General features: G+C 39.5%; 16 protein-coding genes, 2 long non-coding RNA genes, 2 other non-coding genes and 3 pseudogenes across 26 annotated transcripts; 9 read left to right on the forward strand and 14 right to left on the reverse strand.

Moving 5' to 3' along the window:
- Positions 1-20,543: 20,543 nt before the first annotated feature.
- Positions 20,544-86,359, reverse strand: LOC122639968 (receptor-like serine/threonine-protein kinase SD1-8). Its single transcript, XM_043833039.1, has 5 exons — positions 86,253-86,359; positions 22,147-22,357; positions 21,401-21,638; positions 20,963-21,113; positions 20,544-20,871 (listed from the first exon to the last, which is right to left on the reverse strand). The coding sequence occupies exons 2-5, from the start codon at positions 22,292-22,294 to the stop codon at positions 20,566-20,568; spliced, it is 843 nt and encodes a 280-aa protein (XP_043688974.1). The 5' UTR covers positions 22,295-22,357; positions 86,253-86,359; the 3' UTR covers positions 20,544-20,565.
- LOC122640153 (G-type lectin S-receptor-like serine/threonine-protein kinase At1g11410) lies at positions 29,639-35,942 on the reverse strand. The gene is made up of 7 exons (XM_043833308.1): positions 34,613-35,942; positions 34,380-34,508; positions 33,494-33,684; positions 33,186-33,396; positions 32,394-32,631; positions 30,009-30,159; positions 29,639-29,917 (listed from the first exon to the last, which is right to left on the reverse strand). The coding sequence occupies exons 1-7, from the start codon at positions 35,940-35,942 to the stop codon at positions 29,639-29,641; spliced, it is 2,529 nt and encodes an 842-aa protein (XP_043689243.1).
- On the reverse strand, positions 47,674-48,995 carry LOC122638608 (annotated as a pseudogene).
- Positions 66,867-67,748, reverse strand: LOC122638609 (annotated as a pseudogene).
- Positions 82,175-85,064, reverse strand: LOC122639969 (receptor-like serine/threonine-protein kinase SD1-6). The gene is made up of 3 exons (XM_043833040.1): positions 84,984-85,064; positions 82,583-82,736; positions 82,175-82,483 (listed from the first exon to the last, which is right to left on the reverse strand). Exons 2-3 carry the CDS (start codon positions 82,727-82,729, stop codon positions 82,178-82,180), a joined length of 453 nt encoding a protein of 150 aa, XP_043688975.1. The 5' UTR covers positions 82,730-82,736; positions 84,984-85,064; the 3' UTR covers positions 82,175-82,177.
- On the reverse strand, positions 84,969-116,539 carry LOC122639971 (G-type lectin S-receptor-like serine/threonine-protein kinase B120). The gene is made up of 3 exons (XM_043833041.1): positions 116,424-116,539; positions 85,759-85,969; positions 84,969-85,207 (listed from the first exon to the last, which is right to left on the reverse strand). Exons 2-3 carry the CDS (start codon positions 85,904-85,906, stop codon positions 84,969-84,971), a joined length of 387 nt encoding a protein of 128 aa, XP_043688976.1. The 5' UTR covers positions 85,907-85,969; positions 116,424-116,539.
- On the reverse strand, positions 86,157-88,884 carry LOC122638610 (G-type lectin S-receptor-like serine/threonine-protein kinase At1g11410). The gene is made up of 3 exons (XM_043831470.1): positions 87,567-88,884; positions 87,157-87,285; positions 86,157-86,464 (listed from the first exon to the last, which is right to left on the reverse strand). The coding sequence occupies exons 1-3, from the start codon at positions 88,882-88,884 to the stop codon at positions 86,157-86,159; spliced, it is 1,755 nt and encodes a 584-aa protein (XP_043687405.1).
- LOC122639973 lies at positions 99,179-99,681 on the reverse strand. The gene is made up of 2 exons (XR_006329609.1): positions 99,426-99,681; positions 99,179-99,325 (listed from the first exon to the last, which is right to left on the reverse strand). It is a non-coding gene; the product is annotated as an uncharacterized LOC122639973 (long non-coding RNA).
- On the reverse strand, positions 112,470-172,833 carry LOC122639966 (receptor-like serine/threonine-protein kinase SD1-8). 2 transcript variants are annotated; one of them, XM_043833036.1, is made up of 7 exons: positions 171,411-172,833; positions 168,827-168,988; positions 168,541-168,731; positions 168,226-168,433; positions 167,854-168,091; positions 113,178-113,328; positions 112,470-112,959 (listed from the first exon to the last, which is right to left on the reverse strand). In XM_043833036.1, exons 1-7 carry the CDS (start codon positions 172,699-172,701, stop codon positions 112,654-112,656), a joined length of 2,547 nt encoding a protein of 848 aa, XP_043688971.1. In that variant the 5' UTR covers positions 172,702-172,833; the 3' UTR covers positions 112,470-112,653. The 2 variants fall into 2 exon arrangements, with proteins under 2 accessions (XP_043688971.1, XP_043688972.1); XM_043833037.1 differs by lacking the exons at positions 112,470-112,959; positions 113,178-113,328 and adding exons at positions 167,046-167,504; positions 167,606-167,756 and having other exon boundaries at positions 171,411-172,827.
- Positions 143,813-143,897, forward strand: TRNAM-CAU. The gene is given in 2 exon segments: positions 143,813-143,850; positions 143,862-143,897. It is a non-coding gene; the product is annotated as a tRNA-Met (tRNA).
- LOC122639965 (G-type lectin S-receptor-like serine/threonine-protein kinase At4g27290) lies at positions 154,256-160,414 on the reverse strand. 3 transcript variants are annotated; one of them, XM_043833034.1, is made up of 7 exons: positions 158,897-160,414; positions 157,966-158,103; positions 155,800-155,957; positions 155,412-155,622; positions 155,073-155,310; positions 154,797-154,947; positions 154,256-154,658 (listed from the first exon to the last, which is right to left on the reverse strand). In XM_043833034.1, the coding sequence occupies exons 1-7, from the start codon at positions 160,290-160,292 to the stop codon at positions 154,353-154,355; spliced, it is 2,598 nt and encodes an 865-aa protein (XP_043688969.1). In that variant the 5' UTR covers positions 160,293-160,414; the 3' UTR covers positions 154,256-154,352. The 3 variants fall into 3 exon arrangements, with proteins under 3 accessions (XP_043688969.1, XP_043688968.1, XP_043688970.1); XM_043833033.1 differs by having other exon boundaries at positions 155,800-155,960; XM_043833035.1 differs by lacking the exon at positions 157,966-158,103.
- A 6,332-nt stretch (positions 172,834-179,165) lies between the features above and the next one.
- On the reverse strand, positions 179,166-182,477 carry LOC122638611 (putative G-type lectin S-receptor-like serine/threonine-protein kinase At1g61610). The gene is made up of 7 exons (XM_043831471.1): positions 181,199-182,477; positions 180,873-180,983; positions 180,571-180,788; positions 180,274-180,484; positions 179,913-180,150; positions 179,675-179,825; positions 179,166-179,587 (listed from the first exon to the last, which is right to left on the reverse strand). The coding sequence occupies exons 1-7, from the start codon at positions 182,475-182,477 to the stop codon at positions 179,279-179,281; spliced, it is 2,517 nt and encodes an 838-aa protein (XP_043687406.1). The 3' UTR covers positions 179,166-179,278.
- Positions 182,478-184,589: 2,112 nt separating this feature from the next.
- TRNAS-UGA lies at positions 184,590-184,671 on the forward strand. Its single transcript has one exon. It is a non-coding gene; the product is annotated as a tRNA-Ser (tRNA).
- Positions 184,672-197,372: 12,701 nt separating this feature from the next.
- LOC122639390 (zinc finger protein CONSTANS-LIKE 4-like) lies at positions 197,373-198,604 on the forward strand. The gene is made up of 2 exons (XM_043832237.1): positions 197,373-197,923; positions 198,242-198,604. Exons 1-2 carry the CDS (start codon positions 197,464-197,466, stop codon positions 198,244-198,246), a joined length of 465 nt encoding a protein of 154 aa, XP_043688172.1. The 5' UTR covers positions 197,373-197,463; the 3' UTR covers positions 198,247-198,604.
- An 11,111-nt stretch (positions 198,605-209,715) lies between these two features.
- Positions 209,716-211,509, reverse strand: LOC122639389 (frataxin, mitochondrial-like). The gene is made up of 5 exons (XM_043832236.1): positions 211,256-211,509; positions 211,011-211,083; positions 210,885-210,932; positions 210,694-210,788; positions 209,716-210,033 (listed from the first exon to the last, which is right to left on the reverse strand). The coding sequence occupies exons 1-5, from the start codon at positions 211,498-211,500 to the stop codon at positions 209,904-209,906; spliced, it is 591 nt and encodes a 196-aa protein (XP_043688171.1). The 5' UTR covers positions 211,501-211,509; the 3' UTR covers positions 209,716-209,903.
- A 1,327-nt stretch (positions 211,510-212,836) lies between these two features.
- On the reverse strand, positions 212,837-213,071 carry LOC122639445. Its single transcript, XR_006329513.1, has 2 exons — positions 212,995-213,071; positions 212,837-212,892 (listed from the first exon to the last, which is right to left on the reverse strand). It is a non-coding gene; the product is annotated as an uncharacterized LOC122639445 (long non-coding RNA).
- An 8,624-nt stretch (positions 213,072-221,695) lies between these two features.
- LOC122640047 lies at positions 221,696-232,903 on the forward strand. Of its 2 annotated transcripts, XM_043833152.1 has the most exons (6): positions 221,696-221,743; positions 222,978-223,443; positions 223,552-224,358; positions 224,398-224,866; positions 225,003-225,149; positions 232,123-232,903. In XM_043833152.1, exons 2-6 carry the CDS (start codon positions 223,393-223,395, stop codon positions 232,746-232,748), a joined length of 2,100 nt encoding a protein of 699 aa, XP_043689087.1. In that variant the 5' UTR covers positions 221,696-221,743; positions 222,978-223,392; the 3' UTR covers positions 232,749-232,903. The 2 variants fall into 2 exon arrangements, with proteins under 2 accessions (XP_043689087.1, XP_043689085.1); XM_043833150.1 differs by having other exon boundaries at positions 223,552-224,866.
- A 2,830-nt stretch (positions 232,904-235,733) lies between these two features.
- On the reverse strand, positions 235,734-247,912 carry LOC122640256 (universal stress protein PHOS34-like). Of its 3 annotated transcripts, none has more exons than XM_043833407.1 (3): positions 247,156-247,912; positions 236,296-236,338; positions 235,734-235,966 (listed from the first exon to the last, which is right to left on the reverse strand). In XM_043833407.1, the coding sequence occupies exons 1-2, from the start codon at positions 247,859-247,861 to the stop codon at positions 236,331-236,333; spliced, it is 714 nt and encodes a 237-aa protein (XP_043689342.1). In that variant the 5' UTR covers positions 247,862-247,912; the 3' UTR covers positions 235,734-235,966; positions 236,296-236,330. The 3 variants fall into 3 exon arrangements, with proteins under 3 accessions (XP_043689342.1, XP_043689341.1, XP_043689340.1); XM_043833406.1 differs by having other exon boundaries at positions 235,734-235,963; positions 236,294-236,338; XM_043833405.1 differs by lacking the exon at positions 236,296-236,338 and having other exon boundaries at positions 235,734-235,963.
- Positions 247,913-248,417: 505 nt separating this feature from the next.
- On the forward strand, positions 248,418-249,524 carry LOC122640257 (probable xyloglucan endotransglucosylase/hydrolase protein 8). The gene is made up of 4 exons (XM_043833408.1): positions 248,418-248,559; positions 248,654-248,755; positions 248,843-249,045; positions 249,132-249,524. The coding sequence occupies exons 1-4, from the start codon at positions 248,494-248,496 to the stop codon at positions 249,250-249,252; spliced, it is 492 nt and encodes a 163-aa protein (XP_043689343.1). The 5' UTR covers positions 248,418-248,493; the 3' UTR covers positions 249,253-249,524.
- Positions 249,525-262,712: 13,188 nt separating this feature from the next.
- On the forward strand, positions 262,713-269,893 carry LOC122639322 (5' exonuclease Apollo-like). Its single transcript, XM_043832146.1, has 4 exons — positions 262,713-263,087; positions 263,317-263,525; positions 267,906-268,013; positions 268,948-269,893. Exons 1-4 carry the CDS (start codon positions 262,796-262,798, stop codon positions 269,665-269,667), a joined length of 1,329 nt encoding a protein of 442 aa, XP_043688081.1. The 5' UTR covers positions 262,713-262,795; the 3' UTR covers positions 269,668-269,893.
- Positions 269,894-271,750: 1,857 nt separating this feature from the next.
- Positions 271,751-273,022, forward strand: LOC122638612 (annotated as a pseudogene).
- A 6,092-nt stretch (positions 273,023-279,114) lies between these two features.
- On the forward strand, positions 279,115-281,879 carry LOC122640868 (G-type lectin S-receptor-like serine/threonine-protein kinase At2g19130). The gene has a single exon (XM_043834133.1). It carries the CDS (start codon positions 279,121-279,123, stop codon positions 281,623-281,625), a length of 2,505 nt encoding a protein of 834 aa, XP_043690068.1. The 5' UTR covers positions 279,115-279,120; the 3' UTR covers positions 281,626-281,879.
- A 2,710-nt stretch (positions 281,880-284,589) lies between these two features.
- On the forward strand, positions 284,590-286,038 carry LOC122638613 (uncharacterized TPR repeat-containing protein At2g32450-like). The gene has a single exon (XM_043831472.1). It carries the CDS (start codon positions 284,590-284,592, stop codon positions 286,036-286,038), a length of 1,449 nt encoding a protein of 482 aa, XP_043687407.1.
- The last annotated feature ends 2,320 nt before the right edge of the window (positions 286,039-288,358 follow it).

Below are 288,358 nucleotides of genomic sequence, written 5' to 3' on the forward strand. Positions count from 1 at the left end.
ATGTGCTTGGGGAATGAACTTGTAGCTTAATGGGCAACGTCAGCTATGGTCTGATAGTAAGACGTACGAGTTCTGGTGTTCGACTTTTCGTCCTTCTCATCAGTTTATTAAAAAAAAAAAAAAAAATCCATTCTTATCTTATTCCCTGCCAATAGCCCCCAGTCTGTACGCTCATGATTGGATAGTCAATGACCCCCCAAAAAAAATTCTCATGTACCAACCCATGAGAGAGAGAGTGTGAGAGGGAGAGAGTACCAGATCGTGAATTCCACTAATATAAAATGAGCTTGGATAAGTTGTTTTTGACCCAAACAATCCATTTTATTAGATCCCTTAGGAATTGGTAATTAAATTAAAAGAATTATTCGTCACCCACAATTAGGGGTGTCAATGGGTCGGGTTGGGCCGGGCCTGCCCTAAACCCTGACCCGACCCTAGAGGCCTTAACCCTGACCCTGATCCTAATCCGATCCTGCCAGGGTCAAGAAACTCTCAACCCTGACCCGATCCTGATAGGGTCGGGTCAGGTCAGGTTGGCGCTGATTTATGGCACCGTCCCCGTGTCTCATTAGACCATGTTTTTGTAACATAGGATCTCAATCTGTGGGACAGCTAATAAATATGTTGAAAAAAAGGGCGTGTGTATAGACTCTCTCTCTATAATTGTAACGGTGTCCCCTCAATAGGCCTGGAAGCTTATAAGGGCTACAACTAAATAACAATCATGTCGGTGACTCTTTTTATGGCCTGATCAAAATAGTAGATGATCTATTTTTTTATGGGTTCCCACTTCATGAAGATGACAAAGCTAGTAGTTATCTCTCTACAATTTTTCTGTTTTTTCTTTTTTTTTTTGTTAAGAAAATACTTATATTAAGTATATAATATATATATGTAATATTATATACTTATAATTAAAAGAGTCGGATCGGTCGCTAAGCCAGGATTTAAACCACGACCCGACCACCTGTCAGGTCGACTATAACTATACCCTAACCCACCCTCGAGTTGAAAAATCAGGGTCGGATCGGCGGGGCTCGGGCAGTTGACAGGTCCGGGCCAGCCGGGCTTTATTGATACCCCTACCCACAATGCATCCATGAAACCCATACTCTATGCTCTCCGTTATTGAATGATTCGTCACTCAAGACAGCCACGATGCCGTAAATCTCTCTTCAAGAAACAATTTAAATAAAAAAGAAAAGTGTGCCAATAGAAGTACAACACACTTCGCTTGAAAGGTAAAATGTTGAAGAATATTGTATTAAATGGTAAACGTGTGTTGTTTTCTTCGTACATAAAAAATAAAAAAAACGTGTCGTTTTCTTCAACAATATTTGATTACCAAGTATTTCTCATTTGGGTCCTACCAAACATTTGGTCAGTATTGTCAATTCCTTGACATTTAAATTTCTTCTTGCTTTGGGTTTTCAAGTACACAAACAGGTTGCCAAAACCGTGTTTTATATTGAATAACTCTATTCATATATATCCTAAAGCCTAACTTGTCAATTGAATCATCTTTCATTCTACTGATGGCAATGTTGAAGGTGAAATTTTAGATGATTTTTGTATTTTTCTATCTAGATATGTCTGAACGTTAAATAATCTATACATCCTATTTCATATAACTGTAAGTACAGTGATCCTCGAGACAAGGGTTCCTCAGCCCTTATGGTATATAGCGACATAGGATTTTGGGAGATGCATGTGTGTGTGTATATGGATATGAATAATATTGATAAATAGGGGATTGTGATCATGCATTAAAATATGCTAATATAATGTGAAGTCGCCACCTAGGGTTAGGGCCTAGGACCCATTAAGTGTAGCCCTACCCGTTGTGAGCGGAATCGGGCTACGTGACTCCATATGGTCCGACTAAAGGTTCGAGTAAGGGGTTAGGTTACGAGTGTGGGAAGGTGTTAGGCACCCACCTCGCCCGGCCGAAGCCGGTCTCTCTGTATTAAATGCTACATAAGGACGAATGTTCTCTCTCTTTTATTACGGGGATGGGGGATATTATGAACTACATTCAGATGCTATGAATTGAACTAAAGCATAATAAACTACATTTCATATGTGAAAAATACGGACTAAAACGATGAAATATGAAAGGACTACATTGAATTAACAAAAATGCAGTAATTATACCTGTATGGTTGTATTCCCCTAGCTCAGGGGAGATAGGCGAATGGACTGACACCGATTGTTTTTCGGCAGAGTAACGGCTCTTTCAAGTGATTTGGAGAGGAGTAAACAGACAGAATAATGTCTATAATAAAGGAGTTTTGATGGTTATCCGTGCACAGACGGGATAACAACGCAAAGGAGCAAAAGCACTCTATACTCAGAGGGACAATCGAAGGATCTGTCCGCCACAAGAAAACTTCAAGCACTCACACTCTCATGAGAGAAGGAGGAGAAATGAGGGTGAAAAGGGAGGAAAAGAGGCTAGGAATCACTTGGGGAGGGTCTCTCCACCCAAAATTCCTTGGGAAATGTGGGAGAGGACCCTCCTATTTATAGGGAGGGACCCCCTCTCTCTCCTGGCCAGATAAGTCCTCCACGGCTCCGTGGAGATGTCCACGGCACCGTGGGTGACGTGAAAATTCGGTACACGTCCCCACGGCGCTGTGGGAAGGAGTCCATGGCACCGTGGGAAAGAGTCCACGGCGCCGTGGGGGCGCAATGCCATTTTTCCTTGTTTTTGGGCCTAAAATGGGTCATTTTGTGATCAGCATAGTTCTTGGTCTTATGGGTCAGGTATCTTGGGTCTAGAAGGAGGGAGTGTGCATCGTCCATCGTCCATGTCCCATTGTCATCATTGCCAATTAGGGGGGTGACAAAAATCAGTGTCTACAGTTTGCCCCTCTTTGGCCAAGGCCTGTGTCAACAGTCGAAGGGTAAAGACAAAAGATCGACTAATTTTGTCACCAAGAGCATGTACTGCTGACACTTTGCTCAAAGGAGGCAGAGTTGCTAAAAACAGGCAGTTAATCGCGATGAAATCTTTCGATAATCCTCAAAAGAAAAACTCGGAAGAACCAACTCTTTATCTTGTGTTCATTACTCAAACAATTTTTGAGGATGATAAGGCACCGCTCGACCAAAGATCTAAGTAAGGCACCACTCGGCCCACAAGATTGAATATGAGGGACTCCACTGGGATAGAATTTTGAGGGTGATAAGGCACCACTCAATCGAAGATCTAAATAAGGCACCACTCGGTTCGAAGATCAAATTTGAGGGTGATAAGGCACCACTCAACCGAAAGTCAAACTTGGATGGTTATAAGGTGCTACTCGACCAAAACCATCAAGTTTGGAGGGTGATAAGGCACCACTCGACCGAAGATCTAGATAAGGCACCACTTGACCCAAAGATCAAATTTGAGGGTGATAAGGCACCACTCAACCAAAAGTCAAACTTGGATGGTAATAGGGTGCCACTCGATCGAAACCATCAAATTTGGAAGGTGATAAGGCACCACTCGACCGAAGATCTAGATAAGGCACCACTCGGCCCGAAGATCAAATTTGAGGGTGATAAGACACCAATCAATCGAAAGTCAAACTTAGATGGTTATAAGGTGTCACTCGACCGAAATCATCAAGTTTGGAGGGTGATAAGGTATCACTCGATCAAAAGTCAAACTTGGATGGTTATAAGGTGTCACTCGACCGAAACCATCAAGTTTGGAGGGTAATAAGGCACTGCTCGACCGAAGCATTCAGTATTGAGGGATTTCACTTGGGATTTTTCTTTTCTTTTCTTTTTCTCTTGGTCCACGGCGCCGTGTGGGGGTCCGCACGGCCCCATGTATGGGTGGCACCGTGCTTGCACGGCCCCGCATGCATGGCTCCGTGCCAGACTTCATGGCTCCGTGGGTGAACCTCCACGGCGCAGTGGGCCGCTGTCCCACGGGACCGTGGAGAATTCCACGGTGCCGTGGGCGCGATGGAGAGTTTATTAATAGAGGGCTCCCTCCCTCATTTCTTCACTCTCATTTCTGTTGCGAAGCTCTGCTGTTTTTGATTTTTGACTTCACTCCTTTTTATTCACTCACATCATGTCTTTCGGCCACCGAGGACGCCAGTCTCACAGGGAGCCACTGCTCGGTACTACCGATCGCGATGCACGAGCTGCATGGTATCCTTCAGGGGTTACCTTAGCTGACATTGCCCGCCATGGTTGTCGCTCCATATGGGGCCAGGTCAGTACTCTTAGTCTTTCCCTTTCAATTTATGCATTTTATTTATATTAGCTTCATACCTCACCGCATAGATTCGAGGTAATGTCCCTAGATTCTGCCCCAAGCACCTAATGGCATGCAAACCTAGGTAACGCCTCTAGATACCATCCTAGGCACCTAGTGGCACGTAAATCAAAGCGAGGCCATCAGACACTTTCCTAAGTGTCTTTTGGCACGCCAATCCAAGTAATGCCTCTAGATACCACCCTAGGCACCTAGTGGCATGCAAATCAAAGCAAAGGTCATCAGACACCACCCTAAGTGTCTTTTAGCATGCAAATCTAGGTGACACCTCTAGATACCACCCTAGGCACCTAGTGGCACGTAAATCAAAGCAAAGGCCATCAGACACCACCCTAAGTGTCTTTTGGCATGCAAATCTAGGTGATGCCTCTAGATACCACTCTAGGCACCTAGTGGCACACAAATCAAAAGCAAGTCCATCAGACACCACCCTAAGTATCTTTTGGTACGTAAATCTAGGTAACGCCTCTAGATACCACTCTAGGCACCTAGTGGCACATAAATCAAAGCGATGCCATCAGACACTACCCTAAGTATCTTTTGGCATGCAAATTGAGGTAATGCCTCTAGATACCATCCTAGGCACCTAGTGGCACGTAAATCAAAGCGATACCATCAAACACTATCCTAAGTATCTTTTGGCACATAAACCTAGGTAATGCCTCTAGATACCACCCTAGGCACCTAGTAGCACGTAGATCAAAGCAAGGCCATCAGACACTACCCTAAGTATCTTTTGGCACATAAATCGAGGTACCGCCTCTAGATACCACGCTAGGCACCTAGCGACACGCAAATCAAAGCAATGCCATCCAATACCACCCTAAGTATCTTTTGGCACATAAATCTAGGTAATGCCTTTAGATACCCCCTAGGCACCTAGTGGCATGCAAATCAAAGCGATGCCATCAAATACTACCCTAAGTGTCTTTTGGCACGTAAATTAGAGTAACGCCTCTAGATACCATCCTAGGTACCTAGTGGCACACAAATCAAAGTGATGCCATCAAACACTACCCTAAGTGTCTTTTGGCACATAAACCTAGGTAACGCCTCAAAATATCACCCTAGGCATCTAGTAGCACATAAATTAAAGCAAGACCATCAAACACTGCCCTAAATATCTTTTGGCACGCAAATTGAGGTCACGTCTTTAGATACTATCCTAGGCACCTAGTGGCACACAAATCAAAGTAAGGCCAGCAGACACTACCCTAAGTGTCTTTTGGCATGTAAATCAAGGTAATGCCCTCTTTTTACAGTCTCTCCCTCTCTCTTTTTTTTTATTTTTTTATTTTACTATTTATTTAATTGTTGTCCCAATTATTTTGGCTAAACATTTGCCTTGTTTTTCTTTGCAGGGCAGCCCCCTTCCTTCGTCCAAGAAGTATTGTGGGCTGGAGGCTATTTCAAAGTGGTACCGTACACTCTGCCTGGCTGTACAGTCGCGGGTGGTTCGAACCGGGTTTGGACACATCGCCTCATCCCTAGCTCGCGAGTTGGACAGCCCAACTATGAGGGCTTTGATAGAGAGGTGGTGGCCGAGCACCCATACGTTTCACCTTCCCTTTGGTGAGGCAACGGTCACCCCCCTAGATTTCTACATGATCACCGGATTACCCTTTGGTGGGGTACCCATGACACGACTCCGGAGGAGATGGTTATAGCCTCGCGGAGCCATCGAGGCGCCTGGAGTATTACAGGCAGCGATTGGGGATTACCGTTCACAGGAGAGAGATCCCCGTCGTCTCGAGGGGTACCAGGATGAGAGGGTCATTACAGACCGATCGTCGTCCGTCCTTGAGATCGCGAGCTCAATGCTTCCTCCTCTTCTTCTTTGTCGGAGGTGATCTTGGCGATATGACAGTGCAGTAACAACCGATGCCGTATATGTTTGCTTCTTTGAGCACTTTGACGTGGCCGCTGGCTAAGATTGGGGGGGTTTGGCGTATGCCTACTTCCTAGATACGCTAGACTATCTGGTTGTGGGGTCGTCAAACCTGATCGGATGCTGCTACGTCCTATGGGTTAGTTCTCTCAACTTTGCCTTTCTCTCTTTCCCTTTTTTATTTTTATCTCATTATTATTTATTTGAGCTCATTTATGATTATCTATTACAGACGTGGAGCTATGAGATCCTTTGGTTTTGGGTCCCCACTTTAAGACCTAGGGATGACCCCGAAACCACCTTTCCTCGGACTACGCTATGGCGTAAGTCCGATTTGCTTAGAAGCGGTCGCCATAAGGATCTTGGGTCCATTCGCGGCCTCCTGAATGAGTTGCAGCCTACCGAGATAAATCTAAAGTGGTTGTTTATCTTATTTTCTCTTTTCTTCTCTTTCTCTTTTTTTTTTTATATTTTTTTGCATTGATCCTGACTCTTACTTGACAGGCTTCTCTCCGCCCTTATTTGAGGGAGATGATTTTAGAGCCGGACCTGTTTGATAGGGCTTCAGCTCTCTCCACTCGCAGGGTCCTCTTCAAGGGCCCATGGGGGTTTGCCTTTGACTTGGGAGAGCGAGTGTCCCTACAATGGTCTGAGGCTCGCTTGGTGCCTTGCCCTCCTCCTGGTCAGGTCCATTAGCTAGCCTTGATGGATCGGGATGAGATCGAGCACTGGAGGGTTGGTCAGCCTGCGACTAGACTGGTGCTAGCCAAGACAGACTATACCGACTTCCTTCTTTGAGAGACAGTCTGCGTCCCCCTCACCCGCGAGGGACCTCAGGTAAGATTTTCTCCATTTTTCCCTCTTCTCCTCAGATTGTTAAGCTAGCTTTTATCTTGATTTGTTTCTTTTCTTGACAGTTTCCAGGTCGCCCCATGATTCCAGGGGTCTATGGTGGTGGGAGCTCTTCTTGCGCCTCCTGAGTAGGGGAGGTGGAGTCATGTGTTGGGCCTTCTAGAGAGGTTCCAGCCCTGCGGATTGCTGGTCCAGATGACCACATTCCAGGGTATCGTTCATGGTTTATTCGCCCCCACGAGCTAGGCCTCCCTCTTCCTTATGATGGGGTAAGCACATCCAACTTTCCTAACTTCATCTGTTATTTTTCAAATTCTTGACATCTTGGATGATTATCATGTTTAGGTGGATGCAAGCTGATACGCCGACATGAGGAGCATGATGGCGAGCATGGATGAGACGATCATCTCGCGTGTGGACACGGGCCATACGATGGTAATGCTTCATCTCTTTCCCCCCCTCTCTTCTTTTGTTTTATTTCATTTTATATTTTTTTTATTCATGCTTATCTTTTGATTTTCCTCTCTCTCTCTCTCTCTTTTTTTTTTTAGAGGGTTGAGCTCGACCATTGTAGGAGAGAGATTGAGAGACTTAGGCTTGCAAATGAGCAGTTGTAGCTCAACCTTACATGGGCTGAGGTCGAGAGGGATGCCCTGATAGCATCCCAAAGCAGAGAGGGGGAAGGCTTGGATGTTGACGATTACTCCCCTGAGTCGTGATCGCTCCTCTTCTTTTTTGTTTTTGTTCTTTTTTATTTTTTTTTGGAAGTATTGTTACAACTATGTACATTTACTCTCCTTCCCCTCTTCTTTTTTTTTTTTTGTTTATACATTTTGGTATGGATACTGGTGCAATTTTTATGTACACTTTTTTTTTTTTTTTTTTTTGTACACATAAATGAATTGTTTATGAATTCATTGGATATTTCTTTCTTTGAAATGCACAGGAGACTCCATCCCTTTCCTTAGAAGCACAAACTCCATTGGTAAATGGTTTCATTACATGAGAAAAGACAGAGAAATTGAGAAAGGACAGACAAACAAGTAAAGATAGGAACATCAAATTGATATCACTTATTTGTAACATTTTTCGGATAACAGAATCACAACTCCTTGTGTCAACATCTCTAGGGTTCTGAAATTCTCCAACTTAGGCTGTTCCTGCCTTGGAGATACTAAGGAAGCGATATAAAAACTGGTGTGAGTTAGACCCATGAATCTCACATAATTGTACCCTGATGTTTCTGATTTTTCTATCTTGGCCTTCATCCAAGGGCAGTTCCATTGGATTTCTTGGACATCTCTCTCCTCCAAATATTTCTTCCAGTCTTGGACCTTGTGGAATTCTGACTTTTCCCTTTTTATTTGATAATGCATAGGCCGGAGGTGAGGACACGGAATTGGTGTTACCAATTTTAGTTTTTCCATCAACCACATTTGGAATACCGTTGGAGATCCATGAAGGAAGTCTGTTCCGTATTTCTGAGACTGACTCATGGTATCAAACCTTTTGAATGTTTTTGCTAAAATGGTAGGTGCGATGTCACATCCTTCTTCAATTTGCTTAACCACTTCTGTAATTATTGGAGACATGCCTTTTCCCGGAGATGCTAACAAGTACCTCCCAATCATACAGAATAAGTACGCCCACTTTCTGCGTCGGATCTGTCTTTCTTCTTTAAATCCATTATTGTTGAAGATCTTCACAACTTTCAACGCATCCACCTTGTGATAGTTGAGAACTTGCTTTAACTCTTCCTTATTCATGGCAAAGAAATCTTCCAAATTTTTGAAAAGCTGTTCTTTCTTCATGGTTGGGAGGAACAACTTTTCTTGAGGGGGTGACATCATGCAAGCCCAGAGTTCTTCAATGGTCGGAGCCAACCAGACTTTTTCGAAGCGGAATGCATGTAATTGGGGGTTCCAACACTTTGATACTTCCCTTAGCAAGTCATGATGGAGCTTGAAGCAACCGATTCTTCCCAATACTGTCAGATGGTGATCCTCTAGAAGTGTAGGCTCATCCACATTCATCCGGAGAGTCCACTGGTGTAACTGTTCGTCAAGTCCTTCTTTCTTTGGTCCCCTCATACTACCTACATTAAGGATTGGGTTAGCATGTTGCGACATAGAATGAATAAATCCTTCATTACTAACCAGCTCTAAATGACTCTACTCCTAAGCTAGGTCAAGGAACAAAAGGCTAAATGGCGAGATTTACCCATGTGTGCAAGGGATGCCTGCTGGCAAAATTTATGGGAGGAAACCAACACAATGCCCTCTCTTTTTTTTTTTCTTTATATATATATATATATATATATATTATTTTTTTTTGTGTTTTTTTTAGACCGTACCCGAATACATCGAGTTGCCTACGTATCCCTTAGGAGGAATCAGGTCGAACGTAGTTCAAATTGCTTCGTATATCTCAGACAAAATACTTCTTTAGCTGGTCCATATTGATCAGACCCCGAAGATCTTCTCCATCAAGATCCGAGAGTTGGACCGCCTGTCTTGGCAATATAATCTTGACTTTGTAGGGTCCATTCCAATTGGGTCAAAACTTTCCTCTTGGGTCGTGGATTGGAGGTCGCTGCTCTCTAAGGACCAAATCTCCTTCTTTAATGCTTCGAGTGCAAACACCCTTATTGAATGCCCTAGCCATTCTTTGCTGATATTTCTTGAGATTGTCCATGGCCTTCATCCTTTTCTCATCCAGGAGATTGAGCTCTTCGTATCTGGCCCTTACCCATTCCCCTTCTGGCAATTGACTATCGAGTAAGACTCAAAGAGAAGGGACCTGAATTTCTACCGGCAATACGGCTTCCGTCCCATATACCAGAGAATACGGAGTAGCTCCGGTAGAGGTTCGGATGGATGTTTGATATGCCCATAAGGCTAGTGGAAGTTTCTCTACCCAGTCATTGTGTATGTCTGCTATCTTTTGCAATATGACCTTCATATTTTTGTTGGCTGCTTCTACTGCTCCATTAGTCTGTGGCCGGTAAGTAGTATACTTATGCCTCTTAATGCCAAATTGGTTATAGAGTTCTTCCACTTTTCCCCTGAAATGCAGGCCTTGATCTGAAATCAACTGTTGCGGCACATCGTATCTGCAGATGAGATTCTCTTTTATGAACTTTGCCACCTTGGCGGAAGTTAAAACTGCATAAGATTGAGCCTCCACCCATTTTGTGAAATAGTCAATGGCGACTAACACGAATTGATGTCCATTTGAAGCCTTTGGAGTTATTTTACCAACTACATCAATTCCCCAGGTAGAAAATGGCCAAGGGGCATTTAATGAGTGCAACTCTATCAGAGGAATATGAATGATGTTGGCAAATATCTGGCATTTATGACATCGCCTTACGAAGGCATCACACTCAGCTTCCATAGTGACCCAATAGTATCCCATCCTGAGAATTTTCTTGGCCAGCATCCTTGCATTCATGTGTGGTCCACATATTCCTTGATAGATTTCTTCCATAATGATTTGAGCCTGATCCTCATCTACACATAATAGTTGGATACCATCATAAGACCTCTTATACAACAAATTTTCTTGGAGGATGAATTGAGTAGCATATTTTCACAAATGCCTCTTCTCTTTTTCTGAAAACTCTTGGGGGTACCTCCTTTCCTTGATGTAGTCGACCACTGAAGTATACCAAGGCCTTCCATCCTCGGTGAGTGCATTGACTGGCTCTCCATATGCTGGGCAGGTCCTCCTTTCTATTAAGAAAGGTTGGATCTTGTTCCGTGTATCACATTCTACCATGGATGCCAAAGTGGCTAAAGCATCGACAAACCGGTTGCTATCCCTAGGTAGATACTCAAAAGAAATTTCCTTAAAGCATTGGGTCAGTTGTTCCAGATAAACTTGGTAGGGCTTCAGCTTCTCATCCTTGGTCTTCCACTTTCCTTATGTTTGACAGATCACAACGGAGGAATCTCTATAAACTTTAATTTGGTCAACCCCTACAGACAGAGCCATTTCTAACCCAATAGCACAAGCTTCATACTCTGCTATGTTATTGGTACAACTAAATTTCAATCTAAAGGCCATTGGCAAGTAAAAATCCTCTAGGGTTATCTATAATACCCCTGTGCCAAATCCTTTTTGATTGGTGGCTCCATCAAAGTACAATTGCCACTCTTTAGTCGGTTCGGCTTCTATGGAGTGCAAATCTTCATCTGGGAAGAGGTCCTCTGTTGCTCGAGAATCATCTTCTGAGGGAAATGCTGCTAGATGGTCAGAGATTGCTTGCCCTTTCACAGACTTTTGACTAACATAAGTTATGTCGAATTCTGATAATAACAAAAACCACCTAGCCATTCTCCTATCAATACTGGTTTCTCGAAGAGGTACTTAATTGGATCCATTGGAGAGATCAATCTGATGGAATGTGACACCATATAGTGCCTCAGGCGCTTAGTTACCCAAACCAGAGATGTACATGTCTTTTCTACTGGAGCATATCAAGTTTTATACTCGAGGAATTTCCTGCTTACATAGTAGATTGCGTGCTCTTCTCCGTCCGCCTTGCCAACTTGGGTCATCATTGATCCGACCGCTATTTGTCCTACTGACAAATATAGGAGCAAAGGTTCACCGCACACTGGAGGGACAAGTATAGGAGGAGAAATTAGATACTCTTTGATTTTTATAAAGGCATCTTGACATTTCTCATTCCATTCTTTCAGCTCTTTCTTCCTTAGGAGTTTGAAGATAAGTTCACAAGTGGATGTCAATCGGGATATGAATCTACTGATGTACTGGATGCGGCCCAAAAACCCTCGTACCTCTTTTTCTATTCAGGGTGGTGGCATTTTCGTGATGGCTTTTATCTTGTCGGGTTCCACTTCTATCCCTCTTTCGCTGACAAGAAACCCCAGTAATTTTCCTGCTTTGGCCCCAAACACACACTTCTGAGGGTTCAGCCTTAGCTTGTATTCTTTGATTCTTTCAAAAAACTTTATGAGGGCTACAAAATGGCCTTGTCGATCAACAGATGTGACGATCATATCATTGACATATACCTCTACTTCTTTATGTATCATGTCGTGTAGGATAGCTGTGGCTGCTCTTTGATATGTTGCCCCAGCATTTTTTAACCCAAAAGGTATTATTTTGTAATAAAATGTGCCCCAGGGTGTGATGAAGGAAGTTTTCTCCCTGTCCTTCTGGCACATACTAATTTGGTTATATCCTGAGAAACCATCCATGAAGGACAGTAGAGCATGGCTTGCAGTGTTGTCTACCAAAATGTCAATGTGGAGTAACGAAAAATCATCCTTCGGGTTGACCTTATTTAGGTCACGAAAATCCACACACATTTTGACCTTCCCGTCTTTCTTAGGGACTGGGACAATATTGGACAACCATTGAGGGTACTGGGTTACTTGGAGAAATCCTGCATTCCATTGTTTGATGACTTCTTCCCTGATCTTCTCATTCCATTCCGGCTGCATCCTTCTTAACTTCTGCTTGATTGGGCGAGCCTCTAGATATGTTGGTAGTTCATGTTGCACAATCTTTGGATTGATGCCGGGCATATCCTTATAGGACTAGGCGAAGACTTCCTCAAATTCCTTGAGCAGAGAGATCATTTGGGGTGTTTCGTCATTGTTGAGAGAAGCACCAATTTTGATCATTCGAGGGCATTGATTGGTCCCTATATTTACGGGGTGGGTGTCTTCTCGGACGGGTTGAGCTCTTCTTTGCTCTAATTGTTCTAACAGATTTTGATGTTCTAGGACATTATCATCAGAAGAATAGGAAGAAGAAGAAGAAACATACTTAGAATCAGCAATTTCATTCATGATAAGGGGAAGAGTACAGACGACCCGAATGGACTGGATATTTCCACAGGACTGGATCTGGACTCGAGAGCAGAGACTTAGACGAGGATTATGCTAGATCTGGTTACAACTTCGGACTCATTAATATGAAAATCTTCCATCATTCTTGCCCAATTCGCTATGGATGCTTGGAGAGGTTGTATTAGAAGATGTGGTGCCAGTCCTTCTTCCTCTTCTTCAGTGATCACCGCCACTTCGAACAGCTCACCGATCCCTTGATCCTCTGTGACTTCCTTCTTGCTGGCTTGATCCAATTCCATGGCTATCCAGTCCACTTCATTCTCAAAGAATATTTCAAGTCCTGGTAGACGTTCGCCCTGCTCTTGGTTGAACCATGGTTCTTGATTTCCACAGTAAGGAAAGTCTTCTCCCTCTTTCACGAAGTACCCATTTAGAGTCTTGAAGTATGGCTCACCATTTGCTGCACTATTCTTCTATCCTGCGATTTTCTTCCTTGGGTCCTTCAGGTTAAACCCTAATCCACATCAATTGGCATTGGCTAGTATCTCTGGGAATGCCGGTACCCCCTGTTGGTTCTTTCCCAATCCTAATCCAGGGAAATATTTCATCCTTTTCATAATCTTTACAGAGGCCTCGCTTTACATTGTTAGGAATTTCCCTAGACTCTTGTCTTCTTCACTTGCAGAGGTAGTACAAATGTGGCCGATTTCAAACCCACCCAGCTGTATCTCCTGCGAGGATGAACCACCTACTTCAATATTGGCCAAAGTGTGCACCATTTCTGGGTTTCCAAAAATGGTAATCACTTTCTGGTCATATATGAATTTTAGCTTTTGGTGAAGACTTGATGCTAAGGCTCCTGTCGAATGCAGCCATGGTCTTCCAAGCAACATATTAAAGGATGATTGAATGTCAATGACTTGAAAGTCTATGGTAAAGCAGGCTGGTCCAATCTTGACGCTGGTGGTAAGAATCCCAATTACCTCCTTGCTGGAATTATCGTATGCCCTAATGGTTTGACTAGACGACTTCATCTTGTCTAGAGATAAACCATGCATCTGGCTGCTTTGAGGGGCATTACATTGAGGGCGGACCCATTGTCTATCAGAACCTGGGGGACCTGATTCTTGTTACATTCCACCGTAAAGTGCCTAGTTGTGATTATTTCCTCCTGGGGGTAAATCCTCTTCTGAGAAAAAGAGTGACTAAATGGCATAAGTGGCCCCCACTATGTGAGATAATTCCTTAGGCCCCATTTCTATGGGCACTTGAACCTTGGTAAGAGCTTTCAAAACAGCTTCTCGGTGGGTTGGTGACGCCATTAATAATCCCCAGATTGAGATATTAGCTTGGGCTTTCTTCAATTGGTCTAGTACTCGATTTTCTAGCTCAACAACCGCCATTAATTGGCTAGATCGATGTTTTTCCATTGTTAACTCTTTATTCTTGAAGTTTCGGCCACTCCTAATTTTCGCCACATCTGACTCTCTTTCTTTGATGACCAACTGGACTGGGCAAAAGTCTCCATCTACTTTGTCACTATCAGTGATGATAAGAGGACTCTTTGGACAAATTTGGGTTTTACCTCCTTCACCAGATAAGACCACAATAGACTTCCGAGCCTGATTTAGGATTCCTGATAAGGTTTCTTGCTTTTCAGCAACCTGCTGGAGTGTATAAGATTCTTTTGGTATCAATTGGCTAATGGTATGAAAGGCTTCCGAAGCCACTTGATACATCTTTCTTGCTTTCGCCAATGACTTATAGAAGTTACGATCCTTCTTTTCTCCTTTAGAAACTGAACTTTCGGACCTCTCTTCCGGGCTTGAAATAACTGGGTGGATATTCCCTGTTGGGTCATTTACTGTTCCTCCCTCATTGACATAACACATATAGAAATCGTCATGTGCTCTTGTCCACGCATGGTATTCTCTGTTACCCTGATACGGAGACGAGGGAGGAGTCCCGCATAGGTCTTATGCCAAGGGTAAAGTTATCTTTACAGAGTTTTCCAAATGATGAATTGCTTGAGGGAGTGCCCACTGCTCTTTAACAAGTTCCAGCTGTTGATTCTCTTCTTGGTACTTATCATCCAAGACCACCGTTCTGATAAGCATTTCCTGGATTTTATCCACATCCCGGTGGATCTTGTTCACCTGGAATGATAATTCCCATGGTGCGGGTCCGTAAATGTTCTTGTACTTCTCCAGACGCGTCCTTGGTTGCCAAGGTTCCTCATCCTCCGTTTCTTCTTCCCCTTCGAACACTTCATCATTGGATTCCTCTGATGCAGATTCTTGCTCACTTTCATCTTCTTCAGATGATTGTTCTTCTTCTAATGGATCTTCAACATCGATGTCCATGGGAAAAATACCCCTGGTGGGGTCATTCTGAAATTTCTCGAGGCCGATATCATTGATCCATGCATCCCATGTTTCACTTCTTCGGGGTGGATCCGGATAGGAGAATGAATCTAAATATAAGACCAGGTCTTCGGGAGGAGTTTCAAACAGATCATAGGCCAAAGCATTGACTAACCAAGTCATGTTTTTCAGCTCATGGAGGGTTCGAGCGAGTACATCGCTCTCATTTGGCATTACCAAGCTCTCACAACGTGCTGCAAAGTTACTACACACCAGATATGGAAATAGAGAAATAGCCTTGTACAGGATCTCTTGAGTATTGGTGGAAACATCGAGTATATCTGCGACCTGGTAGAAGATGCTCATGCTCCAACGCTCGAAATCTTCTCTAGACACCATTCAATCACCTCCGGGGACCTCTGGAGATGATATCTCCTCATCATCTCTGCTTGCATCCTCATCTGATGATATGGGTTGAATAAGGCTAGTAGGATAATTATTATCATTGCTTCCAATGTTATTTACCCAATCCATCGCTTCTACTCCTTTGTCCTCCATCGTTGGACTTTGCTCGGCATACTCTATCCATCCCTCATGGATTTCTCGATCGTCTACCTCATCTGAGCTGTTGTCAGTATCCCCCCCTATATGGATAAGAGAGACTTCTTCGGTCAAAGCTTGTCCAATAGCCAGTGCTGAGACTGCTTTAAGGAGCTGTGGTGTGACTCTGGTGATTTCATTCCCTTCTTCTTCTTCAGGAACCAGGTGACATATTTCGGATGATGAGAAACCATACTTGCACAATGGTGTCATTGTCTCGAGACCCTCTAATCCATACTCCAAGAAATCCAACTTTCAAAGTTGGTTGATGGATGCTATACCTCTACCTTGATCACATGGTTGTCTGCCTATTCGGATATTCCCGTCACAGTTGGCTCGGGCGTAGTAAATGTAAACCTGCATCCTTTCTGCCCGTGCTTGCCATGACTGCTCATCTCTTCCTAAATACCACGGGATGGGCTGGATCAATGTAGTCGGATCTTGAAATGGTGTCTCTTCCTGTAACTTGTTTACTGACCCTGTAGATGACTCTGGGGAATAGGTCCCCTTCACTAGTGGTTGTGAGATTTTCCATGCAGGTATCTGGTATTCTACCCATGTGGCACCTTCTAACTTTGGATGATAGAAAGGGGAATCGGGCCGATCCACTTCCTGAGACACCTCTTGTCAAATCTGTGGTTCTTTTTCCTCCTTAAGTTTCTTGGTCAACATTGCTATATCGACGTGTGCCTTCATTAGCTTCCTCTTCCCAATTGGATGAATCAAAATGGTAGGATCTGCTTGCTCGGCATCCTCTTGAAGCATGTTTACTCCATGGTTAGGCAGAGGATTTGTGGTGACATTTGGCGGCTGCTTCTTCTGAAGTTCAATTTTGCCCTCGTCAATTAAGTCTTGGATCGCATGCTTAAGAGCAAGGCATCTATCCGTATGATGGCCTTGTTGGTCGTGGTAATGACAGTACAGATTGGGCTTATACTAGGTAGGTGGATTGTTCAAATCCATAGGCCTAGGAGGAACTGAATTGATCATTCCCTGCTTCTTGAGCTTGGTGAATAACAACGAGGGTGTCATTCCTTCAAAGTTGAAATTCCTCCTGGATGCTTCAGATTCAGTTTGGATCACAAGAGGGGTGGATCCTGTGGCTACCACCTGGACTTCTGCCGCCTGGCTGCTTGTCCCTACAGTATTTCCTCCTTTGGCTCTTGGGCTTTTCCTTGCCAAATAGCTTCCTGATGCTTCACGGGTCATACCCTGATTCTGCCTTTCTTTAAAGATCTTGTCTTCAATTTTTTTCCCAATCGTCATAAGAGCATCAAATGTTTTGATGTGCTGGTAGTATATCTTCTCACAGTACTCCCCGTATCGATTTTCTAACAATATCTCGACCTGCTCCTCCTCGGTAGGGCGGTTCCACATCTTTACGGCCTTCTCTCTGAACCTCATGATGTAATTTAAAAATTCTTCACTTGGTTCTTGCCTCAAGGTTTCCAATTCTCTTCGAGTAATATCCACCTCGGTGTTGTACGAATATTGCTTAGTGAAAGCTTTAACCACAGAGGCCCATGACTGGGTTTGAGTGTGATCAAGCTGGGTTAACCACCTCAAAGCAGATCCGGCCAAAGAATACAAGAACGCCTGTCCCATTTGGTTTTCAGAAAGTCCCCATGATCTAGCAATGGTGGTAAAAATCTTAAGATGAGCCCTAGGATCTCCTGATCCGTCGAACTTATCTAATTTCCAGTTGAAATCTTCGGGGATTTTCCCTTCGGGAAAGAACACCAGGTCTTCTTCATCTTTTTCTTTGACCTTGCCCTTGACAACCACTTCCAACTCGGCTACTTTTTCTCTTATTTTCTTCTCCCTTTCAGTCTCAGGAGGGTCCATAGGGTGGCTATCTTCCCCTTCTTCTACTGATATGATGATTGGAGTCTTGAGGGTTGCGGGGTTAGTTTTTCAGACTTCTTGCTCTGCTGGTCATGCTATGGATCCACCCTTAGATAGTTCATTGACTGATTGAACTAGTTGTGCCATGAGTTGCCGCATTTTGGCCATGTCTACTTGCAGTCTATCCACTCAATCTTCGACGTGACTTTCAGACAAGTGGTCCTCCAGAGGATTCATGTTACTCAAAAGTGATATCTCAGAAGATGAATTAGAAGAATGAGAAGGAATCAAGGATCTTGAGGAGAATGGTGGGCTGGCTCGAGTCAGCCTTCCACCTTGTCGGATCCAGATGGGCAAGGACGGAATTGTGCTTCTACGAAAAAGAGAAGAATAGTCTAGTTCAAGTCCTAAGAAGGAATAAATCTTATTCAACAATCTTTTTTTTTTTTTTTTCTTGTTCTAATTCCCTTCTTTTTTTTGTTATTATTTTTTGTATTTTATCATATTAATTTTTTTTTATTTGGCTCAAGTAATTGGAACCATCATCAGAGTTTCGGTTGGGCTTCTCTAAATATGGGCTTCAAATGCCGTTATTGCCCAAGCATTTTCGAACACAACATAAAAAAAATAAACAAAAGAAAGATCCTAGTTACCGGGTTATTGACGATTATGTCTGGAGTCAAAATGAGATGCCCTCTTTTTTCTTTTCTTCTGAGGGACATGTAAGGTTCCATTATATGGAAGTGGACTTCCATTTTTCTTTGAGGGACCATCGTGGGACTATGGAATTCCTTATCTTTGGTGGCATCTCATATCAAAACCAGGTTAATCGTCAAATGACCCTAAACTCGGTCTTTCTTACAACTAACAAAGGTTAGTTTGTGTCGTACCCTAATCATATGTGGTCTATTTTCCTACATGATGCATATAATGGGTAGGCTTCCATAGGACAGAACAAGGCCACCCTTGACAGAACCGATATACCTATCGCTCGTGATCGCGAATTGTAGGCACGTGGTTCTTTTGATATACCTGGAGAATAGGTCACACAAACTCAGAGTAATCAAGCTAGTGCCTTTTTTGAGTGGCAAAGCACTCCACAACACACTAGTGAATACCCTCGCTGGTGATTCTAAACTCGTACAGTAAATATCAAGGGCTGTAGCTTCACCACGAGTTACCCATGACTACTCATGGGGTCCAACGACTAACTACGGGGGTAAGAGGGGTTCCCATGCAGTGAATGTGTGCAAGAAAGTGGTATAGGAAGTGGCTATCATCCGATCTCAGAGTACTTAGTATGACGTGCCTCACCTCCCCGGGGGTAAAGGCACGACAGGGAGTACCCTCGCCGTTTGATTTCACTTCGAGCACTATGCATGATGCGGTTAGTACACACAGGGGTTAGTCAGACAAACATATTATGGTATTTTATTATTATTTTTTTTGTGTTTTGTTTTGTACATTTTTTTTATTTTACATATGTATATATATATATAATTTTTTTTTATTCTTTTTTTTTTTTTACATAAAAGTTTAGAGAGAACATTCTGTCATTTATTGATAACACCTATTTATAAAGTTTGACCTCGGGTGGACATTTGTTCATCAGATCCCCAGCGGAGTCGCCACTGTAAGTACCGTGGTCCTCGGGACGAGGGTTCCTCAGCCCTTATGGTATATGGAGACATAGGATTTTGGAAGATGCATGTGTGTGTGTATATGGATATGGATAATATTATCAATGTATAATATTGATAAATAGGGGATTGGGATCATGCATTAAAATATGCTAATATAATGTGAAGTCGCCACCTAGGGTTAGGGCTTAGGACCCATTAAGTGTAGCCCTACCGTTGTGAGTTACGAGTGTGGGAAGGTGTTAGGTCACCCACCTGCACCCACCCCGCGAAGCCGGTCTCTCTGTATTAAATGCTACATAAGGACGAATGTTCTCTCTCTTTTATTACGGGGATGGGGGATATTATGAACTACATTCAGATGCTATGAATTGAACTAAAGCATAATAAACTATATTTCATATGTGAAAAATACGGACTAAAACGATGAAATATGAAAGGACCACATTGAATCAACAAAAATGCGTAATTATACCTGTATGGTTGTATTCCCCTGGCTCGGGGAGATAGGCGAATGGTGCGCCGATTCTTTTTGGCGAGTAACACTCTTTCAAGTGATTTGGAGAGGAGTAAGCGAGATAGAATAATGTCGTAATAAAGGAGTTTTGATGGTTATCCGTGCACAGACGGGATAACAACGCCAAGGAGCGCTCTATACTCAGAGGGACAATCGAAGGATCTGTCCGCCACAAGAAAACTTCAAGCAGTCACACTCTCATGAGAGAAGGAGAAGAAATGAGGGTGAAAAGGGAGGAAAAGAGGCTAGGAATCACTTGGGGAGGGTCTCTCCACCTAAAATTCCTTGGGAAATGTGGGAGAGGATCCTCCAATTTATAGGGAGGGACCCCCTCTCTCTCCTGGCCAGATAAGTCCTCCATGGCGCCATGGAGATGTCCACGGCGCTGTGGGGGACTTTTCCAAGGTTCTGTGGGTGACGTCAGTAGGCTGATGTCACACCCCCTCATGGCGCCGTGGAAATCCGGTACACGTCCCCACGACGCCGTGGGAAGGAGTCCACGACGCCATGGGGGCGCAGTGCCATTTTTTCTTGTTTTTGGGCCTAAAATGGGCCATTTTGTGATCAGCATGGTTCTTGGTCTTATGGGTCAGGTATCTTGGGTCTAGAAGGAGGGAGTGTGCGTCGTCCATCGTCCATGTCCCATTGTCATCATCGCCAATTAGGGGGGTGACAAAAATCAGTGTCTACAATAATATAATTTTTTACTGGCCTTCAAAAGAAAAAAAAAATGCACAATGCAAAAAGCTTTCTTATTTATCGAGGATCTAACACCGTCATCGTCATTTCATTTATAGAGCATGATCCCGTCTCTGAGGTAGATGATTCTAGACCCTTGAGAGTTCTCTTCAAAATAAGAGCAGGTTGATTAGGCGTAGGGATCTTTGTTTCATTCTCGAGCATGAAAACAACACGTGACATGGTTGGCCTATCTGATGCACTTTCTTGCACACACAACAGCCCAACTTGGATACACTTCGAAACTTCATGAGCAGGGTAAGAGTCAGCCATTGATGAATCAACTATCTCCAATGCTCGACCTTCTTTCCACAAGTCCCATACCTGAAATTTGTTCCATACAATCATCCAAACATAAGGAATACGAATTGAAATTATTTTTGTGGCAACAATGTAAGCAGACATATGTACTTACATGTTCTATTAAACTCAACGAAGGATCTTCATGAAAATATACACTATTCTTCTTGCTACTAATGATCTCCAATAATAATACTCCAAAACTAAATACGTCTGACTTTATTGAGAAAATCCCTTTCATGGCATACTCTGGTGACATATAACCACTATATTGGCATAACAAAACAACAAAAAACAAAAGTTAATCAGGCCCATGGAAGTAACAAAAAGAAAAAGCTCTTAGGTGAATCTTTAGAATTTTCCACCAGGTCCAAGGAACATCAGAAGCACACACAACTGTCCAGATAGATTTTTCCTTAAGATATCTAGAGTAGAACCATTTGATCCATAAACACATAATATATAAATGGAACCTTCTAAGTCCATCATGTACTTCAACTAGGCTTGTTGTTTTTTTAACAAGGAACGAAAAAAGAAGGAAAGAAAAGCTTACTATGTTCCAACCACTTTGGCTGTATTTGCTTGAATTTGGTTTCCTCCAAAAATTCTCGCCATGCCAAAATCTGAAATTTTGGGGTTCATCTCTTCATCTAGCAACACATTACTGGCCTTCAAATCTCTATGAATGATTCTTAACCTAGAGTCTTGGTGAAGATAAAGGACACCCCGAGCAATTCCATCTATGATTTCAAATCGTTTTCGCCAATCAAGCAATGCATTCTTAGTTTTATCTGTCCAATTTTTTATGTATGAAATAATTAAAATTTGAAAATCGACCATACATGTTGCAATGCTAGCATAACACCAAAAAATAAAAGTAAAAAAAAACCTTTTTTCTTTACTGGGTCTTACTTGGTATAACCATGGTTGGGTACAGTAGGCTTGGGTTGGCACCATTGGTTTCGCCTTCAGACAAAACCTTTATTTTAGACATCCGTACAATAGAGATATTTTGAGTAATCAAAATGTAAGCCTGATGATGGTGATTTGTCTTTTCTATGCACCGTAGTATGGTGACAACTCATTCTCACCATGCATAATTATACATAAACTAACCCTTAATTATTATATATATGAGATTGAGTTTCTTGTCGTAGCATACACTAGAGTCATTTCATAGGAGGGGAGTGGTGACATAGACTCAGTTAGGTGCTAGCATATGCTACGTAGCCTGGAGTGTTCTTTTTTCATTATGATATATATAGAAACAAATTCGTGGAAGTATTGAGTGAAGCATACCAAAAATGAAAGAGTCTAAGCTTTTGTTGGGCATGTACTCATAGATTAGCATCTTTTCTTCTTCATGGACACAACAAGCTAGAAGCCTAACCAAATTTCTATGCTGAAGTTTGGCAATCAGTAGAACTTCATTTTTAAACTCTTCCATTCCTTGCCCTGAATTCTTGGATAGTCTTTTAACAGCTATCTCCTTCCCATTGAACAATCGACCCTGGAAATTGATATTCAACCAATCAACCTTTAATCAGTAACCGATTCTAAATGTAAAACTAAATATTAATTGATGATGCATGGGAAGAGAAACTACCTTGTAGACAGCACCAAAACCACCTTCTCCAAGCTTGTTATTGGGAGAGAAGTTGTCTGTGGCAGCTGCGACAGCATCTAGTTCAATAAATGGCAATTCGGGATTCCTCCCATTGTCTTGAAGCTCATTTATTCCAGTAAAGTTTTTATAACTTGTTAAATCAAATAAGAAACCCCCACGCTGCTGCTTCTCAATTGCCCCTAGTCCAGCAAATACAATTAACATTATAAGTTCTGGTTTGACTAAATAAACTTCCATAATAAATCATTAGGAAAATGAGTTCGACTCACCAGTCCCCCTCCCCCTTCTTTTTTTGTGTCTAGATCAGTTCTCGTACGAGAATTCTCATACCAGAACCTGTGTTGGGTTCCACACGGAAGACAAAATAAATAGTTTTACATCGGAAGGGGAATATGTAGGTTTATAGGTGTACTTGGATACTCTCTCCTTAACTGTTAATTTTTTATTGCTAATTCTACTCAAGTCTATAACAAGTGATATCAAAGTCAAGATTGTTTTTGGACAAACATGGGGCATAGGAACTAAGAGTGTCAAAACCAAATCAAAACTGAGCCAAACCGAATTAATTCAGTTTGGTTTTGGGTCTAGTATATGCTTATTTAATTCGATTTGATTTTGGTTTTATGTCAAGATCCGTCGATTTAAACCTGCATCGAATCAAGTACCACACTTAATTTAAAACCCTATATCTTTTAATTTTTTTTTTAGTAAATGATAATTATTCAAAAGGACAAGGCAAAATAAATAACTCTTTATTCTTTCTTATTTTTTTTTTGGTTTCCACTTTCCCCTTTCCTAGTTTATTGTTATTATTTTAATTCATGTTTTTTTTAATCTTCCAACGAAGTGTGCAACCTCGATCTTGAACTGGGCTCGAGATTTTAAGAATAACGCATGGAAAATAGAGATCGATAGAAACTAGTAGGGCTGTAAACGGATTGGATTTGGCTCGGATAGTGCTATATCCGTATCTGTATCTAATTAGCTTTCGGATGGATTCGGATAGTGCTAAACGGATACGGATCGGATATTTTATCTGTTTACATGTAAATATAGCTTTTCGGATAGCGATAGCCTATCCATATTCACATCCGTTTAGCTTTTGGAAAGATTCAAATAGTGCTAAACGGATACGGACATGCGTACAGAAACAGATTTCGGCTATTCATTTACACCCCTAGAAACTAGACTCGAGACTCTAGAAGTTAGGAGAGATTCCTATAGGAATGGTTAATTACTATGAAAAATGATTGATTACTCAAACACTTGTATCCCAATTTTTTGGGAAATCAAATTTAAACCGTAATCGAACCGAACCGAGTAGGTTCAGATTCAATTGGCAGTCTCAGAACCAACTCAGTTTTCGATTTAGTTTTGGATCACACCATCAAGGTATAGAATCGAACAAAAATCGAACCGATTGACACCCCCCTCAAAATTCTCTCGCATATTCAGACGTCGAAAAAAAAAAAAATCTCACATGCTCATAAAGACTAGCTTTTGAGGTTGAGTTCAACGCAAATCCACACCTGATCTACCCTTTTTTTGTCAGTTTTCTTTACCTTTTCTCTTTTTCAGCAAACGGTACACACATGCACCAAGGAGAAGCACAACCACAACAAAAGACACCGTAAGAAGAATCGCCACTCTCCGCTTGTTGTGAAGAAACCCTTTATCTTTCCTTGCTTGTGCAGCTGCTACACATAAAACATTAATGCCATGAACTCAGACTCATCCACATATGAATTAAAATCCTTATATCATACGTGAAATTTTAGAATAAAAGATGGAAGGTAGTAACGAACCTAGCTCCTCTGCATCCACACGTAGGTATAAATCATCGCCACCGTCATTGAAATACCGAATGTCTATCAAATTATCAAACCAAGCAACGCAGCCACTACCTCCGCCGGTAATATCTGCAGCGGCGTACGCGTGGCAAGAACAGTTCTTCAAGCATTCTCGCTCGCATTCCTTGAGGCTTAGACTTTTGTCGACTAGGGACATGGAAGTGTCAGGAAGCTTCAAGCCTACCAACTTCAAGAACCCATCTCCCTTGCCGCACCCAAGGCTTCTCTTCCTTACGCACCCATCAGACCATTCCCTCAAGTACCAGTCCATTGGAGACTTTGGTTGGAAACCCGGCAGACATGTACACTCCACCGTGTTTTCCTGTATGCGACAACTCCCGTAGGCCCCACAGTGTCCGTAGTAGTCGCACTTATCGGTGGGCGACGAATAGAATGTGTTCCATCGACGGTCCTTCTCTAGCCACGTCATTCGTTGGATGGTCCCAGACTCATCCAGAACGAATGGTGAGAATATGGAGGAGTTATAGATGTCGTAAATAAAGTAGAGCTCGTCGTTGTTGTCGACGAACTTGTAACTGAAGAGGTAACTCTGGGTCATCTCTGGGATCCCACTAAACCTTTGGCCGTTCCAGGGACCCGTTCTCCAGACCGGGGCTGATCCCTTGGACAAGAACTGATCGGTTGTTCGCCCCCTTGGGTCAAACCTGAACGAGTAGATCCCGATGCTAGGGTCATCTTTGGAACTCCAGGATGTCAGGACCCGGTTCAATCCGGTTCTCCGGTCCAACCCTTGTTTCATTCCAGAAAGACTCATGTGTGTCGGATGGTCGAAGCTTTGCCACAGGCTCCTATTAGTGTTGCCGCTATATAGAACCAGGTTTCCGGAGTTAAGCAGCTTCAAAAAGGTAGAGTTGGAACTTGTGGAAATATTGGTGGACCAGAGAAGACGTCTCTGATTGCTACCGGAAGAGACGATGAGATTCCCATCAAGGTCGAGGGAGATGACTCCGGAGGAATCGCTGATAGGGTTTTCTCTGTTGGCGACCCAAACCACGGTGGTTTCAGGAACTTTGTGGTACCAAATCCCAACGTACCTGTAACTAGAATTCCCAGGGCTGAAGAAGCCCAACGCAAAATTGCTTCCAGTGGAGACAACGATTTGGCCATCATCGGCGATTGATTCTGTTGGGTTTAGGGTGTCGGTAGGAGAAGGGTTGGGGACAGCGGGGGAGGCGTTGAAATGGAAGAGTAGGAAGCATAACCATGTTGGAGAGAACATGAAATCTGGTCGTTGTTTTCTTCTCATTCTCAATCATTGAATCACAGTAGCAGTTTATTAATGATACCCTAAAGCTTTTAACAAATATGAAGAAGATAAAGGTGTATAAATCGAGGGCTTCTTCTAAGTTGGGTGGCCTTCATTTTCCTCCCATATGGAAATGGAATACGACATACGGCCTTTGGCATATGCCTTACGGCATACGGCATACGGCATACCGCATCGGCACTTGGCATAGGAAATATGGTGGAAATTGGAAAATGTTTTCCAAGTCAAGAGTGACATGTCTTTCCAAGAGACTACCCAAGTTGCAGGATGGGCAGGGAATGTTCACGAATGTGTATGGCTCACAGTAGTTCAAATGGAATCAAATCTGTAAGAATATTTTATCTGAACAGTTGTGAGTCGTTCACATGTATTCATGTACGTGAACATTCACCCACCTCAGTTGCAGGAATGTTCCTGTTGGGATTGCAGCCAAAGAAATGGAATAATTCACTTCCTCTTAGGTTTCACAAACACCTTCCTAGGTTATAATATTTTTCAAAATATTTTTTTTGATTCCATTTCTTTGGATGTATAACGGGTAGTATGAATATTTCTGCAACCCAAAATTTCATCTTCTTTGAATGTCGCCCTGATCAATTTTTTTTTGGGGAATCATTTACCCACAAGGTTCTACGATACGGAATTGGTTTAAAAAATTGGTCTCCAATAATTTCGATTTGATTATGGTTTCAAGCGAATAAAATCGATTTTGATACAAATAATCCATTTTATTAGATCCCCTACAGAATTGGTTATTAAATTAATAAAAAATAAAACATATGAAAAATATATCTTTTCCTTCTTTTTCTTCTCTTCTCTTTTCTCTCGTCTCTCCCTCCCTTATTCCCTCTCCGACTCTCCCTCCCCCTATTTCTTCCCCATCCCTCCACTGTGAATCTTCCATACTACCTTGCCGCAATTCATCCATTGAGTAACACAAGATTCACACCTTCATCAGTCAATTACATGAAAGCATCAACAAAGTGAGTCTGTCTTCAAAAGGAGCGAAGCGGTCATTTCACACCTCTGTGTCTTGGTGTACGACTACATTACCTTTCACTTTTCTTTTTCCAAAAAATCAAAGTGTGCCAATGGCAGTACTAACACATTTCACTTAAAAAGTAAAATTTTAAAGAATAGGAGATGGGGAATATTGTATTGAAAAAAACAAGGTGCTTTTGGGGTTTCATCACTTAAAAGACAAAAAATGTGGTTAGGATTTCAACATCCTTGTTTTCTTTAACAATATTTGATTACCTGTATTTCTAGTTTGGTGCTCTTATATTACGATTACACCAAGAATTTCAATCTTCGGGGCTAAAACTTTACAAGGTTGTAGGTGGTGTGCAAGGCTTTCTACAAATATCTCTTTATCAAGGCTCTACCACAGTCGTAGTCATTTCATTTATAGAGCAAGACCCAGTCTCTGCGGTAGATGAATCTAGACCCTTGAAAGTTCTCTTCATAATGAGAGCAGGTTGGTTAGGTGTAGCCATCTTTGTTTCACTCGCCGACATGAAAATAACATCTGACAAAGCAACAAATAGCAGAAGTTAATTAGGTCCATGGAAGAAACATAATATTTTGTTAGAGAATGGATGTTACCCTTGAAGTGTAATAATGACCTATGCAAAAAGCCTAAGAAAAAGGGAAAAGAAAATACTAGTTATGAGCCAAAAGGATTCTGTCCAGCACCTTGCCCGGGCTGCTTGTGCAGCGACGGATTTAGTGAGGCGCCTTGTTTGAGCAGGGGTGAGATGGTCTTTTCACGTCTCACTGTGTCCGACACTGCACATGCAGCCCGGGCAGGATGTTGGACCGGAGCCGAGTCCAGTTAGGAGACAGGTTAGATTAAATTTGATGTTTGCCCATTTTGATTTAATGCTCAGATGTTGCCTATACACCTCATATAAATGTTTGATTAATTGGGTAGCTTATTAGTACGATATTTGAATTGCACACTTGGGATCTAAGTATCAAAGACCTTTAAAACAAAAAAAAAAAAAAAAAAAAAAAAAAAAAAAAAAAAAAAAAAAAAAAAAAAAAAAAAAAAAAAAAAAAAAAAAAAAAAAAAAAAAAAAAAAAAAAAAAAAAAAAAAAAAAAAAAAAAAAAAAAAAAAAAAAAAAAAAAAAACCCAAAAAAAAAAAAAAAAAAAAAAAAAAAAAAAAAAAAAAAAAAAAAAAAAAAAAAAAAACAAAAAAAAAAAAAAAAAAACAACAAACACAAAAAACCAAAACCCAAAAAAACAAAAAAAAAAAAAAAAAAAAAAAAAAAAAAAAAAAAAAAAAAAAAAAAAAAAAAAAAAAAAAAAAAAAAAAAAAAAAAAAAAAAAAAAAAAAAAAAAAAAAAAAAAAACCCAAAAAAAAAACAAACCAAACTGATGTAAAAAATAAATAACATTCCTTTTGGATGTGATTGGACTGTACCATCATATATTCTATGATGTTCACATTTTCATTAATGCATTGGGTTTTTAAGATGCAACTAGACCAAAGATCATCCAATAGATGTCAATAGTTTGACTTGCAAGCCACATTTTACTAAAAATTGATGAAGTTATTATAGCTTTGCTGATTAATGAGACACAACCGATAAATAGTGATGAGGGGACATCAAAAGAGGGTAGGGTTTCAATTACAAGTGTTTGTCGTAGTAGAGACAGTTAAAATGAGATACAAGAGGAGTCTGACAAGAATAACGTCACTCCAAGTAAGAAATTCACAAAATAATTTGTTGTTTTTGTGATGAGGAGGGTCATATGAAAAGGAATTGCCCAAACTGTAAGGCGGATAACAGGAGAAGGACAAAAAGGAGAATAGAGATAAATGATCCAATGCTACAAACGTGAATGAGTCCTTGAGTGATGAATATGTTTTTCTCCCTACTTAATTATGTACGAAGAATTCAGATTGGATAATAGATTCGAGTTCATTTTATATGTGTTCAGTCAAGAATTTGTTTGCTACATATCATGCACGTGATAATAGTATGGTTAAATGACAAACAATGGTGAAAGCAAGATTGACAGGATTGGGAATGTATAGATTCACACGTTTGATTGAATTTTGTGAACCTTGACTAGGGTTAAGCACATCTAGATGCAAAGAAAAATATAACTTCACAATGAACATTAGATTTGAGAGGTTACATATGCTCATCCAAAGGTGGAGTTCCCAGGGTTTCTAGAAGGGCCTCATAGTTTTGACGTAGGGACAAATGATTAGGAACATGCATAAACATGTAGGAAGTGTTGAAATAGGTGGAATTACCACTTGAACCCAAGTAAGAGGTACATGTGGACGAAAGACAATTCATTATGAGTAATCCATATATGGAAAGAAGCGGGTCTCTTTTGTTTTGGATCTTGTAAGTGGAAGCGGTCTCTCTCATTGGCTGGCTTGCATCAATAAGAGAGGTGAAGTCACAACATATCATGCAACAATGAACTGTGTGGAACACCTCGGGCTGGGGTGTGGGACATGCTAGTTTTGGTGTGGCAGTTAAGTCGAGATAATAAGGGACTATGTGGAATTGATCAACACTATTTTTCTTCAGGGTGGGTTACAACACCCAAGCCAATGTGGAGAATTGTTGGTATTGTGTCTTGTATTTTGCAGTGGCCTACAATTATTATTAGGCTTGTATATGTATAATATGATCGGTTTTGGGTTTATTACATATAATGGGTAAACTTGTAACTATGTGGTAGATAGGGTTTTAAGATGGCTATTTATTATCTCATTGGGAAATCTTAGAATGGAGATCACACAGTGATGGGGGAAAGGGAGCCATAGAACTTATCTTTTGGTGAATAGAAAAATTTCAGATTCTGATGGGTGTGTCAATTGAATCATCTTCCATTCTACTGATGGCAATGCCGAAGGTGGAATTTTAGATAATTTTTGTATTTTTCCATCTAGGTATGTCTGGACGTTAAACAATAAGTACATCCTATTTCATATAATATAATTTTTTGCTGACCTTCAGAAGAAAAAAAAAATGCACAATGCAAAAAACTTTCTTCTTTATCTAGGATCTAACACAGTCATCGTCATTTCATTTATAGAGCATGATCCCGTCTCCTGTCTCTTCATGATAAGAGCAGGTTGGTTAGGCGTAGGGATTTTTGTTTCATTCTCGAGCATGAAAACAACACTTGACATGGTTGGCCTATCTGATGCACTTTCTTGCACACACAACAGCCCAATTTGGATACACCTCGAAACTTCATGAGCAGGGTAAGAGTCAGCCATTGATGAATCAACTATCTCCAATGCTCGACCTTCTTTCCACAAGTCCCATACCTGAAATTTGTTCCATACAATCATCCAAACATAAGGAATAGGAATTGAAATTATTTTTGCAGCAACAATGTAAGCAGACAATTGTACTTACATGTTCTATTAAACTCATTGAGGGATCTTCATGAAAATATATACTGTTCTTCTTGCTACTAATGATCTCCAATAATAATACTCCAAAACTAAATACGTCTGACTTTATTGAGAAAATCCCTTTCATGGCATACTCTGGTGACATATAACCACTATAGTATAACAACAAAAAACAAAAGTTAATCAGGTCCATGGAAGTAACAAAAAGAAAAATTAGCTCTTAATTGCATTTGTAGCCATTAGGTGAATCTTTAGAATTTTTCACAGGTCCAAGGAACATTAGAAGCACACACAACTGTCCAGATAGAATTTTCCTTAAGATATCTAGAGTAGAACCATTTGATCCATAAGCTCTCTTTTCTTTCAGCTATATTCCATAGAAGCTTTAACAACCCTGCCTAGCTTGTTCACTTCTTTGACTCTTCTCAATCCTAGACCACCTTCTTCCTTTGGCTCACACAATTATTATTAGGATTGTATATTGTTTAATTGGATCGATTTTGAGTCTATCATATATACATGGGTAAAATAATAATTTTGTGCTAATTAAGGTTTCTAGAGTGCCTATTTATTGTCTCTTTGAGAAAAAATCTTAGTAAGGAGATCCCACAATGAGGTGGAGAGATGAGTAGGAATTTTTTGAGATCAATAGAAAAATTCTCAAATTCTTTGGTAGATGAATAGGCATTCATGTCAAACCACAATAAATTTCTCGTGATTGTGTGTGATTGTTTGCTTGATTTCTTTCTCGTGTTTGTGCACTCATCTTATCACACCACAACCCCGCTCAACTTTTGATGGGTTCCTATCAAACATGGGCTCGGGGAGAGGTGTAGGATCCAAATTTGGTTGAAACTCATCAAAAGGGATTGATAACAGATAGGAGAAAACTAGTGCATTGTAGGATTGAATGAAAAAAAAAAAACAGGTGGATTAGGTTGTGGCTAATTTTTTAAAAAAATTAACAAACACCCAACCCTATTCCTATCATCACAAAATAACAAACCAAAGAAAATAAACAAGCAACAAACATAATGAGTGTTATGTGAGATATTATAAAGTGCTTACAATAAAGTGTGTGCAAAATAGAGAGATAGAGAGAGAGAGAGAGAGAGACAGATGCACAAAACCAATTTTAGAGTGGTTCGGACCTAAATGATCCTACGTCCACTATCTTGATCACGGACCATGGATTTACTCCACTATGGATCCCTTTCTGGTAGGAATCATGCCCTTCTACGTACACTCAACACATAGTCCCTCGGATTAAGGAGCCGAGCTACATAGGCTAAGGATTTATTTACCTTTTCTTTAAGTACACAAAGTACTTCAAATACAGCAAACAATGGCTTCTTCTCTCAAACATGAAACTGTACACACTTTGAAGCTAAATCAACACAAAATGTCTTGCTTTGGATGTAGAATACATTGCAATTTTTGTTCGCAACCCTTCTCAAGATGATGCAGACAACGTAGCTAAAACAACAACTTCTCAAGATGATGAATTAGTTTAAGTTTGTGCACAATTGCTTTTTTCTGTTCTTCTATATGTTATTGTGATATTAAATAACTCCACCAATTTATAAACAATCAAACTAGCTGTTTGAGTCAAGCTTAGTTTCTTATTCAAATATTTGATTTATCTTTTCATTTCCAAGGAAAAATTAGCTGTTTGAGATTCACATATATTCTAAGTTTGTTGGAAGTATTAAGCCAATTTGGTCTCCAATACTCCTTATATTTTCCAAAAAAAAAAAATAATAATATATTTGTTGGTAGGATTTTAGTAATCAGTATCGGGTTAGGTCAATACTGATACAAAACCGATCCATTCGGCCTGTATCACACAATTTTACCCCAAATTTTGATAAAAACCGTTTTTACTTACATTTTAACCCTTGGTCAATACCCCTGGATCGGTATCGGTACGATACCGATTCCTCAAACCATGGCTGTTGGAGCTCCTCAACATCAGTAAGATGTTTAAGAATTCCACTCAACTGGTTGGAGTCCAAGTGGTTCATTGATATCTAGTCAAAGCTAAATCAAGCTTAACCACACAACATTAAATATTATCGCACAGACTGTGGTTGTAGGGACTTAAGACTGTTACTCTTGAACATAAATGAAGGTATGTCACGGAAGACCATGGGATCGTCCATCTTGATATGATTTAGTCTCATTGCTTTTTGATACTCACAGAAGCTCAAATGGAATACCGTCAGGTACTTCTGCAAACTTAGGGGGAAAAACGAAGGAAGCAAATGATTATTATGCCAAAAATACATAATATATAAATGAAACCTTCTAGGTCCAACATGCAGTTGAACTAGGTTTGTCCTTTAATTAGCAAGAAAAAAAAGAAAAGAAGGAAAGAAAAGCTTACTATGTCCCAACCACTTTGGCTGTATTTGCTTGAATTTGGTTTCCTCCAAAAATTCTCGCCATACCAAAATCTGAAATTTTGGGGTTCATCTCTTCGTCTAGCAACACATTACTGGCTTTCAAATCTCTATGAATGATTCTCAACCTAGAGTCTTGGTGAAGATAGAGGACACCTCGACCAATTCCATCTATGATTTCAAATCGTTTTCGCCAATCGAGCAATGCACTCTTAGTTTCATCTGTCCAGATTTTTTTTTTGTATGAAATAATTAAAATTTGAAAATTGACCATACTTGTTGCAATGGTAGACATAACACCAAAAAATTAAAAACAAAATTAAAAAAAAAACCTTTTAATTATTGGGCCTTACTTGGTATAACCATAGTTGGGTACAGTAGGCTTGGCACCATCGGTTTGGCCTTCGGACAAAACCTTTATTTTAGACATCCGTACAATAGAGATACTTTGAGTAATCAAAATGTAAGCCTCGTGATGATGTTTTGTCTTTTCTATGCCCCGTAGGATGGTGACAACGAGTTGTCACCATGCATGATTATACATAAACTAACCCTTAATTATTATATGAGATTGAGTTCTCAGTCGTAGTATACGCTTGTGACTCCCTGTGTCTATCTCTTTCCTCCCACAATAGAGTCTTTTCATAGGAGAGGAGGAGTGAGATAGACACAGTAAGGCGCTAGTATACGCTACGTAGCCTAGATTGTTTTCTTTTTTTGCTTTCCATTATTATATATATAGAAACAAATTCGAGGAGGTACTGAGTGCAGCATACCGAAAATGAAAGAATCCAAGCTTTTGTTGGGCATGTACTCATAGATTAGCATCTTCTCTTCTTCATGGACACAAGAAGCTAGAAGCCTAACCAAATTTCTATGCTGAAGTTTGGCAATCAGTAGAACTTCATTTTTAAACTCTTCCATTCCTTGTCCTGAATTCTTGGATAGTCTTTTAACAGCTATCTCCTTCCCATTGAACAGCCGACCCTGGAAATTGAGATTCAACCAATCAACCGTTTAATCAGTAACCGATTCTAAATGTAAAAATAAATATTAATTGATGATGCATGGGAAGAGAAGCTACCTTGTAGACAGCACCAAAACCACCTTCTCCAAGCTTGTTATTGGGAGAGAAGTTGTCTGTGGCAGCTGCGACAGCATCTAGTTCAATAAATGGCAATTCGGGATTCCTCCCATTGTCTTGAAGTTCACTTATTCCAGTAAAGTTTCTTAAATCAAACAAGAAACCACCACGCTGCCGCTTCTCAATTGCCCCTAATTGAGCATATATAGTTAACATTAGAAGTTCTGTTTTGACTAACAGACTTCCATAATCAATCATTAGGAAAATGAGTTCAACTCATTAACCTGTTGTGTCTGTGTGAAGTTGCTAAAACAATTACAAAGGTCCCCCTCCCCCCTCTCACCTTTTTGTGTCTAGTTCAGGTTCTTGAACGAGAACCAGAACCTATGTTGGGGTTCTAACAGAAAAAATAATTTTACATCAAATATAAAAGGGGAAAGTAGGGTTTTATAGGTACTTGGACACCTTCTTTTTAACGGTTAAATTTTGAGAATAAATTGTACCTAAGTCTTTAACGAGTGGTATCAGAGCCAAGGTTGTTGCAAGGCTGAACTTGGGGCATGGGAACCGGAGTGCTCTCAAAAAGGTATTCGGCTCACCTCCAGCCGTGGCGAGAGTTGGAGGATCCAGCCCAGCAAAAATAGGGGTGTCTAGGTCATTTCATAGGCACTCCCACCCCCCTATGAAATGACCAAATCCCACTTGTTTTGCTAGGTTGGATCCTCTAGCTCCCACCACGACTGGAGGAGAGCCAGGTTCCTTGAAGTTCTCCCTTGTGAAAAGAGATTGTTGGATTCCACATAGAAGGCGGAAAAAAATAGTCCCACAAGATGAGTTCTACCAAAGTACACATGATCCAGTTTTTTTTTTTTTTTTTTTTTTTTACCTTTTATCTTTTTCCGTAAACAGTACACACATGCAGCAAAGAGAAGCACAACCAAAATAAAAGACACCGTAAGAATCGCCACTCTTCGCTTGTTGTGAAGAAACCCTTTATCTTTTCTTGCTTGTGCAGCTACACATAAAACATTAATGTCATGAACTCATACTCATCTACATAAGAAAATCCTTACCATACGTAAAAAAAAATGCTTAGAACAGAAGATGGAAGTAACCAACCTAGCTCCACTGCATACACACGTAGATATAAAGCATCGCCACCGTCGGCATTGAAATACCGAATGTCCATCAAATTATCAAACCAAGCAATGCAGCCACTGCCTCCCTCAGTAATGTCTGCAAGGGCGTACGCGTTGCAAGAGCAGTTCTTCAAGCATTCTCGCTTGCATTCGTTGAGGCTCAGACTCTTGTCGACTAGGGACATGGAAGTGTCAGGAAGCTTCACGCCTACCAACTTCGAGAACCCATCTCCCTTGCCGCACCCAAGGCTTCTGTTCCTCACGCACCCATCAGACCATTTCCTCAAGTGCCAGTCCATTGGAGACTTTGGTTGGAAACCAGGCAGACACGCACACTCTAAAGCGTTATCCGCAATGCGACAGGTCGCGTTGGCCCCGCAGAGTCCGTAGTAATCGCACGTGTCACTGGGCGCCGAATATAATGTTATCCATCGACTGTACCTCTCCATCCGAATCCACCGGTGAATGATCCCAAATTCATCCAGAATGAATGGTGAGAAGACGTCGGTCTCGTAAATCAGGTAGAGCTCGTCGTTATTGTTGACGAACTTGTAATTGAAGGTGTCAGTCCGGGTCATCTGTGGGATCCCGTTAAACCTTTGGCCGTTCCAGGGCCCGGTTCGCCAGACCATGGCCGACCCCTTGTACAAGAACTGTTCGGTTGACCGCCCCCTTGGGTCGAACATTAACGAGTAATTCCCTCTGCCAGGGTCGTCTTTGGACTTCCAAGATATGAGAACCCGGTTCAGACCGGTCATCCGGTCCAATCCTATTTTCATACCAGCAAGGTGCATGTGTGTCGGATGGTCGAAGCTTTGCCACAAGATCCTATTTGTGGTGCCGGTGCCGGTGCCGGTGCCGGTGCCCGGGCCATATAGAACGAGGTTTCCGGAGTTAAGGAGCTTCAAAAAGGTGGAGTTGGAACTTATGGAGATATTGGTGGACCAGAGAGGACGTCTCTGATCTCTACGGGAAGAGACGACGAGATTCCCATCCAGGGCGAAGGAGAGGATTCCGGAGGAATCGTTGATAGGGTTGTCTCTGTTGGCGACCCAAACCACAGTGTCAGGAACTGTTGTGTACCAAATTCCAACGTATTTGAAACTAGATTTGCCGGGTCTGAAGAAGCCCAGCGCAAAATTGCTTCCATTGGAGACAACAGTTTGGCCGTCGGTGATTGATTCAAGTGGATTTAGGGTGTCGTTAGGAGAAGAGGTGATTACGGCAGCGGCGGAGGTGTTGAAATGGAAGAATAGGAAACATAACCATGTTGGAGGGAACATGACATCTGAACGATATTTTCTTCTCATTCACACTGAATCACACTGGCTATCGGTTTATTAATGAAGCAAAACAAAGAGCATTTTTAACAAATATGAAGTTAAAGGTATATCATATATGGACGGGACATACTCCGCCATTAATTACAAGTTTTTTTTTTTTTTGGTGAATCCATTAATTACAAGTTGGGCGGCCTTCATTTTTCTTAGTCAGGTTGACGTTGACGTTTGAAGACGGGTCACATCGGTTCAGAAGGAATCCACCTTGTGGGATCCATGTATTTGGTATTTGACATATGCCTTACGGTATACGCCTATACGGCATCGGCATTTGGCATAGGAAATATGGTGGAAATTGGAAAATGTTTTCCAAAATCAAGATGAGTCAAATATCTTTTCAAGAGAAGAAGTTTTATTACTACTCAAGTTGCAGGAATGTTCCTGTTAACTGAGTTTTGCAATTAAAGAAATGAAATAATTCATTTTTCCTTACGGTTCACAAATACCTTCCTAAATTATAATATATTTTTTTATTTCATTTTTTTGGCTGTAAATCGTGTAGCATGAACATTTCTACAACCCAAAATTTTATCATTTTCGAAGGTCTCTGTTGGAACAAGAGTTGGCTTGAATCTTCAAGGCATGTTACAAAATCGTTTTCCTTAAGACGAAATTCTTCACTACTTTCAGATACAAATAGGTTGCAGACGAATTGTCTCACAGGATACAATGAATCCCAAACTTGTCGATTATCTTGGCTGCGTATTGTACAAACAAAGTCAAGATCGATGCCTGAAAGCCTTTTGAGAAACAGAAAAGCCAGTAGTAGAGAGATCTGTTTCACTACAAGAAAAAACATTTTTGGCGACCGTTAAAAATTTTACCGTAGCCAAATATATATTTATAGCAACGGTAGTTTACCATTCGTCGCCTTATTTAATTTATAGCAACGGTCATATATAATCCGTCGCCCAATATGATTTACAGCTACATGCACCAATATAGAGTCGCCAAATTTCATTTAGGGTGACAAAAAATATATTGGCGTCGTAAAAAAATATTTAATACAACGGTTATTCTATAACCGTTACGAAAAATACGATTTGTAGCAACAACATAATACAAACCGTTGTGTTATATTATTTTGACCAACGGTTTTATAAGAACCGTCGCCTTATATCACTTAAGGTGTAAGAGATTGTATTTATTTTGGCCAACGGTTTTACAAGAACCGTCGCCTTATATCAATTTTGGCCAACAGTTGTACAAGAACCGTCGCCTTATATCACTTTGGGCAACGGATTATTTTTTACCGTAAGAGATTGTATTTATTTTTTTGGTCTTTCAACATTCCCGCTCTTCTACCAAAAAAAAAAAAACATTCCCGCTCGCGCTTTCTCTTCTCTATCTGTCCCTCTCGATCTATCTGGCTTTTCTTCTCTTACTCTCCCTCTCGCTTTAGGAAACCCTCTATCTTACTCTGTTCAACCTTAACCCTATCCTCCAAGGATCTACATCTCGCCTCTCTGAGCTACCCATGCGCCCCATTCTTTGTGGAATCATTGCAACCCCGTCGAGGAGGCTGGCTGACTCCTATCTTATGCAGTCCTCTCGGCATTCTTTGACGCCTTTGCAAGGTATGATTTCTGTCTTTATCTTTTGTTCTTTACCAGTATTGATTTCGCTCTCTATCTCTCTCTTTATCCTTTTCTTTTAATCAGTATAGATTTCTCTCTATCTCTCTATCGATTTTCTCTTTTGGCTGTTATCCAGGGAATTAATCAGTCAGTTGAGGAAGGAAGCCGGGTTAGGTATTCTCATCCTCTTGATGATCTTCTTCTATTTCTGTGTTTGATTTTCTAGTTGCTTCTCTTAGTATCATTTGTCTTCTTCTTCTATTTCTATGTTCTTACCTCTTGATAGGAATGAAGAAATGGTGAAATTGAAATTAACGGCCTCCACTTGTGTATCTCACTTGTCTCCTCTACTACTCTTCTCCCATTCTTGAAGGCTAGCTCTGTGTTTATTTTCTGGTAATGTCGTTTTTATTTTTCTAATAAATATATAAATGTGATTAGAAATAAAGATGATTCTTGATTCACTCATTATTGTCTTTTGATTTCTCCTACCAGTTCTTGTTACAGTTAGGATCTCCTTTAGAAAGATGGAAATATAATTGAAGAAATCTGCTTCACTTTTACGTTTTCCCTTTATCCTTTATTTAATGTGTGTAAAACTTATTCTGCAATTCACTACTTTACTTTTACTTTGTTCATCACCTTTCTTCTTTTTGATAATGCCTTTTCTCCCCAACTGGGGAGATGAGGTGCAAGTTGCAGAAGTGGGCTTATGAATTCTTGTTTTTTATGGGGGTGGAAAAAGCCATGTTTGGGAAAGATTGGGAGAGCCTGAAGGTCACTTGCAATCCAATCCACTGGCCACCCAAAGCTGTAAAAAATGGATTTTTATAGGAGGAACAGCAGAGGAGATATTCTCTTCTTCGTTCTTAGTTGCATGTGAGTCCAGCTCTGTTTTATGATCCAACCATTAATTTTAGTGATCAAATGCTTTGAGTAATTCATTTTTAAAGAACAGTAAATTGAGGAAGAAGGTGCCAAATTCATAGTTGGTTATTAAATGAAGGGTTTCTACTGCAAATCAGTTGGGGCACCCCAACCAACAATTTATTCTTCAACGGCTCTAGTAATTAGATGTCATGGAACAAGCAGGGAAATGGTTGGGGTTGAGTTGGATTGGATTGGATGGTGGAGAATTTCATGGTGATGGGAACATGTGGGTATGGTGAGTGTGTGAGTGTGTAGGGGCAGCAAGGGCTGGGGTGAGTGTGTAGGGGTAGCAAGGGTTGGGGTGAGTGTGTGAGTGTGTATAGGGGCAGCAAGGGGTGGAGGTGAGTGTGTGGGTGTGTCTGTAGGGGCAGCAAGGGGTGGGGGTGAGTGTGTGACTGTGTGACTATGTAGGGGCAGCAAGGGCTGGGGTGAGTGTGTGAGTGTGTATAGGGGTAGCAAGGGGTGGGGGTGAGTGTGTGAGTGTGTGACTGTATGTATATAGGGGTAGCAAGGGCTGGGGGTGAGTGTGTGGGTTCATAAATACCCCTCCTAAAGATGATTAACAGACTCGGAACACAATGTGTACTTGATCAGTAGAGAGCACAATGTGTACTTGATCAGCAAGGGGGCTGCATTATATGTGCTTGTGATGTCATTATATGTGCTTGAGATTAGGAAGTAAAGGTGAGTGAATAGGGGGTGGGTTTGGGGGCTGGGAAATAGATCATAGATGGGGTCAGAGACTTTAGAAAGGAAATAAAAGCAATTCCGTCCTCCACTCTTCTTCGTAGAGTTTCTAGGTTATTTAACTTGTAACTCAGTTACAAGATCCAAGAAGCTATATATTAGACTGGGAGCCTGGTCCAAGTTAATTGATTTTGCAAGTCAAATCCATTTCATGGGTTGGCATGCTTTATCGCCCACACCCTTGCTGTTGAAGGTGGACACCTCCATATTAATCTCTTGTGTATGATTTTATTTCCAAAGGACCCATCTAGTTCAACTTGTATTTCCCCCTCTCTCACTGAGTCACTGCAGCTTGCCCTCTTAAATTTTCAAAGAAGAAAACAAAGGCCCATATAACCTGCAGCAATGTTTGAACAGTCATCACAAAGGCTACAGTTATTTTTGTACAGTTTCATACTATAGCCTTCACAAGAGGACACAAGTCACACAACCAATGCATTTACTGAACCTGCTCTTTCAAAGGGACCAATGAAGTTAGAGAGAGAGAGAGAGAGAGAGAGGCCTGAGTTCCTGACTTAACCTTTAATTACCCTGCTACAAGAATAATTTGCATTCCCCTGTTCATGCTCTTGGTATTAATCAGTTCTTTAAGTGACATGCAGCACCACCTTCCCCAAGCGATCCTGGAGTGAAGAAAGTTGCAGACAAATTAGCAAGTTTTGTAGCCAAAAATGGAAGGCAGTTTGAGCACATTACTCATCAAAGAAATCCTGGAGATACACCTTTTAAGTAAGTTTCCTATGATTATGTGTTTAATCCCTGAATGCTACAAGATAATTCTTCTATTGCTGCTCTAATCATCTACCTTATTTGTATTTTTAAATGGTCACTGTGTAAAATCTCCTTGTTGTTTGATTGGAAATTGTGCTTGAACTTACTGTATTTGTGCTTGTCACTATATGCCGCATGGTTCTATAACTTCATCTAGCAATTTTATCCATGATAAACTTAGAGAGAATCGTTTGAGATGGTATGGCCATGTCCAACGGAGGCCTTCCGGGGCTCCAGTCCGGAGGGGAGCGACATGATCCTGATTGAGGGAACCAAAAGAACTAGAGGCAGGCCTAAGATAACCTTAGGAGAAGTAGTGAAGAAAGACATGCTTAGCTTAGGCCTTGCCCCGAGTATGACCTCTAATAGAGCTGATTGGAGATCAAAGATCCATGCGGTCAGTTGGTCTTTGTTGTGTGTTGCCGTTGTTTGTATCCACCCCTCTTAGAGACCTAGTGCAGAGTGTTGGGCAGTTAAGAAGCGGTACGTAGTTAAGAAGGGTCGATACCTTAGAGATTTGTGTCGATGTTGTTTGCCCCCCCCCCTCTCCTTTTTTACTTCTTTTTACCTTTTTTTCTCTTATAGGATCCATGTAGCCGACCCTATTAAGTTGGGATAATGCTTGGATGTTGTTGTTGTTCCTTTTGCGATTATTGCGTCTTCAGTACCATCTTTAATTGCTTTTGATTTCTAAATAGAGTCACTGTTGAAGGAAATGCCTTGCTGAGGACTTGATTCTTCTGTTACTTGTGGTTAACTGGTCATTTCCAAATAGATGTGAAAGTGAATAGAATGCTTAATTTTACAAAGTTTAAGAGTCCAGTATATTACAGGTGCATTTGGAAAAGAGCTTAGCAATATCCACAGTAGTAGTTGTAGAAATTAGTTGAATACATAAAGCAGTTGGGCTATGATGCCCTCAAGATGGGTAGTTAATGGCTTTGATTACATCAAATGTTTGTTCAAAACTGGCTTCTTCTGTGTTTCTTCTTTCCTTTTTCTTCTCTTTTCTTTTTTTTAGGTTGAATGGTTGAGGTGGGATATTCAGCTTGCTTATGAAAGCAAAGTTAATCCTTGATCCTTCTATTTGTAAGTAGTCGGATACTTGGGAGTGGTTTTTGTCATTGGTGCAGAGTTAGTTGGAATGTTGGCAGCCAAACTTGTCTTGGATGGAAATGGATCGATTTTGAAGTGGATATGCTAATATCTGGAATTAGCATATCCAATATTTGAATTTGTCTTGTATCTGATGTATATTTACGTCAAGTATACGGATTTGATTCTGGATATTCAAATCCTAATGTGCTACTCTCTGTTTTCTTGTTTGCGAATATAAGTTGTTCGGTAGAAATATATGAAGTAATGAAGGCTAGCATGACAGAATAAGAGACAGATGAATCTGAGTGCACTTGGGAGCAGCACCAGCAAGCCAAAAGATGATGGAAGCCAGAAGGTCAATTGGATGCTTTTGTTAGTGAACAAAGACAACTTATGGTAACTTTAAATAATTGATATAGCTAAAGTTGGTAATGGTAGATGTACAAGGGAAGAGCTGGAAAAGAATTGGGTTGACTTGTGAGGAAACATTAGTAATTATGAGTTAACTTGTGATATAGAATGAAAAAGTGGAATTGCAAGACATTGTCTTGCTAAGAGCTTACATTCAAAATTTTGTCATCTTCAAAGTTCAATTGGATAAGCTATCATATATTGGATTTTACTGTTTTCATATTTTGATTCATCCTAGCTGTCCTATGTAGTTACATTGAATAAGCTATCATTGGATCTTTTACTGTTTTTCATCTTTTGATTCATCCTTGCTGTCCTATGGTAGTTACATTGGATAAGGTATCATTGGATCTTTTACTGTTTTCATCTTTTGATATCATTTTGAATCATATTACCGATTAGATTTTTTGCACACAAGTCAATGACAAGGAGGCTACTTGTTGAGTTGTAATGAATTTGTAGTATCAAGACTAGTCTAAGCTATAAGAGATTAAAGCTAGTCATACAAAGCTTTCAATTTTCAGTGCAGATAGATAGATGAAGCTTTGTCATTTTATTCTGAAATTTAGTTTTAATGGTACACTGACTCTTAATTGGTACAGTGATACAATCAGATTGGCTTAGAACTGAAGATGGATTTCTCATATTGATGGGTTCCCACACCAGAGATTGCTATGACCAAACCTTTCTTGGATGGCCGGTCTAGGAGATCTCTTGAGAGTTGATTCCCAAGCTGGTGATGCTGTCTTGAAACTACTGTACGTCGCACCATTTTGATCCATTGAATAAGTTTTGCAAAATAAACCCAGCTGATGTTTGATGAGGAGTGCAAAGTCTATGAAGGTAATACAGTGTAATTAGAGTCATGAGTTCTTTTAATTATGATTGTATTACTTTTTTGAAGTGAAGTGTAAGAAATGTATTCTTATTTGGATGTATGGTTAATTTTATTTTTTTCATATGGACTAGTATATTAATGTAATTACAGGAAATATACTGATTTTAAAATTTTTTTTTTTTGTTATCTCAGTTTTGGCAACGGTTTTTTTTATACCGTTGCCAAAAAGCCTTACCATATCGCCCTTAGCGACGGTTTTTTTTTTTTTTTTTTTACAACGGTTAATATCGTTGTTAAAAATATGGTTTTCTGCAACGATATATTTTATTTTGTCGCCATACTATTATCTTCGGCCACAGTTTATTATTAACCGTTGCTAAAGAATGGTTTAGGGCAACGGTATTATTTTAACCATCGTCAATTACATTTTTCCCAACGGAACCCCTTATTCCGTCGCCTAATTGTGGCTGCGCCATTTATGCCAACGGTGATTGCAACGGTTCAGAAAACCGTCGCCAACATATTTAGCAACGGATTTGGATTTTTGGCAACGGAAAAAAACCGTTGCCAAAAATGAGTTTTCTTGTAGTGTTTTTTGCAGTAAAACAGATTCTCTGCAAGATCAACTTTGAGAGTGAGGGAGGAGAAGAACGTTTTGGATATCTATCCAAATTTAAAATACCTCTGGATATTAATAAGCCACTTGGCATCTGTTCCCAACAGATGGATGCTTCCATCTTTGAATCTGGTCCGTTAGATCGTAATTGTACGATCTAAACCATCCAAACAAATAGTCATAACTGTTGATCAACTTTGAATCTGGTCCGTTAAATCATAACTGTACGATCTAAACCGTCCAAAAATATAGCAGTCATAACTGTTGATCAACTGTATACATTGATCTTATCAAGATTCAAATTGGACCACTAGATCAAAAGGAACGGACCAGATCAGATCTCGTTCGAAGCGTGCAAAGTGATAAATGTGTGCGCCACTAACGCCTCTATAGCCCACTGCGTGCGCGTGCGCGTTCGGATGAAAGTCCCCGCACATACACCGTAGCATTCACCGTAATTATTAATTTAAACAACAAGCAGTGCTTTATTAAATATACCCAAGGAAACCACTTTACGTTCCGATGTAGGATTATTTTCAATGCCATTTGTTGAAAAACCTCCTACAGTCTCTTGGATCATTTTTTTTTTTTTGGGGGGGGGGGGGGGAATTAATTACCTACAAGGTTTTAGGATAGGGAATTGGTTTGAAAAATTGGTCGATCTCGATGATTTCGATTTGATTTTGATTTGGAATGAATAAAATCGGCTTAGATCATTTGATTTTGATGCAAATAATCCATTTTATTAGATCCCCTATATAATTGGTTATTAAATTAATAAAAAATAAAACACAAGAAAATTTTATTAGTCACATGTTGTACCAAAAAAATATATATATATATATGAGTCACATGTTTTCTTCAACAATATTTGATTACCTGTATTTATAGTTCGGTGCTCTTATATTACGATTACACCAAGAATTTCAATCTTTGGAGCTAAAACTTTACAAGGTTTTAGGTTTTCTAAAAAAATAATTTATTTATCGAGGCTCTACCACAGTCGTTGTCATTTCATTTATAGAGCAAGATCCAGTCTCAATGGTTGATGAATCTAGACCCTTGAGAGTTCTCTTCATAATAAGAGTAGGTTGGTTAGGTGTAGCCATCTTTGTTTCACTCCCCAACATGAAAATAACATTTGACATGGTTGGTCTATCTGATGCCCTTTGTTGTACACACAACAACCCAACTTGAATGCACCTCAAAACTTCATGAGAAGGGTACAAATCACCCATTGATGAATCAGCTATCTCCAATGCTCTATCTTCCTTCCACAAATTCCATACCTGAAATTGTTCCATAAAATCATCTGAACATAAGGAATGGAAACTGAAAATATTTTTTGTAGAAATAATGTAAACAAACAAATGTACTTACTCACATGTTCTATTAAATTGGTTGAAGGATCTTTATGAAAATATACACTATTCTTCTTGCCACTAATGATCTCCAATAATAATACACCAAAACTGAACACGTCCGACTTTATTGAGAAAATCCCTTGCATTGCATACTCTGGTGACATATAACCACTATATTGGCATACCAACAAAAAGCAGAAGTTAATTAGGCCTATGGAAATAACATAATATTTTGTAACTAGTAGATGTTACCTTTGAAGTGTAATAATGACCTATGCAATGATTATGAATATGCCCAAACTTATAGGGAGTGTTGAAATAGGTGGAGCTACCGTTAGAACATAGACAAGAGGTGCATGGAAACTACAAAAAATTCAGGCTATGAACAATCCATATATGAAAATAGGCAGGTCTCTTTTGCTTTGGATCTTGAAAGTGGAAGTGATTTCTCCGATTGAGTTGCATTAGTAAGAGATGTGATGTTATACCATATCGTGCAACAATGAGTAGCACCACAGATGGGGGTGTGGGTCATGCCAATTTGGACGTGGCAGTTTGGCAAAGATAATAGGGGAGTTTGTGGAATTGACCATCAACACCATTAGGCTTATATATTGTTTAATTGGATCGATTTTGGGTCTATTACATATAAACGCGAAAATTATAATTTTGCGGGAGTTAGGGTTTCTAGGGTGCCTATTTATTATTTCTGTGGGAAAAACCTTAATAAGGAGATCACACAGTGAGGTGGAGAGATGTATAGAACTTTATTAGTGATCGATAGAAAATTCTCAAATTCTCTCACGTGGATGTAGGCATTCGTGTTGAACAACAATAAGGTCACTATGATTGCATGTGATTGTTTACTTAATTTCTTTCTCGTGTTTTCGTATCCATCTTATCACACCACAACCCCAGTCACCTTTGAATGGGTTCCTCTCAAATGTAGGCTCAAGGAGAGGTGTAGGTTTCAAATTTGGTTGAAACTCGTATATGTGAAATTGATAACAGATAGGAGAAAACTAGTGCATGATTCTTGCATTGGGCTTGTCTTTTTTTCTTTTTTTTTCCCTTATGAAAAAGAAAAGGAAAGAAAAGCTTACTATGTCCCAACCACTTTGGTTGTATTTGCTTGAATTTGGTCTCCTCCGAAAATTCTCGCCATACCAAAATCTGAAATTTTGGGGTTCATCTCTTCGTCTAACAACACATTGCTGGCTTTCAGATCTCTATGAATGATTCTCAACCTGGAGTCTTGGTGAAGATAAAGGACACCTCGAGCAATTTCATCTATGATTTCAAATCTTTTTCTCCAGTCAAGCAATGCACTCTTAGTTTTATCTGCCCCATTTTTTTTGCATGAAATAATTAAAATTTGAAAATAGACCATACATGTGGCAGTACTAATCTACAAGATGAATATGTATACTTTGACAAAACACCAAAAAGACATTATTACCAAAAAACAAAAAAACGTCATTTCATTGTTGGGTCTCACTTGGTATAACCATGGTAGGGTACACAAGGTCTGGCACCATCAGTTTTACCTTGGGCTAAAACCTATGTTATAGGCTTATATGTTAAAAGGTTTTGTCTTTAATTTCTATACCATGTTTATAGAATGGCGATAATTCACTGTCACCATGCATTAATATACTGAAATTACCCTTAATTAATATATCTAAAGACAAATTCGAGAGAGTATTGGGTGAAACATACCGAAAATGAAAGAGTCCAAGCTTTTGTTGGGCATGTACTCATAGATTAACATTTTTTCTTCTTCCTGGAGACAACAAGCTAGGAGCCTAACCAAATTTCTATGTTGAAATTTGGCTATCAATAGAACTTCATTTTTAAACTCTTCCATTCCTTGCCCTGAATTCTTCGATAGTCTTTTAACAGCTATATCCTTCCCGTTGAACAGCCGACCCTGGAAATTGATGTCCAACCAATCACCCGTTCAATCAATACCTTACCGAATCTATTGTTACAATTTGAGCTTAGAATTAATGTAAACTAAGGCAGCATTTGGTATGCATTCTAAATCAATTTCGCATTCTCGGATTATAAAAATAGTTGTTTTAAGGGTAAATATCATCTCCCTCCCTCTAAGTATCCATAATATCAAACCCTTCTCCTGGATTTTGAATAATGATAATGCCCTCCCCTGCTTTTGAAATATTCTATCAACCGTATTATCATGGATTAGGGTACCCTTGTTTTAACTTTTAATTGCCCGAGAATGCAAAATCTACCTAGAATGTATATCAAACACAAACTAAATGTTAACACAAAGTAATTGGTGAGCATGGGAAGAGAAGCCACCACCTTGTAAACAGAACCAAAACCACCTTCTCCAAGCAAGTTATTGGGAGAGAAGTTGTCTGTGGCAGCTGCTACAACATCAAGATCAATGAATGGTAGTTCGGGATTCGCCCCATTGTCTTCAAGCTCAATTATTCTAGTAAAGTTTTTATAACTACGCTGCTGCTTCTCAATTGCCCCTGAACGAGCATAGTTAACATTATTAGAAGTTGCTTGATACTGTGGTTTGAGTAAATTACTAAAAACCAAAATAAAACAGAAGCTCATTTTTTCTTTACCTGTTCTCTTCTTCCGCAAATGGTACACACGTACAACAAAGAGAAGCAGAGACAGTACACTCACAACAAGAGACACAGTAAGAATCCCCACTGTCCGCTTGTTGTGAAAAAATTCTTTATCGTTTCTTGCTTGTGCAGCTACACATAGATTAGATAAAACCATCATCATGAACCCGTTCTCATCCGTGACCCAAAATCCTAATTAGGGATGCAAGTTTGGCTCCGTCGGCCCAAGCCCACCCTGGCCCGCCCTGTGTCCAAACAGGGCATGGGCTGAGATATTTGGCCCTGAGGGCGGGTCAGGGCTAGAAATCTATGGCCCTGAGTCAGGTCAGGTCGGGTTAGGGTTGAGGTCTCGGGCTAAGCCTCGCCCAGTTCGACTGACCTGTTTTAAGTTATACCATAAAATATATATTGATAATACATATTAAACTTTAAATGTCATTCACATTTTGTTATATAATATATTATATATGCAGACAATAAGTGATATAATTCATTTTATTATAGTGTTATTTTACGTAAAATTGATAATTTTCTCCCAACTCCATTCCAGCCCATGCATTTTGCTTCCCATGATCAGGGTCAATCAAGGTCAGCCCGGCCCAACCCTGAGGTTGGGTCAGGGTTGGATTTTTCTGACCCTAAGTTAAGGTCGGGTTGGACCTGGGCCCAACTAAGATAGGGTTGGGCTAAGGTTCTATAAAACCCGGCCCAACCCGCCCGTATTGCAACCCTAATCCTAATCATAAGTAAAAGTTGAGAATAGAAGATGGAAGTAACGGACCTAGCTCCACTGCATCCACACGTAGGTATAAATCATCGCCGCCATCATTGAAATACCGAATGTCCGTCAAGTTGCCAAACCAAGCAACACACCCACTGCCTCCGCCGGTAATATCTGCAGGGGCGTAGGCAGTGCAAGAGCAGTTCTTCAAGCATTCTCTCTCGCACTCCTTGAGACTCAAACTCTTGTCCACTAGGGACATGGAAGTGTCGGGAAGCTTCACGCCTACCAACTTCAAGAACCCATCTCCCTTGCCACATTCAAGACTTCTCTTCTTCACGCACCCATCGGACCATTCCCTCAAGTACCAGTCTATCGGAGACTTTGGTTGGAAACCCGGCAAACACACGCAGCTATCCGCACAGCTCGCGTAGGCCCCACAGTATCCGTAATAATCACACCTATCTTTGGGCGATGAAAAGTATGTTCTCCATCGACGGTTTGTTTCTATCCACGTCATCCGCTGTACGGTAGCAGATTCATTCAGAACGAATGGTGAGAATATGGAGGAGTTGTAGATGTCGTACATCATGTACAGCTCGTCGTTGTTATTGACGAACTTGTAACTGGAGAGGTAATTCTGGGTCATCTTTGGGATCCCACTAAACCTTTGGCCGTTCCAGGGACCGGTTCTCCAGACCAGGGCCGACTCCTTGTACAAGAACTGCTCGGTTGAACGCCCCCTTGGGTCGAACCCGAACGTGTAGATCCCTCGGCCAGGGTCGTCTTCCAGGATATCAGGACCCGGTTCAGACCGGTCCTCCGGTCCAAACCTAGTTTCATGCGAGCAAGGCATATGTGTGTCGGATGATCGAAGCTCTGCCACAGGATCCTATTCGTATTGCCTGTGCCGGTGCCCCCGCCGCTGTATAGAACCAGGTTTCCGGAATTAAAGAGCTTCAGAAAGGTGGAGTTGGAACCTATGGAGACATTGGTGGACCAGAGTGGATGTCTCTGATCTCTACGGGAAGAGACGATGAGATTCCCATCCAAATCTAAGGAGAGGACTCCGGAGGAATCTTTGATAGGGTTATCTCTGTTGGCGACCCAAACGACGGTGGTTTCAGGAACTTTGTGGTACCAAATCCCAACGTACCTGTAACTAGAATTGCTAGGGCTGAAAAAGCCCAACGCAAAATTGCTTCTAGCGGAGACAATGATTCGGCCATCATCGGTGATTGATTCAGTTGGGGTTAGGGTATCGGCAGGAGAAGAGGTTGGGGCGACGCCGTAGATGCAGAACTGGAAAAAGAGGAAGCATAACCATGTGGGAGGGAACATAGCATCTGTGATCCGACGATGATCTATGTTTTCGTTTTCTGCCCACTCACCTCACAACCACTCATTCATGGATCACCTTATCAGTTATTAATGAAGTGAAAAGCTACTTTACAGTTTACACATGTGAAGCACATTTGTTTGTTTTTGGAGGTTTAGTAGAGACTGCTTGCCCTAACTTACCCACTTGCGCACTTTTTCTCTGGTGAGGCCCCGCACTTGCTGACTTGCACTACTATGGACCAGATGTGGGCCCTGGAGTCGCAGGAGAGGAGCCCGATCGAACCAGTAGTGTCTAAGTGGTAGTCGTTTTGTGCAGACTTTTTATAGACTCTTGTATGAATCCTAACTTTGAAGTTTCAAGAGGGTGGGAAATGGGAATACCAGATGAAAAAGACGAACAAAGCTTATAGGTCCTCCTGAGTCAGGAGATTCATGAATTGGGAATCATTCACACGAGAAGGGATCAGCAAGGTATTTTAACCCATGGCGTACCTTTATTTATAGGGAAATTTCTTAGGTCTACATGATAAAAAAACAATAAAAAAATTTAATTAATTAATAAACAAGTATGGGAGAATGAACGTTAACCGATTGTGTTCAAAGCATGGGCCCTGCACCTAAACACAGTTGGACGTGGAATGACCACCCAGTCGCCATGAAAAGGTGGAAATTCTTGACTCCATGACGGGGCCTGGGCAATTCTTCATGCCCAGTTGTGTCTAGGTGTAGGTCCACGCCTTTCCCAGGATGAAATTTTGCTACTAATCTTGTTGTAGGAATTTTCCTGCTACAAGGCTGGCAGGCAAGGGCGACATCTCCCTTGTTCTTCTTCTCCTACTTCGTTTGGCTACTCTCTCTCTCTCTCTCTCTCTCTCTCTCTCTCTCTCTCTCTAATGTATGCAATTTATGAGTCACTGTATGGCTAAATGCACACATTGTTGGGTTCGATTTTAACTGCCTCATTATTTGCTCTAGTAAAAAGTGAAGAATTATTGCATGTTCCAGATATGTTTGAATAATTGAAAATACAAAATCTGTACAAAATATTTAGGTTAATATGCGGTTTCCTTTGACTCTAGAAAAGAAACCACAAAATTATGGGTTATATGATGGTTGATATTGTTGCTGAAAAATCCAACACTTACACACAGGGGCACAACGCACATGGTGGAAGTAGTGCGGGCGTGCCAGAGCCTTTGACGCAGGCCCAAACGGAACTGAAAACGGCCTGTCTTAGCTTCCAACCAGGACAAAATGGCCCATTCTACCTTCTGACCGGGACAAAACGGCCTATTCTAAGACGAAATGGTCTGTTCTAACTTCCAGCCAGGCCAAAACTGCCTGTTCTGACTGGCGAAACAGCCTGTCTAAGAGGCCGGAAACAACCTGTTTTGACTTCTAACCAGGACGAGAAGGGGATCCTTCCGTGCCTGAGTAGCTCTAAGGTCTTTTGGGTAAAAGCAAATCGTGATGGACAAAGCAAAGGAAGAAGATTGAAGATCAAATTGCTTACTTGCAGTCTGTATCCGATTGGAGTCATTACAACTTGCGAAATCCGACATTGACAAGATTTACAACTTGACGTTTACAGTACAACTGTTCTACGACCAAATCGCATAATCTCACATAAACGAATTTGATGAAGCTTCACAATTCTGCCAGCCATGGATTGATGAAGCTTGCAACTTGATGTTAATGGTCGCCTTCTGAAACACAGACCAAAAGACAAGATTGTTGGAGTTGTTCTCCAAGTATCTCCCAAAAACGGTTTTGATGAAGCTTTCACAACTCTACCAGCCACGGACTGATAAAGTTTGCAACTTGATGATGATGGTTGCCTTCTGAAACACGGGCTAAAAGACATGGTTGCTGGAGTTATTCTCCAAGCAAGACCTACATGAATGCCCCTTGAAACACAAGCCAATGAGGCATTGGTGGCTGGAAGCCAACTTCGGCAAAAATTACTGAGAAGGATGAAAGATTACATCCTGAAAGATTAAAAAAAAAAAAAAAAAAAAAGATAAAATAGAGATAGACTCTTGTCTAGAGTGTGTTGTTGATCCGTTGGGTGCCCCCTCTTCAATGAAGACTTCTCCCTTTATAGATGGATCCCATAAAAGGTCCTATTTGGTAGTTGTCATAACTGCCGCACCCTTGTATCTACAATCCCCTTATTCCAGCGCCACGTGTCCCTGATTTTGTACATGACCCCTTCGTGAGTAATTCCCGCTATTGCATCTCTTACTTTTCAGATTGCTTTCTAGTGTGGTGGGCCCCTTTCCAATAACCAATTACCTATGCACTTTTATCTCAGCCGCCCCTCTCACGTTTCAGCCACGTGGTCATTTGGGGTTTGTAACCCCACACCATCTATAGTCATGGTGGGTCCCACCTTTCCACTTTGTCATTCAAAATCAAAAGGGGAACTCTTTGATGGCAGCGTACAATGCACGGCCTTAGAGTACGAATAACCGAATCCCAATTTGTGAAATTTGGGTGCAAACAGATATATACATTTTTTTGTTATGGATAATATTTTGTGGATTTTCTTGTTTGATGAGATAATGTCAATGATGATATTTTTGATTTGTTAATGAATGTCCATATGCTATTATTATTTTTTGTCAATAAGAGTTCATGATAACACGAGAGATTAGACAACCAGCTTTAGTTCATTCATAATATCAAAATAAACCCGTGTTTTTGCTCCTTGATTTTTACGGAGCATCCGTATTAAACATGTATCGTATCATTATAGTACACGTTTCAAAACTGTGCCGGATTTTTTAAAAAGTAATATTGTCGTCATACCCATTTAATTGTCGGACGTATTCGTTCCCATATCATTGTCCTTCCCGAACTTACTAACTATAATGTCAACCGGTCGGACTCGATCGGGCCTAACCGAGCTTAACCAAGCTTAAAACCTGCACCGTGACTGTCCATTTAGATAATCAGGCCGGGCCTAGACAGGCTCAGTCAGGCTCGGACACTCTCAGGCAATAATCGGGTATTAGAATCGGACTGCAACCGAGCTTTAACCAAACCTTAACCGGGCTATGGGCCTGTTTAACTCTAAACGAGTTATAAGCGGGCTATAAACGGTGCAACCCTAAAATGTGCAATAATTTATAATGTAATCAACATTGGTCATTTTTATATTTGTTGAACGTTAACACTGGTTGGAGCATCTTTTTGTTCAATAATTGGTTGACAATCTTTTGGCATGCCTATCTTGTGTCTTTTGACATTGCTGGGAAGTTTTGTGATTTTTTCATCAATTCAGATCTTCTACGGCCTGGCTGCCCCCTAGCGGCCTGAGCGGTGCAAATACAAGGCGCTGTGCAATGTCCATCTTAATCCTGTTCAAGCGTCTTGCCTGAGTTGAGGTAAGGCGGTCATTGCGCACCACCTTATGTTTGCGCCGCTCAGGCCGCCCAGGCAGCTAGGCCGTAGAAGATCTGGATCCTTTTTTCATTCCAGAAATAGGGTTCTCTTGGAAAATCCCTTCGTGTAGTCACGCTACCACTATCTTCTGACCATGGTGCACATAAGGTGTTCTGAGTAGAACACCTTGTATTAGATGCCTCTCATTTCTTCTTTCTTGCATGACAAGTTTAAACTTCCTTTTAATTTCTCTGGGAGAAAAGATAGAGGTCATTCTCATGCCCCTCTTTTCTTTTTCAAGTTTTGTAATGAGATTGCAATGAGGATCTATGACTGGTTTCAGTTGATTCTAGCTTCAGAATGACTATTCTATTTAAAACTTGGGGATTCCAGAATGACTGTTCTGGAATTTAATTTTTCTCTTGAAAAGATTATGCACATTTTGTTTCTTTTCCAACTGGCTTCTATTTCTTGGGTCAGATCGTATCTGTTCCGCAGCAGCATTACTGATATGTTGTTTTTGGTGCTGCCTATTGGACATCTCTTCTTCTATGAGTTTCTTCAGACTTCTCTTGCCACCATCAAGATTGGGTTGGTTGTGTTCCTGGTGAGGAACTTAGGAATATGAGTTATTATAATTCTAATATGTTATACCACTACTTAGTTTATTGGTATTGGAAGGGGAAAAATGGGAATTTCAAGCAATACTAAAAGATTGGGCTAGGTCGGGTTTTAATCGGGCGGACTAGGTCGGGCATCCGACAGGCTAAAACCCCATGTTGGGACCATCCGAATACTAAACATGTCAGGCTTAATAATTGGGTGGGGCCAGGCCGGTCTTTAATCAAGTGGGCTGGGTCGGGGCTGCCGAGTTGGATCTGAAATTGACACCCCTAGCTCTGAAGTTACGATTACACCAAGAATTTCTAGCTTGGGGCTACTGGGTTCCAGGTTGTGTGCAAGATTTCCCAAAAAACTTCTTATTAATTATATGAAATTTCATCTTTTTCCATTGGGGGTCCTACTATACATTTGGTCACCCATTGTTAACCCCTTGAAATTTAAATTTCTTCTTTCACCGAATAACAGAAATTTCAATTTTTTCTTGCCTAGGGTTTTCAAGTAGACAAACAGGGTTGACAAAACTGTGTTTTGTATTGGATAACTTTATCTATATTTATTGCGAGGCCTAACCTATCACATTACAAGGGACATTGGTCTTGGACTAATGGTTGAGACCACTGGTCGTGGTGGTGTTTGGAGTATATTGGTCTTGAGTTTGACACCTCTCTTCTCTTATCCCCTGTAACAAGTCAGGTCTTTTCTGGAATAAGTATTGTTGGTCCTTTATGATGGGTCTATTGTCCAGGCCCATAGTGACTCTGTCTCTAGTGGGATAAATTCTAGCATAAAAAATAAAAAAAAACCATTTTTAAGGCTAAGCTTGACCGGAAACGCATGTATTGGTCCTATTGGATGGAATATTTGCTAGTTGAAATTCTGCAGCTCACAATAAGGGGAAGGCAAACAACCAATTTCAAGGGTGCTAAGTTAGTTTAAAATATTTCCAACTTAAATTTTGAAGATGCATTTTAATTACAAGATAATGGATTACTAACCTCTACAGGTCCCAAAGGTACAATTCAAAAAGCTTAATTTCTTCTTTATCGAGGATCTACCACACTCATTGTCACTTCATTTATAGAGCAAGATCCTGTATCTGTGGTAGATGAAGCTAGACCCTTAAGTGTTCTCTTCATAATAAGTGCAGGTTGGTTAGGTGTAGGTATCTTTGTTTCATTCTCTAACATGAAAGTTACACTTGACATGGTTGGTCTATCTGATGCACTTTCTTGCACACACAACAACCCAACTTGAATGCACCTCAAAACTTCATGAGCAGTGTAGGAGTCACCCATTGATGAATCAACTATCTCCAATGCTCTATCTTCTTTCCACAAGTCCCATACCTGAAAATTTATGTTCCATTCAATCATCTGATCATAAGGAATTGGAAACTGATCGAATATATTTTTTAAGGGAAAAAGATCGCTACTTCGTGGTGTTTCGTACGTCCTATCATAGGGTACCATGAAATGACGTGTCTGTGCCTGGGTAGATACCCAGGCGTGCTCCTATATTGGCCTAGACACTTGTGTAGAGACCATACGACCAAGTAGAGATCTCTTGCCCAATTTTTAGTTTGCAGCAAGAATTAACGTAAACAAACAAATTTACTTCATTCCTCACATGGTCTATTAAATTCATGGAAGGATCTTCATCAAAATATATACTGTTCTTCTTGCCTGTTAGATTTAAAATATATTTTATTTTATTTTAAGTTTCAAAATTTTTTGATTGCTTTGTTATGGTGTGGGACCCATGTGATCAAAGAAGTAATTCCAAAGGTTGTAACATTCTATGGGTACCCTAAAGTCTATTCATGGTCACTATCATGAGTGGGAAGGTGGGTCAAGGATATTGAATGAGATTGATTTCTCAATTCATAGCCATAGGTGATGTCTCTCCCTTTATGGGTATTAAGGCATTTATGGTCCTTAGTGGAGAATGACCATTTTATGGGGTTTTAAGGCCTCTATGGTCTTAGTGGAGAATGACTGAATTTTAAGGTCATTCATGACCCTTAGTGGGGAATGACCATGAATTTGGAATTAACCTCCAATTCATGTCCATATTCATGCCCATAAATCTTATTCTTCAATTTGGTCATAAGTGGATGGTTATTCTTGAGAATTCCAAGGGAATGCAAGGATTGGTCTTGGGCCTATATAAACCCAACCAATTGCTTTGTAAGAGACATCTTTGGATACATGTTCATACCCATACTTAGCAATCACTAGGAGTATTATTCTCTCTCTCTCTCTTTTCTTCTAAGTGTGTTAGAGGGTTGCTGTGTTGAAGCTCTTGGCTCTTTCAAGGGACTAGAAGGACTGCTTCATCTTCTAGTTGGAGGTTGTTTTATCTTGGGGTAGTGGTGCAGAACACTCCTTGGCAGTAGGAGGCATCAATTACCTTAAAGGCAGCACCACAAGTGTGACTCAACCTCAAGCTTGTTCAAGTTGTTGCGGGTGTGGTTCTACATCAAATTCAAGCTTTGGTCTTCTCATTTCAGCCAAAGGTCAAGCCTAGTTTCTACTGCTTAATCTATTGTATTGCAATTCGTGTTGTTTCAATTATTTGTAAGGAATTGTAATACAATTACCCAACAAGTTTAAGGTAATTGATATTATAAGATCTCATGGCTGATCTTGGAGACGTAAGCAACAAGGGTGATGCTTCGAACAACAACACTGCTGATGGAGATGCCAATGAAGGAAATCCTTCAAACACAAGTATTGAAGGAGCAATCAACAACCAAGAAGGCGGAGTTCCTGTTAGCCGCAATGGTAAGGAGATTCCTCTTTTTCCTACCGTTGACTCAATTCCCACCAATGTTATCCCGTCGGTGACGGAGCTTATCCCGAATTTGGGTAAGATGAGGATTATCTCTGAATTTGACAAGATCGAATAGTTTGGAGGTCAAAATATTCAAACGATGGAGGCAAATGATGTTGTTTGCATTAGCCCAAATTGGGGTGGTATTTGCCTTGACTGAACCCATGCCGAAAAAAAGTAATGATCCTGAAAAGGAGGGCAAAAGGGTGGCTTGGATTCAAGTGGATTACCAGTGCAAGAATCGAATTTTGAATGCATTATCAAATGACCTATACCATGTGTATAGTTCTTTGGAGTATGCATGTTCGATTTGGAATGCGTTGGTAAAAAAGTACTCTCTTGAGGATGCTGGTTCAAGGAAGTACTTGGTGGCTAACTTTCTAAACTTTACTATGAAAGATAGTGACACCGTCTCAAGCCAAATTGATCAATTTCAAATTTTGGTTGGAAAGCTAGCAAAGGAAAAGATGGTTCTACCGGAAGAATTTGTGACCGGTGCCTTGATTGAAAAGCTTCCATCTTCTTGGGATGCATTTAAGGCGTCTATGAAACATAAGAAGACGGAGTTGACTCTAGACCAATTGATTGTAAAGATCAAAATTGAGGAGAAGAACCGGCACAAGGACAAGGGTGAAAAAGACCTTGGGGAAAGACGCCTAAAAGCGAACTTGGTAGAGACCAACAAACAAAACTAGAAAAGGAAGAATCGTCAAGACAATGATGAGCCTTCTTTTAAGAAGAAGAAACTTACTTGTTTTGTGTGTGGTAAGCTAGGACACTTCAAAAAAGATTGTCGGTTCAGGAAGAAAAATTCTGAAAAGGTGAACCTAGTTGAAGACAACGTCTTTATTGCTATGGTCACGGAAGCAAATTTGATTGAAAAATCAAAAGATTGGGTATTGGATACCGGTGCCACAAGACATATTTGTGGTGATCTGAAGATGTTTTCCTCTTATTCCATGAATACAGAGGATGAAAAGGTATTTATGGGGAATTCCCAAAGTGCTCCTGTTATGGGAAAAGGAAAAGTGACTTTGAAACTCACTTCAGGGAAGACTATGGTTCTCACCAATATTCTTCATGTGCCGGATATTAGGCGCAATTTAATTTCAGTTCCTTTGCTTAATAAAGTAGGAATAAAATTGGCTTTTGAAAGTGATAAGGCGGTTATCACTAAAAACAATGTTTTTGTGGGGAAGGGATACCTTAGTGAGGGGTTGTTTGTACTAAGTGTTGGAAATATTGTAATTGAGAAAACTAGTACTTCTTCTGCTTACATGATTGTCTCTTCTAACTTTTTTGATTTGTGGCATGGTAGGTTGGGTCATAGTAGTGTGAAATATATCACCAAACTATGCAAGTTAGGCATGATCACCGATAAGGTGGAATCCCCTGTAAACAAGTGCATAACTTGTATAGAGGCAAAGTTAACCAAAAAATCTCACAAGACTATGGATAGGAAGAGTAATCTCTTGGAATTAATCCATAGTGACTTATGTGACTACAAGTCATATGAGTCTAGGGGAGGAAACAACTATGTCATAACTTTCATAGATGACCACTCTAGATATACCATGGTGTATTTACTCAAATCAAAGGATGAGGCCGGAAAGGCGTTCATATCTTACAAAATGAAAGTTGAAAATCAACTTGGTAAGAAGGTTAAGAGACTTAGAACTGATAGAGGGGCTGAGTACTTTAACCTTGATAAGTTTTGTGAGGAAAATGGAATTATCCATGAAACAACCGCTCCATACCAACCGGAATCAAATGGGGTTGCCGAAAGGAAAAATAGGTCTCTTAAAGAGATGATGAACTCTATGTTATTGAGTTCAGGTGTACCACTTGATATGTGGGGGGAAGCCATGCTATCGGCATGTTATCTATCAAATAGAATCCCACATAGCAAAACTGGTATGGTTCCATTTGAGAAATGGTTTGGTAGGAAACCAAGTCTAAAACATCTACGGGTTTGGGGTTGTTTGGCTAAGGTGTTGTTACCGGATTCCAAGAAAAGAAAATTGGGACAAAAAACATGTGATTGTGTGTTTTTGGGTTATGCTACAAATAGTACGGCATACCGGTTCATGGTGATCAAAGCTATGGATGATGTTATTGAACCAAATAGCATCATAGAATCAAGAGACGTTGAGTTTTTTGAAAATTTATTTCCCTTTAAGTCCATATTACCTATAAGTAAGGATAGTCAATTGACTAATGGGGAAATGGAGTCAAATGAAAGGGTTACGGAAGCAAATTTGATTGAAAAATCAAAAGATTGGGTATTGGATACCGGTGCCACAAGACATATTTGTGGTGATCTGAAGATGTTTTCCTCTTATTCCATGAATACAGAGGATGAAAAGGTATTTATGGGGAATTCCCAAAGTGCTCCTGTTATGGGAAAAGGAAAAGTGACTTTGAAACTCACTTCAGGGAAGACTATGGTTCTCACCAATGTTCTTCATGTGCCGGATATTAGGCGCAATTTAATTTCAGTTCCTTTGCTTAATAAAGTAGGAATAAAATTGGCTTTTGAAAGTGATAAGGCGGTTATCACTAAAAACAATGTTTTTGTGGGGAAGGGATACCTTAGTGAGGGGTTGTTTGTACTAAGTGTTGGAAATATTGTAATTGAGAAAACTAGTACTTCTTCTGCTTACATGATTGTCTCTTCTAACTTTTTTGATTTGTGGCATGGTAGGTTGGGTCATAGTAGTGTGAAATATATCACCAAACTATGCAAGTTAGGCATGATCACCGATAAGGTGGAATCCCCTATAAACAAGTGCATAACTTGTATAGAGGCAAAGTTAACCAAAAAACCTCACAAGACTATGGATAGGAAGAGTAATCTCTTGGAATTAATCCATAGTGACTTATGTGACTACAAGTCATATGAGTCTAGGGGAGGAAACAACTATGTCATAACTTTCATAGATGACCACTCTAGATATACCATGGTGTATTTACTCAAATCAAAGGATGAGGCCGGAAAGGCGTTCATATCTTACAAAATGAAAGTTGAAAATCAACTTGGTAAGAAGGTTAAGAGACTTAGAACTGATAGAGGGGCTGAGTACTTTAACCTTGATAAGTTTTGTGAGGAAAATGGAATTATCCATGAAACAACCTCTCCATACCAACCGGAATCAAATGGGGTTGCCGAAAGGAAAAATAGGTCTCTTAAAGAGATGATGAACTCTATGTTATTGAGTTCAGGTGTACCACTTGATATGTGGGGGGAAGCCATGCTATCGGCATGTTATCTATCAAATAGAATCCCACATAGCAAAACTGGTATGGTTCCATTTGAGAAATGGTTTGGTAGGAAACCAAGTCTAAAACATCTACGGGTTTGGGGTTGTTTGGCTAAGGTGTTGTTACCGGATTCCAAGAAAAGAAAATTGGGACAAAAAACATGTGATTGTGTGTTTTTGGGTTATGCTACAAATAGTACGGCATACCGGTTCATGGTGATCAAAGCTATGGATGATGTTATTGAACCAAATAGCATCATAGAATCAAGAGACGTTGAGTTTTTTGAAAATTTATTTCCCTTTAAGTCCATATTACCTATAAGTAAGGATAGTCAATTGACTAATGGGGAAATGGAGTCAAATGAAAGGGTTACCAATCAAGAATTGAGTAATGATGACGAAAGTCGACCTAGGATGAGCAAGCGACTCAAAAGACCCAAATATACAGATGATGAGTGGCTTGTCTATTTAGTAGACAAAGATCCTCTTACATACAAAGAGGCTATTACATCACTGGATGCCGTCTTTTGGAAAGAGGCAATCAAGAGTGAACTAGATTCAATCTTGGCGAATAACACTTGGGAATTGGTGGATTTATCATTCGGCTCCAAAACTTTGGAAACCAAGTGAATATTTCGAAAGAAATTAAAAAGTGATGGGTCACTTGATCGTTTCAAGGCCAGACTTGTTGTCAAAGGTTTTAGGCAAAAGCCTAATATTGATTACTTTGACACATTTGCCCCGGTGTCTAGAATTGCCACGATAAGGGTTATGTTGGCAATGACGTCAATATATAACCTGGACATCCATCAAATGGATGTGAAAATGGCATTTCTTAATGGGGACTTAGAGGAGGAAATTTACATAAAGCAACCAGAAGGTTGTGTTGTAATTGGCCAAGAGCGAAAGGTTTGCAAACTTCGGAAATCCTTATATGGATTGAAGCAAGCACCGAAGCAATGGCATGAAAAATTGGACAAGGTTCTAATTTCAAATGGATTCGTTGTAAATGACGCTGAAAGATGCTTATATAGCAGGTTTCATGGTGGTAGGGGTGTATTCATGCTACTATATGTAGATGATATGCTCATAATGGGAACAAACTTGGAAATGGTTAATCAAGCTAAGAAACTTTTGATGTCTAGTTTCGACACAAAAGACTTAGGAGAGGCTGATATGATCCTTGGGATCAAAATCACCAAGCAAGGAAATCATATTTCATTATCCCAAGCCCGATATGCGAGAATATATACTTAAAAGGTATGGGTACCATGAAGTTTTATGGTTAAAACACCTTTTGATATGGGGTGTCACTTGAAAAGGAACCTAGGTGAACCAGTGAATCAAAAAGATATGCTCAAATTATTGGTTCGGTCACATATCTAATGAATTGTACGCGTCCAGATATTGCCCTTGCGGTAGGAAAGTTGAGTCAACATACTCACAATCCAAGTAAGGAACATTGGAGCGCAGTTGATAGGTTATTAAGGTACCTAAAAGGCACTATAAACTATAGTTTACACTATAGTGGTAAACCAGCAGTTTTGGAAGGGTATTGTGATGCAAATTGGATTTCGGATACAAATGAGTCCTTAGCTACTAGTGGATATGTGTTTACACTAGCAGGCGGTGCAATCTCATGGAAGTCCACAAAGCAATCTTGTGGGACAGGCTCTACCATGGAAGCTGAGTTCATAGCCTTGGAAAAGGCAGGAACGGAAGCCGAATGGCTTAGAAATTTAATGGCGGGTATTCCATTGTGGCAAAAACCGGCGCCATCGGTATCACTACATTGTGATAACCAAACGGCTATACATCTAGCCAAGAACCGGATATACAATGGTAAGAGGAGGCACATACGCCTCAGACACAACCTTGTGAGACAGTACATAGATGAAGGAATGATAGCTATCGATTATGTGAAGTCAGCAAGTAACCAAGCTGACATGTTCACAAAGCCTATGTCTGTCAAGAACTTGTGTAATGCATCTACAGGAATGGGGTTAATGCCTAATCCATAGGTCATGTAATGGACACCCTACCTATGTGAAGAGGCTAAATGCCTGAATTAGGTTCAAGGGGTACAAACAAAATCACTGGTTGACCGGTTTTGTACTACTACTTGTATAAATATTCATTCCAAGCTGTAGATGGTGAAAGTAGTACTACCACAAAGAAAGAGGTTGAGCGGTAAAGCTCTTAATTAGTCTAATCCCAGGAAATGTGGGGGTGTGTCAGTTGTGGTGCACACTAGGGACTAACCTAAGTGAATGTAGGGGGTGTGGCCGCCGCCGATGAGAACTTATAGGCGAGTTCTCTAAAACATTCACGAGTTCAAGATAAGGGATATAGCCGGTTCAAAAGTCCAAAGTGATTTTATGATGGGTAGCACAAGAGTTGACCTATGGGATATGGTTGATGGGACGGTCAGCTACACCAATGAGAAAAGGTTCAAGGAGTCTGACTCCACCTCTACTCTGTAGCGCGGTTCATTAAACCTAGTGTAGGTTCAAGTCCGGAAGACACCTACAACGATGTGTCCTATAGTGTCTAATTCGATCCACAAGATGTATGTCTCGTGTCGTTTTGAAACTTGTGGGGGATTGTTAGATTTAAAATATATTTTACTTTATTTTAAGTTTCAAAATTTTTTGATTGCTTTGTTATGGTGTGGGACCCATGTGATCAAAGAAATAATTCCAAAGGTTGTAACATTCTATGGGTACCCTAAAGTCTATTTATGGTCACTATCATGAGTGGGAAGGTGGGTCAAGGATATTGAATGAGATTGATTTCTCAATTCATGGCCATAGGTGATGTCTCTCCCTTTATGGGTATTAAGGCCTTTATGGTCCTTAGTGGAGAATGACCATTTTATGGGGTTTTAAGGCCTTTATGGTCTTAGTGGAGAATGAATGAATTTTAAGGTCATTCATGACCCTTAGTGGGGAATGACCATGAATTTGGAATTAACCTCCAATTCATGTCCATATTCATGCCCATAAATCTTATTCTTCAATTTGGTCATAAGTGGATGGTTATTCTTGAGAATTCCAAGGGAATGCAAGGATTGGTCTTGGGCCTATATAAACCCAACCAATTGCTTTGTAAGAGACATCTTTGGATACATGTTCATACCCATACTTAGCAATCACTAGGAGTATTATTCTCTCTCTCTCTCTCTCTTTTCTTCTAAGTGTGTTAGAGGGTTGCTGTGTTGAAGCTCTTGGCTCCTTCAAGGGACTAGAAGGACTGCTTCATCTTCTAGTTGAAGGTTGTTTTATCTTGGGGTAGTGGTGCATAACACTCCTTGGCAGTAGGAGGCATCAATTACCTTAAAGGCAGCACCACAAGTGTGACTCAACCTCAAGCTTGTTCAAGTTGTTGCGGGTGTGGTTCTACATCAAATTCAAGCTTTGGTCTTCTCATTTCAGCCAAAGGTCAATCCTAGTTTCTACTGCTTAATCTATTGTATTGCAATTCGTGTTGTTTCAATTATTTGTAAGGAATTGTAATACAATTACCCAACATTGCCACTAATGATCTCCAATAATAATACTCCAAAGCTAAAGACGTCCGACTTTATTGAGAAAAGCCCTTGCATTGCATATTCAGGCGACATATAACCACTACATACATGCCATAAAACAACAAAGAAAACAGAAATATATAATTAGGCCCATTGAAGAAACATAATCTATTGTTAGTGAGTGGATGTTACCATGAAAATATAATAAGAATGTCTTATGCAATGGTCACTCTTTTGAGGATTTGGATCCTCTGCGTGCTGAGGTGACGACCTGAGAATTTTGTGCAGCACGATGTCCGTACAACCCCAGATTGCAGAGGAGCCCAATCACTCTTTTGATCTGTTATTGAAAATCTTCTAGCTAACTTTAGTATATTTGACATCTCTTTCGTGTCCTAGAATGACAATGTTTTAGCTCATAAATTTGTTTTTTTTGATGAAAGTGTAATCACACAAACCACACACCAATCCCAAAAAGGTTAACTGACATTTATGACTGTGAAATGGCAGATATACACAATACACACCACACACACACACACCCAATGTGGGATGAAACCCATGTTTAGCTCATAAACTTGCTCTACACGGATGGAGAACCATCGGATTCAAGAAAATTTATTTTATGTTTCAATAGGTTGATTAGGTTGACTTGATGGGCTATAACAATCAACACAACCCTTCTCACCTTTTGATGGGTTCCTCACAAACGTGGGCTCCAAGAAAGGTGTAGGATCCAAATTTAGTGGGAACTCCATGGGTTTGTCCTCGTTTTTTTATTAGGAAAATGAAGGAAAGAAAAGCTTACAATGTCCCAACAACTTTGGTTGTATTTGCTTAGATTTTGATTTCTTCCAAAAATTCTCGCCATGCCAAAATCTGTAATTTTGGGATCCATCTCTTTGTCTAACAACACGTTGCTGGCTTTCAAATCTCTATGGATGATTCTCAACCTGGAATCTTGCTGAAGATAAAGAACACCTCGAACAATTCCAATTATGATTTCAAATCGTTTTCTTCAATCAAGCAATGCCCTCTTACTTTTACCTGTCAAAAGTTTCACATGAAGAATTTAAAAAAAAAAAAATCATATAGGTTGCAAATATAAGCTAGTCTACAAGATTAGATTTATTCTTTGGCATGACAAAATAAAAGGTTTTTTCAAAAAAAAAAAAAAAATCTTATCTATCTTTGGTTGGTGAGTTCAACCAAAAAAATAACACTTCTTTATTTTCTAATTGAGGAAGGAAAAATTTTGATTTGACGCCATTGTCTAGATTCCTATGCATGTCCTCTCACATCACACCCAGGGATCCCACACTCTCTCTCTCTCTCCTAATTAACCGAATCCTTACTGAGCGATTCAATTTTCCACCCCTTATTGGTGGGAAACTTCACTTTGGCATCTTAGCAATTCACCTATATAGATGTAGTTCAATTAGCTCCCCCCAAGGGGACAGGTGAGGACAGACCTAAACCCTCCATGGGGGTGTGGAACCCATGCCCCAAGAAGGGTCAAATCTGTCCCCACCCGTCCCCATGTAGGGAGCTGAGGACACGAAGATGTGTTTAAGACTTGACATCATTTTGTCACTAAATAGGTGAACTAAAGAAGTTGTAAACTTCACTTTTCTTTTCTCCTTTTGTATTATTCCTAAAAACTAATTAGGGTAGTTTACATGTGAAATGATAAGATTACCATTACATTAAATAAATTAAAATGATAGGATTACCACTATCTTAAATAAATTTTTGAAATAAAATAAAGGAAAAAATAAAGTAAAGGTACTACTTTTTTTTTTTTTTTTTTTTTTTTTGGGGTGAGAAAATTACTAATTTTTCAATTCATCTTGTTTGGTGACAACAAGATGCACAAAAAGGGTTTTTCTTATATATAATATAAAAAGAAAACAAAGAAAAAAAACAATAAAACAGTTGAGGTGGCATTGAGTGAAAGATACCGAAAATGAAAAGGTCCAAGCTTTTGTTAGGCATGAACTCATAGATTAACATCTTTTCTTCTTCTTGAACACTATAAGCAAGAAGCCTAACCAAATTTCTATGTTGAAGTTTGGCAATCAATAGAACTTCTGTTTTAAACTCTTCCATTCCTTGCCCTGAATTCTTTGATAGTCTTTTAACTGCTATCTCCTTTCCGCTTAACAATCGACCTTAGAAAAATTGAAATCAAACCAATCACTTATAGAACTTAGAATTCCCTTAAATTTAAAAAAAAAAAACATTAATCAATTATGCTTGGGAAGAGAATCCACCCACCTTATATACAGTACCAAAACCACCTTCTCCAAGCTTGTTAATGTGAGAGAAGTTGTCTGTAGCAGCTGCTACAATATCTACTTCAATGAATGGTAATTCTGGATTCGTTCCATTATCTTCAAGCTCAAAAGTTGCAGGAGAGTTTTTATAACTTGCAGAACTAGTTCTGAAATCAATTAAGAACCCACTACGCTGTCTCCGTCTCTTCTCAATTATCCCTGATCTCATTACATATTATATAGAACTTGAGTAATCAATCATTAGGGAAAAAGGTATGAAATTAAGCTACTAAATTCAACCATAATAAGAAATTAAAGTGCCTTAGCTTTTCCTTTTACCTTTCCTCTTTTTCAGGAAAAAGTACAAACATGCAGCAAAGAGAAGCACACCCACAACAAGAGACACACTAAGAATAATCGCCAATCTCCGCTTGTTGTGAAGAAATCCTTTATCTTTCCTTGCTTATGAAGCTACACAACATCGATAGAGATTAAACTATTATCATGAATATCGTGTATGTAAGCGCCACTTGTTTAAAGGGGAAGATGGGATCCACATATTGGTGGGAATTTTGTTAAAATGGAAATGGTGAGGTAAAGTCATTTTCCCATGAAAAATAATCAAAGTCCCCTCAGACTTTGGACCTGGCTTTCCTCCAGTTGTGGGAGGAATTGGAGGATTCAGTTGAGCTGCATCCTCCAGCTCGCGCTATGACTATAGGAGATTTGAATACCTAGACTTCGGATAGGTTAGGGGTGAGTTTTTGAAGTACCACATCTGCAGATAAAACATTTAATGATGTTTCTTGAGCTTTTGTAAGTTCAGCACCCCAAGATAACCAAACAAGATTGGGATGGGATTTTGATAATTTGGATCATCAACTACCGAACTATTCGTCCTACTTAGTGCTACGCAGACACAGCAAGGCGTGCAATGACTGCCTTACCGCTGCACGAGTGGGGCTAAGGGGGTCATTTCCCACCTTGCTTTGGGGCAACTCGGCAATAGAGGATTCGGATCCGGATTTTGAAATGCCACATCAGCATTTTTTCACCCCAACCTATGTCCCCTCTAAACAAATGGGGCCTAAAAAGTTAGGAAATGGAAGAAATAAATCGAAGTAGAGAATATAGACCTAGCTCCACTACATCCACACGTAGGTATAAATCATCGCCGCCATCATTGAAATCCCTAATGTCCATCAAGTTGCCAAACCAAGCGACACAACCACTACCTCCGCCGGTAATATCTACAGCAGCGTAGGCAATGCAAGAGCAGTTCTTCAAGCATTCTCACACGCTTTCCTTGAGACTCAGACTTTTGTCAATAAGAGACATGGAAGTATCGGGAAGCTTCACACCTACCAATTTCAAGAACCCATCTCCCTTGCCACACTCAAGGCTTCTCTTCTTCACACACCCTTCCGACCATTCGACCATTCCCTCAAGCGCAGTTTGGTTGCAAGGGGAATTAAAGAGAAGGGAAGTGAAATTTTCATACTTAAAAAATGAACTTTTTTAATCATTACCCCATGTGACACCATATGACAATATATCTAACTCCATATCATTTCATATTTGATTATTAAATTTCATTTTACTTTGTATCCATTTACCTTTAGTTTAAAATGTAAAATAAATATTACATGTAAACTGTAAATATTATATGTAAAATGTATCTTTATTAGATATGGAAAGATTAATTTATACAAGTACATGGAGCAATGATTACAAAAGTTTATTTGTTAGATTTAAAAAATTTTTCTTCCCATCCTTTTAATTTTCCTTGCAACCAAACTGATCCTCAAATACCAATCTCTTGGAGCCTTGGGTTCGAAACCCGTCAGACACGAACACCCTACCGTGTGGTCCGTGCTACAGATCCCGTAACCCACACAGTGTCCATAGTCATCGCAGTTATCTCTGGGAGCTGAATAAAATATGTTCCATCGACGGTTCGTATCTACCCACGTAATCCGGAATCGTTCAACACGAATGTGGAAAAGATGGAAGAGTTACAGATTAAGTAGATCATGTAGAACTCATCGGTGGTGTTGACGAAATCGTAACTGAAAAGGTAAGCCTGGGTCATCTCTGGAACTCCACTCAGCACGCGACCATTCCACGAACCGCTTCGCCAAGAAATGGCCGATCCTTTGTACAAGAACATTTCGGGTGAACCATTTTGGTCGAACCCGTATGAGTAGATCCCACGGCCAGGATCGTCTTTAGACTTCCAGGATGTTAGAACCCGGTTCAAACCGGTCCTCTTGTCCAACCTTAGTTTCATCCCAGGAAGCCACATATGCGTCGGATGGTCGAAGCTTTGCCACAAGATCCTATTCCAGTTGTTGACGCCGCCCCCGCCGCCACCACCACCACCACCGTATAAAACCAGGTTTCCGGAGTTAAGGAGCTTCAGAAAGGTGGTGTTGGCACTTATGGAGACATTGGTGGATCAGAGAGAACGTGTCTGATCTCTACGGGATGAGACGATGAGATTCCCATCCAAGGCGAGGGAGAGAACTCCGGAGGAATCGTTAAGTGGGTTGTCTATGTTGGCGACCCAAACCACTGTGGTTTCAGGAATTTTGTTGTATCAAACCCCTACATACCTGTGACTGGAAATGCCAGGGCTGAAGAAGCCCAAAGCGAAATTTCCACCATCGGAGACAACAATTAGGCCGTCGATGATGGATTGGGACGGGTTTAGGGTGTCAGTAAGAGGAGAGGCGGCGGAGGGGCAGAAATGGAGGAGGAGGAGGAGGAGGAAGCACAAGCATGTGGGAAACAACATGACATTTGATGATGATGATGATGATGATGATCGATGTTTCCTTGTCATGACTCACAAGTCACAACTATTGAATCACTATAGCGGTTAATATATGGAGATGATGGCGAACATAGTGCAAAGTGCATCTTCTAAGAGTTGCATTTATTTTTTATTAAATTTCATTGTTAGTATATGGGGATGATGGCCATCATCGGCGATTGATTCAGTTGGGTTTAGGGTGTCGGTAGGATAACGGTTGGGGACAGCGGCGGAGGCGTTGAAATGGAAGAGTAGGAAGCATAATCATGTTGGAGAGAACATGAGATCTAATCGTTGTTTTCTTATCATTCAGAGTCATTGAATCACACTAGCAGTTTATAAATCGAGGGCTTCTTCTAAAGTGGGATCTTCCAGCTATGGACGGGACATACTACGCCACCATTAAAAGTTGTGTGGCCTTCATTTTCCTCCCATATGGAATACGACATACAATTTGTATCCTCTACTGCCGAGCTGCCTAGCAGGACCGTACTGTCTAAACACGATGTTGTGCACAATGTCTACCTTACCCCTGCTCAAACGCCTTGCCTGAGTGAGGGTAAAGGTGGTCATTGCGTGCAGCACCGTGTCTGGTTAGCACGATCCTGCCAGATAGCTCGGCAGTAGAGGATATGCCTTACGGCACCCAGCAAACCGCATCGGCACTTAGCATAGGAAATTAATATGGTGGAAATTGGAAAATGTTTTCCGAGTCAAGAGTGACATGTCTTTCCAAGTGAAAATTTTACTACTACCCACAGTTGCAGGGTGGGCAGAGAATGTTCACGTACATGGATGACTTACAGCAGTTCAAATGGAATCAAATCTATGGGAACATTTCATCTGAACAGCTTTGAGTTAGTTCACATACATTTATGTATTTGAACAATCACCCATCTCAAATGCAGGAATGTTCCTGCTGGGCTTGCAGTCAAAAAAATGAATTTGCTTCCTCTTATGGTTCACAAACACCTTCCAAGGTTATAATATTTTTCAAATATATATATATATATATATATATATATATATATATATATATATATATATATCTTTTTATTCCATTTCTTTGGCTGTAAAACGGGTAGTATGAATATTTTTGCAACCCAAAATTTCGTCCTCTTTGAATGTCGCCCTGATCCATTTTTTTTGGGGGAATCATTTATCTACAGGGTTCTACGATTTGAAATTGGTTGGTCTGCGATGATTTCGATTTGATTATGATTTTGAGCGAATAAAATTGGCTTGTATTAGTTGATTTTGATACAGATAATCCATTTTATTAGATCCCTTATAGAATTGGTTATTAAATTAATAAAAAATAAAACATATAAAATTTTTTATCTTTTTCTTCTCTCTTTTCTCTCGTCTCTCTCTCCCTTATTCCTTCTTCAACCCTCCCTCCCCTTATCTTGTCCTCATCCCTCCACTGTGAATCTTCCATACGACCTTGCTAGAATTCATCCATCGAGTAACACAGGATTCACACCTTCATCAGTCAATTACATGAAAGCATCAATAAGGTGAGATTTTTTCCTTCAAAAGGATTGGAGCGGTCATTTCACACCTCTTTGTGTCTTGGTGTACGACCACATTACTTTAAAAGACAAAATGTGGTTAGGATTTCAACATCCTTGGTTACAATTATCAACCGAGAGATGAGTATCTCTTGGTTGATAACAATTACATCAAGAATTTCAATCTTTGGGGCTAAAACTTTAGAAGGTTCAACGTGGTGTGCAAGGTTTTCTAAAAAAATCTCTTTATAGAGACTCTATCACAATCGTTGTCATTTCATTTATAGAGCTAGACCCAGTCTCTTTGGTAGATGAATCTAGACCCTTGAGAGTTCTCTTCATAATAAGAGCAGGTTGGTTAGGTGTAGCCATCTTTGTTTCACTCCCCGATATGAAAATAACATTTGACAAAGCAACAAAAAGCAGAAGTTAATTAGATCCATGGAAGAAACATAATATTTTGTTAGAGAGTGGATGTTACCCTTGAAGTGTAATAATGACCTATGTATAAAGCCTAAGAAAAAGGGAAAAGAAACTATTAGTTAGGAGTTGCAACGCCGGACTTGGTGAGGTGTGAAAAGACTGCCTCACTTGCTCGGACAAGGTGAGGCGATCTTTTCACACCTCACTGTGTCCAGCACTGCACATGCAACCCGGATAGGGTGCTGGACTGGAGTCGAGTCCAAGTTCGATTGAATTTGATGTTTGGCCATTTTGATTTAATGCTCAGATTTTGCTTATACACCTCATATAAATGTTTGATTGGGTCTTATTAGTACGATATTTGAATTGCACACTTGGGATCTAAGGATCAAAGAACTTTAAAATTAGGGAAAATTACATTGTAACCCCCAAAGGTTTGTCTTAAATACAGAACGACCCCCTGTGTTTCTAAGTTATACAGCCGCACCCCCTGAGTTTGGGTTAGTTGTTATACTTAGCCCCACTCTGTTAGTTTTGTGTTACGGTGTTGGTAAAGTGTGCCTTCAAATGACTAATATACCCCTGATGGGGTGTGAACTTACCATTTTGCCCAAGTAGTTCTAGCACTCTTGCAACGGCAGAGAGTTTAGCTTCCATCTGCGTTTTACCAACCAATCATCAGTTGCAGCGGCAGGGATCAGATTGCCTCCTTGGGGCGATTCAAAACCTAGATTCCTGCCCCCAATCAGTTCCCCTGCCATGAGATTGAAGTCTGAAACCACTACTGGTCACCGGAACTTGCGTTGTCTGCTGAAGAATATGTAGAAGAATCGATTGGCCAGAAATTGCAGTAAAAAATGGAAGGAAATCATCATTAACTCCGTGAAATCAAATGTGAAAATAAAGATAGAACATGAGACTGAAGTGTTTACGAAGAAATGGAGCGTCAAGTAACCACCATTAAAAGGAAAAAAGCTGCACCAGTTCAATGACTTAAGAGACTTCCTTTTATAGCTGCTCCTGAGCTCTTCACAGTCAAGAGTGAGGACTTGAAAATTTTTTTTATTCCGATTAATAATTTAACTGAAAACGAATAAAACTTCCCAAACAACAACGAGAGACTCTGGACAATGGACAGGAAAGCTCTGAGGTTTGTGTGAAGACTATTAGAGAGAGAGAGAGAGATTCACTACTCATTTTCCTATTTAATTCCAGTATGAAACCAATCCACCCAGTCAATGCTTTTATCCCTTATCTGGAAAAATTTTGGTTAGACAACGATATTAACGCAATCTTTCTAATGGATAGGTACCAATCAACCTGTAGCCGATAGAAGTCTTGACTTCCAAGATTCCAACTGGACATTAAACCCTTCTATACGTATAGTATAGAATGATCGTTAATGGATAACTGACAGACCAATGGGTGTGGATACCATTCTGACTCATGCCTAGAGAAGATAACAAACCTGATCTAAGAATTTCCTTATTGAAAAAACCTCAAATTTTTTTGGGAAAATTGCCCAGATGTAATAGATAAGAAGGCTTAAAAATTGTTTTACATCTACTAGTTTCAATTTTAAAAAGATTTACTGAAACCCCAGAGTTAGTTACTACTCCTGCATTCCAAGAAAAAACATAATGGTGATAAAAACAATCATGCGAAACATTCATGGAGATCAATGAACATACACATAAATTATGGAGGTGCGAATGGCATACCTGGATCCATGGCTGAAGCAGAAAACTTGCTTTACAATCCCTGTTGCACACGAATGTTGGTCTGGTCTCCCCTCTTCCACTTGACTTTAAGTTTTCATACTAAGAAGTCACTTAATGGGCTAGTGACAACTATTTATAGTGGTGAGGGTATGGACCAACCCTGCATAGAAACTAGGGTTTTTTTTCCATTAAGGAAACAATACCTTAGGTCCACACATGGTAACTGGACTCATACCATTAAAGCAGCTCCCATCAACACAACTAAACCGATTTTAATGAAATAAAGTGGGACTATGCCAACCCACCTTATGAAAATCGTAAAATCTCCTACTTGGGTTGCATATGTCACAAGTTTTGTTTTGAAAATCATTTTAAAATGACTTTCCGGTTTAGACAAACTGATTGTGGCCACAAAAGACAGTGTTGAATAGAGTACACCTTAAACCTGATGCCTTGGTCCGAATGAAACTACAAACACCAAACAATGTAGATCATCACATCTAAAGAGACATGGGACCTAACACGTCAAAATGCTTATTGCCTCACCGACTTGGGCTGTATAGTATGAGAGTGTGGTATGAAAAGTACATGAGACCGTGATCAGCATGCCAATTTCCAAATTGGTCCAGGCTCGAAAATCAAATGAGCCACAAGAGACAAAAATTGAAGGTCTCATCAACCGCAAGCGTCACTCAAAACGCTTATGCTTCACCTAAGGAAGCTCATTAGGACTGGATCCGGATGTCCCTAAACACTAGCACCATTTCTCAATCCAAGTGAGACTTTTACTAGTAACTGGATGTGCGTGTATTGACTAGAACCTCAAATACCGAAAGAGGCAAATACACCACATATGGCCTCAATTTATTCTGTAGGAGGCAATTATCCGAGTGTATACACATAAACAAATGGCCATAAAATAATGCATATATTCTCGAGAATAGTAATTATAAGATGGGATAACTGAAAATCAAAAGTAACTGAATACAGAAGTAAAACTCCCACTAATAAAGTGCATTAAAAGAGCAAACTAATCCCATTTTAGTAACATGCTCCTGAAAAAATGTTGGAGTCAAACCCTTAGTGAGAGGATCAGCAATCATAATATCTGTAGTTATGTGCTCCACTTTGATCTGTGACTCGTGAATTTTCTCTCTGACGAGAAAATACTTAATGTCAATGTGTTTGGAACCATAAGTGCTTCTACAGTTATGAGCAAAACGAACTGCAGCTGAGTTGTCACAGAACATCCTTAATGGCTTAGATATAGAATCAACAATATGTAGCCCTGAAATGAAGTTCCTCAACCATAATGCCTGAACAGTGGCCTCATAACACGGCACATACTCTGCCTGCATAGTAGAGGATGCGTTTAGTGTCTGGTTGACACTCTTCCAAGATATAGCCCCACCAGCCATGAGGAAAACATATCCAGATATAGACTTGAGATCATCTGGACATCCTACAAAATCTGCATCTGTGTAGCCAACCACATTAAGAGAATCAGATCTTCTATAAGTAAATATGAAATCTTTGGTACCCTGTAGATATCTCATGACTTTCTTAGCAGCTACCCAATGCGCTTCACTAAGATTGCTCAAGTGTCTACCAAGTACACTAATGATACAAGCAATGTTAGATTGTGTACAAACTTGAGCATACATCAAACTACCAATAGCAGATGCATAAGAAATGTTCTTCATCTGATTACATTCCAATTCAGTCTGTGGACTCTGAGACTTAACAAGTTTATCCCCCTTCACAACAGGTGCCTTACTCGGTGAACAAGCTAGCATGTTAAATCTTTTCAGTATCCTCTCAATGTATCCTTTCTGAGACAAACCAAAATCGCCACAAGACCAGTTACGATGAATCTCAATACCCAAGACATAAGAGACTTCACCAAGATCCTTCATATCAAAACGACAAGACAACAACTGTTTTGTCTTATGCAAAATACCAACATCATTACAAGTAAGGAGAATGTCATCAACATAAAGCACAAGGAAAATGTACTTACTCCCACTGATCTTTAGATAAATACACTGGTCCACCAGATTTTCCTTGAAACCACAAGATGTAACAATTTTATCAAACTTGAGGTACCACTGTCTGGATGCCTGTTTCAAACCATAAATATATTTCTTGAGCTTACATATAAGAAGCACACTCCCAGCCTATTCGAAACCAGGAGGTTGCATCATGTACACATTTTCTTTCTGATTTCCGTTAAGGAAAGCCGTTTTAACATCCATTTGATGAAGCACCAAATCAAAATGAGCTACTAAAGCCATAATGATTCTAAAAGAATCCTTGGTCGAGACCGGTGAAAAAGTTTCCTTGTAATCTATGCCCTCTCTCTGGCTGAATTCTTTTGCTACAAGTCTGGCCTTGTAACATTCAATCTTGCCTTTGGAGTCCCGCTTGGTCTTGAAAATCCATTTGCAACCAATCGATTTACTTTCTCCTGACAATTTCACCAAATCCCAAACACCATTAGTTGACATGGAATCCAATTCCTCCAGCATAGCAACCATCCACTTTGAAGAATTTGGACCACTAATAGCTTGATCAAAAGTAGTTGGATCAGAATCCATGCCAACATCATACTCATGCTCTTGCAAATAAACAACATAATCATCAGATATAGCAGACTTATGAGCTCTTTCAGATCGCCTCAAGGGAACATCAACAACAGGCTGGTCCTGAATCTCATCAACTACAGGTGGTGCAGCTTCAACTACTATAAGCTCCATAGGTTCTTGAGTGGGAACATTATCTTGTACAGTCTGAGGCTGTACCGTTGTAGGCGGATGTGTCAAGGGTACAGGCACAAGAACACGCTCCTCCTCAAAAACCAAATTACGTGGTTGAGCAGTCTGAATTTTTATATTATCTTCAAGAAAAACTGCCCAATCTGATTCCCCAACTCTGGTAGAATGTTTAGGACAGTAAAATCTGTAATCCCTTGATCTTTCTGAATAACCAATAAAATGACTACTGATGGTTTTAGGATCAAGTTTCCTTATCTGAGGGTTAAAAGGTCTAACCTCTGTTGCACAACCCCAAACATGTAGGTGAGATAAATTTGGCTTCTTGCCAGTCCACAACTCATAGGGAGTTTTGGGAACAAACTTACTAGGCACTTTGTTCAAAATATATACTGTTGTTTTCAATGCATCACCCCACAAGAAATTCGGTAAAGATGAATTTCTTATCATGCTTTTGACCATATCCATAAGGGTACGGTTTTGCCTTTCACCCACCCCATTCTACTTAGGGGATCCTAGCATAGTGTATTGAGCATCAATATCACATTCTTGTAAGAATCTAGCAAACGGTCCAGGGTTGTGCCCAGTTTCATCATATCTGCCATAGTATTCTCCACCACGATCAGACCTCACACTCTTTATCTTCTTTTCCCTTTGAAGTTCTACCTCAGATTTAAAAATTTTGAAAACATCTAAGGAATCTGATTTTTCTTGAACAAGGTAAATATAACCAAAATGGGAAAAGTCATCGATAAAGGTAATAAAATATCTGTAGCCACCCATGCCAGCAGGAGTGAATGGACCACAGATGTCTATATGAACCAGCTCTAGTGCCTCATCTTTCCTGGTTGCACCATTCTTTTTAGCTCTAGTGTGTTTCCTCTTAATCCAACCAACACAAGTTCCAAAATCTGAGAAATCCAACTGAGGAAGAGTACCATCCTTAATCAACCGTTCTATCATCTGTTGGGAGATGTGTCCTAAACGTTTATGCCATAACATAGAAGAATTCTCATCCAGCCTACCACGTTTAGAACTAGAAGCCATATTTGCAATAGCATAATTAACAAGATTGGGAGAGGTAGTGTCCAAATCAACTTTATAAAGGCCATCAGACAATAATGCAGATCCAACTAAAAGAGAACCAGAATAGAGAGAAAGTTTCCCACTGCCAATATTAAAAGTGTAACCACAATCATCAAATTTAGAAGCTGAAATCAACTTTCGCCCAAATGACAGTACATAAACCACATTGTTCAAATCCAAAACAAAACCAGTAGAAAAATGTAATCTAACTACTCCTATGTATTCAACTTGGGTCTTCTCTCCATTCCCCATGTAGACCACCATCTCTCCTTCACTTGGTTTCCTCCTGTTTCTTAGTTCCTGCAAACAATTAGTGATGTGAATAGTTGCTCCAGTATCAATCCACCACGAATCAGGGGAAACACTTACTAAATTTGATTCAAAACACACTAGAGCTAAAGATGTACCTTTCTTCTCAAGCTATTTCTTGTATCCAAAACAATCTGTCTTCCTATGCCTATCCTTCTTACAGAAATAACACTTTCCCTTGAAAGCTTCACTCTTTGGTTTCAAACTCTGATAAGTTTTCTCAGATTTTGCCTGCTGATTACCTGACTTCTTGCCTTTCCAATTTTTCTTGAATTTCTTCTTCTTACCCCCATTATTGGAAACAAAATGGACTGAATTTACTTTCTCCTTTTTCTTTCTTTCTTCTTCCTGCACCAATATAGTAGTCATCTCCTCAAGACTCCACTCCACCTGATTAGCACCATAGGAGCTCTTGAGACTTTCAAACTGTGATGGAAGTGACTTCATAATTTGCCACACAAGAAAAGAATCTGATATGGTCACTTCCATCTCCCCTAACTTGTTGGCACAGTTGGTCATCTTCAGGATATGGTTTCGTACACCACTTGTACCATCATACTCGGTGTTTGTGAACCATTCCATGTAAGTACCCTTTTCAGCCTTATCATGTTTGGTGAATTTCTTGCTGACAGCTACAAAAAAATCCTTAGCCTTTTCAATTGCAAACACACTCTTCTTTATCAACTTGTCCATGGTGTGCTGCATGATCAATAAGCACAACCTATTTGATTCCTCCCATTTTTCATAGAGAGCCTTTGCTGCAGTATCACTATCAGCTGTGGGCTTGGTGGTCTCATCAATTCTCAGGGCAAAATCAAGTCGCATAATCCCAAGAGTAATAATAAGAGAATCTTTCCATTCCTCAAAATTTGAACCATTCAGAACTTTGATGGAAGATAATTGAGAAGTCATAACTGGCAAACATAATTACAAATATTTACCAAAACATACAATATGCAAAAAACTGGAAGCATATCAACATCCCAAGAATATAATCAACCCTGATTAATTTGGGCTCATTAATCAGATTTATCCCAATTTTATTTTCAATAACTGTAGGAAAACATAAACTGGGGAAAGATCGGCATCATCGAGGCCACACCTGTGGTGGCAAGATCACCCAACATGCAGTGGGATCTCTCACATGCAAGGTGAGACGCCTGAAACAACACCACTTTGAAGATTTCGTAACCTGTGGTGGCAAGACAAGAACCTCCAAAGCTGTGAAGCCCAAAACGTCACCCTTACACCGTCAAGAGAAATCGACCAAACGAAGACTCACCTGTGGTGGCAAGACCACATCGTTTGCCATATGGTTTCCTTGATTGCAATCCATCTGGATGGTCGAGAGTGATTCCGCAACCTCAACAAGCAGCCCACTGACTAGAAGCATAATTATTAAAATTACGAAATTCTATAGACCTGGATTGCAACTGTATACCCATTTAATTTTTAAACAATTTCTATTAAAGATTTACACTGTAATATTGAACAGAAATGTATGAAACAATATATATCGAAAGTGTTCATATCATACCATTACTGATGCAATCAAGTAAATAATATACCAACACAATGACAATCACAAAGTCTCACAATGTGAAAATTGGAAACACATCAAAACTTTCTAAGTGTTAGAAGTTATGTGTTTCCTATCATGACAGATCAGAATAGCACAAGGTATAAATAGAAACAGAATGGAAACCAAAACTTCATTGTCTATTTCTGTTTATAAATGAAAGGAGAAATAAACCATAAATAAATTACAAATAAAAACCAAAAGAACTTCTTTTCTGTTTTCTGTTTTCCGTTTTTGTTTCTGTTTTCTGTTTTCTGTATGTGTTTTCTTTTTTTGTTTCTGTTTTTGGTCAACAGTCAAACTTTGACCAGTCAACGGATCAGATAACCCGGGTCGGGTCAAAATCCGGGTCACACCCGGGTCATCGAATTGGTCACTGTGTCGACCCGACCCGGGGTGCACGTTAGCAAAACCCAAAGCGCATGTTAGCAAACCCTTACTTACCAATTTGATTTTTTTTTGACTTTCCATTATGTATTATTATTATTATTATTTTATAATAAAAAAAGGTAAGAGAATCGACAAGGGAATATTCCCCTGTCTTCTTCCCAAAAACGCAAAACTGAAAAAGGAAAAACTTTTGGGGTTTAAGGAAACTCACCACCGCCGATTGTATTCGGTGGCCAAAGCAAGGGTCGGCGGCCAGGGAAAAACCCCGGCGAAGGTCTGCCGTACTCCGACGACCATAAACCTGAGAATTTATTCCGATAAAAACCCCAACAGAAAACAGATTTGGGAAGTAAAAAAAACTTCTGGGTTTCAAAAAAAACCATTACCGCCTCTTGCGATGGCCAGACAAGGGCACGGTGACCACTGGTAACCTCGATGAAGGGTCTTCTCCCTCCGGCGACCACTATGCCGATGCCCAGATGCCCAAAATAAATCGAACAGAAAACTACAGCCATTGCAAGGAAATCCTTTTTTTTTTTTTTCTTTGTTTGTGGCTGCTAAATAATAGAGACATGTCGACAGAACTTATTTTATTCACACGGCAATGGCCGATGCAAATTTTTTTTTATTTATTTGAATCCAATGCGTTCACACGCAATAATAATAAAAAATTATAGTCTCATTGATCAATCATGATCAGGCTCTGATACCATTGATAAAAACAATCATGCGGAACATTCATGGAGATCAATGAGCATACACATAAATTATGGAGATGGCGTACCTGGATCCATAGATGAAGCAAAAAACTTGCTTTATGATCCCTGTCGCACACGAACGTTGGTCTGGTCTCCCCTCTTCCACTTGACTTTAGATTTTCACACTAAGAAGTCACTTAATGGGCCAGTGACAACTATGTATAGTGGTGAGGGTAGGGACTAACCCTGCATAGAAACTAGGGTTTCCTTCCCATTAAGGAAACAATACCTTAGGTCCACACATGGTAACTGGATTCATACCATTAAGACAGCTCCCATCAACACAACTAAACTGATTTTAATAAAATAAAGTGAGGCTATGCCAGCCCACCTTATGGAAATCTTAGAGATGAAACTTCAAAAAATACACTAACACTTCATCTTCTCTCTCCGTTTTTTTATTCCTTCTTTCTTTTTTTTTTTTAATATTTTTATTTAATTAATTGATTAACATGATGGACCCACCACCACCTCCTCCTATTCCTCCTTTCTTCCTTTTTCTTTCTTTCTTCTTCGCACAAGGCTGCAGCATCCCACCGCTGCAACCTGCAGCTCCACCCCCCACCTGTAACACCTCCTCCCTCTCCCGTTCTCACTCTCCCCTCTCACTTCAATGCCGCCCTATACGAAATTCGATGTTTCTAGTGCTTTACTGTTAATATTACAATAAATGTTCATTATTATGGTATTAGTCGGGCTGCAAATACAGAACGTCAAAACCCATAGCTTTTCAAATTCTCTACTAATTGTGCCATTAGAAATAATTCCTTGGAGATACATTTTTCGCAATTTATGTTAGAGCATTTCAGCAAAGTTTGTTCCTTCACTTCGCGAATCGCTATGTGTAATTTGGTTTCGATCACCACCACCATCATCATCTTGGTTCCTTTCTTCTTCGTCTTCAATGATGCTGAAGCGCAGTCTCCAGGGAGCTTCAACTACAACGACAACATGGTTAATGGGTTCTGGCCAAGCCTCGTTGACGTCATTGGAATCCTCTCCATAACGTGCTCCTTGACTTTTTCTCCTCCTCGTCTATGCCAAGTTCTGTCACAGACCACTCCTTCCAACCTTCTCATTGACACCACAACCAACTCCGCTTAGGTACTGGCCGGGATGGTTAAGTATTGAGGGAAGAAAATTTTATGAGAAATATAGAGAGCAATGATGAGAATGTTCCAGTAATTTTTAGGAGGACAAAGGGAATTAGAGAGAAGGATTCAGCAGGTCATGGGGTGGGGGACTGGGGGTTGATGCGAGCATGGTGGGGCGGGTTGCAGGTGGGGGTGGAGTTGCAGGGTTGCAACGGTGGGATGCTGCCAGCCTTGCCCGGAGAGAAAGAAAGAAGAAGAAAGAGAGGAGGAAGAGGAGGTGGTGGTGGGTCCCACAATTGATAAAAAATGAAAGAATTAAATAAAATAAAAAAGGAAAGCAAGATGAAAGGTTAGGGTATTTTAGGAAGTTCAATCATGTTTTTTCTTGGAACTCATGAGTAGTAACTAACTACAGGGTTTAAGTAAATACTTTTAAAATTGAAACTAGTAGATGTAAAACAAATTTTAAACCTCCTTATAGTATAATTAATTTTTTTATCTAGTAGATCTAGGCCATTTTCCCAATTTTTTTTTTTTTCCAGATTTTCATTTTATCCTAATAATTCTTCAAACTAATTAAGATTCCATTTCAAATCCAAAGCTTCAATGAAAGTCAAGATATCAGCAATAAATTACAGAGCTGGTGTGAAGCCTCATTTGATTTTCCTTATAGATCTATTTATTGTCTGCGTTTTACCAACAGACCATCAGTTGCAGCGCCGGGGAGTTTAGCTCCCACCTGCGTTTTACAACAACACAAAAAGGGGGAGGGGGGGTCACCGACATTGGCCGACGACAGGAGTGGACACCCCAGCTGGCGACATGGAAGCCACCATGGCCATCACCCATGTGGGCAGCGACCATGGCGGCAGCCAAGGCCAAAGCCCTCTACTTTGGTCTATTCAAGAAGACGGGACTCAACCTGTCATTTTGTTAATTGTTTAGGGGTCTTTTTGTCCTTTAAATTGTATTATTTAACAGTTTTTGGTTAATGAAGATGGTAAAGTTGGTATTTTATATTGTATTATTTAACACTGTCCACTCAGGGGGTGCGACTGTATAATTTAAAAACACAGGGATCGCTATGTATTTAAGACAAACCTCAAGGGGTTGCAGTGTAATTTTCCCTTAAAATTATGATGTAAAAAATAAATAATATTCCTTTTGAATGTGATTGCACTGCACCATCATACATTCTATGATGTTCACATTTTCGTTAATGCATTGGGTTATTAAGATGCAACTAGACCAAAGATCACCCAATAGATGTCAATAGTTTGAATTGCAAGCCACATTTTACTAAAATTTGATGAAGTTATTGTAGCTTTGCTAATTAATGAGACACAACAGATAAATAGTGGTGAGGGGACATCAAAAGAGGGTAGGGTTTCAATTACAAGTGTTGATCGTAGTAGAGACAGTTCAAATGAGAGACAAGGAGAGACTGACAAGAATAACGCTACTCCAAGTAAGAAATTCAGAAAACAATTTGTTGTTTTTGTGATGAGGAGGGTCATATGAGAAAGAATTGCCCAAACTGTAAGACAGATAATAGGAGGACAAAATGGAGAATAGAGATACATGATCCAATGCTGCTATCATGGATGAGACCTTGAGTGATGAAGATGTTTTTCTCACTACTTAATTATGTACGAAAAATTCAGATTGGATAATAGATTCGAGTACATTTTATATGTGTTCAGTCAAGAATTTGTTTGCTACAAGTCATGCATGTGATAATAGTATGGTTAAATGACAAACAATGGTGAAAGCAAGATTGACGGGATTGGGAATGTTTGGATTTGCATGTTTGATTGAATTCTGTGAACCTTGACTAGGGTTAAGCACATCTAGATACAAATAAAAACATAATTTCACAATGAACTCCAGATTTGAGAAGTTACATATGCTCATCCAAAGGTGGAGTTCACAAGGTTTCTAGAAGGGCGTCATAGTTTTGATGCAGGGACAAATGATTAGGAACATGCATAGACTTGTAGGAAGTGTTGAAATAGGTGAAATTACCGTTTGAACCCAAGTAAGAGGTACATGTGGACTAAAGACAATTCATTATGAATAATCCATATATGGAAAGAAACGGGTCTTTTTCGCTTTGAATCTTGTAAGTGGAAGCGATCTCTCTCATTGGCTGGCTTGCATCAATAAAAGAGGTGAAGTCACAACACATCATGCAACAATGAGCTGTGGAACACCTCGGGCTGGGGTGTGGGACATGCTAGTTTTGGTGTGTCGGTTAAGCAGAGATAATAAGGGAATATGTAGAATTAATCAACACTATTTTTCTTCAGGGTGGGTTACAAAACCCAAGCCAGTGTGGAAAATTGTTGGTATTGTGTCTTGTATTTTGCAATGGCCTACAATTATTTTTTTTTTTTGGGTGAATAGTGGCCTACAATTATTATTAGGCTTGTATATGTATAATTTGATCGGCTTTGGGTTTATTACATATAATGGGTAAACTTGTAACTGTGTGGGAGATAGGGTTTTAAGATGGCTATTTATTATCTCATTGGAAAATCCTAGTATGGAGATCACACAGTGATGGGGGAGAGAGAGCTATAGAACTTATCTTTTGGTGAATAGAAAATTTTCAGATTCTGATGGGTGTGTCTATTGAATCATCTTCCATTCTACTGATGGCAATGCCAAAGGTGGAATTTAAGATGATTTTTGTATTTTTCCGTCTAGGTACGTCTGGACGTTAAACAATTTGTACAGCCTATTTCATATAATATCATTTTTTTGCTAACCTGAAGAAGAAAAAAAAATGCACAACGCAAAAATCTTTCATCTTTATCGAGGATCTAACACAGTCATTGTCATTTGATTTATAGAGCATGATCCCGTCTCCGAGGTAGATGATTCTAGACCCTTGAGAGTTCTCTTCATAATAAGAGCAGGTTGGTTAGGTGTAGGGATCTTTGTTTCATTCTCGAGCATGAAAACAACACTTGACATGGTTGGCCTATCTGATGCAATTTCTTGCACACACAACAACCCAATTTGGATACACCTCGAAACTTCATGAGCAGGGTAAGAGTCAGCCATTGATGAATCAACTATCTCCAATGCTCGACATTTTTTCCACAAGTCCCATACCTGAAATTGTTCCATACAATCATCCAAACATAAGGAATAGGAACTGAATAATATTTTTACAGCAATAATGTAAGTAGACAAATGTACTTAATTACTCACATGTTCTATTAAAGTACTAATCGATGGATCTTCATGAAAATATACATTGTTCTTCTTGCCACTAATGATCTCCAATAATAATACTCCAAAACTAAATACGTCCGACTTTATTGAGAAAATCCCTTTCATGGCATACTCTGGTGACATATAACCACTATAGTATAACAACAACACAAAATAAAAGTTAATCAGGTCCATGGAAGTAACAACAAGAAACATTAGCTTTTAATTGCATTTGTAGCCATTAGGTGATTCTTTGGAATTTTTCACAGGTCCAAAGAACATTTGAAGCACACACAACTGTTTAGATAGAATTTTCCTTAAGATATCTAGAGTAGAACCATTTGATCCATAAGCTCTCTTTTCTTTCAGCTATATTCCACAGAAGTTTTAACAACCCTGCCTTGTTCACTTCTTTGACTCTTCTCAATCCTAGACCACCCTCTTACTTTGGCTCACACAATTATTCTTAGGCTTGTATATTGTTTAATTGGATCGATTTTGGGTCTATCATATATACATGAGTAAAATTATAATTTTGTGGGAATTAGGGTTTCTAGAGTGCCTATTTATTGTCTCTTTGAGAAAAAACCTTAGTAAGGAGATCCCACAATGAGGTGGAGATCGAGATGAGTAGGATTTTTTTGGGATCAATAGAAAATTCTCAGATTCTTTGGTAGATGAATAGGCATTCATGTCGAACCACAATAAATTTCTCTTGATTGTGTGTGATTGTTTGCTTGATTTCTTTCTCTTGTTTATGCACTCATCTTATCACACCACAACCCTACTCAACTTTTGATGGGTTCCTATCAAACATGGGCTCTGGGAGAGGTGTAGGATCCAAATTTGGTTGAAACTCATCAGGAGGGATTGATAACAGATAGGAGAAAACTAGAGCATTGTAGGATTGAATGAAAAAAAAAAAAAAAAAAAGGTGAAATAGATTGTGGCTAATTTAATAAAAAAATTTAACAAACACCCAAACCTATTCCTATCATCACAAAATAACAAACCAAAGAAAATAAACAAGCAACAAACATATTGAGTGTTATGTGAGATATTATAAAGTGCTTACATTAAAATGTGTGCAAAATAGAGAGAGAGGCAGATGTACAAAACCAATTTTAGAGTGGTTTGGACCTAAATGATCCTACGTCCACTATCCTGATCACGGACCAAGGTTTTACTCCACTATGGATCCCTTTCGGGCAGGAATCATGCCCTTTTATACTCAACACAGTCCCTTGGATTAAGGAGTAGAGCTACATAGGCTAAGTAATTACTTACCTTTTCTTCAAGTACACAAAGTACTCCAAATACAGCAAACAATGGCTTCTTCTCTCAAACATGAAACTGTACACACTTTGAAGCTCAGTAAATCGACACAGAATGTCTTGCTTTGGATTTAGAATAGATTGCAATTTTTGTTCACAACCCTTCTCAAGATGATGTAGACAACGTAGCTAAAACAACAACTTCTCAAGATGATGAATCAGTTTAAGTTTGTCCACAATTGCCTTTTAATGTTCTTCTATATGTTATTGTGACATTAAATAACTCCACCAATTTATAAACAATCAAAGTAGTTGTTGGGATCAACAAACTAGCTGTTTGAGTCAAGCTTAGTTTCTTATTCAAATATTTGATTTATCTTTTCATTTCCAAGGAAAAACTAGCTGTTTGAGATTCACATGTATTCTAAGTTTGTTGGAAGTATTAAGCCAATTTGGTCTCCAATACTCCTTATATTTTCAAATAATAATAATATATTTGTTGGTAGGATTTTAATAATCGGTATCGGGATAGGTCAATACTGATACAATACCGATCCGTTCAGCCCGTATCACACAATTTTACCCCAAATTTTGATAAAAACTGGTTTTATTTACATTTTAACCCTTGGTCAGTACCCTTGGATCGGTATCGTACCAATACCGATTCCTCAAACCATGGATGTTGGAGCTCCTCAATATCAGTAAGATGTTTAAGAATTCCACTCAACTGGTTAGAGTCCAAGTGGTTCATTAATAGCTAGTCAAAGCTCAATCAATATTAACCACACAACATTAAATATGATAGCACAGGCTGTGGCTGTAGGGACTTAAGACTGTCACTCCCGGACATAAATGAAGGTATGTCACGGAAGACCATGGGATCGTCCATCTTGATATGACTTAGTCTCATTGCTTTTTGATACTCACAGAAGCTCAAATGGAATACCGTCAGGTGCCTCTGCAGACTTAGGAAAACAAAAAAGAAGGAAAAAAAGATTATTATGTCCAAAACACATAATATATAAATAGAACCTTCTAGGTCCAACATGCACTTGAACTAGGTTTGTCCTTTAATTAGCAAGAAAGAAACGGAAGGAAAGAAAAGCTTACTATGTACCAACCACTTTGGCTGTATTTGCTTGAATTTGGTTTCCTCCAAAAATTCTCGCCATACCAAAATCTGAAATTTTGGGGTTCATCTCTTCGTCTAGCAACACATTACTGGCTTTCAAATCTCTATGAGTGATTCTCAACCTAGAGTCTTGGTGAAGATAGAGGACACCTCGACCAATTCCATCTATGATTTCAAATCGTTTTCGCCAATCAAGCAATGCACTCTTAGTTTTATCTGTCCAATTTTTTTTTTTTTTTTGTATGAAATAATTAAAATTTGAAAATCGACCATACATGTTGCAATGGGAGACATAACAATATAACACCAAAATATAAAAATAATAATAAAAAACCTTTTAATTATAGGGTCTTACTTGGTATAACTATGGTTGGGTACAATACGCTTGGCACCATTGGTTTCTCTTTCAGACAAAACCTTTATTTTAGACATCCGTACAATAGAGATATTTTGAGTAATCAAAATGTAAGCCTCGTGATGGTGTTTTGTCTTTTCTATGCCCCGTGGGTGACAACTCACTGTCACCATGCATGATTATACATAAACTAACCCTTAATTATTATATGAGATTGAGTTCTCAGTAGTAGCATATGCTAGTGACTCCCTGTGTCTATCTCTTTCATCCCACAATAGAGTCATTTCTTAGGAGGGGAGGAGTGAGATAGACACAGTCAAGCACCATAGCATACGCTACGTAACCTGGAGCGTTCTTTTTCCGTTATTAAATATATAAAAACAAATTTGAGGAGGCATTCAGTGAAACATACCGAAAATAAAAGAGTCCAAGCTTTTGTTGAGCATATACTCATAGATTAGCATCTTTTCTTCTTCATGGACACAACAAGCTAGAAGCCTAACCAAATTTCTATGCTGAAGTTTGGCAATCAGTAGAACTTCATTTTTAAACTCTTCCATTCCTTGCCCTGAATTCTTGGATAGTCTTTTAACAGCTATCTCCTTCCCGTTGAACAACCGACCCTGGAAATTGAGATTCAACCCAGTAACAAATGCAATTCAAATCGTTTACGGTGCAGCTGTCCATAGCAGCTTGTGAGGTGCAGACTGTGCTGGACGTGCAATGATCGCCTTAACCCCGCTCGGGTAAGGCATTTGGATAGAGATAAGGCGATTTAGATAGGGATAAGGCAGTCTTTGAGCGTGCGACTCAGTCTGTGTCACTCAGGCCGCTACAGACAGCCTGAGTGGATCCTACTAAATGTAAACTAAATATTAATTGGTGATGCATGGGAAGAGAAGCTACCTTGTAGACAGCACCAAAACCACCTTCTCCAAGCTTGTTATTGGGAGAGAAATTGTCTGTGGCAGCTGCAACAGCATCAAGTTCAATAAATGGCAATTCGGGATTCCTCCCATTGTCTTGAAGCTCACTTATTCCAGTGAAGTTTTTATAGCTTGATGAACTAGTTGTTAAATCAAACAAGAAACCACCACGCTGCCGCTTCTCGATGGCCCCTAATCGAGCATATATAGTTAACATTAGAAGTTCTGGTTTGACTAATAGACTTCAATAATCAATCATTTGGAAAATGAGTTCAACTCATTAACTCGTTGCGGCTGGGTGAAGCTGGTAAAAAAATAAGAAAGGTTTCCCCCCCCCTCTTTTCTTTACTTTTGAGTGTAGATCAGGTTCTCGTACGAGAACCAAAACCCGTGTTAGAGTTCTGACAGAAAAAATAGTTTTACATCAATTATAAAAGGGAAATGTGGGGTTTTATAGGTAGTTGACTATCTTTTTTTTAATGGCTAGCTTTTGAGAATAAGTTGTACCTAAGTCCTTAATGAGTGGTATCAGAGCCGAGGTTGTTGCCAAGCCAAACTTGGGACATAGGAACCACAGTCCTCTCGGAAAGGTATTCAGTTCACCTCCAGCCGTGGCGGAAGCTGGAGGATCCAACCCAACAAAAAACAGGGGTCTATCAGTCATTTCATAGGCGCTCCCCCCCCCCCCCCATGAAATGTCCAAATCCCTCTTGTTTTGCTAGGCTGGATCCTCTAGCTCCCACCACGACCGGAGGAGAGCCATGTTCCTTGAAATTCTCCCTTGTGAAAAGAGAGATTCTTGGGTTCCATGCAAGATGGAAAAAATAGTCCGAGAGAATGAATTCTACCAAAGTACCTATGATCCAAATTTTTTTTTTTTTTACCTCTTATCTTTTTCAACAAACAGTAGACACATGCAGCAAAGAGAAGCACAACCACAACAAGAGACGCCGTAAGAATCGCCACTCTTCGCTTGTTATGAAGAAACTCTTTATCTTTTCTTGCATGTGTAGCTACACAAAACATTAAGGTCATAAACTCATACTCATCTATATAAGCACGGACATGACATAAAACATTAATGTCATGTATGTTCACCTGTTGCACGGACCAACAGATGGACATACATGTGAGAGCCAACCATCTGTCCTATTTTTATCATTTATAAGAGGAGAAGGGATTTTTATGAAAACAAAATTAAAATGTGATTAATGAAATGTACGTTCATTTGTTCATCTGAACTCCATAAGAAAATGTAAAAAAATGTTTAGAATAGAAGATGGAAGTAACGGACCTAGCTCCACTGCATCCACACGTAGATATAAATCATCACCACCGCCGGCATTGAAATATCGAATGTCTATCAAATTATCAAACCAAGCAACGCAACCACTGCCTCCGTCGGTAATATCTGAAGGGGCGTACGCATTGCAAGAGCAGTTCTTCAAGCATTCTCGCTCGCATTCCTTGAGGCTCAAACTCTTGTCGACTAGAGACATCGACGTGTCAGGAAGCTTCACGCCTACCAACTTCAAGAACCCGTCTCCTCCCTTACCGCACCCAACGCTTCTCTTCCTGACGCACCCATCAGACCATTCCCTCAAGTACCAGTCCATTGGAGACTTTGGTTGGAAACCCGGCAGACACGCGCACTCTAAAGCGTTATCCGTAATGCGACAGGTCGCGTAGGCCCCGCAGTGTCCGTAATAATCGCACCTGTCTTTAGGTGCCCAAAATAATGTTATCCAACGACGGTAACTCTCTATCCATCGCTGAACGATCCCAAATTCATCCAGAATGATTGGTGAGAAGACGTCGCTCTCGTAAATCAGGTAGAGCTCGTCGTTGTTGTTGACGAACTTGTAACTGAAGATGTCAGTCTGGGTCATCTCTGGGACCCCGTTAAAGCTTTGGCCGTTCCAGGGCCCGGTTCGCCAGACCGGAGCCGACCCCTTGTACAAGAACTGTTCGGTTGACCGTCCCCTTGGGTCGAACAGGAGCGAGTAATTCCCTCTGCCAGGGTCGTCTTTGGACTTCCAGGATATCAGAACCCGGTTCAGACCGGTTATCCGGTCCAACCCTAGTTTCATACCAGCAAGGATCATGTGTGTCGGATGGTCGAAGCTTTGCCACAAGATCCTATTTGTGTTGTCGGTGCCGTTGCTCGTGCCGTATAGAACGAGGTTTCCGGAGTTAAGGAGCTTCAGAAAGGTGGAGTTGGAACTTATGGAGATATTGGTGGACCAGAGAGGACGTCTCTGATCTCTACGGGAAGAGACGACGAGATTCCCATCCAGGGCGAAGGTGAGGATTCCGGAGGAATCGTTGATAGGGTTGTCTCTGTTGGCGACCCAAACCACAGTGGTTTCAGGAACTGTGTTGTACCAAATTCCAACGTACCTGAAACTAGAATTGCCAGGGCTAAAGAAGCCCAACGCAAAATTGCTTTCAGTGGAGACAACAATTTGGTCGTCGGTGATTGATTCAAGTGGATTTAGGGTGTCGGTAGGAGAAGAGGTGATTAGGGCAGCGGCGGAGGTGTTGAAATGGAAGAGTAGGAAGCATAACCATGTTGGAGGGAACATGACATCTGAACGATATTTTCTTCTCATTCACACTGAATCACACTGGCTAGCAGTTTATTAATGAAGCAAAAAGCATTTAACAAAGTTTGAAGTTAATGGTATATGGATGGAATGCTTCTTCCAAAGTGGGATCTTCATGGAGGGGTCAGATCTATCCCCCCGTCCCTATGTGGGTACCTGATCGGATTAATCTTTTTCAGATATGAACGAGACATACTCCACCATTAATTAAAAGTTGGGCGGCTTGTATTTTTCTTAGTCAAGTTCACGTCCATGTATGAGAACAGGTCACATCGATTCACAAGGAATCCACCTTAGGGGACCCATATGGAATACGCCATTCGGCATATGGCATATGCCTTACGGCATACGGCATCCACGTTTGGCATACGATATATGGTGGAAACTGAAAAATGTTTTCCTGAGTCAAGATGAGTCAAATGTCTTTCCAAGAGAAAAAGTTTTACTATTACCCAAGGTGCAGGAATGTTCCTATTAACTGAGCTTTGCAGCTAAAGAAATAGATTAATTCATTTTCCCTTGTGGTTCACAAATATCTTTCTAGATTACAATATTTCTTTTTTATACCATATCTTTGGCTGTCAACTCGGTAGCATGAACATTTCTACAACCCAAAATTTTGTCCTCTTCGAAGGTATCTTGGATCAAATTTTTATTTATTTTTACCCCGAATATTCTCTGGGACCCGGGACAGCCCCTAGCATTTTATTAACAATAAAAACACTAGAGAATCAGAATACAATGGGGGGGGGGGGGGACATTCCCGCCTTACCCCAACCCTCGCCATAGTGGCTAACATCACTTAGCTCTCTCTAAGCTCAATCCTTCTCCCCACACTACTTTCTTATGACAGGTAGGCCTAGTGCATCTTCCCGGATTATCTGTAGTAACTCACATGGGAGTTCACTTTCTGTTTCAAAAATCATGTCTTCCTTTCTGTCACATGCTTAGTTTGCAAGCCAGTCTGCTGCCCTATTACCTTCTCTGTACGTAAAAATCATTGTTGCCTGCGCTTCTTGCATCAGGGATAATATCTCATGGAACCAGTACCAAGCCCTCCAAGGATTACATTGCTTGCTCATAGCACCCCGTACAATTGTACTTGAATCTGAGTTGACATACGCATTATTGAGTCCCTTCTCCCTACAAAGAATGAAACGATCTACTAGAGCTCTCATTTCAGCTAAATTATTGGTGCATTCACCATAAAACTTGGCATAGGCTACTATTACTCCTCCCTCACCATTTCTGATAATAGCACCTCCACCCCCCATTCCTAGGTTCCCCCTGCACGCCCCATCAATATTCAACTTGACAGAAACAAATTAACGGTGGGCACCAATAGACCGGGATTGGGGCCTTGACCATGAGGGGCTGAGACGCCAACCCAAGGTTTTAGGATAGGGAATTGATTTCAAAAATTGGTCTCGATGATTTCGATTTGAGTTTGATTTGGAATAAATAAAATCGGCTTAAGTCATTTGATTTTGATGCAAATAATCCATTTTATTACAGCCCCTATAGAATTGGTAATTACCTTTATTTAAAAATAAAAGGAAAATATCATCCCCTCCCCTCTAAGTTTGTCTAATATCAATCAAGTACCTAAGTTTTGAAAAATATCTTTCCCCTTCCCTACTTTATAAAGTTACTGTCAATCGCACCCTAATTGTTAAAAACTATCATTAATTGATGACGTAGACAGGTCCACTTTATCTAAAACCCCAATTACCCTTAATTTATTTTAATTTCGTTTTTACCCCTCCAATCCCAAAATCCCCTTTTTGCAAGATTTAGATCTTCTACGTCTTAAGAGGTAGCAGCCATCATCCTGCCCTCTCTTGTGAGAGTGATACATGGCCTAAAGGAGATCTAACGGACCTTAATTAAAATCCTACAAAAGTTGAGTTGAAATATTGTTTTTTTGAGATAAACCGTGACCAAACCAGAATTTGGACCTGCACCTCTCGTCTTCTTCGTTTCACACACTGAACTATCCAATGTTTCTTCCTCTCACACACTAAACCATCCATCTCTCTGCTACTGTCCATACCTAACTCCTTCGTCCCTGAAATGGCATCCAACCAGTCGAATGTCGTGGCTCTCCCAACACGTTGTCCCCTTCTACCTGCACACCCTCATCTCCTCCATCTCCGTCGGTGGCGACGACATTCTCAACTTTGCGTCGTCTTCTTCCTCTGTGCTTCTTCTTCTTCTTCTCCTTCTTCCCCCAGTACCACCATCATCGTCACCACTGCCGCCTCCGATCCTCTTCCATCGCCACCACCACCACAGGGCAAAAGTGGGAAGTTGATATAAGAATTCGGAAAACCCAACCCTAGTTCGTATGTATAACAAACAACTTGCTCCTCCTTTCCTTCCTCAGTCATTCCTTTATAAAGCCCTAAAACCCTGTGGTGTCTCTTACGAACACAAATCTTCTATATGTGTGTGCTTATGTGTGAGGAAGAAAGTGATGCACCGATGCGGATTATCTTCTAACATCTTTTTTATGAATCGATCCAATACACGTTTCCCTCAAAATTTTCCTTTACTTCCTCTGTTCTTGTTTATAGGTAATGTTCTGTTTTCAGTAATGTTGATACGCGGGCAATGAGGCGATGAGGCGCTGAAGTTGGGGAGCAGAGTGAAGTGGTTGTTGGCGGTGACAGAGAAGAAGGAATTGGTTATGTCGTGGTTGGGATACGATGAGAAATTGGTTAATGGAAGAAAGGATAAAAAACCGGGATGGGAAGAGAAAGTGGGAGAAGTGATTTCAGTAGAAAAAAAAAGAAGAAATAGAGTGGGATGTGATAACGGCTGGATAATAGAAGAAGAATATGGAAAATGGGAGAGGGTTCGGTGGGGTTTAGGTGGGATTTTTTATAAAAATAGAAAGACAAAATAGAAAATGAAGGAGAAAGTGGGTCGATGGTAGTGGAATCAAAATGGGTTTCAAGAAATAGGAAACAAAGATTGGTTGCAGAGGTTTCAGGTTTGACTATATGGAAATGGGGAATAGAAAGAAGGAATGAAGAATAAAAATGGAATGGATGGAAATGGGTTTCAGTGGGGTTTCGGTTTTCACCTCATCTTTTTTATGAATCGATTCAATACATCTTTCCCTCAAATTTTCCTTACGCTCCCACCTGCTCCATTTGGGCTCTTCATTTTCTTATTCAATCCCCATGGTTTAAAAGTTAAAAACTTCGAATTGATGCGATTCCTTTATCAACCCTTAGAATTTGATCCAGAATCGGAATCTGGATCAGTCAGCGTGATTCCAATATGATCACGGTCGAGGAGAATTGGTTGGAACATGCCTCAACCCTAGTTTCAGCATAAGGATCGGTCGAGTTGCTGGCGGAGGAAGAAGAAGAAGACGCACAAAGGAGAAGAGAGTGGCCAATAGTATACTAATCAGTAAGCATTAGGGACACAGGGAGAAGACGAAGAGCAGAAAGGAATTGAAACCTACGAACAGAACAGATCTGAGAATAGCTTCGAACTCTGAAGAAGAGAGATGGATGGTTCAGTGTGTGAGAGGAAGAAGACAAGAGGTGCAGGTCCAAATTCTGGTTTGGTGAGCGGTCCATTTTGTTTTGGTTATTCATTCTTTGTAATTCAATAAAAGGGTAATATAGTCTTTTCACAAGCAAGAGAGAAAGACATGTTTTCAATAGATATTAAAAAGGGTAATTTTGTCCTTACACATGTTATTTAAACAGCGTTACATACTTAAGGTACGGTTGATAGTAACTTTATAAAGTAGGGAAGGGGAAAGATATTTTTCAAAACTTGGGTACTGTATTGATATTAGGCAAACTTAGAGGGGAGGGGGATGAAATTTTCCAAAAAATAAAACATAAGAAAAATTGATGAGTCACATGTTTTCTTCAACTTTTTTTTGTTAAAGGTCAGCAAAGTATGTATTGATAGTAAAAAAGTAAATATGGTTACACTAACGCATTTACATAATCATAAAACCAAAAAGAGAATTACATGTTTTCTTCAACAATATTTGATTACCTATATTTGTAGTTCGGTGCTCTTATATTACGATTACACCAAGAATTTCAATCTTTGGGGCTAAAATTTTAGTAGGTTGTAGGTGGTGTGCAAGGTTTTCTAAAAAAAAATTTATTTATCGAGGCTCTACCACAGTCGTTGTCATTTCATTTATAGAGCAAGAACCAGTCTCTGTGGTAGATGAATCTAGACCCTTAAGAGTTCTCTTCATAATAAGAGTAGGTTGGTTAGGTGTAGCCATCTTTGTTTCACTCCCCAACATGAAAATAACATTTGACATGGTTGGTCTATCTGATGTACTTTCTTGTACACACAACAACCCAACTTGAATGCACCTCAAAACTTCATGAGAAGGGTATGAGTCACCCATTGATGAATCAACTATCTCCAAAGCTCGATCTTCTTTCCACAAGTTCCATACCTGAAATTGTTCCATAAAATCATCTGAACATAAGGAATGGGAACTGAAAATATTTTTGCAAAAATAATGTAAACAAACAAATGTACTTACTCACATGTTCTATTAAATTTGTTGAAGGATCTATATGAAAATATGCATTGTTCTTCTTGCCAGTAATGATCTCCAATAATAATACACCAAAACTGAACACGTCCGATTTTATTGAGAAAATCCCTTGCATCGCATACTCTGGTGACATATAACCACTATATTGGCATAACAACAAAAAGTAGAAGTTAATTAGGCCTATGGAAATAACATAATATTTTGTTAACAAGTAGATGTTACCTTTGAAGTGTAATAATGACCTACACAATGATTATGAACATGCCCAGACTTATATAGGGAGTGTTGAAATAGGTGGGCTATCGTTAGTATAGACCTTTATCCCCTGAGATTCGTTGATCGGTACGGTTGTGTGGTTCCTCTCATAGGGGGGCTGAAATGACCATTCCACCCCTTGACTGAACACACTACCCGGGTGGGATCCACCTCTTTTTATTAGAGGCACTAGAGAACCGTACCAGACAGGGGAACCGCAGGTGCTAAAAATTCCCGTTAGAACATAGAGAAGAGGTACATGAAAACTACAAACAATTCAGGCTATGAACAATCCATATATGAAAATAAGCAGGTCTCTTTTGCTTTGGATCTTGAAAGTGAAAGAGATTTGTCTGATTGAGTTGCATTAGTAAGAGAGGTGATGTCATACCACATCGTGCAACAATGAGCTGTGTGGAGCACTACAGATGGGGGTGTGGGTCATGCTGATTTGGATGTGGCAGTTTGGCAAAGATAATAGGCAGTTTGTGGAATTGACCATCAACACTATTTTTTTTTAGGGTAAATTACGTCACCCTCCCCTGTACTTTGCCCTAATTACACGTTCCTCCCCTTGGTTTTCCCACCTTACGTTTTGACCCCTTATGGCTGACGGGGTTAGGGTGCTGTTAGTTAATGGTTTGAAAAGACAATGTTATCCTTTACTAACAAATTAAAACTGCATTTCCAATTCTACCCTTTTCATCATCTTCAACCTAAAATACTTCTTTCTTTCCTTCTCCATCGCCAGCAGCACCACCACCACCACCACCACTACTGCCGCCGTCTCCTCTTCCTCCTCCACCGCCAGCACCACCACCACCGTCACCGTCACCGTCGATGGTGATATACATGGTGATATACGAGGGTCTAACCACCTACCAATGAAACTCAAATTTGATATTAACCAATTAATGGCCAAACAGAAAGCTCATATTTAAGGATCCCAAAAGATGGTTTCATGAGAGCTTGCACCAGAAACCGGAAACACCTTCTACAGATCAAGCTCATTCCATGGTTTCAGATTGATTTATGAAATTATTAATTATCTGTCCAGCAATTTTTTCTTCGTACTGTGTGTGATTATTGCCCTCCAAGGACACCTACTTCGATCCAGTTTTGTGGCCCATCTGGGCTGTGGTCTGTTGGCAATAAGAAATCTCCATCTCAGTCTGGTGGTATCCTGTTTTTTTGGCCTATTTCTCTTAAGAACAAAAATACATTTCAGAAATTCACAGGTGCATAGTTGAACCAATTGTATAAGTCTTGATTCAAGACCAAATGACAAGTACTTCTAAGTTACCGAACTGCTACAGAAAACCATCTATAAAAACCCCTCACCTGAAACCCCTTCCTAAAACACTCATTACTAGCTTAAACCCCTACCTGAAACACCTCCTTGACACCCCCTGTCGATTTCTGAAACCCTGTTACTAGCTTCAAACCCCACCTGAAACATCTCCTTGAAACCCCCATTACTGCGCTGCTGATTCCTGAAACCCTAAAGGGTATCGGCAGTGCACTTCACCGAAATAGCTCCTCTCCCTGAACCCATACTTGCCAATCCACCTCCCTAAAACTCTGTGCTCGCATCCCACCTGACCTTGCGGGTCCATGGTGACCTGCAAATTCGGGAACTAAAAAAAATAAATAAAAAATAAAGCTGTTTCAGATGCGTTATGGGTGTTTGATTGAACAGAGCTTGAAGAAGACGAGAACTCCTCTCTTGTCAATGATGATATTTGTTTAAAAAACAAAAGAAACCCCTTGTTTTAGTCTTTCATATGCACAACAGGGGTCTTAGATGGGTTCTTTCATGGGTTATTTTTTGGCCAGCTCTGGTATTAAATGAACAACAACAAAGGTGGGGGTGAGGCCGTGAGGGAGGGACAAGGATAAGTGGCGGGGGTGGGGAGTTGCAGAGGGCAGAGAGTGAGTACCTTCTGATCATCGACGATTTTAGGTTAGGAGGTTGCAAGAAAAGGGGTTGTAGGAGGAGGAGGAAGGAGGGTAAAAGGGTTGCCTGTGGTTAGGGTTTAGTGAAGCGGAGAGGAAGAGATGGAGGAACTCCATTTTTGTTCTCGCCGGAGTTTGCCGGAGAAGGGGTTGGACGAGGAGGAGGAAGAAGAAGAAGGGTAAAAGGGTCTATTTATATGAACCCAGGTTAGTTTGGGGATTAAATCATAAGGGTAAATGGGTCATCTCACAAGGATCCAAGGTTAGTTTGGGGATTATAAAAAATTTTACTACGCCACATCAGCACTTAACAGACGGACGCTAACGACAGGGGTGTAATAGTAATTTTATTCAAAGTAGAGGGGAGGGGTATGTAAGGTGGGAAAATCAAGGGGAGGAACGTGTAATTAGGTCAAAATACAGGGGAGGGGGATGTAATTTTCCCTTTTTTTTAAGGTGGTTTATAGAATCCAAGACGAAGGTACAGAATTGTTGTACTTTGCAGTGGTTCACATATTTGTTATTAGACTTATATATTGTTTAATTGGATCGATTTTGGGTCTACTACATAAAATGGGTAAATTTATAATTTTGTGGGAGTTAGGGTTTCTAGGGTGCCTATTTATTATTTCTTTGAGAAAAACCTTAATAAGGAAATCAGGAAATCACACAGTGAGGTGGAAAGATTTGTAGAACTTTCTTGGTGATCGAAAGAAAATTCTCAGATTCTCTCACGTGGAATTCGTGTCGAACAACAATAAGTTCCTTATGATTGTGTGTGATTGTTTGCTCTATAAGTTTAATGGTGAATCAAGATCTTCCAGGCAGATTTTTCGCTCTCTTGGCTCCTGCATTCCAGGGTCGGGTCTCCTCTGTGTCGGACCTGATGTGCTCTAAAAAACTGGACATCCATTTTCCTTTGGCTAGATCAAGCTCTTCGATAGAAATCTTCTGGTGTCCCCCTCAGCCTGGTTGCTTGAAGCTCAATATTGATGGTTGCTCTCTAGGTAATCCTGTGAAAGCAGGTGTAGGGGGCTTTGTCAAAGATTGTAATGCTATGCTTGTTTCTTCCTTCAAGTCTTTCTTTGAAGTTTCAACAAATTTTGTGGCAGAGTTTGGGGTCTCATTCGGGGCGTGGAACAAGCTAAGCTTCTCCAACTTCCAAAACTTTGGATAAAGTGTGACTTGATGACGGTGGTTATCTTAGTATTGAAGAATGTACTTCCTTGGTTTGTTCTGCAGCATTGGTATGCTCTTCAAGACTTCCTAGGTGCCATTGAGTGGAAAATCACTCATTGTTATAAGGAGGTTAATCCTGTTGCGGATTTCCCATCGAAGTCGGCTGCCAAATTCGAAGTTTCCACATCTATTGATGCTTGGTCGGAGTTAGTGTTTGAGGATCTCAGATTTGATGCTCAATGCAGATCTAGATTCCGTATAATTTAGGTCTGGTTTTTGGCTATTTTTGGGTATGTTCACTTGTCTTTTTCCCCATTGATGGCTTTGCCATAGGTGGGGGTTTGATGTAGTCGATTTCTATTTTTTATTTCTGGTGTCTCCAGCTTGTATGTAATTTTTCATTCCTTTTAATATCCATGGTCTTTTAGAGAAAGAAAAAAGTGTGATTGTTTGCTTAATTTCTTTCTTGTGTTTCCCTACCCATCTTATCACACCACAACCCCAGTCACCTTCTTCTGGTTTCTTCTCAAGGAGAAGTGTGGGTTTCAAATTTGGTTGAAACTCATATGCGTGAAATTGATAACAGACAGGAGAAAAACTAGTGAATTATTCTTGAACTGGGCTTGTCTTTTTCCCTCCCCACCTCCCCTTATGAAAAAGAAAAGGAAAGAAAAGCTTACTATGTCCCAACCACTTTGGTTGTATTTGCTTGAATTTGGTCTCATCCGAAAATTCTCGCCATACCAAAATCTGAAATTTTGGGCTTCATTTGTTCGTCTAACAACACATTGCTGGCTTTCAAATCTCTATGAATGATTCTCAACCTGGAGTCTTGGTGAAGATATAGGACACCTCGAGCAATTCCATCTATGATTTCAAATCTTTTTCTCCAATCAAGCAATGCACTCTTACTTTTATCTGTCCAAATTTTTTGCATGGAATAATTAAAAGTTGAAAATAGACTATACATGTTGCAATACTAATCTACCAAAAATAAATTATTTAAAATAAAAACAAAATTTTAATTGTTGGTTCTCTCTTGGTGTATATAACCATAGTTGGGTACACTAAGTCAGGCACCATCAGTTTTACCTTGGGCCAAAACCCATTGTTTCAAACTTCTATGTTAAAAGGTTTTGTCTAGTCTTTTCTAAACCTTATAAAATGGTGACAATTCACTGTTACCATGCATTTTTATACCGAAATCATCCCTTATTTAATATATCTATAGACAAATTCAAGGGGGTATTCTTGGGGGAGGCATTAGGCATTCGTTTGGGGCTCCAACAGGCTGCACTGGCTGGGTATAGAAGGAAAGTTCGGAGGTGGTACATTGTCTACAAGATGCCAATCATCGTCCTCTGGTCCTAGAGGTCTCAGTTATTGATGACATAAGGCTGTTATGTCAATCCTTTGAAATTTGCACTTTCTCTTGTATTCCAAGGTATGTCAATAGTATTGCAAACACCTTGGCCAGGAGGGTTTCTGTAGTTGCTTGTTTAACAGTCCGGCCTATTTTCACTCCCTGGCTTTTTTCCCCTCTGCAAAGGAGGAACTGCCGGATGACTCAAGCATTCCTCATCAATAAATCTTTCTTCTACCGAAAAAAAAAAAAAAGTGAAACGTACCGAAAATGAAAGAGTCCAAGCTTTTGTTGGGCATATACTCATAGATTAACATCTTTTCTTCTTTGTGGAGACAACAAGCCAGGAGCCTAACCAAATTTCTATGTTGAAGTTTGGCTATCAATAGAACTTCATTTTTAAACTCTTCCATTCCTTGCCCTGAATTCCTCGATAGTCTTTTAACAGCTATCTCCTTTCCGTTGAACAGCCGACCCTGGAAATTGATATCCAACAAATCACCTGCTCAATCCGTAATCAACTGATTCTATTGTTACAAATTGAGCTTGGAATTAATGTAATCTAAGGCAACATTTATAATGCATTGTCCGAAAATATGAAATCGACCTAGAATGCATATCAAACACACCCTAGATGTTAACACAAAATATTTGGTGACACATGGGAAAAGAAGCCACTTACCTTGTAAACAGAACCAAAACCGCCTTCTCCAAGCTTGTTATTAGGGGAGAAGTGGTCCGTGGCAACTGTTACAACATCAAGTTCAATGAATGGTAATTCGGGATTCGTCCCATCGTCTTGAATCTCAATTATTCCAGTAAAGTTTTTATAACTATGCTGCTGCTTCTCAATTGCCCCTGAACAAGCATCAAGCATAGTTAACATTATTAGAAGTTGTTTGTTTGATACTGTGGTTTGAGTAAATTACTAAAAACCAGAATAGAACATAAGCTCCTTTTTTTTTCTTTTTTTTTTTTTTTTTTTTTTATGTTTTTACCTTTTCTCTTCTTCTTCCTCAAACGGTATACACATATAGCAAAGAGAAGCAGAGACAGTACACTCACAACAAGAGACACCGTAAGAATCCCCACTATCCTCTTGTTGTGAAGAATTCCTTTATCTTTTCTTGCTTGTGCAGCTGCAAATATAGAAAACCATTATCATGAACTCGTTCTCATTCAAGACCCAAAATCCTAATCATAAGTAAGAGTTGAGAATAAAAGATGGAAGTAACGGACCTAGCTCCACTGCATCCACACGTAGGTATAAATCATCGCCGCCATCATTGAAATACCGAATGTCCGTCAAGTTGCCAAACCAAGCAACACACCCACTGCCTCCGCCGGTAATATCTGCAGAGGCGTAGGCAGTGCAAGAGCAGTTCTTCAAGCATTCTCTCTCGCATTCCTTGAGACTCAGACTCTTGTCCACTACGGATATGGAAGTGTCGGGAAGCTTCACGCCAACCAACTTCAAGAATCCATCCCCGTTTCCACACCCAAGACTTCTCTTCCTGACGCACCCGCCGAACCAATCTCTCCAGTACCAGTCTACGGAAGACTTTGGTTGGAAACCCCGTAAACACGCGCACTCTAAAGCGTTATCTGCCATGCGACAGCTCCCGTAGGCCCCGCAGTGTCCGTAATTATCGCAGATATCTTTGGGAGCCGAATAGTATGTTATCCATCGGCGGTGTCTCTCTACCCACGTCATCCGTTGAATGGTCCCAGACTCATCCAGAACGAATGGTGAGAATATGGAGGAGTTATAGACGTCGTAAATAAAATAGAGCTCGTCGTTGTTGTCGACGAACTTGTAACTAACGAGGGAAGTCCCACGGGTCATCTCTGGGACCCCACTAAACCTTTGGCCGTTCCAGGGACCGGTTCTCCAGATCAGGGCTGATCCATTGTACAAGAACTGATCGGTTGATCGCCCACTTGGGTCAAACCCGAACGAGTAGATCCCCCGGCCAGGGTCGTGTTTGGACTTCCAGGATATCAGGACCCGGTTCAGGCCGGTCCTCCGGTCCAAACCTTGTTTCATGCCAGGAAGGTATATGTGTGTTGGATGATCGAAGCTCTGCCACAAGATCCTATTTGTGTTGCCGTTGCCGGTGCCGCTGTATAGAACGAGGTTTCCGGAGTTAAGGAGCTTCAAAAAGGTGGAGTTGGAGCTAATGGAGATATTGGTGGACCAGAGAGGACGTCTCTGATTGTTAGCGGAAGAGACGATGAGATTCCCATCAAGGTCGAGGGAGAGGACTCCGGTGGAATCGTTGATAGGGTTGTCCCTGTTGGCGACCCAAACCACAGTAGTTTCAGGAACTTTGTTGTACCAAATTCCAACGTACTTGAAACTAGAATTGCCAGGGCTGAAGAAGCCCAACGCAAAATTGCTTCCAGTGGAGACAACAATTTGGTCGTCGGTGATTGATTCAAGTGGGTTTAGGGTATCGGTAGGAGAAGAGGTGATTAGGGCAGCGGCAAAGGTGTTGAGATGGAAGAGTAGGAAGCATAACCATGTTGGAGGGAACATGACTTCTGAACGATATTTTCTTCTCATTCACAAACACCGAATCACACTGGCTAGCAGTTTATTAATGAAGCAAAAAGCGTTTAAAAGGTATGAAGTTAAAGGCATATGGACGGACGGAGATACTCCGCATTTAATTAGCATTTAATTAATAGGGCGGCCTTCATTTTATTTTAGTTAACGTACGGTCACATCGGTTCAGATAGAATCCATCTTGTGGGACCCATTTAGAATACGACATTTGACATTCGGCATACGGCATTTGACATGCCTTACAGCACACGGCATACGGCATACGGCATACGGCATACGACATATCGTATGTTTATTTACCTTTAGTTAACATAGGGTCACATCGGTTCAGATAGAATTCACCTTGTGGGAACCATTTTTTTTGTCTTTTGTTTTTTTCTTTTGATGACACAACAACAAAGTCCAGTGAAATCATACAAACCCACCCCAAAAGGTATATTGACTTTTAATATTGTGGAACGGCGGCTATATACAATACATACACCACACACACCCAATGTGGGATTAAACTCATCCCTTTCTTCTTTTGATGAAACAACAACAAAGTAAAGAATAATCATACAAACCACACACCAACCCCAATTTGGAATATGGCATTTGATATATGCTTTACGGTATACGGCATACGGCATACAGTATACCCAATGCAACTCTAGGGTACATGAAAATTTGTTTGATTCATACATGCCCTTTTTTTTAAATATTTTAGAAACTCCGAAAACAAACAGAGATAGGTGTTGTGTTGTGGTGTGGTGTGGAACTTTGCATAGCAGTTCAGTCGTGAAGAAGTTATTTCATGGAACAAATTTTGTAAAAAACACAGCTTCCTTCATTTTTATTTAGTTAACGTACGGTCACATCGGTTCACATAGAATCCATCTTGTGGGACCCATTTAGAATACGACATTTGACATTCGGCATACGGCATTGGCATTTGTCATACGACATATCGTGGAAACTGAAAAATGTTTATTTACCTTTAGTTAACGTAGGGTCACATTGGTTCAGATAGAATCCACCTTGGGGGAACCATTTTTTTTGTCTTTTTTGTTTTTTTCTTTTGATGAAATAACAGCAAAATCAAGTGAAATCACACAAACCCGCCCCAAAAGGTTAATTGATTTTTAAAATTGTGGAACGGCAGATATACATAATACATACAGCACACACACCCAATGTGGGACTAAACCCACCCCTTTTTTTTTTTGATAAAACAACAACAAAGTAAAGAGCAATCACACAAACCACACATCAACCCCAATTTGGAATATGGCATTTCACATATACCTTACGGCATACAGCATATCCAATGCAACTCTAGGGTACATGAAAATTTGTTTGATTCATATATGTTTCTTTTTTTTTCTTTTTTAAATATTCTAGAAATTCCGAAAACCAGCAGAGATAGGTGTTGTGTTGTGGTGTGGTGTGGAACTTTGTATAGCAGTTCAGTCGTGAAGAAGTTGTTTCATGGAATAAATTTTGTAAAAAACACAGCTTCTTTCTCCATATTTCCCTTATGGTCCACAAATACCTTCCCAGATTATAATATATTTTTTTATTTCATTTCTTTGGCTATAAACCAGGTAGCATGAACATTTTTACAACCCAAAATTTTGTCCTCTTCGTAGGTCACCTAAATCATTTTTTTTTTTTTTTGGGTTGGGGGGCGGAGGGAATCAATTACCTATAAGGTTTTAGGATAGAGAATTGGTTTCAAAAATTGGTTTCGATGATTTTGAGATTCTGATTTGGAGTGAATAAAATCGACTTAGATCATTTTATTTTGATGCGAATCAGATCCCCTATAAACTTAGTTATTAAATTAATACAAAATAAAACATAAAGAAAAATTTATGAGTCACATGTCGTACCAACAAAAAAAAAAAAACCAGAAGATAGAGTCACATGTTTTCTTCAACAACATTTGATTACCTGTATTTCTAGTTCGGTGCTCTTATATTACAATTACACCAAGAATTTCAATCTTTGGGGCTAAAATTTTACCAGGTTCTAGTTGGTGTGCAAGGTTTTCCAAAAAAATAATTTATTTATCGAGGCTCTACCACAGTCGTCGTCATTTCATTAATAGAGCAAGATCCAGTCTCTGTGGTAAATGAATCTAGACCCTTGAGAGTTCTCTTCATAATAAGAGTAGGTTGGTTAGGTGTAGCCATCTTTGTTTCACTCCCCAACATGAAAATAACATTTGACATGGTTGGTCTATCTAATGCACTTTCTTGTACACACAACAACCCAACTTGAATGCACCTCAAAACTTAATGAGATGGGTATGAGTCACCCATTGATGAATCAACTATCTCCAAAGCTCGATCTTCTTTCCACAAGTTCCATACCTAAAATTGTTCCATAAAATCATCTAAATATAAGGAATGCGAACTGAAAATATTTTTCCAAAAATAATGTAAACAAATAAAATGTACTTACTCACATGTTCTATTAAATTTGTTGATGGATCTTTATGAAAATATACACTGTTCTTCTTGCCACTAATGATCTCCAATAATAATACACCAAAGCTGAATACGTCCAATTTTATTGAGAAAATCCCTTGCATTGCATACTCTGGTGACATATAACCACTATATAGGCATAACAACAAAAAGTAGAAGTTAATTAGGCTTATGGAAATAACATAATATTTTATTAATGAGGGGATGTTACCTGTAAACTGTAATAATGACCTATGCAATGATTATGAACATGCCCAAACTTATAGGGAGTGTTGAAATAGGTGGAGCTACCGTTAAAACATAGACAAGAGGTACATGAAAACTACAAACAATTCAGGCTATGAACAATCCATATATGAAAATAAACAGGTCTCTTTTGCTTTGGACTTTGAAATTGGAAGTGATTTCTCTGATTGAGTTGCATTAGTAAGAGAGGTGATGTTATACCACATCGTGCAACAATAAGTTGTGTGGAGCACCACAGATGGGGGTGTGGGTCATGTTGATTTGGATGTGGCAGTTTGGCAAAGACAATAGGGGAGTTTGTGGAATTGACCATCAACACTAATTTTCTTTAGGGTGGTTTACAGAATCCAAAACCAGGTAGAGAATTGTTGGTCTTATGTGTTGTACATTGCAACGGTTCACATAATTCTTATTAGGCTTATATATTGTTTAATTGGATGGATTTTGGGTCTAATACATATAAACGGGAAAATTATAATTTTGTGGGAGTTAGGGTTTCTAGGGTGCGTATTTATTATTTCTTTGGGAAAAACCTTAATAAGGAGATCACACAATAAGGTGGAAAGATGTGTAGAACTTTATTAGTGATCGATCGAAAATTCTCAAATTCTCTCACGGGGGATGTAGGTATTCGTGTCGAACAACAATAAGGTCATCATGATTGTGTGTGATTGTTTGCTTAATTTCTTTCTCGTGTTTTCATATCCATCTTATCACACCACAACCCCAGTCACCTTTTAATGGGTTCCTCTCAAATGTAGGCTCAAGGAGAGGTGTAGGTTTCAAATTTGGTTGAAACTCATATGTGTTAAATTAGTAACAGACAGGAGAAAACTAGTTCCTGAAAAAGAAAATGAAAGAAATGCTTACTATGTCCCAACCACTTTGATTGTATTTGCTTGAATTTGATCTCCAATTTTTTTTTGCATGAAATAATTAAAAGTTGAAAATAGACCATACATGTTGCAATACTAATCTACCAAAAAGAAATTATTTAAAAAAAAAAAAAAACAACATTTTAATTGTTGGTTCTCACTTGGTGTATATAACAATTGTTAGGTACATTAAGTCAGGCACCATCAGTTTTACCTTAGGCGAAAACCCATGTTTCAGACTTCTATGTTAAAAGGTTTTGTCTAGTCTTTTCAATACCTTATAAAATGGTGACAATCCACTGTCACCCTGCATTTTTATACCGAAATTATCCCTTAGTTAATATATCTAAAGACAGATTCAAGCGGGGTATTAAGTGAAACATACCAAAATGAAAGAGTCCAAGCTTTTGTTGGGCAAGTACTCATAGATTAACATCTTTTCTTCTTCGTGGAGACAACAAGCTAGGAGCCTAACCAAATTTCTATGTTGAAGTTTGGCTATCAATAGAACTTCATTTTTAAACTCTTCCATTCCTTGCCCTGAATTCTTCGATAGTTTTTTAACAGCTATATCCTTCCCATTGAACAGCCGACCCTGGAAATTGATGTCCAACCAATCACCTGTTCAATCAATACCTTACCGATTCTATTGCTATAAATTGAGCTTAGAATTCTATCAAAAAAAGGAAAAAATTGAGCTTATAATTAATGTAAACTAAGGCAGTATTTGGTATTCTCGGATGATAAAAATAGTTATTTTAAGGGCAAAATATCATCCCCTCCTTTCTAAGTATCCATAATATCAAACCCTTCCCCTGAATTTTGAATAATGGTAATGTCCTTCCCTACTTTACGAGAATACAAATCTACCTAGAATACATATCAAACACAAACTAACTGTTAACACAAAGTAATTGGTGAGCATGGGAAGAGAAGCCACCACCTTGTAAACAGAACCAAAACCACCTTCTCCAAGCAAGTTATTGGGAGAGAAGTTATCGGTGGCAGTTGCTACAACATCAAGATGAATGAATGGTAATTCAGGATTCGTCCCATTGTCTTCAAGCTCAATTATTCCAGTAAAGTTTTTATAAATACGCTGCCGCTTCTCAATTGCCCCTGAACGAGCATAGTTTACATTATTAGAAGTTGCTTGATACTGTGGTTTGAGTAAATTACTAAAAACCATAACAGAACATAAGTTCATTTCTTCTTTACCTTTTCTCTTCTTCTTCCGCAAACGGTACACACATGCAGGAAAGAGAAGCAGAGATAGTACACTCACAACAAGAGACGCCGTAAGAATCCCCACTGTCCTCTTGTTGTGAAGAATTCTTTTATCTTTTCTTGCTTGTGCAGCTACACATATATATATATATAAAACCATCATCATGAACTCGTTCTCATCCATAATCATAAGTAAAAGTTGAGAATAGAAGATGGAATTAACGGACCTAACTCCACTGCATCCACACGTAGGTATAAATCATCGATCTCCGCCATCATTGAAATACCGAATATCCGTCAAGTTGTCAAACCAAGCAACACACCCACTTCCTCCGCGGGTAATATCTGCAGGGGCGTAGGCAGATGCAAGAGCAATTCTTCAAGCATTCTCTCTCGCATTCCTTGAGACTTAGACTCTTGTCCACTAGGGACATGGAAGTGTCAGGAAGCTTCACGCTTACCAATTTCAAGAACCCATCTCCCTTGCCACACTCAAGACTTCTCTTCCTCACACACCCATCAGACCATTCCCTCAAGTACCAGTCTATCGGAGACTTTGGTTGGAAACCCGGCAAACACGCGCAGAAATCCGCAATACGACAGCTTGCATGGGCTCCATAGTATCAGTAATAATCACACCTATCTTTGGGCGACGAATAATATGTTCTCCATCGACGGTTTGTTTCTATCCACGTCATCCGCTGAACGGTCCCAGATTCTTTCAGAACGAATGGAGGAGTTGTAGATGTCGTACATCATGTAGAGCTCGTCGTTGTTATTGACGACCTTGTAACTGAGGAGGTAATTCTGGGTCGTATCTGGGATCCCACTAAACCTTTGGCCGTTCCAGGGACCGGTTCTCCAGACCGGGGCTGACCCCTTGTACAAGAAGTGATCGGTTGATCGCCCCATTGGGTCGAACCTGAACGAGTAGATCCCGCGGGCAGGGTAGTCTTTGGACTTCCAGGATATCAGGACCCGGTTCAGACCGGTCCTCCGGTCCAAACCTAGTTTCATGCCAGAAAGGCTCATGTGTGTCGGATGGTCGAAGCTTTGCCACAGGATCCTATTCGTGTTGTCGGTGCCGGTGCCGCTGCCCCTGCCGCCGTATAGAACGATGTTTCCAGATTTAAGGAGCTTCAGAAAAGTAGAGTTGGAGATTATGGTGATATTGGTGGACCAGAGAGGACGTCTCTGATCTCTATGGGAAGAGACGACGAGATTCCCATCCAGGGCGAAGGAGAGGACTCCGGAGGAATCATTGATAGGGTTGTCTCTGTTGGCGACCCAAATCACGGTGGTTTCAGGAACTTTGTGGTACCAAATCCCAACGTACCTGTAACTAGAATTTCCCGGGCTTAAAAAACCCAACGCAAAATGGCTTCCAGTGGAAAGAACGATTTGGCCATCATCGGTGATTGATTCAGTTGGGTTTAGGGTATCGGCAGGAGAAGAGGTTGGGGCGGCACCGTAGATGCAGAACTGGAAGAGGAGGAAGCATAACCATGTGGGAGGGAACATTCCATCTATGATCCGACGATGATCTATGTTTTCGTTTTCTTCCCACTCACAACCACTGATTCTTGGATCACCTTATCAGTTATTAATGAAGTGAAAAGCTACTTTACAACTTACACATGTGAATGCACATTTGTTTTTAGAGGTTTCTAGAGACTGCTTTAACTTTCCCACATGCTCACTTTTTCTCTCTGGTGAGGCCCCACTTGCTGACTTGCACTACTATGGAGTGGACTCTTGTGTAAATTTTAATTGAGTAAAGTACACGTAACCCTTAGAATGCACCCAATATTCCTCGAACCCCTAAGCAGTTCAATATTCCACGTACCATCTCTCAATATTTCACGTATCACCCCTGTTTTATACCCCAAATGCCATTTAAGTCCATACCAGGTATTAAATGCTATAAAATGATCAAACTACCATTTCTTCTATATTTTCTAAAATTTGAAAAGACCTAATTATCCTGACTTATTTGCTAAAATTTGAAAAGACTAAAACGCCCTCATCTTCCCCGAATCATCATCTTATTTTACATACCCACCACCACCACCCCCACCATTAACACCATCACCATTCCACCGTGAAACCCCACTTCACTGTCTCACCTCCCCTTCTCTACTTCCTCACCTCAAGCTCTCAATTTTCGCCCGACTCTTCCAACCTCAAGCTTGCCTCGCTCGAGATCTCCTACCGCCGCAACTCGCCATCGCCATCTAGGGTTAGTTATTTTGCTTTTTTCTCACGCTTTTTCTTCTTTCTTTTTCACTCGTATAATCCGTAATCTCTAAGAGGCATCTTCGAAATCCCTTAATTTAATTTATTTTTTCAAATTTTAGCATTTTAATCTTTTCAAATTTTATAGCATTTAATACATAGGTGTGGACTTAAATGGTATTTGGGGTGTAAAACAGGGGTGGTATGTGGAATATTGAGGGATAGTACGTGGAATATTGAACCGCTTAGGGGGTATGAGGAATATTGGGTGCATTCTAGGGGGGTACATGTACTTTACCTATTTTAATTTTGAAGTTTCAAGAGGGTGGGCATAGGTGTTGCATGCTGTCCTGATTGACAGAATCTTTTTTTGGGGGAATACCAGATGAAAAGACGAACAAATTAAGCTTATAGGTCCTCTTGATTTGGGAGACTCATGAATCGAGAACCTTTGACACGAGAAGGGATCGGCAAGGTATTTTAACCAATGGCGGACCCATATTTTAAGAGAAAATTTTCTACATCTACGAAATAAAAAAAAAATTAGGGTAAATTTCACAGACATCCCCTGTAAGTATTTATTATATCACAGACACCCCAAACTTTGAAAACATGCCACTGACTGTCTTTATTTTATGATTATAATTTAACTTAGTCCACTCTGTTAGGGTTTTGCAGCTAAATTGCTGTTAGTTTTTTGATAATGGCCAAATTACCTTTAAAAAAGGTTAAATTTACCATAATACCCTTAAAGGTGAAACCCCGCCCCCTCACCCACCCACCCACCACCCAAAATTTACCCAATTCACCTCCTTCAATATTTCATTGGGCCGAAAGAAGAAGATGCAAGAACAGTGAGCATGGACAAGAAAACTCATTAATAGAGGAATTGTTCGATTTCTCCTTGGTTGTTTTGAAACATTCAGTCAAGAGATTTCCTGGGGGTTCTTGACTTTTCTGTAAATCAATTCTTTGCAGGTAAACTTCCCAAACTAATAAAATTTCTAATGAAAGGAAATTTTACCAATTTAAAGTCTCTTTGATTCTCTTCTTTTTCCTTGGAATCTCACCTGGACGAACATCTGGATCGACTCGTAAAGAAATGAAATCACCTACTCCATCGACGGCGCAACCAAGGAAGTTGAAGCCCTGGCTGAGGTTAGCGATCATTGCAGGTGCGAAGATTTTGACGGCTGTCAGGACTGGTTCTGGTTCGGCCTCTAGGGTTTTAGAGAGAAGAGCATTATTGCATCTGAAGCTGTGGAAGTAAAACGAGAAGGATGAGGAGGTGGGTTTTGGAGAGAATAGTGTTTTTGCATCTCATTTGGGTTCAAGGTTTGCAGGAGGAGGAAGAAGAAGAAAGAAAGGGAAAGGGTGTGTTGATGTTGTCCACTCTCTCTCTCTCTCTCTCTCTCTCTCTCTCTCGGATGTACTTGGATCAATCTTCTTTGAACCCGCCCTCTGATTTTGTTCTTCCCCTATATTTTCTTCTTGCACTCCTTATTTTCCTTATTCCTATTCTTGTTCCTTATTTTCCATGCTACTTACAGTTTTCTTGGATTGAACAGAAACTGTTAGAAGTCACTTGAGTTGAGACTTTACAGGTTTGACTCAAACTTTGGGAGCTAGTTTACCCTCTTAGAGTGATCCAAACCCGGGTACCCGTTGCTGCAATTAATGGTCGTCGAAGAAGAAATCGCTGCACTTGACTGCGACGGAGTTGGAGCTGGCGCAAGTGATGGTTGCCCACAGTGGTTGAGTTCTCCGACGGTAAGATCACGCCTCATCCAATGGGAAGATGATGGAATCTTAATACTTTTTATTCAAATTATTAAGAAGGTAAAATGGATATTTTAATTTTGGGTGGTAACCCTGCTTAATGTCAGGGGGAAGGTTGATATTTTGACCAAGTATGGGATATCCGTGACATATTGAATATTTATAGGGGGTGTTTGTGAAATTTATCCAAAAAATTAATTAGAAAACAAGTATGGCATAAAAAACGCTGCGATGGTGTGCAAAGCGTGGACCTGGCACTTAGCCATAGTTGGGTGTGGAATGACCGCCCAGGCCCCATGGAAAGGCGGAAATTCTTGACTCCATGGCGGGGCCTAGGCGGGTTATTCATGCCCAATTGTGTCTAGGTGCAGGTCCACACTTTATCCAATGATGAAATGTTGTTGCTACATTTGAAGCAAAAATGTTCTTGCTACAAAACTGGCAGGCATGGGCGATATCTCCGTTGTTCTTTTTCTCCTCCGTTCAACCAGTGAGTCTGCTAACTGTGACTGAAATCTCCGTTGTTCGTTGTTCTTCTTCTCCTTCTCCGTTCAGCCAGTGGCTGTCTCTCTCTCTCTCTCTCTCTCTGTGTGAAATGGATGCAATCTATGAGTATATGGCTAAATGCACACATTGTTGGGTTTAATTTTAGTTGCCTCATTATTTGCTCTACTAAAAAGGGTAGAATTATTATATGCTAGGTTTCAGATATGTTTGAATAGTTGAAAATACAACAGCTGTATAAAATATTCAGGTTTGTGGTTTCCGTTGATTCTTGAAAAGAAATCACAAAATTATGGAATATATGATGATTGATATATACATATTTTTTGTTATGGATAATATTTTTGTGGATTTTCTTGTTTGATGGGATAATGTCAATGATGATATTTTTTATTTGTTAATGATTGTCCACATGCTATTATTATTATGTTTTTATCAATAAGTGTTCATAAAAGCACGGCAAATTAAAATTTAGTTGCAAACAATCAATTTTAGTTCATTCTTAATATCATAATAAATTCATATTTTTGCTCCCAGATTTTTACAGAATTGCCGTATTAAATATATATTGTATCATTGTTGTTTCTAAACTTACTAACTATGGCATCAACCAATCGTGCTCCGTTGGTCTTGGTCGAGCCTAACCGAGCTAACCAAGCATAAAGCCTGCACCGTGAACGCCTAATTAACCAACGGGCCGGGCCTAGATGGGTTCGGTCAGTCTTGACTCTTCAGTGATACTCGGGTATTAAAATTGGACTGTAAACGGGTTTTAGCTAGGTCTTAACCAGGCTATACGTCTGTTTAACTCTAAACGGGCAATAAACGGTGTGGCCCTAAAATATGTAATAAAGTATAATGTAAAAAATATTATAATGGATGACCAGTTGTACTAATCAACATTTGTCATTTTTATGATCTTTTGAACCTTAACACTGGTTGGAGCATCTTTTTGTCCAATGATTGGTTGACAATCTTTTGGCTTGCCTATCTTGTGTCCCTTGACATTGCTGGAAAGTTTGGTGATTTTTTCATTTAAGAAATAGGGTTCTCTTGGAAAATCCCTTCGTGTAGTCACGCTACCACTATCTTCTGACAATGGTGCACATTAGGTGTTCTGTGTAGAACACCTTGCATTAGATGTTTCTCATTTCTACTTTTTTTGCATGACAAGTTTAAACTTCCTTTTAATTTCTCTGGGAGAAAAGTTAGAGGTCATTCTCATGCTCCCTCTTTTCTTTTTCAAGTTGTAGTGAGATTGCAATGAGGGGCTAGGACTTTCATGTCCATTTGATGGGCTTCTGTTAAAGAATTTAATATTTCTCTTGAAAAGATTATGCACATTTTGTTTCTTTTCCAACTGGCTTCCATTTTGTCCATTTGTTATATTTGGTGCTACCTGTTGGACATCTCTTCTTCTATGAGTTTCTTCAAACTTCTCTTGCCACCATCAAGATTGGGTTGGTTGTGTTCTTGGTGAGGAACTTAAGAATATGAGTTATTATAATTCTAATATGTTATACAATCACTTAGTTTATGGGCATGGAGGGAGAAAAATAAAAGGGAATTTCAAGCAATATTATAGGGTCGGGCTGTAATTGGATGGACTAGGTTGGGCTTCTAAATGGTCGGTTCGATCGAGAGCCCGACGGGTTAGAACCCCACACCGGGATCACCCAAATATTAAATGTGTTGGGCTTAAGCTTGACACGTTTAATAATCGGGCCGGGCTTTAACAGGGCAGGCTCGGTTGGGCCTGTCGGACCAGACCTAGAATTGACACCCCCAGCTCTGATGTTACAATTACACCAAAAATTTCTAGGTTGGGGCTAAAACATACTGGGTTCTAGGTTGTGTGCAAGGTTTCCTAAAAAACTTGCTTATCCATTAGATGAAATTTCATCTTTATCCATTCGGGTCCTACTGTACATTTGGTCACCATTGTCAACCCCTTTAAATTTAAATTTCTTCTTGCGTATGGTTTTCAAGTAGACAAACTGGGTTGACAAAACTACGTTTTGTGTTGGATAACTTTATCCATATATATCACAAGGCCTAACCTATCACATTACAAGGGACATTGGTGTTGGACTGATGGTTGGGATCGCTAGTCGTAGTGATGCTTGGAGTATGTTGGCCTGGAGTTCGATACCCTTTTTCCTCTAGTGCTTGTAACAAGTTAGGTCTTTTCTACAATAAGTGTTGATGCTTTGTAGCCCCATGTGGATCTGTTGTCCTAACCCCTTCGTGGGTTTGTCCCTAGTGAACTAAATTCTAACACCACCAAAAAAAATAAATTTATCTTCACATTACTATTGATCAGTCAATTCTCTAAAATGGTAAGTACAACCACCAGTACTGAAATGGCTATTGGATGGAATTTTTGCTAGTTGAAATTCTGAACCTCACAATGAGGGGAAGGCAAACAACCATTTTCAAGGGTGCTAAGTTGGTTTAAAATATTTCAAACTTAAATTTCGAAGATGCATTTTAATTACAAGATAATGGATTACTAACCTCTAAAGGTCACAAAGGTACAATGCAAAAAGCTTTCTCCTTTATCGAGGATCTACAACACTCATTGTCACTTCATTTATAGAGCAAGATCCTGTATCTGTGGTAGATGAATCTAGACCCTTGAGTGTTCTCTTCATAATAAGTGCAGGTTGGTTAGGTGTAGGTATCTTTGTTTCATTCTCCAACATGAAAGTTACACTTGACATGGTTGGTCTATCTGATGCACTCTCTTGCACACACAACAACCCAACTTGAATGCACCTCAAAACTTCATGAGCAGTGTAGGAGTCACCCATTGATGAATCAACTATCTCCAATGCTCTATCTTCTTTCCACAAGTCCCACACCTGAAAATTTATGTTCCATTCAATCATCTGACCATAAGGAATTGGAAACTGATCGAATATATTTTTTTAGGGAAAAAGATCTCTATTTGGTGGTGTTTCGTATGCCCTCTCACAGGGTACCATGTGTAGAGACCATGCGACCAAGTACAGATCTCTTGCTTAATTTTTAGTTTGCAGCAAGAATTAATATAAACAAACAAATTTACTTCATTCCTCACATGTTCTATTAAATTCATGGAAGGATCTTCATCAAAATATATATTGTTCTTCTTGCCACTGATGATCTCCAATAATAATACTCCAAAGCTAAAGACGTCCGACTTTATTGAGAAAAGCCCTTGCATTGCATACTCAGGCGACATATAACCACTACATACATGCCATAAAACAACAAAGAAAACAGAAATATATAATTAGGCCCATTGAAGAAACATAAAATATTATTAGTGAGTGGATGTTACTATTGAAATATAATAATAATTACCTATGCAATGGTCAATACTTTGAAAATTTGAAGTCACTCTTTTGAGGATTTGGATCTTCTGCGGCCATTACGTTGTGCGCAACTCCCAGATCGTCACCTCAGCACAGATGCTATTCAATGGTTGGGCATCGAGCTCCTAAAAGATGTTGCTCAAAATTCAAATTTGAAAGGAGTTTGATGCCTAACCATTGAATGGGCATATGCGCTAAGGTGCCGCACAACCCCAGGTTGCAGAGGAGCCCGATCACTCTTGTGATCTGTTATTGAAAATCTTCTAGGTAACTTTAGTATTTTTGACATCGCTTTCGTGTCCTGGAATGACAATGTTTTAGCTGATAATTTTTATTTTTTTTTATGAAAGTGTAATCACACAAACCATACACCAATCACCAAAGGTTAACCGATTTTTAGGACTGTGAAATGATGGATATACACAACACACACCACACGCACAAACCCAATGTGGGACTAAACCTGCGTTTAGCTCATAAACTTGCTCTACACGGAAGGAGAACCATCGGATTCAAGCAAATTTATTTTATGTTTCACTAGGTTGATTAGGTTGACTTGATGGGCTATAACAATCAACACAACCCTTCTCACCTTTTGAAGGGTTACTCTCAAACGTGGGGTCCAAGAAAGGTGTAGGATCCAAATTTAGTGGGAACTCCATGGGTTTGTCCTTTCTTTTTAGGGAGAAAGTTTTCTTTCTGGGAGTGTGGTCTGAGCCAAAACTCCCATGAGTCTATCTCTCTCCTTCCCATATGAAAAGACATCTCTGCCCTTTTGTTTTGAGAAGGAGAAAGATAGACACATGGGAGTGCTGGCGTAGGTCACACTCACGGATAGAAAACTTCTTCCCTTATTTTTATTAGGAAAAAGAAAGAAAGAAAAGCTTACTATGTCCCAACAACTTTGGTTGTATTTGCTTGAGTTTGATTTCCTCCAAAAATTCTCGCCATGCCAAAATCTGCAATTTTGGGGTCCATCTCTTTGTCTAACAATACGTTGCTGGCTTTCAAATCTCTATGGATGATTCTCAACCTGGAATCTTGATGAAGATAAAGAACACCTCGAGCAATTCCAACTATGATTTCAAATCGTTTTCTCCAATCAAGCAATGCCCTCTTACTTTTATCTGTTCAAAGTTTCACATGAAGAATTAAAAATTAAAATTAAAACATACAGGTTGCAAATATAAGCTAGTCTACAAGATTTAGATGTATTCTTTGGCATGACAAAATAAAAGTTTTTTTTTTAATATTTGTTTAAGTTTTTTTTTTTTAAATTCTTATCTATCAGTGGTTGGTGAGAAGTTCAACCACAAAAAAAGAAACAAAACTATGGCTGATGAGAAAAAAAAATCATAAGTTTACATTTTGGCTTTTTTTAGTATAACACACTTTTTTTCAACCAAAAAATAAAAAAACGTATAACACACTTTTTTATTTTCCAAATTGGGGAAGAAAAAAAAATTTGACTTAACGCCAGTGTATAGATTCCTATGCATGTCCTCTAACATCACACCCATGGATCCCACACACTCTCTCTCTCCTAATTAAAACCAAATCCTTACTGAGCAATTCAATTTTCCACCACTTATTGGTGGGAAACTTCACTTTGGCATCTTAGCAATTCATCTAGGGGTGCAAGTTTGGCCCTGTCGGCCCGAACCCGCCCTGAGCCCGAACAGGGTCTGGGCTGAGATATTTGGCCCTGAAGGCGGGTCAGGGCTGAAAACTTCTAGCCCTGAGTTAGGGTCGGGTCGGGTTAGGGTTGAGGCCTCGAGCTAAACTTGGCCTGGCCCGGCCCGGCCCGACCCTGATTTAAGTTATACTATAAAATATATATTGATATAATTTATACATTATGAACTTTAAATTTCACCCACATTTTTTTATATAATATACTATATATGAAGACAATAAGTGTTATAATATAATTTATTGTATTTTTATTTTATATAAAATTAATAAGTTCTTCCCAATCCATTCCAACACATGCATTTCTTTCCCCCTCTCCATGATCAGGGTCAATTAGGGTCGGGCCGGAGGGTCAGGGTTGGATTTTTCTGGCCCTGAGTCAGGGTCGGGTCGGGCTTGGGCCCAACTAAGGGGACTTAGGGTTGGGCTAGGGTTCTATAAAGCCCGGCCCAACCCGACCCTGTTGCAGCCCTAAATTCATCTCTATAGATAGAGTTCAATCAGCTCCCCCCAAGAGGATAGGTGGGGACAGATCTGAATCCTCCATGGGGGTGTGGAACCCATGCCCCAAGAAGGGTCAGATTTGTCCTCACCCGTCCACATGGGGGGAGCTAAGGACTTAAAGATGTGTTTAGAACCTGGCACCATTTTGTCACTAAATAGGTGACCTAAAGAAGTTGTAAACTTTACTTTTCTTTTCTCCTTTTGTTTGATTCCTAAAAGTTATTTAAGATGGTTTAAATATGAAATGATAGGATTATTACTAAATAAAATTTTGAAATAAAATAAAAGAAAAAATAAAGTAAAGGTCCAACTTTTTTTTTTTATCTAATTTTTAAGTCATCTTGTTTGGTGACAACAAGATGCACAAAAAGGGTTTTTCCTATATGTAATATAAAAGAAAGAAAGAAAAATCAAAAAAAAAAAAAAAGTTGATCTGGCATTGAGTGAAAGATACCGAAAATGAAAAGGTCCAAGCTTTTGTTGGGCATGAACTCATAGATTAACATCTTTTCTTCTTCTTGGACACTATAAGCAAGAAGCCTAACCAAATTTCTATGTTGCAGTTTGGCAATCAATAGAACTTCTGTTTTAAACTCTTCCATTCCTTGCCCTGAATTCTTTGATAATCTTTTAACTGCTATCTCCTTCCCATTCAACAACCGACCCTGGAAAAATTGAAATCAAACCAATCACATATAGAACTTAGAATTCCCTTAAATTTTTTTTAAAAAATATTAATCAATTAATGATGCATGGGAAGAGAATCCACCCACCTTATATACAGTACCAAAACCACCTTCTCCAAGCTTGTTAGCGGGAGAGAAGTTGTCTGTGGCAGCTGCTACAATATCTACTTCAATGAATGGTAATTCTGGATTCGTTCCATTATCTTCAAGCTCAAAAGTCGCAGGAGAGTTTTTATAACTTGTAGAACTAGTTCTGAAATCAATTAAGAACCCACTACGCTGTCTCCGTCTCTTCTCAATTACCCCTGATCTCATAACATATTATATAGAACTTGAGTAATCAATCATTAGGAAAAAGGTATGAAATTAAGCTACTAAATTAAACCATAATAAGAAATTGGGGTGCCGTTCTCTGTGCCGCAGCGCAGCGTTGCACCCAGGCACATGGGGTGGGTGTAATGATCATCCTGCCCCCTGCACAGGCTGTCCATGTGCCTGGGCACAGGCTGCGCTGCGGCACAGAGAACATTCTCCCTAAAAAATTAAAATGCATTTTCATTTTACCTTTTCTTTTTTTCAGAAAAATGTACACACATGCAGCAAAGAGAAGCACACCCACAACAAGAGACACACTAAGAATAATCGCCAATCTCTGCTTGTTGTGAAGAAATCTTTTATCTTTCCTTGCTTGTGAAGCTACACAACATAGATAAGATAAAACCATTATCATGAATATTGAGTACGTAAGCCCCCTTTGTTTAAGTTACTCTTCCCATGAATAGTAATCAAAGTCCCCTAGACTTTGGACCTGGCTTTCTTCCAGCCGTGGCAGGAGTTGGAGGATTCAATTGGGCTAATTGAATCCTCCAGCTCGCATCATGACTGAAAGAGAGTTGAATCCTACACTTTGGATAGGTTAGGGGTGAGATTTTGAATTATCACATCTGCAAATAAAGCATTTAATGATGTTTTTTGAGCTTTTGTAAGTTCACCACCCCAGGATATCAAAACAAGATTGGGGTGGGATTTTGACAATTTGGATCCTCTACTGCCGAGCTACCCGTCCTACGCCGTGCTGTGCAGACACAGCAAAGCGTGCAATGACCGTCTTACTCCTGTCTGAGTGGGGGTAAGGCAGTCATTTCGCACCTTGTTGTGTCTGCAGACAGCTCGCCAATAGATGATCCGAATCTGGATTTTGAAGTACCACATCAATATTTTCCCACACCACGTAGGTCCCCTCTAAACAAAAGGCCTAAAAGTTAAGAAACAAAATAAACGAATCGAAGCAAGGGATACAGACCTAGCTCAACTGCATCCACACGTAGGTATAAATCATCGCCGCCATCATTGAAATCCCTAATGTCCATCAAGTTGCCAAACCAAGCAACACAGCCACTACGTCCGCCGGTAATATCTGCAGCGGCGTAGGCAATGCAAGAGCAGTTCTTCAAGCATTCTCGCTCGCATTCTTTGAGACTCAGACTCTTGTCGATAAGAGACATGGACGTATCGGGAAGCTTCACACCTACCAATTTCAAGAACCCATCTCCCTTGCCACACTCAAGGCTTCTCTTCCTCACGCAACCTTCCGACCATTCCCTCAAGTACCAATCTCTTGGAGCCTTGGGTTCGAAACCCGGCAGACACGAACACTCTACCGTGTGGTCCGTGCTACAGCTCCCGTTACCCCCACAGTGTCCATAATCATCGCAGTTATCTCTGGGAGCTGAATAAAATATGTTCCATCGACGGTTCATATCTACCCACGTCAACCGCTGAACGAATCCGGAATCGTTCAAGACGAATGTGGAAAAGATGGAAGAGTTATAGATTAAGTAGATCATGTAGAGCTCATCGGTGGTGTTGATGAAATTGTAACTAAAGAGGTAAGCCTGAGTCATCTCTGGAACTCCACTCAGCACGCGACCGTTCCACGAACCGCTTCGCCAAGAAATGGCCGATCCCTTGTACAAGAACATCTCGGGTGAACCAATTTGGTCGAACCCGTATGAGTAGATCCCACGGCCAGGGTCGTCTTTAGACTTCCAGGATGTTAGAACCCGGTTCAAACCGGTCTTCTTGTCCAACCCCATTTTCATCCCAGGAAGCCACATATGTGTCGGATGGTCGAAGCTTTGCCACATGATCCTATTCCTGTTGTTGACGCCGCCCCCGCCGCCACCACCACCACCGTATAAAACCAGGTTTCCGGAGTTAAGGAGCTTCAGAAAGGTGGAGTTGGCACTTATGGAGACATTGGTGGACCAGAGAGAACGTGTTTGATTTCTACGGGATGAGACGATGAGATTGCCATCCAAGGCGAGGGAGAGAACTCCGGAGGAATCGTTAAGTGGGTTGTCTCTGTTGGCGACCCAAACGACGGTGGTTTCAGGAATTTTGTTGTACCAAACCCCTACATATCTGTGACTGGAAATGCCAGGGCTGAAGAAGCCCAAAGCGAAATTTCCACCATCGGAGACAACAATTTGGCCGTCGGTGATGGATTGGGCTGGGTTTAAGGTGTCAGTAAGAGAAGAGGCGGCGGAGGGGCAGAAATGGAGGAGGAGGAAGCACAGGCATGTGGGAAACAACATGACATTTGATGATGATGATGATGATGATCGATGTTTCCTCGTCATGTCATAACTATTGAATCACTATGGCAGTAAATATATGGAGATGATGGCGTTGGATATTCTCCAATTTAACATAATTTTATTATTAATACATGGAGATGATGGCGAACATAGTAAACCGTGCATCTTCTAAGAGTTGGATTTATTTTTTATTAAACTTTATTGTTACAATATGGGGATGATGGCAAATATAATATACATGGATACTTGGTTATACTGTTGTTTAATTTAGGGAAAAGGTTATCTAAGCCGCCAAAAAGGGTACTTTACCCCGCCCCTCTCTCTCTCTCTCTCTCTCCAAGTTGATTCTCCACTAGCTGTGGCGGGAGCTGGCGGGAGCTGAAGGATCCAGCCCAGCAAAACAAAGGGTGTTTGGGTCATTTCACAGGCAGAACAAGGCTGGTCCCATGCTTAGTTAGTAAGTTCGGGAACGGCAATTGAACGGGAACGGATACGTACGGCAATTAAATGGACTAGACGATAATAATATTTTTCAAAAATTCGATTTCATAAAACATAAATGGTAATAATACGAAACACGTTTAATACAGGTATAATATGGCATAGACGACAATAATACTTTGAAAAAAACGGACATATATTCATTATATAACATGCATTCATCACCTAATAAACAAAATAATATCATGATTTTATGCACTAAAATAAATACAATAATATAATATGCTATATAACATCTCTAAGATTATCATTTAACATACCAAAATATCAATAATCTACAAGAAATGAATGTAGATTGTCTGAAAATGAGATGAGCAAGTTGATTACCTTATCATTAAATCATTCTTCCAACATTACATTTCTTATTATCTACAATGAGATAACCATATATTTTTAACCAGATGTGTTCTTGTGAAGGGGGATGAATTCCCATTAATTAACCAACACAAGACAAGAGGGAGAGTTCCAGATATGGATTTCCACTGTACACGTTAGCTACAAGAGACAGAAAAACAAGAATATAATAGAATAGAGATTGAGCCGTTCTCGCCAATATCACACCAGATTCATTTGCTTCACTACCACCATCAAAGTTCAAAGATCAGAGAAACAAGAGGAGAGTACAAGACTTAAGTGCCGCTTTGTTGAACGGAGATGGGGAGGATGATTGGAGATGGAGGGCGGCTACTGTTGCCTGCTACGGTTGGATGTTCAACGCAAATCGAAAGGGACGAAAGGGAAAGTGAAATCATTTCCTTAAATTCTAATCTTTTGGGTTTTTTTTTTTTATTTTAAAAAAAACGTATAATATGCGTATTATACGAGTATAATATTTGTTTGATTAAAAAATGCATTTTTTTATAAAAATACGGGAAAATATGGGGACGGGAGTATTATACATTTAAAAATACGGGGACGAATGTAATACGCATATTATACGCAAATTTACTATCTAAGGTCCCATGTGAACCCCTCTGAGAAATGATCAAACCCCCACTGATTTTTGCTGGGCTGGATCCTCCAGCTCCCGCCATGGCTGGAGGAAACCCAAGTCCCTCTCTCTCTCTCTCTCTCTCTCTCTCTCTCTCTATTTATATATTTCTCCTACTCACATGAAATGGTCTCGCTGCTTTTCTATACATAAAACCATTTCATTGCACTTTATTGCGCTTCTCTATCCCATTTACTTACAAATGGGTAATCTTATGTAAGTGCATACATTGCTACTATTAATAGTTGGACCTTAATGTAGTAGCAGAGGCCCTGTGTATGTTGTACGATAGTCTGGTCAAATTCCACTTCGGCCTGATAGAAACTTATAATCTGTTATAATATAGTTGTTAGGGCAAAAGATCGATGCTTGGTTGTGTAATTGTTGCACAAATGTGGGGCCAGTAAGAGTATACACAAGAGCATCAACATGAATGAGATTTTTTATTTCAAGAAGCACCGGACAATAATTTCTTGTGCTACTGTGTCTGGTTGTAGGATCTACACAATCAGTCAATATTGTTTTGTCCAAAATGTGATAACAACTTTTAATGTATTTATGACTCTAAATGGATGTAGTTTTCCTTCACTTGCATGTAATTTTTTAAATTAAATTGACGTTATGCAAATCTTTTACTCATGATCAAAATACAATAAGCGGTTAATGTGATTCTTCTCTAAACATAATGAGAAAAAGATTAGGTGTAAATATTTACACACATTTTAAGATTTCAAGTCAAAGAGGGTCTGAAAAGAAATACGGATCAGCTACCCACATGGGGACTGGTGGGGACAGATCTGACCCCTCCATGGGCCGTGAGTCCCACACCTTAGAGGCGGGTCTCATACCCCATGGAGGGTTCAGCCTCCCTTATGATGGATGAAAATCATAAGGTATACTAGCACTTGCATAGGAAGTATTTTCCTACACAGACGCATATCTGAGAGTACCCAAAGTAATCCAAATCCAGCCCAAAATGACAATGAGCAGTGCGGCAGTGGAGCTTTAGGCAAATTTTAAAATTTAAAATAAAACCTTTTTTGTTTTTTTTAATATTAAGGAAAGACTTAGTTTTCTACAATCAACACCATTAACTGAGTGTGTGAGAGACAGCTGTTCAATACAAAAAAAAGGTGGGGTCGTGTCACCATCCCCATTATCGCATTTCCTATTTCCCATTTCCCACCATGACAGATGCTTCCATCTGAACCGTGTCAAGAGAGAGATTGATTGGAGAAACGTATAAACAAGGAAGGAGAGAGAGAGAGAGAGAGAGAGAGAGAGAGAGAGAGGGCAAAGTTTCAGAAACCAGAGTAGAAGAAAGGAAAGGGTTTCAGGCTTTCAGTGGATTGGGAACTTTTCTATTTCTGTCTTTTGTTAATAAAGCAACCTCTTTTAAAACGAATAATACAAATAACACTTATTAAATGTCATAAAATTAATACAAACCTTTAGAAAAGATACTTCTTTTTATGCCAAGATACGTATTTTTTAGTATCCTTGAAAATAGAAGAGTTTTCCTTCATCATAGGGCAAGCCGGCAAGGGTTCAACCATAATCTACAACAACAACAATAATTCAGCCTTATCCCAATTAAATGAGATCGGCCGTATGGATTCTTACTCTTCAATCAGCTCCATTCGAAGTCATACACGTTGAACAACACCATACCACATCAAACGATTTTCTTGTAGTTTATCATGTATTAGAACTACTCCCAAATCCACTATAATATAATCATTCCTTACTTGATTCTTTCTAGTTTTGTCACACATCCATCTCAACATCCTCATCTCCGTACATTGAGTTTATCTATATGATGCTTTTTAATTGCCCAACTTTCTGCACTATATATCATAGTCGGTCGTAAAATTGTTTTATAAAATTTTTCTCTAAAAATTTCAAAAAGTTACGTCGATCACACAATACTTCGGATGCACCTCTCCACTTCATCCATCCCATTTGAATTTTTTGTGAAACACCGTCCCTCATATTACCTTCTTTATTTACGATTGAACACAAATACCTAAAATAATCATTTAGTAGGATCTCTCTCATCAATTTTCACTACCTCATTATCCGTCTTAGTCTAACTAAAGTTACACTTCATATGCTCCATTTTCATTCTACTTATCTTAAAACCTTTTGATTCATAGGGTTTACCACAATCCTAGGGTTCTAAACATCCCCCTATTGCGCGATACTTTTTCCCCTCCATCAATAGCTACGATTTAGATATGATTCCACTTCACCGTGACTTAAGGAAAACTAAATCCAAGAAAATATGTATAAAAATGTGTTTTTCAAATAGGGTACATGTATTTATTTTGTTATGTATCGATAATACCGACCATCTGGGCTTATGATCGAAGGATAATCAAAGTTTTAGTTTGTGGTATCAAAGTTGGTCACCAATACAGACATTGGTATCGATACAAATCGGATCTATCGGTGCCATACCATTATAGGTCACCACTGACAGACCGTATTTGCATATCGACTTATACAATATTGATATTGATATCAATACCTAAATCCATGATTGATAGTAGACATAATGTATTGATTAACAAAACAACTAGCAATGCTTATCCAGGAGTACGTTGTTCTGCCCAATTAATGGCTTCAATTTCTAATCTTGCTTGAATCTTGTCCTTGAAAGTTTCAAAAGAGATGAGCAGATGAAAAGAACGAGTAAGCTAATAAGCAGAGCCAGGAGTGCGATCCTCCTCACGAATCATGAGTCATGACACGAGAAGGAAGCAACAACGTACTTTATTTGAGGAACTTTGGGATAGCAAAAGAAAATCTGGTTGTCCCTAAAAGAGCGACAGGTGCATCTCGGATCCATAAACACTCTTTTTTTATAATTTTCTGCCCCCACGGGTTCTAACTTCGAACCCATCTCGGACTCTAATCTCGAGTGAATTCAATTCGCATTTTCTCAGTCCGAACTAAAGAGAACAGACAAGAGAGAGAGAGAGAGGGAGGTGATGAAATCAGAAAGAAGGTTCCCAATTTTAAATGATTTATTAGGAAAAAGAAAAACATCGCACTCGCTTCTAAGGGGAATGACTGCTTGAATATTGTAATAGAATTAATCAGGTAAACGTATTTTTGGATTTCAACACTTGAAGACAAATTGTGGTTGGGCTTTCAACATCGTTTGTTCCATGGACCAACAATATTTGGTACGTGTGTTTCTAGTTCCTTGTTCTTATTTGCGATTAATTACCTAAACATTTCAAGCTTTATATATGCTACAACTTACGAAGATTCGAGGTTGTGTGAAAAAGTTTTCTAATATTTTTTCTTCTTCATTTTACAGTCGCAGGTTGAGTTCAACCTGAAGGAAGACCGGAAGAGAGAGAGAGAGGATATTGTGATGAGATCCAGATATTTCATGATCAAATACGGATATTTTAAACGGATATGAATTTTTGACTATCTGTTTACATCCCTGACTCATATAATCTAGACTTTTCTCCGTCGGTAAGTACGATTCACTCTCATTAAGCCATTGTCTTTTAGTCTCATGATTCTCATTTCCTCATTTCATAGAACTTGGTGAATCTTCAAAAACCCTTAAGATCATTGACTATTTATTTTTTTATTATTGGTTGGATATCTATTTGGATCGTATAAATTTTTTTTTACGGATTACTCGACTTTTTTTTCCAGATACCTTTAAACGACGAATTTTCGTCCGGATATCTTTAAACGGATATAGATGCCTCTAAACGAATACAAATGCGAATCAAATTTGGACTTTCGAATATCCATTTACATCCTTAATATGAGGTTAGTTTTGTAGAAATATATAGGGAAATTTACACTTACCACCCCTAAGGTTTGACGAAAAGATATTTTTACCCCTTAGTTTTGGAAAATTCTACGTACCCCCCTGAGGTTTGCAAACGGTAACAAATAAATCAATTCCGTTAGTTCATGATTAATAGTGTTAAAAACATGGGATGAAATACAAAATTACCTTCACAAAAAAAAAAAAAAAAAAAAAAAACAAAACTGCAACTACTCATCTTCCCCAAAAAAAACTGCAACTCCTTCACGGGCAATTTCCCAATTTTTTTTTTTATTTGCTTTCAATTTTCCATCCACCATTGAAATCTTTTTCAAGCATCAGAGCGACAGAACCCCTCTCCATCTCTCATATTTGGAGATCTTATAAACTCCTGCTACCCATTAAAACCCATTAATAAAAACAGTTACGGCTCTGTTTTCTCCATTAAAGTTCCTTTCCCCATGGCCCTTTCACGACCGACTGCCTGGGTTTTGTTCTTTTGTTTTGTTTTTGCCATTGAGATTCTGGTTGAAACTTGAAAACCCATATTCTCTATTTTTCTGATTAATAGATCTGTAGAACTTAAAAAAAAAGGGTGGTTCAGCTCTCTTAACCCATTACAGCTTCATTTGTATAGTTTTCTTCATGACCCACTGTTTGAAGTTCTACCAACAATCTTTCTTTGTTCCAGAAGTATTCTCCTTATCAGATATTGAACCACAGAATCCCAGATTTTCAGGTCAACGTTGTGTTTTTGACTTTCTTGTCGACAGAGAGAGAGAGAAAGTTTCAATGTTTTTTAGCTTAAAATTCAAGCAGATTTGAGAAGATTTGTTCCAACTTTGAAAAATAAATTCCGGGTTCCCATCAAGGATAAGGAACTTTGGAGCTTCAATAGCAAAAACTCTTAGTCCTGATTAGGTGGGAGATTTTGATGTATTAAGGTTTTTTATTTTTCTCTGAATTTCGGTTTTACCCAAAACATGAAATTGTACTGAAGCTGATTGATTTGAGTCTTCAATTAGATTTTCAGGTTTCTGGGTTAATTTGGATTTGGAGGTTTTTGAATTCTGTTAGTTTGATTGCAGGGATGGGTTCCTTTAAGGGCCATATTCTTCCAGGGACTCTGTTCTTATTCGTTGGTGTTTGGCACATATGGAGCGCAGTTGTGAGGCATGTGGAGAATCCAAAATCATTTAGGGTTAGGGTTTGTAATCCATAGAGAGGGCACTGGTCGAGGCGCAGAGGAAAGGGGAAGAGGACGAGGACGAGAAGGGAAATTGTATTTCTTCGTTTTGAGTTGGGATCTTTGGAGTTCCATATCTGCAACTCATCTTCCCCAATCGATTTGGGGAAGATGAGTAGTTACAGTTTTTTTTTTTTTTTGTAAGGGTAATTTTGTCATTTCATCCTATGTTTTTAACACTGTTAGTCATGAACTGACGGAATGGGTTTATTTGTTACTGTTTGCAAACCTCAAGGGGATACGTAAAATTTTCCAAAACTAGAGGGTAAAAATATCTTTTTGTCAAACCTCAGGGGTGATGTGTGTAAATTTCCTAAATATATACGGAATTAAAGTGATATTTAAATTGAGTTAATAGCAGAGTTAGTTGAGAGGTACCGGTGGGTGTTGAGCTCAGTTATTACGATTGTCTCTTATTATTAGTTACTGTAACCACTATACTATGCAAGTGGTGTACGTGGGTTATATGGAGTATTTGGTATCATCTTATTTATTGAACTACAATGAAGGAAAGGATAGCTTGAGAGTTGCTACAATTCTCGTATGAGGAGGAGGCTAGATTCCTCTATTAAGCCCCCAATTTCCCTATTTTTATTTCCCTTTTCTTCCTCTTTTTTTTCTTTATCTCCTTCTAAACTTGTCTCCTCTCTTTTCTGCTCCTCATGTGCACACATCAGAGTTTTTTGTATCATTTTATTTATTGAACAACAATGAAGGAAAGGATAGCTTGAAAACTCCTAAATTATTTCCTTAGAGATTGTGCCGAGGCTTTCTCGATTAAGCCAAACTATTCTCTCGTATTATTTCTCCTTTTCTTGCTCAGTTTTCCCCTACCCAAGATAGGAAAACGTACGCAATTGACGTGCATATCAACTTAATTGGTATCAGAGCCAGGCATGGCGGTGGAGCAAAGGCTTAGTAGGTTGGTGGCAAATGTGACATCCTTTATCATCGAACAGGAGAAAACTATGGACTATTTTCACCCACCTTGACCAGATGTTCTCCAGCCATGAGCCGTTGGTAGCTGATGGCAACCTCTTCCCCCCAATTCCCTATGACAATGTTCGTACGTCATGAGATGGTCATCGCTTAAGTCAATCCTATTCTTTTTGTTTCATTATTTGGAGAGTTAGGCATCATCGCTTAAGATTGTCCTACTCGTTTTGCTTCATTAAGAAATGAGATCTTGACCGACCTTTACTACCTTAATTTCATTGTCTTTGAGGACAAGGACACTTCCAAAGGGGGGGTATAATGTTACACATGTCCTATGGAGTGCAATTTAATCAAGTAAGAATTCAAGAGGTATTAGGAGTTGTTTATAAATGTGATAACCAAGTAGGAGTTGAAGAGGTATTACGAGTTGTTTGTAAATAGGTAATAGTTGTGTTAATACATGAGTATTGTATAGTTATCTAACCATAAAATACCTCTTTAAATAGTATTATCGAAATAGAAGTGGTAAAGAATTAATTACCCTGTATTTTCTCTTTGAAGTAGGATGTCAGCTTTCTCGATAAAGCCAAACCTATCAAATATCCCTATTTTATCTCTCTTTTCCTAGGGATTCTCGGTAATATGGTGGTCAAGGAGGCAAACCATGGTACGTAGCCGTTGGGGACCTGCCTAAATGCTTGGGGTTGTTCAGATTCTTTTATATTTTATAATTTTTAACTAGTGTCATTTGTATTTTTATGACTTGGTCATGTCAATCATTTCCCCGTTACAAGCATGGAGCGGTGAACGTCTATGGATAGAAGACCAACCATATACTGGATGAAGGGGTGGATACGTCAATCTTTCATGGCGGCAATCCAGATCCTCTACTGTCGAGCTGCCCAGTAAGACCGCGCAGTCCAGACAAAGTGAGGCGTGCAGTGATCGTCTTGCCCCTGTCTAAACATCTTGTTCGAGTGGGGTAAGACAGTCATTGCGTGCCTCACTGTGTTTGAGCTGCACGATCCTGCCGGACAGCTTGGCAGTAGAGGATCATGATCCTTCATGACAATGCCCCCAGACTATGCTTCTTCTTGGAATTGACCCCAAACGGGCTACGCTCCCTTCAGATATGCTCCTGCCTGGTGCATAGGCTTGAGGACCGGGAATCTTTCTCTTTCATTTTTGGTCATTATGTTAGAGCATGTGCCCTCAGCGGTAGATGTTATCACTGGGCTATGAGGATCTTGCTTACTTCCATTCTTTTATTACTAGACCCGAGAAGAAGATTTTGACTCAATTGAGGTTTGAAGAAAAAACATAGAAGGGGAAATTGTATATGAGGTGTCGAAGGAATTCTTGTATGAATGCATCCAATAATTCTGGGGTGAGGTGGAGTAGATGATGAATTCTCTTATGGAAGAGGAGGAGACCACTTCCATGTTTTAAGACTACCTTTGGACCCCATGATGATTGAGTTCTGTCATATCCAGATGAAATTGGAGTTGTCAAGGAGGATCCCATCACTACATACTGCGTTCCCAGAGATCCACGAAGAAATCTTTGCAGCGCCGCAGAGCGAATTGATGGTCCATCCGAAGTCGCTGAACACTACTACATTTCGCGGGTCCGCGAAGACCAAATGTTGTGTCCCACGGATCCATAGAGAAACATTTGGACACCGCAAAACGGGCCAAGGGTCTATGCTGAGCCGCTAATGTAGGCAGTGGAAAAAAGGCTACTAAAACATCGGGAGAGTGAGTTACACAAGTTCAAACACGGATCTTTATCCACTGCTGTGCATTGCAGCGCTACTGTGCCATTGTGCGGCACAGCAGCGGCCATGTGTGCACAATGGGGCCCGCTGTGCACATATGGCTGCTGCTGTGTCAACCATCGGATAAAAATTCTTCAAACACAAACAAAAATTTTTTGTTTTGCGCGGCCTTATTAAAATGATAAATTTATTACCGGAAAAAAAAGTGAAAATTGCTCAATATAGATCGTAATCACCTGATTCCCAATCCTCCGTATCAAGGACTCATGGGCCTACAATGTTTATGAAGAATGTTCTCTCAGAAAAGCACTGTAGGGTACTCGAAATTGCTTATGTAGTTGGTGCACGAATTTTGGAAAATAACATTAAAACAAAAAAGAAGGATAGAGATATCACTGTTATGGGCTGAAACTCAACTCTTCTAGGATGTGTTTGCAATTCCAAGGGTCTCGCAACTCTTCTAAGATGCAAAGGGCATAGGGAAAGCTCATACTCTTCAAGGAAGGAGTGAAACTCTTCAAAGTTTCAAGTAGATATAGAAATCACCAATTCTTCAATATTTTTAAGAGATGAACTCAACTTGATTCAAAGAGATGCTAAAGACACTTTAATTCAAAAGTATCAAAATTCACTTCACTAGAAGAGTTGGATTTCAGCCCAGAACAATTATACCTATATCCTTCGTTTTTGTTTTAATTTTATTTTTCAGCATTTTTGCACTAACTTCATGAGATATTTCTAGGATCTTACATTATTTTTCTGAAGAAAACTTATTCATAAAACTTGTAGGCCTTTCTGTTATCTCGAATCTCCAATTTGAAGCACCCCAAAATGAGTTGTGACTTGAGAATTATCGTCATTTTACTGACAGGCCGGGTACGAATCAGTCTTACTTAGCCTCTTTGTAATTAAGTTGTGCTTACTCTCCCAATCCGAGTTTGAGCAATCTTGTGAGGGTGATTGCATTAGCTGCAGAATGCCAGGTCGTGATCTGAATTTAAGTAATCTCGTGAGTTGTGCTTACTCCCCCGATCCGAGTTTTGCTAATGTGGCAACCTCTCACTAGCCCATTCTGGCTTCTCTGGTCCGATGACACTGATTCCAAGCTGCTCATCCAATTTTGGCAATATACCAATTCAAAGCATTGCTCTGAATACCATCCAATGATGCAAGAATTTTGAGTTATTTCAGCCCCGTATTCTGGTGAAAGGTACTATAAGGGATGAAGCTAAGTTGTAGAGTACACGTACGTGACATTAGAAAGACCCTTGTGGTTTGGTCTACAATGTGAGTATGCATACGGTTTGTAGTCATGGCTGCCTCCAATTTTTTTTTTTTGTTTGTTTTTTATTTTTTTTAAAGTTAGTCATACAAAACTCAAAATCAATATTATAACCCACTAATCCTCCATGGTTGGTTTTGATACTAATAGTTTGAAAATATACACACATACGATACATCACGGAGATCGAATGACCATGGTAAGAAACTTGGAGATGAATTTAGGCATACCTGAATACGTATTGGTAGAAGAAGGTGGTACTCCGAAACCTTGATCTTCTCTGTTGAACTTGTCTATTGCCTTCTCTACACAATTGTTAGAGTTAGCAATTAATGGGGATTGCTAACATTATATAAACTGGGAGCATGGACCAACCGTTTCATTAAGAACAATAGATGTCTCTCCCATTATAAGACATAACTGCAAATAGGTCCACACATAAAATAATACATTACACTTTAGACCAGGTTAACTAAAAAGCTCATTACCCATTAAGGATGTCACTTCCCATATTGGGCTCCATCCAACCAAGCCCATCTGTTAACAATCTTTCATTAATTCATACTCATACAATGACTGGATGTTAAGCCCAAACATGACGAAAACATGAAATTCAAGGATGTTAAGTTGATTTGGAATATTACGCATTTTATAAGACAATGGATTAGTAAACTCTACAAGTTGTCAATGTACAACGCAAAAAACTTACACCTTTATCGAGGATCTACCACAGTGATGGTCACTTCATTTATAGAGCAAGATCCAGTCTCTGTGGTAGATGAATGTTGTCCCTTGAGAGTTCTCTTCATAATAAGAGCAGGTTGGTTTGGTGTAGGCATCTTTGTTTCATCTCCCAACATGAAAATGACACTTGACATGATTGGCCTATCTAATGCACTTTCTTGCACACACAATAGCCCAACTTGGATACACCTCGAAACTTCATGAGCAGGTAACGAGTCACCCATTGATGAATCAACTATCTCTAATGCTCGACCTTCCTTCCACAACTCCCATACCTGAAATTAATTGTTCCTTACAATCATCTGAACATAAGGAATGGAAAGTGAAAATACTTTTATAAAAAGAATGTATAAACAAACAAATAGACTTACATGTTCTATTAAACTCATCGAAGGATCTTCATGAAAATATACTATGCTATTCTTCTTGCCACTAATGATCTCTAATAACAATACCCCAAAGCTAAATACGTCCGACTTTATTGAGAAAAGCCCTTGCATTGCATACTCTGGCGACATATAACCACTACATGTCATATTAAAAAAAAAGTTAATTCGACCCATGGAAGTAACATAATATTAGAATTTTGTTATGTGTTTACTGGGGTCACTCTAGTGTGGGTTTTAAATGGGACCAGCCTAGCATGGGATAGGTTAAAGAGCTTGATTTAACGCATTCCATTAGCTCTAGAGTTTTTGACGTATTGGTCAAGTACCTGACACCATAACTGCAGAACAAGTCTACCTTTAATATCACATTTCCATATGGGGAAAAAAGGTGGATAGAAAAGCTTACTATGTCCCAACCACTTTGGTTGTATTTGCTTGAATTTGGTTTCCTCCAAAAATTCTTGCCATACCAAAATCTGAAATTTTGGGGTTCATCTCTTCATCTAGAAGCACATTGCTGGCTTTCAAATCTCTATGAATGATTCTCAACCTAGAGTCTTGGTGAAGATAGAGAACACCTCGAGCAATTCCAATTATGATTTCAAATCGTGTTCTCCAATCAAGCAATGCCCCCTTACTTTCATCTGTCCAAAGTATTGCAGGAAATAAGTACAATTAATTTGAATTCGACCATGATAAGAAGAAAGAAAAGACAATTTTCAGGTGGTAATGAGTGAAGCATACCGAAAATGAAAGAGTCCAAGCTTTTGTTGGGCATGTACTCGTAGATTAACATCTTTTCTTCTTCATGGACACAACAAGCTAGAAGCCTAACTAAATTTCTATGCTGAAGTTTGGCAATCAGTAAAACTTCATTTTTAAACTCTTCCGTCCCCTGCCCTGAATTCCTGGATAGTCTTTTCACAGCTATCTCCTTCCCATTTAACAGCCGGCCCTGGAAATTTAGATCAAATCAATCACCCATTCAATAAGTAACCGATTCTATTGGAATTCATGTAAACTAAATGTCATGACTAAGTAATTGATGAGAAAAGAAGCCACCTTGTAGACAGGACCAAAACCACCTTCTCCAAGCTTGTTATTGGGAGAGAAATTGTCAGTGGCAGCTGCAACAACTTCTAGTTCAATGAATGGTAATTTGGAATTCGTTCCATTGTCTTCTAATTCATTAGTTGTAGCAGAGTTATAACTTTTTGAACTAGCAACTGTGAAATCAAATAAGAACCAGCTACGCCGCCTCTGCCGTCGCTTCTCAATTGCTCCTGATCATCATCAAACATACTTTAACATAAAAAATGAAGTTTGATTGATACTGCGGTTTGAGTAAATTAGGTTATGCATGACAACACTTCTGTTTCTAGGCTAAATTTGCATTCCAGAAATAATTTTTGTATTTTTATTACAGGGTCAAATTTCTGAAAAACAAAAAAAAAATTTAGTTATACGTCCCGTCATCAAAGGAATTACTCCCTCGAATAGCCGATCTGAAGTTGCAAAAACAGGACTCTGTTTTTTATGAATTTGTCAGAAAGGTGAAATTAGTCAGCTATCGAGTTGAGTGAGCTCGAATAGGCTGCCCTTACTCCATGCCCTATCGATCATGGCGGACACGTTAGCTCAGTAGCTCAGTAGCTCAATAGATGGGCTGCCACGTACTAATTCCTTCCTCGTAGTCCAGAATTTAGGGTAGGTTAGTTCACTAGCTCAATAAATGGGCTGCCCTTGGCCAATTCCTCTATTTCTAGGCTAGAAATGAAACAGAAACGCATTTATTATATTATGTGCAATAATTTCTATTTTTTAAATTTTTATAAATTTTAAAAAATGACATTGAATTGAATACCCAAAATTTTGATTGAGGTGGAGGAGATGGTAGGGGTGGTACTAGTGAAGCTGGTGAAATTGCTAAAACAATAAGAAAAATATCGTCTTTTCTTCTTTACCTTTTTTCTTCTTCAGCAAACAGTACACGCATGCAGCAAAGAGTAGAAGCACACCCACAACAACAAGAGACACCGTAAGAATTGCCACAGTTCGCTTGTTGTGAAGAAATCCTTTATCTTTTCTTGCTAGCGCTGCTACACATAATACCATCTTCATGAACTCATACTCCACAAACTAAAATTCATTTCTAATAGCTTAGAAATTAAAAATGGAAGTAACAATTTCAGAAATTAATGTATATATACTGACCTAGCTCCACTGCATCCACACGTAAGTATAAATCCTGACCACCGGCAGTAAAATATCGAATATCAATCAAACTCCCAAACCATGAAACACAACCACTACCTCCGCCGGAAATATTTGCAGTGGCGTAGGCGGTACAAGAGCAGTTCTTCAAACATTCTCGTTCGCATTCCTTGAGACTCATATTCATGTCGACAAGGGACATGGAAGTGTCAGGAAGCTTCAAGCCTATCAATTTCAAGAACCCATCTCCTTTGCCGCACCCAAGACTTCTCTGTCTCACACACCCATCTAACCATTCCCTCAAGTACCAGTCTCCTGGAGACTTAGGTTGGAAACCCGGCAAGCATGAACACTCCACCGTGTTCTCTGTGCTACAGCTCCCGTAGGCCCCACAGTGTCCGTAGTTATCGCACGCATCGGTGGGTGCCGAATAGAATGTGTTCCATCGACGGTCCATCTCGACCCACGTCCTCCGTTGAACGGCCCCGGAGTCATCAAGCAAGAATGTGGAGAAGATAGAGGAATTGTAGATGTGGTAGATCATGTAGAGCTCGTCGGCGGTATTGACGAAATCGTACCTGAAAATATAGCTCTGGGTCATCTGTGGGACCCCGCTTAGCGCACGACCGTTCCATGGACCGGATCGCCAGACCGGGGCCGACCGCTTATACAAGAAGAACTGGGGTAACCCCCGTGGGTCGATGCTGAACGAGTAGATCCCGTGGCCAGGGTCGTCTTGCGACCTCCAAGATGTCAAAATTCGGTTCAGACCGGTACTCCGGTCCAACCCTAATTTCACTCCAGGAAGCCACATGTGTGTCGGATGGTCGAAGCTTTGCCACAGAATACTATTTCTGTTGCCGGTGCCGCCGCCGTCGTATAAAACCAGGTTTCCGGAGTCGAGGAGCTTCAGAAAGGTGGTGTTGGAATCTATGGAGACATTGGTGGACCAGACAGAACGTTTCTGATCGGTACGGTAAGAGACGATGAGATTCCCATCTAAGGCGAGGGAGAGGACTCCGGAGGAATCGTTAAGTGGGTTGTCTCTGTTGGCGACCCAAACCACGGTGGTTTCAGGAATTTTGTTGTACCAAATTCCGACGTACCTGTTAAGAGAAGTGCTAGGGCTGAAGAAGCCCAACGCGAAATTGCTTCCAGCGGAGACAACGATTTGACCGTCGGTGATGGATTCAATTGGGTTTAGAGTATCGGTAGTAGAAGAGATGGGAGCGGTGGCGAAAGCGCATAATTGGAAGAGGAGAAGCCAAAACCATGTGGGAGAGAACATGGGATCTGACGATGCTTGATGTTTCCTTATCATTCAGAAGTCATTACTACTGCACCACTATAGCAGTTATTAATTTATGGGTTTAAGAACGGTAACGGGCCGGGCCGGCTTCAAGGCGTGGCTCCAACGCCTAGACACATTAACCGCTGTCTTATGAAAATGCGAAATTCAATGGGGGCAAGGCGGTCATTTCACAGTTATGTGTCTAGACATGGGTCCCCTCTTTTCCCTTAATTTATTGAAAGGTTACTTCTCAATTCTCATATATGGAAGATGATGGCGTAAAGAGTATTTCTAGACTCTAGAGTAGAGTTGGATATACTTAGGGGGCCGATATATTACTTTTCAATTTTTTGAAAAATGTTCTCCGACAGGATAAGGTATCGTTTAAGCACCTTGGTGACTATCTCTTCGTTACCTATAAGAGAAAGGGTAAATTACACGTCACCCTCTGATTTTCAATAGAAATTTATATCATCCTTTGGTTTTTGAAAAAACTCAAATGTTCTTACTTGGATAAATTACATGTCATCCTTTGTGACTATCTCTTTGTTACCTTTGTGACTATACAATGAAGTTTTGCTGCTGCCCAAGTTGCAGGAATGTGGCTAAAGAAATGGAATAAAAATGGATACTTTGGAAAATAAATATTATAATTTAAGAAGGTATTCGTGAACCCTAAGGGGAAGTGAAGTATTCCATTTCTTTGGCTGCAAGCCCAAATAGTAGGAACATTCTTACCTGGGTAGTAGCAATTTTTTTTCTCCAAAGAACGCTACTTGGGTAGCAGCAAAATTTTTTCGAAAGAATACTATCTAGTCACATGCAATTTGTGGCTCCTGTCCCAGATCCAGGGTTGCATGAAATGATCTTTGCGCCCTCTAATATTTCTGCCTTTCCATGGGGCCGTCATTTTCGTGTGGTTATATGTCTGGACGCAGGACCCGTGCACCACACATGACCATGTAGCGTTCTCTCTCCCCTCTTCTATATATGATACCATTTTGTTTACCTTATTTGTCTGCTCCCTATGCCCTTGCTTAGAGAATCTATCTTAATTTTATTTCATTTGCATGTTAGGGGGTGGGGGAATGGTTCTAAGAATTGGCATCACATCAACCGAGTGTGTCAATTTTGGTAGAGGCGGATACCAATTCCTGACTGATCTGTATCAATATAATTGTATAGACCAAGTATAAAAACATCAAAAAATTATTTAAAAAAAAAACAAAGGGAAAAACCATCCCATCTAGGTCCATACAGGATGATTTATATTGGTATCGTATCAATATTAGCCTAACACTGATACCATGCCCGACACCAATTCCTAGTTGGAGGGGGGTTGGTATGGACAGGTAGTTCTACTAAGTGACATAGCTACCGTTAGCAGTTGGGCCTTCATTAAGTGAAAACGGTGTTACCAGAGACTACTACTTGGCCACTTGCACTACTATGGACCACATATATAAAGACGACTAACTGGTCTTAATTCTTGAATTCTAGAAGTTGTACCTGCTCAATTATTAATGAATTCATATTTTTTTGGTAAATGGTAAATTTATGAGCAAATTACTCAGACCTCCCCTGTATTATCTGACAATTCAAGGAACCTCCCCTGTCCTTCTGACAACTACTCAGACCTCTCCTACTTTTTAAACTGGGCTTCACTTAGCCCCAGTCCGTTAGTTTTTTAACGCTAGGTAACGGATAAATTTGAAAAACTTAAAAAAATTACAAACAATAACTTTTTTACCTATAGGAAGTTACCATATTGCCCTTACACTCTTTCCCTTCTTCTTCCTCCTGCAAACCCACTTGCGCCCACCCCTCTGCAACCCCATCCACGCAAGTCACAATCCCTACCCTCCTCCACCTGAGAAACATATTAAACTTCTCTCTCTCTCTCTCTCTCTCTCTCTCTCTCTCTCTCTCTCTCTCACACACACTTTTTTTCTTGAAGAGAAGAAGTAAATGCTTCTTAAAGTATGATGATTATTGGACCAGTTTTTACTGTACAGAACTTCAAATGAACCCACGATCTAGGGCGAATTAGATTCACTTACAAAACAAATCTAGGGCAACAAACCCACGATCTCATCAAATTGCACTCCCAGATCACCAGAGAAAACCCTAACTGAACCCAAATCCTAGATCACTAATAGACGAAAGCAAAATGAACAAACAAAATCATGTTTCCAGATGGAGACACTCAAATCCTCACATATCACGAAGATCCGCTGAGAAAGACATGAATCAAACCAGCTCAAACAAGAATTAAGAATAATACACCGAACATTTGGCGGGGAAAAAAGTCGATTTTTTTTTTTCCATCAGACAAACAGATTGGATTTGAAAAGGAAATGGCAGGAGAAGTCTAAAACAATAAGGGAACCTCTTGCTCGGACAAAGGCTTCTACTGCATAAGCTGAGAAATTTGCTTATCAATGTGGCCATGGGAGTTCATATTTCATGTCTGGAAATTGTGCAAAGTTCTATGTTGATGGGTTTGATGTGAAGCAAAGTGCGGAACTGAAATTGACCAGACCTACCCCAAATGTTCTGAAGCTCTTGCAAATTTGGAATGAACCCTCTTGGATGATCGGCTTCAACTTGGGAAGAATGGAAATTACTAATAATTTATGGTCTGATTTCTGAAACTCTGTTTTGTAGAATTTCGAATGGTTAGAATGAATATATTATTCTTCAATGATGTACTGAGCAAAACTTCTTGGCAAGACATCAAATTGAAGGCACAAATTTTGAAAACGTAAGCGCCTTATTATCTAGGTTTTCCATGTGGGACTGATGTGATAAAGATGCTACGAAGGTGGGTTTTGGAGAGAAGAGTGTTGTTGCATCTCATCTGGGTTCAAGGTTTGCAGGAGGAAAAAGAGTGTTGTGGAAGTGAAACAAGAAGGATGAGGAGGTGGGTTTTGGAGAGAAGAGTGTTGTTGCATCTCATCTGGGTTCAAGGTTTGTAGGAGGAAAAAGAAGAAGAGGAGGAAGAAGAAGAAACATGGGAAAAGGTGCGTTGTTGTTGTCTTTTGTAAGTAAGGGCATTTTGGTCACATCAGGTTAATTACTAAAACACCGTTAACGGCCTGGGGCTAAGTGAAGCCCAATTTGAAAAGTAGGGGAGGTCTAAGTAGTTGTCAGAAGGGCAGGGGAGGTTCTCTGAATTATCAGATAGTTCAGGGGAGGTCTGAGTAATTTGTTCTAAATTTATTGAAAGGAAAGTGTTGAAGCAATGGCATCACTCACACAGAGATCATGAAGCCACCGAATGGAATCCGGCCAATCTGTCACACACACCAGAGACAGAGCCTTTCTAGCCAGGGCATCTGAGACAACATTCATAGCCCTTGAAACAAAAGAAAAAGTCACAGAAGTAAAGGAGTGAACCAGCCTAGCTATATCAGAAACCAGGTCTTCCACTTCCAACAAAGAGGAAGATCTATCCTCGATAAGTAGCACAGCTTCCCTACTATCAGATTCAATGAGGATCTTCTCAAAACCCCACTCCAAGGCAGCCATCAGAGCAAACCGAATAGCAAGAAGTTCCCCTTGAATGATGGAACCAAAATTGTGAGGAATGGACCACGCCTTACACATAGCTCCTGTATGATCACGGGAGATCAAACCCAAACCACCCTTTGATTTACCTCTTGGAAGAGCAGCATCACAATTAATTTAACAAAACCCACCGGAGGAGGATCCCATCTCTGTAGGGGCAGTGGTTGGGTCTCGGCATTCACTTCAAGTTGAACACCCATCACCCCATTTGCGGACGTGAATTCCAGGAAATCCTTATTCGCGACTTCAATAACTTCAGAACGAGTCCACACCCTACCATTGAACACCATCTCATTACGAGCACGCCAAAGACACCAGCAGATGAAGGCAGCTCTAGACAGATCAAGGCGGGCTTTCTTCTTATCTTGCTGGAACCAAACGCCCCACCCTTGAATCCAATCGGCTAATCTAGGATTTGAAGGGGCGGGAGAATTGAAGAGAGCAGCCAAACCATACATTGCGGGTGAAAGGGCAATCAAGCAGCACATGGTCACCAGAATCAGGAGGATCACCGCATCTCAAGCAACTCGGATCACTGCGAATCTGCCGAGCCAGCAAACCAGAACCCGTAGCCAGCGCTTCATTACAAGATCTCCACAAGAAACTTCTTATCTTAGGCAGAGTATGAATAGCCCAAATTCGATTCCAAACCTGATCAGAGATATGCTCCCACTGTCGACTTCATACTTGAATCCTATTTTAAAGTTTGAATCGAGTTTTCCTTCATTCACCGTTAATGAGATCTTATTCACGAATTTTTCTTCTCTCGGGTTCCCTACTTGATCAGGTGCGCAAGTTTCTCTCATAGGAGGGCGGAAATGACGACCTCACCCCTTACCAGAGACTACTACTTGGTCACTTGCACTACTATGGAGCACATATATAAAGACGACTACCTGGTTTTCATTCTTGAATTCTGTTCTAGAAGTTGTACCTGCTCAATTATTAATGAATTCATACTTGAATCCTAATTTTAAAGTTTGAACCAAGTTTTCTGGTGAATGAGATCCTATTCACGAATTTTTCTCCTCTCAGGTTCTCTACCTGGTCAGGTGCGCAGGTTCCTCTCATAGGAGGGCGTAAATGACGATGTCACCCCACCCGGGCAGTGTGTTTGGGCAGGGGGTGAGGTCATCATTTTCGTACCTCCTATGAGAGGAACCTGCGCACCTGAGCAGGTAAGGAACCTGAGAGGAGAGCGCTCCCCTATTCACCACAGGTAGTAGAGGGTAGACAAAGGCATTGAGAGGTTATTTTGGAAACATATTAAAACCCTATAGTGGTTTGTGAACTCTAGGATGGTCGGTGAACCCATCCTCTATGGGTGGAGGAAAATTGTCTCCTTAAAAATTTAAAAGGGAAGTGAAAGTGCAAAGAACGATCACCAATCACGTAAAGCCTATATCTAGAACCATGCATGAGTGTAGTTCTCCTCAGGAGTCATGAGTCAGTTTATTCGATTTGTGTTTTAGATGGTGTTTTTTTAACTATCTCGATCTTTCCGTTTACAAGGCATACATCCTTCCCGATTGTGTTTTTTAAATAAAAAATGCTTCTTTAAAATATGCAAATTACCTCGCATCGAGCTTCTCTCTAGGGAGCCTAGCACCTAGGGAGTGATTAGGGGGCATCCAATGACTGTGTTGCACACATCCCAATGCACATAGCCCAACCGTTGGATACCCCTTGGGCACTCCCAGGGTGCTGGGCTCCCTGGAGAGGAGCCGGACCCAATTACCCCATATATCCTTCCCTGTCCTACGACAGTTGAAACATCACCCCTTGAATTGGCCTTCTTCCTTTTAGAACACCTAACCTCCTAAGATCCGACTCCTCTCCTACAAACCCAATGCCCAAGAAGTGCCCAGTGAGGCAACCAACAGCTGGGCTGCTGGACGTATATTAGATTTCACGCCAAGCCATAGGCACATATCCCTGTGCACACCTAACAGCTCAAATGTTGGATACCTCACTGGGCAGGCATTTATTCCCCCCCACCCTCTCGTCCCAAAACCACAGTTGAAGCTGCAGCCACCCCTTCCCTACGCTGCGACAGCCGCCCCTTCTCTCTCCACAATTTCAAGTTTCCCACTATCTCTAACTTAAGAGCTCATGATTGGTAGGACGTAATACAAAACGTAATTTTACATGGTAGCATACACACGAAAAGTTGGTGGAATCCATCCCTATAAATAAGATTATAGTCATGTGGGACCCATGTGATAGGATTCGTAAAACATTCAAATCCACGCATTCCACATTCAAATCGTCGCCACATAAGAAAATGCAAACGTAACGCAAGAAAGTGGGACCCAGATCATTGAATTTTCGATTTAGAAGTAAGAACATGTGGTGCTGCCACAGACATTCGTCAAAGATATAGGTCGTCCACCTCGATTGAAAAGGGCAGTTGGTGATTTTTGTTTTTGTCAAAAGAGTTTTTATTAAATTACATAGAAGGGCATGTCTTACACGAAGCATCTGCTTACAGAATTCACTCCACGAGCCAAGGACTGAAAATTGGCGAGATCATTCAAGCAATTGACTCCATTGTGATATGGTTCAACCCTTCCTCTCCCTTGCAGTCTCACACACACAAGATTTTATTCTCGAGTTCAATAAGGTAATCCATATATTTATTTGTATTTCTTAATCCATGCCAAGATCTTGGTTAATCCATATATTCATTTATGTTTCCCCTCACATACACAGACACATTAAAAAAACAAAAATTCCCTGATGTGCGTATAACAAGGCTTCCCATTAACCTCCCCCCCCCCCCCTTTGAATTTGTGTCTAATCTAATCCCCCAGCCAACCAAGATAGGAGTTGAGCATTATTAATGGATTGTTCTCTATCCCAAAGGCTTTATCTATTCTACAATTGCCTTTATCCGTAGGCAATGTGTTGGATTCCTGAAAACCCTTTTTTTTTTTTTTTTTTTTCCTAGTACAAGGATTCTTGGATTTGGTCTCTAACACAAGGAAAAAAAAAAAAAAGGATGATTCTTGATTATATTTTTTTGGAATGAATGAAAAATATAATATTCAACGAAGCAAAAGAATCTTTCTCCCCAAAAAAATAAAATGAAAAAGAACATAAAAAGCACAAGGAGAGTGTCCATAAAAAAACAATGGACTACTTTACAACTAAATCAAGCTGAAGGGAGGCCACCCTAAGAGGAACAAATCAGCCCCAAACCATCAATCACCTGAATATAAAATTGACCGTTTTTCCCATTAGGGTTGTAGGGAGGAATGGGAGAAACCATCCATCTCCCACTTTGATATTTCAAAACAGAGGAAGGACCATAAGATGGGCCACTATCTATCGCTTCTATATTAGCATCAAAAGGATTAACTTTAAGCACTCCATGGATTTCACCTCCTCGAGCTACAAAAACTTCATCCAAGTCTTGGGCATTTTATTCCTCAGATTGCAAAAGCCTTAAGCTTGATTCGTTAGTGGCATGTGCCTTGTATATGGGAAGGGTTCAAGAGCTCATGGAGGACCTAGGCTCCAATAGGAGTGAACCACAGTTACTGGATTCCAATAGGAGTGAACCACAGTAAGGCAAAACTATTTTGAGATAAAAAGGTTTGGGCTTGAGGGTCAAAAACACACCACCTGATGGCTGATAAGGAAGGATTACCAACACAACAATCCCTCGTAAGATCCCCAGAAGAGCTTGTAGGTTGCAAAGTAGGGAACAGTGACTTGGACAGACTAGTCCTTTGGGAGTCGAGCTCACCAACTACTATTGTCGTCAAGGAAAAAGAGCCTTCCATCAATTGCAACAAACCGGTACGAGGAGAAGAAGGGGAACAATGCAGTATGGGAGGGATAGGGCCTCCTCCACGATCAGATTCCATAGGTAAAGTGTTCTGGCGTTCTGGATGTTTGAAGCATTTGTTAGTTTGTTTATTTTTTTCTTTTGCTAAAATATCATTTGTATTAAAAAAGAACAAAACAATTACAATCTAAACAGAACTAAAAGACAAAATGTTTCAAACTCTTAAATCCCACGGCATTGCCATCATCAAGAAGAGGGCAAGTAATAGGCCAAAAAATTACAGATTCCAACACTAATATCTCTGTCTCCAGTGAGCATCCACCATGAGTAACATCTCGGACGAAATGTGCCTTTTTCACTCCTTTGACATTCCAGTAGAGCACCCACGCGCATCAATATTTTTTGGGGTCTTACGATTTGTCAGACTTTGAAGCTTAACCTTCTCCCACCTTCTTCTTTCCTCCTATCTTCCCTCTCCCGGGCAGCATCATCAATAACAGCCACGACATCATCATCTTGTTAGTTTTTCTACGTTTTTGTATTTTGTTCATGTTTCTCGAGACATTATTAGGGAAGCCAAGCCACTTAGCAATAGAGGTGTTTTTAGGTTTTTCCTGTCTAATGTTTAGTTGTTACGTCCACCCTTGTGTCTTGTGTTAGAATTTTAGTTCTAATAAAATTTCATAGGGACATAATTAAATCCTTAAATTAGGCTAATTAAGGTTTTGATATAATAAAGTGGGGTCATTAAGTTATATTAGAGGTCTAATGTGGACTGGCTTAGTGTGGGCCAGATAGATTCTTATTGGGACTGTGATGAGTCAGACCCTATAAGAATTATTATATAAGAAGAGCTAAGTCCCCCTCTACCCATAACAACTAATTATTCTCAATCACTATTGAAGAGTGCATTCTGAAAAGAGAGGGAGATATTCAGTGTTCATCGTCCCTGCACATATGGTATTCTCATCAGGCCAGTTACTTTGGGAATAGAGGGGAAGCACCTAGATCTTTGTTCTTTATTTTTCGCTGCAATCATCATCACTATGGATGTGAAACAAGGTCAGTGGTTCTATCCCTATTTTCTATTATTTATTTGATTGTGTTCTTGAACGTCCTATGGAGATCCTGGCTTTTGGGATTTTATCCCTATTCGGATCGATTTATTCTAACATCTTGTACATTATTTTCTTGTCAATCGGAGTTTCTCCACAGCTTATTTTCTCTAATAAAATTCTTGATTTTTGTCCTCCCCCCTCCCCACCTCGCCCACCAAAAAAAAAAAATTCAGAATTCACTGCAAGGGGAAGGCAAATGACATTAGATTGCCAAAGTAATTTCAAGAAATTCAAGGGTGCTAATTTGTTTTGGACTATTTTACAAGACAATGGATTAGTAGAATCATTATTCCCTTAATTCGCTGCCCCCTCTAATTCCTCCAATTCTTCACATGGGTGCGAAAATGACCCAAGTCACCCAGCTACAAAACAAAAAACTTGCCCCTTTATCGAGGCTCTACCACAGTGATGGTCACTTCATTTATAGAGTTAGATCCTGTCTCTGTGTTTGATGAATCTAAACCCTTGAGAGTTCTCTTCATAATAAGAGCAGGTTGGTTAGGCATAGGCATCTGTGTTTCACTCCCCAACATGGAAATAACATTTGACATGTTTGGCCTATCTGATGCACTTCCTTGTACACACAACAACCCAACTTGAATGCACCTTGAAACTTCATTAGCAGAGTATGAGTCACCCATTGTTGAGTCAACTATCTCCATTGCTCGATCTTCTTTCCATAAGTCCCATATCTGAAATTGTTACAAAAAATCATTTGAACATAAGGAATTGGAGTACTTGAAAATATTTTTGCAACAAAAATGTAAATAAACAAAATGTACTGACTCACATGTTCTATTAAATTCATAGAAGGATCTTCAAGAAAATATACATTGTTCTTCTTGCCACTAATGATCTCTAATAATAATACCCCAAAGCTAAATACATCTGATTTTATTGAGAAAAGGCCTTGCATTGCATACTCTGGTGACATATAACCACTACCAACCATGAAACAACAAAAACACAGAAGTTAATTAGGCCCATGGAAATAATAATAATAATAATAAAATAAAATCCTAGTTAAGGAATATATTGGATCGAATTTTATTTTTTTTTGGTAAGACATATTGGATCGAATTTGGTGTTTATAGGTAATTTCAATTTAATGCCCGGAGTCCTATTTGAATTGCGCACTTGGGATCCAAGCATTAAAATCTTTTAAATTATGGGGTAAAAATAAATTATTACTTCTAAAATGTGTTCAAAGAGTTTCATCAGTGGGGTGGTGGCGCAGTTGGCTAGCGCGTAGGTCTCATAGCGAAAGAGTAATCCTGAGGTCGAGAGTTCGAGCCTCTCTCGCCCCATCATTATCTTTTCTTCCACTATTTTTTCTTGTAATTATGAGAGACCAAAGATAACCCAAATGGTTTAAACTGAATCAAACCTTCTAAATCGTTGGTAAACCGTTTAAGAAACATTTGAAAACAATGAGAGTCAAACATGGATTGGTAGAAATATATATGTGAAATTTGTAATAAAATAATTGGGTTGAATTCATTCAAATACATTAGTATAATAGTATTCGATGTTTCTATGAATATTTTGGCTTTTCTGTATATTAGAATCATATTCTTTTCAATGTGGCTTGTTGAGTACATCCAACAAGCATTAAATTTGTTGTAAATTGGGCAAACCGTTTAGGAATCAAGTATCTAAAACCGTGACCAAAACCATTTAGGGCCGATAAACTAAAACCGTTTAAAAACGAGAAACGAAAACCGTTTAGTAAATGGTTTTGGTTTCAATAAGTGAAACCGTTTAATAAACGGTTCGGTTCTGGTTTCACCTAAAAATCCTTGCACCGAACCAAACCGTTTAACACCCTTACCCTCTACTGCTGAGCTGCTACTACTTCCGCGTGTGCCTCAGACACAACAAGGCGACGAAAAGACCACCTTACCCCTGCCCGAGCGGGGGTAAGGCGATCTTTTCTGCCTTGCTATGTGTGGGACGCACAGAAGTAGGGGCAGCTCGGAAGTAGAGGATCCAGATCCTGGGTTGGGCTGGATTTTTTAAAATCCTAGCCCAACCTTGAGTCCTCTTAGTTCAACCCAAACCCAACCTAGCCCCAGGTCGGGCTGAGATATCTCAACCTAGGACCAACCCTGTCGGGCTTAGCCTAGCCCATACCAACCTTGATTGACCCTATTCGCGATGGATTGGGCCGGGTTTGCCCTGATTGACCCTGATTTTTGCTATGGCCTTGTTGGCCTTGACTTGCCCTGCTTTATTGCCATTTACATCGTCCTATGAATTAAAAAATGAGACAAATGTGATTGGCTATTGGTTTGCTTCGTACTCAATTGACTATTAGACTTTTCTTTGGGTTAAAAAACTTAGTCCAATCTTAAAATTGTAAATATTTTTGTTCAATAGTTAATTAGTCTTTTTTTTTTTTGGTAGCCTAATAGATAATTAGATATTAAACAAAAATTGCAAAACGTAAACAATAAATTGTAAAGCATAATTTAACAAAAGGCATAGAAGGGCCAAGCCGGGGTGGGCTTAGCCCCAAACCTCAACCTTGGCCCAGCCCGACCCTGACACAAGGCCTGAAATTTTCAACCCTATCCCACCCTCAGGATTGAAAAATCCAGCCCAGGCCCTGTTAGGGTTTAGGGCGGGCTCGGACTCGACCAAACTTACACCCCTAATTGCTAACAACACTCAAAAAGCTATACAAAATATTCCCATGCACGGTTAACGGTGCATAGAAATCCTCCCAATGCCACCCCTCAAAATCTTGAGGTAAAAGCCATTGGATGGTCCCATGAGCATCCACCTTGACCCTGATCCTTTATATTTTCAAATTCATAAAATTATTGTATCATTTTGATCATTTTCTTTAGCTAAGAGTTTAATCACGATGCTCAGCACATTGTGGATGATCTAAACAGTAGAGATCTTTGGTTGCTTTGGAGAAGTGAAGATTCTCTTCACTCTTGCTGCTATTGAAAATTTTCTAGCTAAATTTATTCTTGTTGATATCTTTTTGCGTCTAGGAATAATGGGTTAGTTCACAAACTTGCTCTTAGGTCTTTGTTGTGTCTGAATGGTTTCTGAGTGGAAGGAGCAGAACTACAACCCTTCTCACCTTTTAATGGTTCTTCACTAAAGTGGGTTTCAGGAAAACTAGCTAGTGCATTGTTCCTGAGTTGGGTTTGTCCATTTTATATTTAATTAAAAGAAGGAAAGAAAAGCTTACTATGTCCCAACCACTTTGGTTGTATTTGCTTGAATTTGGTCTCCTCCAAAAATTCTAGCCATACCAAAATCTGAAATTTTGGGGTTCATCTCTTGGTCTAGCAGCACATTGCTGGCCTTCAAATCTCTATGAATGATTCTCAATCTGGAGTCTTGATGAAGATATAGAACACCTCGAGCAATTCCAATTATGATTTCAAATCTTTTTCTCCAATCAAGCAATGCCCTCTTACTTTCATCTGTCCAAATTTTCACATGAGTAATTAAAAATTAAAATAGATCACATAGGTTGCAAATATATGTCAAGTACTATAACAAAAATAAAAAGAAATTTAATATAGGGTTTTATACGATTTGGTTCGAGTAAGAATGTAGAAGGAGAAATTTAATATAGGGTTTTAAACGATTTGGTTCGAGAAATTTAATATAGGGTTTTAAACGGTTTCAATTTCCCGGTGTTCAATGGTTTCGGTCTCTGCTTTGTTATTGGTTTGAAGTAATAGGCTCAAAAACAGTCATCAAATTATTCTTGAACAGTTTTCCAATTTTAAACCCCTTTCCTGAGTACATATTTGCATATCTATTCCAAATTCTAGCTGCACTTACCAAAATGTGGGGACTTGTGGCTTTCTTTTGCCCAAAAAAACAATCATTTATTAAACAGTTTGACAATTCTAGTTTAAACAGTTAGGTTCAATTCTTTTTTGATAACTGTTGGTTTAATATCATGATGTAATGGTTATAAAAGTTTATTTTTTAGGTTCAAAAAAATATTAATTCCCTTCCCTTTTACTTTCCCTTCAACCAAACATAGCGTGATAGCTTTATATAAAAATAAAAAGAAAGAAAAGATAATTTCGGGTGTGAGAGAAGCATACATACCGAAAATGAAAGTGTCCAAGCTTTTGTTGGGCATGTACTCATAGATTAACATCTTTTCTTCTTCATAGACACAACAAGCTAGAAGCCTAACTAAATTCCTATGCTGAAGTTTGGCTATCAATAGAACTTCATTTTTAAACTCTTCCATTCCTTGCCCTGAATTCCTTGATAGTCTTTTAACAGCTATCTCCTGCCCGTTCATTAGCCGACCCTGGAAATTGAGATTCAACCAATCACCCGTTCAATCAGTTGTTTTTATTATCCAAGAATGTGAAATCGACTTAGAACGCATTCCAAGAATGCATACTAAACAAACCTAAATGTTAATTGATGATGAATAGGAGGAGAAGCTACCTTATATACAGCACCAAAACCACCTTCTCCAAGCTTGTTATTAGGAGAGAAATTGTCTGTGGCAGCTGCAACAGCCTTTAGTTCAATGAATGGTAATTCTGGATTCGTTCCATTGTCTTCAAGCTCATTCGTTCTAGGAGAGTTTCTATAACTTGTTGAACTAGTTGGGAATTCACGTAAGAGACTGCTACGCGGCCGTCTCCGCCGCCGCCTCTCAATTACCCCTAATTAATCATACTTAAAACATTAAAAGTGACTGGTGGAGCTGCTAAAACATTTTTTTTTTTTTAAATCCCTTTTTCTTCTTTACCTTTTCTCTTCTTCAGCAAATAGTGCACACATGCAGCAAAGAGAAGCAAACCCACAACAAGAGATACCGTAAGAATCGCTACTCTCCGCTTGTTTTCAAGAAATCCTTTCTCTTTTCTTTGTTGTGCAGCTACACATAAAACCATCGTCATAACTTATACTCAATGCCTAGAAATAGATTATAAAAGGCGTACCCAATGCATGTGGTTTTCACCACTCGAGGGTCATACTGTATGTAGCTTTACCCCTGCTTTTCGCAAAGAGACTGTTTCCTGACTTGAATCTTTGAACCCGTGACCACTTGGTCATAATGGAACAACCTTACCGTTGCACCTCAATGCTTAAAAATAGAAGATGGAAGTAACAATTGATGAATATATACAGACCTAGCTCCACTGGATCCACGCGTAGATAGAAATCCTGGCCACCGTCGGTGAAATATCGCATGTCCATTAAGTTACCAAACCAAACAATGCAGCCACTGCCCCCACCGGAAATATCTGCAGAGGCGTAGGCAGTGCAAGAGCAGTTCTTCAAGCATTTTTGCTCGCAATCCTTGAGATTCAAATTCATGTCAACAAGGGACATTGACGAATCAGGAAGCTTCACTCCTACCAATTTCAAGAACCCGTCACCATTGCCGCACCCAAGGTTTCTCTTCCTTACGCATCCACCCAACCATCCCCTCAAGTACCAATCTCTTAAAGACTTTGGTTGGAAATCCGGAAGACATTCGCACTCCACCTGGTTGTCCATACTACAGATCCCGTAGGCCCCACAGTGTCCGTAATCATCGCACCAATCCTTGGGTGCCGAATAGTATGTGTTCCATTGACCGTTCATCTCCACCCACGTTCTCCCTTGGAAGTTTCCGGCGTCATCCACCAAGAATGTGGAGAAGACAGAGGAGTTATAGAGATCGTAGATGATGAAGAGCTCGTCGCTGGTGTTGACGAAATTGTAACTCATTACGTAGTTCTGAGTCATCTCGGGGACCCCACTCCAAGCTCGACCGTTCCAGGAACCGGTTCGCCACATCGGGGCTGACCCCTTTTTCAAGAAGAATTGAGGTGACCCTTGTGGGTCGATCCCGTACGAGTACATCCCAGGGCCAGGGTCGTCTTTGGACCTCCAGGATGTTAGAAACCGGTTCAGACCGGTTCTCCGCTCCAACCCTAGTTTCATTCCAGGAAGCCATGCTTGTGTCGGATGGTCGAAGCTTTGCCACAGAATCCTATTTCTATCTCCGCCTCCGCCGCCGCTGTATAGAACCAGGTTTCCGGAGTTAAGGAGCTTCAGAACGGTGGTATTGGAATTTATGGAGACATTTGTGGACCAGAGAAGACGTCTCTGATCGCTACGGGAAGAGACGACAAGATTCCCATCAAGGGCGAGGGAGAGGATTCCGGAGGAATCGTTGATAGGGTTGTCTCTGTTGGCGACCCAAACCACGGTGGTTTCAGGAATTTTGTGGTACCAAATCCCAACGTACCTGAAAATAGAAGTGGCAGGACTGAAGAAGCCCAATGCGAAATTGCTTCCAGCGGAGACAATGATTTGGCCGTCGGTGATGAATTGATTTGGGTTTAAGGTGTCGGTAACAGAAGAGGTGGGGGTGACAGCAGAGGAGGCGTAGAAGTGGAAGAGGAAGAAGAAGCATAACCATGTGGGAGAGAACATGAGGTCTGACGATGATTCGATGTTTCCTTATCACTCAAAAGTCACAACAACGTACTGAATACTGATCAATTACCATAGAAGTTATTAATTAAGTAAAAGGCATACTTCACTTAGAGTTGGATATACTTATTTAATATGTGTTCTTAAGAAGGTATGGACAGGCAAGTGACACAAGTCGCCATAAAAATTGGTCCTTGTTTGAAATGTGTTGGGATTCCGTAGAAGCAAAATAAATAGTTTCACGTCGGGTCGGATATGAATGGGAATCGTCTCATTAAGGTTTTCATGATAACATTTCTGTTTCTCTATTTTGTTTTTAAGAATAAAAAAAAATAAAAAATAAAAAAAATTCATTTATTAACATTGGTTTAATTTTTTGTTTCCGGGGATGATCCTGGATAAAAAAAGTTGTTAAGAAATATTTAAAAAAAAAAAAAAGATGTTTCAATTTGAAACTTCTCTATCCAAAAAATAAAAGGAAGAAATAGGATTATTATCCTCTCCAATTCTTAAAACTTGGCAGTGCGGCAGTGCTAGGTGGAGATGTCGACATGTGGCAGATCAGACATCCAATAGTCAAAGCTCAACCTTGTCAATGAAGTCGGACCATTGGATGTTCGAGCTGCCACATGTCGATATCCCCACCTAGCATTGCTGCACTACTGAGCTATAGGGAATTGAAGAGGATAATTTTCCGAAGAAATAAGGGGGGAGTTGCTCTTTAATGACCACATGTCTTATTTGATGGGCAAAGCAGCTATTTCATGTTCAAAATAATACACCACCTCCAATGCAACTTCAACCACCACCACCACCAACATTGTCGCCACCACTATCGTCACCTCCGCCACCGCCACCTCCACCTTCGCCATCGCCACCACATCCACCACCACCACCACCCACACCGCCACCATCTGTTTAATGACATTTTTTTAGATTTTATAGGAGTTCTAGAAACACGTTTCTGTTTCTTTTCTGATCAAGAAATAAAAATTATTATACGTTACCAAACATGTTATTTTGCCCAAAAATTTGGCCTAGTAACAGAAATACGAAAAAAAGTCATTTCTAGAATAGAAACATGACTCAAAAACAGAAGTGTTATCATGAAGGCCCTAATGGTCAACTTTTGAAATTGAATTCTACCCAAGTCCCTAACAAAATGGAATCTTGAATTATTATGAACCACATATATTAAAGCTAAACGGATGCGGATACAAATAGGCTATAGCTATTCGAAAAACTATATTTACATGTAAACGGATAAAATATCTGATCCGTATCCGTGTCCGTATCTGTTTAACACTATCCGAATCCGTCTGATAGCCAATCGGATGCGGATATAGCACTATCCGAGCCGAATCCAATCCGTTTACAACCCTACTTATAACCAGGGTAGGACTGTAAGAGTGTACTAGTGAGTCGTGACACGAGAAGGAAGCAACCGGTCAGGGATTGAATCGGAGGAGCATTGGGATAAGAAAAGAAAATATGAATGCCCCAAAAGAGCGACAACTGCATCTTGGATCCATTACCAACCCTCTTTTTTTAAATTTTCTACACGCACTAGTTCCAACCCAACTCGTCCTCGTACAAAAACAGCTCATCAAATGATTTAATTGGTCGAAGCTCTAACGTGCCCTAATCTCAAGTAAATTCAGTTGGGATTTCGGAGCAAAACTCAAAACAATGTGGAAGGAATGGAAGCACATCAGTACATGTGTCAACTCAGAGTCCTATAGCTTGGGGTTGAGCTCGAAGAAGACAGCCCTATAGAAAGAGAGATATGCCTTACTCTCTACTCTCTAAGTGTTCACTTCAAGCTTATAAAATCGAGGAGTTCCCCAATTCCACTCAAGAATGATCTAGGAAAAGATGTACAATAATAAACAAAGAATAATGTGTCAATGGAAGGACAAGAAAGTTGGCTTGTAAAGATAAAATGTTGAAGCTTAGATAATTGAGGAATATTGTAAAAAAAAAAAAAAAAAAAAAAAAAAAAAAAAGGGGAAATTGGTTTGGGGGTTTCAACACTTGAAGACAAAATGTGGTTGGGGGTTTCTAACACCGTTGTTTTCTCCCAACAATATAACCCATATTTTCCGTGCTATAGCTATATTTATATTAGTATTGCCTACAAAAAATATTTCAACATTCTGGGTTAAACTAACAGGGTACGTTCCAGGTTGTGTGAAAAAAAAGTATTCTAAATATTTTTCTTCTCTATGTGACAGTCGCAATTTGAATTGAGCTTGATGGAAGCCAGAGAGAGAAAGAGATGATTCTGTTGTGCCTTTATCACCAGTCTTCACACAAAGCTAATGAAATCCAATGAAATCCGGAAGGTACCCTACTAGATTTGGACCACATGTCATAATTCCTATCATACGGCCTGTAGGACTGAGGAAGAAGAAAATGAACGGTCTCGGGTAAGTTTTATTACAAAAATGCCATTAAATATCTTTCTCATCATTAATGATGCCATCCGAGATAATGCAATCAAGCTTTAAGAAAATTGTAGTTGAAGTATTGGCCTCCATTGATTCCAATCAAAATAGAAGTGGAATCTGCTAAAGTCCGCTTGAAACTTAGAAATTGGAATCAGAGAGAAGAATCAAAGATTCTTCAAATCTATGATTTTTAAGAACTTTTTGTTTCAAAACATTCATAGCTTCTCCTACAATAGGTAAGTTTCATCGATATTTTACTATTTTATTGGTTAAAATAAGAAAAATGGCCAAAAATGAGGATTCAAGTACATTCATAGGCGATTCAAAATAGAATTGTAGAAATCGGCATAATTAGAATTGGAATCCACCAATTCGAATTCCGTCAAAATAAAAATTCCCTTACATGTTATACTGACAATATAATTCTCAAAAGTCTTTTTGACTTGATGATAAATGTTTTTTATCATTTACAAATCAAACAATATTAACCAATGGTACAAGAATGGAACAAATCGGCCACCAATTCCACCCCCACCCCACATTGCCAAGCGAGCATCACTGCTTACTCTACTTTTCTTGCAAAGTATTTGGAAAATTCTATGCTTTATTCCCATATCATTAGATAGTGCTCAGAACGAGCTTTTTGACGATATATCACACGTTAAAATCAAATAAAAAAATTGAAAAAAAGATTCCAAATCATGCGTTCTGGTTGAGACGTGTGCACACATGTGCCTGACTGCTATGCAAAGTGAATTAGAAATACGAGGTTTTATACGTATGATATAATTATAGGGAAATAACTCAACCAAACGATCTCAGAGTGTTGATCATAGTGTCTCTTTGGGCACATATACACCCTAATGCAAGCCGAAGATCACCCTCATCGAATGATTCATATTCGAGACCTAAAAAGTATGAGATCAAAGGATGTGATTTCATTGTAGGAAACCCAAATATACATAAGGGACTACACGTCTACACAGCTATGTCACAAGTTGTTGTAGGTGTGCAATGTTGGTACAAAAAGCAAGGATCAGCTATACTCATAGTACTTAGTATGATGTGCCCGGAGGTTAAGGAACAACAAAGAGCACCCTCATCGAAAGATTCCACTTAGAACATACATGATGTCATGGTGCAAACTATTTACAAATAAATGTAATAACTACTATACAACCATATGTACAATAAATGGTCAAAAATATGAGTCTTGATCAGCTCCCCTAGGTATAAATTACCTACAAGGTTTCTCTCTTTAATCGGAAGAGGGGTGAAATAGGTTTTAATGGGAGTCACCATCTATATAAGTGTCTAGGACCAATAAATGTCTCCCCCTTTCGAGGAAAAGAATGAACTCTAGTAGATAGCATTGGTCAGCCTAGATCTCTGGGTAGGCTCAAAGTCATGAGCTGAAAGGCGTTAACCACCCAGTCCACCTAGTCTAGGTATTTTTTTTTGCCCTTTCTTTTGTTCTACTGTTTCTCTTCGCCGTCGATTCCACAACCTACTTTAGTTTTTTAACTCTCCACCTCTGACCTCTCGTAGGTTATCATCCCCATTTTTCTCATACTTTCTTCTCCTACGTTCTCCTTTTCTTTTTACCAAAAACAAAAAAGTTTCTCCTTTTCACATTTCCTTTTTCTATTCTTGTAGTCCTCTTCCCATAGCAATAAAGAAGTACATATTTTTATCTTCTTCCTACTCTCTGTTTTTTTTTTTTTTTTTGTGTGTGTAAAAGTCTTTCTTCCTACTCTTCTCTGTTTTCTTTCACCATCCGTAACTGCTCCTTTTTTATTTCCATCTTTATCTTGAGCTAAGGGTTTTAAATGGTGCGGTTTCGGTTAAACAGTTTGGTCGATTCGCTTCAGCATGTTTGAAGATAGAAATGAAACTGAACCATTTACATAAACGATTTCGGTTTTGATTTTATTACCGGTTTGAGATCTAAGAACTGTTTGCATTGAAATCCAACCACTCTTAATTCTAACCAAAATGAATTTGGCAGAGAGGGAAGAAATTCATTCCCAATCAACACATGATTGAACTATGGCCAAAATTTGACAATGTTTTGCTGGTTCCAGTTTAACCAGTTCAATTTCGGTTTGATTTTGACACCCTTAGGTTGAGCAACTTCCCTCTTTATTAAGGTTGCGTACATTCACTTCTATATAACCCACGCAAAATCGTGAGATTCCTATCTCCTTTGTATGTAAAGAAAACAAAAACCAGATCCGAGAATTCCCGTGAAGAAAAATAATTATCTGTTATTTTTTCGCTCTCCATGTGCACTGTCTGTTCCCCAAATCTCAATACACCACCAACAATGATCTATTGAATTTCACACTGATATCATTTGTCGGGAATAAATACACAAATACTAAGAATAAACCAAGTAAACAATCCCACACGAATATGAGGACTTGACATGCTTCCGCACAAATGCCAATATCCAACTGAGAGAATCAGAGAATTTTTTACTAAGCCAAAAAAACACTATACACCACTTTTCCTCTCACAATGTGATTTCCTTTGCTTGTATCTAGGATTATCCCCTAAAACAATATATAAGAAACCTAAAAACCCTAATCCACACACAATACAATTTAATGGACATAAAACCTAACTCAAACATATACAAGCTCAATAATAAGTGTGTGGACTCGTAGAATACAAGACATAAGACCCAACAACGCCTATATCAAATCACTTTCTAAGACCATTAAAGATCGATAATAACTATACTGTAATAAGTACACAATTACAGTCTATTTAGTATTGCTTTTTCACTTTACAAAACACATGGTAGTGAGAAGTTAACAGGTAAAACCATGGAAAATCAGTAGGAGAGCCATGAACTATGAAGGCTTTACAATCTGCTCATCGACCTGATAACAATGTAACGGTTACACAATTCAAGGAAGAGGAGTGTTGCATACTTGAAAATGAACTTGCCTTGGAATACTTCTCTGCAAAAAAGCCTGGTTGCTGAGGTTGGGGTAGCACTGCATTTCCATTACCCAACATGAACACCACCGATGACATGGTTGGTCTGTTCTCCATTTGTTGTTGAACGCACAAGAGACCCACATGAATACATCGTAACACTTCAGTTGCAACACATGAATCTCTCATTGTTGGGTCTATCAGCTCCAAGGCCTTTTCTTCATTCCAAAGTGTCCATGCCTGGTATAATTCTAGTTCATTTAGTTTTCTTTATCATTCCTAAGTTTTAAATAAACATGTCTGTATATAGAGGGAATAGTTTCATATAATAGCAATGAAATGGGAGGAAAATGCAACTGGTTAGTGGGTTACACTTACATGTCCAAGTAGGTTAAGTTGATGTTCTGGATGATAAAAACCCCTGTTCTTCTTCCCACTTACCATCTCTAATACCAGAACTCCAAAGCTGAAAACATCTGACTTCACCGAAAAGAGCCCCTCTATTGCATACTCAGGAGACATATAACCACTGGTTCCCATCACAGATAGACAAAAAAAAAAAGTGTTCATTTCAACCTAAATTGTCCACAAATTTGTTTCGAGAACTTTTCAAAGCTTAATGAAAAATTGGGTCTGGCTGGAGGTAAAACTTACTATGTTCCAACCACTTTGTTTGTTTCTGCTTCTATTTGATCTCCTCCAAAAATTCTTGCCATACCAAAATCTGAAATTTTTGGTTCCATATTGCAGTCTAGTAGAATATTGCTTGCTTTGAGATCCCTGTGAATAATTCGCAGTCTAGAGTCCTGATGAAGATAAAGAAGTCCCCGAGCAATCCCAAAAACAATGTTGAATCGTTTTTCCCAATCTAGTAATGTGCTTCTTTTCTCATCTGCAACAATTTATAGTCCAAGCTAACTCCAGGTTTTATTGAAGAAGGCTAATCACAAATACTCTATAATAATTATTGAAGTTACCAAGGAAAATACAAACCAAAAATATAATAGTCCAAGCTCTTGTTCACCATATACTCATAGACCAACATGGTTTCTGCACCTTCAATACAACAACCAAGAACCTTGACGAGATTCCTGTGTTGAAGTTTTGAAATTAATATCACTTCATTCTTGAATTCATCAAGTCCTTGTACTGAGTTCTTGGAGAGTCTCTTCACAGCTATTTCTCGTCCCCCAAATAGTACACCCTACACATTACCAAGCTCTCAAAACAGCATAATAATCTGAATGAGGAAAAACCAAAAAGGCAAAAACAAATTAAAAACAAAAGAAGAAATAACAACAATCAAACAAGATATGAATAACTTCTAATGAAGAAAAGAATGAAAATTAGGGTGCATCTTCCTACAGAGTAGCAAAAATACCTTGTAAACAGGTCCAAAGCCACCCTCACCGAGCTTATTTGAGTCTGAGAAGTTATTTGTGGCCCTGGCAATGGTGGCCAAATCGAAGGAAGATAGCTCAAGGTCATCCATCCGGCTTTTATCTACGATATCTTTCTCTTCAGTATCCACTTCCTTGCCTATTATAGGACATATAAAGTAATTATATACACATTCTACTACATATTGATGACTTTTAAGTAAGAGAAAACATTATGATCTTTTGACTTCCAGGCCAATCATGCCATATAGATTATGATTCGTTCAGATGAAATTTTGCTGCTACACTTGTAGCAGGAATGTTCCTGGTAGCAGCAATGTTTCTGCTACAAGTGTAGCAGCAAAATTTTTCCGATTAGTTCCCCCCCCCCCCCCCCCAACCCACACTTTTTTTTTTTTTTTTTTTTTGGGGGGGGGGGGGGGGAAGGGGGAGGGGGGATTCGGACCGTCTGCTGTGCCCCAATGGCCCTACTGCTCAGACACAGCAAAGCGCAAAATGATTGCCTTGCCCCTGCCCAAGCGCCTTGCGTGAGTGGGGGTAAGGTGGTCATTGTGCGCCTTGCTGTGACTGCGCAGCAGGGCCGTTGGGGGTAGCCCACACAGCAGGAGCCCAAATCCAGGGGTGGAGGGGGGAGGGGGTTGGGGGTTTGGTGGGGGGATGGTACTCTCAAGGTTTTAAAGAGCAGAGTTGATCTGATTCCTCTGGAATCAGCCACTATAGGATGAAATCTGCCTTAACCCTAGAATTTGGAAGGAGACCAGCAGGAATCAGAATTGGTTTCTGAATCGGCCAGAGTCCGATTCCAATTCTGATTTTTGAAACCATGGGGTTACTTCAGTCCACCCTTATCCCAATTCCCAAATGCACTAAGATGGATGTTCCTAATAGGCTATTATGCCTTTGAATTTGGTAACGTTGGATCCAATTCATCTTGGATAGACAATACCTTGGAATATTTCATGGACTGCCCAACATAAACAAGGGCCAAAAGAATATGTTAAGGCGGACCTGGGCCTATGCCTTGGCCTGGGAATTGTTTTATATACCCAGCCTGGCCCAACCCTGCTGCAAACCCGATGCATAAATGTCGTCCCTAGGCTTCACATTTGAAGCTTGAGACTGCCCAACGTTTAGATATATATTATGGGAAAAAGAAGGATGCTTGGTCGCATGGTCCCTACGCTCAGACAAAATCCGCCTTAAATGACCGCCCCGCCCCAATACAAAATTAAAAATCTCCTTGCTTGATGCCCCTACGCATCCTCTCACTGGCCCTGCGCAAGTGCAGGGCTACGCTACTAGACAATATTCTTCTTCCCATAGAAAATTATGAGATTGATTTCCCTCTTCGACTGTGTAGCATACGCTAGCATCTCCCTATGTCTATAGATATTGTCATTTCATAGGAGGGAGGAGAGATATAGACATAGGGAAGCACTAGCATACGCTACACAGCCTGGCAACATTCTTTTCCCCTTAATATTAGGGGCAAGAGATCGTTGTCTAGTCTTCTGGCCCTTGCACCAGTGTAGGGGCTAATGAGAGCGTTTTCTAGGACATCAACATGGATGGGGTTTTTTATTTTACAAAAGTGGGGTGGTAGTTTCATGTGTCTAGGCGCAGGGGCCACACGACAAGGCAGAATTCTTTTTCCCTAATATTAATACGAAGAGGGTTCACATGCCTACAAATGGCAATGAAAAGAATGATATCATCCACATGGAGCCCACAAGATCAAAATAAAAGAGAAAATATTAAAAAATGCGAGTAATATATAAAAAGTGTGCGTAGATGTATATTGACGTACAATTTTAACATTCTTATTAATGAATACATAGATTCATGATGTATAAATCTAACTGTGTTACTATGTTGCATATTTAATAGTAGGAAGAAAGCTCTCTATGGGGTAATATACCGTCCACACCCAGACACAGAGGGGACGAAATGACTGTCCCACCCCCAAGAAAGATGGAAATCCCACCCCTCATGCCAAATTTGTGGAGGGCCACGCTTCCCCCCACAGAGAACACCAACCCCTAAGGAAAAATATTCATGATTATGATGGCCCAAACTTCAAAGGGTCGATGAATAAGAACAATTTAAATTGTGAATTATCAGGTTTACGATGTGATAAGATTAATTACCTTCAAGCCTTGCCTTCTTCTTCCAGTTCCAAAGGTGAAAACCCGAGCATCCCAGGAGAAGCATTCCAGAAACAATAGCCACTACGACTACCGCTCTCACTTTGACCTTTTTCTTGGAATTGGAATCACTTTGTGCCGCTTTACAGCCACATCGTATTCACCAAAGCAACATTACATACAAGTTCAAGAATTATCTGAAAGCAGCAAATAATGGTTTCTACTTTCTACATTTTACTTTCTAGTCTGGCCAAGTGGCCATAGAAGATGTATTTCTTAGATCACAAGGATTCAAAGCAGTAGAGCCCACAATATGGCAGGGTAGGCTCGTTTGGTTTCTACTTTCTCCATCGTTTCAATTTTTCAATGCATGGGGTCCAATCATGTCTGTATCAGAGTAGGCTCGTTTGGTTTGTTTTATCAGACTAAATCAATTCAAATGTCTTTATTACACATGGAAAGACTTAAGTTACACCAAGAATGAATAAATGCATTCATTGATGTTTATGTTCCCTGGCCAGTTAGGTGTTTATTGGCCTAATTTGACTGGTAGCTCTTCCATTGTACAGTACCAAACCTGCCAAGCTCTAATGGCAAAGGATGGCATTGAATTCTCTTAATACAGCCATTATTGGTTTCTAATAATGGACTGGATGAGTCATCCGATCGTCTATCTCGACCAGAAAGTTGAAACTCAAAACTTTGAGACTCTGTGAAACCCACCATTAACTACTAGCTAGTAATCACACCCTGTGATATCTCTCTCTAATATCTACAAGTGATTAAATTTGCTGAAATTTTTTCTATCTGAGTCGTACCAGACCAGAGAGTTTGATTTCTTCTGGAAGAATCTGATATAAAGAAAGACCAGAGAGTTTGATTGATTGAAGGACTGAGTAATTGGAAGATAAGAAGATAGAGGAATGAATGGTACCCAATTCGGAAGAATCCACTCGGATGAAAAAATCTTGCCCACTACTTGCACTGTTAATAGGAAACTGTCTAATGTCGATCAGATCACCATACCAGAGAGCACACCCACTACCGCCTCCTCTAACATCTGCTCTGGCATAAGCGGTACAGGAACAATTCTTCAAGCACTCCACCTCGCACTCCTCCAAATCCATGCTCCTGTTCACCCATGTATGCCGCGTATCCGGCAGCTTCAACCCACTAAATTTCATAAACCCATGTCGCTCACTGCAACCCAACGCCGTCTTTTGCACACATCCGCCTGACCAATCCAAGGAATTCCAGTTTCCCGGCGACTTTGGCTTGAATCCTTGCAGACACCGGCAAAGCGGCGACTGGTTCATGTCGCAGTTACTGTACGCCCCACACAGACCGTAATTGTCGCAGTAATCTCTAGGCACTGATAAGAACAGCTGCCAACTATTGCTCTTAGTATTCCATGTAAGACGTTGAAGCTCACCGCCATTGTTGCTGCTTTGGTTCAACACCAACCTCGATAGAATCGATCCCTCTTGGCTGAGTTGGTACATATAGTACACCTCGTCCGCGTTGGCCGTGAAGCTGAAGCTAAACACCGTGTTGGGAGCCAATTCAGGTGCCCCAGAGTAACGCAGCCCGTTCCAAGGCCCACTCCGATAATGCTCTGTTTTTCCATTCCACATCACTGCTTCTGGGTATCCATGGAGCTCAATCCCAAATCTGAGCTCTCCAGAAGAAGGGTCATCGGTGCTCTTCCACGACGTTAGGCCACGGTTCAATCCAGTTTTCAAGTTCCAACCCAGTTTCATTCCAGGAAGCAACGTATCCGATGGGTAATCGAAGCTCTGCCAAAGGAAGTCCTCTTGGATAGCATCTTTTTTGTCTTGCAAAACAAGATTTCCAGATTCCAGGAGCTCTACCACTGGATTCTCAGCTGCTCTGGACGAATTCGAAGACCAGAATATGTAATTTATTTGATTGACGAGGACGAGATTGCCTCTGGCATCGATCCTGAGTACACCGGATGAGTCGTTAAGTGGGTTATCTCTGTTTGCAACCCAGACGAGCGTTTGAACAGGGATGTTCATGTACCAAATCCCAACATAACGGTTCCTAGATTCCCTAGCACTGAAGAACCCCAGTTCGAATCTTGCGACTCCGGAAACTAAGGTTTGTCCATCTCTCAGGGGCTGAGATCGAGTGATGGCGTTGACTGCAATGGACACCGTACATATAGAGCAGAAACAGAGGAAAACAGTAAAGGAAACAAGTAAAGAAAAGCTCGCCATTGATTTTTTTTGGTTATCCTCTTCCTCAGCTCCAACCTCAGAAGCAAAGACAATTTTATGGATTGAAGGAAATACGGATGTTGAAGACATCGTCGTCTAGAAGATCTTGAGAATCACATGACTGTTGACCCATGATGACCAATTAGAAGCTAAAGGAAAGTGAATTGTTGCAGACCCAATGACTTTGGCGTCCGAGAGGAGGACCGAGACTCCCCTGAAGACTGAAGTGGAGTCCTCAGAAGTCTGAATTGGAGAATTTGTTTTTGGATTCCAAAGATTATTTATCATCAAATACCAAATGGTGGGGCCTTCAACCAGCTAATCCATGAACCGTCCATGATCATAGATCCAGCACCAGTAGGTCACATTTTGTATACCTCGTCCACTTTCTTGACATCTCTTAAATATGGTAGTTGGGCTAGGCATTTTAGCAAATAGGTAATGGCAAAAATAGACTTGAACATGACTTGCCACATACCCAACCCCCATTACCCCACCGAGAGAATTCCTTCCCAGTCATCTTTTTACTGTTTTAAGCAGTGGAAGTCACTGATACCAGATGTTCTATTCATTCAGATCAAAGGACTTCTCCACATCAATCCATGGGTGTGGGTCCATTATGGCTCTATACTAAATACTACTTGATGTGTTCAAAGTTCTAACTACTCTCGTCTCATTCTCATGGAAAATGAAACGCACCGAAAAGCCAAAGCCGGGGCCTGGAAGTGAGGCGGAAGTCACGCTCACGCAAGGTTAAGGCGGGCTCTGCGGTTCGACCACAGCCTCCCAGGTCTCGGGTAGCGATGGATCATCACTCGGAAAAAGTAGTGTATGGCTCAAGCAGTGCTGGCCCACCATGGCCGCCTCGTGTTGTCTTCCCACCCAACAATCAACTCTCAAGTCTCAACTGACACCAACCAACCAACCTTAGCAAGGGATACACGAGAAGGTGCCACTTTTTCTTCAGATCAAGTGGAAGAGGAAATTGCTTTTCTTTCATTTCGATGATTGAACAAAAAGGGATACTATTCGATTAGCAATGGCATCCGATGCATTTCCTCAAGGAATTTTTCTCCTCTCTGGTTCTTGTCCGATCAGGTTTGTAGGTTCCTCTTATAAGGAGGACAAAAATGACAATCTCACCCCACCCGGTCAATGTGTTCAAACAAGGGGTGAGGTCGTCATTTCCAACCCCCTATGAGAGGAACCTATGAACCTAACCAGGCATGATCAATGCTCCCACTTGGTCCAATACATGTGACCTGATGCTGCTATCAGAGAAAGCAACTCAGGAAATTGCAATAACATCAGCCATATAGACCACTATTATTGGATCTTATCCACTATCATCAATAATCGAGCAAAAGGGAGATCTTGAGTTGGTATGAGAATGAGATAAGAGATTCATGTGAGAAACATAAGGAAACGAGCCTTGTAGATACCAAATGTGTGTTTTATAATCAGGCTGGTTCTCTTCTAATATTGGAATCAGGACTATCCTCTTTACTTTCGCCATCTTTCTTGTATACTTTGATTCTTTTTCTTTTTTTTTTCCTGTTCGGTAAAGGCAAGGCCAGGTGTAAATGAATAGTTGAAATCCGTTTTCACATCCGTGTTCGTATCTGTTTAGCATTATCCGAATTCGTTCGAAATCCAAACAGATGCGGATACAAATAGACCATAGCTATCTGAAAAACTATATTTACATATAAACACATAAAATATTCGATCCCTATCTGTGTTTGTATCTGTTTAGCACTATCCGAATCCGCCTGAAAGCTAATCAGATGCGGATGCAAATATAGCACTATCCGAACCGAATCTGATCTGTTCACATCCCTAGGTAAAGGTATATTTTCTTCTTGATTTTATAAATTCTTCCACTTCCAAATCAGATGTACAGTATTTTGTTTCAATTACTTCTTTGGTTTTATATTTTATTTGGAATGAAAACCTCCCAACCTCAGATTCTACTCCCCCCGCATGTATCATTCCTTTACTCCACCTAAATCTACTTCCCATTGATGGAAGTTTTCAGCCCGACTCTAAGGAAGGAGGATGGGCATCCATTTTATAGCTTGACTCAAATATATAAGAATGGATCATCTGCACGTACATACAGGTGAACGTACATCTTAGAACCAATTATATTTTAATTTTGTTTTCATAAAAACCCTTTTTCTTTTGTAAATGATAAAAATATGACAGATGGTTGGTTCTCATATGTACGTTCACCTGATGGTACGTGCAGAAGAACCGAATTCCAAATATATTTGTAGGTTCTGCTAGCGAAACAAAACGGAAGGCAATTGAACAAGGGATCAGAACGGCCAAGCACAAGGGCATCAAGCGCCTAGCTATTGGGACAAATTCATCGAACCTGGTTTTTTGGATGCAAAAGGAAAACTCTAATTGTTGACCATGGAAACCATTTTGTCTTTTACACAACATTGATCTTTCTTTTTTTCAAAAGTTCATAGATCTGTAACTCAGCCAGCTCATGCACTAGCTAATAAAGCTCGCATATCTAAAAGTGTAAGTACGATAGTAGGACTTGCTTGGACTTATGTAATATTTGATTAATAATTTTAATTTTCTTTTCATCAAAAAAACAAAAAAAGGAATCGCTTCTGTTTTACCCTATTAATATTAATGATAAAAGATTTTAAATTTCGATCCAATAAAAAAACCTTTTTGATCAAACCCCAAAAAATTTTACCTAAAAAATAAAAGGATAAAGAACGCTAACTGGTTACGCAATGTGGCATGTACTTGTGTCTTTTAGAGGGTCCACCGATCACTTCACGCATGGCTGTGTTTGGGTGCTAGTACAAACCACACTGCACGACCGGTTAGCATTTATTTTCTGTTATGAAACCCTTCAAAAGATTAATTGAACATAAGCAAAATTAGAATGGATTGTAATCGATCTACCTTTCTAGGACTAGGACCATAAGCATTCTGATTAACTAAGGGATCCCAAATCTAAAACTAGAATCAACCCAAAATACTAATGGATGGAACAGTCATGCAATTCCCCTTTTTAGCATAACAGATCGGGTCTGATCTCAGATGAGCGTCCAAGGCCTTAGAGGGTACTTGTACAAGGACACGATCCGGTCTCATCTCAATCTTAGATTGACATCCCGATCCCCCCATCCCGTTTTCCATAAATATTTAAAAAAATAATAATAATGCTATTTGGTCACGTGATTCTACGTATAAATTTACCATCTAGCCTTTTGTGAAATGAAAAACCATCTCTTACAAAAAAGAAATGAAAAAATCCATCCTCGGAAATATTTTGAATTATGAAGCTTTAACAATGTCGTATTTTAAGATGTCATTATAAAAAATCATATCTATTACCCTTTTTTGGTAAGAAGGATGGATGATATTCAAGGACAGATTACACACCCACTGTCTACCAAATGCAAGGTAGCTAAGTACGGATCGAAGATGGGCCAAACAATCCTATTCGTGACGGATTGAGCCCTCCTAGCAAGAGTATCTGCCAAAAAAAACCATATCTATTACCAAAAAAACAAAAAACCATATCTATTACCAAACAAAAAAATTAACCATACCTTATCCTAAAGTGGTTTCCGCCACTTGTCTCTCCACTTCATGAGGAAGTTGTTGAGGAAGCTTCGATTGCATATTTTATGCGACGAATAAATTTTGTGAATTGACTATGCATTGGGTCCATACGTCTGGCATTTAATTTACCGGTAGTGGGTAGGAATTTCATCACAACGAATTCATAAATAACTATCCAGTTAAGACAATATTAAAGAAGATCGCACCGGTCTTCTTGATGTTGAGATAGTGGACTATGCTCTCAGCTCACCAAGCTAGTATTGCTTGCTTCTATTTCTACTTTTTTTTTTTTTGTTTTTTTGATCAGATGCGCTTCTATTTCTACTTATGAATGAATTCTCAAATGGAGTAAAAGTCTTTGGCTTGACCCAGAAGGAGCAGCTGAGAATTATATTTCATATGCCATCATTATTATTTGGGAGATTTGAAAGATGAGAAACTCGATGTTTTAGAGTCTCTTTACCTCCTTTCAAATCCTGGGTTTCTTTGGTTAACAGACATGAGAAATCTGGAGGGAACCCTTTCTTTGTTCCCTAGGTCTTTCACCACCTCATAGTCCTGATGCGCCTCATGGTACTAATATGCATGTTGATCCCTTATTTGTTGATAAAGAATTCTAACACGATGCAAAAAAGAATGGAAATTGTAGAACACAAGGATTTACGTGGTTCGACAAGATTGTTGACGTCTACGGTGAGATGAGATCTATTTCACTATCAATGGAGAATAGGGTTACAATCGCTCGTCCTCACACCTCTATCAGATTACGTTACAGAGAAAGAATCTTCGCTACATATTTATAGTGAAACCCTATATAAAAAGTTTACCAAAATACCCATATGGCTCTCAAAAAACCAAACGACGAAATACAAGACATCGTACCCCCAACATTAGAGACTTTATCATATACTTTGATGCAACTATTTTTGAGAGGTCGAAAGCAATGGGCTTGGGGTATATATAATCGTAAATGGCATGCGATATTTGTGTTTGATTGCAACCAATCATGTGGTCCCCTCTTCTACAGTAGTTGATGAGAGGCCCTTGCGCTACAGATGACTATGACTTTTGCACTTCATGCTGGTTACCTAGGACTTTGGGAAGAGGAATTTTTATCACCTCCAATTTGCTGTCCGCTTCAATTCCCTCCAATCCCTCACATAGGAGCAGAAATGACTATCCTACCCCACCTTGGGCAGTCTGTTCGGGCAGGGGGTAAGGTGGTCATTTCCACTCCTATGTGAGGAATTGGAGGGAACTGGAGCGGGCAAGAATTGGAGGTGATAATGATTCAGGACTTTGGTTATTCCCATTTTCTAAAGATCATCTTCAAATTGTGCATAGTTCTTGTCCCATGAGGCTTTGGAGAGTTTCCCCCTTTGTGGGCCCTTCACACATAAAAAAAATAAAAAAATCACACCCACTAAATAAAGAAAGGGAAGGGGGTCATTGCTAGGCTATGTGGCTCCTGAATCAACATGAGGGACAATGAAAGCGAGAGTGGGTCAGTCAGTTCGCATTTCTTGTGTCTAGGCACAAGCTCCATGCAGCCTAGTAGTCTTTTTTTCCCATTAAACATAAATTAAATGGGTGCAATGTACAGTCACCAAAGTGATATATTGAAAATTTGTAATTTTCTTTTGATTTCCCTTTGTTTAATTTTCAAAAGTTTTTTAATACAAATAAAAAAAGATTTTCAATACAAATTGAACGTATTTTATGATTATGAATTGTCATTGTTTCACGTGAAATTATAGGATTTACCCTCGATCCTAGAAGGCAAAAAAGTTGATTATTTTGTTTTTTATTAAATTTGATTAGAATAAGATTTTCCCTTAATGACTAAAACATGTGCAACCATATCACAGTGCACATTGCAAAAGTAGCCTCCGGCGAATATTATCTGTTTCTCTGTTTTTTTTTTTCTTTTCTTTTCTTAATGAAAATAAGGGAGAATGATGTACACATTTGCGATAGTACAACTACTCTCACACTCTTTCTTTCCTGACCATATGGACCCCTATATTCAAATCATGTGGCACTCTCTCACATTGATTTCAGTCAAATAGGATCAATATCAGTTGATTCCAATTCCAACCGATTTGTTTTGGCAGATTCATACTTTATTTTTAAACTTCAGGAGATCCCTGGTTGATTCCAACTGAATCAGAATCAGAATCCATGAAGGCCGATCCCATTGTCGATTCCACTTACTTGAACCTTGGGCTTGGGAAATGCCTATACACACGGGTGGCATGTAGATCCGTTCCCTTAAAAATAAACTAAGTAATGCCGCTATAATCCTGAAGAAACATTGAAGGCTCAATCTCTGCTGCTCTATCCACTAACAATACACCATTACATCGTTAGATATACAAGAGCCTTATTACTGGAAATGAGTTTGTCTAACTGGGAAAAATTTTCTGTAAACTATTAGTTTATTGCAGCTATATATGATGTTTCAAGAAATTATAGAAGTTGCAAGCAGGAACTTCTCTGTCATGTTTCAATAAATCTTTGGCTGAAAGGCCTTCTTCTGACCAAAAAATAATTTTTTTTTAGCTTTGGGATGTACTTCCAATTAATGTTTATTGTCTCTGATTAATGTCCATCTACCAGATTTTAAAGAAAAAATGCTAAGAAAACCATAACTTGGTGCTTAGAAAGGTAATGCATAACTCATGACCTGAATATTGGCTGTTTGAAATGGATTAACATAGCCAGGGTTTTAGTTCATAGTATTGGTATCGGTATCAGTATCAGTCACCGCCAATACTGATACGTACTGATATGAAAACTGAAGATAGCAAGTTTGAGAAAACACAAGCAAAGAAAGAACTAAAAACAATTGCATTTGGATATTTGGAGAGGGGTTGTGACACCAGCACTGATGCAGTGTGGGGAGGTGAAGCATACAAGATGTAATTTTAATTGAAAGAAAGTAAAAACAATTACATTTGGATATTTGGAAAGGGGTTGTGACTAGTGTGAGAAACATACCCCAGAGCAAAACTACATACAAAATGATCTTCGTCGTGTAAAGAAGACAATTTAAACACAGATCACCCCTACTCCCAATCTCAGATATTCTACCAAAAGAAGGATTAGAACTTCACCTGTTCACCATACTTCAACTTCATTCTGTCTATTGCTAATAAGGTTATCTTTGCTTTTAATCACCTATGAGGATGTGAAAAGTATGTATATATATACACCAAAATAAACCTGAAATCTATGTCACCCACTCTCTTGCTGGGGCAATTGCAGCTTCGCGGAATTGTGAATTTATTGCAACTCGTCAATATATACAGCTTTGCCTTCGAATCCCTTGGCTTGGGGACAAGTCACAAGACTTTGAGGTAGATAAGATCTTAAGAACTCATAGCAGTCGCGAAACTGTCATCGGCCTTCTATTATTGTAACCGTCATATGGTTTATGGTACCTGACTCTTGCTTAGAAGAAGATTCATCTGTTCCCAAGGGACTCCTTCCAAAACCAGGGTGTTTTGGTTGAGGCATTGTTGCTGTTTCACTACTCAACATCAAAACCACAGATGACATAGTTGGCCTTTCTTCTGGGCGTTCTTGCACACACAATAGCCCAACTTGTATACATCTCAATACTTCACTTGCTGAGCATGATTCCTTCATTGATTCATCCATCAGTTCCAAGCCTTTTCCCTCTCTCCATAATTTCCATGCCTAAAACAACTCCCATCATATTACATTAGTAGTCATAAAAATAACAAAAAGATCATGGCATTACAGTTAAAGATTCAATCTAAACAAAGAGAAGAACTTACATGTGCAAGAAGATTTAGCTGGCTATTAACATAATAAAATCCTCTGTTCTTCTTGCCACTTACAATCTCCAACACCAGAACACCGAAGCTGAAAACATCAGATTTCACCGAGAAGATCCCATCCATTGCATATTCAGGAGACATATAACCACTGCAAGGCATGATTGAAGAAAACCGTTTAATGTGATGACATTAGAATCTAACCATATGAAGCAAGCATTCGTTTTTGTATGCTTCAGAGTACTTACTATGTCCCAACTACTCTCTTAGTATTTGCTTCAGTTTCATCCCCTCCAAAAATTCTTGCCATTCCAAAGTCTGAAATTTTGGGGTTCATATCACCATCCAGTAGAATGTTGCTAGCTTTGAGATCCCTATGGATAATTCTAAATCTGGAGTCTTGGTGAAGATAAAGAAGCCCTCTGGAAATTCCCCCAATGATTTGGAAGCGCTTTGGCCAATCCAAGGATGAGGATTTTCCCTTGTCTGAACAGAAGCAATTTTTTGGTTGAGGACATCAGCACAAACTTTTGGTTGTGTTTTACCAAAATTAAACAGAAAATTAATCAATAAAGTGAGTATTAGTGAGCTAAATGTAAGAAGTATTGAGAGCGTCTGACCAAAAAGTATAGAGTCCAAGCTTCTGTTTTTCATGTATTCATAGATCAGCATCTTCTCTTCGCTATCAATACAGCAACCCAGAAGCCGAACAAGATTCCTGTGTTGAAGTTTTGCAATTAGCATAACCTCATTCTTGAATTCTTGTATCCCTTGACCTGAAGTCTTTGAGAGCCTCTTCACAGCTATGTCCTCCCCCTCCAAGTGACCCTATTGATTATCAACCACAGCTATTAAAGTCATCTTTCTTAACTCCATCTGTAGCTCAATTCATTCTAGTAGCATAAAGATGTTTTCACTCAAACATGGAGATTTACCTTATAAACAGTACCAAAACCACCTTTTCCTAGCTTGTTTGCTTCGTCGAAGTTATCTGTGGCAATTGCAATTGTAGTAAAATCGAACAGAGGCAACTCTAGATCATCTTTGTTACATTCATCTGAGTACTCTCTCCCGCTCGACACAACCAAGTCAACAAATTGCATGTCTTGGCTTTGCTCCCTGGTAACTGGCATAGAAAGAATAGGATGATTATCATTAGAACCTTCTCACAGAAGTTTAACTTTTCACACTGAATTTGCAGGTTAAGGAATCATATTGTACCTCTTTCCTCTGTTCTCCTACTCAACACACCTCCATTTGTCTTTCTCTTCCATAGGAAGCAACCAATGAATGCCAATGCAAGAACACCCACAACTGTGACACTGAGTCCAATAGTCAATTGTTTCCTTTCTCTAGAATTAGCATCAGAGGCTTGGCTTTTTGCTGTAAATGATTATAGAAAAAAAAAAATAGACATGAGCTTCGAAGTGCAAAGAAGAAATTAATGCTAGAAGGCACCACTAATGTCATTATAGTTAAAGACATTAATGAGTTTATGATGGTTTATTTATTTTTCCCCTCCCTCTCCTTTAAGCAGAAGATCAATTTTAGAAAACCAGATATCTAAATTAAGTGAATAACCTATATTGCATCAGATCTATTAAAAAAAGGGTCAATCTCTATTAAGGCAAACACCAATGAAACATGAAGAAACAAAACAGATTCAAGCAAGGATGACATAGAGATTTAATGTGGTTGACACACCAATTAGATGTGCTACATCCACAGGCGAAGCTGGAGATGATTCACTATGTGATGGAAGAAAAATACAATGGAGATCTCTCAAGAACACCGAAAGTCACAGCAAGAACTCTCCCTAGAAAATCCTTACTCGAAAAAAATGCCCCAAACCTCACTCCTCCCTCTTACTTACATAACAAGACAATAAAACAAAGAAATACTCCTAGAGTCGGGTTGTAAACCAAAAAAATTGGAGCGGGGCAAACATCGAAACGGGTTCAAGGATTCAAGATAGACATAACAATCGCCATGTCACTAAGCATGGTAATAATAAGTTATTGTCATCATCCTACATGGTATAGAAAAGACAAAACTTATTCGCATATAAAATAAAGAGGAAAAGAATCATGAATGACCCCTGTGCCCAGACATAGAGGGGTATGAAATGATCATCCCACCCCCATGAAAAGCAGAAATCCCAATCACATAAATGCTTCTGTGCATACTCTCATTGGCCCTCGTGCTGGTGCAAGGTCCACGCTGCCTTTCAGGAAACCCTATCCCTAAAACAAAACACCATTAATGAGACCCAAAATACCTCTATGATACCGGGATTTTGAGACAAAGAATCATTATGGTGCCAAGCTCGCACTAAGCAAAACCCAAAACGTTGGGATGGAATGTATGCCTTTAGTTGGCAGACCTAACAGCCTTACAGCCTAACCCCCTTCCAAAAGTAGAGAATTGTGGGGCACAATGGTGAACCTTTTTTATGGAATGTGGAGTAGTGAATAGCTGGTCCAGGATTTGGAGTTCAGATCCAGCTAGTCCAAGCCATCCATTCTATTCTAAATTTTGCAATCTAAGTTCAATGCAGTGGTCCAAACCTCCCTGCGTGGCACTAGCTCACATGGTAGGTGTTGGTCTCTGACACCTACGTGCAGGTTAACGTACCTGGAGAGGAACTGAAAAAGGTGTTTAAATAAACAGATTACAGATGTGCATGTAAATCCATGTGGGTAGGTCTCCGTCTAAGCGTCTAGTGTTTGGTAATCCACCCTCCCTTGGCTCTCTTATTAATCTCCTCTTCCCTTCCATGCCGGGAACCGTAAAGGGTGGGCCACCGACTGGATCATTTGAGTATAAACTTGGACAGACTTGTTCCACGTGGACGGTGGTCACTAGCTTAGACATTGCAGGGTGAGATCCACGTACGCACCCCTCAATCAAGGTGGGCCCATAGAACTCATCTAGGCCCTCAGAGGTCTGGCTTTGGGACCCACAATACGTCATCATTCCCACCTACTCAGATCTATTCTCACGTACTTTTCTATCCTCCAATTTTGTCTCCTTGTAATGGTAACCCAAAAAAAATGTAGTACATATAAGTGGGCCGCCCATTAATACACATTGGTGATTGGACAGGCCCGTCAAAAAAAAAACCTACTCCCTTTTTAAATCGTAAAAGCGAAAACCAAAACAAATAAAAAAGCTAAAAGCGGCAAAACAATGGGAAGTCTCTCTCTAGAGTCTCTACCTTCTCGGAGTCACATTCGTCGGCTGCCTGCTTTGTTGACTTGGAATTTCCAAAAACCGGCCAGTGTTAAGAGTTCTTCATACCCTTTCACATTCAGACTCGCTGTGACACTGGCCCGGCCCACAGTGACAGAGTAAGCAATGATATTGTGGGCCCATTGGAACGATCTCAAACGGGTTTTTTCTGGACCCACCAAGGAAATATTGAGAAAGGGTGAGAAAGTGAACACAATTTGCTTGATTGAATGATGGAAGAAATAACTTTTGAATCTGATTGTGCCTGCCTGCCCCTCCCTCTGTTAAATAATGGCTGCCACATCCGTCAACTGTATTTAGAATCTTTTGATTCCATGTTCACAATGGTGACAAGAAAACTCGCTATTAATTAACTCCGCCAGCCGAGTCGACTCAGCTAATGACAGAGGAGCTGAGCTCCAATTCCAAAACACTTATGAACAATTTTATTTTTTTTTGGTGAAGAACACTAATGAACAATTTGATATCCTACTCTACTGCAAGTCTGAAACAATGAAATAATTCCTTCAAAGAGAAAGACTAAGGACTAATAGAGGCTAAGAATTGAGCGTACCTAGATCGGAAGCCGCGACACGCACGTAAAGATCTTGGCCACCGTCCGGGAACACACGGAGATCGATGAGTTCACCTGTCCAATATAAGCAACCAGTCCCTCCTTGAGTCACTTTGGAATTGGCATAAGCTGTACACGAACAGTTGCTCTTGCAAGCCGATTCACATTCTGCAAGACTCATGCTCTCATTCACAAACACCTGGGAGGTGTCAGGGACCTTCATGTTCTGCAACATCAAGAACCCATCATCTCCCTTCTGGCACTCGAACCCTGTTTTTCGAACACACCCACCAGACCCATCTCTCAAATTCCAGTTCTGAAGGTCCCTTGGCTCAAAACCTGTTGGGCACTGGCAGACGGGCGACGCATTAGCATCGCATATACCGTAAGCACCACACATTCTGTAATCGTCGCATTGGTCCTTGGGTGCATACCAGTAAAGATTCCAGCTTTCGCTGTCCCCATCGGCCAACCATGTGAATCGCTGAAGCATACCTGATGGACTCACTATAAGCCTCGATACGACGGAATCGTTCTTCAGGGAAAACGAGTAATACACTTCATCTGCATTCGAGGTGAAGCTGAAGTTGAAGATGTTATTGGGTTTCATTTCAGGGACCGCACTGAACTGTAACCCATTCCAAGGTCCGCTTCGATACTGTATCGTCTTCCCGTTCCATAGAAATGCCTGCGGGTATCCATAGTGATCTATCTTGAAAGAAATCTTACCTGTGGACGGATCACTATCGCTCTTCCATGAATTGAGAAACCGATCTAACCCAGTTCTCAAATTCCAACCTAGTTTCATACCTGGCAGTAACGTATTAGTTGGATGATCGAAGCTCTGCCACAGATAGTTCTTCGGGTCATCATCCTTATCTTCCCTGATAACGAGATTCCCCGAATCCAAGAGCTGGGCAACTGGGTTCTCTACCTTGGATGCATTCGTGGACCACACCACAGCTTCCGATCGATTTAGAAGGGCAAGATTCCCATCTCCAGCGATCTTCAAAACACCAGATGCGTCTGCAATCGGAACATCTCTGTTTGCAACCCAAACAACGGTTTGAACGGATATTTTCTTGTACCAAATCCCCAAGTATCTGTTGTCAGAATTTGTAGGACTGAAAAAACCCAATTCAAATGTTCCACCGGAAGAAACGATGCTTTGCCCATCTCTGACTGACTGATTTAGAGTTATACTATTCCCCACAATGGGACTTTGGGAAGAACAACCCAGCAATACGAAGCACGAGAAAAGGCAAAGATGAAGGCCACCGACATTCCTCATATTTTTAGTTTCTTCTTCTTGTTTTTTTCGTTCTTTTCCCTCCCTGAATTCCACCTGCCTCTTCTCTTCAGAAGATGCGTTGGGTAGCAACAACCCAGTAATGATCTTCCCTCTCTAAATTCTCAACTTTTTCTAATAATTCTGAAGGTAAAGGAGAATCGGAAATCGACACACAGTATTAGGTAAGAAGAAAGGGACAGATCATTGACTGAAGTCAATCTCTGGCTCTTTTTATCGTCGTCCACTTGGAATGGGCCGGCATTGGTTTATTGCTCTTACATGGGCTTACGGCCCAATGGACTTCGTCAATAAGAGAATTGTAAGGTTTTCCTGCCATGGCCCATGAATAATGAAACGTATTCCTTTTTTCTTCAATTTGCTTAGAGAAATGTTTATGATCCAGCCGCCCCCTGACTTAAATGTAAGTCGACAAGAAATTTCAGGATCAAGTCGGGGCCCAGGGGGACGACTATACTTTTGTCTTTTTTTTTTTAAGTGTTTCTTCTTTGACAAGCGTTGATTCTAAATGAGATGCAGTCAATGCTCTAGATCTAACTATTTCATAAATAATATATTTCATAATTCAACTTCATCAACTGTTATTACTACATGTATAACTACATGGATTTTATGCCTGGTTGAGGTAATTCTAGAAGTTTGCCACAAAAAAAAAAAAAAAAAAAAGGGGGAGGGTTAGGATGGGCATGTTATTTCAGTCATTAGGGGGGTAGGACGGTCATTTCACCCACTCTCCATGTGTTTAGGCGTATCCTGCACCCCCAATGTAGATAACATTTTCCAAAAAAAAAAAAAAGGTAATTCTAAAAGATGGAGGTAGCAGCTCCAAGTTTTTGACCTAATATGAATTTGGAAAAAAGGTCTCCATGGTAACAGTGTGGGGATGTTTACTCATGCGCTTTCATGTCTAAAATGTCTTTATGATGTGGGTCCTGCACTACCATTCTCTCTCCTCACTAATTATGTGGATAAAAATATAAATGGATAGTTGAAAATCTATATTCGATTCGCATTCATATCTAAAGCCGAATTTGTATAATCCAGAACATAATCTATCAATTTCGAATAGATATCCAACTAATAATAAAAGGGGGGGGGAAATGTTGTTTGGTCCAGTGGTGTCTACGCCTAGACATAGAGGGGGTGAAATGACAGCCCGCCCATGTAAAATACGAAAAAAACCCACCCCTATTGATGTCGATATGCACACCGTCATTGGCCCCTGCACCATGCGACTGGGAAACATTCTTCTTCTCTAAAAAGATAAAAGATTCAATTCATATCTATATCCATTTAGGTGTTTCTGTATCCGATCAAGGGATATCTAGATCCAATCACATCCAATCTGTACTCAAATGGTTTATATTCCTACATGTGAGCCCCTATTGAAAGATTCTGTTTCATATTGTGATTGATGTAGGGTAGGAGATTCCCCCCACCCCACCGAAAAAATATATGTCGGCGTGGGAAACTCTCTTCCTATGAATTTTAAGCCTAGCTGGTTATTTCAGGCATACTTTTAACCAGTAAATTGATTTTCTTAAACCCATTCTCTCAATCTAGGGTAGAGCTAGCTTGGACCTAAATGGTTGACCTGACCCACTTCAATCCAGAATCCAGATCCAATTTTATATGACAGCTTCGACCTAAACCAAGGATTTATTGGAGCCCATGTCCACTCATAGCCGATGCTTAAGTAGTGGGTCCGTTGGGCCCCAGCCCATCTCGGTTAACACCCCCCCAATCTGGATCAGCTACCCACATGGAGACGGGTGGGGATAAAACTGACACCTCCATGGGGCCATGGGTCCCACACCCTAGAGGCGGGTCCCACACCCCCATGGAGGGTTCAGATCTGTCCCCACCCGTCCCCATGTGGGTAGCAGATCTGAACTCTGCCTGCCCCCCTCCAAAAAAAAAAAACAAAAGGTTTTTCTTTTGCTCTTTTTAACCGTAAAGTGTAAACTGGTGAAAACTAGGATATTAACGCAGGGAAAAAGAACTCTAGTGTGCACGGTGTGCCTATATGTAGGCGAAATGATCGCTCCCCCTCTCATAAAAGATGGAGATGTCTACCTTGTTGATGTTTTTGTGTACGCTCCTAATGGTCTTATGTATGCATAGGGACCACACTCCCTCAAAGACAACTCTATCCCTGGATTTCAATACAAACAACAACAATCATAACCTTATCCCAACTAAATGGGGTCAGTTACATGGATCTGAAGCAACTATGACAATAATACAAAAAGAAAAATAGGAGGGAATAGAAAAATATAAAAAAAAAAGATAAAAATTAATCGGATAATGTAGATAAATGTGATTTAATCGGGTTTGTATTTTGTTACAAATTAAAGATTAGTATATTTATTTAGATAAATTTTAAATCAAGCTTATTTACTATTACTTATTAGTAATAATACATATGAAGATGTAACCATGTTATAATGAGACACTAATTTAAAAACTAATCATGCAATGGAGCTCTACTTTTGCAGCCTGTGAAATTCCTGATAAATTTACCCCAAAAAAAGATTCCTTATGAAGAATGAAATCAAATACATATAGACTGCAATTTTTTTAGAATATATCGAAGATAAACTATAGTTCCTTTATTTTATTTTCTTTGGATACTCATAAAACTAATAAATAAATGTTCTAACTAAAGAATTTTAGTGAACTATGCACTATTCCACAGTCCAAATTTGCCAGTTGGCATCCACAAAATTTGGATTCTACTAAAACCACCAAGTTATGAATTTAGCTCATCTCCAGGGAGGCGTGCGCCCAGGGTGCTGTCAGGGGGCATCCAGCGGTTGAACTGTGCTGCACATATCTCGACGCACATCTAGGGATGTGTGTGGCACAGTCCAATGGCTAGCAGCACCCTGAGTGTTCCCTACTCCCTGGAGACGATCCTGATCCCCAAGTTATAGAGTCTGGATCCTCTCGATCGACATTGAAGAGGATTCCTCTCCAATGACCTTCTCCTAATACTACATTTGATGTCAATTATCAGCGAGTTAACTTTCATTGCCCTATTTTTTTTATTTTTATTTTTTTGCTCTCTCCCTTTATTTTAAGAATTCATAAATCGTGATTAAGTTGAAATAGGTAACTCTCCGTTAGTTGACATTAAATAATAGAAAAAAGAAAAAAAATAGGAGAATGGAAGTTAACTCTCCGTTAATTGACATCAAACGTGACATTTAGAGGTCATTGGAAAGGAATCCTCTTCATTGTTGTTAGAGAGGATCCGGACTCCAAGTTATAAGCTTATTAAAACCTTTAAAAATAAATAACAAATTTCTAAGTCGAAGCCCATTATCGAATCTAAGCAATTATCTAAGGACATCTCTTCATGGTTTGAGGAATCGGTATTGGATCCGCCAATTTTTATCGATATCAATGGAAATCAATATTGATTTTTTATCGATGCTATATCAATAGATCTGTACGGATAAAGATAAAAAATATAATTTCTTAAAAAACTAGAGTAAATCTGTTTGATCACGATCAGTATCGGCCAAAACAAATACCAATACCGATACAAAAACCATGCTTGAGATGAGAATCGACAAACACGTCATACATTTTTTGTTTTTTTTTTTTTTGGTAAAGCAAACACGTCATACATCATGACATGGGAACATCCAAGGATCTAATCATTGGACTTCTCAGGTAACGTCATTCCACGATATCAAATCACATGTTGCCGTTCGGGCATGTATCTAACTACCAGAAATTATAAAAAGGGTAAAGGTTCTCAAAGCATGAGACAGAGAAATATATAGAGTACCAAAAGAATAAAAAGGCATAGAGACATAGAAGAAATTGAATGGTTTCATACAGAGAAAGACAAGGAGGGTGTGAGAAGGAGAAAGAGACGGTGCTAGCGTTCCCTCTCTTGGTGGGTCAGAGAACTTTTTTCTAAAAATTATTATACATTTCGATCATTAGATATCTAGGGTATGGTTTGATCAATCGTGTGCCAAAATTCAGCTTCATATTAAGCATTTTTCTTTACCTTCTCGAATGTAGGTTAGGCCGGTGTACTCTATTCATATTGTTGAACTTTGTAATGTGATAACAAAAAAGTTTTTCAATGGCTTATTTTGTTGTCACATCAATTCTAGTTAGATTAAAGCTTCACATATGAGCAAAGAACATAGAGGTTCATATGTTGACAAAATTTTAATGCATGGTTAAAATTCAGCGGACTGTACCCTTTTTGGCCTATGTAGTCAGGATAGAAATTTTTGAGTTGCACACCTAATTGTGCCACATGAAGAGATGATAACGTTGTACCTCAGAGAGAGAAGGTTGTATGACAATTTTAATGATTTCGAAATTATTTGAATGGATTTAGTTGAAATTTTAGGACAAATTCAATTGATATATGCCCATTATTGGTTTCAGAACTAGCCGATGTCCATTTTAATACTATTCATTTAAATTATAGATGATACTGAAAATTTGTGGATCTATAGACGCCCAAGGTCTCCTTATCGCATATGAATCTTCAGACTAAATATAGTTGGTGAAGTGGTGAAACAAGCATTGAAAAAATCAAAGGCAACTATAGAAGGCATGCCGCCATTTGGGATCCTATTTGATGTGTTCAACTTATAGACAGTGTTTGGTTTGCATTCTCGATTTTTAATCATCCGAGAATGCAAAATCAACCTAAAATGTATTCCAATAATGCATACCAAACACAGCCATAGTTAGTTAAAACATATTTTAAATGTTGTTTTCATTTATTATTATTATTTTATTTTATTTTTTTGTCTTTTCTGCCATTTTCTAAGGTCAAAAAAATGCAAACATGTCTTATGTTTTTTTTGCATGAAACAACAGCACTTTAATTAAAAAATAAAACTATATCTTGATTCTCAAAAAATTAATTTAATACTATAAAAGCTTAGGGCAGATACATCAAATATTAATATCTACTTAATAAGATATGAGTTAGTTCCACAATTTATGCATATACATTGGTTTTTTTTTTCTTCATATTTTTCGAATCTAAACATAAAAAATCCGTACCACACGTTTTAGTGTTTTAGCGATCTCAAAATGTTTGACCATATTTTTCATCGTCCTATTCAAATCCTAAGCCATTTAAAACATGCCGTATTGAACAAAGTTTATGTTCTCATTAGTAGGCATCATAAAGGAGCACACCAATGAAGTGTAGCAAAAAAGGTTTTGAACATTGGAGAACAGCGAGGTCATTTTATTTGAATAAGAGAGACATCAGAGCTACAAGCGCACCCTGCACCAGTAGCTCAGAGAACCTATTCCCAATTTTAAGATAATTAATATGGATAGGGGATTGACACATTGCTCACATGTAATGGCATCTCCCATGCCATGCCATGCCAATGGGCATACAGTAGGGGTGGAGACCCACATGGCCAAGGGAAAGAAAGAATGTCAGGATGAAAGACAAAGTGAGAATTATGTATGGGCCGCCACTCGCACATTCTTTTCCCATTTAATACTTAGAAGGGTAAACGTTTCAAAATAGTTGGTCTTAATAAGCTACCTACTATTTACCACCGCCCCCCACCCCAAAAAAAAAAAAAAAAAAAAAAAAAAAAAAAAAAAAAAAAAAAAAAAAAAGAAAGAAAGAAGGTAGTACCTACTACATGGCAAATCCGATGAGACCCAAATTTTATAGGTAGGTAAAACCCCAAGATCTCCTACTCATATAAAATTTTAGCCCGAACATCAAAATTTGCCAAGTGTCAAAATAGAGATTTGAAAATTCTTAACTATGAAAGAATGCATCGCAATGGTCCCAATAACATAGGCATACATGGATATACATAAAATTCACATTAATACACAAGAGGATATTTGATTGAATTAGGCTCAAAAGTTTGACATCTAGCTAATCCAAATTACATACCATTTATTAATAGTCAAAATTACGACATCATCATGGCCCTATCGCTTACATGCTCAACAGTTTGACCAGTTTCCACTCCTTGGTTGTGTGAGTTATGTCCACTCTCCAACCTTATGTTGTAGCATGTTTTGCTTAATAAAGCTCTATTCTTCATACAAGAAAATAAATAAATAAATAACTAATAATGTCATAATCAACCCTTAAATCAAGCCCATATCTTTTTTCCCATAGACCGAGTGAACCAAGGCAGACGCAGACTGAGAGTCACAGACACAGACACAAACACAAGGAATTCATTAGGGTGGTAGAATGGGACAACAGGGATATTCTTGGTTTAGAAATCAACTCTGAGCTGCTCTTTGCTCTTCTATTTCAACTTTCAATAGGTTATGGTAAAGTGCAAGGAAAATCTAGTCTTGGGCCAGAATTATGCTAAATACTGCTCCACCGACTTCTCACTAGAGATCCTCGTGTTTGTCCCCAAACATGAGCTTTGACTGAACAACAAAGTATCTAGATCAATGGTCTGTAACACAAAGTACATTTCAACTTTTAATTTAGAACAGATCTAACAGGTTACACTAAGCTTAGGATTTTGGAGTCCTCGACAGCTCTGAAACCATTTGACCCCTCACAGATCTTCTATCTTCCAACTACTGTGGTAACTGTTAGATCATTAATTGACATTACTTTTGAGCTTTCCACAGATAAATCCTTCTCTATACAATTTCTAGCTACAGAAAAAATGGGTTGCTTCGGATTAGGAACAATTGCAGTCTCACTTTCCAACATCAACAAAACAGATGACATGGATGGTCTCTCCATTGCAGAATCTTGCACACACAACAGCCCCACATGAATGCATCTCAATACCTCCCAATAGCAATATGTATCAACCATAGATGAGTCCATAAATTCCATTGCTTTTCCTTCACTCCATAGATGCCATGCCTGGAAAAAACTCCAAAATTATTAATTGTATGATCAACTACATAAATGCCTAAAGAAGTTTCAGTCTGATTTGAAGCATACACTTACATATCCAATAAGATTTGAGTAATTCTCAGAATGGGCGATGTAGATATTCCTCCGGCCACTAACAATCTCTAGGAGCAAAACCCCAAAGCTATAGACATCTGATTTAACAGAAAATAAGCCTTCCATTGCATATTCAGGAGACATGTACCCACTACATAATAAGAGATATTTATAAGTTGAATCATCGAAATAGATCAATTTGTGAATAAGGGTAACTAGGAATAGATCTGATACTTACTATGTCCCAACTACTCTGTTTGTATTCGCTTGATTTTGATTCCCTCCAAAAATTCTAGCCATTCCAAAGTCTGAAATTTTTGGGTTAATCTCATTGTCTAACAAAATATTGCTAGCTTTTAGATCTCGATGGATTATTTTTAGCCTTGAGTCTCGGTGAAGGTATAGGACTCCTCGTGCAATCCCCTCTATAATGTGGAAACGTTTCCTCCAGTCTAATTGCCCTTGCTTTGCTGGGTCTGCCCATGATTTTATCAGACAATGCAAAGAAAATCTGTTTGTCATTCATGCTTTAAACCTGAACTTCTAATGTATGAAAATGAATCAGAAAATGAAATCAGGTGTAAGAAGTAAAAACAAACCAAAAATATAGGAATCCAAGCTGCCATTGGGCATATATTCATAAAGCAACATCTTTTCCTCCCCCTGAATGCAACTACCCAGAAGTCTAACCAAATTCCTGTGTTGCAGTTTGGCAATGAGTATAATCTCATTCATAAATTCTTCCAACCCTTGTATTGACATCTTTGAAAGTCTTTTCACAGCTATTTCTTGTCCTCCAGGTAGCAGTCCCTGGAAGAAGAAAAGTTAGCAGCTTTCAGAAAAATAAGTTCCTAGTTCAGTCTTTTTTTGATTCACAATTTATTGTGAACTTTTACCTTGTAAACAGGACCAAATCCACCTTGTCCAAGCTTATTTGCATCAGAAAAGTTGCTTGTAGTAACTGCTACACAATCGAAATCAAACAACGGCAATTCGGGCACATTTCCTTGTTGCCCATCTCTTACGAGATCATCTGGTCCTGAGAAGTGGGCTGAACTCAAATTGTTGCTCAAAGCAAATAATAGCAGTTTTTTGTTTCGTTTCCTCTTCAAATCTGAGAATATGTTCAGTGCAAAACACTTAAGATGCCAGCAAAAATAAAATCTAGCAGCATTTGTTGAAAGTTCTTTGAATTTACCTCTTAGTTTTGTAAAAAAACTCCATAGTGAGTAGATAGATATGCTAAGAAAAACTATCCCAGATACTGTAATTATCACTGTGATTCGCTTCGATATCCCACTGTTTCCACCTGCAATTTGAACAAGTCTTTAGGTCCCAGTACATTGATCAAAATTTCCCAATTTTAAGCTATACAAAAGAAAAGAAATCCATGCATGAAACTGAAATTACTTGCTAATGGAAGCCTGGTCAAGTTTGACAAGCTTAAAAAACAGAGAAAGAGAGATTGTGAACTAGATGAACTACTGTTCCCTAGATTGCAAGAAAAGAGTTTCATCACCTCACCTATTTCCGAATCAGCGAGGCGGATGTAGATGGTATTCCCACCTTCTTGAAATTGTTGAACATCAACTAAATCCCCACTCCATATCATACAACCAATCCAACTGACATACGCATAAGCGCTGCAAGAACAATTCCTCAGACACTCATCTTCACATTCACCTCTGCTATTAACTGCAACCCAGTTGTAGATATCCGGCAATTTGATACCTCCCAAGTTTGAAAAACCATCCTTCCTTGACACCTCAACTTCGCTAGTCTTCTCACACTGTAACTTTGTTCTCCGCACACACCCACCTGACCAATTTCCCTTATTCCACTCATGGCTATCTTTGGGTTCATACCCATGAAAACAACTACAAATAGGGGAATCCAACTGACTACACCTCCCAAAAGCTCCACACCTGTTGTAATTTTCGCATTCATCAGTCGGCTCTTCCCGGAGAGGGATCCACTCCTTTCTCTCCTCATCCAACCGTAGCTGCTTCACTCTTCCATCCCATCCCATCCAAAACCGCAAGATTTCAGAATTGTTAGGCATATTGTATGTGAAGTACATTACTCCTTGTGCATCACTGGTGAGCTTAAACCCAAAAAGATAGAGATTTCTCATGTTGGGCACGCCCAAGAACGTTTGCCCATTCCATTGCCCACTTCTCCAATGCCGTGCCATGCCCTTCCATATCAGAATTTGAGGAGATCCCAGAGGATCCACACCCACAAGGTAGTTACCCTTCGAAGGATCATGAGCGCTTTTCCACGAAGAGAATGTATTGTTCAAACCTTTCTTTGGATCATAACCCATTTTCATGCCAGGTAGGTAAGTATCTGTAGGATCATTGAAGCTCTGCCAAAGGAACTTATCAGAGTCACCACTTCTGAGAATAAGATTCCCGCAGTCCATGAGAATAGCAGTTGAGTTAATGGAAGCATTTTTTGACCAGAGAACTTTTCCATCCCCGTTCAACACCACCAGATTCCCATTGTCTGCAATGGTGAGAACGCCTGTTCTATTTAGAATTGGATTCTCTCTGTTTGCAACCCATACAACTGTTTGATTAGGGAGCTGGTGATACCATATCCCAACGTAACGATTCATGGAATTCCCAGGACTAAAGAAACCCAATTCGAATTTCTTCTCGGTGGAGATTATAGTTTGTCCGTCTCTGATGGATTGGCCTTGTGTGATGTTGTTAGTTGCATTAGAACACAGGGACAATAAGTCGAACAATATGAAGATAGAACAAAGAAAAACACAAACATGTCTGTGAGTGGCTCTCATCTTACCTTTTTTTTCTTTTTTTGGATTGTTACAGAGATATAAAATCGCTTTAAAAAGCAAAATAAGAGCTTGAAGAGCTTGGTTGGTTGGCTAGCTGCAATGGTACATGATGTCGCACAGGGAAGTTGAATTGCATCCCAAAGATTGAATTGAGTAGTCAAATGTTTCTCAAACATAAGAAAATTTGGTTTTCGATTGAATTGAGTAGTCAAATGTTTCTCAAACATAAGAAAATTTGGTTTTCGAAAGTGATTCTTTACCGTACCATGTGTAATTCTTTAATCACGATTTTCTTATTGCCGTGTTTCATGAGAGCCTACAGCCTACAGATAGTCAACCAAGTTTTGTAATCAGTAGAAAATGGTGATCCGTTACCCCCAAAGAAAAATATATATTTATAACCTATTTTCAATTGCCTAAAACATACTCATTTATAAAGATATGATTGGTTGGAAAAAAATATAAAAAAACCAAAAATTATTTTCCCATGTCAATAATTCAACATTTCTTTTTCGAAACAATAGTGTAAATGAGGTGAGGGTGTGACACCATGGTTTGAGATATCGGTATTGATATCGGATTGATCGCTTACATTAGACAATTCTTACTGGTATCGCTAGCCACTGATGTTCAATTCTGTCCAATATTGTATTAGTGAAATGGTATGAACAAAGGGTAAAACAGTAAAAAAAAAAAAAAAACTAATTTTTAAGAAAATCAAGGTCAAACTTGTCTGATATGAGTTCATCCGTGCCGATCTATATCTGTATCGTATCAATTTTGAAGGTGATCAATACCATGCACTAAAACCATGTGTGGGACCACACACACTAAGGAGAAACAAATAAATTCAACCTGAATGGTATTTTTATTTTATTTTATTTTTCCTTTTTGGCAAGAGAGCACTAATTGGTCGTGTTGCCCCTCAACCAACGCAGGAACAGTGAGAGTGTGCACAGAAACATTGGTTTGGATGGGGTTTCCGATTTCACTAGAGCTGATCTATCTTTTTACACACTCTTGTGTCTGGGTCATATGAGAAACATCTCGAAGAAAGATTGAAAAAACATAAACAAAAGTTAATGATAAAACCTCTCACGACTTGATATACACAAGATCAGCTCTCCAATAGCCAGATCAGATGACACATGTTAGGAGTCCAAGCTGGAGACCACGTAAATAGTTCCACTTGTGATCAGTTCAAGAGCACAAGGAGGCCATTAAGGCCAAGATTCCCCAAACCAAAATTGTAGAGCCTTTCACCTGGTCACTCAACTTGAGATTCGCCATGAAGCCAGTTGCAAAACGGTTAAGCAGTTCCCGCTCAAGAAGGGTGCGCTTGAATTAAGCCTAGGACCACTTTTTTCAATTAATATAACAATCTAACATACCCTATGGTTATTATATCGATATGAAAATCTATAAGGACTTGAACACCCTTTTTTCTAATGATTAAATTTTAATGTTGAGTTCTACTTGAGTCTCAACAAAATCTAGTGTCGATGACAGATAGTGAAGACAAATTTGTTCCCAAAGAGAGAAAATATATAAATATTTTACCAATATATTTTTTAATATAATTCTTATTTATCCTCAACAGCCCTTGAGTACTCATATATAACAAGCCTCTATACTTGAGGAACAGAAGCAGTTGGATTTTTCAAAATTCTGTCATGCTACCTTACGACTGGGATCCTATTGAAGGATTGAAGTCTCTGTGGGTTTTCATATGCCATGAAGTTTATACGTGTATGTCCTGCAATCGGCGCCTCTTCCTTCCCTTCTGTCTATTCGGTCAATCGTCGATGACATCCACCATCTGGTTACTTATCTTGACGATGTGTCTTTTTCTTATATTTCAAGGACCGTGAATGGTGTAGCGGATTCCCTTGCTAGGAGGGCACTGTCTATTACGGAAAGGATAGTTTGGCCCAATTCCGATCCCTTTGTAGCTGGTGACCTTGTACCAGACCACAGGAGCCGCTTCCGTCTTTCTCAATAAATCTACTTCCTACCAAAAAAAAAAAAAGAAATTTATATGTGTATGTGACTCAAATGTACTGCATCGATTTTTACTCTTTAGATTCTTTGGTCCAAATTAACAAATGCGAAGTCGATATGTCTGAGTGGTTAAGGAGACAGACTTGAAATCTGTTGGGCTACGCCCGCGCAGGTTCGAACCCTGCTCTCGACGAATTCTTTTGTTGTTGAGTCAACGACTCATTCGAGTCGTTTTTTCCTTTTGTCACGTTCAAAATCCAGGTATATTATCCGAATCAGATCAGTCAATATCGGTCGATCTAATTCAACCGAGTTGGCCGATCCAAGAAACAATCTAGTGAAACCTTGCCATATCAGTCTAATCTTGGGATCGGCCTTCACGGTTACTGATCTGATCCGACTGATATCGATCTGATCCAAGATTACGAACCATATTTATATTTATTTTTCCAACTTCGCCCATTCTTAAACATGAGTATTCCACCGTTTCCTACCAAACAAATGATGCGGTAAGTTTACTGCATGACATAGGAGTTATATTTTGGCACGTGAAAAACTCTAATGTACGGTTATTTATTCACAAATTTTGGGTCACATGTGATTTACCATTTGGTACTTGTTGACTTTTAATATGGATTTGTCATTTGGAACTCGTTGACTTCTAAAATGGACATGTGGGTAAATCGGACTTCTACACGTTTCCACATGGCACACTCTAATTAAATTAAAACTTGACATGGTAGAAGGGGAACGGGATTTACGGTTTATCGCATAAATTTTGGGATAAGAACGGAAATTTCCAGATAAGTAGTCACTAATTTCTAATTTAAATCCAAAGTTTGTTAGTACTCATTCCACGTAAGAACAAAATAAAAGCAAACTTCCAATACGGCCCATGCTAACTATGGCTCGATGATCCCCACTCTCCATCCAATCCTAATTTGTTTTTTTCATTTGTCTTTGTTAGTCATCTGTTCTCCCCGGGTGTGGGTGTTTAGAGACGATCCCCAACCTCACTAAAAGATCCTAATTTTCATTTTGTGGGTGGCCATTTAGAGACAATTATAGAGCCAAAATCTATTAATTATTAAAGGGAAAATTACATGATTAGTTATTTTTGGGTTTTCATTTAAAAAATTGTCCACCCTATGTTTGAGTTAACAAAAATAGACAAAAACAAGTTTAGGTTTACAAAACTGGACAAAATAGAGTCTCTCCCTCCCACACTTACTTTTTTAGATATTTTTACCCTTCTCATTGCCTTCTCGTCCAGGCATCCTTTGTTCCCTACAACCCTACCCTTGTCCTAGCCACCGCCATTTTCTACTACCCCAAGTAATAGAGGGAGAAAAAAAAATAGATTTTTTCAGAGGGGAATTGCCGAGGAAGGAAGGAGAGTCACTATTTTGTCTAGTTTTGTAAAACTAAACTTGTTTTTGTCTATTTTTGTTAACTCAAACATAGGGTGGACAGTTTTGTAAATGAAAACCCAAAAATAGTGAATCATGTAATTTTTCCATTATTAAACTCAAACATCATATAAAATGGAGGGACCGAGTTTCCATTCACTGTGGGGCAGGAGAGAGCAGGAAAGGGTATTGGAAGGGTATTTTAAAACATACCAAAACCTAGGAAGGGTTTGTTAACCTTAGGATGTTGTTGCCTCATCCTCTATGGGTGGAGGGAAACTTAGTTCTATAAGAATTGACTTTAAGCTGTCCTTTTAGGACTAGTTTCCCTCCCCCCATAGAGGACGGTTCACCCATCATCCTAGGGTTCACAAACCCCTCTTAGGGTTTTAGTATGTTCCAAAATACCCTTTTGATACCCTTTAACGCCCTCCCCTGCCTTGCGATCCCATTCACCGTGGGTGGAGAGAAACTCGGTCCCTTTTTATATTGCTATTTTTTAGGGTATCTTTAAAAAAATTCATCACATAAAAGAAAGACATTGCAAACTTTTATAAAGTTTTTCACTTTTCCTTATTACCAAAAAATAACAGTATTTTACTTTCGATAAATGAAGTTGGGGCAATTTTGAAAATTTGCTTCTATTTTTTTTCTTGTGTGGCATGAGTACTAACAACTTTGGGGATTAAGTAAATTTTTTTAAAATAGAAATTAGTGAATGAAAAACAAATTTAAAACCAATTATCTTTGTAATTTTCGTTCTTATCTAGTGGATCTAAGAAATTTTTCCCCTTTAAAATGGGCATGTAATAACTAGGCTCTTAAAATTTGCCAAAAAAAAAATTGGCAAAAGAAAAATTCCGATGAACAATGACAAATCCCATAGAATGTATCCCAAGGCCAAGAAGCATGTATCAAGTAGTAATCAACATGGTTTTAGGTTTATCAAAAAAAAAAAAGATAAACATGGTTTTAGGTATTGGGATCCGGCTAATATTGGTATCGGTATTAGTTAATAACGGTATTAGTATCATTCTATACTAGCTGTATCAGATGATTTTGTCCTCAAAGATACCGATTCCATATCATATTTAGACAATTTTATCCTTTCTATCGATAACGGCTAGGTATTGGTATCAATGTCAATTGATACCAATACGGTCCATCCATAATCGATACCTAAAACCATGATCATCAATGAATTAGATTATGTCACCATTTTACCACACTTTTAACTTAAGTAGATCTGAGTGATAGAAAGGACCTTTGCACCTATCTTATAATTTAGTGATATTTTTTTTTCGATTTTACTTCAAACTCACTTTTCAGCATTAATCATACTTTCATTTTTTAGATCAAGTTTCGTTTCATCCACAGTGAAAAGAGAACATCTTAGATCTTGACATTCAACTAATGGATTGGGTTGGGGAAGGGTGGTTTTTTTTTTTTTTTTTTTTTTTTTGTGTGTTAAAAGAAGGGTCGTTTTGATGTCATACAATAGGGAGTGAGAGTAAATAATGAATTTCACTTGCCCAAGAATCCAATCATAGAGTTGTAAGCCGATGTGGTTTCTATGCCACGTCAATACAGGATAAAAAACACCACACAAGAAAAGAAGTAATAGCATTAATTCATATTCTATTTAGAAACACTAACCATCTTAGTGTGAATATGCACTTCATTAAGATAAAATATTATTTCTTCATATTCCTTTTAGAGACTCTAACCATCTTAATGGTTGGATATGGGAATAAGTAGTATCTTTTCATATTTCTCTTAGAAACTCTAACCATCTTAGTGGTGGAATATAGGAATATGTACTTCATTAAGCTCCATTAAGATAAAGTCCTTGATGGGAGGAATTATTGAGATGAGAGCCTCAAGGAGATTGGACTCCCTGATTTTAAAAGCTATATATATAGCACACAACCTATCCATCTATGCGGTGTGAAAAAGTGAGAGACTTTTGAAAACCAGAAGAAGTTCAAAGCAACAAAATTATTTTTCTTCAAAGAATTGGCCAAGATCGATTGGAGAAGGAATGACGAATCTCGGTTCTAATGGTGGAGGTATGTTCCGTGTACTCCGCCTTAATATCTAAGAGGTGGTATCAGAGCCAGAGATTGCATCTCCTATCCATCGAATCCTTGGCATGATAATAGTTATCTGACCATGATGGTCAATTTTGATTCACCGTTTCTTTTACAGTCCTACAAAAGTTTTTTTAATATGTATATCATCACTGTTGTGGACCATTTGATTTCTCTATTAAAGAATCATTATTTGGATGAAATCTTTATTTTACGGGTTAGGGTTGTTAAACAGGGCAGACCTTGTAGTTATCGGCCTTGCCCGACAACCATTACGGTAAAGTTTTGGGCGAAAGTCTTGCCAACAATCATTGCAGTTAATCAATGGCTAGGCCATTTTTATAGAACTGTTCTATTATCCATAATAAAAAAATAAAAAATAAAAAAAGAGTTTATTATGCCGAAGTTGGTCGGCGACGACTTTGGCAACATTGTCTGGCGACCATGAGGTTGTCATGACCATTGATTGCATGGCAGGAACATAGCAGTAGCTATGACTGAGATTTGGGGATAGATCCCGTTATTTTTATTTTAGTAAGGACTTTTAGTCTTTCAAGTGGTTAAGATAATTACTTATGACAAGTGGCATAGTCCTATTGGATGGGGATAAGATTAAAAAAAAAAAAAAAAAAAAAACAGAAGGTAATTTTGCATGATTGAAAACGTACCATATTGGGTATATAATTTGCAATTTAATTAATGGCCTTCTTGTCTTTTAATGGGAAGTTAAAACTGATTGCCATATGTCAGCTTCTCATATGAGGGTGCCTTAGTAATTATGAAAAGACTAATTAGTGGGTTGTTGCATAATTCAGAATTCTTTTGAATACGAATTTTACTATTGTAAGCTTCCCACTATCTTGTGACTACTAACATGTGTCAAATCGAATCGGACCAGCTTACCCGAATTTAAGACGCGTTTTGGTTAATCCGACCCGGTGGTGATCAAGTAATTTTGGTTCAATTCTGGAACTGGTTCAAGGTTATTCCTTTGGTTCATTAATTGATTTAATTACATGTACAATTTTGGTTGCATAAATTTACATAAATCATTTTTAAGGAACACTTCATTGGAACAGTGGGAGTTCATATTGTGGTTCTTTTTAGGTGTAATTTTATGCTCTATGCTATGATTGGAACACATTAACTTAAATTCGATGTATATATATTTCAAGGATATATGGTATGGTTGACTGCATTTGATTACATTATTAATAATTGGTGAATCTTTACTTTATTTTGATGTTATAAGCTTGCTGATTTTTATTTTTTTTTTTATTATGATCGACCCTAATTTAGAATTTTCTACATCATGCATACTTATAACATCATTATTATCTTGTCTTGTGTTTATGAAGTTACCATTAAGGGATTATGTATGCCACATACTCCATCAAATCCCATAAAGACTTTTAGGTAATTTTATAAATATGAAAGACAATTTTTACAACTTATGCACAAAGTAGACATAATGCCCACAGGTAGTGACTATTTTAGTGCATACAAGTTGGGGTAGGATAAAATATTAATCATTAAGGCAGTTGATGCCCACAGGTAAGGCTATCTAATGAGATATATTTTAATCTTATCATTTAGTTATTGACTATTGTTGGTTGCAACTGATGCCCACAGGTAAGTTGTGACTGACATTAGTTTGTCACTCTGAATATAAATATTATTAATATTCAGTATAAAGAATGATAATCATTGCAACTTGCAGCCTTAGCCCACAGGCAAGCTGTAGTGAGCTTGATTAAATATCACTAAAATTGATATTGTTTAATTTTTAGTACTAGAACAATAGAAATTGTTTAGCATGCTTTATTTATTGTAGATCTTTTAATTTTGCAGTAATGGTTAACAATCAATTTTCTTTTCCTATGCTCAATGGGGATAATTATGTTGACTGGAAGGAAAAGACTGAACTTGCACTTATGTGCATGGACTATGATTTAGCTTTGCGTGAAGATAAACCTGCTCCTCTTAAAAACACTAGTACTCCAGCTGAGATATTTCACTTTAAGGATTGGGAGCGGTCTAACCGTATTTCCTTATCAATCATCAAGGCTCATATTCATAAGAGCATTAAGAGTTCCATTCCTGACTATGATACAGTTAAGGAATATATGAAGGAAATTGAGGCCCTATTTGTGAGTTCAGACAAAGCCATAGCCATGACCTTAATAGGTCAGTTCAGCTCCATTAAGTATAATGCAATTAAGGGTGTGAGGGCACACATCATGCACATCAGGGACATAGCAGCCCAACTGAAAACACTGAAATTGGATATTTCTAAACCTTTTCTGGTATATTACATTCTGAACACTCTGCCTAAGGAGTTTGCTCCCTTTAAGATCTCTTTTAACACACATAAGGATGAATGATCATTCAATGAACTACTGACCGTGTGTTCAAGAAGAAGAGAGATTGAAAAGAAAGTCAAAGGAAAGTGTGTACCAAACAACCACTCTTGAGAAAGGTCAATCCAGCAAGTCGACTCTGAAAAAGAAGACCTGGAAAAAGCCTGTGAAGAAAGAGGGCATTAAGAAAGCTTCCAAGTGTTTCTTCTATAAGAAGAAAGGACACATGAAGAAGGATTGCTCCAAATTTAAGCAGTGGATGGAGAAGAAAGGTACTCTTCAGACCTTTGTCTGTTATGAGTCAAATTTTATGAATTTTCATTATGGGAATTGGTGGATTGATTCAGATACAACAATTCATGTTTTCAATTCCTTGCAGGGTTTTCTGGAGACAAGGCCACCTACTCTAAGTGAGCACCATGTCTATTCAGCTGAAGGGATGTCGTCTCAAGTTGAGGCCATAGGGGTCTACAGACTAGTTCTACTTTCTGGATTTATTTTAGATTTAGACAAGACATTTTACATTCCATCATTTGATCGGAACCTGTTGTCAGTGCCTAGACTAACATCATTAGGTTTTAAATTTATTTTTTAAGGAACAGTATTTTCATTACTGAAAAATAATGTTAATGTTGGTTCTGGTACTTTAGTCAATGGATTGTATTTGCTACATTTAGATTTTACTTGTGAATACAATTTATTGTCTAATTCTACACATGTTGGAAACAAAAGTTGTGCAACAAATGAACAATCCTCCAAGCTTTGGCACAGGAGATTAGGTCATATCTCCATTGATAGAATTAAGAGATTAATAAAGGATGGAGTCCTTGAGATTCTAGACTTTATTGATCTAGGGACTTGTATAGATTGTATAAAGGGCAAACAAACCAAAAAGTCCAAAAGAGGTGCCAAGAGAAGTTCAGAAATTTTAGAAATCATACATACTGACATTTGTGAACCTTTTCACACCATGCCTGAACGGAGAGAGATATTTTATCTCCTTTATAGATGATTACTCTAGATTCATGTATCTCTACCTTCTGGTTCATAAGGATGAAGCACTTAATGCTTTTAAGAACTATAAAGTAGAAGTAGAGAAACAAATTGGTAAGATGATCAAAATAGTACGTTCAGAGAGGGGAGGGGAGTTTTATGGTAGGTACACAGAGTCTGGTCAAAGACCAGGTCCATTTGCTCAATTCCTTCAGGAACAAGGAATTGTTTCACAATACACCATGCCAGGATCACCTGATCAAAACGGTGTTGCTGAACGAAGGAATTGAACATTAATGGACATGGTAAGAAGTATGATTAGTAATTCTAATATTTTCTTATCCTTTTGGGGTGAAGCCCTAAAGACATTAGTCTACATCATAAATAGGGTTCCTTCCAAAGCTGTGCCTAAAACACCTTTTGAGCTTTGGAAAGGATGAAAACCTAGTCTACATCATATACGTGTTTGGGGATGCCCTATCGAGGTAAGGGTGTACAACCCACAAGAAAAAAAGTTGGATTCTAAGACCATCAGTGGATATTTCATTAGGTATTCAGAAGGATCCAAAAGGTACAAATTTTATTGTCCTACACACACACCTAGGATAGTTGAGTCACGTAATCCTAAATTTCTAGAGGATGACACCAACAGTGGGAGCATTGAACTTAGAAATGTTGAATTCCAGGAACTTGACATTTCGTTAGAAGCTTCCACCTCTGGAGGTGATGGCACATAATTTTTGCCTTTACCATTATTACCCTGTTCTACAACTGAGGTTGAGAAAGAAATTTCTCATGTAGATATACCACAGGAAGAACAGATTGTTGGTGAACCAGATATTCATCATGAGGAAAATTTAGATGAACAACCAAGCTTGAGGCGATCCACTAGAACTAGGAAGTCAGCAATTCCTTTAGATTATCAAGTATATCTACAAGAAAGTGAATTTGACATTGGAGTTGATGTGGATCCAATATCATTTTCACAAGCCATGAGCAGCCAAAATTCCATCTTGTGGTACAATGTCATGAAGGATGAGATGGAATCAATGGCAAAGAATCATGTATGGGAGCTCGTTGAGTTGCCTAAGGGGTCTACAGCTGTTGGCTGTAAATCGATTTTTAAAACCAAAAGGGATTCCAAAGGTAACATAGAACGATATAATCAAAAGGAAGATATTGATTATAAAGAAACCTTTTCTCCTGTATCAAGGAAGGATTCAATGCGTATTGCCATGGCCTTGGTTGCTCATTACGATCTAGAGTTACACCAAATGGATGTCAAGACTGCGTTCTTGAATGGAGAATTAATAGAAGAGGTATACATGAAATAACCTGAAGGATTTATATCGGATAAAGGAGATCACCTTGTATGTAAACTGAATAGGTCCATATATGATTTGAAACAAGCTTCTAGGCAATGGTACCTAAAGTTTGATCACACAATTATTTCATTCGGGTTTGTTGAAAATCGTGCTAATCAATGTATTTACATCAAGTTTAAGGGAAGTCGTTTCATCATATTAGTGTTATATGTGGATGATATCTTATTAGCAAGTAGTGATCTTGGGTTGCTACATGAGACAAAAGAGTTTTTGACTCGAAACTTTGAAATGAAGGATATGGGTGAAGCCTTCTATGTCTTAGGCATAGAAATTCACCGAGATAGGTCCAATAAGACTTTAGGACTGTCTCAGAGAGCCTATATCGATAAGGTTTTAGATCGATTCAGAATGATGGACTCTAAACGAAGTGTAGCACCAATTGTTAAAGGTGACAGACTTAGTCTGGAATAGTGTCCAATGAGTGACTTGGAGCAACAACAAATGTAAAAAAATTTCTATGCATCTGCAGTAGGCAGTTTACTGTATGCTCAGGTCTGTACCAGACCCGACATAGCCTATGCAGTGGGAGTATTAGGAAGATTCCAAAAGAACCCGGGAATGCTACATTGGACAGCAGCTAAAAAAGTATTAAGATACTTGAAAGGAATCAAAAATCACATGCTCACATATAAGCGAGTTGATGATTTGGAACTAGTTGGCTACTCGGACTCAGATTATGCTGGATGTGGTGATATAAGAAGATCTACATCAGGATACATTTTTTTACTAGCTTCTGGTGCAGTTTCATGGAGAAGCGTCAACCAACCTAAGACAGCTTCTTCTACTATGGAAGCGGAAGTGGTGGCATGCTATGAGGAAGTTTCTCATGCATCTTGGTTGAGGCAGTTCGTCACAGACTTGAAAGTTATACCCTCTATTGAAAGGCCTATTCGAGTATATTGTGATAATACTGCGGCAGTGAAGTTTTCCAACAACACTTGCTCAATAAGCCGCTATCGACATATTGAGATCAAGTATTTTGTTGTCAAGGAAGATGTTCGGGATCAAAGAGTAGCAATTGATCATATTGGCACTGAGAATATGATTGTTGATCCCTTGACTAAAGGGCTTGTCCCTAAAGTTTTTATTGACCATGTGGGTCATATGGGGTTATATAGTTCCTTGAGTGTAATGGATCAAATTTAAACTATGTTAATGTATACATTCAAATTTAAATTTATGACTTGTGCACCACAGTTTATGATTCCAGAATTCATAAAAATTCTCTGCCAATTTTATTAAATATCATTACTATTTTATTAGTGTACATTCTAAATTGAAGTAATGGTTGATGCCCATTAAGTTTATAGGGGCAATTTTGATGGATTTAGAATTAACGATTGGGTTAATTCATAAAGTTTGATGTACTACATTAAGGTTTGATCTAAGAAGGACAATTCATAGTGATACATGGAAGGAAGTGTTCTTTGTATGAACATGCACCGCTATGATTCATGGATTGAAGTTCTCATTTCAAATGTTTGTTGCTCTCTAGGATAAAATTCGGCATGGTCATGCATTAAATTGAACTTATATCAATTAGCTTGGCATTTGCACGTGGCACTAAAGGCCAAGTGGGAGAATGTAAGCCGATGTGGCCTCTGTGCCACGTCAGCACAGGATAAGAAACACCACACAAGATAAGAAGTAATAGCATTAATTTATATTCCATTTAGAAACACTAACCATCTTAGTGTGAATATGCACTTCATTAAGATAAAGTATTATTTCTTCATATTCCTTTTAGAGACTCTAACCATCTTAATGGTTGAATATGGGAATAAGTAGTGTCTCTTCATATTTGTCTTAGAAACTTTAACCATCTTAGTGGTGGAATATAGGAATATGTACTTCATTAAGCTCCATTAAGATAAAGTCCTTGATGGGAGGAATTATCGAGATGAGAGCCTCAAGGAGATTGGACTCCCTGGTTTTAAAAGCTATATATCTAGCACACAACCTATCCATCTATGAGGTGTGAAAAAGTGAGAGACTTTTGAAAACCAGAAGAAGTTCAAAGCAACAAAATTATTTTTCTTCAAAGCATTGGCCAAGATCGATTGGAGAAGGAATGGCGAATCTCGATCCTAATGGTGAAGGTATGTTCCTTATACTCCGCCTTAATATCTAAGAGGTAACATCATGGTGAATAAAGAGATTCTCCCATCCGAGACAGAAAAATTTTCTTTTTTTTTTTTTTGGATAACCAATCATGAATACAACAAGTTTATAAAATGTTAAAACCAAACATGAACCACATAAGAAATTATTTAGCCACGCATATGTAACTAGCATGGTTTAGTATCTTGTTATGTGTTTATTTATTGTTTCAAATAAAGGCCACGTAGTCAGTGACTTGGTAACGTGGTTTAGTATCGTAAGAATCTAGGTGTCATTGCATGGGGAGATGCATACACTGTGACCCTCCCAGACCGGAAGCCTTGTGCATTGAGTACGCCTTTTATAACTAGATAAAGGGAGAATGTTCTCTGTGCCGGGGGCGCAGGCTGCACCCAGACACATGGGGGTGGGTGCAATGACCACCCTGCCCCCAGAGTGGCAGGCCCATGTGTCTGGGTGCAGTCTACGCTGCGGCGCAGAGAACATGAACCCTTAGATAAATATGTCATAAAATGAGTTTCTATTATAGTGCATAAAAAACTGTTGCCCTATTTTTTTTTTTTGCAAGTGATGGAGTCTCATTGATGAATTTAACAGATCAACGCAATGAGGATTCTCGAGCAAGCTGCATAGAGGAGTGTAGCAATGAGGTATTGAGAACTACGGTATAATTTCATACCTAAGAGGGCAACAAAATCATTTCAATATAAATAAGAGAGAAAGAGAAGGTGCCAGTGTATCCTCCATTGCGACAAAGAAAACCTTTTCCCATAAAAATTAAAGGTGATGTGCATAACTTCTACCCAAAAAAAAAGGCGATGGAAGTATTCTTTAATGTCAATAGAGGTTGAAGCTGTGCGAGATGGGCTTCTATTAGCAAGGAGTCTCGAACTGAGGAATGGTATAGTCTTTTCTGATTCTAAGGTCTAGTTGCTAATTTAAATAAATCTTCTTCACCTTTGGACTGGGCTACTTGTATCTTCTCACCAAAACAAAAAAAAGCAAAAAAAATCTATTTGTATCTAACATTTTATGCCTTACCTGTTTTTTTTTATGGTATAGGTTTTCTTTATATTTCTAAAAGTCTTAATAAGGAGGCCCACACTCTTGCCAAGGGTGCGGCTCTCCTTTCTTTGTCGAGTCTGGTGGGGTCAGGCACCTATTTTTTATCATTGTAAACAATTCTCTCTTCTCTTATATAGCAGAACGTCATACTCCTCTTTCTTTAAATAATATTATTTGATTTGCTCATTTGGCCTAAAAAGATATCAGTAAAGATTTGATGGCTTAAGAATCGATTTGAATCTTCTACGGTCAAGCAGCCGAGCGGCCTCATTCAAGTAGGGCGTAGGCTCCATTGGAGCAGAGTGTTCGAGTAGTGGGTAGGACGATTATTTTACCCCTGCCTGTGTATGAACTGCACAATAGCTGTTCGGTAGCCAATGGCGTAGAGGCCAAAATCCCTTAAGAGTTTGCCTAGGAACAGGTACAGCCGCTGGTGTAGAATTTGGTTACTTTATACTAACCTCCCTCAATATAAATAGATAAGATTGAGATACCACGCTATCAAAACAAAGATTCGAAAGGGCACACCCAACACAAGCCACCTCGGAAACATTCATGTGGGCATGCCACGCCAGCAATCCTGAGGAAGCGTAAAGAGATTGCGGATTTAATTGTGGCATCGCTCGCGCCACGATCGCCCATTCTATTCTAAAGAATCTAAAACTTGAATTCAACATTAAAAGATTATTAAATCCATTAATTAATTAATTAATATTGGTAAGTCCGTAATAAAATAAGGAAACATTACTCGGACCCGAAATGCAAAGGCGGACAAACAAAGCCAACTGCCATAATCAACCGGTGCCCACCAGTTAACCCAGGTGCGCGTCACATGGCCGGCCAACTCCTAGTGGGTGGAATCATGCCAGGTAAGCAGGGGATTCTTTCCACGTGGATCACATTTCATCTCCTAACGACCAAGAAAAATATCCGCGCCGAAAAGATCGATGGAAGATCTCGGAAGCTCATCATCTGGATAACGCGACGCGTGACGGTGTACTTTATAATTAGCTAGCTCAGGCTGAAAGCCGAGTTATTACTGCTGACTCGGCTCGATGATTTTATATTGGACGCAAAGCCCGGGGCCTGGAAGCTTGAGATAGGAACGTTAGAGGCAAAGGGTAAATAGGGAAAAGTACTCTTTTGTAGAGGGGAACAAGCAAAAAGTTGCTTTACTCTTGTTTTTTAGGCCAAATGTTCTCTGTGGAGCAGCGCAGGCTGCACCCAGACACATTAGGGTTGACGAAATGACCATCTTACCCTCTTGAATGGGCAACCCATGTGTCTGGGTGTAGCCTGCGCTGCTGCACAGAGAACTTCCGCCCTGTTTTTTATCTTTGAAACTGATCTCCTTATGAATTGACAAGATTATCCTCTATCCTTCTCTGGTCAATTAGGCAGTTCTGGGTTTTAGATCAAAAGAAAGGTGATTTGTATAAATTCGCTTAAGATTATCCTGTATCGTTCATTAGTCATTTCATTTTTCCAGGCGGAGTTGGTGGAGAAGTAAAGAAAGAAGCCGCTGAAAAGCCTGAGATTCTTGGAGAGATTAGACTTTAGAGATGAAAGAATGCGAGCTCTGCAAATATCCTGCAAGGACGTATTGCGAATCTGATCAAGCTAGCTTGTGTTGGGACTGCGATGCGAAGGTTCACTGTGCCAACTTCCTCGTCGCTAGGCATTCTAGGAGTCTGCTTTGCCATGTTTGTCAATCGGCGACGCCTTGGAAAGCTTCGGGAGCGAAGCTTGGACAGGCGGTTTCGGTTTGCGAGAGGTGTGTTAATAACTGTAATGGCAGGGATGAGAGAGATGAGAGAGGCGAAGTAGAAGGTCAGGCAGTAAATGACGGCGAAGATGAGATTGAAGAAGAAACAGAAGATGATGACGACGATGAAGATGAAGATGATTCTGAAGATGACGAAGATGGAGAAAATCAGGTCGTCCCCTGGTCTTCCACTCCGCCTCCACCAATCACCAGTTCTTCGAGTGGTGATGAGTCTTCAAGTAGTGCCCACAACAGAGGTATCGAGGAATCAACGAGGCTATATTCATTAAAAAGGATGCGCGAGAATGCAGATCTTGGTTGTCAAGTATGTATCGATTTTCTTCTGTTTCTTTATCGCCTCTGTTTTCTTTTTCGCGATCGCACTCTAATATTAAACATAGCCTTTGTGCTTTCGAAACAAAAAACTTAATTGATTTAAGCTTTTTGCTGCTCTTATCTGGATTTTAAAAAATCTGCGGCAAAAAAGATTATCGGAGATAATTTTCTGTTTCTTCGTTTCTACTTCACCACCTGTTTAGACTGTTTTGACTGCGTCTATTCCTCCCCCATTGCAGGATGATCTCCACTGCGCGGCTTCCGACCCAAACAACAATAGGGCGTTGGTGGAGCCAGGGGCTGGATCCTCAAACGACGACGAAGTAACCTCTTGTGGTTCTTTCAGGCCTTTGAAAAACCTAAAGAGAACTCCGACGACTTCATCGGTCCAACCGGAATCTAGAGCGGCGGCACTCCTCTGCTCGCTAGAGAGATTCCAGCACGACAGACTCTCCGGCGAAGACGCAACTGCAATGATACTCGGAATCTGCAAATTAACCAAAGATCCTGATGCCGTTGATATCGTTTCTATTGATCATCATTAGCCGTCGGATCTGAATCAGTTTTATTTTCTTCTCTTAATTAATATCTCATTATAAACTGTTAATCTTGATTGATCCCTCTAACTCGCTGTTAGCCATGTATTAACCTTGAGATTTCTTTCGATCTTCATGTATGTGTTTGGGGCCATTTAATTCATCACTGTCAAAGTGTTGGTGTTCGGTGTTGCTTTGCTTCCAAATGTGCGTGGCTGCGGGTTGCTGGTGTTTGTGGTTCTACTGATTATGCTTGGCACACATCTAACATGCGCCGGCTTGGTACGTCTAATTCCTTATCACCCATACCTTGCCAAAAGACGGTTACTTTGTATGGAGTCATGATATGAATTCTCTGTTATTGCTTTACCGCCACATGTTTCCTGCCATCCTTTCCAGTTTCCACACTTCTATAATTCTATTCCGTTCTTCCCAACTTTTTTTTTCTTTTTAGGTAATTCGTTCTTCGCAACTGCTTTGTGTGATATTGATTGCATGCCAGAATTTCTAGTGGACTACAGTGGTCTTAATTTTGAAACATTGGTAGACTAACATGCGCCGGGGGTTGGGGTTGGGATTAGGGATGTAAACTGATCCGATACGGATCCAGATATTCATAGATTTTCTAACCTGTTAAATCTTTAAAAACCCTCTATATCATTAGTTAGATATCTATTTGAATTGAATAATGTGAATCAAATTTGAATTTTCGATTACCCATGTAATTCCCATGCTAGTGGGGTACCTTAGGAGTAAAAATAAGTATTAAAATCCGCTGCAGTATTGGTGGGGATGGTGGTGCACATCTGGTGATATAACAGAGACCATGTGTGTCATGTGTACCATCTAGCCTCTAATGTGCCGTTGGGATATGCATCGCCGCCCCGCTAGTATTACAGAGGATCCTGGTCCGGACTCCAGAATAACAGTGCCTCGCTTTACCAACAAGCTTTGTTGGAGTTTATGTTTGTTTCAAGACAAGTGGAATGAAACTGAGGAAGCTCTCCGAATTAGAAAACGACAGCACAAGTTTCTTAATTATATGAACTGCGTGACACTGTGACCTCATGTCTTTGCTTTCGGCTTCTCAGATTATGGCTTTACGTTATACCATTTTTCTGGCTTGATTTTCTCTTCGCATCTCTTCTACTTGGAAGATATTTTGGAATGGAGTTCTTTTTTTAATATAAAATCACTTGGATTAAAAACAAGATTAGTATCAATTATTTGCCCATCACATCAGGTGATTGGACCTTATTTGTTTACGAATAGGAAACAATATATTTAAGAATAACCTTATTGGAACATGAGATTTGTGACCTGGGTGTAACACACCACGTGCATCCCAAAATGTTTTGCCTTTTTCCATCCTTATTAATCAATTTTTTAAATTGCAATTTCAGTTTACATAATATCTTAGTAAGCAAGATTAGTTACATGTGGTGGAGGTTGTAGCTTTTAGAGGGTAGTTAAATGGAATGGTTTTCTTTTTTTTTTTATGTTTTTGGTGGCTGTGGTGTATCGTTAGGCAAATCTTCCACCGTGGAAATTTGTGGTGCTGTGATAGAGATATTGGATTCTGGTTCTCGTGATCTGCGACAGTTACAAGAGAATCGTAGCCCAATATTTCTTGCTTTTGTAACTTGTCATGAAAGCCACTTCTATATTCCTCTCTATAGGTGTGGACTTTGACAGCGCCTAGATTTTTTTTTTTTTTTTTGATAGAAAACAAATTTATTTATTTAAATACGTGCAACTCAAGGTATCCAAGTTACAAATTTCAAATAATCAAAGAGTATAGCATAATCAATTAGTTTTACAAGCACAAAACAAGGCCTTTTGTACCAAGAAGTCAATCGCGCTGTTAATCTTCATGGAGATATGGTGGAAAGAGCAACTCCGAATGAAAATTGTTAGGTGCTTGATGTCATGCACTAGATGAAGCACCTCATAGGGGGGAAGGGAGCAAACTGTCTGACAAATAAGAGCTCAAAGCTTTACTATCTGATTCCTCCTCCAAGTCTTTAATACCTTCCGCTATACAGTAAAGAAGGCCTGATCTTAGGGATTGGACCTAGAATTTGAACGAACTTAATAAAGAGTACCAACTTCATGGCCTTGGGTACAAACTTTTGTCTCTTTAAAAGATTAATTTGGGCTGGCAGGTTTGGATAGAAATGGAATCTCCTAAATACTGAGGCTATAGTTTTTTGCTACGTGTGGCTTTCTTGTAAAAGGAAAATAAATGGAGGAAAATTTTGTGGTGTACAATATGGCACATTGCCTTAAAAGTATGCAGTTGTGCAAGTTTGGCACTGTCCGCCGAGTTCAGATCTGCTACCCACATGGGGATGGGTGGGAACAGATCTGAACCCTCCATGGGGGTGTGAGACCCATCTCTAGGGTGTGGGACTCACGCCCCATGGAGGGGTCAGATCTGTCCCCACCCGTCCCCATGTGGGTAGCTGATCCGGATTCTTGTCCGCCCGAGCCTACCTTGGCCTGCCCTGAGCTTGAACAAGGCCTAGGCCAAGATACCCTAGACTTGAGGGCAAGCCAAGGCCAGGAATTTCTGGCCCTGCGTCTAGGCCAGGCCGGGCCAGGTTGAGGCTTTGGGTTGAGCTCAGCTCGGCTCAGCCCAACCATGTCTTCTTCTTCTCTTCGATCTGGCCCAGCTCTGACATATCTCTTTCCCCTTGAAAGAGTTGGTTCAGAAATTCATATTTCATTTTTCAATCGTGCCATATATAACGCTGAAGGCTAAGATGGACAAGTTATTATATCATCGGTGTCCACTGTACAAGGAATTAAATCAACAGTGTCCACTCTCTAAAGGTTTTTAATTTCAATTTCAACTATTTCTTTTTTTTTTGGCCGATCAAACAAATCAAAATATTATTGAAAGAAAGAAGAGAAAAACCTCCTCCTAGATAGGAGAGAAGGGTTTACAATGAAAATAGAGGTCTGACCCCCACCAAACTTTAGACAATCGAAGAAGGGGCTGCACCCTTAGCAAGGAGATGAGCCTCCTTGTTAAACTTCCTAGCAACATAAAGAAACCCTTCATCAGTGTCCACTGTACAAGGAATTTCAACTATTCCTGTTGAATTCTGATATATCTCAAAGCCTGTGATGTTCTAGTCCCAAGGGTGAGCATGATGTGCGTATTTCTATTTAATGGATGTTTGAGTGTCAATATTTTTTCATTTTGTAATCGGTAAATCCTTTATTTGAGTTAGCGAGTTCTAATAAACCAACAAATTTGATGACTTAGCTAGCTCAGAAGACCCGATCAGTACTCCAAATGCGTAATGTTGTTCACTACTAGGGCCAATAGGATCAGCCCGGCCCAACCTGACCCCAAGGGCAGGTTAGGGTTGGGTTTTTCAGACCTTGAGTCAGGACTGAGCCTGACCTGGACTAGCTAAGGGAACTCAGGGTTAGGCTGAGGTTTAAAAAAACCCGATCCTGTGGGTTGTTATTCACGACATTAAAAGTATTCAGCGAAGCTTTCATGTCTGTGAATTCTTTCATATTAGCAGGGCTGAGAATTGTATTGCTCATGGGATTGCCAAGTGGGCTGTGTCTTATCCTATATATGGGTTTTGGAAGTCTTCTTTTCTAGAAGATTTACTTTCCATTATACATTGTTTGCTCCCCTCTGTGGATGAATGAAAATTTTGGCCCCATCGGCACTGGTAAAAAAAAAAACTCATTCGCCACTTGCAGAGTGACATGGCTCATCCAAATGCCCATCTGGAAGCCGTTGGATTGGGCGAGGTGTAATGTGGGTGGGTTGGGTGAAGTCTAGCCGATACCAGTTCAGATTTCAGACTCAATTTAAACGTCAAGGGACGTCACGGCCCATTTAACCTGTCCCCATGATTAATCCGAAAAACCTTGCCCATGACATAGAGAAGGTAAAATGTACAACTTTTCAATGATTTATTTCATTTGAAAGTAAAATGATTATTCATTCATTTTCGGTGGATATTTCCCAGAAAAAAAAAGGGTATGATCTAAAGAATTCCATTAATTTTTTAAAACAAGAAAATAAAACTTGATGTAAAATATGTACTTTACTACACATTTGACTATTTTTTTTTATCTTGTGTTTTTGAGTAATGAAAATTTTAACAAGATATAGCTGAAGAAAAGAATACTTTGATAAAAGTGGATGTAGCAAGAACTCCAAATCTCGCCCGGGCACGCAGCCCAACATACAGGTGCTAGATTGGACTGAGTGCCCTGTCTAATATGCGATGGACGCCCTGCCACGCCACAGGGGATCTGGATCCATCTCTCGGCTGGATCAGGATAAGCCCAAACTCAACCTTAGGTCATATTTTGGGTTGAGACTTTTGTTAGTCCAAGTTAGAATCGGGTTGTGTTTTAAGGTGGGGTGGGGGGGGAATATTGGGCGGCTGCACCGCAGCAAAATTACACTCGAAGATCATGACCAGTTTAGACCAGATGATTCCAGAAGACAATGGTTCCTCTCCCTTTGTAGAATACACTCGAAGATCATGACCAGTTTAGACCAGATGATTCCAGAAGACAATGGTTCCTCTCCCTTTGTAGAATTTCGAATTTCTTGCTTTTTTTCTTCCCAATTTTAAAAGGCGAAACAAGAAAACAATAGTGTTAAGTATTTGTTGTTTCTAATTCGGGAGATTAGATTCTCCCCCTCCCAAACCCAAAAAAAAAAAATAACTTTGGGAAAACCATCTTGTTTGGTTACTTTCCTGGGAAGATCTTCACAGTACAAGGAAGAGGCATTGGTGAGGAAAGGACACCAGACTACATGGAAGAGAGCGTGAACACTGTCCTATAACATGGAAATTGCCAGACTCAACTCACAATTACCAAATCAGGACATCATGTTCATTCCAACCCAAGGCCACCGAGTGGACAGTAGGCATCTCAACCACCAAAAGGAGTAACAGCAACCTACTGAATAGTGATAAAGACAGAAACTTTAACGTCAAATCAATTTAGCATTCCAGTTTCCAAGTAGTAGGTTAGCAAACTTATAATCTCTCATTATGGAATGCTAAACTCATCTACCTTATGCAATTACCAGTGTAGCAAACTACTCAAGCTTGCACATAAGAGAGTGAATACATAAAACAGAGACCAAGTCGGATTTCTACTCACTTCTTGGTTAACTTGTTAGAAACTACAAACCCTACTTAAGATTTTAGAGCTCTTGGATTTGGATGTTTTACAATTGATGTCCTCCTCATATTGTGGTATCTCAAATCACGAGCTACAATGGTAATTGCAATAAAGGAAGACCAGATTTCTCTATCATGATCTGAAGAAACCCTCTTTAAGTGTGTGCTCATATAGAGAAACCATGTCCTCATATTATAAATTAAAGAGAAAACTACCAAATCAATTCAAAACAAGGTGAAACTTCAGCCAAGCAGCCTACTAGTTAAATTGAGGTGGGCAGCTGGAGAAAGACTGAAATCTCAATGATGAGGTGGCAAGCTAGAGAAGATTAAAATCTCCAGAGTTTAGAGGGTTGAGGTAGGGTGTAATTCTAATCCGCAGACAATAGAACTGGAATTGTTCAATTCAAGTGATGTATAAACAAAGAATGGTGTTAGATGGGACGATATATGTGATGTCTAATGTGCACTAAAGTAGAAAAATTGTATATGCAGAAGAGATTATAGGAGACAAAAACAGAGAATAAAACAAACCAACTGACCTAAGGGTGTGAAATAGAATAAGGCTGGAAACAACTCCACAGATCTAGAAAAGTGAGAGCAGAAGAAAAGAAGAATAGAATATCAAATACTAACAATCTACGTCGTAATTGAGGAAATCCATCCTCAAAGCCACCGTGAATCCAAATATGATCAAGAGAAATTATTACTCCTAGTTGCTGAGAAAATCAACTTAATTGATAAAAAGGGCCACATTACATCTCATTTACAAGGGAATAGGATTATCCAAATACTTCTCACCCTTGGGACTAAACAAATCCAATTATAACTCAACAACAGGAGCTAATTTAGAAACTAAGAAGAAATAGAAACTGACTAAGAAAATAGATCAAACTTCTGAGTCCTAACAGAAATAGGAGCTATCATATCAAAAGTTAACTGACTATTAACGAAGCCTAGTAGAAATTCGATGCATGCAAAACCAAATAAACAAGGGAAACTGACAAAAGAGGATATAAAAGAGGCCTAGGAGTTGACCAACCATAATGTTCAGGATGAACTACCGGCCGCAAGTAGGATGGGCTATTTTAGCCCTTCTCATGGGCTCCGTGATGCAGATCAGGGGTACTCCATAAAGTACCAAAGCAGGAACTAGGCCAAGTCCAAAAACAGACCTGCAGTTCCTCCTTGAACCAGTTTTTGGTTCAGCCAAGCCTTGCAGTTAGGGAGTTAACTGGTTCTCTCAAAACCTGATCGTGGGGGGTCTCTTAGAGTCCTAGTCTTTTGTTATTTGTTATTTTAATGTATGTAGTAAGGCTGGATTAGGGCATATAAGTCCACACTTGTTTTCCTTCCTTATTTTTAGTTTTTTATTTGGATTAGGACACTCCAAATAGCCTGTGGCTAGGAAGAGATAGTTTCAGTTTCAGATCCAGCTTGCCTTTTACAATTTTTTTTAAGAGTCAGAGACCAATTCTCAAATCTATATAATGATGTAAAGGGCTAAGCTTCCCCACGAATTTACGAGTTCAATGAAGTTCAGTGTAATGTAGTCCTAGATTGGTTAGGGACCAACTAGGAGCCAGTAAACCTGGATTTGATATGAACCGGTGGTCCGATTAGGTCAAAAATAGGGTTTTAGGTCAAAATTAGGGTTAGGGTTTGAGGCGTTGGTTATGCTAGGCAGGTGTAGGGGAGTCTATCAGTGAAGTTCCTGAGATGTTTTGATGGATGGAAGCGTGTAAACTAGAATAGGCAACCAATTAGGGTTAGGGTTTCGGGTTTTGGAAAAGAGGAAAAGATGGATTTCTAGGGTTTGGCTGGACAGAAGTTAAATAAACTTGAATGGTTTTCTTAGGAGGGTATGAAGGATAATTGGTTAGATTTGTAGACTATTTTGACTGTTGGTTTGGGCTGGGCAGAAATTAGGGTTCTGGGTTTTGATTTGAGATGGGGGGGAATTAAGGTTTCAATAGTTGGAACGGGCAGCAAGGGAGACCGAGTTCTCCTACTGGGCAGTAGGTGTTGTGGTTGAAATTTGATGGATTTCTGATGGTTGGTTATGTCTAGATAGAGTTATGGTTGTTGGGAAATTGAAAATAAAAAGGGGACAACTTAGGGTTGGGCTGTAGAGGATTAGGACAAGAAGTATGGGGTTGGGGAGATCTCAAACTTACTTGCAGTTGCAAAGGATAAACGGCAGCAGCAGAAACTTGAATAAAAATAGAAGCTTGGACAGAAAACTTGAATAAAAATCAGATCTTGAACTTGAGAGGAACCACCCGAGCTTCACACCGCAAAGTGTCGATTGGATCAGACACCAATCCCACCAACGAACCACCCAGGCTTCACACCGCAAGGTGTCGATCAGATCAAACACCGATCCTACCAGCCTTGATCAAACCAAGGTTCTAAAACTCGGATCTCGGTACCAACTCGGTTCTGGGAAAAACCGAGTCAAGTCGAGGTCTCGGCGAAATCTCGCCGAGTTGGTCATTTTTTTTTCCCGACTCGAAGCCTCATCTCGGTGGGTTTTAGACCTAGTTTGGGTCTGAAACTTGGTATTCAACCTATTTTAGGCTATTTAAACACAATGGCACTATCAGATTTTGCAAAAACAAAATCCAAATATGAATCACAGTTTAAGTCTTGAAATCCATCCAAAAATTGAAGAAAGAGAGTTGTTTTGGGAAGAAGAGACTAAGACAGTACGTTTGGGGGTTTTGGGAAGAAGAGACTAAGAGAGAATACGTTAGGTGGGCATTAAAATGGTAGATGGGCCGTTAAAAGGGTAGATGGACATTAAAATGGTAGATGGGCCATTAAAAGGATAGATGGGAATTAAAAGAGTAACTTAGGTGGGCATTAAAATGATAGATGGGCCATTAAAAGGGTAGATGGGCATTAAAAATGGATCAGACCGAGATATCGACCCGAGATCCGAGATCTCGGCGAGCTATGGACAAGATGGCTAATAAAAATGGTTCAAAACGAGATATCGAACCGAGATCCAAGATCTTGGCGAGATCTCACACTTTTGAAAATCGCCTTAACTCTCGTCTCGTTTTTTCAAAAAACCGAGAAACTTGGCGAGATCTCGCGAGTTCTCGAGCTATGGATCAATAAACAAAAATCTTTAATGGAGGAGAAGAGCAGCAAAAGCTTTTCATTACGTCTTCAATATTTGCCCCCCTTACAACCTTATATAAAAGACTCAAAAATAGACTCCTACTCTAAAAAGGAAAGGCCTAACCCAATCCTTAACCTATTAGGTAACTTAAACTGACTAGGAAAGTGAAATAACAAAGGAAATAGACTCAAAACATGGCTGGACTCATAGAATCCTAATCCAGCCCAACTTAAATAACAATTTAATAGTCACATGACCACTTAACCAAATAAAAAGACATCTACTAACTAATCCCGTATGTAACCTTATTACCCATAGTTTAGACTAATAAAAGTGGCCGATTACATAGAAAACCCAATACATGTATATAACCCAAAGCTAGACTCATTCCTAATAAAAAAAAGCCCAGTTTGGTGATAAATCTGCATCACAGTGTGATTCAGAATTTCTATTGTGAGATGCAGCAGGCCCTTGGTGAGATGCTAAGGTGAGGCTGGTGGGATTCCAGCCAAGTTCCAAGCAGGAAGCTTGGATCATATCTCTTCTTATCATTCTTATTATCTTTTTCTTTTCTTTTCGTCAAACTCAGGTACAGACACTTTCTACTTTCCTGCACATACTTTCTAGGTATGCTCTGAGTTCATTTTATACTGAATTTTGAATCTGATTTCAATTCTGTTTTCAAAACCATCAATCAGATCTGACTCTTATCCATTCCTGGTTTCAAAATATGATATTGCCGTTGGTTTAACAGAGTCCTATACCAAATCTGAATCTCAGTTTCTTCCTATACTTGAATTGAATTCTGGTTTCTAATTTCAGACTGATATTATGTTGCTACTCTGAGTTCTGTAACTTCTGTTCCTATTCTGATCATCTTTTGATTGCATTAATTGGACAATTTAATTTTTGAGCTTGTTTACTGTTATGGAACCCTAATACCAGAATCCTATCTTCAGCAGGATATATCTCCATGATTCCAGATCAGACCATCAGATCTGAGTCAGGTTTTGAAGAATTGTTCTCCTCCTTCAAACTGACCTTCAACCAGCCTTTTAGCCAGATCAGAATCTCTGATTCTCTGTTATTAAATTTCTCTTGAAGCCTGATTTCTTTCTTAACTGCAATTCTGGTTTTCTTCTCGATTTCTGAACCTAGGAGCCTTAGGTGACTAGAAACCCATCACAAAGCCCATGGCCTGCACTGCTCAAAAAGACCTATTATTTTCATTTTCTTTCTAGATTACATAAGCATTATTTCTTATGATTCAATCTTTCCTTAACCCCCCCTCTCCCCCCCAAAAAAAAAAAAAAATTTTCATTTCAAATTTTGAACAAAACAAATGCATTTAGTACAAAACAAGCTTCTCTATGGATGGATGTACTGAGTACAACAAAGGTACAAGGTTTCGCTCAATTTTGTGAAACATTTTGGTTTCAGAAATGTTGGAAATGAAATATAATGTGATAATGTGGAACATCAAAGTTAGACCGAAACGGTCTTATACTCTTATGAATAGTTTGCCGATATTTCGGTTGAAACTGTACTAAACCCTTTATATATAAAACCACATTCCGTGCTCTTCATCTGGTTTCAACAGAAAACCTTGAAAAACTCTATTTTGCTTGCTCTTTTGGCCAAATCACTGTCATAAAAGAGCGCTTGGGCAATAGAGCACTGCAGTGGAAGCAACGATTTTCTGCGTTGTTGAAAATTTTGTGCAAGATCCAAAGTTGGAGGTATATCAATTTTCCCAAAAACTAGTTTTTGCAACCAAAAAAAAAAATAGATAAATACTTTGGTGGTTGGCATTCAATTTTTTATATGTTACACACACAGTGGAAGCGATGATTTGCTGCATTGTTGGAAGATTTTTGCACGGGGGGCAGTGGCGTGCATCATCATATGGCACAGGAAGCACCGATTCTGGCTGTACTGGATATTGTCTCTTTAGGCAGTTTAGCTCTTCATCATCATTACTCTCTGCCTCTGAGTATGAGGGTCAGTCACACTGGGTCAGATTTTGTGGATAACATCCTCTCGTTCCCAGCCCCCCACCATACATGCCGGTGGCAGTTCCACAGCCACTATCCAGTAGCAGTGGCTCACGATCGAGTTCCTCACATTTCGGAGATCAATAGACAAACCTATTTATAGGCTATTGTGGAGGACTTCGATTGTTTCTTCCACCATTCTATGAATGGCCAGCTTTTGTGATACAGTCGAAGGATAACTTAATTTGGCACCAGCAACAACATTCTAGTGGTTTTGATCCTGCCCGGCACTCATTTCAATTCTAAAAGTCTAGGACTCTAGGATGGGCATAGGGATAACTTATTGCTTGTATTGTACTATTGTTGACTCTAATATATTTGACTCTTTATAACAAACCATGTATGATCCATGATTTATGCAATGGTTTATAATTTGATGTTGAATTGTTTCTTAATACATATTTAAGTTGTTTTGCTTGAATTATATGTGTTCTAGTACTAAATAATGTGTGCAATAGGCCATATTAGAGATTTTATACAGCATACACTACCAACCTAGGGTCAGAAGTCAAACTACCATTTTGGTGTATTTTTTAAAACCTAAGGGTTCCAATATGTTTAGAGAGCCTAAAATAGGATGTCCTATAAGTTTCAGGATCTGATTTAGCCATTTAGCCCCTGAAACCAACCATTGAAACTTGTAAATAAAAAGTGCATGCTTTTTACCGAAATTTTGATTTCAAGTACAACACAGGAAGTTCAGCAGCCCCATGAGCTACGTATACATTTTTCACCCTTTTCTATGAATAGAATATAAAAATATTGAGAAACATGGAACAATGGTCTCAGTTCCGCATCGAAGAAGTTTTTATATGGCATCTTTCTCTTTCTGAAAAGGGAAAGACTGCTTTCATTTATGTGAAAACAAGTTGTTCAAGCTCCAGCCAAAAAAGTGAACAACATATTGATACATATTCATGGATTTGACTCAATGAAATCAAGTAACCAAGCATAAATCCAACATCCAAAGTCAGTGCTGCTAAAGCAGTGGCATTTACAAGAATTTACGAAAGAGATATAGGTTCACCAGAAAGTTGTTCCAATTCACTTTCCAAAAGTTGTAATAAATTTGCTTTAGTTCGCCTATAAATCCAAGATTGGCTACTCCTGTCCCAATCAAACCTAGATGGACCACTGCAAGAAAATCAAAACATGCCAAACTTTTAAACATAGTGTGGGAATAAGTAACAAATAAAATATAACTAAGACGAATTGAATCTGTAGAAAGCAATGGTAATTTGCATCTATCTACAAATAGTACAGTGGTTCTGCTGCTGCTCCTCACAGAGCATGAATGTCTGGTGATAGCCTTGAGTTTGAACAAAACCCACAGGTATAGTTACTACATACTATTATACTAACTCGAATGAACTCACCAATTGAATAAAGCCCCTGTACTAAGTTTCAAAAATAAAATATAAAAAGGACCTGGCCATTTATAGGTCTTTGAATTAAAAGAATTACACAATTCTATGTTAAAAACAAGGTTAGGTCATAACAAATTATAATGCATGAATTATTCACCCAAAAAAAAAAATTTATAATGCATGAAAATAAAATGTGATCTTAAACAAATTGATCTTGGAAGCCTAAGGATAAACTGTACAAGCATGTTCCGAGAGCCTAAAACTTCGAACCAAGATATTCAAAGAGGAAAGACCATACAAAGTAAAATGAAACTATACGTAGAAAAATTATGCAACAGAAGCCAAATAGTAGAATGAAAATCAAAAATTTGCTAAAACACACAAAGCTTAGTCTTATCCATATAAATGTGATACAAATAGCAAGTACCTCACTGGAGAAGACAACCAAATCTGTCTATTTGGTGTTTGCTTGTTCAACACATAGGTACCCAAATTCCCAAGCTTAAATGTTAAAACCTGATTCTGTAAAATAAAATACCCAGAGTTAATATTGAAAGAAATGTGGTAGCCTTCTGGAAAATCTAGTGAAGTACCCCCACACTAGTCCATTATGCTTACCGCATAGTCAATGTCAAAACCATCAATTTGGATGTCATCACCATATTCCTGTTAGAAACAAAAAGGTATAAGTAAATAATTTTAACAACTTCCCATTGCTGTTGTGAATTCAATAACAATAATTACCTCCAATTTCTCTTGCAGAGCATTTATTGTAGCATCAGCCAAGCTGTGAAATTCATCCTCCTCAAGAAGAGAACTGTACTTGACATTATACATTTGCAAATCAGTATTCCCACTAGTTTCAAGGATACAGACCATGTAAGAGATTGAATCCAAGTAAACCTAATTTGAAGAAAAGCATCCACATTTTATTAAGCCAGATTATCATATTTGTAAATCTATTAAATTGAAGAGGAGATATAACACACCGATAATCAATGGCAGCAGGTACTTGAGCATTGTCGAGATTCGCAGATCGAGAGCAGAAAACCCTATGAGCAGATGCTACTGTTGCTGATGACAAGTCAGGAGCTCTTGACGCTTCAAGGAGGAACGGAGAAGGGAGAAATGAGAGAGGAGAGGAACATCGATGTCTATGGAGAGAGGAAGATGAATAGGATTCCAACGCTAACAATCTTCGAAGTGACAAGCACTTCCTTGTCGACAACAACATAATTCACCTTATAGTCTTCTGTTGTTGGAGGCGGGGTGTTAAAATCAGATCGTCAAACCTGAACTTCCAGTCGTAGGATTGCAGAAGTAACTGCCATATGAGATCTGCTCATGAGTAATTATACATTTCTAACCAATATAAAGCCATATGTAAGTAACTGTTTACCAGGAGAGAATGACCTCTAAGTTGGATTAGAAGATAAAACCCTAGAAGTAAGAAATTTCTGAGCAGATTTCAGAACAGCAGGTTAGGATACTTCAGCAAGTTTGCCACTGAATCAAAATCGAAAATTAAAATATGTCATGTGTCCTCGTTTTCGTGAGTCATAACCTAAATTTTTTGCTGATCCAATCTCAAGGAATTGGTCATGGAGACCCAAAATACTTGTCAGCTAGCTCTAGGAACAAAATGGCCAGAAGGATGGCAATCCTCGTATCATAACTGAGCAATAGAACTTGTTAGCACCATTCCAATCAATAACCTAGGCACATGTACCCTATAACTAGGCCCTTGCCTGCAAGCCTCCTATAGCCTTTGCAGTAACTACAAAGCCCCAAAAACAACTGTTACGACATTCCTGCCAAGCTATCAAAAGAACAATGTCCTCAGTCAAGAACATTGGATCCAAACATTAGCAAATTACATGAGACTAATAAGTTTCAATCATATGAAAGTAATTTTACCCAACATAATGCTAAGCCAGACTGTATAGCCTCCAATATGCTATCAGACTCAGACATGGAGAGTAAAGGGTCCCCAATCTGATCATCTCTTTTTTTTCTTTTTTTTAAAGTCCTGCTAAAAATAAAAAAGAGTTGTATCCTCCCCCCCCCCCTCTGTTTTCTGATAGGCACAGCAAAGAATAGGAAATATTAACATATATTATTCCATGTTGCATATTATTGCTTTTATCTACATTAGAAAGATCTTTCTAATGATCAAACTGAGATTCAAATCCTGTTACTCCACTACCAACACTATGAACTTTATTTAGAACAAAAAATCTTGCTTATCATTCTTTTTTAATGATTTCCATTTAAAACAAAAGTTAAAGGATTGAAAAACAATAAATTACCAAAGTATTTCAAGGGTCATGAGACTACTTCACTCTAAGAAAAAAATGAGATTTCTGACATGCATAGTTCTTGTTGATCCTACAAACATGGTTCTTCTTTTTCTTTTTTCTTTTCAGAATATTAGAAAAGAATGATTGGAGACCTCATTTGGAATGATTAGAAACAGAACTCTAGATGGATCGAAATAGACATAGAGAAAGAGAACGCAAATACCTGAGAACAGTACTGGCTCTTGGAGGTAGATTAAGATTGCTTTTGCCCTTGCTCTTGAGAGAACATCACAAGCCTGAATATTTCCGTCCTTAAGGTTCTGATTCTTCAATGAGAGAGAAGAAACAGAGAGGATGAATTTTGACAGATAAGGAAGGCAGATGAGGGTAACGGAAATAGAAAGAGAGCGAGCGGAAGAGAATCGTACCTGACGGTCGAGCGAGCTTGGAATGCAAGAGAGAATCGAACCTGAAGGTATGCAACCTACCCAATTTCGATTTGCAGGAGCTTTTTGTTAAATATTATGTGGAACAGCTCCGCCACCGAAGCGCCTAAACCCTTAAATGTTGAAAGAGAGACATTCGAACACTACCAAACCTCTTTATCACTGTTCCACACAATCGCTGGAATATTGTTGTGATTCTAAGAGTGCGTTTGGTAACGTTCAGAACAACGTTCTGAACAGTTCTTTTATTCAAAAAAACATGAAAAAGTGTTTGGTTTTGCGGTTCGTTTTTTCGTTCTTTTAGAACAAATCGGAGGTCTTGAGCACCAAAAGAATGTTCTTTTCAGACCGTCTCGACCATCTCGGAGACGGTCTGTAAAGAACAAGAACGACAATTACATCGCGATATCGTGAAAAACCATGATTTTGAGAAAAAAAGCCAACAGGCTCGTTGCCTTCTTGCGATAGATCTGGGGAAGGGAAGGAAATAGAAGGAGCAGAGGAAGAGAAGGTACCTGCAACTACGGCCAAACCATGATCTCATGTCTCTCTCTCTCTCTCTCTCTGAGTCTCGCTCTCTCTCTCTCTCTGAGTCTCGCTCTCTCTCTGTCTAGGTAGTCCCTGTTGTGCGAAAATCAGCAGTTGATGGGGGGTTTTTGTGTGTCATTGTGTCTCAGAAATTGGATCACCAACCCTATACTTCGAAGAATTCAGCCAAAAAGGTATGGGATTTTAGGAATTTTTTTGGTATGATTTGGGAATTTTGTATGATCTGTGATTTTAGTGATTTTTTTTATATGATTTGGGAATTTTGTATGGTCTGTAATTTTAGGGATTTTTTTGGTATGATTTGAGATTATGGAATATGAATTTTGAAGAAGCTGTGTGCTTGTCTGCCATGTGAATTCAAGTGCATTATGAATGTGTTTCCTCATTTTTTTTTTCAATTGCACAACACAGAACAGTCAGGTTAGTAATTGGGTCAGGTTCTAGTTGAGCATTTGATCACTGGGTCATTCACTCAGACCTGATTCTCTTGATGTAAACTTATTACTTACAACCTCACTGAATTCATATCTGGTCTCTCAACAACAAATGCCTAACGACATAACAATGCCATCTGAATGCACATTACTGTCTCATCATGATTGAACTCAGCAAGCCTAGGGTCCACTAAGTCCAATGCATTTCCTTCTTGGTAGAGCTTCCAGGCCTATGAAATGACGAAACAAAAACTTAGCAGATGGAACAAATTATAGCTCTTCAAGATATATATATGTAATGAACATCAGTGGTTTTAGGCTATTCCTATTTTCAACCAAGAAGCAAGAATCAATAATGTTCAATTCTAAAGGTAGTATCGTATTCTATTCATACTGTTTGTAGTTTATGTAGGTACACCAAAAATGACCACTTCCTGGGTCTCATGCACTATATAAGCTTAATTCTCCCTCCAGTTCCTCTGCTCATTGATCCATATCACAGAATCAGAGTCCATAATCCAAGATGCTTAACTGGACAGATAAATATAGTCATCTGATAGCAAAACCTGTTTCTGGACCATCACCCCCAATCTGGGATGACTAAATGGAACAATATAAGGTAATGCTATATCCAACAGTCATGTAGAGTTAAATTTAAAACCAACTCAGTACAAGTCATGGTACAGCAAGAAAGATTCAATTCTGGTAAGTTCTTTCTTGACCTTGTTCATCCAAAGAGGCAGCCATCAATGGAGAGTTTGGATAACATAGGCTCCAATAAAGAACATGTTATGGTACAGCAAGAAAGATTCAACTATGGTAAGTTCTTTCTTGACCATGTTCATCCCCAGAGGCAGCCATCAATGGAGAGTATGTATTGAGAGGGTACCATATGCTCCAATAATTGTAAAATAGTTCTTATATATACCATCGATTAAATCTGTAGAAAGTTACTTTATAACTTAGTTATAAACTGTAATACACTTCTTTACCCAAAAAAAAACTGTAACACACTTTATGTAACTTACATAGCTCAAGAGATCTGCCTTTTCTTCACCCAACCTTGAATAGATAGAGGCTGCGATCAAGTAAAGTGCAAATGGTTAATGTTTGATGTGGTTAAGTCCCAGTTAAGATCGACTACTGTTGTGAATGGGTGTATGCAAGGGGGAAGTATGTGAATGGATTATACTATTGTTTAACCTAATATTTGCTACACAAGTCAATACTTTTCTTTACATTTGTAATTAACAAGTAAATGGGTGTGCTGCTCATTATTTACTTTAGAATCATTTTCCCATCATATTGTTATCTCAATTCATCTGTTGTGTGCTTCTTTGATCTATTGCGTACTTAGAATTTAAAGCCAAATTCATTTGTTGAGTGCTTTTTTCCCTGATTCATCTTAGCTGCTGAAATACCTTTTTGTCTCCACTGATTGAATACTACTTGATGGGTCTTTAGCTCAAATTGGTAGAGCACTTGGAACATGAGTATGTTCCAAGGGGATGGTGGTTCGAATCCACCAAGGCCCTTTTTATTCAAATGTTCATAGCATAGTCAGTTATGGCATTAATCCACATAAAAATCCAATTTTTAAAGGCATCTTTGAAATTTGTCATATTTTTATAATTGCTTCGGTTATGTTAATAAGATATTTTAGTTTTATACTAAGGTTGGTAAGAGAAAATGATTTTACAAGTAATTTTTTGGTATAATTTAGAAGGAAATGGCATTATTATAATTAAAATCAAATTGGGAAAAACAGGTTTTACCAAACACCATTTTTGTTCTGAACGCGTTCTTGAGACCATTATCAAACGGTCATTTGTTGTCACAGAACGCCGTTCCAGACCAAGAACACAAAAGAACGTTTCTAGTCAAGAACGGGCGTTCTTTGTTCAGACCGTTACCAAACGCAGCCTAAGAGTGAAAGAACAACCGAGTTCTCGTTCTCAGTTGTTGCAGAGCTAGGAGAAGGTTCTCAATCGCAGACTGGGAAAGACCGTGAGTGAGCGAATGTGTCGAGCAAAAGTCTGATAGATTTGCAAAGAAAATTGGGTTATTTCCAAATGCCCCCTGAAAATGGTCAAACTTACAGTTGCCCCTTTGAACTTTCACTAATTTCACGTGCACCCCTGCTTTCCAAACTAAGTACCACTATAATCCCTCCCATTAGACAGATCCGTTATAACATAACGGATCCCAGTTTTTTAACATTGATGGACCATTCTGCCCCTTTATAGGGTAGAATGACAAAAATGCCCTTATTTGAAGAAAAAAAAACCCTGCAACTCATCTTCCCCAAATCGATTTGGGGAAGATGAGTTGCAGGTATCTTTCAACCCATTTGCAATCATCCCTGCAAACCCCTTTGATTGAACCCATATGCAATCATCCCTTGAAACCATGTAATGTCCCCACCTTCACATACACAGGAAGAGGTCCCGTCGATTTGGGGAAGATGAGTTGCAGGTATCTTTCAACCCATTTGCAATCATCCCTGCAAACCCCTTTGATTGAACCCATTTGCAATCATCCCTTGAAACCATGTAATGTCCCCACCTTCACATACACAGGAAGAGGTCCCGTTGTGAAGAGATTGAAGGGAGTGAAAAAGCATCCACTTTTGCTTTAGATGGGTCGGTGATTAGGTTTGAAAAAGCATCTTTAATATTGTTTTCTTGTAGAAACTCTGTTCCAGGTCCCAAAGGTCCGCCTACCCATATTCTTTTTGACGAAGGACAGGATTGGAAAAATATGCCATAGAGTCTCTCAGTTGCTTCACAGCAAATAGGACTGAGAGCAAGATTGGGATTCAGTTTTTGTAATTTATCTATGACTATTATGATCTAGCTTGGAAAGCTATTACACTTCTTAGTGGAGAGGATTCCTGATTTTGAGATCAGGTCGTTGTATTTTAGATCTGAGGGGAGTCAATTCTAGGGTATCTAGGGTTTTTGGGACCGGATCATTAGTTTTTTCAGATTGAGGGGAACCGATTCTAGGGTTTCTAGGACTTTTGAGACTAAATCACTTGAGTTTTCAGATCTGAGAGGAGTCGATTCTAGGGATTTTGTGACAGGATTGTTGGGTTTACAGATCCGAGGGAAGCCGATTTTGGGGTTTTTGGGATCAGATTGTTGGGTTTCAGATCTGAGGGGAGTCGTCTCTGTGTATGTGAAGGTGGGGACATTACATGGTTGTAGGTGAGTTGCAAGTTCAAAAACTCATCTTCCCCAAATCGTTGGATTGTTGGGTTTGCAGATCTGAGGGAAGCCGATTCTGGGGTTTTTGGGATCAGATTGTTGGGTTTCAGATCTGAGGGGAGTCGTCTCTGTGTATGTGAAGGTGGGGACATTACATGATTGTAGGTGAGTTGCAAGTTCAAAAACTCATCTTCCCCAAACCCTAAACAATTTGGGGAAGATGAGTTGCAGGTTTCTTTTCTTTTCTTTTTTTCCAGGTAAGGTCATTTTTGTCATTTTACCTTATCTAGGGGGCAGAATGGTCCATCGAAGTTCAAAAATTGGGATCCGTTATGTTATGACGTCTCTGTCTAACGGCAGGGACTATAGTGGTACTTAGTTTGGAAAGCAGGGGTGCATGTGGAATTAGTGAAAGTTTAGGGGGGCAACTATAAATTTGGCTATTTTTAAGGGGGCATTTGGAAATAACCCAAGAAAATTACATGCCCCTCCACTATACTATTGCCTAATTACACATTCCTCCCCTGGACTTTCTCCAATTACACTCAAATCCCCTTTGGGCTTTGGCTGATGTTTTCGTTTGATGTTAGTTATTAGTTTGAAAAGACAATTTTACCCTTGTACTAAAACATTAAAAATTGAATTACAATTATACCCTGGTCCATGTAACATGACCATTTTACCCTCCTTCCCCTTCCTCCTACTCTACATTGCTATGGTTAGCGGTCAAGCCCGGTGGGAGCGCCAACTACTGCACCGACACCACCAACTACTCCAGTCTCACCAGTTTCATCACCACCCGTTGTTGCAACCGCACCGACCATGCCCAAAACCCAGCCCTAGTAGCAATACCAACAGTAGTTTCAGCTCCACCAGTGCAAGCTCCCAAGGCAACTCCACCAACACCCACGGTTCGACCCCAGTAGATAAGTAATATTAAAATCACAAAATGAAGCTACTATCAAATCATTCATTTGACTTTCCAACTAATGTTGAATAGTGAACAAGGAGATCAATGGAAGCATTGTCACAAATCAAATTTTTATTCATAACCTCATATTCATTTATTTGTAACAATTTCCCTTATAACTAGAAATTTTCTTACTTATATTGAAATCAATGGATAATCAATTCACCTATTCATAACCTTATACTCAATGATTTTTTATTAGTTTCATTTGGTTCGATTTTCAATTTGGATATCGATCGGTTTGGTGTGGTCCGGTTTTCAGCATATCGCATCATATCATAGTCCAAAAACAATTTGATAATGATCAGTTGGTTGGTTCGGTTCGGTCCGGGTTTTTTCAATTGTTTTGATCGATCTATACCATTTTGGGCAACACTTGAAACATGTCCAATTCCGCTCCACGTATAAGAAGCATTCAACATCACCTTTTTTTTTTTTTTAAAGGAGAGGGTTTCCCACATTGCCATCATGGGAAGGAATATGCACGTTACCTTAATGTATGGAAAATGTATCAATCCATGTGGACTCCATGTTTTTAAAATAGATGGAAAAAAAAATTTTTGCTACCTAGTTGTGTGGCTTATGTGCCCAAACATAAGAGTGTGCAAAAAGTACAGCCATGCCCCCTCTCCATGAAATAAAAAACCACATCTATGTTAATGCCCATGTATGCGCTCTCATTGGCCCTCGTGTTGGTGCAGGCGCTACACGACCAAGTATCGATCTCTTGCCTAAATAAAAAATACATGTGTGGGGCCCTCACTTTTTTGAAGGAACATGAAAAAGAAGTAGCACATAGATAGTGTACGGATCTTTTATCCTTTCACAAAAATACCCTTTGTGCACTCTAAATGATGTTAAGGCTTTAAAGAAAAAAAAACAACATAAGTGCGGTTAGGGTGTCAAACGGTCGGTCCGGCTGGCTTCAGTCGATTGAAGTAGTTTCGATGTAGGAACAAGTGAGGCCAAAACCAAACCGTTAAGGAACTTTGGTCTTCAGTCGGTTTCGATTTCTGTCTAGTATGATTTATTTCAGTTTTTCAATACCGGGTTAGATCAATTTGTTTTCATGCTTGAACCACAATGAAATCTTACATGCATAACCTATGGTGAGGAAAAATGTGGCAGCAATATTATAAATCATTTTCCCCAGGTCAAAGAAGTAAACAACCAAAAATAGAGGAACTTGATTTGATATGTTCATGTTATAATCAGAGCAAAGAGGAGAAAATTGTAAGAAGAAGATAACTAATATTGAAATGGATGGAAAAACAGAGTTTTTAGTAAAATCATTATTACAAATCAAATCGATGTTTATCATTATAAGGAGACGATGACTAATTTTGAATTCAATGTATAAGTAATCAATGAGAAGAGAACTAATATTGAAATCTCTAAATGAACCTTACTATCAAATCATTCATTTAACTGTCAAAATAATTTTGTATAGTGACCAAAGAGAACATGGAAACATGATTACGAATCATTTCCCTATTCATAACCTCATAGGCAATGATTTATAACAATTCCCCTTACAACAAGAAATCTTCTCACTAATATTGATATCATATTGATATTGATGGATAATCAATTCACATATTTATGACCGCATAATATATGATTGTTTTATTGGTTTGGTTCGGTACAGTCCGATTTTCAATCGGTCTTGTCACCCTATCCAAATCCAATCTAACAAATATCAATTTGCTTCGATTAGGGATTTTTTTTTAGTCAGTTTCAATCACTTTTACTGATTCGGGCTAGTAGGGGTGAAATAGGGCCAGGTTGGGCTGAGTTTTTTAATACCATAGCCCTACCCTAAGTCCTCTTAGTTCAACCCAAGCCCAATCCCCTCCCTAGGTCAGACTGAGATATCTCAGCCCAAGCCCAACCCTGCAGGGCTTAGCCCAGCCCAACCCGACCCTGATCGGTCTGGGCTAGTCCGAGCTGGCCCTAATTGACCCTGATTTTTGTTGTCATTTACTTTGTACTATGCATTAAAAAAATGAGACACATGTGATTGGGTATTGGTTTGTTTCATACTCAATTGACTATTAGACCTTTCTTTGGTTAAAAAACTTAGTCCAATCTTAAAATTATAAATATTTTCGTTCAATAGATAATTAATTAGCTTCTTTTTTTTTTGGATAAACCAATAGATAATTAAATACAAAACAAAAATTGTAAAATGTAAACAATAAATTGAAAAGCTAACCTAACATAGGGCCAAGCTTAGCCTAAGGCCTCAACCCTGGCCCAACCCAACCCTGACCCAGAGCCTAAAAAGTTCAACCCTAACCCACCCTGAGGATTGAAAAATCCAGCCCAAACCTTGTGTGTGCGCAAGGATGGCCAGGGCGGGCTCGGCAACAAGGCCAAACTTACACCCCTATAGGCCACCCCCTAAGCGAGATTAGCGTGGAGCAATGCCTGTACGGCAAACTACTTGAAACCTTGGTTGGAGAGTTGAGTCTTGAGTTCATGGTTTGAGGTATCAGTATCAAATCATCCAATACGACCGATATTGCACAATTTTGAACGTGATAGATATTTGGCCGATACTGTATAAATGAAACGGTATGGAAAGGGGGTAATATATATATATATATATATAAACTCATTTTTAAAGGTAAACCATGGGTACACTTATCTGATATGGACGATTGAATACCATACTGATTTCGAAAGTGACCGATACCCAATCCGATACTGTGCACTAAAACCATGCTTGAGCCTTGAGCAGTTGAGCCTAGGAGCCCGTGCATTGTGGCATATGGCCTGGGTTCAAATGTGCCGGCAAAACTTGAAAAATTATTTACTCCATTTCTTGTCCGATCCATTTCCCCAAGTCCCTCTAATAAGGGATAGACCCCATCCAAAAAGTGTGTTCAAATAGGGGTAGGGTGGTCATTGTCATCCCACTATTACAAGAACATGGGGAAATGGACCGGGTAGAGGGGAAATGGACCGGACAGAGAAATGGAGTAGATAATCCGCAAAACCTAGCTCATGCGTAAATAAGCCAATTGGATATGCCGCTTTTAGTTTCGGGATCCAAACACCGACCATAGCTACGTGTTTGTGTGTTAAAACTTAGACGCGAGTCCGTGACACGCCCACGTCCCTAGATACGCCTTTTTCTTTTTCAAAACATTTCTTAATTCTTATAGAGAGAAAATGGAGTACACGTAATTAAAAGTCTTTTTTTCTTGCCTTTTAAGCGAAAGAAATTAAAAACTGTTAGAAAAAGATTGGTGGAAGATCGGTACCGTCGATTGCTTTTAAATCCAAGAGAGTCAGAGAAGACTGAGTAAGACTAATCTTCCGTAGGGTTAGGCTGGAACTGGTTAGCGTTGAATTTGCCTCGTCCACTGTTTCTTTTGAAGTGTTTTTGACTATTCACCATTTTCGATTGGATTGGAACCTTCCAAGCTATAAGGCCACAAGTAGTGGTTCCTTCGTTCTCTTTTTCTTCCTAATCAAACAGAGTTGGTTTCCAGCGCTTCTTCCTGTTCTTCGACCGCCGGTTCTCATAACGAGTCTTTACTGTACAGTCTGGATTTAGAGAGGTTAGCAACAGATCCCTCTGTTTCAGCTTCTCTTTTTCCTTTAAAGTTTTCTTCCGAATCTGTTTCTGCAATCTTTTATCAATCTTTTGCTGGTCAGAGTACTACATGCCGTTTTGGTAATTCACTCCTATTGGATTCATCATAATTTTTTGTCTCTCTGGTTTTTTTTTTTTTTCAATTTTATTTCACAAAACGTTGATCTGCAACAAGGTTATGCTACTGCTACTTGTAATGTAGCTTCTATCACAAGTCTATATGAATTCTGTGTGATTTCCATAACCGGAAATTCAATTCATCTGTTGAAAACTTGGAATTCATTGCAGTTCTGTATGAACATTGCTAGTTACCTTCGTAGCATTAAATCTCTGCTCGGCCGCCTGATTGGAAATCCCGATCCAGGGTCTTTGCGTATATTTTTTGTTGACACTTTTTCTTGATTGATTCAATTCGATAGGTTTTCATTATATCAGCTAATTTAATCATTTAAATGGATTTTATTGTTTTAATTTTATCTTTTTTGCAATTGAAATCACCTTGAGTTTTCCGCTCATTTGCTGACATGAAACTTTAACATACGTAGTTTCTTTGCAATATTAGGCAGTTACTTCGTGGCAACATCATCATCTAGGATTTAATTGGGTACATAACTGGTATTTTTGTAAACAAAAGATTAGCTCATGCACTCCACTTCTGTTTTGACCTGCTCCTGCTGGAACCTATTGAGTCGACAGCAACCTCATTTCCATGGATACCATGAGCTTATGGCAATGTTTTGGATAGGATTGATTTATGGACTTCATACAAAAAAGGCACAGAGCAATGCACCCAGTAAGTTCCCGAATTTCTGGATGCTCCATAACCAGAATCATCAGTGTCAGGAGGTTTCATCGATCTGAGGATGAATTCTTTACTTTTATTGCTGCTGAAGTGCTATTTCCATTTCGGTCTTATCTTTCTGTTTTTTGTGAGTTTGATAATTGTTTGATGTTGCTCCCATTAGCCTTGAAAGAGGACAATAAAAATTTCATTGAAAATTGAACATTGATCATTGTACTTATCCTCATAGAATAACCGTGTTCTTTTTATTATACCAAACCATGGAATCTCAATATATCAAAACCATTCATCTTATGTATGTGGAATGTCCAGCTAGCATCACTGCATCAGTTTTCAGTTCCCTCTTGATGATATTCAATTTAAGGGTGTTCCCTCTCATAGGTTTCTTTTGTGACAGGCGTGTGGCTCTTTTACATGTTTGGCATTGGGTTTTCCTAGTTGACAGTGCGTTCTTTTCACTCTGGCCGCTGCAACAAAATCGTATTCTTCTCCCACCTCTAAGTGGGTGTGGGGTAATTATGACAGGGTGATTATATTATGTGTGTTGAGGAGATCAAAATCATCACACATTTGGAGACTGTGCCGTGTTTCAGTGGGTCTGTCGCTCGACTATGGCTAAGGTTGCTGGTGGCCTGGACTCAAAAAGTTTGATGGAGCTCCCAAATTCTGATATTTAGTAATTGTACACTGAAAATATTCAACCTGTGTAATTTGGACTTGGTTTTAGATGTGCCAGGTAGTTATTCATAAATAAGTACCCAATATTGATAATAGAGTCTGTGTGTGAATGAAGTTATGGTCTGTGTTTCACAATGGTTAAGTTCTCATGCTTCCAAGCTCACATCATTTGCCATAAATCAAAGGTTTGTACATGAATCAACTAGGACTCATTGAAGTTGAAAATTTAATTTGTTTGGGAGAATAAGATAATCTACCTAACTATAAGCATCCTCTATCTTTCTCTTGTTTAGAAAACTGTTCAACTGTCTGCTGAAGCAACAGATAGAACAGCCCAGGATCAAGCTCTCAACGTTTCCAGTATACCTACTAATTTGAATCCCTTACTCTTGGAATCTTACGAGGATAACCCTTCCAACACTGGTGCCAAGCAGCTTCAGAATTCCTCTTCTGTTGAGTGTTGCTCAAAATCCGAGGAAATGAATACTGATTTGAGTACTGAGGGTGATACTAAAGTTCATCAGATGGCGTGCCTTAAAAAGAGTCGGTCTCTGGAAAGTGGATTGAACAGAGAAGGGAGAGCCTTTTCCAGGGTTGGTGCTGAGGATGAGATATATCAGGTATCTACAGGTGATGATTCCCATGAAATGAACTCTAGTGCAATATTTGATATTCTCGACCATGGTGTGCATATGAAAGAATCATTTGACAAGAAGTGCCGAGGAATCAACTTGCTTAATCAGTGTCATGAAGATCTTATCACTGAATCTTTTCAAGGGAATTGTGTTCAAGCACATAATGAAAGCATTTTCTCAATTGGAGATCCAAAGCAGCGTGAAAGAGGACATGAAGATTTTGTTACCCAGTTATCTGGTGAGCATGGCACGGACTCTGGACTCAGTACACCAACTACTCCACCCATTATTGCAAAATCATATTCATTGCCTGACCTGGGTGTTTGTACACCTCACTCGGGAGAAGGTTCCTCTTCCCCAGTATATATTGGAGCCAACTGCAGAAATTCTGATAGTTTTTATACTCAAAATGCCAAGAGGGAAGAGTTTGTAAATCATGAAGTTGGATCAAATGCACTGGAAAAGCAAAGAAGGGATGACAGCATATCTGAGAATGAAAAAGATAAATGTGATAACAGCATATCTGAGAATGAAAAAGATAAATGTGAGAATATTTTTGGTGATGGATACAGGTTCATTGCTCCAGAAAAAGACTGGACAACTGAGGGAACGGATGAAGTAGACATGGTGAACAAGCTTCTGGGAGAACCCTCAGTCCAAAACTGGAATGACTTGCCAAATAAGGATTTTAAGATCAAGCGTATTGAGGAGTGGGTTAGTATGATAAATCTTAAGGATAGCAGTCCTTTCGAGGAAACAAGTGAACCTGCCCAGTCTATCAATGAGACAAAGAAAGTCTCCACAGCATTGGATTCTAAAAACACTCCAGGCATAGAAGCGGCAAAGAGCTACATCTCATCTTTGACTGCCACGTCCACATCAGCTCAGCTGGCAAATCTTGGGTTGGTTGTGATCCCATTTCTTAGTGCTTTTGTTAGCCTAAGGGTGCTTAATTTATCAGGAAATTCTATAGGTATGTTTTAATTATGTCCCTAAAGCTGTCTTGTTTTTTTCTCATTGAGTGATTAAATATTAAGTATAAAAAAGCTTTACTTAGTGGGGTTAGGTTGTCTCATAAATTTCATAATCTTTATTCTACATTTTTCCAGTGAGGATAACTGCTGGTGCTCTTCCACGGGGCCTCCATGTGTTAAATCTGTCTAAAAACAACATTTCCGTCATTGAAGGCCTTCGTGAACTTACACGCTTGCGTATACTGGACCTGAGCTACAATCGGATCTTCAAAATTGGTCATGGTAAGGCATGTGTTGAATTTGGTTTTTAACATTGGAAGTTTTTGATATTCTTCTTTTTCTATATCCTTCTTTAGGGCCATATTTGTGTCTCTTGTTCACTCTTGACTAATAGGTCTAGTATCTGTTACTTAGGGACTCAGAATTTTGCTTGTACAGTGTAGTTTGTGCTGTTTAATTCCTTAGGTTATTTGAAATTCAGTTTTCTTACTAAGACCAATAACCCCAAGATGGAAAGTAATAAATTACTGACTTTTATCTAGTTAATTATGAAAATACCCTGCGTGTGAAAATCTCGAGAAATTAACTACTCCCTCTGTCCCACAAAGACTCTGTTTTGGAGTTTTTCTATGTTCCTTTTTGTTTGTCCATTACATATTAAATGTTTAATAGTTTTCTTAGTTGCCCATACTACCCTTAAACATTTTTTATTCATTAAAAGTGGGACAAGATGGTGTATTGAAAGAGGCAGAAAGGAAGGAGGGGTGATGTGGTAGCATTATCATGGCTGGACAGGCATGACCTGATCTGGAAACCTAAACTGAGACAAATCCAGCCCAAATCGTGATTTTGGTCTAATAAGGGTTGGTAGGGGGTAACCTTGTAATCTTGTATTTTAATGGGAGATAGATATGTAGGAGTTAGTTTTTCCAATTTCCTAGTTTGAGTCAGTTTGTATTTTGAGGTTAGATTTCCTTATTAATGCGCATGTAACCCCTTTGTTTGAGAATAGAGTTGAATATTGAATGGTTTGAATTGCTGTTGGAGTCAAGGATTGGCTGTGGGTTGCCCCCCTTCTCTTCCTCATCAATTCTGTTTGGCATCTCATCAGGTGTGGCCGCCTTCTCCTCATCTCTATCAATTTAGTTCAGTCCTTTCCTACCAGGTGTGGCCTCTTTCTTTCTTCCGCTACCCTGCTCTGTTTCTGTTCTATAATTAACGGTATTGATGGACACTCACGTGGTTTGTTCAAACTCCTTTAGACCTTCCCATTTCCGTCTCAGATTTTGTGAGATCAAATCCTCATCCCTGGGGACCCTCTCTGCAAATTCCCAGTCCAAAAGCTTACCATATAACAATGATGTAGATCGATGGTGGTTAGAGAAATCCAACAATAACCTTTTCAGATTCATCCTCCCATTATCCCAGCATATTTGGGAGATTTTTTTTTAAGATTTCTGTGGAACCCATGCCAGCTCGCGTTAGAGAAAGATGCTGCCAAGAAACCATATTGCGTGAGAGATTTTCTGGTGGGACCCAGCTGCTTAGAGATGTGATGGTTTCCTATAATTTGGGATTTTAATTGTATTTCTTATATAGTCCTTGCGTGGGGTCCGGGGGACTTAGTAGCTTTAAGATAGTTTCTTCTTTTAATTAGATTTGTTTATGTAATTAGTAGTTTCTATTCCTAGGACTCTTTCTATTTCAGCTAACTATATAGATTGGATTTGATTTTTAATTAGTTTCCAATTAGGATAATGTCTAGCTTGTAAGGGGATTCCTTTCCAGGCAAGGAAGGATTCAATTGATGTAACCGATTAAAAATTATAAATAAGGGAAAGCTGCTGGATTTAAGTGGCCAGCGAATTGAAAAATAAAAGAGAGTTTTGGTTTTGAAACCATGCTATGCTGTGAGATGCAGTGGGGAGGGTGAGATGTCTATACCTATGAGTGGGTGAGAGACTCAGTGATGCAGATACACTACCTTGGACCGATCCAAACCATTTTGGGTATCCAGACGAAGATGAACCGGGTCTAGTTTGAGTTTTTGGAATTTAGTAGGATTTTAGGAATTTATGTTATTTGGGGAAGTAATGTCTTTTAGTTTATTTTAGAAGTTAGCTACGTAGGATATTTGGTTCCTAATTCTTCTAAGTTTCTTTATTTGAATTAGTTTCCTAGTTAGAGAATTAGTCTTTATTTTTAGGAGTCTTTTATTTGTCTATATATATGATGTAATTCCCCTTCTTTGGAGACAGATTTGAAGAATGAATTGAGTTTGTGGTTTGAGTAGCCTGTGGGCTGTATGTGAGGTTCTTCCCCACCCCCCTTTCTTATGCGAATTCTTCTCTTTCTAACTGCAACTCGGGTTCTTCCCAGTTCCCCTCTCTCCTTCTAACCAGCCCTCCACCAATTTGGTATCAGAGCTGAAGGATCCAACTCCTTCCCTGTCCATCTCTCTCATCCCATTCTTCTTCTCCTCTATCCCCTATCTTTTGTTAATGTTCTGCGACCAGCAGCAGTGAAAAAAATAAATAATAAATAATACACCCTTCGACTCCAACGACCACCCCTCCCTATTCTACCCTCTTAGCAAAACCCAACACACCTTTCCCTTCTTCCACGCTGCAACAGCGAATCCAAAAAAAAAAACTCTGCGATATCATCCTGTGATATCACAGCAACAGCTCCCACTGCCCCCTTTCCCTCTGAGAGTTCAATCAACCCCTTCTAGGGTTCGACCCAGTAAAAAAAAAACAAAAAAAGAGTGAAGAAAGAAGAGAGAGCGAGAATCAGAAAATCTAAGGGGAAAAAAAAGGTGAAGAAGAAGATAGAGCAAGAGGCTGTGCATACCTGTTTCAGAGCTCCCACCGCGACACCCTCCTTGAGTTTCCGCCATGCGCTGAAGGTCTCCTAGTCGGTTTCGAACATTGCAACTGCTGGCCTCCTGGATTCTCTCCGGCAGTGACGACATCACCGCCATCTTCGAAGTGGTTGTTCCTGATCCTTGGAGAAGTTGAACTCCCGCCGCTGGTTGTGCTGATGTCCTACATTTTCTCCGATATTTCCGCCGTCCTTCTCTTCGAGGCTCCCTGTTGGTAGGAGATAAAGTTATGTCTTCTGCGGCTATGTCCTTCAAAACTATCAGTCTATTCTATTGTAACCCTCCCTCGAACCTATCCTTTTCGTTTGCACCAAAAAAATATATCTTTCCTTTTCCGTTTCCCCCACCCTTTTCTCGTCTCCCTTTCCATTTTAATTTTATCTTCTGTTTTCTTCCAATAGGGCCCTTGCCCCACTATAGCTCATTTAAAACTCTTATTCTCATGTTCTTTCAAGTATACCCGTCCCTCTCATGGTTCGTTCTGTTTCCTATTTTGTTTTTTTTTAATTACCCATAATACCCCTTTCTTTCCCTCTTATCACCTCATCCCCTTTAATTTTATTTTGTTCCAAGTAGATCCCTAGTCTTTATTCATCGTATCCTTTCTTTGGTCTGTCTTCGTAACCCTTTAGGATTCCTTTAATTACAAACTGGCCATGGAGCCTTTTGTGTTCAAATTTAGAGTGCGTTTACCCAATGGAAAGCTTGCTATGTTGTTTATTGATGAAGGGCAAAGCCACAATTTTGTCTCACTATCTGTGGTAGAGATGTTATCCAAGAAACGACCAGATCATTATTCACTCTGAGGATTATGTATTCGTCAAATTCTCCATTTCTTATTGTTGTGATGGAGCTCATTGTGAAGTGTTTGATTCTCCTCGGCGGGTTATTGAATTGGGTCGAGAATAGCTTAAAGAACGAAACGACATCATTGATCATGACGGAAACTTGTGCACCCTACATCCTTTTTCACATGCCACAGACATTCATTCTTCATGGGTTAGTAGACAACATTTGTTCCAAGTCAAAAAAGGCAGCACCAGTGATACAGCCTCAACCAGAATAGCCAATAGTGGCAATGGAAGATGCGCAGATCATGGATCAGGTAACGACGGATTCCAGTGTAGTGAAAGCTATTCCACATCATGAGTTTGTTCTTCCCCACGATTTTCCAGCCATGGATGCACCCCCAAAGCTTCATATTTTGGATTTTCTTCAAGTTGCAGACATGAAACCTATAGCCTCTGCTCATGAACTTTTATTTCTACCATTCTACAAAACTCGAGGTCGAGTTTTTCTCTACACTGGGGGAATTGATGTAGATACACTACCTTAGACCGACCCAAACCCAGTTGAGTATCCAGACGAAAATGAACCGGGTCCAATTTGAGTTTTTGGAATTTAGTAGGATTTTAGGAATTTATGTTATTTGGGGAAATAATGGCTTTTAGTTTATTTTAGAAGTTAGCTACGTAGGATATTTGGTTCCTAATTCTTAGTTTCTTTATTTGAATTAGTTTCCTAGTTAGAGAATTATTATTTTAGGAGTCTTTAATTTCTCTTTATATTTGATGTAACTCCCCATCGTTTGAGACAGATTTGAAGAATGAATTGAGTTTGTGGTTTGAGTAGCCTGTGGGCTGTGTGCAAGTTTCTTCCCCCCCCCCCCCCCTCTTATGCGAATTCTTCTCTGTCCCCCTCCAACTCTGGTTCTTCTAACCGACCCTCCACCACTGAGGAGAGAGTGGGATGCTTGATCCAATTCTATCCCATCTTCTAATTTTTTTTTCCCAGAGATCTTAGTGAGTATTCTGTTCTGAATTTTAAGAATCTATTGAAGGCCATTCAAAGGTTGATTCCATTGTTGGGAAGCATTGTTCGGTTGCTATTTCTGATTGAGATTCCTGCTGATCTAATCATCTGCAGACCATACTTTGTTGCTCCTGTTGTAGAGTTGGGTTCCTATTTCAGTAGTTGGGGACTTGGTTCTACATTAAACAAGTTCCAAATAAAACTTCAGGTCTGGGTTTGTGCCCTCTGCCAGATCTGATTTCATAACCATTCCTTAAACTCCCTAGTTGATTTCTGGGATTGATTTTGTTGGATTCAGCAGGCCTTGTTATGTAGGTACACTAGCTTGGATCGACCCAAACCCAGTTGGGTATCCAGATTGAGATGAACCGGGTCCAGTTTGAGTTTTTGGATCTAGTAGGATTTTAGGAATTTACGCTATATGGGGAATAATGTCTTTTAGTTTATTTTCTTCTGTTTATTTTAGAAGTAAGCTACGTAGGGTATTTGTTTTCCCGATTGTTCTTAGTTTCCTAATTTGAATTAGTTTTGTAGTTTGTGAGAGTCTTATTTTTAGGAGTCTTTTATTTCTCTTTATATATGATGTAATTTCCCATCGTTGGACATAGATTGAAAAGATTATTTGAGTTGATTGATTGTGTTTCAGAGCCAGTGCGTGTGTACTCTTCTTCTTCCCCTCCCTCCCCCTCTTCTTATGTGATCTCTCTCCCCTGCAACTTTGGTTCTTCCCAGTTCCCCCTCTTCTCCTAACCGGCCGTCCATCAATTTGGTATCAGTGCCGAAGGATCCATCTCCTTCCCTATCAATTTCTCTCTTAATCCATTCTCCTTCTTCCCTAAATTCTTTTTCCCCCATTGCTGTTCTATCCTTAAACCAGTACCCCATCTCCTTCCCATCTTCCGCAGCATCTCTATCCCTCTTCCTCTCCTTCAACCCCACTGAACCCCAATCGCAGCAACCGCCTTGTGATTCCCACACAAAAAAAAAACAAAACCGCTCACAGAAAACCCCCATCCCTTCGATTCCACTGTCTTAACAAAACAAACCCCAACCCACCGCCCCACAGAAATCCAACCATTCCCACAACAACCATCCCCACTGTCCATTGTCTACCTCTTCCCACTGTGATATCCGTGATTCCCACAGAATAATCCCCACCATCCTCCTTTTTTTCTGCAACTTCGTTCAATCCATCCCTCTCGTTAGGATTCCGCCAGCCAAAAAAAGGGAGGGAGGTGAGAAGAGAAGAGAGAGCGAGACAGCAAGCAAAAAAAAAAAAACTTGTACCCGTTTCAGAATGAGACGCAGACGACTCTCCAAGTTGACGCCATCCTTCGAAGTTGAAGTCCAAACCTCTTGCTGGTTCCATGTCCTAGTCGTAGTCAAAGTCGCACACTGTTCTCGTTCGATTCCGCCATTTTTTTTCTCAGTTTTCTCTTCTGGTTCGGGTAACAGAATCCAAAAATTCCAAACGGTCACCCTTCTCCTCACTCTAACCCCTCACGATTCTTATGTTTTTTCTTTTATTTTTTTTAGTTTTCCCATTATACCCTTAAGTATCCATTTATTTTAATTGGCGGAGGGCCAGTTAGGAGAAGAGGGGGAACTGGGAAGAACCAAAGTTGCAGGGGGAGAGAGATCGCATAAGAAGAAGAAGAAGAAGAAGAAGAAGAGGGGGGGGGGGGGAAGAAGAGTGCACACGAACAGCCATGCAGGCTCTCAAACACAATCAACTCAAATCATCTTTTCAATCTATCTCCAACGATGGAGAATTACATCATATATAAAGAGAAATAAAAGACTCCTAAAAATAAGACTAACTCTCTAACTAGGATACTAATTTAAATAAGGAAACTAAGAACAAGGAAAACCTGTGCCTGGGTCTTAGGCTGAAACTTTCCGGGTTAGTTAAACTCTGACATCAGTGCTTTCGGGATGCTTGGTTGATTCCTTTAGCAGTTTTCAAGTCAGGTGATTTTCTGGAAACTAAATCACAAGAGATAGGATAATGACTATATAGTAGACCCACATATGACTTACTAATTTGGGTGAAAAGTTAGTGTTAGCTTTTGTAATAGTATTACCAGATGTATTAAGCCTAGGGTTTGATTAACCTATTCCTACCTCGCAAAAATAGGATCAATAGACCACATATGGGACCCACAGATCATCCATTGTATGATACGTATTGATGTTTTTCCCCTTTATCTAGCCAAACTAGCTTTTTTATACTCATTACTTTTGTTGGTTTTCCTGTTCAATTAGACTTCCACTGAATCAGCATTAAAAATATATATATAAATATTTATGTGGAGGAAAATAATTCCAGGTACCGATTCTGTCATTATATGGGCTCTTTAGATTTTTTTCGATGATTACAAACAGACCTCCATGTTATGCATAAGAAAGGTCTGGTGAATTCGTATGTTTACTTCAATATTCCTGCGTCAAATTTTGGACATGTAACTTTGATGATTATTTAATCTTCTATCCATATTTCTTGGCTGTGTACATCCTAGGCATAGGCATTAATTGTCTTCTCTGTTCTTCCCTTTGAAGGACTGGCATATTGTACTTCTATTAAGGAGTTATATCTAGCTGGCAACAAAATCAGCGAAGTGGAAGGTCTTCATCGTCTCCTCAAACTAAACATCCTGGATTTGCACTTCAACAAAATATCAATAGCTAAAAGCCTTGGCCAACTTGCAGCTAACTACAGTTCCTTACAAGCCATTAGCTTGGAAAGCAATCCGGCACAGAGAAATGTTGGAGATGAACAACTTAAGAAATATCTGCAAGGTCTTCTGCCCAATCTGGTTTACTTGAATAGGAAGCCTATCAAAGCTAACTCTTCAAAGGAGGTTGTTGACCGTGCAGCTCGATCAGCGCTCAATGTGCATAAATTTGATGGTGGCCTAAGATCAGAACTTAAGCTGACCAGGAAGGGAAGCCATAATGTAGCATCTCACAAGCCATCATCTTCATCCAGCCACGGCCATACAAGCAGAGGCACGGGCTCACAAAACCAGTCTAAGAGTCGGCGAGGGCAAATGCCACCAATCGCAACTAAAGGGACTACTGATCAACATCACCATTATCTTGATCTCAGTTTGAAGTTGAAAAACTTGCGGTCAGGGCTCTCTATGCACCGGAGTCGAAGTGCAGGAAATCTGAGAGATCCATGATCTGATCAGATGTCCATGTTTATTCATTAGTTTATTTTTGTGAAATTTAATTTACTCATGAGATATTGGATTGCTGGAAACTTAAGTACTTGATTGTTTGCAACACCATATTAAATTAATGTTTTCTTCCCACTAACTTTTATTTTGTATGTTTATTTCTTGATTTGTGATGTGTGCTCGTTTGGACCTTACTGGTATGTGTTGTTGCGATTGTTGGGCTTCATTTCCCACATAGAGACCAGTTATTGGGCAAAACGGTTAAAAATTTGGAATCGGACAGGGGATTTGCCTCCATCTTGGATCGACTCGGTCGGAATAAGTGGAATTTTAGAAATTGGATCAGGAAGAAGCAAAGATTTCTATAGATTTGTGATTTCTAAAGCAACAATTTCAATGAAAGAATCTGCACCACCATTTATTCGATAGAAATCCTCGATTGGTTTCATTTGGTAGGCCCTATAATGGCTGGTCTAGGTTCTAGACTAAATTGGAACTTTAAAACAAACATCTACATACAGGAAAAAGAACCCTGAAAGGCAACATGCCCCTGTGTCTGTGCCCACACACATAGAAGGGGGGCATGAAATGACCATCCCACCCTATAAAAGGTGAAATCTCATTCAAATTGATGCTTCCGTGCATGCTCCCCATTAGCCCCTTCTCTAGGGTAGGGGTCACAATTAGCCGGTGGCAGAGCTGTAACTTGGATAGGCTTTCTGTTTGCACCTTGGCTTCCTCGGTGCGGTAGATCCTCAACATGAGATGTTGCTTCTTCCAAAGTAGCTGAAGTCAAATCCGATGCAGAGAGTTCATTTTTTTTTTTTTTGGGGGGGGGGGCGGGAGTTGGGTCTAGACCTCAAGCTCGAGCATGTCTTTGATGAATATGTTCCATTCAAATTGATTTTGTTGTCAAAAGTTTAAAAATAGTTTTTAAACGTTTCCCTAAATTTTTTTTATTTTGATAGTGTAGTGTAGTTTTGTAGTCTTGGCCTTTTACGCACCTTTCGAAAGTGAAATAGCACTCCGATGCTAGACTCGGCTCTTGTCCAGCACCTGCCTGGGCTGCATGTGCAGCGCCAAACTTGGTGAGGTGTGAAAAGACAGCATCACCCCTGCCCAAGCGCCTTGCCCGAGCAGGGGTGAGGGGGTCTTTTCACACCTCACCAAATCCAGTGCTGCACATGCAGCCCGGGCAGGGTGCTGGACAGAATCTTTTTGGATTGTTTCTTGGGGTAGCTAAAAATAAGTAAGTATTGCAAAAGATACAAAAGACGTTGAGTACATTTATTATAGTGTGGCAGCTACTCATGCAATCTAAATAACACGATTCTTAATGAAATTCGGGTTAGATCTTGTAAAGACCAGTGGAAATATTTTATGATAATCAAGTGGCAATACACTTGATAAATAGTGGCGCAAACAGCTCAAAAGGAAACATATGAAAATATACTACCATTATAAACAAGATATAGAAGAAAATGGTGAAATTAAAGATGACTTATATAAATATGAGTGATACGGTAATCAATCCCCTTACAAAGGGAGTTTTTGCCAAAGCCTTCAACAAACGTGTGAATTTAATGAGACTTATAATTGTTTTAAGTCTAATATATGAACTGAATATTCCTCGTCATGACAATCAAATATCATGATGATTATTCTTAAAAATAATGAGTGAAACGTAAATGCAAAATAGAGTTGAGAGAACTTCCAAGGACATCTCACCAATATTAGAAGATTCACTTTGATCCATCTCTATACTCATGAAAGATGGGTTCACTATATTTGGGACGAGGCTTGTGACTAGGCCAACAAGATATCAAAGAGTACCTGACCAAGCCTATGGTATTAGCTGCCTCCATTGCAATATATAGCCAAGTGGAAGATGTGGGTGAATTGGTCATATGGCCTCACCCACATTCATATGGAAAAGATCAATGCACCCATAATAGAAGGAATGAAAAGAGAAGTCTGGGTGTAAATGAATAGCCAAAATCCGTTTAGCACAATCCAAATCCGTCCGAAAGCTAAACTGATGCGGATACGAATAGACTATAGCAATCCGAAAAACTATATTCACATGTAAATGAATAAAATATTCGATCCGTATTCGTGTCCGTATCTATTTAGCACTATCCGAATCCGTCTGATAGCTAATCGAATGCAGATGCGGATATAGTACTATCCGAACCGAATCCAATCCGTTTACAGCCCTAAAAAGAAGTGATTCCTTCTTGTGGAATATAGTTGTTAAGAATAAAACACTCCAACGGCTACGAAAATGAGTACAAATAATTGACACAGAATTGATGATTGCAACTGAAGAGCCCTCTACCTGTATACGGCACATCAAAAAGATCCTCTAATTCCAAGAGTTTGCTTAGTACTGCCATTTTCAACTATCATAAACGTAAGGTCCCCCAAGGGCATTAGGGACTATATGCTGGAGTTTTTAAGCTCAGATCAGACATCTCAGATTACTTCCACAAGCTTATCCATATTCACTGTTGTAGTTTTTCATTTGGACCACCCATACTCTAGAGCAGAGCTGCATAGAATGGTTGCAGTTCTACATTATAAACCATTCCCCCATGGTCATCAAGTTACCAGATTGATTACTCTAAGTCAATCTTGAATGAGTTAAAAACGGTTTCCTCGTGTCAACTAATCCAATAATAAACCTCTTCCACTGCTCACATGCCTGTGTCTTGGTTTGGGTTCAATCCAACCATCAAGGCTTATCAAACAGATTTTAGAGATTCAACTACAGCTACCAACAAGATCAGAAGGGTTAAAATGATAGCACCATACCAGGGGTCTGATCACGAACTCACAACTAGAGACCATGCAGCACAAAAGCATCGGGAAATACACGTAATACCAGCCAATTTAACGTTGTGCTTGGTCTCTATAATAAGTAATGAGATGATAATAGACCAGAAAGGTATTTAGCAAAACAGTATAAACTGTCACAGGGGAAACTCCATTTCACAAAGCATTAAAACCTTTTCTCATGACCTACATGAAACCGAAAGAACCCCAGGAACCACACAAATACCATCAATCATCTCATAGTACATATATATGAAAGACGGAGAGACTGCAGCAACACTACTAACCACTGTTCAATATACATGGCATGAATCTAACCCACCAAAACATCTCAAATCTCAGCTTCCCCAGCCTCCAGTAGACTCAATTGCCTTCTTCACTTTCTGCATCAGAATAGGAAACCTATATCGCAAACAACCTTTAGCCCATGATATTCAACGACAAAAAAAAAACACAAATTTATACAGGTTAAATTGTCTAGCTAAGACATGAGAAATCAAAATAGGCTGACATCAGTATGCCAGAGCCGCACAACCAGTTCCAACATTAAGACTCATGCAAGGTTACCCTGGAAACACGTATTCAGGTGTAGGCTAACACATGTAGCAATTAGCAGTCAGCGAGAAGGGAGAGCTATGCTCTACTTGAATGTGCATGCGCTCTAATGAAAGAAAAGTAGACAGCAGTTAAATTTTCCAGCATGAAGTCATCACCTGAGTCGGTACGTCCATGCCATGAACCAAGCAACACTCAAGCTTCTGCAAACACAACACAGAAATGTCAAAGCCATCACCTTAAATGCTAAACAAAATTCTGGGAGTATCATCATTTTGTGCAAATACTTCGTTGGATTTACCATTTTAATCCAAGGAATTAAATCGTTCATAACTAGTGAAGAGAATACCCAAAATCACTGTTGCATTATGAGAGCAAAATTAAATAATTGGCCAAGCCATCATAAAACAGTATACCCTTTTTTAAGGGAATTCACTTTCAATGGGAAAATGGTGGAGAAAAAAGGATTGCAAGATATCTTGGAAGAATAGTGCATAATAAGCAAAGAAAAAATTATTTTGCAGGTACACCAGAAGTTTACACCAAAACTGAACAAAACCAACCCAACAAAAACAGAACTGAATGAAACTAATGAATTAAAATTAAGAATGCGTATCGTCCACAACACTCACATTTAGGAACAATCACTGACCCACCAAAACAAAATGGGAGAAATAAGAAAAGGGTTGCAAGATATTCATGGAATAACAGTACACACTAAGCAAAGAAGAATTTAATGGGGGTAATTTACACGTACCTCCCCTGAGGTATCACGTAAGTACAGATTCACCCGTGAGTTTTGGATATTTACACATGCCACCCCTGCTTTTCAAAATAATTAATAAGTAAACCCTAGAACAATGGTAAAGTGAAGGACATAACAGCTGCAACAATGGAGAGCACCATATCTGATGAAAATCTGGGATTTGGGAGAAGACACTTTCGGCAATTCCGGACGTTGCAAGCAATCTATAACTTGAAATCATTGTCTCCTTCAAAGGGAACTTGCAGCAACAGATTCATACCCTGCAGATCCTCTTCATGGCTTCACACTTTTGGGGTAATCGAAAATGCTTCCCCTGTTAATGAAGGGGGAAATGAGGCTTATTGCAGGCTGCTGAAAAACGAACTTTTTGGGACTGATTTTGGGTTTTTTCTCCTGCAGGTCCAGGTCAGGCTCAGGGTTTGCCTTTGATGAGTCCAAGCAAGAATATGTTGAGGTTTAAGACCGATCCATCGAGTCCAAGCTCACCTTACTCTCCATCTGTGTTTATCCATGATGGAGCAACTTCCGGGAAGGTTTCCACGCCACTTAAGCCTCCTAGGAAGATTCCCAAGACACCCCACAAGGTTAGATCCAAGTGATCAGAATATTGTGTTCCAATTATAACTTCATAGTTTATAATTGGCGGTGGACAGAGCAGGGCTGGTGAGTTGCATAGGGCAGTCGAGTGTAAATAACAGATTATTCATGTTTTGGATCTCTGTTTTGGGTTCTCTTCGGTTGGAATCAACAGGCCATGGGACTCCTCTTCCACCCTGCTGATCTCTCTATTTTTTTTCGGGATCTTATTTGTCTGCACAAGGGATTGCTTCAGCATGAATTTCAGGTCAACCGGACCTGCAGAACTGGTTCTCCTTATCTGATCGATTTTACCAGGTTTCAGGGTTTTATAGGCTTCTCGATTTTGGGATTTCTACCAAATCATGCCACTGGTTGCATAAATTTTTGGGGATCACTTCCCGCTGTCTGGTATTTGTTTCAGTTGTCTTCTCAGGTCAATCATATGCGGAAAGTCTCCTCACCTCCTTTCCAAACCAGGAAGAAGAAGAAGACGATGACGATGACGATGATGAAGAAGAAGAAGAAGAGGACCACAATGTCATTCTACCCTATCAAGGGTATATTGGTCATAAAATGTCTAAAACACTCTTAACGCTCGCAACTAATGGGAACAACCAACGGAGTGAGTTTACTTATTAATTATTTTGGAAAGCAGGGATGGCATGCATAAATATCCAAAACTCACAGGTGGTTCTGTAATTATGCGATACCTAATGGGAGGTACGTGTAAATTACCCCTTTTTTTCAAGGTACAGCTGAAGGTTACTCCAAAACCAAACAGAACAAACCCAGTAAATGAGAGGTTGGTGAATCAAAAAACATGAATGCTCCTCAGTTATGTTCTCATTTGAAAAGAGCCCATCAGCCACAAAAGAAAGAAATTGTTAAGACTATATAAATCTCAGTGTTTTGGAACAGCTAGAAAACCTCCATAATGCTAAGACATCCCCGTACACTTTCCTTAAGGCAGCACAATTGCTTTGATTACTTTAACAATATGCAAAGCTCAAGGAATTCTAGAAGAGGCAAAAGACAAAAAACTGAACCAGAAATTCGGCAATATAAACTTGCATAACTGGTAAAAGATTGGATGCCTGGGAAAGAGTGGGTTACAGATATGACAATGGTTGCTCATGCCAACAACAAATCGCCACATTGCCACAATCAGTTCAATTGTGATAAAGCTACATAATCGGATAGTTTCAGCTTCTTTCTTTTTCTTTTCCTTTCCTCTATTTTAAATGTTAGGTCAAAGAGATTTTATTGCAAAAGAACAGCCAAGGTATGAGACATAAAATAAAAAGCTTTGGGTAAATCATCACCAAAGGCCTAATAAGCCTAAAAACCTCAAGAGGACTAAACAATAGGGTAGGACCCAATATATAAGGACTACCTAACCACCCCGCTGGTGGCCAGCTAATCTGATAGATAATTAGCAAATCACAACCTCCAAGAGAACCAAAAATCCCCATGAGAGCAAAGCAAACTCACTCTCATGATGAGATGCATACTGCCAAGGTTCAACAGGATGAGCTTGGAGTCAATTGATTACCAACTTGGAATCATCTTCAATGAGTACATCCTCCCCAACCATTGGACAAAGCAATATCCAAACCTTTGAAAATAGATTTCTGCTCTGCAGTAACAGAGTAAGAGCAACCAATGGTGCCGATTCCCACTGGGTCCTAACTACAACAACAACAACAACAAACTCAGCCTTACCCCAACTTAATGGGGTCAGCTACATGGATCCAAACAAAACAAAGTATGGAAAACATAGTTTTAACCAAAAAAAGGAAAGAAAAGATGGGGAAAGAGATGAGAGATGAAAAAGGAAAAGGACAAAAGAAAGATGGGAAATAAATAGAAAAATGAACGATGGAAGATGGAAGAGAAAAGAGGCATAGCCAACCCGTCAGGAGAACTCAGCTAAATGGGGTCCTAACTATACCATAAATATTTTAAGAGTAAATTACACGGACCTCCCCTGTACCTTTGATAACCTCAGAGAGCACCCTTGTATTTTCAAAAATTACAATCAACCCCAGTACGTTAGATGAGGGATTGTGCAGCGATGAGGGATTGAAACAGGGGTGTGCGAAGGTTGTGGGTGGGGAGCGTTCTCAGGAACGATAGGAGAGGCGTTGACAAGGTCAAGAGTACCCGTCAAGGGAGGGATCCCAACTCCAAGAGGAGAGGTGTGAACCGCATGCTATTGTAAGAAGCTTACTGTCATCTGAACTTTGATCTACACTCTCAATTGAGTTCCAAACCTCTTCGGATTAAAGTTCTGCAACTTTGCTTCAGAATGATGGAACCCTACACTATTATCATATCTTCTTCCGTCTGGGGATGGAATTACAATGTAATCTTGCGTTACAAAACAGGAAACAATTTCGCAACCTCTACGCCTCCCTGGAGAGGGCCAAGATCAAAACATTCAAGAAAATCAAGGAATCAAGATTCACAATGATCATATTCTTGTGGTCATGTGGAACGATGCTTATTCGGACGTTGCCTCGAAGACCTTGCCTTGATAATGGAATGCCAGAAAAAGCTTTCGTGGAGGTACTCACCCACAATGGGTGATGAACACAGCATCCATTCAACGATCTTCTCTCCCAGGTGGTCTGGTTGAGTTGCAGAGAAGAACAAGGTGAAAACAAAATAGAATTGCTATTTAGGGCAACTCATTCAAAAGGGCAAAAGGTTAATCTCACTTCCAGGTAGGGTAACTTGGCCATTATGAATTTATTTCCTCTATGACGTCATCACTTAACAGCAGATCACTAACAAGGTGGAGTCGAGTGTAACAACGTTTGTGAAATACGGGCATTAAGCGTAATTTTTTAAAAGATAGGGGTGTTCCCTGGAATTAGGCAAAGTAACAAGGGTGGTCCGTGTAATTTTCTCATATTTTAATTACACCATATTCACAAGATTGTGGACTTGCTAAAAAATATCACTGGACAACCTTTCAAATGGCACACTACAACAACAACTCAGCCTTATCCCAACTAAATGGGGTCGGCTACACAGATCCTTGTGAAGACAAAAAATTAAAACAAAGTAAAAGAAAAGAAAAGAAACACAACATGGCCATGCCTTTCGACGTCATATTAGAGACAAGACCTAAACTATGCATGTCTTTCCTCACCACTTCTCCTAGGGTCATTTTAGGCCTGCCCCTAGCTCTTTTAGTACCTTCAATCTGAATCAAGTCACTCCTCCAAACTGGGGCGTCCGAAGCCCTACATAGAACATAGCCATGCCATCTCAAACGACTTTCTCGTAGCTTATCTTGAATCAAGGCAACCCCCAAGTCAGCTCTAATATGGTTATTCCTTTCTTTATCCTTCCTAGTTTTGCCACTCATCCATCTCAACATTCTCATCTCCGCTACACTTAGCTTATCTATATGACACTTCTTAACTATCCAACACTCCGTGCCATAAATCATAGCCGGTCTAATGACTGTCCTGTAAAACTTTCCTCTAAGCTTTAAAGGGATCCGTCGATCACATAACACTCCGGATGCCCCTCTCCACTTTATCCACCCTATTTTAATCTTCTGTGAGACATTATCTTCAATATCACCTTCCATACTAATAATCGATCCTAGATACCTAAATTGGTTACATTGTAGAATCTTCGTTTCACCAACTTTCACACCCTCATTCTCAACTTCAGTTGTTCCAACCTTAGTAAACAGAACTCCTTCTCAATTGGAATCCCAACTCTTATGTTAATTTCTTGCGTTCTTCCATTTTTTCCTTTCAATTTCTTAACAGTTACTGCAGCACTATTTTTTCCTTCTCTCGATCTTTAGGTAATTCTTCTTCATTCTAAAATTCCAGCAACACAGATCCATCACATAGCATTTACAGATTCAGCTACCATTTCCCAATTCTTTCTAATCCTTGATAAGTTCACTTGGACCCTTCTTGAATCATAGTAACCTCTTGAAACTCAATGATTCAAGAACTCAGAAAATCATTGCCTCTCTTAATCATGTTGTCCAGCAGTCCCTATTCCATCTTTTTATCCTAGGATTACAGCAGAATTTGCATAGCTCAATTGAGTTGTACCGATAGGATAACCATCCACAATCCTTATCCATGCCACCAGCAGCATCTTAGGCCACCACATCATTTGACATAACCATGTGGCTGCTCCTCTTTGAACCTCCTCAACTCAAATAAACCATGGCAATCCATATTTGAACCACTTGGTTCAGTCAAACCAAGCCAAACCAAGCCAAACCAAGCCAAGCCAAACCACTTAACTCAAAGATAATATTAATAAACTCTATTACATTAATATAAAAATCTAACACTAATTACACTCTAACCCATTTTAATTTGGTCAAACCATGATTAAGGTCCCAATTACTCAATCTTGGATACCTTAGCTGTCATGCTAGGTGGTCGCCCTTTAACTTGCCACCCAAACCCAGCCTAACCTAAGATGATGCCACACATAATCCACTAACTCATTACATGTTGCTGATATAAGCCCACTATCAACTCTTGTGACAACACATACTACCATGTTAGGTGGCCTCTTCCTAAGCCACCACCACCTTGGCCCATGCACATGGTGTCTAAACCATGTTGCGACACATGGTCCAATAGGGTGCTGCCACCTTTAAACATCATTAATTTTAATTAATGATCCCTTAACTTAATTAATCAAGGTTACTTTTAATTAAGCATGATTACGACTAATCATGCCACCTTATGCTTCACTATTCACACCTACTTCCCTATTCACTTAGTATATAATATGTACATATATATACCATAGTTGATATAAATATACCATAATACATAAAACAATACCTTAGTGTATTAAAATACTTCATAATCCTATAATATGAATGTCAAAGATGAAAATTCATAAAATAATGTCCTACATTAATATAATATAAAATATCATATTACTCAATAAAATAATATTAAATAGCAATAACACTCACCATCTCAATGCAAATATTATTAGAATATTCACAAAAGCATTAAAATATTCATAGACATCTAACATAATATTAAAATAATGATGACATGCATGCGGGGTGTTACATTCTCCCCCTCTTATAAAATTTCGTCCTCGAATTTTCAGAGCTTGTTACTTACTAAAACTTACAACTTAGAAAGAATGGGTTATTCAGAACTCACTGCCCCAATTAATTATAACCCAAACGACAAGGTAAACTTGACTGCGATAATCGTTGGTAAGAAACAAAACAGAAACATGTTAAATCAGAGCACAATTATTTAAAACAATGAAGAAGGCAAATACTAGTGCCAAGGATGACAAGAGCTCGGCTTAAAATAAAAGAAATATTGAAAAAGGTATGAGGGCTCTATCGAGCGCCTGCTTAGTGGTTAGAAAACCAACCCCCAGATTTATGGTGAATGGAATGAATTGTTTTGGTTTAGAATATTAGTTTGTTTTCAGATTAAAATCTTCTTCCTCCTATCCTTAACCTTAAGTGAGCCCATCACTTATATATCCAACAATCGACCTGCATCACAGCCTCACCATGATACAAGCCTCCTAGCATAAGCATTAGAAAACTTATTTCAAGCAACGATTTAGAGATGGGTATCTCAATCCAGATCATTCCTAGGTGCCAATCTAGCTTGATCTGGATCAGTTGATCCAACTGAAGGATCAGCAGATTCAAAGGAATTACTGACATGGTGATTGATCTACTGCGTATAATAGATTGGATCAGTCCCACCATACACCAGGCCAGATAAGATGAACTAGATCAGCATTGGCTGATCCTTGAAACCAGATAATATTTAAGGAGGGTATAAAAGTATAATGAATATCAAATGGTCACAAGACACACAACAAGCAGCTCTCATCTCATCTAAAGATCACAATTCCAAGATCCTATGCCTCAAACAAACCTGAAACCAACCAGCACACCAAGTAAAAGTTCACCCAACTACGGCTCCCATTGCTGATAAGTCCACCTAAAGGTCCTAAACCACTACAAACGAAATCCCAAAAACCTGACAATACCCACAGCTGGGCTTTGAACCTGAAATGACAGTAGTTCCACATAAGCACCATAAACCACATGTCCACATCAACTAATTCCTGCTGCAAAGGGAATGTAGCCCATTCCTCGAAAGCAGTTTTTGCAGGATCCCTATACACCAAAATTATCACTTCAGGTTTTGGCGAACGAATAATCATACAGCTCTCTTTCCGGACAACACATACTAAGTGACCCCCACCACTTCTTCAGTTAAGATTGGATTCCACATTTTTTTCCATGTTCTTTCGGGGGCAAATTGAAACAATTTATGCTACTAAGAACATATAAAAATTGACAATCAAAAAAGACCCCACAAGTATGACCTGAAATCAATGGATCAACTGATGCAGCTTAAAAATATATAGAAGAGTTTAATTACCAAAAGAAGAAATCTAGTCACTTGGGGACTCACTCAACCACAAGAGGACCTCAAACTCAAATGGGGACTCATTCAAACCAAGAGTGGTACTAACTCACCACAAAGGTTACATTGGACTCAAATTCTTCTTCTCTATTTTTCTATACCTCAACAACAACAAACTCAGTCTTATCCCAACTTAATGGGATCAGCTACATGGATCAAACAAAACAAGATAGGGAAAAGTGAGGACTAAACAAAAATGAGAAATGAAAAATGGAAAATAACAAATAAAGGATGGGAAATTAAAAAAATATATATGAAAGAGAAAAGAGGCACAGCCCAACAAGTTTTTCCATACTTCACAATACAAATATATATAGGGAAAGGGAAAACTAGCCGTTGGAAAAGAGACTCTGAAATATAGCTATTAGATAGAGCCGTTGAATTATATTCATTGGAATAGAATCGGTGGAAATATAGCCATTGGACATTAATGACTAATGACATTATTATGGCTTCATCATTCTCCCCCATTTTGAAAGAACTCGTATTCGAGTTTGATGCAGCCACATTCATCGTCCAAGTATCATTATCAAGCTTCTCCAACTCATCCTCTACTTCTAACATGGTGCTCAAGAACAGAACTTGCTCTGGTATCAAACTGATGCAGCTCAAAAATATATAGAAGAGTTTTATTACCCAAATAAGAAACCAAGTACAAGATAACAAGGGTCAAAGAGGACCACTAAACTCAAGGGTCAAAAAAGAACCACTAACTCTAGGGTTGGGGACTCACTCAACCATATACTCCACAATGTGTATATATATATATAGGGGAAGGGAGAACTAACCATTGGAGTTTGATGCAGCCACATTCATCGTCCAAGTATCATTATCAAGCTTCTCCAACTCATCCTCTACTTCTAACATGGTGCTCAAGAACAGAACTTGCTCTGGTATCAAACTGATGCAGCTCAAAAATATATAGAAGAGTTTTATTACCCAAATAAGAAACCAAGTACAAGATAACAAGGGTCAAAGAGGACCACTAAACTCAAGGGTCAAAAAGAACCACTAACTCTAGGGTTGGGGACTCACTCAACCACAAGAGGACCCCAAACACAAATGGCGACTCGCTCACCACAAGAGGTTACATTAGACTCAAATTCTTCTTCTCCTTGATTTTCTATACTCCACAATGTGTATATATATATATAGGGGAAGGGAGAACTAACCATTGGAAAAGAGGCGTTCAAAAATAGCAATTGGAATAGAACCGTTGAAAAAAGAGGCATTGAAAGATAGCAGTAGGAATATAGCCATTGGAAACTAATGACAAGTGACATTATGGCTTCATCATCAACGTTGCAGAAAAACTTACATACCTTTAAACAAATGCAGAGCCAAAATGGCATCCATAGTTTCAACAGATAATATTGATTTATGGAAAACTAATGATCAATCACAGAAAAGCAGAAAAAATTACAGCAGAAAATTGCATCCACATTTGTGAAATTTGTTGTTATTGGTAAACTTGAGCAAGAGACTGGTGGCAACAACCAGAATGAAATATTATTTGATCATGGAATTTCCATGTCGGGTGCACCCATCAGAATCGGAACAGACCAATTACCAGATCCACCTATCATTGCCGGCATAACCATAAAAAAGATCATTAAAGATGTGTGAGCAGTTATTAAAACATTATACAGTTGATGATTCCCACCAAGAATTTGATTGTCGGGTCGTGCTAATTCCATATGAATCAATACTGGGAAGCATGTGCCCATCACTCCAGCAATGACACCGAAGCTGAAACAGAGTCCCTATATCTTTGTGGTTAGTGGAGAATAACCATCAGACCAGATTTGCTGTAAAATTGGTAGTAGATCCATAATCAGAAAAGTGCTTGTGATTGTTCCAGAAGAAATGAAACAAAAGATATAGGAGAATGGTTAAAATGATGTTCTATATGAGAGGTATTTGAGAAATTCCCTGAAAGACTTCACTGAAATAGAAGTTGAGGCCTTACCTTGATTTCAAGGATAACGCTATGATGGGCCGAACGAAGGTTGTTAATAAGAACGCTTACGGAAACAAGAGTAATGAAGAAAAAAGTTTTGATTCAGAGAAGTCTATTGATCCTTCTGAGTAAATTCCGCTTGCTGAAGTACAAGCCATTATCAAAGGCAAAAAGACTTTGATTCTGACTCCGGACACACTATCATCAAATGAAAGGAGCCTCTGAATGATGTTGTGCCTCCATTAGAGCTAAAGCGCCGGGTCTCGGTATCAGATGTCTCTCTAAGACTCATTTCGGGGAAAAGGTTCGGGGAGAAAAGAAATATGCCACTAATACTTCTACTAGGAGCCAAAATGGCATTCATAGTTTCTACAGGTAACATTGGTGTCTGGAAAACTAATGACCAATATTAAATACAAATTTTGAGTTACAAAATTATGCCCATTTTAGAATCAGAATTGTAAAAGATAGTGAGATGATATATAAGTGAAAACGACAGACACAAACTCATTTAAAATTTGAAAATAACAATCCATAAACAAAGGTTGTCAAACAGCAGTATCAAAGCATAATAGGCTAGTATCACTAAATAGAATGCATCCTAGAAGGCAAAAGATAAATAGTGTACCACTTTGAATAAATAAAGGTGCCAATAGCTGGGCAGATAGAAGAAACATATCAACACATGCACCCAATCACTAGCCCTTCCCCAAATACTCGAGGCTCGCTACCAGGATCCATGCAGGACAACCACTTAAGTAGATTCACGCCAACCGAGTGTTCAAAAATAAGCACTCCACTAGAAGAAACTACTATATTATCGTCCAATTATTCTGAATTAAGAAAAACATAAACCCATCTCCGGTAATAATATAATAATTCAGCAATAAGCACCGAAAGACTTTGCCATTCCACCACCATACCACGAAAAGAAACGAACTAAACCCCCCCCCCCCCCCAAAAAAAAAAAAAAACCAGTTGAAAGAATGAGAGAAAGAAAGGAAGGAATGATAACAGGGGAAAAAATCATTTCTTCCAATCCAATCAATCCATATTCCATACCAGGATCATAAACCACAAGAGAAACCCATGCCTGACAAAACCAAATCCCACCATTCCTAACGAGCAAAAGACAAACAGATATAGTAGAAATGAAAATTGAAATACCTAATTAGTAACAACATTAAGAAATAATAATGGGAATTAAATCAATATCAATGAAGAAAAAGACCAAACCTTTCTGTTCCTCGGGGGCATCGTGATACTCCTGATCTTCCTCCGGCACTGGGTGCAGCTCTGCCTCTTTGGCCGCCGCCCTAGCGTTGGCAGCATCAGCTTGAGCAGCAGCAGCTCCGTCTTTTTCATCGGGATATCTAACAACAACCACGGGACAAACACAGTGATGGACGCAGTAATCACTGACGCTACCAAGTCGTCCCTTGCTGTTGCGTTTTGACGCACCAAACCCTCGACTACCCATAATCACAGCACTCAACCCTAACCTCTCGACCTCTAAGCAAAGGCGCTCCTTCATGTCGTGGTCCTTGACGATATGGATCTTAAAAGGGATCTGGGCATCAACCAAAGGCTGTGACAGATCGGTAGCTTTGGTGGTGGTGAAGGCATCGAAATCATCCTCGAGCTTCTGCTGGGACTCTTCGTCGGTATCGACGGATTGGTCAACGGAGCCCCAATCAGCACCATAGAGGACGCTGGTGGGACGCACGTGAAGCAGGATCACGGCGTCACCGGGGCGAAGGTAGTTCTGCACAGCCCATTTAACGGCAAATGCGCTTTCGTCGCTGAGATCAACGGCGATGGCGATCCGCCGATGGGCCCCGGAGGTGGGTGTAGAAGCGGATGATAGTGGAAAGCGTGGTGAGGACGGTTGGATGGTGGGAACCGGACGGTCGGATTCCGTCGGACTTTGCTTCGAAAGCATTCCGGATGAAGCAGAGAAAAATCGAGGCGTCTAGGCCTTACCGGGTTTGGGGAGATCTTTTGTTTTGTTTTCCCTTTCTCTTCTATTATCGTCTTTGAATTTTCGTTCTCTTCCTTCGTTTGTCGTTCTGCTTGAGTTGGTCTGCGAGAGCAAACTATGTTTGAGCGCAACCGAGACGCGGAGGGATCGACAGAGAGGTATTGGCGAGTGCAGTTTAGAGAGGTTTCTTTTTTTGCCGGGGAAAGCCGCCTAACCCGAAGGGATAATTACTCTTTTTTTCTTGGGTTATTTCCAAATGCCCTCCTGAAAATGGTCAAACTTAAAGTTGCCCCTCTGAACTTTTATTAATTTCACATGTACCTCTACTTTCCAATCTAAGTACCACTATAGTCTCTGCCGTTAGACAGAGACGTTATAACATAACGGATCCCAGTTTTTGAACTTCGATGGACCATTCTACCCCTGAATAGGATAAAATGACCAAAATGACCTTACCTGGAAAAAAAAAAAAAAAACCTACAACTCTCCTTTGGCACTTCTTCTCGCCGTTGGAGCTCTCATGGCTTGTTGTCCTACAATGGAAGCGGCCACATCCAATTTTTCTTTCGCAGATAACTTCGATATAATGTGGAATGAGAGTCATTTCAAGACCTCTGAAGATGGGAAGGTCTGGTACCTCTCCCTCGACAATAGTACAGGTACAGAGAGATGAATCTGTGTTTTGCAATTGGGTCTTATTCTTTGATTTTTGTTATTGAGATACTGTTTGTGTTTTTGTCTCTGAGAAAACAGGTTGTGGGTTTCAAAACAAAACAGAGATACATATTTGGGTGGTTCAGTATGAATCTCAAGCTTGTTGGAGGCGATTCTGCTGGTGTTGTGACAGCCTATTATGTAAGTTAAATCTACATTGGATTTCTACTTTGTGAGTTTGTGGTAATAATTGATGAATGAAGAGGTAATCGAAATCTGGAATTGCAAATGTGCTCGGATTTGGGAGCAGGGCCAACGAGGGATGAGCTAGATTTCGAGTTCTTAGGGAATAGAAGAGGGGAACCCTATTTGATACAGACGAACGTTTACCAAGATGGAGTTGGGAACCGTGAGATGAGGCATATGCTCTGGTTCGATCCAACTGAGGACTTCCATTCCTATTCCATTCTCTGGAACTCTCACCAGATTGTGTAAGTTTCTACTCCCTAATCCCAAAAAAGAGAATTTTTTTTTTCACTTAATTGATGTGAGATTTTTTGGGGTTTCAACAAAACAGGTTCTTCGTCGATGCTGTGGCGATAAGGGTTTTCAAGAATTCAGATTCATTAAACAACACTTTCTTCCCTAACGCGAAGCCCATGTACATCTTTTCCAGTATCTGGAACGCTGATGACTGAGCAACCAGAGGTGGGTTGGAGAAGACGAATTGGACATTAGCTCCATTCGTGTCCACATACACAGATTTCAATGGCGATAGTTGTCAATGGCAAGACCCATACCCTGATTGTGTCTCCACTACCACACAACAATGGTGGGATCAATACGATGCTTGGCATCTCTCTGACTCTCAGAAGAAAGATTACGCTTGGGTTCTCAGAAATCTCGTCATCTACGATTACTGCCAAGAACAAAGAGGTTCCCAACCTTGCCACCGAAGTGTTCTTTGAGTCCATGGCCAAGAGATGATTCCAAATGGGTTCAATCAAAGGGGTTTGTAGGTATGATTGCAAATGGGTTGATAGATACCTGCAACTCATCTTCCCCAAATCCTTGCAAATGGGTTCAATCAGAGGGGTTTGCAGGGATGATTGCAAATGGGTTGAAAGTTACCTACAACTCATCTTCTCAAATCAATTTGGGGAAGATGAGTTGCAGTTTTTTTTTTTTTTCAAATAAGGGCATTTTTATCATTCTACCCTATCAAGGGGTAGAATGGTCCATCCATGTTAAAAAACTAGGAACCGTTATAACATAACGGATCTATCTAACGGGAGGGACTATAATGGTATTTAGTTTGAAAATCAGGGGTACATATGGAATTAGTAAAAATTCAAGGGGGCAACTGTAAATTTGGCCATTTTTAGAGAGACATTTGAAAATAACCCTTTTTTCTTTTATCCGTTTTCAGCACGAGAGCTTCGTTGAGGTTGACGCCTGACGGAAGGAAAAAAAAAATAATATAATTAAATGCATACGTGGAAAGAATTAACAATTGCGTCATTGCGTGTGGTGTAAGGAATTTACACACTGCATGTCTGTAATAGAATCTCCATGCATGACATTAACATAGGGCGCACGTTCTCTGTCTGGAGCACATCTAGGCGCAGGTTGCACCTAGACACATGGGACGGGATAAAGGCGGGGTTGGGGCAGACTGGTCATTTGCCCAACCCCATGTAGTGATATGTTTGGATACTTTTTTCTATCTTTGAATCTTAAGGTTGTGTTTGGTGAGCATTCTCAATCAAAAACACATTTTGAGAGGAGAGAAATGGTGTTTGGTATGCATTCTTGTTCTTGGATCTCATAATGCATTAGAGATTGCGATCCATTCTATAACAAGCTCTCTAAGACATACAACATTTTTGTTCTTGGATCTTTCAACAAGATCACATTGTTTTGCATACGAAATCTTCAAAAGCTTGACTTTCAATGGCAGTCGGAGCTACAGTCTTTTCCCATTGTTGTCAAAGCATCAGTCAACCTGTCTACCTCACCAATTGCATTTCTTCACTCCTCTCCATTGCTTACTTCCTCCTCCACTGTTGGCGTGACAAGATCCGCACTACTGCCCTCTTCTCGTTGTAACCCTCTCTGAGATCGCCATCATAGTCTCTGGATCACTTCATTTACTTTCTCATATTATTTTGGCATCAATTTTGTCAAACTATCAAACGATGGAGCAACCAGCCCAGTAGGAGACCCTAGATCACCACTAAGATCATTGAGATGAAGAGCAAGTTAATGACTATAAGGTACCAGGTCAAAGTCAGACATGAAACCGACGTTCGACGACATGTCGGTGAAGCTGCAATAGAAATGGAGACAGGCGCTGAGGACTCAGCTAACCTAAAACAACAACAACACCAGCGATGAAAATTTTTCATGGAGAAATTCATTTAGGAATGCATTCTCAATCCCAATATAAATATATGCTCCAAACTAATCCATTTGGTCGCAAGGAGAATGAAGGGAAGGGAAGTTTTCAAACCTAGAAAATAAATTTTTGTAATCGTCACTTCACATGATCTCCAAAGCACTCTATATTTGGTAATTAAATTTCATTTTATTTTACATCAAAATCCTTGGATTTGAAAAGTAAAATTAAAATCAAGGCAAGAGATCATTGTCTGGTCATGTAGCGCCTACACTAGCGCATGGACCAACGAGAGCGCACGTAGGGGCATCAATATATATGCGATTTTTTTATTTCATGGGGGGTAGGATTGTATTTTTGTGTGTTCGTGTCTGGGTGCAAGAGCCATACGACCATCTAGCATTTTTTTCCGTTAAAAATTATATGTAAAAAGTATCATTACTAACTAGGACTAAGTTTGCCTTTAGCCACGGTGAATGATAATCCATTCAGTGATGTGGGTTCATATACACATAGGCGGTTACAGGAGCATATTTTGGGGAATATACTAAAACCCATAGGGTTTTTTGAACCTTAGGATGGTGGCAAAACATTAAGGGGGGGGGTGTGTGGAAAACTTCGTCCTACTAAATATGGTAAGAATTTAATTAATTTGTCCAATGAAAGTAATGATTACAAAATTTTACCATTTAGATTTGGAAATTTTCACTTAATTAATTTTCTTTACAATCAAACGGATCCAAAGGGAAAATGATATACACACATTCCCTCACATTTTTCTCACTCTTGGCAATCTCTGTGATGTACCTAAATAAGGCTCTCCAATGCTTGTGTGATGCGTGGTAGAGCACTAGAGCCACAACTGCATGGAGCAGCCCTGAACCGCCAGTAACACCCGCGCGGTACCCGATCGACCTGGATTGGGAAATATAGTTATAGAATGATACAATCCCCACGTGGAAAGCAATACCTATCCAAATCCTAATATATCGCAGTTAGTTAGTGTTGCAATCCTACAAGGAAACTATACCCCCCCATTGCACGGTAATATGGATCACTAACGGTACTCTTACCAAATACACTTTCATGATCAAGATTTCCTACCAAGGATGAATGTTTGCAATCTAGGACTCTCCATCACCGCCTCTACATACAGCCCACACTATAAATACTCGGGTATAGATCGTAACGATCATCTTGAATTCTAATAATTTATTTGTTGTTAAAGAGACCTAATTTAAGCATCAGAGAGTCCCCCGCTGGAGAAGTCCAGCTCTCCCGTGCTTGTTTGTTCCTCCTTGCAGGTTCTATCTAACGGTTTCTTGACGCAATACTCCAACACTATCCTCCCGATTATATGATTTCCATGTAAATGAATAGTGAGGTATCATTCACATAGATGAGACTCGGATCCAGTCCAGTGTGCATACAACTGTTGAAAGCATTTGTGCATGCACCTAGCAGAGTGCCTCCAACCGTTGGATGCACGTTGAAGATAATTTCTTTCCTTCTTTTTTTTTATTTTTTTTTATTTTTATTTATTTTTTTTAAATTTTAGTCAACTAGAAACGAGTTCAGGAACAAGACCTCCTCCCTACCGCCAAAATATGTTGGAATAATACTACGTGATTGTACCTGGAATCCTGGGATGGAATATATCATTGAATTATTACCCTTATATTTGAAGCACAACTCATCGTCACACTAGTACGTGTGTGTTTGCATGTTTCGATTTTCAAAAGGATTCTGTCCAGCACCTTGCCCGGGCTGCATGTGTAGCGCCAGACTTGGTGAGGCGTGAAAAGACCTCCTCACCCCTGCTCGGGCAAGGCGCTCAGGCAGGGGTGAGACTAGGGGTGTCAATTTGGGACCGGAACCAGGAACCGTCCCAATACCGTCCCGCTAAAACCCAGTACCGGACTAATGGGACGGTACTGGTATCTGATTTTGGTATCGAATGATAAATGGGACGGGATGGTTCTAGGACGGGATTCCCAATGGGACCAGTACCGAAATACCAATTAGGTACCGAAACTACTAGTACCGTTTAAAAAGAAAAGAGTATATAAGATCTTTTTTTTTTTAAAAAAAAAAAAAAGGGTATAAGAATTACGACTCATTAAGGTTTCACTAATTGCCTTTTGAATACGAAGAGGAACAACAGGTCAACAATCGTAGCTTGAAGTCTATCTTCACAGAACCTGCTACAGTGCTACTCCCTCGACCAACTGCATTTACCAGGTTCTTCCTCTTCCTTTTTGCACAACGGGATTCTTCCATTTTGTAGGACTTCTCTAGATTTAAAAAAATGAGAAGCTTATTACATGTGATCTTAGGGAGTTTTTTTTTGGTAATAGTGATCTTAGGGAGTTTGAAGTTTTAAGATTACATAATTTAAGTTGCTTTATAAAAACTTAAAAGCAGTAGACAACTTAGATTTCATGATAGTGAAAAAATTCCACAACACTAATAAGCCCGTCTCGTTAGAAACAATTAAACCTCTTCCCCCTTTTTCTACAGTGCTTAGAACCGTTTAAGAACCGATACCGTCCCGTCCCGCTAGTAATCGGGATTGGGATCTAGGTTTGGTCCCGTTAACTAAATGGGACGGTACTGGGATTGGCACTTTTGGTACCGGTACCGGTACCTTCCCGTCCCAAATACTGGGAACCGTCCCAATTGACACCCTTAGGTGAGATGATCTTTTCACACCTCACTGTATCCGGAGCTGCACATGCAGCCCGGGTAAGGTGCTGGACTCGAGCCGAGTCCATTTGAGTTCCACTTGCCCCACGCTTAATTAGTAAGTTCGGGAAGAGCAATTGAACGGAATCGGATACGTTCGGCAATTAAACGGACTAGACAGCAATAATACTTTTCAAAAATCCGGTGTAATAAAACGCATATGGTAATAATAGGATACGTGTTTAATACGGTCGTTCTATAAGCAAAAATACAAGCATATATTCACTAAGTAATAGACATGCATCACCTAATAAACAAAATAATAGTATATAGACAATGATTTTATCAAAAGAAACCTCACAACTAAAATAAACACAATATAATATCCCCTATTACATCTCATCAGATTATCATTTAACAAATCAAAATATTAATAAAAGTATCTCATACGACATAAGAAAAGAAAATAAGACATAATGTGTTCTAGAACTCAATTCTAAGATGAGCTCACATCAATGAACTCATCTCTAAGATGAACTAACATCACCAATGGAAGTTCATTTGCCTCTGCAATCACCAATTTACCTAGCTGCAATTAACCGTCTACCTGAATTGAAATGAGAACAGAGATGAAGAAGATGAATGGAATGTGGACAGTCAACGGCTAGGGTTTGAAGAAAAGAAGACCAAAATCGTATTATGCAAAGGTTTTGTTTTGTGTTTTTTCTTCTTTAAGTTTTGAGTGTTTTTTTTTTTAAACAAAATTAAACTTAAATTAAAAAATATTAAACGCGTTTAATTCATGTTTAATACATGTATAATACGGGTGCACTTAAAAAATGAGTATTTTACTATATATATGAAAATATATGTTAAAATATATTTTTTTGAATTAAACGTTCGAATATGTGTATAATATGCGTATTATACGCGAACTTACTAACTAAGGTCCCACGCTGAGTTCTCTTCCTCTCTTTCCGACTTTCCCCATTGAATTATATCTTATTGAAATCAATTTCTTATTTTATTTTTTTCTTCATTTTATTTATAATTCAAATTTATTTTATATTTGGTTATTAGATTATGGGCAGATTTTCACATCCCCTCCCTTTTTATGTACCCTTGAAATCAAACTTAGTCGCATGGATTTCTACAAGGATTGATGTGAAATTGGAAGGATTAAGTTGAAATCTGCCAAAAATGAAGATAGAAAAGGCATATAGATTTGCTCTTTTTTAAATGCTTTTTTATGAGATAATGTTCTTTGTGGGGAACAATCCCTCCCCAACACCCCTCTTTTATCTCTCTCCTTTTCATGTGTATGGTCTATATGTGCACAGGAGAGACACAGAGAGGTGCGCTCTCCCACAAGACATTTTTTATTCAACAATATTATAGATTTAATAATTGTTAGAAAATCAGGTTTTGATTTGGATGTCACCTAAGTTGAATAAAAAAAATCATGAAACCTAGTCAAGAGTTGTGAAGGCTCGCCTATGATAAAGAAATGACTAAATCAAGTATGACTCTGTTCGAGTTTTCATTGACTTGGTGTTCATGCCCAAGTCATTTGAAACTCTTAAACTATAAGTTAGGTCTACAACAAAACGAAACCTTCTAATTATTGTCCATTGTCTTCAATATTAACCTTTTTTTTTTTTTCTCACATGTGAAGCAATCATAGCCTTAGTTCCCCTCCCCCCACTCATAGAAGGAGAAGAAGGAAGATAATAGTAAAATAAGAAAGGGCAAGAGATCTCTACTTGGTCGCATGGTATCTACACAAGCGGTTGGGCCAATGGGTGAGCATGCTTGGAGGCAGAGGCGTCATCTCACGGTGCCCTATAAGAGGGCGTAGGAAACACCACCAAGTAGAGATCTTTTTCCCGATAAGAAAAGAGGCTTGATCTGATTATGATTCTTGAAATTACGTCCTTTTTTGGTTTTGAGGTAATTTCCCTTCACCCATGGCAAAAGAGGTAATCTTTCACCGTGGGCATTAAAAGGGGTGGGATGAGGACAATAATGAGCGTGGGGGCATATTCGAACTTTCATTCTATAGGTGGGAGTTTTAACAACTGTCAGATTGTGGGTGGCGAAAACTTATCCTTTTTTTTATGAAATTGATTGATAGTGTTAACCATGGATGGTAGTCTAGGGGTGTCAACCGGCTGGCCCTGACTCTTGACCGGTCGGACTTAATTGGGCCTTGACATCTGAAGCCCAACAATGTGACTTAATTGGTCTCCCAAACCCAACATTGTGACTGACCAACTAAATGGTCAATTGGTTGTTGAGCGTAACTGGCCTCGCTAGAAAAGAAAGGGAAGGGGAAAAAGTTGAAGTTTGGTTTGTGCATGCGGGGGCGACAGGATGACCAGCCCCCTTCCTCGAATTTTTATCCGCTGCTGTGAGCATCGTGTGGTGCAGCAATGGTAAAGTGTGCATAGTGTGTACTGCTGTTGTATGATACGATACGCACAGCAGCGTTGCAGTTACAGCAGTGGATAAAGGTCCCCCTTCCACCGACCGTTGCAAGAGAACAAGCTTAGGGAAGCTCTCAAGGAGGATATGAAGATAGGTGTCTGGTTAAAATGCAAGATATGGATTTTGAGTCCTCCAATCGAGATGGGAACTTTGGCAAGTCGAAATCCCTCACTATTAACCGAACCTTCGAGACTTGAAGACTCCATTCCTGATCGATCGACCAACCATTTTATTGCAGTGACCGACTTCGCCAACCTTTGGGGTCTATGATCAAAGGACCAGTGGTTACTGCTCAAACCATCATGGAGATCTCAAGATCTCATCTTAGCTTCACTTTTATTTGAAGGTCTCTGTCAAGGAGCCCCTCTTCCTCCACAGTTACTGCAAGTGGTGAATCTTTTCCATCTCTATCTCAATTATCATGCCGACAAAGCCATTCACTGCAAGAAACATAGTATTCACTCGCAACATAGAAAACTACAAAACCTTATGAACTTTTCCAACTATGTTCTAAGTAAGCCTTCTCTTTTAGTTGTCGATACGGTGTTACTGAAGAAGATACCATATATTCTAAGTAAGCTATCTCTTTTCCCCTCTCTATTTTACGCCGACGGTGCCATCTCCCTTGCTCGTTCCATAAGATCCACTATTTTGTGTTAAGCCGAATGTCCATAGCCGTTTTTTTGTAGTTGAGAGAGAGAGAGAGAGAGAGAGAGAGGGCAACACCGGCAATTTGAGGGTTATGATGAATAATCATGGACTTGAGAGTGAGAAAGAGATACAAAATAAAGGTTTGGTGTGTAGAGTGTATTAAAGTACTTAATTATATAGCAAATTTATATTACTAGTCCTATATGTAGATGATAAACTAGGGAAAGAAAACAATGCTTGATCGTGTGGTTTCTATTAGGGGTGTCAATAAAGCCCGCTCGGCCCGAACCGGCCCTGAGCCCGGCCCGGACCCGACCCTGATTTTTCAGCCCGAAGGGTGGGTCAGGGTTTAAAAATTGCTTGACCCTAGCAGGGTCGGGTCAGGATCGGGTTTAAGCCTCGGATTAAGCCCGACCCGACCTTGTATTGTTTATAAGCATGTTTATATTTTTTTATATATACAATATATACTTATATAGATATTTATATTTATTTATAGGGAAAATATCACGTACCTCCCCTGAGGTATGACTTATGTACACTTTCACCCGTGAGGTTTGGAAAATTCCACGTACCTCCCTTGCTTTTCAAACTAAGTAACAAAAACACCCACCTCGTTAATTGTAGACGTTAAAGGTTAGATTTTTTATGTAAATGACCAAATTACCCTCATCTTCTTCCCCAAATCGTTTCTCTAAAACATAAAACCTTAAACCCATTTAAGGGTTTCAAAACCCCAATGCCGCCTTTAGCGGCGGCCAAACCAGAGGACCGACGCCCTAAATGTTATTGGCGAAGGATTGCCGTGTTTCAGCGACTGCGATGCAGACATCAGATCCCCATGAAAGTGGGCGTAGAGCACTAAGAGAACAGCTTCGAAGCCTACAAAAGATGGGGTTGGATCGTCGGACGCTGCAGATACGATGCGAGAGAGATAGACTCCTGCGACGAGAGGACTCAATCACTGCTCTGCAAATATCACATAATGGACTTGATATGAAAAAAGAACGCCAATCAGGGTTCATAGAAACCCTAATTCGTTCTAATTCGAAGCTTACTTGTTGATAAATTAGTCAATCATAGAAAACAGAAGAGACAAGAGTCAAGAATAGATTAATGGATACAAAGTATACAAACAGACGAGAAGAGAAAAGAAAAGAAATCTTTCTCTCTTCTACAGTGGCGTCTTAAGATCTGACAAGGGTAAAGAGTGACGAGGGGGATTGTGGGAGCATGGTTGCAGTAGGTATGGAGCAGAATCGGCGGAATTGAGAATCATGAGAATCAGGATCTTCGAGTTCTGTTCAAGATGTACAAAGCCAAAATCGAATACAAGCCTCTTTTTCAAACCAGCCAAACTGAAAACCAAAATCCATTCGGTTTTTATTTGATTTTCATTAACCTCATTAGAGAACTCCTCCACCAATTCTTTATCCTTCTTCTGCATCTTCCAATCCAACCTCTCCGAGAAAGCAAACATCGTCTCCTTCTGCTCCTGGTTGCCGTCGTCATTGTCGTTGCTGCAACTATTTGATGAAGAAGCCTCACTCTCCTTGGCCTGAGATGCCGGTAACTGTACACGTTACTGAATTAATGGTGGCCGGAGACCTGCAGTAGGGTTTTTCACGATTCCTGTTTTGGCCGCCGCCACAAAATGGGTAGCAAGTTGCATAAATTTTTTTTTTTTAAAAGCAGTGAAAGGAGGGTCGCGGCACAGAGGTGGGAACCATTGTCATGGTTCTCTTCCTCAGTCGGATCCTTCGCTGGATTCCTTAGTTGCCGGAATCAGCTCCTGCTTTCACGTTTAGGATTGAAGGGTTTGATACCCTAAATGATTTGGGAAAGAAGATGAGGGCAATTTGGTCACTTAAATAAAAATTCTAACGTTTAACTTCTACAATTAACGGAGTGGATGTTTTTGTTACTTAGTTTGGAAAGCAGTGGAGGTACGTGGAATTTCCCAAACCTCATGGGTGAAAGTATACATAAGTCATACCTCAGGGGAGGTACGTGATATTTTCCCTTATTTATATTATACTTTTTCTTTATCCTAACACTAAAGAAATGAAAAATAATAAAAAAACACTCAAAACCCTCAAATCCCTATATCACCCCATCTCTGCTCCTTCACGCCGTTTCTACAATCTTCTCCAAATCTTCTCCAAACGAAACAGCCTAAATCCGTTCTCTTTCCCTTCTGTTTCCCTTCTCTTTCACTTTTCTTTCTCTTCTCTTTCCCCCTTCTCTTTCCCTTCGGCCTTCCATCTTCCCATTGTGCAATTTCTGCAAATTATCCCCACATCGAAAAATAATAGGGAAGAATCGTTGAACCTGAAGGAGTTTTGAAGTCTGAAGGAGTTGAACATCTGCAGCTTCGAAGGTGATGCTGGAAGGGAAGTTGTAACAGAACCCTTTGTGATGTCTGGATATCTGGAATGTTGGATTAGCTTCATCTATCGTTCTCGTTTGGACTTTGGAGGAGAAGGCTGAGGAGGAGAACTGCAAGGCAAGTTTGGACCAATTAGGTATGTCTGATTGTTCTTCTTCTTGTGTATCTCTCTCTTGGTTTTGTCCCTCGCTCTCTTCTCTTTGCTCTTTCTCTTTTTTTTTTCTTTTCATTGGGTTGAACCCTAGAAGGGTTTAATCGAAGTTTTAGAGGAAAAAAAGGGGTGGTGGGCGTTTTCGTTGGGAATCGACAGTGGTTTTTTTTTTTTTTTAAAGTCAAATGGGTGGGGTGATTTTCAATGAAAATTGAAGAGGTTATCTGGTTTGGGGTCAAGTAATTAGATGGGAATGAGAGTCGAAGGGAAGAGTGTTTTGCTATGGAAGTCCAGGGTTTTTGTTTGCTTGTTTGTTTGTTCGCTGTTATAGGCTTACAACAGGGGGTAATAAAAGGAGAATAGGTTGTTACTGTTGGAATCGGAAGGGGGTTGGGGAGATGGGGCTGTTGTAGATAAATTTTTTTACAGCTCTATGTGGCAGAGGCCAAAGGCATGGAGGTGTAGAATGTAAAATAGAGATCTCTTGAACTTTTGAATTAATGGATGGAAACGGATACATACCAAATCCAGGTCTTTTCTTAGATAATTTTTTTTCTTAAATTTATTTTGGATTATTGAATATTTTTTGTGTGGCTTTTAGGAACCCGACTTTTGGGTTAGTGTGATGGTATGAACATGTTTGATTTTATTACTGAGGACTTGTAGTACTGCTCTTATTTTTCTTCTTGTAATCCATCTTCTATCTTTTGATTTTCACAGTTTTTCTTTCCCTATTGCATTTGTACATAATTAAGCTTAGAAAGGAGCAAAATGGAGAGAAATTTCAGATCTCAAGCTAACGAGATTCATTGAGTGCACTGTTTATAATCTTTTCATTTTTACTGCTTTAAATTAAGTTAAAATATTTTACTTGCAAGAGGTGGAATATGACAATCGCAGTGCAGACAATTTTAAAAACTTACAATCTGATCAACTTTGGCATAGTAAAAATTACAGGCATAACAACCATTTTAAAAAAAAAAAAAAAATTAAAGTCAAGTCAGTTCAGGGACAGGGTCAATCAGGGCCAACCCGACCCTATCAGGGTCAGGTCGGGCCGGGCCGGGTTCGAGAAAAACCTGGTAGGGTCGGGTTAGGGTTGAGGATTTCTTGGCCCCGCCAGGGTTGGGTCGGTCGCGCGGGGTTTAGGTTAAGACCTCTAGGGTTAGGGTAGGGTCAGGGTTTAGGCAGGCCCGGCCCAACCCGACCCATTGACACCCCTAGTTTCTATGTCTAGACACAAGAACGTGCAAAATTACCTCCATCCTCTTGTGAAATAAAAAACCCATCCATATTGGTGTCGCTACATGTGCTCTCTTTGTCCCCCATGTTGCTGCAACGAGCCAGAGACTACATGACTAGACAAAAATCTCTTGTCTTGTAAATTGATATTATAATATGTTTGTTGGCCTCGGTTGGCATTTGGCAACCAACAGTTTCACAATCAAGACCCCTTAAGTAGGTCCATTCAAGTCTACCGGTATGGGCCAACTTTTGACACCCTTAGGTGGTAGGACAGGCATAAGAAATTTTTTTTTTTGGGAAATTTACACATACCACCCCTGAGGTTTGACGAAAGGATATTTTCACCCCCAGTTTTGGAAAATTCTACGTACCCCCTGAGGTTTGTAAACGGTAACAAATAAGCCCATTTCGTCAATTCATGACTAACACTGTTATATATTAGACTTGAATTGACGGAATTGCCCTTCTAAGAAGAATCCAAAAAAAAAGACGGTGAATGGACAAAATTATCCTTACAAAGAAAAAAAAAAGGGAGTTTTTTTTTTGCTCCTCGATCGCTTCTCTACTTGAATCCCCAATTCGAGCTCCCCTCCCTCCAATGCCATTGGAAATCTGGGAATCGGAGAGGAAATATTGAATGGTTGGGAGGGAATAAGGAAAACCCTATCGCCAGTCATGGAAAGTTGGTTGCTGGGTTCATCAGAACAGAAACGACATTACAAGGATCCAATCAGCCTCAAAACATTTTCCTCCACTCCCTAGCCCTCTGCCCTTGACTCATTTAGGCTTTTGATTCTTTCCAAATGTTCTCCATTCACTTTCAACCCTACCATGAACCAGAACAGAAACGACATTATATCTTTTATCAAAAAAAAAACCCAACTCTGAAAAAACAGAAGCCCTCTTGTGTGATTCGATTTCCCATTGCAAACCATAAAATGGACGCCATCTTGTCCAATGAGATTAATTAATATGGGCAATTGCTAATAATACCAAAATCCCTCTTCTCCTTCGAGCGGCAACCGATCAAGTTATAGATACAAGCGTTCCGGAGAAGAATGAATTGAACACTCTGAAGGCAAGTGGAAGAATGCGAGAGGAGAATGATAGAAGAAAGCGGTAATTTAATTCGCAAGGAAAACAAAATAAGGTTAGGGATTTGATCTTTATTTCTTGCCAGATTAGAATTCTTTCTCTAATCAAGTGGATCGATCCGGGTCAATTCTACAGGTGCCGCTGATGAGATTGATTATCCATTACTGGGTTTTTTTCGATCAAAAAAGAGAAAAATAAGAAGGTCTCTTAGATTACGATGCAAGACAACCAGCACAGGTGGAAGAGGAAACCATGAAATCGGAGAGTAAAGAAATGGGTTTCGAATCCCAATTTTTGAGTAGAATTAAAACCCTATTTCTCTTTTCTTTATTTTCTCATTCTTTTTAACTCTCGATCGCTTCTCTGCTTGAATCCCCAATTTGATTGGGGAAGATGAGTTACTTGCAGGTTTTGTTTCCCTTTGTAAGGGTAATTTTGTTCATTTACTTTTTTTTTTGTTTTTGGGTTCTTCAAGGGCAATTCCATCAGTTCAAGTCTAATTTTTAACAGTGTTAGTCATGAACTGACAGAATGAGCTTGTTTGTTTCCGTTTACAAACCTCAAGAGGGTTCGCAGAATTTTCCAAAACTGGAGATGAAAATATCATTTCGTCAAACCTTAGAGGTGGTGTGTCGTAAGAAATTTAACACATAGGTAAATGATATTGTGAAGTGTTGATATAATATCCATTGTATCCAAGAGTTAAAGTTACCATTTGACACATATTTGTGAAAATCACTTGTTCACCATATTTAGTAGTAAGGATCGATGAAGGAGACTACACTTTCCATGAAGATCCTCAAAGATTTTATATATCTAGATTAAGATCATAATCGTACATGATCTGATGATCGGTCAGTTTCATATCAATTCCCGATTTTTGACGATTCCAATTTGAATCTGGCGATCCCTGATTGATTCGCCAATTCAGTGACTTGTGGAGCCCACGGGGTATGTCAATGTACATAGGCTATGACTCATGGGGGCCCATGGGCCATGACCCGTGAAGTCTATTTCATCCAGGCTTCTTCACAGTACCGCGCGAATTTAAAAGAGGGAAAAGGAACAGAGACGAAGCTGAAATACCAGTGGGATTTAGGGCAAAACCTAAACGTGGAATTTGGAAACTCTCTCGAAACAATGGAGAAGGGGATGATAAGTGTGGACCGGTGGAGCGATCAAAGCCAGACTTATTTCTTGACTCATCTCCATGCAGATCACACAAATGGTTTGTCTTCCAACTGGAGCAAGGGACCAATCTTCTGCTCCTCTGTCACCGCCGAGCTCTTTCCCGTTAAATTCCCTGGTTTCAATCTTTCCCTGCTTACGGTTTTGGAGATCGGAATTTCACATTTGCTTTCTTTGGTATCTCGCTCCACCGGATTGGAAACTTCTGTTCAGGTTACACCCATTGATGCTCACCATTGCCCTGGTACGTCACTTTCGCTCCTGAATTGAATGGTGTTCCACTTGCTGTGATTTAAGTTCTTTTTATCTGTTTGCTTGTGTTTATTAGAAAGAGGGCTGGGCGTGGAAGAGAAGGGATAGTGTATGTTTCTTTTATGGGTCAACTGTGTAATACTTTGTTATCATCTGCAGAACCGATTTCATTTTTTTTACGAAGTTCTTTTATTTATGAATTTTTTTTTTCAATTGGGCAGGTGCTGTCATGTTCTTATTTCGTGGTGAATTTGGATGTGTCCTCTACACTGGTGATTTCCGTTGGGAATCAACCAGTGAAAGGGCACATTTGGGGAAGAACACACTCCTCAATGCTCTAAGGGGTGATAAAGTGGACTTCATTCACTTAGACAACACTTACTGTAATCCATTGTATTCCTTCCCTCCTCGTGAAGCTGTTGCCCAGCAGGTTCACTTCCATCCATGTTCATTTATTGGTACATATGAAAGTATGATATTTTGGCAAAATGAATTCTTTGGTGACTCTGTTAATCATATGGCAGTAGAATATTAAATTCATGTCATGAACAAATCGTCGAATGTCCAACATTAAGCAATTTGTGTCAAGCAGTCCAGATGCTTGTAGTAACATTATGATTAAGCAAAAAATTTGTTTTATGTATGGTTAAAATTCTAATTTAAAAGTGGCACTTGCTATATCATAATTTGTTATAAGTAGTCGAACCACTTGGTTTCTGGAAAATATTTTTATACACAAGAAATTCTTTGTTTATAGACGTATTGATTATATTAGGACTTACCTGTCAATCAAAAGCTTGACTTATATACCCATGCTGCCGGTGTAGGAGGAGTCTCCCATGGCACACCAACGGCTGCGTAGGACAGTATTGTCAGCAGGAGGCCCACAATGGTCTAGGAGGAGAGAGAAAATGAGTAAAAAAAAACCTTTGAGAGGGCACTGTCACTGAGTGCCCGATTTGTATTGGTATGACCAGAGGCTGATCCAATATTTTTTTTTGGTATGTCACTAGCTGATCTATGCACATTGAGCCCAGGTTTGTAAAATGAACCAAGGAGAATCTTTTTCATTATAGATTTCATATCAAATGGCCTTGAACTCTGAAATTTTTATTCTTTTTTGCTATTGCATGCTCTAACATACTTCAACTGGAAAAAAAAAAGTAAAATAAAAATGCGGATTAAGTGATTTGGAGGTGGATGGAATCATTCCTTCAGTTTGGGTTCATCATTGAACAATTTCAAGGTGTTGTTGTTCCTCTTGAATCCATTCTTTGCCTGTTCTTTTCAAGGTTTAAGGGTCAGCCATTGCTTGGATTGACAGTGGCTGACCAAATCAGGATCAGTCAGGCCATTCAATCATGATCCCTTGATTCTTTTTTTCTGAAAGGTAACAAACTAGCATGAATACATGTTAAGTCCAAATTTTTTTTTCCCTTGAAGTTTGTTCATAAGTTGAAGTTGTGAGGACAGATTCTTCCTGTTATGACTAAAAATCCCCTCTATTTATAAATTGTTTCTGTTTTACACGATTCTAATTTAAATTCCAGATTGATCCTTTCCTTCAAATGAATTTACTGTTCGCCTTTCCCAAAAGGCCTGAACTGTCCAGAAATTACGAAATGGACATTGTTCAATTTATTTGAGATTTAATCACTTATTGTTGGCCCATAGCAACCTTATTACGGTTTTGGATTCCTAGGTTGCACCAGATCCTTAAATCCTTGCTGGTTATTGGTCTTCGGCTATATTGGATTACTTGTCTTCCTTTTTTGTTTTCATAATATTCTTCCAAACGGTTATTTTTTTTTTCTTATAAAATATGACATTGTACCATCCTCACAAGGATTGGTGAGTTGAGTTTATTTGTTTAATAAAACAAGACATATTGTTATATTTTTACTATATTTTTGCCTTTTGAAATAGTTTATGTATTTACTAAACTTCCATTTTGTGTCAATGGGACAAAATTTTCAATAATGTGTTGCTTGGTGACAAGGTGGTTTGCTGGATGGTGTCTAGTCTATACCTGATGTTTAAAGTGACTGCAGGGGCAACTAGGTGGTTAGGTGTGATGTGATTTACATTTATAGAGGTTTTAACTTATATAGAATGCTTTGTTTAAGATTATAACTTATAATTGATAGTTGCATGTTAGCTTGAGTTGGTGGACATATGGTATTGCAATTTTTTTTAAAAAAATTCAGAATAATGAAGATTCAGAGGGAAATATCTTATGGAGCTAGGAGTCAATTGTAAGTTCTCAAAAATAGAAATTTACATCAATCAATTTGATGCAGTTGCATTAGTCATTAATCTCATATGAGGCCTTTGCGCGAGGTTGGGAGGCCCATAAGGTGCTAGTGGCAGTCCAATGAGCTTAAATTGACCTTTGGATAGTTATATCATAGGTTGGGGCTGTTGGGCCTTTTAGTTTTTGGGGTTTCACTGTAATTGGGCCTAATTTATAGGCCCCATAAAGTGGAAATAAAGTTAGTACACTGGATTAGTAGTTAAGTATTTGAGTTAGAGTAGAATACATAATAGATAGAATTCTGTTTTGACTTTATTTACTTTATTGAGTGTGCAAGTGTGATTAGGAGTTCTTTTCTGAGTCAATTTAGGAATTTTAGAAGGTCTTTATATATGCAATACACTCCCATCAAAATAGATGATTTGAGTAAAGAATAGTGATTTAGTCTTGGCGCTATTCAGCAGTGTATACGGTATGGTTATCCCATACATGATTTCTTCTTTTCTTTTATGTTCTCTTCTTCTCTCTTCTTCCTCCCAAGTAGATCAATCTCATCTCTCTTCCCTCACCTTGCATCGATTTGATTTCTTCCCTTAAACACACAGCTTCTTCTTTTATCTCAGATCTGATCACAGATTTGATCAATGGGCCTGCTTGCATCTGAGATCCATAATCTGGATTTTTAGATTGCATTATAATTAGAGTAAGTCTATCAAAAAATAAAATCCTAGGTGACTTGTTAGTGATGCAGATCTAAATGCCTACTTTTGTTGAGACTTGAGTTCTTTTATTTCATGTTTTTAAGTTAGTTCTCTTATGTTTTAAGTGTTTTAAGTTTGGCCCAGTTGAACTGGTGGTTTGTTTGGTTTAGTTTAAGATAGATATTTTATTTCTTGTCTTTTATTTAAAATTTGGAGAGGGTGGACCTCGGTGCAACGGTAAGGTTGCTCCATTGCTACCTAGTGGTCGCGGGTTCGAGTTGGGAAACAGCCTCTCTGCGAAGCAGGGTAAGACTGTGTACACTATGACCCTCCCCAGATCCCACAGTGGCGGGAGCCTCATGCACTGGATACACCCACTTTTGTATTTAAAGTTTGGATCCATGTCCTTTTTGAAGAGCACTTAAGATGTTAAAAAGGAGTGTTGAGTTGTAATAGGAGTCAGCTAGGGGGTTTCCTAGTCAGACTCTAACTTGGATTTTTGATTGCCTTATAAATAAAGACCAAGGGCTGGACATTAGCCCATGATTTTATCTTCAGAAAAAAACTGCTGTTGCTCTCTTCTATGCCTGAAGAAACCCTTGTGTGTGATCAAGGTTGGCCGGTGTTTGATCCAACCAACCACCTTGCGGCGGGAAGCCCTGGTGCTCTACTCTCTATTCTATCCTCTCTTTAAGGTACTGATCAGTTACTCTAATTCTCTGCAATTCTGTATTACTGTTTAAAATTCTTCAGTCCTTCAACATTATAATTGTTAATTGGAGGTGAGTTTCACTCCTGATCTAGATTCTGTTTTCAATACTCTTCAATCGATATTATTGTCTGTCAGAATCTGGTTTTAATTCTTGATTCTGTTGGCTAATTAGAACAGTCCTACTCATACTAGGATTGCTTGACTGGGGAGTTTTACAATGCTGATTTTGAATCTGTTGATAGAATTCTGCAATTGATTTTTTTCTCTCTATCATCTTCTGTCTTCAAATTCAGATTCTACCAAGTATTTGGTACAGTCCTATCTCAAGTAGGATTGCACTTCAAGGATCTTGAACCTGAAATCGATTTACCTATCTGCTGGTTTGTTTAATCTGAAAGTATCATTGCCTACTCATAGTCTGTTGATTTATCTAAATCTGAAATCTGTTCTTTGATCAGAATTTTAGATTGACAGTTTTGCCCCTTTCCTAGTCTTACTCGGATTTCTCTACATTCTAGATCCCACCATTGGATCTTGCTGAAACTTTCACTAAAGGTCACCCTATCTATTATTAGAACTGGACCTGAACTTTAGGCTAATCTGGTGGTTTGATTTTGTTATATGAAATTTCTCTGGATCTGGATTTTGTTCGCTGAATATGTGATTCTGTTAAGCACTGTTTAATCCCTTCCACTACTACATTAGTCAGATCAATTGATTGGTCTTGCCATGGCATTTTAAGAACATTTACATACAGTTGAAGTTTGTGAATAATGAAAAGATTAAAAAAAGGAGAACATAATGTTGTCAAGAATTGAAAATTGTTCCTTCTCATTAGAGGAAAACTGACAGCAATCTATAAAGCAGATGTTTCTTAGGTGTAGAAAATAATGTTCTCAAAGAAATGAAATGAATAGAAGTTATGTAATTTAGAACCTTAAAGAAGTTGATCTATGCATTTTCTTCTTTTAATGTAAATTATATTTCTTAGATATAAATTACAATGACATGTTTCGCAAATACCTCTTCTTGTAAACCCCATTTCAACTGCCAATTATGTGCTTGGACATGAAACTGTCAGTGTAGTTCCAACATACATTTGGGTCTTACTAATTGATTATCTTCTTTGTGCCTGGTTGACAGGTTATTGATGTTATTACCTCCCATCCTGAACATGACATAATTATTGGGATTGACACATTGGGGAAAGAAGAACTTCTAGTTTGCATTTCACAAGCACTTAAGATAAAGGTCTACTTACATCCCTTTGTTGGATAGGAGGATTTATGTTTATAGATATCATAACTGAACATGTAATACTTGTGCAAGAAAATTGGCATCAAGCAGTAAGCCTGCTTTGGTAGTGGGTTTTATACTTATATGCCCAATGTATTGGTCTTTCATAGGACAATTCTTGAACAAGGATTACTATGTGGCCCCAATGATCGTCCTTCCCCCCCTTCTACTTCATGTTTGTGACCTTGGCCAATGGTCTTGTAATGGTGGTCTAGGACTAGACTATTTCTGTAGCACATCTATTTCCTCTAGATAACGGCTATTGCTAGAACTTATTCCCATTAGAACAGGCATTATCCTATCATTTAGTACCATAATGACATTCTTGTATCTGTATATTTTTTCTGGTAGAATTAATAATTCGTTGTCAATTAAGTTTATGAAAGGGCAGTGCTATTAGAGTTTTTGCTTGGGGCACTACATCTTTGATTCTAGACACTGGTGTAGGATGTGAAAATTAGTTTAAGCAGATATTGTAGTATCTATAGCACTGCCCTGCTATAACATGTCACATTTTAATAATGAAACAACTTTTAAATCTAAACGTTACTGCTGCAACTTGTAATTGAAAAAAGAACCGGAGAAAAGCTTTTGACCTCTTACATTTCATTCTATCAAACTTTGGACCTTATTTTCTAGCTAATCTTTTCAGTTTGATTTGATTTTTTTTTCCAAGTTCCTGATTAGGAGCTCACATTTAATGGGATAAATGTACTCCTTGATCCTTATTCATTGTGAGGTCACATTTTCATGTCAATCATGGATTTTATGTATAATGATGATGATTCTGAGACAATGTTTATGTATTGAGAGAAGAAACTAAAACTTTTGTTTTGTTGGCTTTTAACTCCGTGGTTTACTTACAATTCTCCTGTGACGTTCTCTGAAGATTTGGGTGTGGCCAGAACGCTTGCAAACGATGCACCTGCTTGGATTTCATGATATCTTCACAACAAATACTTCTCTTACTAGGGTCCGAGCTGTTCCTCGTTACAGTTTTAGCATCGACACTCTCAAGGGATTTAATACTATTCGCCCAACAATTGGAATAATGCCCTCTGGTCTTCCTTGGGTGGTGAGATCCATCAAAGAGAATGGTGATTCTCTTGCTTCTCTTCCAGTTTCCCACGATATTAGAAACAAGGTGAACGTAGATGTTTGGGCTCATGTGAATGGAAGTCAGCTGAATGAAAAGCCATGCTATGCCCAAAGGCTTCATAATTACATCTTCTCACTACCATACTCTGATCACTCATGCTACCATGAAATACAGGAGTTTATTCAGCTTGTCCAGCCGGCCAACATGAGGGGTATAGTTTCTTCATTATTTTGCGAATCTGATCCTATGTACCATTTTGGCCACCTTTGTGTTACAAATCAACTACATGAGCAGTCATTCAAGAAAGTCAGAAGAGGGGAGGTAAATGGAAGTGACAAAGCTACCCAAAACAAGTCTATACTTGGATTTGAAAAGAACCTTCAGACAAAAGCTAAGAGAAAGAAGACAATAAAAATTGGCTTCTTACGTGTTCATCTGCGAAGGGTAAGTGTTCTCAGACGAACAAGGCGTGGTGCAAAGCTTGCAGGAGTTGACAGTACTACTGATTGATCAGTTTTGAATGATGAGGATGTTGGTTTGCATTTGGATATGAGCAAGCTCAGATGTGCTGTGACAAGTAAGCCGTAGTGTAAAAGATTGATGAAACTGACAGTATTATTAGTCAGGGTTGTATGCTAATATAGAAAGTGCACCCATGTACAAATATGGCATATGCCAGCTGGATTTTGAATAATTGAGTTTCACCTGAAAGTTAATCTGTGTGGATTTAATTCTTTAACAAATCACAATTTGGAGTAGCTTGCCTACACTAATAATTTTGTTCACCTATAAACAGCTCTGTTTGAATGTGGAGTATTATGCAAGCATGTTAAAGGATCTGTCAAAATGGATCTCAACCTTTGTCTCAACCTTTGTAATGTCTCCCATGAACTCTCTCTCCCCACAATGATAATGTATCTGAAGTCTTCATTTTGAGATACACGTTCAACAAACCTATATGGGTTTTGAGTTCCCAAGACACCCTTCTCTTGAGTGGCCCTGCACTGAAAATCACTCTGTTCTGCTGTTGTCCTGCTCTTCCATGTTGGCCATTTCTTTATTTTAGAGGTGTCACCAGGCCACTGTTTTTCATTGGTCCATCCCTGTCCTTTTTTATTACTTGAATTATGATATCCAGATGCTTGACTACAATTCTACCTATTTAATCCATTTATGAATAATAACAGGGGATTGTAATGGACCAGTCTGTATGCTATACCTGAGAAATACTCTACAGCAAACATTGATATGGTTGTTTTGGAGTAATGGCATACACTATGAGTGGTAAGGTCAGATATCGATGGGATGACTTAAGGAATAGGGGTTGAAGATGACGGTAGAGTAGGGTAAGGGATAGAGAACAATAAAACCTGAATCCTTTTGACTTTAGTTTGAAGGGAATACAAGAATTTTAGTAGCCGTATCATGTCGCTGTTATCTGATTCAAGTATAACATGGGAAAAATTAGCCTCTATGGCTAACACCATTTCAAGTTGAATGGACAGAGCTTCTCCAGTAAGGACAGTAAGGACATTGTCAAATAGGGATGGATCTGAAACAGCAAACACTTGAGCACCTTCAATTTCTAGCAATCACTCCAAGACCTCCAGTAGATGCATTCAAAGAGAGCGCTGCATCGCAATTAATCTTCATGAATCCCAGGCTTGGGGGAATCCAGTGGGTAGCATTCACTTGCTGTTGAGACTGTGGATGATCGAACTTGTTAGTTCATAGGATTATTTGCATTCCAATATTCAGAGAAGTAGCCTTGTTTCTTGTTGGACATTATAGTCGAGCCACTTTAGATCAAGTATCAATTTATGTATTGATTGCATTATTTCTTATGTGAGGTATTTTGAAAATGAGTTTAGATGGTTATCTTTGTAAAAGACAATGGAGATGGATTTATTACAAAACAATCATCTCATTGGCATACAGAAGAATGATAACTTGTTTAATATTATGTATGTATGGACCGAAGAGTGAATTTTAAGCTTATAAAAATATATTTTGAATATTATTAGGTAAGAAATACAGGAGATATTAGTTATAGGTGGTTGAACCACTTGGTTTCTGATAAATATTCTTATACACAGAGGTCCTTTATTTATAGAAGTATTGATTATATCATGACTTGCCTTTTCAACCATAAGTGTACTTTTTCTGTCTATTTTGTAGAATCAACCAGTACCCATTTGGGGCAGCCATAGAAGATTGTTCAGAAGTCTATTAGGCACAGCCAAACATCTAAAGGTTGTGAAGATGACCATCAGTTAGAACATTATTGAGGATTCTTTTCTGCTCCAGCCATTCATGGAAGGGAGAAGGAAGAACGAAAACCCCACATTTGCTTCTTTGAGTGGGTTAGATGATGAGAACACTTTCATTGAACCTAACCCCTCAAATCATACAGGTGACCAGTCATTTCATTAATATTGACTATAGAACACCTTTGTTGCATCATTTCCCTGCAAAATGATACCCCTTGGCCATTCTTGATTTCTCTCAAATAAGAAGTTTGAAACTAAAAGGGTCTTTCTACTATGTAGCTTTAAGCAGTCTACTCAGTGCTACTCATTGTGAAACCCGTTGAACCCTCGTCTTCCCCTTCCCTTTCCACCCTTCCCTCCCACCTGACGTAGAAAACGTCAAGGACATCGGCATCCATGGCAACCTCTTCATCATCTCTGCCCTCACCTCCCTCCGCGAACCCATCACCAACTGGTTCAACTCTCACCCGTCCCCACCCATAGCCTTCATCTCCGATTTCATCTTGGGCTGGACTCACCACCTCGCTTCCCAACTCAGCATCCCCCGTGTCACCTTCTACTCCTCCGGCGCTTTCGTCTCCTCAGTCATCATCACTCTGTGCCACAAAATGGGTTCTCTGCATGATCAGCCCTTTATCTACTTGCCTCATTTCCCAAACTCTCCTTCCTTTGCGTTCGATCACCTCCCATCCACGCTCCGCCTTTACAGGGAATCAGACCCCGATTGGGCCCACTTTAAGGATGGCCTCATCGGTAACTCCCTCAGCTGAGGATCCGTCTTCAACACTTTCAATGCTCTCGAAGAGATCTATCTCCGTCACTGGCAGCAGGAGATGGGTCGTCCACGTATCTGGGCCGTCGGCCCATTGATGAATCTGGACTGTACTGGTCCAAGCCCAACCGACCGTGGTGGGCCCAGTTCGGTGCCGACTGATGCTGTGCTGACCTGGCTCGATGGCTGCCCCGATGATTCTGTGCTGTTTGTGTGCTTTGGCACCCAGTTTTCTCTGGGGAAGCCACAGGTCGAGGCGATTGCCGCCGGGCTGGAGGGGAGTGGGACCCGTTTCATCTGGTCCGTCAAGTTGAGCGATTCAGGGGAAAACTCGGGCGAGATTCTCACTGGTTTAGAAGATCGAGTGGGTGGGAGAGGACTGATCATCAGGGGATGGGCCCCGCAAGTGCCCATATTGAACCACTGAGCCGTGGGTGGGTTCTTGACTCACTGCGGGTGGAACTCGGTGGTGGAAGGGATCACGGCGGGTGTGTGTTTGCTGGCGTGGCCGTTGCTGGCCGACCAATTCATGAATGCGAGGTTGTTAGTGGAGTACTTGGGCGTTGCCCTTACGGTTGCAGAGGGCATCGATGCGGTACCAGACTCGGTGGAGTTGGCTTGGATCATATCAGAATCGTTGAGCGTGACTCGGCCTGAGAGGGTCCGAGCCATGGAGCTGCGCTCAGAGGCTTTGGCCGCAGTGCAACAAGGTGGAAGCTCTTGGATTGATTTAGATAGATTTGTGAAGGATTTGTCTGCACTTGGGCGAGAGGGCGGGCCTTACTACCGTAGTGCAATGGCATGGTTGCTCCATTGTGATTAAGGAGAGGTTACGGATTTGAATTTCAAAACAGTTTCTCTGTAAAATAAATAAATAAGACTGTGTATATTATGACTAGATGATAATATGTCAGAAAATATAATATTATTAATTGGAAAATCTTATTGTAATTATTTTTCCATGGCTATTCTTGATTTCTCTCAAATAAAGAAGTTCGAAACCAGAAGGGTCTTTCTACCATGTAACTTCAAAGGAGTTTATTGTTAAGACTTGCCACATACAGCAGGGAAAGCCTAGATGATGCATTTACTCTTTCTTCAAATAAAAACTGAAACACAAATAGATTTATCGTTTATATCCATAAACAAAAATCAGAGGTTAACCTTTTGAGATAGGTGTGTGGTTTGTGTGATTACACTCTCATAAAAAAAAATCAGATTGGATTTGGTTAGTCATTGGTTGATCTTGTGCTGTTGGGGGTACAATATCATGTAATCCGTCGCTTGCATTTGTGGGGGTTCGAGGGCTACCGCCTCCGAGAAAATTCTTTTAGGGCTACATAGGTGTTTTGGTAATATGTGCTTATGTAGGGTTCAGGTATATATTTTTAGGGAAGTAGTTTCTTGTCTGGGAGTGTGGCCTACGCCAGCGCTCCCATGTGTCTATCTCTCTCCTCCTCAAAACAAGGGGGCAGAGGTGTCTTTTCAAATGAGGAGGAGAGAGATAGACTCATGGGAGTGCTGGCATAGGCCACCGCCACACTCTCGTACAGAGAACTTTCTCCCATATTTTTATTGTGAGATGTTTTTTTTTTTGAGTAAACATCTAGTAGACCCCCTGAGGTTTGTTCACCTATCTTGTAGCCCCCCCATTAGTTAAAACCTTACTTATAGACCCCCGAGACTAACGGAATATCTAATCCGTTAGAGTGAACAAGTTAAGTGATGATGTCAGCTGGACATAACTCTAGAAATGGCCAAAATACCCTCATGGATTGGTTGTCCTAAAGAATACTCTTCTTTCCTCTTTCGTTCTACTACTACGGTAGCCATTGCCGCTTATTCGAAGGTAGCCATTGTCGTGGATCAAAGATCTGGTTTCCCCCCCCCCCCCCCTTCATTTTCCTGGTTCACTCACCCAACTTTGAATCCACGTCTCTGTAACTCAGAAATGAAAAAAAAATCATGCCTTTCCGCAGAAACAATTGAAGCTCACAGTAATATCAAGCGAAAGCTCTAAAATCTTAACATCTAAATTTGCTTCTATCTGCAAACCCTAAACTCTGCCATGTTTCCAATCTAAAGCCCTATGATTTGCTTCAAGTCTTCATTCTCAAGGACGCCAACATTTTGATCATACTGGAATCGGTAATTCCTTCAATTTGATGTCGTACAAAAAGATCAAATCAATTCAGTTTACACCCCTCCCCCTGTTCATTCTGGCACTTGGGCGAGTCGAAGCTCATTCCTAATTTGCGTAACTCCAGAATCTCGCTCAATTCATCCGAGGTCGACCCTAAAGATGATGAAAAAGGCGATGATGACGAAGAAGAAGAAGATGGAGCATCAAATTTGTCCATGGCAGGTGCATCTTGAATAAAATAAAATAATCTATCCAAAATTTCTCTGTTTCACATCCTTCATGCAATTCTGTGTTTTCCTTTCTCTGAAAGGGGAAAAGTTTTTTCTTCCAACAATCTTGTAGCCATAATATACCCTACTCTTCAACAACTTGAAGGTGAATTAACTGAACTGGCGGACAAGAATGAGAAAGGTGAATGTCCTGAAATTTCAGGAAGGAAGAGGGCAGAAGAGAGGTGGAAGCTTTCCAACAAGGATCTAGAATGAGAGGATGAATATGGGATTTGTATGGAAGCTTGCACCAAGATGGTCTTGCCCAACTGTGGTCACTCCATGTGCATCAGCTGCTTTCGTGATTGGTAACTGCTGAATCCATATTCAGATTAACTCTCTTCCAGCCAAACACCAACTACCTTTTATGCTCAACGTCGCCACGTCGTGGGCTCTGGCAGCCATTTCTGGGGTTGGAAATGTGCCCAACCAGATTCTTGATTTCTTGCGAGGGTCCCTAATTTTAGAAACCCATTTGCCCCAATTGCGCATTCGAACTCCTCTGTAAATTGGGTGTTTGCTGCAATCTCTCATCCTCTTGGTTTTCTTCACTTTTGCGTCTTGTAATTTGATCTGTTGCGTTGATGGGTCTCAGATGAGCATAAGAAGGGACTGAGATGAACCAAGTGAGGCATGAGAAGATGGAGACGATGAGAAATAGTGGCCACTGCTCTCTGTTTCTGAGTTCTGCATTTCTGCCATTGCGATACCCCAATGGAAGGTTCCTTCGAAGGTCTTTGATATTCCAACGTCGGCCATCATATCACAAGATCTGCCAATAGAAGAAATTCAAGCGTCGGCCTGCACGACGATGTAGCTTCTGTCTAAATTGAGCCCTAAATTGTTATTTCAAGAGGTTGGAGATGAAATAAGGGTACAAAGGTAATTTTAATTTTGGTTTTTTTCATTAAAGATGTATAAGGGTATTTTTGACATTTAATATGCTGACATCAGCACTTAACCTGTTCACTCTAACGGAATAGGTATTCCGTTAGTTCCAGGGGTCTGTAAGTAAAGTTTTAATTAATGGGGGGACGGCTACAAGATAGGTGAACAAACCTCAGGGGATCTATTAGATGTTTACCCTTTTGTTTTTTTTTAATAATTTGAGAGGTGTGAGAACAAGTGGCTGTAACCTATTTTCCACGTACTGATAGTGAAGTAGGTCTCTCACCTGGACATATTTACTCTCGTGAGATTGATGTTTACAAATTTTTCGTTTTCTTTTCTACATCATTTTAGATTCTTGATTTTCTACATGTGTTGGGGTTTACCCAAGGTACGTGAGCCCATGGGTACGTGCTTCCCTTCCACTATTTGAAACTTCCATTCTTTTTTGCTCACAAAGACTGTCTTATTTGAAAAAACCTACATTTTTAGGAGGGTGCCATTAATGCAATTTACAATGGAGAAACATTTTGGAACAATGATAAAGTGATAAACCTTAAACAAGACTACCTTTGTGAGTTAGAGAGAGGCAGAATCACTGTGCAAAGACAGTGCAATTCAGAGCAAAATGAGAAGAGACCAAATCTGGCCACAGAGCAATACACTTGCTAGATCTGCTGAAATGAGAAAAGGGAATAGATTCAAAAGAGTTACAAAGCATGTTAATGTCACAAAAGAATGAGAATACTTCATGACTTCATGAAGGATCAAGGAGTCCCTGAGATGGCTTCAACAGAGTCACTTTCTAGCATCAAACGGCCAATTCCTATGCCGCAGTTGAAAGGTTGAAACAATTTGAGACAATCTTCAGTCTTGATAAAGAAAATGTCAAGAAAAGAAATGGCCAGAAACTCAAGAGTCCAATTGACTTCATTATTTTCTTAACCATGTTTACATGGCAAAACTAGAATCAAATCTTAAGAGACCACAGTTATAAAAATCCGATCAAAATCGGCTGGAATCAATCGACATGGGATTCCGAATTTCCGAGTAACCTCAATTCTTGCCTTCTGAGTTTTGTTGTGAGTTTCAGTCAAGTTTGGTCGATTCCGGCGGTTCTGAATTAAATCAAATCAGAATTGATAGAGACAGAGATACAGATCCTGAAGCTGATTCCGAGTTTATAAATATTGTAAGAGACATTAAAAAAAAGAAAAAGAACAAGAGAACATTAACTGATCTATGTAGCCCTTGCTACACCAACGTAGGGCCAATGAGAGTGCACACAGAGACATTGGTTTGAATGAGATATTCGAATTTACTTGGGTCTGTATGGTCTTTTTGTATACTCCTGTGTCTGTTGACAAGAATCACACAAACGGTTAACATTTTTTTTTCCCATTTTCTAAAAAAACCAGAAAAAAAAAGCAAAGGGGATGTTATATTGTTATAAGGGTCTATGGTTAATCTATGGAGTCATGTGAATGGATAAAGATCCTCTCCAACCATCAATCTAATGGCAGGGAGGATTTGGACACAGATCCCCAAGTGTTGGCAGTGTTGGGATGCATGTCCAAATCCTCTCAGTTGTTGGATTGGTGATTGGAGAGGAATCAGACGCCCAAGTAGTTGGAGAGGATCTGGACCATGAGTCTGGTCATTCCATGAAATCACCCAAGTCTTTTGCTGTTTATTTTACGACTGATATTACTATGTAATAATGATTTCACTTACACTGTCGTGTATGAAAATTTTCTTCGATTTAATTTTCAATAGTTTAATTCGTAACGTCACCCAAAAAAAGTTTTCTAGGGTGAAGGGGACCAGCCAGTGACTTTGCCTTTGAAACTCTTGTCAATAATGATTTCCTTTCCTATTGTGTCAAGGACTGGGTCAACCATCGATTATGAAAACGGGACCGAATAGGGTGAACCACTCAATCTAAATTTGAATGAGATGCTTAATCTTGATTACCAGCTAGACTTGGTGGGTTGGGCTTTTCCATCCAGGTTGATTAAATTAGACTCCAAAATTTAACAAGTGGTTATTCTTAAGGTTGTCAATTTAGAATTAAAATCGTTTATAGAATCGGTACCATATTGAATTACCCATATCATATCTTATCGAATACAATTTGATATGATAATGATATGGGAAAATGGTATCGTACTTGCTATGGTATGATATCGGTATGGAGGTTGATACCAACTGTACATATCGATATCGTATCGAATTATCGAATATTGGTACCATATATATATATATATATATATGAATTAGCATACTAAATATAATATCTTTCATACTATATATACTAATTTATATATATAATATATAACAAATACCATACTATCGTACTATATACATACCGAATAAAATCATATATTGAACGATCCTATATGGTATGATATGATATTGATATGGAAAAATGGTATAGTATTCGGTACAATATGGTATTGATATAGGGTGTTTGGCTTCGATACGCATCAATACTATATCGATTGACACCTTAGTTATTTTAGACCGTTTCCTCTCCATTCAAAGGTTAGAATAGATATATTGTCTATCTACATGACAGAATAGAAGTCTTGTGACATTTAGAAAATAAAAGACTAATAATTTGTATTATAAAAACACCAAGAAAAGGTTTGAGGTAGGGAATGTTAGCACATCTAGTTCTATATCTCTTCTTTTCATATAAAATGATCTAATTGCGCTCCAATGTATGTTAATATTTTGTCACATTTCATTGAGACACTATACTATGCCACTTGCTTAGAGACATCTCTGTCAAATATTTAAGTCATATCGATATCAATTCTTGACCGATCATCTCGTATTGTCATATTGATGGATAGACATGGAGTGGACAAGGGTAAAATTGAATTAAATTTTTTTAAAGAAAATAGGGGGTAAACCTTATCAGGACCACTAAAATATTCACTATATTCACTGATGGTTATTTATGAATTAAAATAAAAAATGAATTATTCCATTTATTTGGCTGAGAACCCAGTTAGCAGAAAAGTTCCAACAATCGTTGTAGCAGCAAAAAATTTTTTCACTCTGCAACGGCATAGCCTCCGTGATTGAAGGTCATAAAATGGTATGTTATGTTATGGTGGAAGCTTCCTGAGTGCGCTTAACACTGTTCCGTCGCGCACTCGCGCAATACCATTTTTCTCCACAGAGGCAGAGACTATTCTTGTGTTGAAGAAGAAGAAGAAGGTCAAATCTTTTGTCACTACTCCATTTTGTCTCCTAGTCCTGAAAGTCTTTCCTACGGCCAGACTTCATTTTATTTCCGTGTAAACGAGGAAACGTGGACTTCTCTTGACTCCAAGAAAGGGTAGTGCTAAGCCCGTAGGTAGGACAGAGGCGACGATGACACCTCCCTTGTTCTTCCTGTTCTTCCTCACCCTTTATTTATTACAATATTTATTAAGATCCCATCAACCAGTGTTGGGTGGGTAGATCTTTCCAAAGCCTCGTACTCCATCTTCAAATATTAATTTTTGCGAAAATACGATGAGAAATTACGCAGGTGGTTGTTATTGATTCCATTCCAACCTCTTTTCTTCTTCTCCTCCAGTTCTACTAAAATATCTAGCTTCTGCAAAAATGGTGGATTCAAGAAACAGGGTATGGTTCTTCATCTGTGTTCTGTTTCTCTGTTTTTCTCTTAACAGCCGTCTCTGTATTGGAGCTGGAGCTGGAATTCTGTCGGTTGGTGAATCTATTTCTGGAGATCAGACCATAATCTCCGAAGGGAATGGGAATTTCGAATTGGGTTTCTTCACGAAAGGTAAGTCTCAGAACTACTATGTTGGTATCTGGTACAGAAAGATAACGGAGAAGACCGTCGTTTGGGTGGCAAACAGGGATAAACCCCTCTCTGATAAGTATGCCTCACAACTGAAGTTCTTAGATGATGGGAATTTAGTCATTCTCGACCCATCCAAAACCCTTATCTGGTCGACAAATTTGACCTCCACAACCTCGAATTCTACCGAGGCAGCACTTTTTGATTCTGGAAATTTTGTTTTGAGAAACGTGTCAAATTCCTCTGACTTCATTTGGCAGAGTTTTGATCACCCAGCTGATACTTGGTTGCCTGGTGGAAAGATTGGGCTTAATAAACGCACCAATAAATCACAGCTCCTCACTTCATGGAAGAATTCAGAGGATCCCGCTCAAGGTCTCTTCTCTCTTGAGCTAGATCCTGCTGGAACCAGTCAATATTTTATATTGTGGAATGGTTCTGTTAACTACTGGTCTAGTGGGACTTGGGATGGTCATATTTTCAGCTTAGTTCCTGAGATGAGAAGTAATTATATCTACAATTTCTCCTATGTTTCGAACGAGAACGAGAACTATTTCACTTATAATTTATATAATTCCACTATTATCTCTAGATTCGTCATGGATGTGTCGGGGCAGATCAAGCAGCTTTCTTGGCTTGATGGTATCGGTTGGAATTTATTTTGGGCGCAACCGAGACAGCAATGCGAGGTTTTTGCTCTTTGCGGGGGTTTCGGAGCCTGCAATCAGCAAGCTTCGAGTTCTTGTGGGTGTTTGCAAGGTTTCAATCCACGTTACCCAACAGATTACACAACTCTTAGTGATTGGTCTGGTGGGTGCGTGAGGAATACCCAACTGCAGTGTATGAATAATGCTTCTGTAAATGGGGAGAAAGATGGGTTCTTGATGATAGGCAATATAACATTGCCCGAAAATCCACGATCTTTGGCAGTTGAGAGTACCCAGGCCTGTGAATTGGCTTGCTTGAACAACTGTTCTTGTAATGCTTATGCATATGATGGTGGCTGCTCAGTGTGGGAAGGAGATCTCATGAATTTGCAGCAACTCTCAGATGGCGTCACTGGTGGAAAGAACCTATATCTCAAACTTGCTGCCTCTGAACTTCGGAATTCGACTTCCGGAGGTAATAAGAATGGATCAGCTACTGGTGCTATTGTGGGGGCTGTTTCAGGGGCAGTAGCCCTCTTGGGTCTTGTGGCGGTGCTATTATGGGTCTTATGGCAGAGGAGGAATTTCGTTGGACGTTCGAAGGTGGAGGGTTCGTTGGTTTCATTTACGTACAGAGATTTACAGAGTGCAACCAAGAACTTCACTGAAAAGCTGGGGGGAGGAGGGTTTGGTTCTGTTTTCAAAGGAACATTGCCTGATTCCACTGTTGTAGCTGTGAAGAAGCTTGAAAGCGTCAGTCAAGGAGAGAAGCAGTTTCGAACTGAAGTAAGTACAATTGGGACCATTCAACATGTTAATCTTGTTCGCCTCCGTGGCTTCTGTTCTGAAAGTACTAAAAGGTTGCTGGTCTATGACTTTATGCCAAAGGGCTCTTTAGATTCCCATATGTTTCATAAAACAAGGGACTCTGACGTTTTAGACTGGAAAACAAGATACCAAATTGCAATTGGGACGGCTAGAGGATTAACTTATCTGCATGAGAAGTGCAGAGACTGCATCATACACTGTGACATCAAACCTGGGAACATTCTTTTAGATGCTGAATTCTGTCCCAAGGTGGCTGACTTTGGCCTAGCCAAGCTTGTTGGTCGGGAATTTAGTCGGGTTCTGACAACCATGAGAGGGACCAGAGGATACCTCGCACCAGAGTGGATTTCGGGTGTCGCCATTACAACCAAAGCTGATGTTTACAGCTATGGTATGATGCTCTTTGAGATTATATCAGGGAGGAGAAACTCCGATCAACCCGATGGTGAGAATGTTGGTTTCTTTCCTTCTTGGGCAGCAACCAAAATCAATGAAGATGGAGAAATCCTTAGCCTTTTAGACTACAGGCTAGAAGGTAATGCTGATATTGCAGAACTGACCAGAGTCTGTAAAGTTGCTTGTTGGTGCGTCCAAGATGAAGAAGCTCATAGGCCATCAATGGGGCTGGTGGTTCAGATACTTGAGGGAGTAGTGGATGTTAGCGCACCTCCCATCCCTAGAACTCTCCAATCTCTCGCGGAGAACCATGAGCACATAGTTTTCTTTGCTGAGCCTTCTTCAAACCAGAGTTCGCGAGCACGGAGTCCCTCCCCTGGTACTTCCTCTCAGACCAAGAGCACTCCATCATCCACAAGTTCCAAGGCATGAAATTTCTGAATCTGGGAAGGAGTTCTTAAGCTGTTTGCCCATTCAGTCCAGAGAACAATGTATTTCCGCAGTTCTACGTCAAATCGTAGAACTATAGTCTCAGCTGTTTTCTTTAGTTTCTATTTACCATGTTTCTATGCTCTTGACTGGAAGGCTTTGCTTCCTTTTTTTTTGTTCCAGCTATGTTACTGGTCACAAATACTAGCTAGAAATACAAATTAGCAGGTAATAACAAAATTCACTTCTATCATCCCTCTACTTTCCTTTTGCTTTTTTCACTTTAATTTTTGCTTCCTCTTTTAGGGATAATTTTACTCTCTTTTAAGTGAATCAAACTCTGAAGTCCTTTTCAAATTGTTGATAGATTTCTAATCTATATTTCGATATAGAAACTAGAATCACATTGTTGATTAGAAAATGATCTACTTGATTCTGATTCAAGGGTTGAATGCTTGATACATGCTTTTCATTGAAGAGCCAGTTAAACCATCAAGCTGTTCTCAGAAATCCTAGATCTTTAAGTATACATTAGCTTCACAAACAAAAGTGTTGTAGTGCAACTATCAGAGGAAACATCTGAAATTCTGAATAGAACTATAGATTAATTTAGGCCACTTATCAATATTAAAGTTGTTTGCTTTGGATTACATATGGATGGCATGCCTATTTTCTTCTTCCAGTATCATATCATACTTCTAGAAAATAATGAGATCAATCAATTTAATGGAGCTTCCTTACACCATCAATGTCTTTAACTTTAGGTCAGTTCCTATATTCTAACTTCTCATTTGGAGAGGGGCAATCACATGAAGCAACTCTTTCTCTGCAAATTGGTGAACAATTACAGAGCCTTCTTTCATTATCATACAACCATGTATTATGTATATTAGAAAACCAGACAAAATGTGTGTGTGTGTGTGTGTGTGAGAGAGAGAGAGAGAGAGAGAGAGAGAGAGAGAGAGAGGGAGGCTACATCCAACTATTCAGGTTTGTTTAAGAGTTGCCAATTTCAAGTTGGGAACTTGAACTCAAACCAAATGAACAAGTGACTCAAGTAATCTGCTTTGGGAAAAAAAGTCCACCACCAATCCTTCTGAACTAAAAGGGTGTACCCAGTGCACGAGGCTCCCGCCACTACGGGGTCTAGGGAGGGTCATAATATACGTAGTCTTACCCCTGTTTTCGCAAAGTGACTGTTTCCAGGCTAGAACCTATGACCACTTGGTCACAATGAAGCAACTTTACCATTGCACCAAGGCCCGCCCTCACCAATCCTTCTGAACTATTGGATCTTAATTGAATCAAGAGAGCCGGCTCACAATTGTATCCACTGCTCATATATTTGCCTTCACTCAATCCTTGTGTACTTTCATTCACATGTTGCACCTTTAACTTTGAATGCCAAAGAGGGCTTTTCACATGGAACAACTGCAAACCTTCATGGCAATGACCTCTAGACCTTTTTTCTTTTAATTATTATTAAAAACAGAAAATTGTTGCAGACATCGAAAGGATAATCACTTGACCTCTAGACTTGATTTGGCTATGAATTTTACTCCAATTACAAATTTCATTTTGCTAAACAAAACAAACCAAATTGTATGTCAATAGATATAAGATTGTAAATGGATCAGATACAAACCATTTTTTACAGTATTGAAGGTTATACTTAGTTTGTTTTCTTATCTATCATATGGCAGTTTGAGATGGTGGCCTGGCATTTTTTTAATTTTGAATTGCTGCCATCTATCAACCATTGGATCTCGACATTAATTCCACGTAGCGGCCTGTGAGTTGAGCGCAGTACGATGGCCGCTCAACCTCAAGCCGCATAGGATCCAAATCCTTCACTGTATCGAATTTTTATCGTATATGGTTCCCTGACCGGTACGGTTCCCTAGTGCCTCTCACAAGAGGAGGGTGGACCCCACCCGCCACCACCTGGGCAGAGTGTTCGATCCGGTGTCCCGGGTGGGTCCCACCCCCCTCTTGTGATAGGCACTAGGGAACTGCACCAGTCAGGAACCGTAGACAATAACGATTCCACTGTATCACATCCAATCGGGTTTTTATCTTTCCTTGTCTGAATTAAAAAGCTTGTGCTCCAAGAGACTGGACAGAGAAATGAGCAATCTCAACCCAAACTTTTCAGTTAAGACGGTTTATTGGTAGAACCGTTAAAACGGTTGACCAAGCATTTTACGGACTTTTCCGTTAAAACAGTTGACCAAGCCAATTTACAGAACCACTACATTCACTACACTCCATTCCGCTCTGTTTTTTTCCTCTCAAGTCTCACCAACAGAAACATACTCTATATCTCTAATGGCATCGTCTTCGAGATCGATGTCGACGACAACGATGATGACAAGAAGAGACAAAGTCCATTCGATCTTTGACAAATTCGATATCAACCGTGACGGAGGCCTCAGCCGCGATGAAATGGGTGCCCTCGTCACTGCTGCCAACCCAAACGTCAAGTTCAGCTCTGATCAGATTTCCGCCATTGTTGATGAAGTTTTCCGATTGTATTCCGATTTCATCGAAAACCCTTTAACAGGTCTCACCTTCAATGGCCTTCTTCGCACCTATGATGACGGCGCCGGCGACGTTGATAAGGATTTCTCAACATTCTTTCCTTCCTCTGATAAGGTCATCTCCACAACCCAATTGGATGCAAACCTTAGGGTTGCACCTGCTTGGGCTACTAAGTCGCCCAACCATGGTGTAAAGTATGAGAATATATGGAAGCTTGTCGAGGATCTGGAGATAGTTATCAGAAGGAGAATTAAGGCTTGTACTTATGGTCACAACGAAAAGAATAGGGTAGAATTTGATGATAAGAAGTTCTTCTGGGATGAGAATTGTACCGATTTCAGGACACTTTTGAAGGAAGTGTGAGAGATTCGGATTGCCATTGATCGGAATTTGGATTTGTCAAGGGAAGAGGCTTTTGATCGGCATATGGCGATTGCACGGACCTTGGATGATTATAAGCTTCATACAGAGGCACTTCAGAGCTTCCAGCGCGCAGCGGATTTGAGCCCGATCGATGATGTTTGGCCGCATTTCAGGTTAGGCAATTGTTTATACTTGTTAGGGAGGTTGAATGAGGCTAAGGTTAGCTATATGTTGGGTCTGGAGTTGGCATCAAAGATTACCAATTCGAACAGGTGGTTGGAACTGTTGCCATCGCTACACTTCAATTTGGGGATTGTTTTGCAAGGAGAAGGGATGTTGCTCAGTGCAAGTGAGCATTATCGTGAAGCCGCAATTCTGTGTCCAACACATTATCAGGCTTTGAAGCTCTTGGGGAGTGCATTGCTTGGATTAGGGGAGTATAGGGCAGCAAAGAAGGCATTGGAGGAGGCAGTGTTGTTGAACCCAAAATACGCAGATGGCCATTGTGATCTTTGGTCAGTTCTTCATGCACTGGGGGTGGCTAAGAGGGTAATTTGGAAGTTCAATAGGGCCATTGATCTAAATCCCACCAGACATTGGGATACGATGTACAAATTTGCTCGCTTGTTTGAGTATTTTGGTTTAGAGTTTAGGGCTGCAGAGATGTATCTGAGAATTATGGGGATTCAGATTCAGCCAAACCATTGGCAAGCCCAAGTGAAGCGAACAATCTCACTGTTCAAAGCAGGGGAATCTGCAGATGCAAATAATTTGTTGTGGTTGTTGTGGGAGGTCCTCAAGAAGACAAACAGGGTTCAATTATATGATACAATTGCATATAAGAAAAATCAAGGTGGCCACTTGAGTACATTGGCTAAGATAAAGAAGGGTTTGGCAAATGGAGTGGACGTGATTGTCATGAAAGCATTTGGGAAAACCGCAAGGAGGGAGTGTCTTGCCGATGCCCTTCACATCAGGGACTTCCAGAGGATCACTGGACTTCATCGATGTGATGTTTCTCTTCTGAATAAGGAGAGTGAGGAGCCAGAGAAATCAATAGAGAAGGCAGCAATAGAGGTGATTTTACGCAAGTTGCTTCACTTTCTAAAACTAGAAGCTTTTCTGAGAGCAGTTAAAGCAGTTAACCAACAAGTTTTTTCAGTCTTGGATGCTACCAGTTCTGGGAGAGTGGACTTAGGCATGTTCTATGCTTTCATTGCTCCCATCTGTGCTGGGGAACCAAGGAATCGCAAGCGGGCGGCCTTTGATGCTCTGTTGTGGCGCTCGAAGAATAAGGGTCAAGGTGTAATCAGAAAGGTTGATGCATTAATCTACATGAGATACTTGAGGCTAATTTATTTCCCTTCTCAAGGATATAGTGACCAACTGGTAGTACATGTAGAAGAGGAGAACAAGATGATTTCATTCCCTGAGTTCCTCCAAATATTTGATGATGACCAATGGCGCTTCTACATCATCTTGAACACTTTGATGAAGCTTGAAACCCGTTGAAACCCATGACAGGATCCATCATGGTAGGCATTTTTGTGATGCATGATCTCTCACTTCAGCCTTTGTATGACTTGTTATAGCCATGGCAATGTTCCTTCTAAAATTAAGCGAGAACAGTACGGATTTAAAGAGTACTGGAGTGAGGCTAAAGTAATGAAAGATAAGTTCAAAGCTATTTTGATGACATTATATTGAAAACACTATTAAAGAACCTTGACCATCCATCTCACTGGTTCCTTTCCTTTATATCACATAGATTTTAATCTACCACTCATATTCATTTCACTTGTCCAAATAGACAGACTAACTAGGTAGTCATCTCTGTTAATAATTTATGAATTGGATCTTATGAGACAATTCTTTACACAGCATAATTAACTATCAGAATTCTCTTTTTACTTTTTGCAAAAAAGCCATAGAAAAATATTGTTTTGATGTTCTATATCAGCTTTTAAATGTTTTGTATTGAATGATGTGAACAATTTTTATCTCTGTTATATGTAAATGATCATTCTTGAAAAATGGTGGTAACCTCTCCCCTTTTGCTGCAACTCAATTGATAAAGTTCTTATTTGGGACTCCCTTGAATCATCATTGGGTTCGCTCCCTGTGTAAAGCTATAGCTTCCAGGAGAGCTTATTTTTGGTAAGCATTTTCTAACCTTGTCTACATTGTTTCTAACACCCTATTAAGGGGCTTTTCGTTGTCTAATAATCTACCTATTTACGGTGTTTTGCCACATCCTCTTATAGTATCACTCCCTGAATCTCTTCAAGTCTCATAAGTGAGTAGATGAAGTCGTACTTTCTAGGACTTCTATAGCTATGAACAGCTCTAATCATCATAAAGGAATAGTGTTTTTAATGTCCTTTACCTCAATAGTGCCTACTGAGCTCTTGGCTGAAAGTTTAAGATCTCATCGTTATATTTAGATGAAGTGGAGTGGATCAAACAGGTGGTGTGTGCAGTGAGGGTTCTAGACTTAAAAGGTAACGATGGCAATTTTTATTTTTATTTTTTGAATTGGGAGCTTTTATATTATATATATATATATATATATATATATATATATATACTTTTTTAGGGGGGGGGGGAATAGGGAGGGGGAAGGTACCAGCCAGGAGACTCGAACTTTACCTGGTGAGCATGGGCATGAAGCACACCACAGCTCACCAACTGCACCAGGCAGCTGTTGGTACGATGGCAAGTTATTATTAGTAGATTACATGCAACCTATGAATATAGGAGAAACTATGGCGTGCACACTTCATATGTTTTTCAGTTTGTTTGGTCTAAGTGTAATCTTTGGGGTTGGTCTGAAGGACTATGAATGCAGCATGGGCCCAACAACTTGAGCCCGAGCATGGCCAGCACCATTTTTCCTTGGCTTGGATTGGGATTTAAAGTTTGTGGACTGGGCTTGAGTTGAAAACGTGAGTCCAGGCGGACTAGGTTAGGGTTGAGGCCTCGTCTAGACAAGCCTAATTTAGTTGCCTTTCGCTTATATATATACTAGCAAACATGCACATGCATATGCACGTGTAACCATATGCTCGGGGAGAAAGAAATATGAAGGAGGCAAAATTGTGGAGAAAAGGTGTTAAGAAGCTTTTTCAAACATAGAAAGATTTCCAACAAAATACCATAGGAATTGTGAGGAAAAAAACAAGAACACGATGAAAAGAACCAAACACTTAATAACATCAAACAAAAGCATACCAACATAAATTGAGAATAAAAATATAAAGAGAGTCATAAAAAACTCGAAACAAAATAAGAGAATGTAGTGTTGAATCTTGAAAGAACCACGAGATAAAGCGTGAAAAATAACTTAAGTAGTACTTAAATATCACAACATTTCTTACTTATTTACCATGGGATATCATAAATTTTAAGTTCACGTCTCTTTTTATGTTGTAACTAAAATATCACAAAAGTGAGAGTTTCAAAACAGAGAGAGAGAGAGAGAGAGAGAGAGAGAGAGAGAGAGAGAGAGAGAGAGAAGATCCCATGAGTATAGGGTGAGTACGTGTATGATGTCACTTTGGTGACATCTATCCTTTTCCATGGCGCCGTGGTGGATTACCATGGCGTCATTCTCTGGGCGTGACATTACCAGGCATATTTGAGCTTTTTTAGGCCAGGGAAGGTGAGCAATACCTCTTTTAACATTTGGTAAAAGGGTCTTATAAGTCATTTTTAAGGATGTCAGGATGATTTGGCTTAGATATAGGGGCAAGAATCCTTATTGAGAGAGATATCGATGTCTGTCTGTGTCCTATTGTCATCATCGTCGGGGGGTGACAAAATTCAGTGTCTA

Source organism: Telopea speciosissima, chromosome 9 (genome assembly GCF_018873765.1).
Source record: "Telopea speciosissima isolate NSW1024214 ecotype Mountain lineage chromosome 9, Tspe_v1, whole genome shotgun sequence".
NCBI lineage: Eukaryota > Viridiplantae > Streptophyta > Magnoliopsida > Proteales > Proteaceae > Telopea > Telopea speciosissima.

What these genes read in the sequence shown, in the direction of transcription:
- LOC122640256 (XM_043833405.1), bottom strand. Translation starts at nt 247,861, where the DNA reads ATGCTTTCGAAGCAAAGTCCGACGGAATCCGACCGTCCGGTTCCCACC. An exon ending in TGCCCCCGAGGAACAGAAAG is followed by an intron (nt 235,964 to 247,155) that starts GTTTGGTCTTTT and finishes ATTCTGATGCAG; the next exon opens with AAAGTGAAGAAGGCAATTGA.
- LOC122640868 (XM_043834133.1), top strand. Translation starts at nt 279,121, where the DNA reads ATGGTGGATTCAAGAAACAGGGTATGGTTCTTCATCTGTGTTCTGTTT.
- LOC122638610 (XM_043831470.1), bottom strand. Translation starts at nt 88,884, where the DNA reads ATGAGAAGAAAATATCGTTCAGATGTCATGTTCCCTCCAACATGGTTA. An exon ending in TGTGGATGCAGTGGAGCTAG is followed by an intron (nt 87,286 to 87,566) that starts GTCCGTTACTTC and finishes TGTTTTGTGTAG; the next exon opens with CTACACATGCAAGAAAAGAT. An exon ending in TTTGTTGAAAAAGATAAGAG is followed by an intron (nt 86,465 to 87,156) that starts GTAAAAAAAAAA and finishes ATGCTCGATTAG; the next exon opens with GGGCCATCGAGAAGCGGCAG.
- LOC122639322 (XM_043832146.1), top strand. Translation starts at nt 262,796, where the DNA reads ATGGAGAAGGGGATGATAAGTGTGGACCGGTGGAGCGATCAAAGCCAG. An exon ending in TGATGCTCACCATTGCCCTG is followed by an intron (nt 263,088 to 263,316) that starts GTACGTCACTTT and finishes TCAATTGGGCAG; the next exon opens with GTGCTGTCATGTTCTTATTT. An exon ending in GTGAAGCTGTTGCCCAGCAG is followed by an intron (nt 263,526 to 267,905) that starts GTTCACTTCCAT and finishes CCTGGTTGACAG; the next exon opens with GTTATTGATGTTATTACCTC.
- LOC122639390 (XM_043832237.1), top strand. Translation starts at nt 197,464, where the DNA reads ATGAAAGAATGCGAGCTCTGCAAATATCCTGCAAGGACGTATTGCGAA.
- LOC122639965 (XM_043833033.1), bottom strand. Translation starts at nt 160,292, where the DNA reads ATGTCTTCAACATCCGTATTTCCTTCAATCCATAAAATTGTCTTTGCT. An exon ending in AGTGGATTCTTCCGAATTGG is followed by an intron (nt 158,104 to 158,896) that starts GTACCATTCATT and finishes GTGGCTGTAAAG; the next exon opens with CGGCACAAAGTGATTCCAAT. An exon ending in GAAGAAGGCAAGGCTTGAAG is followed by an intron (nt 155,961 to 157,965) that starts GTAATTAATCTT and finishes TATGTCCTATAA; the next exon opens with TAGGCAAGGAAGTGGATACT.
- LOC122639969 (XM_043833040.1), bottom strand. Translation starts at nt 82,729, where the DNA reads ATGTCACCAGAGTATGCCATGAAAGGGATTTTCTCAATAAAGTCGGAC. An exon ending in TTAGTACTTTAATAGAACAT is followed by an intron (nt 82,484 to 82,582) that starts GTGAGTAATTAA and finishes GAACAATTTCAG; the next exon opens with GTATGGGACTTGTGGAAAAA.
- LOC122639971 (XM_043833041.1), bottom strand. Translation starts at nt 85,906, where the DNA reads ATGGAAGAGTTTAAAAATGAAGTTCTACTGATTGCCAAACTTCAGCAT. An exon ending in CTTGGACTCTTTTATTTTCG is followed by an intron (nt 85,208 to 85,758) that starts GTATGTTTCACT and finishes AAAATTGGACAG; the next exon opens with ATAAAACTAAGAGTGCATTG.
- LOC122638611 (XM_043831471.1), bottom strand. Translation starts at nt 182,477, where the DNA reads ATGAGAGCCACTCACAGACATGTTTGTGTTTTTCTTTGTTCTATCTTC. An exon ending in TTTTTTTACAAAACTAAGAG is followed by an intron (nt 180,789 to 180,872) that starts GTAAATTCAAAG and finishes ACATATTCTCAG; the next exon opens with ATTTGAAGAGGAAACGAAAC. An exon ending in CTTGGATTCCTATATTTTTG is followed by an intron (nt 180,151 to 180,273) that starts GTTTGTTTTTAC and finishes AATCATGGGCAG; the next exon opens with ACCCAGCAAAGCAAGGGCAA.
- LOC122640257 (XM_043833408.1), top strand. Translation starts at nt 248,494, where the DNA reads ATGAGAGTCATTTCAAGACCTCTGAAGATGGGAAGGTCTGGTACCTCT. An exon ending in CTCCCTCGACAATAGTACAG is followed by an intron (nt 248,560 to 248,653) that starts GTACAGAGAGAT and finishes CTGAGAAAACAG; the next exon opens with GTTGTGGGTTTCAAAACAAA. An exon ending in TGGAACTCTCACCAGATTGT is followed by an intron (nt 249,046 to 249,131) that starts GTAAGTTTCTAC and finishes TCAACAAAACAG; the next exon opens with GTTCTTCGTCGATGCTGTGG.
- LOC122638613 (XM_043831472.1), top strand. Translation starts at nt 284,590, where the DNA reads ATGGCGATTGCACGGACCTTGGATGATTATAAGCTTCATACAGAGGCA.
- LOC122640047 (XM_043833150.1), top strand. Translation starts at nt 223,393, where the DNA reads ATGGTTAAGTTCTCATGCTTCCAAGCTCACATCATTTGCCATAAATCA. An exon ending in TCATTTGCCATAAATCAAAG is followed by an intron (nt 223,444 to 223,551) that starts GTTTGTACATGA and finishes TCTCTTGTTTAG; the next exon opens with AAAACTGTTCAACTGTCTGC. An exon ending in GATCTTCAAAATTGGTCATG is followed by an intron (nt 225,150 to 232,122) that starts GTAAGGCATGTG and finishes TTCCCTTTGAAG; the next exon opens with GACTGGCATATTGTACTTCT.
- LOC122639966 (XM_043833036.1), bottom strand. Translation starts at nt 172,701, where the DNA reads ATGAGGAATGTCGGTGGCCTTCATCTTTGCCTTTTCTCGTGCTTCGTA. An exon ending in AAGAGAGTAGTTGGGACATA is followed by an intron (nt 113,329 to 167,853) that starts GTAAGTACTCTG and finishes GCATGTATGTAG; the next exon opens with TGGTTATATGTCGCCTGAGT. An exon ending in CCATGAATTTAATAGAACAT is followed by an intron (nt 112,960 to 113,177) that starts GTGAGGAATGAA and finishes ATAAATTTTCAG; the next exon opens with GTGTGGGACTTGTGGAAAGA.
- LOC122639389 (XM_043832236.1), bottom strand. Translation starts at nt 211,500, where the DNA reads ATGTTGTTGTCGACAAGGAAGTGCTTGTCACTTCGAAGATTGTTAGCG. An exon ending in CTCTGCAAGAGAAATTGGAG is followed by an intron (nt 210,933 to 211,010) that starts GTAATTATTGTT and finishes TGTTTCTAACAG; the next exon opens with GAATATGGTGATGACATCCA. An exon ending in TGGTTGTCTTCTCCAGTGAG is followed by an intron (nt 210,034 to 210,693) that starts GTACTTGCTATT and finishes ATTTTCTTGCAG; the next exon opens with TGGTCCATCTAGGTTTGATT.
- LOC122639968 (XM_043833039.1), bottom strand. Translation starts at nt 22,294, where the DNA reads ATGGAAGAGTTTAAAAATGAAGTTCTACTGATTGCCAAACTTCAGCAT. An exon ending in CTTAGACTCTTTCATTTTTG is followed by an intron (nt 21,639 to 22,146) that starts GTATGCTTCACT and finishes AAAATTGGACAG; the next exon opens with ATAAAACTAAGAATGCATTG. An exon ending in CGTTGAGTTTAATAGAACAT is followed by an intron (nt 20,872 to 20,962) that starts GTAAGTACATAT and finishes AACAAATTTCAG; the next exon opens with GTATGGGACTTGTGGAAAGA.
- LOC122640153 (XM_043833308.1), bottom strand. Translation starts at nt 35,942, where the DNA reads ATGAGAAGAAAATATCGTTCAGATGTCATGTTCCCTCCAACATGGTTA. An exon ending in GTTTTGGTGCTGTCTACAAG is followed by an intron (nt 33,397 to 33,493) that starts GTAGCTTCTCTT and finishes CTCAATTTCCAG; the next exon opens with GGTCGGCTGTTCAATGGGAA. An exon ending in CTTGGATTCTTTCATTTTCG is followed by an intron (nt 32,632 to 33,185) that starts GTATGCTGCACT and finishes AAATCTGGACAG; the next exon opens with ATGAAACTAAGAGTGCATTG.